The 288,358-nt window shown below is 36.6% G+C and overlaps 1 protein-coding gene across 2 annotated transcripts; it reads left to right on the forward strand.

Annotated features, from left to right (window-relative positions):
• Positions 1–25,184: 25,184 nt before the first annotated feature.
• On the forward strand, positions 25,185–188,662 carry Kcnj3 (potassium inwardly-rectifying channel, subfamily J, member 3). Of its 2 annotated transcripts, NM_031610.3 has the most exon segments (3): positions 26,390–27,149; positions 36,058–36,274; positions 185,311–186,160. In NM_031610.3, coding segments are annotated over 3 exon segments (1,506 nt in total). In that variant the 5' UTR covers positions 26,390–26,447; the 3' UTR covers positions 185,898–186,160.
• Positions 188,663–288,358: the final 99,696 nt, after the last annotated feature.

Consider the following 288,358-nt stretch of genomic DNA (forward strand, 5'->3'; position numbering starts at 1 on the left):
CATGTGGATCTGAGCTGTATAAGGAAACTTCTGAGCATAAGCTAGAGACCAGAGGAGTAAGCCACTTTCCACTATGATTTCCACCAACAGCTTCTACCTTGAATTCCTGCCCTGATTTAATTCAATAATTGACTGTGATCTGGAAGAGCAAGGTAAAATAAACCCCTTGCTCAAAACCTTGCTTTTGCTCAGGGTGATTTATCACACCAACATGGATCAAATTTTTTTGATCATTATATTTGAAGACTAATATGCAAAATTTTTCTGTGACTATGACATTGAAGTTACGTAAATAATACATATCAATGCTGTGATTTTGTCTGGCTTGAAACTGTTTATGTCTTGTGCACACTATTGCAACCTCTATGAGTTCATATATGTGTCAGTGCTGTTATGTCAAGAAGACACTGGTATGTTGTAGTCACCATTTGACTCTTACTATCTTTATGCATCCTCTTCCACATAGATCATTGAGTCTTGAGGCAAGAGGTTTGATATGGATTTTATTTAAGAGTACTCCAAAATCTCTCTCTCTCTCTCTCTCTCTCTCTCTCTCTCTCTCTCTCTCTCTTCATCTCCCTATCCCTCCTTCTCTCTCTCTTCCCCTCCCTTCATCTGTCCCCCCCTCTGTCTGTCTATACATTGTCAAATTGTGGTTACCTGAATTAATTGTAATATACTGCATAGTGAAGGTTCTTTAGTAAGGGTTGTGTGATACATATAACAATATATCATTAGAAGTCCCTTTCTTGCCTTTTTAAGGAGAATAATAGTAGTAGTTTCTACTAGGCCCATGACCGATATTTTTCCTCAGGTCTTTGCACACTATAATTATATCAGATATGGTTTCTATCTCCTGGAATAGATCTAAACTCCAATTTTAAAAATTGGTAAATTACTTCCTTATTACATGTCAATAATATCCAAGTATGTTATGTAGGCAAATTGCTATTGTACTTCACAAGCTTGTTGTGCTATGAATACTAGTCAGTAAAAGTAAAGCTTCTACTTGGCAACCAGCTCAATTTCTCCATGAAATTTATAAGTTTGATTATATAAGTAAGTAGTGTCTTCAGCAATACAGCCTTACATTCAGGTTGTGGAGAATAACCAATGGAAATACACTATGATATGTGTAGGACTTTATAGGACCCCAGGAGCCAACGATTCAATGGGCTATAATCCATACCTCTCCCTGACAATTTACTTGACAGGATAAGGTATCTAATTGGTCTACCCCTAGCCAAGAAGCTATTTGCAATTGGCAACTAATGGACAAGCAAAAATCAGTTTCTCCATGGAGTGTCACTGGGTATATTAGCCACAGTCCAGGGCTGGCTCCATAGCCATGAGTACTTGGCACACATAACAGACTCCAAATATTTTTGTGCTTTTTCTTTAATTTGCTTTTTTTAATTGTCTAATTTGCTGTTTTTGTTTTATTTTAGATTTTTTGCTTATTTTTTCTTCTCAACTTTTTTATTGTAAATATTATTTTGTTTTCTGTTCACTTTGTTTTGCTCATTTTTATTTTTTTCAGAAAGATAGACAAAAAACTATGAAGTTGGTTGGAGATGGAAGTAAAGCAGATATGGGAGAATTTGAAGGAGCAAAAATAATATGATCAAAAAGTATTGCATCAAAAAGTTGCAGATATAGTCTCTTTTAATAGTTACAAATAATCTCACCTTTATCTGCCATTTTATATCTATATTTTGAATAATCTAATCATATAGATATTCTCATTATTTTCTTGAATTGTTTGCTTATATATAGCATCCACACTGGACATGAGTATGCTTGCTTTTTATTGTCGGCTTTTCATTGGATTCTCAGTCATGAACTAAAATATTCATTAATATTGTGGATACATTCCCCAAATAGAATGTATAAAATCTGTTATTTATATATCATTATTACATAATAGGGCATCATCTATATCTATTTAAAAGGGAAGCAGAAGTCATCTTCTCTAAGTTGCTCTCACTTTGCTTAATCCTCAAATTTTAATTAAAAGAAGACTGTATCTTTGGGATGTTTGCACATTCTCCTGCATAATTAAGCTACAAACGAGAGGAAGTCTGCTTTACAGCTTTGTACAGTGAATTATAGAGTTCATTTATGGAACTATTTCTAAAACTATTTCCTTTAGACCTTACTCATTTAAAATACTAGTTCAGTCATCAGAATGATCAATTAATACTTTATACTGTGTTGTTCTACTGAGTCAAGGCATGAAGTAGACAATTAATGATTATGATACTCCAGGGAAAAAAACGGTTTCAGTTCTTTGTCTAAAGTCTTCCAAACTTTCCTCTCATGATCTATGTTCTTTTTTTTACATTACTTAGCATACTTTTTAGGCCCATTTATAAGAAAATATTAATTCTGAAGACCCTACTGCCATTACTAATTCTTTCAATGATAGCCTATGTGGACTTCTACTGTTGTAGATGATTTTCTGTGAAACAGAGATGTGATTTAAGACTTCTTATTGTGAAGGAACCCACAAGTTGGAATTTCCAACTTGAAAAATTGGAAATTTTTCAAAAAATTTTGAAAAATTTTTCAAAAAAAGTTGAAAAATTGCAGTACCATTATCTAGAGGTTTAATGAAAGGTCAATATTGCATAAGAAATTGAGGAGTATTATATTTGCCACTCAAGTAGACTTGTGGCAATAAAATTATAAGCATTGCTTTCCAATACCATACTTCTGTCTTAGGCAGTACTCAGATATGATTAATTAAAAACGAAGTGGATCTGTCGCTAGAAATACGGAGGAAGAAGGAGAGATAAAAGCCTGGTTGCATAAAATAATACGGTAAGCTAAAGCAGGATTTCAGAAAAGATCTTGATTTTCTGAGCTCAGGCAACTGCAAGACAATGAGAGAACACAAGATGAAAGACTTTGGAGAAACAACTAACAAAGGAGTCAAATAGCTGAATATGGAGAAGAAAGGGATAGAGGAAGGTGTCAACTCAGGTTTCGACCTTGAACACGGAATGGATAGTAATTGTGAAAGCACCTCTGAGACAGAAGAGGAAGCAACATGTCTTTGGAAAGGCAGTATTGATTTCAGATTTGAGTGAACTAACCTTGATAAGCTTGTAGGACAAAAGTCGGACCTCAAACCAGAATTAGGAATCCTGACATGAAAGTCAGAAGAGATAAGAGCTGACAAGACAGATTTAGAGGACATCAACCTGGAGATAACTGGATTTGGGACTGAGGGCAAGAACACTGGGAGATCACACTGATTGAAAAGGAAACAAGCCAGGAGCCCAGCTTAAGAGTACTGTATATATTACAGTAAAATCCAAGATATAGTGGTTTAGAACATAAATGTTTACCAAGAAATGATGAAGGTCTGGGCAACAGTGAAGGGAGAGGGAGATTGTTTTTTAATACTGCAGAGATGAGCATTCTATTCTGGCATTACAGTCTATTCAAGTGCTGGGGTGCTTTAAAGGGTCTTCAGAGATGTTAATTACTATCAGTTAAATTGCAATTAATTACCAGTTGCAAATGTACAACTTGCTAATGGGCTACCTATTTAATACTGTTGTTTTCTTTATTTAATCTTCAATTCATTCACATGGGGGGGTGGTAAATCCTGCATATTGGCTTAAAGCATTAATTACTGTTATGAATCCACAGTAAAATTTTTGGTCTCAAATATGCTCCACTTGACAGAGGTTCTGCCACAACCTTGCTTTCTCATGCATTTATTTGTGCCACCTTCAGAATCGATCATTAATACCAAAAAGGACCTTCTGACTCCTGCATAAGGCTTGATGAAAAGGAAGAAGAGTTTACTACTTCTGTTTGTTTAACAGTATGTGTTTAGGAATCTTCCATAATCAATCTTCCCAAAGCATGCTGATAGTCTGTGACAACTGGGGTAGGCCCACATAGCAGGTCTTCTGACTGTTGATCCAAGATGCAGTGTCAAGAGGACAAAGTGCTGTGAGCTGTGGTTCTCTATACTAACTCAGAATTTTTTTAGCATTAAATTATTATTTGATTCATTTGTTAATAAGTGTGTGTGTGCATGCTTATACTCTGACAGCCTATAGATGCCAACCAGAATGGGGTGTTGGATCATTACGAGCTGGAATTGATGAAGTTGAGAGCTGTCTGATATGTGTGCTGGGAAAAAGAGTGTGGGTCTTTTGGAAGAGCAGAAAGTGAACCCCCTCCCCATTTACATCATCCTCTGAGATGGGCCTGTGGTAAACACAAATCCAGAAAGAGTTCAACTTCTAGTAGTCCAACGAAAAGCAATGTGAGTGGAAATTTTACTTTGTATTTCAACTGTTTATATGACTCAGTTGGCTAACATATGATTCTGAGTAATGGCAGTGAGCTGAAGTCTCGGCACCATGAGGTTGCACCAATAGGATCACCTATTGGTGATCCTCTCCTGTAGAACATTGCTGACCTATTTTTTGTTAGGAGAGCTGAATCTAATGTATTTTCAACAAATGGTATTTTCAGCTTGTGATACACTATCTGGGCATAACTATAATGACAATTTTGAAGTGCTGGTCTCTTTAAAAGCACAAAATTATTATAAGAATATATTTTCATGTTAATCCCAGGTGTGGCATATGAGGCTGCTTTAGATTGTCGACAGCCGCTGACTGATTTGCCTCACATTCTGCTGGGGAGTGATTCGGCCAGCTGCACGTAGTTTCTGCCACTGACTGATTTTTGGAATTCTGGCGGTATTTCAGAGTGTGGATAAATGCTAGGGCCCAGAAAGGTGGGTCGGGTTGTTGGTTGTTTTTGGTTGTTGGTCATAGTCGTAAATATTTAATCTCAGTTAGGAGTTTCTACTCCACCTTGATCATTTAGTTCCCAGATTGTCTTTTGTCTCAAAACGTGTACATTCATAAAAAGCCCTAGACAGCACTAAAGCTGAGCAGATATCTGCACTCTATGTTCTTATGTCTACTTTCCTGCCCATAACCCTGAGATATAACTAGACCTGTTCTGCCTGGGCTGCTCTTACTCCATTGGCCAGGTCTCACGTCCATGTTTTTAATATTCGCCTACTTGATGGCATCTTCTCCTCTCTTCACTTTCTCTTTTTCCTACCTCATGGTCATTTTCTTCAGACCCCAAGCCCAAGACCAGAAACTCCCATCTATTTGAATTCTGCCCAACTATAGGCTGTTATAATCTTTAGTCAACCAATAGTTTTAAATTAAGGAGCAAGGTCGCAGAGCATTACTTGAAGTACAAGAGCCTCTCATCCCAGAGGCAAGCAGAGCCAGGGTTTAGCACTACAATACAGAGCAGCAGACCAAACCTCAACAGTTGTTGGTGTTTATGGTTTGCTAAGTGGTCATGCACAAGGGATGAACAACAATAAGAAGAAGTTAGATATCCTGACCAGGAAGATCAAATCTGCTTCAAGGAACTCAAGGCTCCTAATCAGCAGGAAGGAATCTAATGAGAACATTGACCCCTTTCTGATCCATGGCTTTTTTTCAGGGATTTCTTTCCTCTCCTCACTATCAATTTTTCTCCCTTATCTAGTGTTAGGGGGATGAAAGGTAAAAGAAAAGGGGTGGAGAAGGGTGGATGAAAGAAGAACCCACAAACTAACAGAGGCAGCTCCACATAACTTCTCCTTATGTGGAGGAAAACATGAAATGCTCATTTTCACTCTTCCTGGACTTTCCCTTATCCGTTTCCTCACTATTGTTGCTTGGATTTATCATAATAAAGTCTTTGCTTCAGCATTTTATTTCCTAGGATCTAAGGTTGAGGCACTACTCAACACTAACCATAATGAAATAAATTTTATTAATAACTCATTCCTTTCTCACCAGCTTGTAACTTATCTATGTAGTAATAAGTTATAAAGTAGATTTCTGGGGTTTAGATCCCACTGTAACATAAATAGCATTGTGCAGCAGGGAAGGGTAGAGTTACAGGCCTTTTGTACACAACATTTTCTTCTGGGACAGAGGAATATTCTCTGACCTGCCTCAGACCACAGAATTTCTAAGTGTTCAGCTTTGGAAGCTAGAAGGATAAGAGGTTTGTAAGAATGTTAGTAAAGCATGCTTCTATGTTTTTCTGAATTTCAGAATAATGGCCATGGTGGCTTGGGACTATAATCTCATTACTCTGTAGGGTGAGGCAGGAGGACTGCTCTGAATTTGAAGGCAGTTTGAGCTGAAGAATATGAACCCTGTCTTATAAAACAAATGAAAATAAATCTAAAAACTGAAGAAAAAAAGCAGACACTGAATTGCATTTATTTGTGTTATGATGTTTTAGACTTCTCAAGTTTTAATACTGCTGTCAACATGCATTGATTGGAATTATGATCAGTATATGACACTGATATCTACTGTCATATCTTATGATGCATACATAATGTGATTGTGGTCATTTGAATAGGAATAGCCTCATTGGCTCATATATTTAAAAGCTTGGTTCACTAGGAAGTAGGACTACTTGACAGTGATTAGGAGGTATGGCATTGTTGGAGGAAGTGAGTCACTGGAGGTGAACTTTGAGCTTTCATATACTCAAGCCAGGCACAGTGTCTTACTTTCTTCCTGCTTCCTGCTGGTCTGAATGTAGAGCTCCCAGTCACCTCTTCAGCATCATATCTACCTCCGTACTGCCTGCTTCCTGCCATGATGATGGTGGACTAATCCTCCAGAACTGTACACCAGCACCAGCCAAATATTCTCCTTTATAAGAGTTACGATGTCATGGTGTCTTTTCACAGCAATAAAACTTTGATTAAAATGGTGAGTGATTACAATGTGACCAAATACTATCAGATGTGTGTGTATGTTTGTGTGTGTGTGTGTGTGTGTGTGTGTGTGTGTGTGTGTGAGAGAGAGAGAGAGAGAGAGAGAGAGAGAGAGAAAGATACATTATTAAGACAATGAAAATGAAAAAATTCAGAATGGGTTTGTCAATAAATCACTTAATTTATGAGAATGCATCGAGGCTTTTGTATAAATATAATTTTAACATTTTTATAATGGTTTTATAAGATATGGATAAAAGGATAAACTACTGCATCCAAGTGTTACAAAATTGGAAAATTAAAAATAGTAAACAGATGAAAATACTAAAATTTAAGACAATAAATTCCTTATGCTAAACAAAAGTATTACAGTCTAATAGAAAAGGCAAATATTTAATGTTTCTAGTAACACAGCTTGATTAAGCATTGATGCTGAACATAAAAAATATTTTTAATATTAAAAACCTATATTGAGAGCAACTTTGTAGGGAGTTGACAGATTGCTATTTAAGTTATTTTCTTTAGAGGGATGAGAACAAGGCACTCTTGAGCTGTGTCCACTGCAGCATTTGATATCATAAAACAAACACCCAAATCACAGTGGAGAAGTGTGAGGAAAGGGGACCACTCCTGAATAAATGACCGTGTAAATCAAGGATACGGGCTATCTTAGGAAACAAGCTATACTGGTGGGGCAATATACTTCTAAGCAGTGGAGGCTGCTAAAACATTTCAGAAGGGTCCCTATTTTCATTCTGGCAGTAAAGTCAAGAAGCCAGGAGAAGAGATGAACTCGTAAAGCAGAAAGCAGAAAGGTAGCCCCCTGGTTGCACAGGAATGAATTCATTTTAAAGAAACACTTGTGTTTCTCTTTTGGCTATCGGTATGGATCATAAGAAATAAGAACTTTCCCAGAAATCTCCGCTTGAGAGACTAAATAGTTGCAACCATGGAGCATCCAGAGAAGAACCTTTGTCCCCTGGAAAATAATTTACAATGTTTACACAACCTTGTAGGAGAAATTAGCTTGGAAGACACACATGGAGCCAAGACAGAGGGGAGCAGAAAACCACAGCTTGCCAGACTGCTTAGCTATGTCTATCTCTTGTTATCGTCATCTATTTAAACACTGCCCTCTTGCCGACAGTTTTCAAAGACCCAATGTGGGTTGGACTTAGGGATGCATCTCCTTGTCTCGCTTCCCAATCAAATAAACATTTCTTTTCTGATTTGTACCATTATTTTGTCTCTCCTCCTTTAATTGGCTTGTTGAGGATGGATAGCCAAACCTGGCTTGTTAGGACACAGAATGTTAACCCTAAGTCCAGTAATAGAAGAACAACTCCAGGCTGATCTAAGAATCCATCAGTGATTGCAAGACACAGGCAGGAAAATTTTAAAAGTACTCAAAAGAACACTCAAAACATCTTCAGAATGGGAAATCTATCAAAGAGGTTAATTCCATTGAGGTTCAAATCCTCTTAATCCTTTTAGTTCATGAATATAAGACAGTGAGACATAGGCTCTGGAGGATGCCAAGAACCAGGGCACTTAAAGCTGCTGAGGAAGATCAAGGTCTCTCAGAAAGTGGCCCTAACTGAGATCTGAAGGTCAATTCTGAAGGGCACCTGGTAGTCTGGCTGACACTACATTTCTTGTGACTAAGACTATCTTTTTTTTTTATCTATTCCTATTCAGTTTATTTGTATACTGGTATTGATAACACAGTTATTAGATTATTCAAGAATTCTGATATTAACTTCCATAATACAGTATTGACATTCCCTGCATTGTTCATGTCAGTATTTTTATTGGATTTTTTTATTTACATTTCAAATGCTTTCCCCTTTACTGGTTTTCCATCCATAGCATTATCTTAATAAAGATAAATACTTATGCCTGAGATACTCAACCCTGGATCAGTACAGAGGACAGCTCTCTGTCATCTCAGGAACCCAGATCATCTTGGTCCCCTTGCCCATCTATCAGCCATGTAAATCTACCTTCTTTTCCAAACCAAGGTTTTGTTTTACTGGAAGAAATCAGCTCTCAGTGCCTCTAGAATTTCTGACAAGTACTAACTTCATTTAGTGACTTTTCATTTTTATCTATTCTATAGAAAAGTACAAATTGCCCCAACATTCATATGTTTGCAAGGCACTCATGTTGGAGCAAGCCCTACTGAATGTGAGCACTGAATGCAAATGTCTGAAATATTGAAGGAGGAGAAGGATAAGAATAGCAGAGGAGAAGTGTGACCAATTTTGGACCGTGAAACAGTAATGATATGACCTGGTCTACAGAGCTAATTTTCTTTTCCTTGGCACTCCATTTCACTATTTATTTAGGAATCTTCTGGTGGTTACTTATTAGGGTATTTTAAGGTCTGCTCACATAACACAGCCTTAATTTTCTTTCCTTTTCTCTTTTCTCTCTTTTTCTCTTCTCTTTTCTTTTCTGTTTCTTTTTAATTTTCCTTAGGGAAAGGGATGCCCCACAGAGTAAGAATCTGTATCTTCTGTCAGCTTACCAGTTTCCTTGGACATTTTCTGAGTAACTAAATCTGGAACTGCACCAAGAAGGCACTGTGTGCTCTACGCCTGACACCCCCTACCCATCCTGAAACAGAAATTAATCATCCTTTGAGCATTCCATGATTTTGAAATCAAGCTTAGTCAAAAAAAGAACTTCTTTGAAGCTTACTGCTTTTTTAGAGTGGGACTTAGGGACATAATTTGTAGTCACTTTTACAAAAAAAAAAGAAAGAAAGAAAGAAAGAAAGAGAAAAGAAAGAATGAAAGAAAGAAAGGAAGAAAGAAAGAAAGAAAGAAAAATTAATGAATTAGGTACTTGACTTTTAAATTAGAATCATTCTGATTCTTTCCCATACCTAAACAATTGTAAGTTTGTGCATTACACTAGACCATTAGTGCCTGGATAAGAGACATTTCGTGTGAAGAGCGGCATATGGCAGAGTTGCTCATCCCTTGGTGACTAAGCTTTTCTACTAGCTGTTCTGATATAGTCTGTCTTCTCTTTGAAGAAACAACTTAAGTATTTTATGATCCCTTAGCCCTCAAGCAGTTCAGTTCTGTTAAGTCTGTGCCATGCTTCATCCAAATACAAATGTGACATATCTTAAGACAAAGCTAGCATTCTCCCTCACTATGTGTTGTGTGGAACTACTGGGTAGACATAAACAAATGGCTCATTACATAAAAGGATCTAATCTAAAACTGATAGCCTTTTTCTTCGATTATCATTTTTGCACATACACACACACATACACATACACATACACACACATGAACTTTCTTCTCTCTATATATTACATATAATTTATTATTACACATAACCCATATATGTTATGTATAAATTATTACATATAACCCATGCACATATATGTTGGATATATAAATATGACACACTGCATCCATTTTTATTGTCTCTGTATATGTGGTTTCAGAGCTGACCAGTTGTTTCAGATTTTATTGGGACTACTTACAGAAGTATGGGTATGTGTTGCTTGTTGGAGCAGAAGTGATTCAAAGACATCTCTGTCACTGAAATGCACCCTAGTATAGATGATGGCTCAGGAAAGGTGGAAATTTGAGTGGAATACACAATAGGCAGGTAGCTCAACAAGTTGTGGTATGTTTCCGGCAAGCCAGTCGGTCTGAGTTCATTCTAGCTTAACTCTGCTTCTTCTAGGCAGGCCAGATGGTTTTAGAGTGTATCTCAGCAGTCCTTACTGATTATCTATCCTTGGGAAGAAATTTAGCAAGTACATCTTGTCAATTTCAGTGATTTCCTGAAGACTTAGAGTTTGTCACTTCCTGAATCTTAAAAATCTTCCCTGCAGAACAGGAATGTTTCACCTCTCTGTAGAGCATCTTGAGACTTAAGTAGCTCCCCACCATGATGGAACGCTTTATCTCTGAGAAAATTGCTTTTCAACACAATGCTACCTTTTCTTTCTGTCTCATCTATTATATTTTAGAAGCCATGGCATATGAAGTTTGTCCCTTAAACTTTGGTATCTGTTCAGCTTTCCTTTCATTATGGTATTCTTGGACAAAGAAAGTATACCCTGAAGATTTCTACCAGGAACCAACTTGTGTTCTTGTCTGCATTGGCTCAGTGGATATATATTCAAAGGTTGAACTCTGAGCAGAATAGGGATTTACCTTATATACATTTAGCTTATTCGGTCCATATTATATTCTGAGTAGATACTTATGGCTAGAGATCTATGGCCCCAAGATACAGGAGTATGGTAAGACTGCATGTGTGTGTGTGTGTGTGTGTGTGTGTGTGTGTGTGTGCATGCACGTGGTGTGCTGATATTAAGTGACATTGCCATCTCTTTGTTCTTGGAGGGCCATAATAAACCTTGGTGCTTCTTAGTTAATGGGTCTTTGTTCCCCATTCTGCTTCAAAAGTAGTAATTCTGCATCTCTGGTTTTTCTATCCGTGGAAGCTTGCTTTCTTTGAAGAATTTCAGTAATTTAATCTCTCCCAAACCCTCTTCTAGATGGAGCATAAAGCCTAGAGCTATTTGGCATTGGTCATTGCTAGCAGCAACTTTGAAATTAGTGCTGTCAATCTCTGTGCTAATTGATCAGGAGTAACAAGAAAAGTTGAGGAACATACTTTCTAGTAAACAGCTCTATGCTCATCATAATAGTTGTAAGACTAATATCTTTGTTTTGAAAATAAATTATCTTGCTCTAGGGTTTGTGAATGACATATCCTGAATGTGTGCATGCATGCACATGCCTGTGTGCTCCTGTGTGCACTTGTGTGCATGTGTGTGGGCCTGTGTGTGTTGTGTTGTAGCTGCATGAGTGTTTGCTATGACTTTGATTTTTATTTAGGACATGAAGAAAATAACACAAAGTTACAGTTTTTCATGAGGGTTGAAAGGCATGCAGGATTGAAGTATCAATCACAGTTCTTTTTTTGTTGTTATTGTTTTTTATAATATAGCTACATTGTCTTAAAAAATGCATTTGTTTAAATTTGCATTATTCTGTTAGGCGGGTTTAGATTCTGATGTCATTATTTGAAATTCTCTCCGAGAGCTGTTAAGACTGTTCTTTACACAGCTCTTAAAACATCTGTGCCCATCCTCATCTCTGAATATCTAAATAGTCTTTGCCTATCCGGTCGCTGTGTAATCCATATAATCACTGTGAAAGGTTAGCGGTAAACAGTGACTTGGGATAGTGACAAGTCACTTTGACAAAGTGAGAAATATAGCTTTTAAAGGCCGAAAATATCTTAAAGCAGAATTATAAGGAAGAAGTCATGTGCTTTTTCTTATTGCTTTTTCTTTTTGAGCTATCTCAAGAGATTTGAACTATGTGGCCATATCATTCCAAAATTCTAATAGGTTAGAAGGCTTTGGGGACATTTCCTCTAGTGCCTCATAGCCTTGAGATCCTGATCCCCTTGCTGCTTTCTGCCTTTTGTCAAAGTGAATATGCAGCCCAGGCATTTCACTGACCTCAGAAGTCATCATAAGGCTGAAGAATATTGTGTGAACACTGTTCTTGGAGGAGCCTTCTTCCAAGGAAAGGGTGTCCATCTTCAAGGTTTGATGGCCTAGCCTCCAGCCCTCCTTGTTTCTGGGAGAAATAACAAAAAAACATTCAGGTCTCCCTCCAAGAGTCTCCTAACTGACTTTGTGCATTCCGGTATTTGGCAAATTCAATTTCTTGGATGGATTTTGCTGGTTGAATCTCTCAGTATTTCAATACAAGAAAATCTTTAGGGGAAATCATTATTTTGGTTTGCTCTTTTATGTAATTTTTCTTTTTATGTGTGGATAAAGCTCTCTTTTGTTTGATTAATATGAATTAAATTCTTTTCTGATACAAAAGGCTAGCGTTCTTGGGAGCTTGCGTGAAGAGATGAGCGGGTTCTCTCATCTGTGGACGAAGTATCATGAACAGGAGTGGGCAAAATTTCCATTAAGAAAGACCAGTGATAGAGAGTGTGGTGTAACTCTAGAGCATCAGGAACAAAACTAGACACAATCTGATTCCCTTTGTGTTGAGACCAGAATAGAAGCTGAAGTTTACAAGCCTCCAACATTATTATATACTTGTTATTTTAATGATTTAATATTTAATCAATTAATTTTTCAGCTTTAAAATCTTTTGTAGCCTCATTACTAAACTAGAGATTCTCTGTAGAAATTTTACGTATACAAAATGTTTTGACTTTTTAAAAGCTGACCTTGAAAATATTTCATGCCAGATCTTAAGGTCTATATTATATTTGGATGTTCTACGATCTTTCCATCAAATACCTCTCAAATTAAATGATAGTTCTATCTCATTTTAATAGTGAAAATATACAACTCGATGGAGAAATTACTAACTTGCCTAATTCACACAGCCAGGAACTGAAGGATTTCTACTCTGTCTCTTAGCATCATCATGAGTCTGTGTCAAGATTTTATATATCAGCTGAGCCGTGGTGATACATCCTGTAATCCCAGCACTCAGGAGAAAGAGGCAGGCAGATCTCTGAGGATGATGTCCTCCTGGTCTATTGAGTGAGTTCCAGGATAGCCAGGGATACACAGAGAAATCATATTCCAAAAAAAAAGAGTTAACCAAAAAATAGATACGTGTGTGGTGTGTGGTGTGTGTGTGGGGGGGGGTATACGAGTATGTTTGTATGAGTATTCCTATGACTACAAACATGTAGATGTGCCTTCAAAAGCATGCACTAGCACACATATACACATGCAAGTATGTTCTCACACACATGCACACACAAACACACATTCAACCCTAAAAACAGCATTGTGTAATAATAGACAATTAAGGAACGAAAATGAATGACACTTCCTTTTTAGTGGTGATAGAAAATTTATTCTTGACAGAGGGAATTCAGTGGTGCATGCTATTTTTAAGTGTTTTACATAAAATTGTTTAGGCAAAATATTTTTCCTGGATAATCACAGCAGTGTTTGCTGTTTTGGCCAGTGCTAACATGTTAATTAACTGGGACAGTTGCAGTATATTCTGAGGATATTGCCCTGTCCTTCATCTATGTTACCTGCAACAATTGATGTGAGGCCTTTTGCAGCCATAGAAGCAATCTTGTCATTCATTTCTGTGTCAAGAAGCAGAACTAATCACTTGGTGACATTTTGACACGAGGGTTTATTTAGTGATGTTTGTATTCTGACATTGACTGAATATGTGAGGACATTGAATCAGTAACAACTCCAGCCTCACAGAATGCAAAATTGAATATGTACTTGATTGATAGCTGGAACGACATTGACCTTCATGATGTGCCTTCTGATGGTTCTATACTTCTTTGTTTTTACTAAGATAACCATGAAGAAAATATATATTTTCCACAGATATAATTCTCATACAATTAACACAAAAGTTAATTCATTAGTTGTTAACTTAATCACATTTTATTCCCTTTTCTTATTTTAAGCTTGATACAACGCCAAAAGAAAACAGACGTGTACGTATTATAGAGCATATTATTGGTACTAATATAATACACAATTCACAGGGGTTTTTTTCTAATTTTATGTATGAGTGTTCTATCTGTTTGTATACCTGCGTGCCAGAAGAGGGCATCAGATCATATTACAGATGGTTGTGAGCTACCCTGTGGTTGCTGGGAATTGAACTCAGGACCAATGGAAGAGCAGCCAGTACCCTTAATGCTCTTAACAGCTGAGCTATATCTCCAGCCCTACAATTCAGTTTTAATGAAGATATTTATTTAATAAATCATCTTAGCTCAGTTTGGAGAACAGGTGATTAGTAGAAATGGAGAGAAGGAACAAGATTAACTTTAGAAATTATAAAGTTAGTTATAAATGCTGCCTGTAGATGTTTCTAGAGCTATGACTTTAATTATGGTGTCACAGCATATCAGTTGTGACACCATAATTAGTAGCATATATTCATTTGCTCTGTGAGCAAAATGTATGCAACTTTTATTTTCAGACCAATTTGATCAGAAATTGATACTTATTCAGTTTCAAATTTGTGCTGCTTAAGTTGGAAAAATGACTGCATGATAAGAAAGTGGAAAATCTTACTTTATTTCCACCCAATGTGTAAAATAATATCAGTGACCACTTCTGTGATTTCCAGGGGAATCTAAACCACAATTTGGGTGGACTGCTGGGTAAGCATGAAGGTAAGCAGATCTCTATTGGCATTCAGTGGATTGAACTTGAAACTGGTTTCTTTCTCTAAGTGAAAAACCAACTGATGCCCATTATGGAACTTGCTGGAGAAAAATTAGGATGAAATTATGCCTAAAAGCATGTAAAGTAAAATGATAATCTGGTTTCTAGTAATTGTTTTCATATTTTGCAGTTACTCCTCATTCCACTGTGTCCAATAATCACAGTGAGATATATATATATATATACATACATACATACATATATATCATCTCTATCATATATATGATAGAGATGTAGATACAGATATATACATGTACATGTTTCTGTTATACATATATACATATATATATACAAATATATACATATTTATATATATATATTTATATATATATATATATATATATATATATATATATATATATATATAGAACGTCAACAACAACATAGATAACAAAACCGACCAGAACATATGACCCTTTTGGATCCTCAAGGATGAGCTTCACCACTGGCTTGTAAATTGTCGTTGCAACAATTTAAATTTCTGTGTTTCCTTCCTTCTCCCTCCCATCTTTCTTCCCTTCTTTCCTCTCTTCCTTGATTCTGGAAAAGGTGATACCTAGTAGAAGAAAGAATTATGCAAGCAGAACTTTTACATACTCCTCCGCACACAGCAGAAACATTATTAATGAGTTACTTAAAACATTTATGGGTTTTACAACCAGTAGCGCTGGATTCCCCTATTCATGTTTTATTTATGACTGTGTGGGTGGTAGGATTGGTTTAACCTGTCCTCAGTGCAAAACATATTGTGCTTTGCTTAGGTCCTTTCCACTGAGGGAAGGAACCTTCTGCAACCGGACATTTATGTCCAGCGATGGTGGACTCTAGTGAGTGGTGAAAGAGGAGCCACTAATCCCCACTCAGTTTGGCACTGAAGAGGAGGGCGGTCAGCGCAGGGGCAAAGATGGATGGGGATTCTGCAGGTGAGATTTCCTGGGAAGCTCCTTGCTAATGGGAGTGCACTTCCCAAACAGCAGCTTCACAGTTCCAGCTGTGCTGTCAGTACCAACTGAGAGGCTTTTGAAAAATTCTGAAGCCCGCCAGGGTTACACTCCTACAGAGCTTGATATAAATGATCTGGAATGAAGTCCAAAGGTAATGCTAATGCATAGCTAGAAGCAGTAAACATGCTTATTTGATTATTCTATTTCAGAAAATTGTATTCATGGCGCTCCCTTTCTAACTCAGATTACCTGCCACAAAACCTTTGGCTGCCATTCTTCATACCTTGTCTCCCAGCATCTTTCCTAATTTTCTGCCTTCTCCTCTGTCTCTAACCTTGTACTGCTGTCACACTGATCCATTGTTCTTCCTCTCTGTTTCCTTCATGCAGTTTTCGAGTAGCCCTTAGTATGGGGAAAGGGGGGATGTTAAAGTAGCAGCAATAGGGAATTTCTACTTTCTAGCTATATCTATCAAACCTAAGATCCAAATAGCCCTGGGATGCCCATGGTCACAGGGTCTCAAGTGACTGCACTAAAATGAGACCAAAGTTGTATGTGTATATTCAACATATTTTTGTGAGCTTATGGAAGTACTTCTAGGTATATCTAAGCAGGCTTCTGAAGAAAAAACAGTGACTTCTATTTCTCTTCCCTAGTAGCCAAGGATGTATGCTATCAGCTCTTCCACTCATGGAGTTTCTCCTGTAGCTGGAAGAAACAGCTGTCCCTGCTCTTCAAATTTGATGTATCATCCAGGTCCTCTCAAAAGCAGCTCTTTCAAAGGTGGATGCCAGTTATCAGCAGCTTAGTGGGGTGTAAGGTCCAGGCTCTCCCTGACCAGGGCAGGTTACCTTTGTTCCAGAGCTCCTATTTTTCTTGGTAAAACTGTAACTGATTTATATCATGGCTTAGTTTTCTGCTGAATTATGCTCATCTACCTTGCCTTTTATGGGTTTAGTAATACTTCATCTTTGTTCCTCTATGTTCCAGGCTAAAAAACGTTATAAAGAGAATATGTTTATTTAATTCACAGTTCCGGAGACTTACAGGATTCTATTTTGTGAAATCACTCTGGCTGACACGGTCCCCAGGTTGTACAGGATGTCACATGCCAAGAGACAGGTAATAACACTGACAGCTCTAGATCCTCTGGTTACTCCTTTTTTAAAATAATGTGTTCAATAGGTGTTCTACCTGATGAGTTTAGCTAATCCTAATAATCCCAGTTGACTTTGCCTTTAACAGCATCATTGTCACATTAAGTTTCAACCTTTCGAAATCTCACACTGAAAATGAAGTTTCTTGTGGTGACCCTTCTGGTTCCCATGGTTCTCCACCCCACCCCTCTCTCCTCTGCAGCAGTCCCATAGCTTCACTGATTGCTTGGGATTTTGGAACACTGCATCTGCTCCCTGATAGCAGTTGCTTCATTAAGTCTCTCTGCTGATGATTGTCCTGGCCCCAAACCATTCTGCAGGCAAGACAAACAGTAGATAGAAGGTTTTGTAGCTGTATTGGTGTCCCCATCCCTCCACTTGAGGCTGTTCCTGGTTATAGAAGATGATCTTGTTCAGGCTCAGTGTCCCCAATTACTAGGAGTCATTGCTAAAGTTACTCTAGTAGATTTCCTGGAATTCCCATTGCACTAAGTTTCTATCTTGCTTCTGAAATACACCCAATTCCAGTTATGTCTCCCACTATTTTCTCCCTCAATCACCTGACTCTCCTCTCCCAAATCCACCTGTCTCCAGTCCACCAGCAAAATATATCCTGTTTCCTCTTCCCAGGGAGTTCCTTGTGTCCAGTCTTAGGTCTTCCTTCTTACTTAGCCTCCTGGTTCTGTGGATTGTATTATGATTACCTTTTAATTTACCATAAAATAAACTGACCAGAAATCATGAAAGCTTACAGAGATCAGGAAGCCTACAGGGGTCTGAGCAAGTCCTCTGTATTATATGTTATGAGTCAGTAGCTTAGTCTTCACATGTGGTTCCCAATGGTACTAGTGGAGGCTGTCTCTTACTCTTTTGGCTGCTTTTGGAATAGTTTTCCTTCTACTTGGTCGCCACATCCAGCCTTGATTGATTGATAGGATGGGCCTGGTATAATTTGTAGCTCATGAAATCATGTTTGGTTGACATCCCTGGAAGGTCTGCTCTTGTCTGAGAAGAGGTGGAAAAGCAGGATCTCGGGGGAAGGATGAAGATGGAGGAGAGAGTGGAGGAGGGGAGAGGAAACTACATCAGGATGAAATGCCTGAGAAAATAATAAAAATTAAAAAATAAATGTTGACTAAGTTGAAAGAGTGACAGAGAAGAAGAAGGAGGATGAGGAAGAGGAGGAGGAAGGGGAGGAGGAGGAGGAGGAGGAGGAGGAGGAGGAAGAAGAAGAAGAAGAAGAAGAAGAAGAAGAAGAAGAAGAAGAAGAAGAAGAAGAAGAAGAAGAAGAAGAAGAAGAAGAAGAAGAAGAAGAAGAGGAGAAGAAGAGGGGGAGGAGGAGGAGGAAGAGGAGGAGGAGGAAGAAGAGGAAAAAGAGAGAGGCGGTGGGGGGGGGACAAACAGAGAGACAGAGAGAGAATACAATTTTAACACAGGCCACCTGGAGACACATTCACAGCACAATCAAGTCAGAACATGGATTCGGCATAAGAGGAAGTTCTTCCTCCTCCTGTCCCTTTCCTTTCATCTTCCATGGCCATACCTCCTAAGAAAACACTTGTCCTAACTTTCAATATTTTATTTCTAAACTGTACTGATACAATCTGTCACCACCTTTAGAACATTTCATATTACAAGCTAAATATAATTTTAAATTATTGGGTGATGATTTCTAATTTCTATACATATTAACACAACATCAATCACTTTCAAACTACTTTGTGTTTTCCATATTTTTATGTTAATAAGCATCTATGTTGTAATATATTTGCTTCTTGTCTTGGTTTTTTTTGGATATATTTTTATTTACACTTCAAATGTTATTCCTGTTCCTGGGTTCCTGTCCATGAACTCCCTATCTTAACCCACCTGCCTCTTCTTTTATGAGGGTGTTCTCCCACCTACCAATCCCTCCTCACCTTCCTACCCTGACATTTCCCTATACTGAGCATCAAGCTTGGCAAAGCCAAGGGCTTCTCCTCCAACTGATGACCAACAAGACCATCCTCTGCTACATATGCAGCTGGAGACATGGGTCTGTCCATGTGTACTCTTTGAATGGTGGTTTAGTCTCTGGGAGCTCTGGTTGTTTGATATTGTTGTTCTTATGAGGTTGCAAGACCCTTCAGTTCCTTCAATCCTTTCTCTAACTCCTCCATTGGGGACCCCATTCTCAGTTCAATGGTTGGCTGTGAGCATCCACCTCTGTATTTGTTAGGCTCTGGCAGATCTCTCAGGAGACAGCTGTATCAGGCTCCTGTCAGCATGCACTTCTTGGCATCAGCACTATTGTCTGGGTTTGGTGGCTGTATGTATATGGGCTAGATCCCCAGGTGGGCAGGCTCTGAATGGCCATTCCTTCAGTCTCTGCTCCAAGCTTTGTCTCTGTATCTCCTCTTGTGTATATTTTTGTTCCCCCTTCTGCGAAGGACCGAAGCATCTGCACTTTGATTGTCCTTCTTCTTGAGCTCCATATGGTCTGTGTATTATATCTTGGGTAATCCCAGCTTTTGGCCTAATTCTCATGATGCTGCACTAAGTTACCGGACAAAAGAAATTTTTGAGGGTGAGGATGGCCTTATCTGGCATCAATGGGAGGGGAGCTCCTTGGTCCTATGGGGGTCTGATGATCCAGAGTAGGAGAATGCTAGGGTACTGAGTCAGGAGTCGGTGGGTGGGGGAATACCTTATAGAGACAGGGGGAAGTAGAAGGGGGTAAGAAGCTTGTGGAGGGGAAACTTGGAGGGGGGATAACATTTAAAATGTAAATAACTAAAATAACCAATAAAAACTAGTGTTTCCTTACATGAAAAGTTCCTCAGGGGAATTTGTTCTGATTGGTAATAAAGTAATCCTTTTTATTTAACAGTTGCTACATACACAGTGCATTGCTATTGTTATAGAGACTACTGATAATATATTCTGGTGGTCTGATGAGTTCTTCATTTCCCACCTGTACAACTTTAGCCTAATGATAGAAACATAGCAAACATACTTTTATTGTCTGGCATATCAAAGTAAGCATAATCTTTATACATATTTTTGTATCTGTAACTCCATTGGTATTCTTAGGGGAAACGTTGAAATACTGACATTGGTAGGGATAATTTTATTTTCTCTATATCATCTCAATACCTTTACACCTAATAGAACAAATGTTTACCTTATTAAGCAGACCGAGTTCCAGAAGACTCTTAAAAAGTCTTTTTTCTTTTACAGACCAGAATACTCCATGGCGCAGCCCTGTGGTAAAAAGAAGGTTTTGTGAGGAAAGCCTTGCTAATAAATGGCCTCCTAGTGACAATGGGTTATTACCTTTTTCTGAACCCTTAGGCAGAGACCAGGTTGGAGCCAAGATTAAAGGCTTCCTGAGTCATCTGCCATGGTCTGGCAAGGCCTCTGTTCTTGTCTGTGCAATCAAATCTCAAACTGATTTCTCTTTTTGGTTTTCTTCTTCTTTTTTTGGCAAGGGAGAAAATAACTTCTGTATTTTTTTTAGGAGAGTGAGAAAAGGAATATCATTCTTTTTCTCAAAATTGCATACAGAATTTCAAAAAGTGACCTCTTCCCAGATGTAGCAAAACCTCTGTTGGCAACGGGAGCATGTAGCCGTTTGAAGGATGAAAGCTTTAGAACTCCAGCCTTGCCACTCCTTCATTGTTCCTTTGGAGAAATGAGAAGAAAATCACTTACAAATAATATCAACCAATTTTTCTATTGGAGAAATTAATAATTCTAGCAAGCCAGCAAGCCCGCCCTCAGTCACATGGTGCATCACACAGTCACAATCCATGAATGAGGAGGCCCACTCCAGGTACACTGGGATGCTCAAAGCTTTGCTTTTGTCACAGTTGACCGATTAAGTCATTTTTAGAATTTGGTCTTCTCAGGGGCAGAGGTTTCATCTTTTATATTAGGTATGTTCTTTTCCTCACACTGTTCGGTTACATAATAGGATAAGTGCATGTTCAAAGTCATGCTTTTTTAGTATAAAATACAAAATCACATCCTTCATTTTGAAGTACCAGTTATTCGTGATATTACTTATTTTGGACACAGCAAATAAGACATTGCCAAAAGTAGTCTCTAGGCAGAATAAATATGTAGCCTGGCCTTATCTGAGTCTGTTGTTAAATATAGCTTTGTTCTCTTTCCCTCTGAACTCCAGGTTAGTTTGCTTGTGATCTACCACCTTATCTTGAAACACTAGACTCCACATGTTTATGTGTTCTGCAAAAATTTCCCCAGACTTTTATAGCTGTTGTGGTCTGGTTTGAAATTCTGTGCCTTTTCCACATTTTGACCCAGTCTGTCCGTAGAGTTTGCCCTCAGTTCATCCAATACCATCGGATTCAGTAGCCTTCTGTCATCTGTTCTCCACACATTCGCCTGGCCTCAGCACTGTGGGGGCTGGCTGCCCTCCAGAATCTCATCCTGGAAGCAGCTGTCCTCACAAGGAGAGAGGAGCTTCGTTCGTCTGTAAATATTTTCAAGGAGCGGGACTCAATGTCACAAAGAGGTCAAGGCTTCAGTCATGTGGGAAGTGTGACCTGATGGCATATGAAAAAACGATTGAACTTAGCAGGCAGTGCTGTGTCTCTAAAGGGACAGAGACCTAAAGCCAGCCAGTTGTGTATTAGATGTCCTGCCCCACTGTCTTTCTAGCTAGGCAGTACAAATTCAACCTTATGGTACAGGTAATGTTGACTGGAGCATTTCAATGACCTCCTTGTAAAGCTTGGCTCTTTAGAGCTCTCTTAAGTACTTCACATATACAAGGTTAGGGTGTTCCCCTGAAGTCAAAAAAACATCGAAAAACTAGCAGGTACCTGCTCAGAGAGCTAGCCTTCTAGTTGGACAATTTGGTGAATTGTAGTCTCTACACGGGCTGGAGTATTAAACATGTATGTCATAATGAAAGTCAGAGGAAATGGGCACACAAGGAAAGGATGGGTTATTGTCCGTTGGTGGGTTCAGTGTTATGTAAGAAGTGGCCATTGACATGAAATATGGAAAGATTCTTTTACCCTCTTGAATGCTAGTGCCTGAGATTTGCATTTCCTAGGAAGAGGATAATGCGATGAGAAATTAGGTGAGTTATTTGAAGGTGAGTTAATACAATTAGCCTGAAGCATCATTGCTAACAGTCAGAGCTGAACAGAGAAGAGCTGACGGGGATGCACAAAAGAATTCGATAGGCTCTGCTAGACTATTTTGCACACCTATCAATGTTCACATCCATGAGAAACAAAGGGTATGGAGAAGCATGTCCAAAGGACTGGGTTAGGAGTAGTGAACAACTCTTCTAACCCTGCCTGCAGAAGATGGATGGACTGCAAAGGTCCCGAGGACACACTACTAGAGATTTCAGTCTCTAGGTTCTCTGTGTGCCATTCAATGAATCATTTCCTGTTTCTACCCATAGTGTGCTCATTCTTGACCAAGTCTTCTTAAACTTTCAAACTTGGACACTAAGTTGAAAGCATATAAAATATATAAACAAATCAAACATGATGAATAGTAAAAGATGATTTATTTTAAAATAACTTTTGTTTGTTTAAATGTTTACTATTTATAGAAGACAATAACAAGACTGGTAAAAGGCTAGTATATTCATATACTATTACAACTTTTTACTTTATTTTTATGAAAGGAAGTATATCATGGATGAATATTTGATATCACAGCATGTGAAGCAAATTCAAGATTTTTAGTTGATCGATATTTTGACTTAATAATTGTTTGTGTTTGAATGACCCTTTGTACATGCAGTGAAATGGCAGAAGTAAAAATGTTTCACGCTATTGCAGAAATGGTTCGAAACTGCTTGATTCCCAGGCAAAAATTCATACAATGATTGTCAAAATTAAATTCAAAACAGTAATTCACATAAAAAATTAAAATCAATCATTCCAAAACAATACAATAAGAACAGATTTGACTTTGATACTCATTGAAGAATCATGGTAGGAAGATATTAAAAGACTTTGTTTTCTGTTTTTAAATCACCATGTTTCTGTAAGAGCCTCACTATGTAGGCATGGATGGCTTGTGGTTCGTTTCAAATTCACAGAAGTCTGATTGCCTCTGTTTACCAGGTCATGGGATGAAAGTCACATTCCAACATGCTTGGCTGATTTAGGTCCTTGGCAGGTGTCATTTCAAACATATTGAGTAAGGGTCCAAAAGACTGATAGAATAAAAATTCTTAATGTAACAATACATACTCTCTTTTAAACGTCAATGTTCTTTCCTATCATTTCAAGTAAGGGAGGCCATTTAGTGATAATTACATTCTGAGTTACCTAGTTTTAGTGAATTGGTGGGTAGTTGCTAATGATTTAAGACTGGTGTGTGTAATAATAGAAGAAATACTGTTTGCTAAGTATGAGGCAAGTGCTGTTCTAGGAATGAGAGACAAAGCAAAAGCGAAAGTAGAGGAAACAATGTGGACGGGACTTTCACCCTGGTGGAACCTGTTTTATCTGATTGGCACCAGAAGGCAAAGAACATTGACCAAAAGAAAATAGCAGCGAGAAAACTTTCTCAAGAGGAAGGAACCTGGCTGATGAGACGAGGTGGGCCTGAAAGGCCAATGAAGGTTTCCCTAGACAGAACACCCTTAAATGGGGAGCCATTTAACAAGCTTAGGGAGACAAGAATACTACAGGGAGAGAAAGAAGACCCTGGAATGGCCCAGGGATCTGCTTTTGTCTTCATGTGTTTTAGTAACGGAAAACAGCAGCCTGCTAAGGGCATAGTGGACAGTGGAGGAGAAGCAGAAATGACATAAGAAGGTATGCTAGTTCACAGCATGGCGACAACTTAAGGAACTCATTCATAATCTCCTCTTGGCTCTGCTAAAACGTTGCAGCCCAGTATATCCTCCAGAGGAGAAATGATTAAATAATAAAATAAATAATAGAAATAACATTACTTTTCTCTTTTCTTTTTTAGTTTTTAATACCGTCATTGAGCAAATATAAAGCTATCATTTTTATTTTTATTGAAGGAGAAAATTCAGGCTCCCCCATTTTTCTCTTGCTCAAGGTCACACAGCTTGTACATGATAGGGTTATGTCTAAATAAGGGCTTAGGATTCCCGGACCAGAGTGTCACTGGCTATTTCATCTCCAGAGAATACATTGCTGTCCTCCTACCAGAGCCCCTGTAGGAGAAGCTGTAATGGGAGCTAAATGTTCTACAAGTCCTCTGCTTTGGGGTGCATGAAGGTTCGTCTTAGGGCAGAGGAACAGTGTCTACCCAGGGAGAAATGATCTAATGATTGCGTTTTCCTTTTGTTTCCCACTCTAACAGCCAACCTTTGCTTTGAGAGCAAGAGTTGATGACTTTCTACCAACTTTGTGTATCAGGGCTGAATGGGATATGGCATAAGACTCCATGACATTTTAAAACGAGCATGAAATGTGGTAAATAGGCTGGCATTTACTCAAGGGCTCTGTATCAGCTGTTTCTGCACTTTGCCCCCTCCATTAAGTTAACTGCCAGGCTGAGGCCATTAAAATATGGCACTTTCCTTCAATTACAGCCAAACAGTAACTGTAGATATTCTAAGCCTTTCTCGCAGAATCATTTTCAGAGAGGATTTGGAGTTTCCCCTTATTGAGGCCCTTCTCGGTGTGCCTGTGTGCCCCTTGTCAGGTCCCTCCGGTTTTGAATTTTTTGGTTCTGAATCTGCCTATCTGAAAGCCGAATCTCTGTTGGCGATGCATCCCCAAATCCTAGTATTCGATTCGCTTAAGAGAAAGCCCTAGAAATAGAGACATATTGTACTCCTCGCAGAAAGCAGCATTTGTTGCTTTCTGGGGGCTTTCTGATTGATGCAGGGGGGCGAGGAAGAGTTGGCTGCCTTTTGGGAGCAGATTTAAAGCTGCTTCTCATTGGAGGGGCTCGCATTCTCTAAGCTGCCAGACACTGCAGGCTCAACCCAGGCGCGGAGGTGCAATTCAGGCTGGTAGAGCAGCGGGGGAAGGCAAGGACAGGCGGGGCTAGTGTGGCTCTGCAGCTGATGACACGCACCAGCACACACACCTCATTCCCGTTGCTTCTGCTTGAGCCTTACATCCTCCATCCACCCGGGACAAGCAAAGGGCGGACATGGAATAGGTGATTGAGGGAAGGAAGAATCAAATGTTTCTATTGAGAGGCACGGGAAAAGCTGGAGCAAAGCCTGTGTTTAACCTGAAAGTCTGACCTCGGTTCAGCAGTCGCACTGTCGCTTGGAAAGAGGGCATCGCGCGCTAAGGAACCCGGGAGTCAGGCGTCCGAGTCAGTCTATGCTTGGAGCATCAAGGGTTTCTGGCTGAGGCTGTGTAGTGTCCCCAGGGAGGCACGGAGCTTGACACACCTGCATTGGTTCTCGTCTTGGAACACCAAGAAAAGTAGAAAGGGGTCAGGCAACCCTGAGCGCAGGGTGCTTGGCCAGGCTGCCTGTGCTGTTTGCAGAGCCTCCGCCTGTCCTCTGTCACTGGGTGAGTGCCCGGGTTTCCAGCGCTCCGTGGAAAGCAGGGGTGGCTTGACGCCCCCCCCACCCCAACCCCGAGAGTCCACCCGAAGGCCCGGGTGGCACGCGTGGAAACTCGGTCGCCCGCGCACCGCAGGAGTACAGGTCTCTGGAGTCCCGGGCGGGGGATTCGGAGCCAGTAGAGCGTGGGTAGGGGGCGTTGCACCACTGCCCAGCCGACATGCCTCTGGGCGGGATTTTGGCTAAAAGATAGGAGGCGGGAGTGACAAGGGACCCAGGAGCACTCCCGGGGGGCGGGTGATCAGGGTGCAGTTGGGAGGGGGGAGGGTCTGGATTTAGCAGGTAGAGCAGTTTAGAAGCTTGGGGAGTTAGAGGGTGGGGTGGGACTTGCTTGTCAAACTCATTAATTTTCAGCAACCAGTTCAGGGGTGCTGCAAGACAGTCGAGGGGTGGGGTGCTGTCGAAAGGTAAGAGGTGACCCGGGATGCCAGTGGTGGTGGCAAAAAGAGAAGCCTCAAAGAGCTCAGAGGCAAAATTGCACTTGGGTTCTTGCCCCTTGCATCACTCTTGCCTTGAGTGTGGGAGAACACTTCTGTTTTAACACGCTCCGGGGAAAGAAAGCCTCTGTCCCAGGGGAGGAAAGGCATCAGACGGGGCAGAGACTGCTGCTACCTGCAGGGTGCTCCCCACCCCCCACCCCCAACCCAGGCGCCTGCTTTCGTCCCCTCCCCTCCTGCTTTCGTCCCCTGCCCCCACCTCCTTATTGGTGCTGGTTTGCAGCGCTTGGCTCCTGCGCCTCCGCTTCGTGTTTGAATCTGGATCTCCCCTCCGTATTATGTCTGCACTCCGAAGGAAATTTGGGGACGATTACCAGGTAGTGACCACTTCGTCCAGCGGTTCGGGCTTGCAGCCCCAGGGGCCAGGACAGGGCCCACAGCAGCAGCTTGTACCCAAGAAGAAACGGCAGCGGTTCGTGGACAAGAACGGTCGGTGCAATGTGCAGCACGGCAACCTGGGCAGCGAGACCAGTCGCTACCTTTCCGACCTCTTCACTACCCTGGTGGATCTCAAGTGGCGTTGGAACCTCTTTATCTTCATCCTCACCTACACCGTGGCCTGGCTCTTCATGGCGTCCATGTGGTGGGTGATCGCTTATACCCGGGGCGACCTGAACAAAGCCCATGTCGGCAACTACACTCCCTGTGTGGCCAATGTCTATAACTTCCCCTCTGCCTTCCTTTTCTTCATCGAGACCGAGGCCACCATCGGCTATGGCTACCGCTACATCACCGACAAGTGCCCCGAGGGCATCATCCTTTTCCTTTTCCAGTCCATCCTTGGCTCCATCGTGGACGCTTTCCTCATCGGCTGCATGTTCATCAAGATGTCCCAGCCCAAAAAGCGCGCCGAGACCCTCATGTTTAGCGAGCATGCGGTTATTTCCATGAGGGACGGAAAACTCACTCTCATGTTCCGGGTGGGCAACCTGCGCAACAGCCACATGGTCTCCGCGCAGATCCGCTGCAAGCTGCTCAAAGTAAGTGCAGCCCTCCCCTTCCTCATCAAGCAGATGCCACCCAGAAACCCAAAGATTCAATCCCCTGGGATCCACTCTGCTCCCTCCAGGGGTTTTTCCCTCCAGGGTTTTCCTTCTACCACAGGTAAACTTCTTTGGAGGAGGGGGGTGCGGGTGCGGAGAGGGGTAAAAAGAGCCGAAAATTGAGCAGAGGGCATAGTTTCTAGTTCTGTTTTTGCCCCTGTTCCTGTGCTCTTGTTTACAGTCCTCACCTCAGATGTGCTGTAGCACACCATAATGGTGATAAGGAGTGCTGTGGGCCCCTGCCCTCTCACTACTGTTTATCCTCAGAGCGCTTTTAGTTTGTTGCCAATTCAATTCTCTTCTAAACACGAGGCACTAACACTTCTTATGTGAAGAATTAGATGTTGGAAGTTGCCTCAACTTTAGTTTGGGCTTAGTCTTTAGAGTACCCCCTTCCAATAATACTGCCAGGTGGATTACTCTTCAGGACACAATTAAGTTTAACTGTGATCACCTTTTAAACAAACGTAACAGATCCAGGCAGCTCTTAGTAAAGAAGAAGACTCCATATATGTTTCTTTAAAAATTATTATTTTTCTGCTAAATATTTTCCTAGAGATGTATTCTGTGAAAGCTTGAGTGCTTTTCCTGTAGAGTCTCTTGTTAATTTTATTCTTAATTGCCTGTTTCTATGAAGACTTTGTCAATTATAGATTTCACTTGAAGCTTTTCAGCATCTATTAAAGAAGATTGCTTCCGCACACCAGTGCTGTAAATGCTAAAACAAATTGCTCATAGGGTAGTTATTAAGGTAAGGTCCTTGTAGCCCTTAGAAAGCAGCACCACGAACAACAAGAGTCCTTTATTTATTTACCAAGTAGAATCTGGGAAGGAGGGATTAAAGTCTAGTTCTCTTTGCAGGTCTACAGGTGTCACCAATTCCTCCTCCTCTTCTTCTTCTTCTTCTTCTTCTTCTTCTTCTTCTTCTTCTTCTTCTTCTTCTTCTTCTTCTTCTTCTTCTTCTTCTTCTTCTTCTTCTCTCCTTCTGCTCCTTCTTCTCCTCCTTCTTCCTCCTCCTCCTCCTCCTCTCCTCCTCCTCCTCCTCCTTCTCTTACTCTTCCAGGGATTTTTCAGAGTGGTTTTTAAATGTTCAGAAATTGAAAAAGGATAACCACAAATTAATAGTTTATTATTGAACAAGATTAGTCTGAGATTATATAAGGAAGGATAGTCAGGTACCTAGGGGTAATAAAACTTAGAGGTAATAAAATGTCTGATACTCGAGTTGAGGAAAAATTTTGCCGTTGAAATTTCAACTTGCACCAGTCGACAATAGTCTTTTATCCAACCCCGATTTGTTATGCAATTAAAAGTATTCTCCCTAGATTAAAGGAATGTTTTGCTCCTCTGTCACTTTCATTAGCACTTATAAGACCTCATCCTAATTATTCTTGACCAAGTTGGCCAGTGCAGTGCTTGAATCAAAGCAGTTCAGTTGCCCTGTCACTTCTCATCACATGGGTATTTCCTGTGCTGCCTTAGTAAACAAAAGCTATTTTTGATATCAGAGTGTAAAATTCCCAGCCTGGCTCTGGTATACATTTTCATATGGATAGCGATGGTTATATAATTTTAATCGACTTTGTTCTTTTATGCAATTTAGTTGCACATAATTGTTGTATTTTAAGGTAGCATTTGTCTTATTCACAACCGTTTGGATTAAGTGGACAGGTAGATCCAGCTAAGTGGATGAGTTGCAGACATGCTATGCCAGTAGTATTTGTGTGTGCTCACTTCTATGTGCAGAACGAACTCTTCATGTGCTTCATTACTGAGGCCCCATGGGCAGACAGGAGCACTCTGAATGTTCAAACACTGTCAAGAAATCCGTGTGTGGATATCACTTGGAAATTCTTATTAAGAGTAGTTTATCATACTCACAAGAATTCAAGCTTTTGTCATTCTCTAATTCTTCAAACAAATAAGGTTATGTAATAAATTGATATGTTTCCACATACAACTTATTTTAGCTGTTGTAAACATGATCGATTTCTATTTTAACAAATTCAAGATACAATTAAAATCAATCTACAGATCACTAATATAGATGTGTACAATGAATAGAAGTTCTTGGTCTCTACAGTGGTGCATAGACCCACAGAAAATTAATACTTACTTCCGTGCACCGCCTTTACCAGAACAAGATCTTAAATTAAGAAATAAAACATTATAATGTTGCAGCAAGGTGCTATATTAACACAAGGTGATAAAGTCAATATCACATTCAAATAAGAGAGTAAGAGTGATATACATGTCTTATGATTTATTGGAAGCTGAAAGTATTAGCATGTGATATTGTTTATTCAAAAAATTATAGTGAAGTGAATGGAGCTCGTTTTAAGTTTGTTTTTCTGGTAGGCAGGGTAATTATAATGGATTCTTATAGTTGTTTTAATCATTTTCTTATACGATATTGGAAAGAACTCATGTTCTCCTGAGGAACTAATAACAGTAAGCAAAATTAGAGGGGATGGTTGTTTTCATGAGTGACCCCTATTTTTTTGTAAGAGACACTTGAAGTGACCTAAAACAGTCAACTATGATATATGAGAAAAACTAAGTAAAGAGCTAAAAGTTTTAAAACTTGTTATGAATTGTACATGTGCTTACTAATTATCAGTCCACTTATTCAGTTTTCTATTGTAAATCATTTTAACACTTTAAATGCTGTATTTTTGTCTTCAATACACAATATACAGAAGTTTCATGCCAAGAAATGCCAGTATATTATTGAATCATAATAATTATAGTACACATATATTTTCTTATAATTTTACTAACATTTTCTACTAGGATTTTATTTGCTGAAAAATATAATCCACAAATATAGATTTATTCAATCATTTATAAACTACTTTGAATTCTGGAGAAGACACCGAGAACAGGGTAGTGCCTTTCAAATAGTGGATAATATGAACCTTTTCACTCATCCTTCTATGGAAGTCCTAGTAATCTGGTGGAAATGATTTAACTATCCTGCCTAATTTCAATTTTACTTATCACTTACATGAAGTCAATCTGTGTTTAAACTCTACCCTCTAGTTACCAACTGAAAACACTGAAATTTCTTAAGACTCTTTTGTCCCCAGAGCACTCTTGGTTTGTTTTCAAATCATTCTTCTAAACATGAGGCACTAAAGCTTCTAAATTGAAGAATTAGATGTTGGAAGTCTATGTCATAGGTTGACATAAAGCGATTTTGCTTTTTATCATCCATAACCTTATCTTGCCTGACTGACCCCTCTAAAAGAGATCTTGGTGAAACTTTCCTTTATACTCTAACTTTCTTTTTAAAATATCTACACACACACACACACACACACACACACACACACACACACACACACAAATGGGTCAATATCTGAATAAGGTCAATATTTTCTGCCAAAATGTCATGGAATTCTAAGATAGAATCGATTAGAACTGCTAGGAGCTAGGCCTGATATTGGTTGTTTTAGATGAGCTCATTATAACCTCAAACAAAACAAAACAAAACAAAACAACAAAGTACAGTAGCTATTTAGTTTAGCTTTAGTTTTGCTTTTTTTGACCCAAGCATGACAGTTCTCTAATAGGTCAAGATCTTGGGCTCTTTCTAAAATACTTTTAACACTACTAGTAATTGCTTTTGGTTGTTTTTGTGTTTTTGTTTGTTTTAATGTGGGTTCTAAAGAGTACAGGGTGCCTTGTACTAATAAATAAAGTATGAACAAGAGTAAGGGATGTAAAAGCACACAAGTAGCCAGCAGTAGGTAGGAACAGTTGATAAAAGGAAGCAGGAAAAGGCCTTTCATGGATTGAAGGGTGTTGTTTAGTAGGAAGGGAATGTGCAAACAGCGATACAGATCCTGCCCACAGTTATTATAAAGCCAACAAAGGGCCCCCATGGGGACACAAAGTACAGCTTTCATTTGAACAGTACAAAAGACTCACATAATCTACTACAAGATAAATTACATTGCATCTAAAATAAGGTGCATTCCTTTCCTAAAAATGGACATCTTGTGGGTTTAATTAACTTAGCATTAGAAACTGCTTTTTAGACTTAACATTGACTCTATAAGTCTACCTGTCCTGAAAGTTCAAGCTTTAACCATCCAAATGAATGTAAAAAAGTTTCATCAAAGACAGTCCAGATGAAAAGTCAGGTCTACGTGCTTCTGTTACTACCTCAAATTCTGACCAGCATGCCACAGGTTTTGTAATAATTGTTTTGAGTCACAGAGGCAGTTTAATGCTTGGTCTTAGCATGTCTTAGACAAAGTTCTTACTCTTGACTCTAGGATCTTACTCTAAGTACACTCAATGTATATTTTCTTTGTGACACAACCATATACCGCCATACACAAACTCATAGTTAAGATAGGGCACATTAAAAGATAAGGAACATTCTAGATGTAATGATAGAAGGTGGTATGAAAAACTATTTTGCTCTCTCCACCTTATCTTTTTCTCCTTTTCACTGGCTGTGCAGGACTTGGTCAGCTGAGAACTGTGGGAAGTGGAAGGACTATGAAGAGACTATGGCAAAGTCAGGCAGTGATGAGTAGGCATTTTATTCAGCAACCTCTGCCAGTTTCAAACTGGACAAAACTCCAGACCAGAGATGGAAGGTAGCAAGTGTCTGGGAAGGATCAGTAAAGCAGATGCTTTGAAGGATGAATATGGACACTTGGTCACACAATGCCTAGGACAATGGATGAATGCAAGTCTGCTTCTGTATGCTAGGACAATGATAAATGTGTATGTGTAGAAACCTTCAATTACCTTTGTTTCTTACATCGAAAGCAAGCTATTTGTCTAAAGTTCCTGAATGAGATGCTTTCCTGTGAGAGTCTGATTCTTTTTCTATCAGTAGTAAAATTGTACCTGGTTATCTTGTTCACTCTTTTGGAGTCCAAGAGGACCCAAAAGTCATTGGACAATAATTGATTCTTTGAAAGTCAAACATATCACTCTTCATTTAGGGGAAAAAAAAACCTTAAAATACATTCAGAGACTTTTTTTAATTAAATGTGAACTCTGTATAATTGAATACTTTCATGCAGATGGTTTAATGTGAATGATAACTTGATAATTATTGCTACAATAGGAATTATACAAATTGTTTAAAACATCCATGTTCAACTTGTAATTTGAGGCAGAAAATATAAACAATTGCTGAGCCTTAGTAATTTTTAATCTTTCCTCCAACTCAAAACTTTTCCTTTAATACATAAAACAAATAGCTTAGCTTTGGAATGATGGAGATCTTTTATTATCTTTCTATAATTCCATAAAATCAAATTTTGCAGTTCTTTCTAAGCCATTTTCAGATCAGAGTTTTATCAACATCTTTTAAATTATTAAGAATTGGCAGTTTTTCTCCTACATTTACTTATTTTCTCACTAATTCTACAGTTTTCTTTATGAATCTTTGTAATCAGATCCTTTAAATATTTTACTGCTTCAGTCTAAATTTTGAGCAACTGTTTTGTCTTTGAAGGCAATGTGAATTATTGTCTAGTCAGACCACCGTTTCCCATTTTAATTAGGATAATAGTCATAATCTAAACTCCTGTTGGAATAAGAAAATTGTAGAATCGCAGGATCTGTGTCTACTCGTCCCAAACCCTATAATAAAGCCAGCCTGCTTATTGATTCAGAACACTTATCATGGCATAATTAAGAAAGATTACATTTATTTTATTGAAAAATATTCTGCCTATTGTCAACATTAAACATAGTAGTTGTTAGCCACACGGGACAGAAAACTGATAGGATAAAGGAGTGCTGCATTTATCCTGTAGTCACAATGCCTTTAGGAGGCTTTTTACTTAACTTTTCCTCATTATCTTCGGTTATCATATGCATGCGTATGTCACAGTTTTTAAACAAAAAACCTCCCACTCCTCTTACACACTTAAGTACATATTTATATTATTGCTTTGTAAATTTTGCTCTGGCAGATCTTGGGACTTGTATCAGAATCAGGAGCTCCTAAGTTATAAGTTTTAGAAACCCAGCCCAGAAAGGATCTGTTTTGAGAATAAATGTAGTCCCCTGCAGCTTTCTGCAGGCTCCAAAGTGTTTGGCTTAGCAGTGATAGCAGAACTTAACTCCAGTCACCAGTTCAGATTTCAGAGAGTTTTAGTCTTCCAGCACCCTCTTCTCTGACACCACGTCTTTCACTTTTGACGTCCACCAAAGCATTCTTTCTAGTTCTAGTTATTTATAGACTTCTTAGTCTATGACCAAGTCCAGGAGACAAACAAAAATCAGACAGTGAATGAATTTATGGTTGAGATATCTGATGTCCTGACATAAATGATGAAGGTGTGGTTGATAAATTTGTGTGTGTAGTACTCCAGGAAATTAAACAATGGATTTATATAGTGACTGCTACCAAACAATTTTTAAAACACACGTGTGGAATATCACTGATCTTACAAGAAATATGAGGAGTATCTTTCAAGTAAATGAAGTTTCTAGCACTTTCTGCATAGTGGCACACAGCATGAAGATCTGGATACAGACACAGAGTTGAAAAGCATTGATTAGTGAAAGGTGGATTAGAGAGTGTTAATTTAAATGGATTGAGCAAGCATTTAAAAAACAAAGACATGTTGAATCTGAATAGAATGGATCTATGCATATTTAAAGTGAAATCACCTATATCTTACTAAACCTCTTTACTGAAAATGAAGTATTCCCAATTCAAGCTTGACAATCTCCTGGTAGAGTGTTTGGAACAATTTTTTTCTTCAATTTTTGAAAGGTTGGGAAATATTAAGCGTAGTAACTCTAAAATCACAGATATGAATAAAAAATATAAATAATAAGGTGAATGTCTGTTTTGATATACACATATGATAACCAAAAATTATCTTCTTTGGAGAAATATTACCAAAAAATGAGAGTTTAAAGGCATTGTTCATGCTGTACTAGAGGAAAAGCAGAACCTAGAATAGCTAGTAAATGGACACAAATTATACTCATTAATTATAGATTGCAGAATATCACCTTGTGCTTGTGTAGCACCTGTTGCTTCTTAGGTAATAGAATAATCAAGTGAACCTTGTCTTTGACCCTGTTTTTTCATTTCTCAGTAGTCATTTCCATACATGAATCAATTATCAGTATACACCTGGCAGCATTAGGAGACAGCAAGTCTTCATTTTTAATTAGTAATTTGAGAATAGTTTGAGAATATAGGTTTCTAGAAAAAGGTCCAAGCAGGCATTTTTCTTGCTTTTTTTGGAAATACCAAATGATTTCCTGTGTCGATTGCTAAAGCCAAGGTTTTACATTTTGGGTAATCAATTTTCCCACAGGTTAAAAACAAAAATTGTGATCAGAATTCATTACTTCCTCCAATCTTTTATCCGGGGGTCTCCCCTCCCCAGTCCTCCTTTTCTTCCACTTTTGCTTTCTACTTAGAGAAAAAAAAAGTTGTCTCAGTGTTGAATTTCCAGTTGTAATGGAACCTCTCAAATGAATCAGTTCTGCTTTTGAATGATTATACTGAAACTAAATGACACTAGCATATGAGAGTTTTAATGAACTATTTGTGATGTCTATGACGATCTACCACCACTTGAGTGGAGACTACAGATTTTTTTCTAGGAAAAGCAGGTGATTTAAAAATTCTTCATAATTTTCAGCCTTTATTTACCAACCATGATTTACCATACTTGCCAAATCCTGTACATTTGCTGCAAGTGAAAATAAGATTTTTGTCTTGAAATATTTCGAGGGGCAGACTCATGCTCTAGATTTTTTTATTTATTAAATTTGCTCACGGTGGGCCTTAAAATATATCAGCTACTTCCAAGTTCCAGTAGACCCTTGGAATCAAACCCTTTCCAATAATTGTTTTCTTATGAATCTAAATATCCAGGCTCTGTTTGCTTCTTTTGTGAATGCTAAACCTAAATACTTGCTTGTACAACTATTATATATATATATAATGTATATTCTAAACAAAATGAAAACACAGGGAACAAAAAATTTAGTAAGTCTACTTTTATGGTTTGCTGATATTTGCTTTTTTATCCACAGTCCTATAATGTAACTGGTTTGTTAAAGCTTTTTGAGTGATTATACTGAAAATAAATGACACTACCATATGGGAGTTTTAATGAACTATTTGTCAAGACAGCTTTCTTAGAATTCTGTTTTGTTTAATAAAGCACATTTTTGGCTATACTTAAAATTACATAAGTAGAGGAGTAGAGAATTATATGCAGCTTATTATTAGGGGCATTTGAGCCATGAACTATTATCATAAACCTTTACACATTTACTAGCATACACCCACATCACAATTAAGTATGAACGTGTCTTTCTGTTTTGTAGCCAATTGTGACTTTACAAAATTACAGGAAGAAACAATTATTTGGTTTACTTTTCAAGAAACCAACAAATTCTTAAAGTGCAGTCAGCACTGTTCAGCTGACCAAACCTCTAGTCAAACTGCAAAGTTGATCTGCCTCCTTAGGAAAGACAACTCTGGCAATCCATTGGTTCTTATGCAGAGATTTCTTTCAAGCAGTGGGCAGATACACAATAAGATCCACAGTTGTGCTCCCAGCCATTGTGAGAGCAGGCATGGCTCCAAAGCACAGGAGTTAGGGACTGGTAATTATAGCAATGTGTTTATTATAAATAATGTATGTATGTTCTGCATGAGCTACGTGGGATTTCAGCCCATTTGGTAGAATATAGCTGCATAATGATTTGTTTGGATAGCACTGCTGATGACTGATAGTGCAGAATGCTGGCAATGACGTATATGACTGTTGAGCTGCCTTGAAATTTTCCGTGCAAGTGGTGATTTCTTCTTTTTCTCTGTGTGCTTGTCTAGTCTCGGCAGACACCTGAGGGTGAGTTTCTACCCCTTGACCAACTTGAACTGGATGTAGGTTTTAGTACAGGGGCAGATCAACTTTTTCTTGTGTCCCCTCTCACCATTTGCCACGTGATTGATGCCAAAAGCCCCTTTTATGACCTATCCCAGCGAAGCATGCAAACTGAACAGTTCGAGGTGGTCGTCATCCTGGAAGGCATCGTGGAAACCACAGGTGAGTAAGAATATAGATGTGCCATCAAGTCTTTCATTTAAACATCTGTACAATGTTCCAGGACCTGCGTTAACTGGCCTGATGTCTCAGTTTACAAGCCTGAAAGTAAAGGCGTCTTATTTCACATCCTAACTGCACAGCAAAGATAGGACTTTGCAAATGAAGATTGGTGTACTGGTGGTCATATACCTGATATTAACCTGGGAATAATGATTAAACTAAACTGAGTTAATATCTTAGAAATGAGACTGAGATAATGTCTTAAAATGAGTATGGTTTTCTGTTTTGATAATACACTGATTTCCAATTATCATTTGTCTTTCAAATTTTAAGGTTTCAACATCATTAGGGAAATTTGTGATCAGCCTGAATTCAATGTGTCTGATCCTGATTGTGGTAGTGAAATGAGGGAGGGAGTTATTGACAAGGATCTGGCATCTAATCTGTGGAACCTCAGGGGAGAGTGTCCTATGTGCTTGTGTGTGCACACAGAAGCAATGTTATTGTTTCATAACAGAACAGTTGTTTTCCTAGCTAAAAAATGACTATGGCTTCCTTTAAAAAACAGGACTTTTTTCCTTTTGTTTCTTCTGTTTCAATGCAACTAGTGCTTAAGTATCCCATGCCATTGAAATAATCAAAAAGTAATTTGCTACATTCTGAGATTAGTTAGGCAGGCAAAGAAAAGAACCAATAAATGGAAGTATATTATTGGGGTCATAAACATTGATGATTAAGTTTGAACCCTGGTGAGTGCCGTAAACTAATGATAAATGACTATATTCATAAGCAAATACGTATGCATGCATCTTATTTTTTGTATTTTCTTCAGGAAATAAAAAAGCAAGAAATATTTTAGCTTTCATCTTTTTCCTTTTCTTTTTGTGGCCAATATTATCTTAACCTTGAAATGCTAGCTGTTGAAGTATGACAATACTGGAATTAACAATGTCAAAAATATAAACTCAAGCTTTGTATTAGCGAACAAGGTCTTTGATTTCATAATACCACTCGGTTGCCGTCTTTGATACCTGTGACATAGTGACTGTAATTAGGCAAGGGATATTTTGTCTGTAAGCTGCTTCTTTTTCTTTAAAGTCAGAGCAATATAATGACCAACTCAATGTATGTATAACATTACATTTGTTACTAAGGTTTAGCTTTAAAAATTAAGATTTTTGAAAAGAAGTGATAAAAGGTTTATTAAATCAAAAAGTTCTGAAATGTGACTTGTGTTGTTTTATGGTTTGCATTCCAAGCTCAGTTTTTACATTCAAATCAAATAGTGTCAACACTTTTATGAAAAGTGTTACTAAATAACCATTAAATTACATTAAATTTACTTTAGATATCAAGTTTTATATCATTTATCATAATAAAATATATTAGAACTTTAAGATAGACATTCCCATTTTTACTTATTTACTTACGTATTTCTTCCATATACCTGCTAATAATTTGTAAATTGATTACAGTAATCATTAAGATGAATAAAATGTTCCCTCCTCCTCCTCCTCCTCTTCTTCCTCCCCCTCCTCGTCCTCCTTCTTCTTTTTCCTCCCTTCTACCTCTTCTTCTTCACAACCTTACAGTCCATTAGGTCCATTATCTATGAAACTGTGTACTCATTCATTTATCTGATTTTCCACCATAAAACCATTGCAATTTTTAAGCATGAAGGCATTTCCCTGTACAATCAACTTAAACATTGAAAAGTTCCTTAGCTTTAGTGTGTGTGTGTGTGTGTGTGTGTGTTTGAGATTTACTTTATTTTTGATTATGCATAGATGTGTGTATGTGTATGTGCATTTGTGTGTCCACAGAGGCCAGAAGATGCTATCAAACTTCTGGAGCTGGAGTTTCAGTGAGCCCCTTAATTTGGCACAGGGACTGGAGTTAGGCTCCTTGAAGATCAGTAAAGGCTTTTAGCTGTTGAGACATCTCTCTGTCCTTTTATATTTTGTTCCTGATGTTTACTTAGTCATTACTTCTTTTTGATGTGTGTGTGTGTGTGTGTGTGTGTGTGTGTGTGTCTGTGTGTCTGTGTGTGTTGTGTGTGAGTGTATGCATGCATGGGTGTATGTGTGTATGTGTGTATGTGTGTATGCATGTGTCAAATGATGTCTTTCATTACTATTTCTACATCAGTATATTGAGGGAAATGTTGAATCAATTTGCTTTGTAGTTTTCTCTGTATTTCAGAGAATCGTGATTAGTAAATGGAGCTGTTATTTTTCATTCATATTATTGATTTCAATTTGATGACATTCCTCACTCTTGCATTTTTATTCTGTATGTTTTGTTGAAAGCCAACTGGCAGGCAATACTTTCTATCGGTAATGTGAAATTTGGATGGAGGCAGAATTACTTAGAGATTTTTTTTTTTGGTGGGGAAGACCATAAATTCCTCTTCCTTAAAACAAATCTCTTAATTAAGCAAGATACGAAGCCAAACCACTGCTTTATGGTTTATATGTTATGTGAAATTCATCTGACATTTTGTTTACATACCTTCTATGACTAAAAGAATGCAAGACTGCTTAAATGCCACAAAACCTATTTCCAGCCCCTATGTCCCAAGTTGGTAACAGACTTTCCCTTTCGTTGATTATTTAAAATTTTATTGAAATGTACTCAGATTAATGTTGAATGTTTTTTTTTCTTTTTGTGTGTGTCACTTTTGCCTTCATCCACCATTTTTTTTCTTTCTCAAAGTATTTACAGATGGGAATAGCACAGATAGGGTTCGTGTGATTGTAAGAGGCAAAACCAAGATTTTCTTCTCTGATTTTTGGGTACAGAGCCTTGGGCATGGACTTGTGTTGGATGTAACATTTCAACAAGATTTGTGCCATTCATTAACTTATGAAGTAAGCATGTATCGCATATATTTTTGTGTGCTTGCAAGATCCTAAGGGACTAGAGATATGATGGTAACTTAGACAGGACCACTTTTCTTTCCCCTAGAGTTTACATTATAAATAAGCAATTGTTATCATTTCTCAAAAATTAAATAAAAGCAAACCAAAACCAACCCACTGTGGCGGTTGGGGTAGATAGTAGTACAGAACGTCAATGGAGAGGACTATTAGGTTGATAATCAGATCCTTTTTTTTTTTAAATTTTTTTCTTTCCAGAGCCTTTGCCACATTTTTTAAAAATTAGATATTTTTTATTTATATTTCAGATGTTATCCAATTTCCCAGTTTCCTGTCCATAAACCCCCTCTTGCATCACCCCTCCCCCTTCTTGTATGAGGGTGTTCCTCCACCCATCCACCCACCCCGTCCCCTGCATTAACATTCCCCTACTCTGGGGAAGGGAGTCCAGCCTTGGCAGGATGAAAGTTTACTCCACCCACTGGTGCCCAACAAGGCCATCCTCTGCTACATATGCAGATGAAGCCATGGGTCTGTCCAAGTGTACTATTTGGGTTGTGGTTTAGTCCCTGGTAAATCTGGTTAGTTGGTATTGTTGTTGTTGTTCTCTTCTTTTTTTTTTTTTTTTTTTAGTTATAAATTATGAAGAGACATTTAATATCAAATAATAGAAATACATTTTCTTTTTTTGAAACATAAACCTTTTATTTGTTCTTGTTAGCTTACTTTCTGTTTTATTGTCTTGATAATACATGAAGCATGGATTGATAGAAAGTTGGTTATTATATTTCTTTTTTAAATTATTTATTAGATATACTTCTTTACTTACATTTCAAATGTTATTCCCCTTCCGGATTTCCTGTCCACAAGCCCCCATACCCTCCCTTCCCCCTCCCCATACAGGTATTCCCCCCATAAATCTCCCTTACTGCCCCCCATATTGCCCTGAACTGGGAGGTCCAACCTTGGCAGGACCAAGGGCTTCCCCTTCCACTGGTGCCTCAACAAACCTATTCGCTGCTACATATGCAGTTGGAGCCCTGGGACAGTCCATGTATAGTCTTTCAGTAGTGGTTCAGTCCCTGGAAGCTCTGGTTGGTTGGCATTGTTGTTCTTATGGGGTTGTAAGCTCCTTCAACTCTTTCAATACTTCCTCTAATTCCCCCCAAGGGGGTCCTGTTCTCAGTTCAATGGTTTGCTGCTAGCATTGACCTCTGTATCGGACACGCTTGGGATGTGTCTCTCAAGAGAGATCTATATCTGGTCCCTTTCAGCATGCATTTTTTAGCTTCATCAATCTTATCTAGTTTTGGTGGCTGTATATATATATATATATATATATATATATATATATATATATATATATATATATATATATATATATATATATGGGCTACATGTGGGGCAGACTCTGAATGGCCATTCCTTGAGTCACTGCTCTAAATTTTGCTTCCATATCCTCTTCTATGGATATTTTTCCCCTTTTAAGAGGTATTGTTGTTCTTATGGGATTGCAAACCCCTTCAACTCCTTCAATACTTTCTCTAACTTCTTTACAGGGACCCCATTCTCAGTTAACTGGTTGGTTGCTAGCATTTGTCTCTGTTTTTGTCATTCTCAGGCAGAGCTTCTCAGGAGACAGCTATATCAGGCTACTGTCAGCATCACTTCCTGGCATCAACAATATTGTCTGGGTTTGGTGGCTGTGTGTATATGGGCTGGATCCCCAGGTGGGCAGGCTCTGAATGGCCATTCCTTCAGTCTCTGCTCCAAACTTTGTCTCCATATCCCCTCCTATGAATATTTCTGTTCCCCCATTTAAGAAGGACTAAAGAATCCACACTTAAGTTTCATGTGGTCTGTGAATTGTATCTTGGGTAGTCCGAGCTTTTGGGCTAATATCCACCATCAGAAATTACATACCATGTATGGTTTTTTTTGCGATTGGGTTACCTCAGTCAGGATAATATTTTCTAGTGCCATCCATTTGCCTATGAATTTCATGAAGTCATTGTTTTGATAGCTGAGTAGTACTCCATTGTGTAGATGTACCAAATTTTCTGTATCCATTCCTTTGTTGAAGGGCATCTGGGTTCTTTCCAGCTTCTGGCTATTATAAATAAGGCTGCGATGAACATAGTGGAGCATGTCTCCTTGTTAGAGCATCTTTGAGTATATGTCCAGGAGTGGTATACCTTGGTCCTCAGGTAATACTATGTCCAATTTTCTGTCAGTTCATATTCTAAAGGTGCCACTTAAGCCAAATTTCAGCTGGTTAACCTAAGGGCCAAATATTACAAGTCCTCTGAAACAGCTGGTGGGAATGGTGGAATACTCAATAAATGCAATTTGTCCTAATAAATAAGAGAAAGCCTTTGGAACAGAGCTAATAATTTCGAGTGTAACATGAGAAATTTAAGAGAAGGGATCAGACATCACTACAGAGTAATCACATCACTGAATGCTATCTCTTTCCTGTCAACCACTTTCACCTTAAAGCCTCTGTGTCCTTGCATTTCACAACTGATCACCTCAAGAAAGTCTTTTATTAAGAATCTTTAAATTTTATGCTGCATTTGCTTCTTCCTGCTACCATGGTCTCAGCAGGAATGGAGAAAACAAGGAAGTAAGAAACCAGAGGCCTCCTAATTTCCACAAAGGGATCATCCTAGAACTTTTAAATCAACACTTTCTCCTTTCCTTGGAAATACCCAGTGATCAGACTCAGAGTGCTGCCCTCCTTAAGTAAGTCAGGCTTGCATGCATACCAGGATCTTCCTGGTATTCCTGGTATTTGGCAATGGTCCTTCGTATCCTTGCTCACACAGCAAGTCCCTGAGGTTGAATATACCTCTAAGTCTTGTTCTCTTCACTGCTTCTCCCAGGAGAGTGAGCACTGCTGGCCGCAAACAAAGCCCTGCAGACTTGGCTCATTAGAACTGGATGCTTTCAGGCTTCAATCTGCTTTCTGCTGCTATTTGGCAGTCTTTTTAATTGTCTTTTCTGTACTCTCAGGCTCAGTCCCCATGGGATCTATTTTAGACCTTTTCTCTCTCCATGCCCCCAGTCCCAGCTGTCCTATCCCTTTCCTGGCATGTCAGCTCTCCACCTATTCTATTTAAAACTATCTGAGACTCCAGTTTTTGTACAATTCTTTACTCTCACCCTCTTCTCATAGATTCTTTTGCTTTCCTGCACCTCCCGACCCCTTGAAGGTTGCCTTCTTTTTTTAAATTCGCTTTTGGGACAGCTTAATGCTCTCTAGCCGGGCTAGTTCTGAATGCATGACAGTCTTGGCTCAACTCCAGAGTACCTCTCTAACCTGTGTGAGATAACACATCTGGCTTCATTGTGTTTCTTAAGCATTATTGCCTACCACCAACATATCATATTCAATATCAACCTACCACGTTCCCTCACCATTAATTCCTTTTCTGTGCTCTAAAATTTTCTCCATTCTTCCCTCACGGTAATGCCTGAATTTTTTCATTTGTACTTTGGAGTTTTTTTTTTCTGTATTTCAGCAGCATAGCTTCTCCTCTCCCCTTTTTGCTTTTCTTCTTTTTGGTATTTTCTAGTCATTCCATAAGTCCTTCCTCTCGGCATCCTCGCTCTGCATCATCTGCTCTCCCGATTCTCCCAAGTTTTCTGACTTTGCTGATTTTCTTGTCCAGGTAAGATATGTGTGTGGATATTTTTTCTCTCACTCATCTTGCATTCTTCTTTGTGTCTCCAGCAAGAAACTCTTCTGTGATGAAATTCTATCAACTCTACATTTTGTTCTCCTTAGGCACTGCCATTTTAATTAAGAGCTCCCTTTTCCGCGAACACCGGCATCATCCTGTTTTCAAATTACAATATATTTTATTTTTGGAACATTTTTCCGTCTTACAAACAGATATTTCACCAGAGGCCACCCCCTTCCTTTTCGTACCTGATTAATTTATTCTTTGCACAAGTTCATCTTGAGAACATATTATTCCAGAACCTAGAAAACATAAATTATAAAAAACAAGATTTCTGCTCTTCTGGCTACTCATATTCTTGTGAGAGGAACACAACAAACAGAAGAAAATGTGTCTTACAAGCAAGTGGATAGTGCTGTTTAAAAACCAGGAATGAAGGGCAAGGGAACTGAGGATGCAGAGAGGCCAAGCTACAATGAAAAGTGGGCCGCGGAACTTCCAGTAAAGGAAGAAACCTGGATAAGTGTCTCCAGGCAGCAGTGCCAGCAGGTGCGAGTGGTCCCAGGCAGATGCTTCTATTGTTAGTAATGTCTGTGCTGTTCCCCTCTAACTTCCTCTTTTACATGCAGCATGTAGTTCCTCTAAACCGGAGTTGTTCAGATGGGGGTTTAGCTCCTGCAGGAGCGCTCTATTTATTAGCAGATTACCTACAACAGCTCAGCACATGTGTTTAAGATGCCACTTTCACCATAGGCCTGTGCTCAAAAGTCCTAAACACTACTCTACCAAAGTATGTAATTATTATTATTATTATTAATTTGGAGAATACTAGAGTATCTCTCTTCCTATAAATCTCATGTACCCCCACTCACTTTTGCTACTCATGCCTCTAATCATTCTCATTTTTAACTGCCTAGGATGGTATTTTTGTCTTTCCCTATGCTACAGGAGCAGCCGTAGGCACTGAGTCATTTTTGAGCAGTGCAACCCCTATTTTCCTTTAGGAGGTCATTAAACCTTGATCATGCAAGGTTTATTACTTAAAATGCTCATTTTTGGAGAGATAAAAACTAAATAAATATGTAAATTTGAAACTTTCTCCTAATTTCATTTGTAGTGCTGTTAGCATGTTGTTCAAGTGTCTGTGTTCAGATATAGTACTGTGCTCAGTATGCCATATCATAACTTACTTTATTATTATATTATCTGTTGTTGATGCCTTTATGTCAATTCATGATACTTCAATCTTAATTTGAATGGCTTTATTATATACTGACATATGCCTATCTTGATCTTTTATAATTTAACCTCTAATCTAGAATCTTAAGATATTTTATTGTTAACTGAGCAAACACTATTGATAGCTTACATTTTTCACCTCCAACTAGCTATTTTAGATAAGTGACTAGAGATGGAATTGTTGAGTAAACTACTCAGATTTTGTTTACTTGACACAAGCATCTTGGATGAAGGAAACACAATTGAAGAACTACCTCCCTCAGATTGGCTTGTGTACATGTCTATGGACAATTTTCTTGATTAATGATATAAGGAGACTCAATCCATTGTGAGTAGTACCACTCCTGAGCATGTACCTGGGTTATGTAAGAAAGCAGGCTGACTAAACCCTGTACAGCAAGAGAATGAGCAGAGTTTCTCCATGGCCTCTGTTTCACTTCCTGCCTCCAGTTTCCTTCCTTAGATTTTCCCATGATGAACTGGCAATCCAAAAATTTCTTTCCTTTTCAAATTGGTTTTGGTCAGTATTTTGTATCAAGAAAGAAAAGCAAACTCAGAGACTAGGTAACAACTATATAATACTGCTTGCTTTTATTTTAATTAAATTTGAAATTGGTCAGTGTTTTTTTGTTTGTTTGTTTGTTTTTGTTTTGTTTTGTTTTGTTTTTTGGTTTTCCTCAATAAAGAAAATCAAACTCAGATACTGGGTAACAAGCACATAATACTGCTTGACTTTAGTTTCATGTAATTAAATTTGAATTTGTTTCATACTCTTGGTATTGAATTAAATCTCTTGCTGGGGTTAGACAAGCACTGTATCATGTTATCACATCCTAATCCAGTCTGCTTTTAAATTTTTTTCTGTTTTATATTTTTAAAAATAATTTTATGTGTATAAGTGCTTTGTCAACATATATGCATGTCTGGTGCCTGCAGAAGTCAGAAGAAAGCATCAGTTCCTTTAGGACTGGAGTTAGTGATGTTGGAAATGGAATTAAACTGGATTATTTGAAAGAATAACAAGTATTTTTTAAGAGTTATTTTATTTATAGGAGTACACTATAGTTTTCAAACATACCAGAAGTGGGCATCAGGTCCCATTACAGATGGTTGTGAGCCACCGTGTGGTTGCTGGGAATTGAACTCAGGACCTCTGGAAGAGCAATCAGTGCTCTTAACCACTGAGCCATCTCTCCTGCCCTATAACAAGCGTTCTTTACCACTGAGCTAACTGTCCAGGTGCAGGCTCTTTTTATTACATATCTCAGGAGTCCTATCTGTGATGTTCCTATTAGTAAACAACTATAAATTAAGTTGCTCATTTCTTCATATATTTACCAAAACCAAACATTTAAAAGACGTTTGTGATTCCTTAAAACTTTTGGTTAGTGATGAGGTAAAATGTATTCTGCTGCTTGCCTACTGGCTGCATCTTCATTTTAAAAATTAACAGTTAATATGACATCTCTTTTATTTTAATGAACAAACTGATTGCATAATTATTAGTAAGGTAATATTCTTGGTAGGCCTTGTTCTTTGATATAAACACTTTTTTCACGTAAATGCAAGTAACTATACTTTATTTAGTTTTAGCAGATGAGTAAGAAAGTTTTCAGAGTAGTATGGATATTTTGACCTTCTACCCAGCAGGACAGCAAGTGTGACTTGTTGAGGGCTCATTTTGCCAAGGGCGTCACAGACATTTGGAATGCTAAGAGAAGTATAGAGTAAGTGAGAGAAGACGAGCCTAGGCTGATCCCTGGGTAATTTTCCAAGTGTAGAGTACAGACAACAAAACTGTAAAATGTGTACGTAGGGGTACGCCATGATAATAATTCATGGTAGGAAGATCTCTCTAGCAGCAAGTGGAAGATTGATTCAGTGCATCGGAGACTGACTACAGACCAGTCATTAGGCTCTGACAACAGGCGAGAGCAGCAGAGGTAATTGAGTTCTGTTTGAAATGTTGTGGCTGAGGCAACTCTTTGGCTGTTGGAAGTAATGAAAAAGGCCTCAGGTTTGAAAGCTCTTATTTATGATTAAACAGGGGTTGTGGGGGAAAAAGGCCATAGGATCCCTCCCAGTGAATTTCTACTAGTTAGTGAGAAGAAGCCTAGACACGGGAATGGAGGGAGTGTGTGTGTGTGTGTGTGTGTGTGTGTGTGTGTGTGTGTGTGTGTGTGATAATAAATAAAACAGCAGTAATGAGCTGTTTACTCTTCTCCTTAGCCAGGAAAAATCACTGCACATGTTCTGAAAAAAAAATCATTCAAAGAGTAACATCTCACCCTCTTAGTAACTGAGATTTGCCATCATTTTCTTCTCTTGATGATTTGACCGTATTTTGCTTCATTATCTGTAATCAGTTACTAGCCATTTAGGATCTACTGGAAACCGCAAACAGGAGACTGCTTTGTGGTACCTAAAATGAGGCTACGCTGACATGGTTACTGAAAATTTTAATTCATATTACCCTTGCCAAATTAATGACTTTTTTGTGCATCAACATATTATCTGGAACTCATGGTTATGATGGTCCCGTGTCAGTGATATGCAATATCTATGGATAGAAGGTTCCTACATAGCATCTTCATTTAAGTATTAACTTCTATAATTATTTGTCCACTAAATAATTATTACCTTTTACTTGTGATATTTTAATGTAGATTTTTCTTTTTATCCCTTCATTTGCTGAGTCAACATGAAACTCAGAGACTCAGATTTCTGTTTAAATGGAAGCAACTTTGACAAGATGATTCCAAACAAAATTAAATCTTATTGTTTTTCTTTGATAGGTCATAGCAGGGGATTTTCAGGCTTGGAAAAAAATTAACATTTATGTATTGAAGCATGAGAGAGGATGGCCAACTAGAACAGCCTACTACTAAAGGGCTTTGTGGCATGATATAGGAACTTCACTGATGATGCCAGGAAAGTCTTGAGCAAACAGAGATGGCTGTTCACACTCTGAAGCGGCTCAAATTGTTTGCTCAACCTTCCTAAATGCCAGCCTCAATTCTGATGAAGTTTGCTTCGTTGGGAATGGAATAGATTTTTCAACACTCATGTTTGTTATTTTTCTACCATTTCACTTATTCTGCCTTTATCAACAGAATCTCTCAAAGAGAGAGAACATTTTCAATTAGTCTGTCCATAGCTTTTAATTGCTCCTTTGTAATTTGTTCTATGCTGCCTTTAGCATCCTTAAATTGGAATTTCCCACTTCCCCCACTGTATGCTTAGATTTTTCTTTAAAAGTATTTTATTTAGGGTTTTTAAACAATTCAATCTCCCTTATAACCAACTGACCAAAGGTAGGGGAGAAAGAAGGTTGATGGAAAAAAGGGTTTGTAGACTTTTTTAGAAGTAGTTTTTTGGGGTCAATTCCACTATTTGTTATCAAGATACCACCAGTATATTCCAAAAGTAAACACCAAACACAAATCAGAAGGAGTGGCAAGATCCAACAGAAACTGCAAGCCTCTACCGAATTGGCATGAGTCATTGGAAGCCGCCCAAATCAGCCAGAATACCAAGAGAGCTTCTTTGGTGCATTCCTTTTTATGAACTCACGTCCAGTGAAGACCACTGAAGAAGAGAGACCAGCAAAATGTTACAGAGCATCACAATGCAAGAGCCCCTTTACTATTTGTGGCCTTTCTTTTATACTCTTCCCAAACTCATGTGTTCTCTAAAGCATTTCCTCCAGCAAAACCTCACAGGCCCTCTCACATGTCTGATTCTGCGAAGCATCCCCTCATAAGACAGCTTTCATGAAACATCCTGTGACACAACCAAGTTTCCAAAGAAATAAGAAATTCAAATTTATCGTATAAGACACAGGGTTGAGGGATGCAGTCAGGGTCGAGCTGTTTCTGCTGTACTTCCAGTTTTGTCTAAGGCTACTATGAGCAAGAGGGGTTAGAAACCCTCCTGAATAGCACAGGTAATTATTAAATATAAGCATCAAGAAACTGTATTGAGAAAGATAATTTTTCCCTTTTCTATTAAACACAGATTCTTTGTAATATATTATATTCTGATTACAGTTATTCCTCCCTCCGTACCTCACCTGCGAGTGCCTCCTCATCTACTTTTCAGTCGGGATGCATTCCCTTTCTTTCTCTCATTAGGAAAGAACAGGCTTTGAAGAGGTAACAACAAAGCATAAGAAAAGAAAAGAAAATACAACAGAAACCATCATATTAAAGCTAGACAAGAGAAAAATAAAAGAACCCCAAGAGAAGGCATAAAAATCAGAGGCCCGCTTGTTCACTGATTAAGGCGTCCCATAAAAGCACTAAGCTGAAGCTGTAGTATATAAACAGAGGACCCGGTGCAGACCCACTCAGGCCTCGTGATTGCTGCTTCAGTCTCTGTGAGTTCATATGAGCTTTGCTCAGCTGTTTTAGAGGCTTTCGTTTTCCCGGTTGTCCTCTATCCTCTCTGTCTCACTTGGTACTTTTGCATTCTCCTCCATGGTGTTCCATGAGCTATGAGTCAAAGGGTTTGATGGAGTCGTCATATTTATGACTGCACATTCCAAGATCTGTCTCTCTGTGTAATATCTGACTACGGGTCTCTTTACCTGTTCCCTAAACCTGCAGTAAGAAGGTTTTCTGAGGATGGCTGAGCAAGTCATATACCAGAATATGACTAGAAGTTATTTTATTGTTTCTTTTATTGTTTAGATCAGTACCATTTGATTTTGCTCTACATCTCTGGGCTATCAGGTCCCTGGTTTTTGGCCAACCAAGTAGTGTCAGGCATGAGTTCGATCTCATGGATTAGGTTTTAAGTCAAATAGACATTGGTTGGTTACTCCCACAAGGTTTGTGCCACCCTTGCCTTAGCATATTTTGCAGGCAGATCAATGGTTCTGTGATTAGTTTGGTGTTTACATTTTTCTTTTGGAGGACCTTTATATGCCAGAAACACTAGAGCATTGGAGCAAAGGTTCTATTTATATATCAGCTCAACTAAAGGCACTTTTTGTTAACATATTTACTGAACTAATACCAAACTACAATATATCTTTACATTTTATAAATCTATCACTTTATATGTCTTTGTGTGTGTGTGTGTGTGTGTGTGTGTGTGTGTATGTGTGTGTGTGTGTGATTATGTGCCACTGTGCACATATGTTGGTCAGAACATAACTTTCATGAGTCTGTTCTCTTCTTTTTCCACGTGAATCTCAAAGATTGAACTCAGGTCAGATTTGACAAGAAACACTTTTGCCCACTAAGGCAGCTTGCTTCTCTATTCACTGTAATAAATCTTTTAAAATAAAATAAATCAAATGTACTACTATTCATATTTAAAATTATTCTTTGTATGTACTCATATGACATATGTAGGTTGGAGGAGGGAAGATGTCATGGCAGGTTCATAAAGGTTAAAAGAGACTGCTGTCCGGTAGACTCCCTCTTTTCACCTTTATTTAGGTTCCAATGTTTGATCTCAGATCTTTAGGCTTGCGTGTCAGTTGTTTTCCCCACTGAGCCATCTCACTGATCCTCAACTGCAATATATTCTGAGTAAACTTTCCACATTGGCACCTGATAAAATTAAAGGAGAACACAGCTCTTTAGACTTGTGCCTTCATCAGAGATTGTGTTGATTCAAACTGTGCTGATCAATGTAGCCAAATGCAAATTAATGTGGGAAGAAAAGAGTGAAAAATCAGGGCTATGAATTAAACTGTGTTGCCGCTCATCATCCAAGCTACGAACAAGATGTGACATCTATTGTGGAACACTGTGTAAAGATGTGACATAAATGCCAAACAAGGGTGCTGCTGCCTCTCACGGAGGAAAACTTGCTGAACACTCATTAGATACAGAACACCATGTGCAATTATTTACTGATGCACATGAGGGAATAGCATTATGCTTAAGACAAAGTTCAGAACGACGGCTTTCCTTTCAGAAAACGACAAACATTGGCAATTAGTCAATGCCAAACCATTTACACCTTTCTTTTCTGTGGAAAAATTTGGAGAGATAACAAATTAACGATGAAGAGACTTTTAATAGACAATGATAGCAAATGGATTAGATTTTACATTTAGATAGTGTGGATGTAGTTTGACAAATTAGGATTCTAGCACTCATTGACATTGTCTCACTCTGATTAGTTTTTACTCTGTTATTTTCCTGCCTTAGGCTGTGTCTGATTAAGAGCTAAGATGAGGGACTTACTCACCTCATTGTGGGGACATTATCATACAAATTCCAGTGAATCCCAGTGCTATTGTATCACTGCTACTGCCCAAAATAAACAAAAGGTGAACTAACATGGAGTTATTTTAAAATCTGAGACATCTTAGTATTTATTGATGTCAGTAGCAAAGTGGTACCAAAAACATGGAATGGTAACCTATGGAAGAAGTGGGGAAACAGGGTAGATGAATATTGATTCCATGTTAATGGAAGGTTTTCCTTGATTCTGATTGTTTTAGTTATTCATAGGCTGTTTTTATTTCGTGTCTTGTACTAACAATTTCCTCATGACCCAATGAGTAGCTTGATCTATGGCTGCTGTCAATATCAAAGCAGATCTATGTCTAGACCATTACCAAGAGATGATTAGATCTTATAGCATTTTAAATAGAGAAGTTCTTAGTCTCTCTCACACTACTATCAATCAATTTCCCATATATCTCTAAGCTAATTTTAATATAATTTAACATCTTCATTTTATTATATCTAATTTAATTTTCCTTCTTATTTTAAATCTAATTTTGAGATTGCTTTGCTTTCAGAGTCATAAGGGTTATGTAGTGCCAGGAATCTTTGGTTGTGTATTACCATTAAATGCAGACAATACTAACTCTTTGGGAAGTAAGCTGTCTTCCCCATACGCATAAGAGAATAAGTTTGGGGATTGCAACTACATCATGCTTTGAGAAATGAAAGGAGTGTGGACCTTACAGGCTGAAAATACCTGTCTGTTTGTGGATGTTCTCACAGAGTTTATTTTTATACTTTTTCTGCATTAAGAGTTTACTCTCTGACTCATGCTCCTGATTCAGCAGTTCTTGAGAAATGGCTTCAATCTTTCTGAATTTGGAAACACTACTTTGAGAATGGATAAGGAAACTGATGTAGTCTCTTTGCATGTTTCTGCCTTTATTTGGATTAGCATTATAAGCTCCCTAAATATTTTAACATTTATTATCTGTCCCATGTTTTTGATTTATTGTGTATTGGCTTGCCTCCTCTTTAAAAAGTCCAAGACAACAGCAGCAAAACCCAAACTCTAAAGTCAACAACAACAACAAAAGCCCCCAGCTTTGTTTTCCTCTACTTTCTTTTCTCCATATTCCATACCAATTGTTCCAAACTTAGAGAACACAGTCTATTCATTTACGTGTTAATGTTTTATGATCTATTATTATAGAATCATATGTCATGGTGACAAAAAATTCAGGTGTCATGAGGTTTGGAAAAATTTGGTAAAGCTGAGGATTAAATTTGATCTTGAACTTTTAGTGTCTTTTCAGTGCAATTCACGACAGATCTTATGTGTAATGTGATGGCCTTCTCTACTTTTGATGAAACACGAAGAAATTTGTAATCATAGTTTTGGCCTATAATTTCCTGTTTTAGTCCATATTTCTCCTTTGGACTTTGGGATGCTGCTCCCTCATGGAGACTAAGAAAGAGAGAAACAGAGGGAGACCCAAAGTACTAATATTCACTTCAGAATCCCTCCATCCCTTTTTGGGAGCTAACAAACAGATAAACCAAGAGGAAATGTGAAAGTACCAATATGTGCTTGAGTATTCTTCCTTTACTTTGTGGAAGCCTAGGAATAGGTGGATAGTGAATAAGGCCCAAGGTATGAATATCCACTTGAGTATACCTCCATCCTATCTTGGGACCCAAGAAACCTGGAGACAAAGATGAAGTACCAGTAATTACTCACATACGTATGCCTCCATTCACCCAACTTCTCCACGAAGACCCCTTTCCTTCACAACAGCACCATCATGCAGGGACCAAGCCATTAGCAGTAGGTCATTGGCAGTATATTACAGTTAAAAACTGCATTATTTTTATTCTCTTGATGAATTTTTTAAATATTCAGTTTAATAAACCAAGTTTAGTTTCTCCATAAAATATTTAATGTTACTGTGAGAATGCATAAAACTCACTGGCCATATATCTTACTGCAATTAACACAGGAAAACCAAATAAAAACCAAAAATTTATAAAGTTTGGGACCTCAGCCGTTGCATAATTTGATAGTAGAAATAGAATTATAAGATGAAATTTTGCTCAATGATAATCTTGTTAAGACTTTCTATTTCTCAGAAATGGAAACTATGATTTAATGACATGAATGAGTCACCGATCTCAAAGTTCTTTGTTGTATGAGTGTGGAATATGTGTGATATTTCCATCTTATTCTATAAGGTAGTAATTTATTTAAATATATCTCTTGCTTTTTTCTTTAGTTGAAGTTGATATAGGGAGCTTATGTCATTAAGGTACGCCAATGAAATTTAAAATGTGACATTTCAAGATTCCAACCATTGATTAGATGAGTTCATCTCTTCACAAAATAGACTGGAAAACAAGACAATAATTTTGGGACTCACTGATGATATAGCTTAATCAGTAAAGTGCCTGTCACATAAGCATAAATGCCTGATTTTGATCACCAGTCCCTGCTTAAACAGCTAAAGGAACTGGCATGGACTCTAATCCCAGCACTAAGGAAATAAAGACATTGGACAGCCAGAACTGTTGAGTAAGTATGTTCAGTGAGAAGCAATGTCTTAAAGAAAGCAAGATAGATGATGATTACAGGACCGTGATCTTGATGTTTGACCTCCACTGGCATGTGCAGCCAACAGACTTTATAGCCCATCATGTAGCCACGATGTCTCATACACACACATGAAAACGAGAACTGTACCATGGGAAATAACCCCTGGTATTAAGATTCTCAGTTATATTGTTGAACCAAATCAATGAATACTGTATTTTATTTAGATATCTGTTGCATTTGAAAATTGTAGAAATATGGAATTTAAAAACACAGGTTTTCATAGATATGTAGATTAGTCTCAAGTTCTGTTGATAAATATCAGAATTATTAGCATATGCATGAAAGTATAGATGCTAATGCATATTCTTTATCTCCAATTTAGACCATTTAATGTCATGTGTATATTAATAATAATAAGGGTCTTAAGGAAAGACCCTTGTTATTGTTATTATTGTTATCTTTCTCCTTTGTTGTTATGGAAAAATTAATTCAGTAAGATAATTTCTGCCTTATTTTGAACAAAATAGATTTTCAGTTGCTATATTAAGAAAATATATAGCTAATTCACTGTTTATTACAACTCAAAGTCTTTTTCACGTATAACCAAAAACTGCGTAAGTTGTGATGTGTTTCCTGTTCATACTGTGAGAGCCAGTTCTCAGGGAGGAAGTTTCCAGCTGAATTCCTCCCCAGATCTTGGGGCTAAAGTATATGATGATTTGAGCAATAGAATTATAATATAGATTCTGGGAGGACACCAAGGATGGCAATAATAGCCTATATTATTTTTGGGAATCTCTTCCTCGCTCTGACCAAGAAGGGAAGTTTTCCATTAGTGGGATATTTGAAGATAGTGTGTGACTCTTCGGGTAAGCAATATCGTCCCCATATTTTCATTTAATTCACTGCTCTTTCCCCCTCTCTCCACACTCACACCCTCACATACATACATGTATATGTATATGTATATATATGTATATATATACGTATATATGTATATATATGTGTGTGTGTATATATACATTCAAATATTATGTATATATAAGTAAACACATATATACATTTCTATAAAAAACATTATCATAATATGTCCTGTGTATTTTCAAAAATATTTACTGTGATTTATACCATTCCCAATCTCTTCCTTGGTATTGTTCTCTATATCCTCTTTCCCGTTAAGGCTGCCACCCATTTTTCCCAATTCCTCCCTCATAGCCACTGGGTTCCACTATGCCCACTCTAAAGTTCTTGAAACAGGTTTTTTTTTTTTTTTTGGTTCTTTTTTTCGGAGCTGGGGACCGAACCCAGGGACTTGCGCTTCCTCTACCACTGAGCTAAATCCCCAGCCCCACTCTAAAGTTCTTTATCCATCCTCTTCTCCAACTCACATGGATACTTTTTAGTTCCCTGTTTTCGGTGGTCAATGCAGGTTATATACTAATGTGTAAAAACTCAGAAGTAGAACCTACAATAAGATATGCACAACTCAGACTTCTCTTGATAATTCAAATGTGAGTTCCTGTATAGTAAAGTATTTCCAAGCTCACTGATTCGGGCTGTCTTCCATTTTTCCATCTCCCTCCCTTGCTGCCAACCTACAGACACAAACTTTCATAGGTCTATTGGCATTATAATTGTTAGAAGTATTAGATCTATTGTTTATAGATAAAACTTTGTATCATCAATTTATGATTTCCATTTTTAGATATGAATATTTTATTCATATTTTCTCTACAGTACATATTTTAAATCATTGTTTTTATTTATTTTTTTGTTCTTTCAACTTTATTTATTTTTCACTATAGCTTCCTGAATTTTTTTATAATATTAGATGCATATCTTTATTTAAATGTTTGCCAGCCATTTGTGGGGCTTTTTTTTAAATTAAATTACATTTTTTATTTACATTTTAAATGTTATCCCATTTCCTGGTTTCCCCTCCAGAAACCTACTATCCTATATCCCCTCCCAGCTCTTAATCCACCCACTCCCTTCCACCTCCTGCCCTGACAATCCCCTACCCTGGGACACTGAGTCTTGACAGGACCAAGGGCCTCTCCTCCCAACAAGGCCATCCTCTGACACATATGCAGATGGAACCATTCATGTGTTTCTTGGGATAGTGGTTTCATCCCTGGGAGCTCTGGAGAGGGGTTGGTTGGTTGACATTGTGTTCTTCTTATGGGGTTGCAAACCCCTTTAGCTATTTCAGTCCTTTCTCTAACTCCTCCATTGGGGATCCTGTTCTCAGTTCAATGGTTGGCTTCAAGCATCTGCCTCTGTATTTGTAAGGCTCTGGCAAAGCCTCTCAGCAGACAGCTATATCAGGCTCCCATCAGCATTCACTTCTTGGCATCCACAATATTGTCTGGTTTTAGTGGCTGTATATGGAATGCATCCCCATGTGAGGCAGTGTCTGGATGGCCTTTCAGTCTCTACTCCACACTTTGTCTTTATTTCCTCCTGTGGTTATTTTTGTTCCCCTTTCTTAAGAAGGTCTGAAGCATCCACAGTTTTGTTTTCCTTCTTCTTGAGCTTAATGTGTTTTTTGAATTGTATCTTAGATATTCTGAGCTTTTGGGCTAATATCCACTTATCAGTGAGTGCATGCCATGTGTGTTCTTTTGCGATTGAATTACCTCACTCAGGATGATACTTTCAAGTTCCATCCATTTGCCTAATAATATCATGATTTCTTAACTCTTTCACCATTTAACACTTTAAAACAATCCTATCTGGTATCTTTCAAATAGCTTTAAAATTGTGTGTGTGTGTGTGTGTGTGTGTGTGTGTGTGTGTGTGTGTGTGTATTGAATATTGTAATGAACAATAAGAACATGCATTACTACTTAAAGATGTAAAATAAATGCTTATTGAATATTGTAGGTAATCACATTAAACATCTGCTTAAAATTAAGATTTCTAGAACCCAGAGCATAAATGATATAATAGATTGAGTAACACCCTTCCCTTAACAGGCTTACGCAATGAAACAAATGGTCTCCCGTTGCTGGTGCCATTTAGGAGAAATTTAAGTTGCCACATTGATGAAGGAAAAATGCCAATGTTGGTGGGTTTTTCAAGTTTAAATCGCTGTCTATTTCCAATTTGTTTGCTGCGTTTCATAGCTGTGTTTAAGATGCAAACTCTCAGCCTCCTATTCTGGATGCCATGCTTTCTGCTTCAAACCATGCTTGCTTGCCATGTTGGACTCTTACCCTTTTGGATCCATAAACCCAGCTCAACTTATCATTCAATGAGTTGCTTCTATTGGGGGTGAATATTACAGCAAAAAAGCAGTAGCTAATGTATATATAATATTAACTTTTGAAAATTTATTTATTCATATATACATATATTTATGTGTATATAATTTACATATATATATATTATTTTTTAACAGAAAAAATGTGAGAACTTCACCCCTCTGGACTTCTTTATCCCACATCTTTCACCACTCAATTTCATGTCCTTTCTCTCTCTTTCCCTCTTTCTCCCTCTCCACACATTCACTCCTCTTCTTCTATAGCTATCGTACCTTGTCCCTTTCTTCTCCCTTCTATAATTCACTGAGTCTATATTGCTGCCGATATAATCATGGCTATAAGGTTTGTCACCATATAATGAGTAACCTAGCAAGAAAAAGAGACTGAAAAGACAGAACCACTGAATACTAGTCCCTCCAGAGTTTCGATCAGTGTTCATTTACCCTTAGCTTATCCATACAAGAATGGTGAAAAAAATTGATTTTATCCATGTTTTCTGCAGTCAATTTGCTCTTGCAAATTCATGTGTGCAGTGGCCCTGTCGTGGCTAGAAGACACTCCTTCATTGTTACTATTGTTGTTTACCACAACCTTCCCTGTCCTCTGTCCTTCATACTCATACTCATACCTTCTCGTCTATGTTGTTCCTAGAGCTTTCATCATGGACACATTCATAGAGTACTACAAAAAGCTAAGTTACCGTCCAGGTCTGATCTTAACTGAGATTATCTCTACCAAACCAATTACTTCTCTAAAGTGTCATTGGCCCCATTCATAGTAGTTGATAATGTTTTCCTGTTCTAATGTTTACAAATACAAAGGAAAAATAATATAAAAATACTAGGTGCCAAACTATGAAAAATGTTTAATGAATGAAAATATCTCATCTAATTTTTATGTCATTCTCTGAGTGCTGTCATGCTTATTTTCTTGTTGTTGTTTCTTCAACTCTTACTGATTACAACAAGATAAGTAAAAATTCGTATTATATTGTACTATTATTTACTGAACAAACTTGGTTCAAAATCAAGTCCAGCCTGAGATATATGGTGGTTACCATTATTACCAGGAAATCAGAGCCTCAGAACAATACCCTATCTCACTGCTTCTCTGTCTCCTCATCCTTGCTTATTCATGATATCTTTTTCATTAATGACAATGCACTTGCTGTGTCTAAAAATACTGGTACCCTTTACATCATGTAGATTTTATAGAGATAGTCATGTCACTTATATCTACTGCTCCATTTGCTCATTTATGAAATATAATTTGTAAAACTTCATAGAAAATGAATAACACTTGTTTGGAATAGCCACACACACACACACACACACACACACACTCACACACATACACATATATATGTGTATGTATGTATATATATATGCATATATATATATCTCACATATTATATAAGTTTCATTATATTAAGTGTTTTCTTTGTTAATTTATCTGACACTATTTACAGGTTTGGTGTTAGTATTATCTTATTTTTTTATTTATATATTTGGTTCCTGAAAACACTGGGCAAAATAATCTCCAATAGTAAAATTTGGTACTCAAAGTTCAGATTTTCTTTGGAAGAATGTGGTAGATGACATTTCCATTTACTGATGTTTAAAATATTTCAGATGCTTAGAAGGAAGTTGGATTGCTGTATTTGTGAGAAATTTCACATTTAGTGATTACAAGCACTTTGTTATTTGTGTGGTTCTGGAGAAGTTTGTTCACTTCCTCTCTGCTTCGTTCCTATGAATGATTAGATCAATGCTATTTCCCCATGGTGGCTAGGGCAAGATTAACCATATTAAAATGATTGTGCAGTGGCCATAATTAGCTCATTACTATGTAAGAATACCTTTGGGTAATGCTGATTGTTTTCTTTTATCATTGAAAATGTTTAATATATTGGTGGAGCAGCTGCAAATGCCTGCTTCCTTTTCAGAGGACAGAGTTTGGTTCTCAGCACCCATATCTGTCAGTTTCCAACCACTTATCATTCCAGCTCCATGGGAGTCAATGCTCTCTTCTGGACTCTGTATGATCTCTCTCTCTCTCTCTCTCTCTCTCTCTCTCTCTCTCTCTCCCTCCCTCTCTCTCCCCCCTCTCTTTCACACACACACACACACACACACACACACGCACACACACACACATACACACACACAATCACACACAAACCACATGCACACTCACAAACACATACAAGTCCACAGTTAAATAAATCATAAAAATATTTAATGAAATAATATTTTCAGTTTATCTCATTTTTGAAGACTAAAATTCTATTAACATCTGCATCTATATTCATGTCTGTGAAATTTAAATTTAGAAGATTTTGAACATGAGTACCAAGGATGAAGATTTTCTTTATTTCAGCATGTGTTTGCTTACATACACAGGTCTGGTACAACTAGAAAAAATACGGAAGTTAGATTGATTGATCTATTTTTGTTTGGGAGAATTATATCTCTGTTCATTTACAATTGGTTTGTCAGTCACACCATCATAGAATATCATCAATCCCATCTATGGTTTTAAATGCTGTGACATAAAACACAGCACCAACAGGAGTAAAAGGCTTCTGTTCATATATTTAATCACGCTCATTTACCTTATTTTGAACTTGAATAACACCTATAATTAAATATGATATTGACAATATTGCTGTTACACAATTTTTATTAATATCTTACTATTTAGCTTTAATTGACCTACTCCTTTAGTATTTCCACATTCTTCCAGAGAATATATTATAGTTCCTAACTTCATTGTTATATAAACTGCCATAGCGAAGAAACATATAGGCTTATAATTCCTATGAACTTTATGTATTTATGTATTTATTTATTTATGTATTTATGTATTTATTTTTTCCCTTCCATTTATATTAAATTGGGTATTTCTTATTTACATCGCAAATGTTATTCCCTTTCCCAGTTTCCTGTCCATCAGCCCCCTAAGTATGGTTTCTCATTACTGAGGAGGAGCAAAGACTGTGGACTGAGGGGGTCACATAGAAAACCCCCACAAACTCTATATTTTTTTAATTAGACAAAAAAGTATTATGTTTGTAATGACCATTTACATCAAATGAGCCTATCCTGTAATCTTGATTTAGTCTTGCTGTGCTTTCTCTGTAAATTAGGAGTGTTTTCTATTTCAAACAATAGACAACCCTACGTAGCTTCTTTACGTCATATTTGTAGCCAGATATTCAGATAAAGGAACTCTGAATGATGCTGCTAAAGATGGCCTTACAGAACCAAACAGCTGCCTGGTTTTGCCTTTTGATTTTGCGTATTTTTTTTACCTTAGGGTTTAAGGATGACTCTCTTGCTCAGACTTCATCTCACTTATGAGGTGAAAAGTTAGAGGAGAGAAAAGATCAATAGATTACTCCTGGAGATAGTTTTGTCTTTTTATTCAGAAAAAGACATTTCCGAGGAAAACCTGTCTCCACTGCCTTGGTCACAACTACCTCTTTCCACCCCCTGGTCCCTACTGGATGCATTTTAGTAATTCAGTATTTTTAGCTGTACATATATTCTTGGACTAAATAAAGATTCTCTTTTTATAGTGAGGAATAATGAGAGGTGGGAATGAATAATCTCACATATGAAAATGAGCTCTTTCCTCAGCCAAGTTTTAAAGTTATGCTAAAGAAATAAGATGGAAAGTGTTATGTTATATTAAATTTTCTAGCTTATTAATTTTAAAAGTCTAGTAATGAAATCAAAGTACTTTGTCTTTTTATAGTACTACATAATTTATATAGGAGGCATAGTTAGTAGAGATTACTAAATTGTGCATTATTAACCTGTGTGGTTCTCAGCATCATTGCTTGTTAAAATGAAGTAAGAACACTAATGTGTATGCCTTAAAACAAAGTACAATAAAACAAAAAGCCAACATTAACAGTTTTTATTAACCCATGAATATTGCATATCATATGGCATGTGTGACATTTTAAAAAATCTCAAATTTTATTGTAAAATTAAATGGGCTTTTATCCCAGACACAGTGTGAATTTCATTAGACATTGTAAAATGTTCTTTCAGTATGTGATCCTTATCTATATTACTTTCACATATTCGACAATAAACTACTATTCTTTATTGATGTGTAGTTCAGTAAGCCTGCCAAAACCTTACATCACATATAGAAAGAATTTACCAACGGCTGCAAAGATGGCGTATTGATTAAGAGCTCTTGCTGCTCTTAGAGAAGACCAGAGTTAATTCCTATCGTCCATGTGGGGCAGCACAACACTACCCATAAGTCCAGCTGGATTTGACAGCATTTTTGGCTTCCTTGGGGAACCATGAACCCACACACACACACACGCGCACACACACACACACACACACACACACACACACACACACACACACACAGAGAGAGAGAGAGAGAGAGAGAGAGAGAGAGATAAAAATGAATGCATCTTAAAAATAAGGAATTTAGAAGAATTATTTTTCCTGAAAAGAAGAATATAATTTATTTAAATGTGGTGGTGTAATTCATGTAATAAAAAAGTATATTCAATAGAAAAAGTTGCTTATATGCTGAAATAAATTCGAGAAAGTGAAGCCAAGGTAGACTATTCAGATGAAGTGTCTCTTAGGAGACTTTCCAATTGTAAATAGAATATTTGCCCTTACCATGAGCAACAGCTGGATGGGATGGTAAGTATTGATTGAAGCAGGTAATCTTACATGATTGTATTACCATAGGCATAGTGGTTGGATCTTGTGGTTCTCCGATAGATTCTTTGGGATTAGCAGAATCATGGACAGTGGTAGGAAGCAAGTTATGTGTAGCATAATTTCAATATTCTTCAAGAGACTACAGTTGCCCATCTTTGTTTTATTTTTCAACAATATGTCTACCTTGCATTAGAAAATTTGTAGTCTCATTCCTAAAATGTAGGTGAAATAAATAAATTAAATCAAATAATTTAACTGGTTATATTTTAAATATGTCACTAGTACTTTCTGTTTAACTAAATGATGATATTTACATAGTAATGTCTGATATGCTTGTTGCTAGGATGGCACTTTTTCAAATAGAGGACAGGGAAATAAATTGGAAAAAAATCAAGTCCAACATTTTGTCTGCTAATATTTTCCAGGGGATTATTTTCCTTACTATTGCTTTTTTATTTGATATATTCGGGCTCACCTAGATTTCTCATTATTTGGGTAGTAATAGTGTCTACTAATGCCTATGCTCAGACACATCTGGTACTGTGTGAAAGTAATCCCTGTTGTTCTAGTGCATGAGAAGCAAGAATAGCAGCAGTGTGTTAATACAGCGAGGGAAGGTGACACTCGTAAACATGGAGATATTTAAATTATTTATCTAACTTTTAAAATGATCTTACTTTTGAGGTTATGCTAATTTTCTCCATTAAATTATTTATTTCCTCACTTTACATCCCAATCACAGTCCCCCCCTTTCCTCACAGATCCTCCTCTTATCTCCACTCCCCTTCCTTTTGGAAAAGGAGACAGTCCCTTGGGTAACAATCCACCCTGTCACAGCAAATCACTGCTGGATCCTAGACAACTTCTAACATGGAGGCCACACAAGGCAACCAACCCATTTAAAGGAGCAGGATCCACAGGCAGGCAACAGAGTCAGGGCACCCCTGCTCCCATTGTTTCAAGGACCATCATGTGCATGTGTGTGTGTGCGTGTGTGTGTGTGTGTGTGTGTGTGTGTGTGTGTGTGTGTGTGTTGGGAAGGGTGATTCTCAGTATAGCTCTGTGGTTAGTATTCAAGGTTTATGGCTTGTGCATAACCAAAGTGGATATTATATTTTAATACCATTGTTCTTTCCATTGTGCCTTCTAACATACCCCTTGCTCTCATTCTGGTCTCTTTTTCATTGATTGTTGTTATATAAGGAACACAGAATGAGAAAAATAGTCTTCCCTGGGGAAGACAATAAGAAATGGTCAGCTTTCAAAACAAACATACAATAACTGTATACAGAATGAACATATTATATTTTTATATTTAGGAATATATAAGATATGTAGAGGACTGAGCTAATTAAACTAACTTATTTAGAAAACTATAAAAATATGTAACATACAGATATACATCTGTGAATTTTTTTAAAAAAAATTGCCCTATGTGTTCAAAAGAAAAATGTTTCTTATTAACTTGCCTTTTAGGCATAAAAGTCAACTTGAACTTTGGTTTGTGTCTTAATCACCATACTATTGCTATGGAGAAACACAACAAACAAAGGAACTTTTAAAAAAAAGAAAATATTTAATTGAGGACTTATTTGCAATTTCAGAGGAATAGTCAATTATTATCATGGCTGGGAGCATGGCAACATGCTTGCTGGAGAATAAACAGGTGGAAACTTTATATGCTGACCTAGAGGGAAAGAGAGAGAGAGAGAGAGAGAGAGAGAGAGAGAGAGAGAGAGAGAGAGAGAGAGAGAGAGAGAGAGAATGGGTTTTTGAAACTTTAAAGCTCATCCCCAATGGCTTACTTCCTCCAAGAAGGCCATACTTCCTAACTTTCCCAAACAGAGCCACTAACTGTGAGCCAAGTATTTAAACATATTAGCAAATGAGTGCTACTCTCATTCAAACTAATACAAACTGTGTAGCATAAATTAAAAACCAATCTGCTTGCCTATTGAGTTAAAAAGGACAAGTATAAGTTTAAATTTATTATGTTTTTTTTTTAATTCTTCTCATGAAATGCTCTTTGTAAAGCTGAGGGCCACTAAAGTTTTCCATTTTTTTTTCCATTTTGGCTTTGAATTTCTGAGTCTTTAACATTTCCTTAGTGCCCTGCCTTTTCAAAAGAAAAAAAATGTTACTATATAATTTTGCTTTTCCTAACCAGAATAACTCATGGGGACATTTTTGTTTCTAGTTCTTCCTTTTCTTGACAACATGGAATAACTTCTCACCCACCACTGTTTGAAAAGATAAAAGACAATTGTGAACTTTTCTGAACTTTTCAGAAACAGACGAAAGAAAACCTATGGGTCATGTTTTGGAATAGGATCCAAAAGCTGAGTGTCTTCAATCCATTGTCTTCTGCACCACCACTGGCCTTGAAGTTTTGCAAAGGGAAAATGTCAGCTTGGCATCCAAGTAGCTCATTAGCTGTTCATTTCTGCTTTCCTCTCATTGTTTTGTTAGCTGCCCATCAAAATTCACTGTGCAGCTCTAGGCCTGTTGTAAGCAATCTGAAAAGAGATCACTCAGAAGCATGCATTACTTACAGATCACTTGTAAGTATGAAGGATTAAGCAAGAACAGAAAAATGCATATAATTTTTATCAGTGCTTTATTTTAAAATTTGAAAATGAAAATCACGGTTTTCTGTATTCTGTGAGACAGAGGACAATTTTTCCTGGTAGAGTACTGAGAAAATGAGACAAAAGTAACAACTTTGGTTCTAATTTTCATTGAATGTATTAATATACATACATTTTTTTCAAAATATATGTTCTTTATATAAACGTAGAGATCAAACAAACCTATGGCATCTATGTAAGTATTTATTTTGAGTTCTTAAGTAGATTTTATGTCTAGAAGATTTGTTCTTATGTTTAAAAATCATGTGCATGCAGTTATCAGTTGGCTCTTCCTTCCCCATTCTATATGAACTATATCTTTTCGAGCCTCTGAAAAAGTAATTCCTAATGTTTAGTTTTCAAGGAGAAATACTAAACTTTTGGTATAAATTACAAATGGTCATCTATTTCTAGTTTGCTGTGAAAGACAAAATTGTATGTTCTCAGAAGTATTAAGTAAAATATAAAATAAATTTGTTACTTTAAATAGCTCTTATAAATTTTGAATTGGATTGGGAAAAGCTGGAGTCAGTGATGTTTACCTGCATCAACTTAAATGAGTGAGACCCACATTTTCAGGAGCTTCATGAAATTTTATTTTCCTTCTTGTTAATGGTAAATCTCTAGTTGAAATGAGTCAGAGACCACTGCTTCATATCGCAAGAATATCTGATGATGATGGATGCTTGCCTGTGAGATTCTTAAGAAAATAGAAAAATAACTTTCAATGTAAAGTAACACCTTATTCTCCATTTGAAATGCAATAAATTGTAATTATTAATGTGGGACATGTCAGAATACAAAAATCTTTTAGTTTCTCCTTTGAATTCACTGTTCACATTTGTTTTTATCCTTCCCTAATTAAAGTACTGCTAGAAATTTGTCACCTGCATACCTATCCAATTTCATGCTCTCTCTCTTTCTGAAACACACACACACACACACACACACACACAAACACACACACAAACACACACACACACAAACACACACACACACCAATAATAAAAGCCTTAGCAGACTCAAAGTCAATAAAACAAAAATAACCCAAATAACATAAAATGTAAAAAAAGCCACAAAAATGTACTCCAATTTGCATTGGTTGGCCAACAACCTGGTAATGGGGCTTGCCATGGAGTGTGGTTGATATAGCCAATGACATTCTCTTTGAGAAAATTGATTTTCCATTTGCTAGTAGGTATCAGTTGCAAATAGTTTCTTTGTTAAGGGAGAGGCCCCATGTCCAATTGCTCTTCTTAGTGCTAGAATCCCATCTGTCTTGAATCTCAACAGGTCCTACAAGCTGCCAAGTTTCTATGAGGTCATATATGGTATCAAAACTGTTATATCTTTACCATAGTGCTTCCTTCAGTCAGCCACAATCTCTAGCTCTTACACTCTATTTTCCCCTCTTCTTCTGCATAGATCCCTGAGCTTTGAGCAAGGGTTGAATGAAACATCCCAGTTCCTGTCAACTAAATGTGCAAAAGTTTCTCTCGTTCTGGACATTATCTAGTTGTTGGTCCCCAAGTTATTTGTCATCTACTGAATACTCTTCTCTGATGAGATTTGGGTGATTCAATGATCTATGGGGATAACAATTTGCCATCAGGAGTCACTTTATTTTAAGTCTCATGCTCTCAGCCACATTAGTAGTATTGGATATGGATTCCATCTCATGGAGTAGACCATGAAACCCATTAAAGACTGTTTGTTACTTAAATATCATTTCAATTTAGTGGAATTGGTAATTTCCCCACTTCTATCCCATCTCATAAAAACATAAGAAGGAGAAATCCAGTTAGAATTCCTTGGAGGTCCTTGAATTTTGGTATGTATAGATAAATATAGTCATGACAGCTGATTGAAGATTTGTGGATATACTGAACATTTATATAAAGAGACTTTCTATGTTACTTTAGCATTTTTCAAACATTTACCCTTTTTGAATATTTCTATACCCTTGTCTGCACCTTGGAAAGGTTCTATGTAACTGATCTTAAAGTTTAATCCTTTTAATTTTATGTCTAATCTCTAGTCTTTTATGCTAATGCCAGTATTTGTTACATAACTAATAATTAAGTGATTCAGTTGATTCAGCAGCATGATATTTTGAAGATGTATGAGTAGCAGCATCTCATTATAGCAACAAAAATGACAATTTGATAGGGTAGTGATATCTTACTGTCCCTTAAACTAACTGCTTCAGAGACAAAGTAGTGGGACTTTTACATCCTCTGCAGATATTGTACAATATGGCCTTTTTTTTTTCTGGAGGAGAGGGCAGTATAATAAAAAAAAAGCTGAAGTCATCCTCAAGGTTCACAATCTGTATAAGACTATAAAATTATAACTCTATCATCTTCAAAGAAAGCAAAGAAATCATGCATTATCTAAATGAAACAAACCAGAACATACAAAAAAATCAACCAATAGAAGTTGGTATATCTACCCCTAATCTCAGCACTTGGTGTCTGAGGCATGAAGATTGAGTTCAAGTCTGACACCAACAACCACGAGCCTTTGAGCACCCCGTAAGTGTCATATAAAAAAAACTGTACCTGGTGATTACTCAATGGAGAGCAAGAGAACTATCCATATCCAATCAAATAAAACTAGAGATGTGGCAACGTTTAAGCCCATGGTCATCAATACTCTTGCTGCCCTTTCCAAGGCTTACACATCTAGTAAAGTGTAAGAAATTGAGGCTTTTGGCAGAAACGTAATAGGTCCCTACTAATAAAAAATGAAGTTGAAATGAATTTGACAGTCAAGTTTGCCTTTTCGACATCACTATAACTTTTATTAACAAACATTAGCTGTGAATGATCAGTAAATGGGTGTTATACACCCCGAGGCAACCTGAAAGGTTGATATGTCAGAATGCTGAGAAGTGAAGACCGGAAAGAATGAATAGAGAGAAGAGAGACAAGAAAACCTCTTGGTCTTCTTTCCCTATCATGTTTAGGATCTTCACTTCGAAATGACATTTATGATCAGTCAAGTAACAAGGGTGGCTTTAGGTAGCTGGATTTTAAACTTATGCTTCCTTCTCATGGAGAAGGGTATCTTAGTTCACTTTTGTCAACAGAAATCGCATGAGATACAACAATCAGGATATCAGGCTGAACCTACATTTCATTATGTTGAGGCTCTTTTCTGAGTCCTTAAGGGAAACATGAAAATTAGTAAAACATTGTATTATTTTAATTCTATTTGATGTCTTAGTCTGTTTCTGTTGCTCTAATGCAATCATCAGACTGTGTGATTGATAAGTAGTAGATTTGTGTTTGACTCATAGTTCTGAAGTATGGGGTGTCAAAAAGAATGACCTTCCATGGAAGACTAGGTCAACATGAGTGAGAAACAGAATGGAGGCTGTGATTGTAACAAATCCATTTTTGTGATGTGGACAATGGCCAATATACAAGAGCATAGCCTTTAGATTCAAACTATTTTTTCAAAAAATGTTTTAATACTTTTTTCTTCCATTTTTATTAAATTGGGCATTTCTTATTTACATTTCAAATGTTATTCCCTTTCCTGGTTTCCAGGCCAACATCCCCCTAACTCCTCGCCCTCCCTTTCTATGTGGGTGTTCCCCTCCCCATCCTTCCCCCGTTACTGGCCTCCCCCCAAGAATCCCATTCCCTGGGGGTCCAGCCTTGGCAGGTCCAAGGGCTTCCCCTTCCACTGGTGCCCTTACTAGGATATTTATTGCTACATATGCATTTGGAGCCCAGGGTCAGTACATGTATAGTCTTCCGGTAGTGGCTTAGTTTCTGGATGCTCTGGTTGGTTGGCCCTATTAATGGGTTTCAGAGTGATATTTTTCACTTAGAGTTGTCACTCTAATTTGTTCTCAATCATTTTCCTCCCCTAGTGCTCACTCCCATCTTACTGCTTTCAGCTGATTGTTTCCTTTGATTCCCTGTTAGTTCCCATTTTGGTTCTCTGTTTACATGCAATGCATTACCTTCTCTAATTTCAACCTCATACAATCCCTCTTCCATTATAGTTTCATGAGCTACAAACATACTCAAATAGTATATGAATATATAAACACAAAATATGCTCTATCTATGAAAGAAAACATGTAGTACTTCTCTTGAGATCAACTGGTTTAATTTGCTTAGATTTTTTCATTTCATTTATCTTCCTGCAAATATTGTTTTAATTCTTATTTACAGATGCAAGGAAATGAATTGCTAGCGTGTACTGCATTTTTCTTATTGATTCATCTGTTGATGGACATCTAGACTGATTCTATTCTCTTCCTATTGTGACTAACACATACATGAAAATGGATGTATAAGTCTTTTAACTTAGAATGCTTTAGGAATATAACCAAAAGTTGAATAGCTGGGCTATTTGGTTTTTTGTTTGTTTTGGGGTGTGTGTGTGTGTTTGTGTGTGTGTGTGTGTGTGTGTGTGTGTGTGTGTATGAGTCTATATATAATCATCTGACGGATATACACACATGTATGCATGCTTTATGCATATGTGCAAAGGCCTGAAGAGGACATTTGGTATCCTTTCTCTATTACTCTTTATTATAACAGGTAACAGAGTCTCTCACTCTCTAGTGGTCAGATACTTCTGTCTCAAGTGCCATCCCACTATTGTTTTGGTGTTATAGACATGTTATAGACCTACTTACTACTTGGGTGCTAGAATCCAGCCTATTATTCCTTAAGCTTGCACAGCAAGCATTATTATACACAGAGTCATCTCTTAAAGATGCATAAAGCAGTTCTATATTCAAGTTTGTGAGGCACCTTTATTCTGACCTCCATAGCTGTTACACAGCTTGGCATTCCTGATAATCAGATCAAATATGCCTTCCACTCTTAACACTTCTCCAGCATTTGTTATTTGATTTTGTGAATAATAGTCATCTTGACTCGGGTTACAACAGGTCCTAAGGTGGTTTGCATTTGTATTTTCCTCATGGCTAAGATGCTGGGTCTTTTTAAAAGTACAGTTTGGCCATTTGTTCCTTTTCTTTTGGTAATTGTCCATTCAGTTCCTTGACTGATATGGTGATTGGATGATGTGGTTTTCAAAGTTTAGTTCTTACAGTTTTATATACATCATGAATATTAATTCTCTGCCTGATATATAATCGGGAAAGACATTCTTGCAATCTGTCAGCAGTCTTTTCACACTGGTGAGTGTTTGCTGTGTGGTACACCGTCATTTCATGCATTCAAGTTGTCAGTTTTCCAGATGATTTCCTGTGCTACTGGAGTCTTATTTATTTATGAAACTTGTTTTCTTTCATTGTGTTTTGGTATTTTGCTTCCATGTATGTTTATGTGAGAGTGTCAGATCTTGGAGTTACAGGAAGCTGTCAGCTACCATGTGGGTGCTGGCATTTGAACAATGGTGTGTCATCTGTCCAGCCCACTGGTGAGCCATCTTTCCAACCCTACTACTGGAGTCTTCTTTGGACTGTCCTTGCTTATCTTGAAATGCTTTGACTAGCAATTTCAAAGTATTATACCTTACAGCAAAGTCTTGATCCAAATCAAAGTTCTGATCACATTCTTTACAGAACTCATTTAGAGGCACAGAGATCAGAATAACTAAAAGTTCAATATGGAAGCATAACAATATGTAAACTCAAGTTATATTATCTTAAGAGAAAGATGTTACACACACACGCACGCACACACACACACACACACACACACACACACACACACACACACAAATGAACGCATAGACATATAAAAGAGAAGATCCCACCAAGAAATACAACCACAACCAAGTGAGAGTTGGGAGGTCCTATGGAGCTGACATATGGAACTCAGCAGTTATGAGAGGCTTGACGTGAGAGCTGGAAATTGAAATTTGCTCCTCAAAAGGAAGACTGTACACTCTTAACTGCTTCGAGTTCCCTTTCTATCCAAACAGCAACCTAATATTTGTAAAAATCTGTCAAAAATATACATTTGGATGAGGGAGAATAAAATATACTTATTAACTCTTTGTGAATTTTATAGAATGAATTTTGATCCTTTTCACATAACACTAAATTCTACCCATTATCTCTAACTAGCCAAACCCCTCCATACTTCATGTCATATATATATATATATATATATATATATATATACATATATATATATGATATGTGTGTGTGTGTGTATGTGTGTTCAGTTTCTACTGCCACACAGTCCTAGGTGTGGGGGTTATATATTGGAGCTATATTCTAGGGAAACTTCCTTAAACAAATCTGGCCCACCCCCACACAGAAGCCATAAAATTCCAATAGCTCCCAGTAAAGTATATGGACTCACGAACCCTTCATTTCTCCACACTCTATGCTAAACATTATTATCATGGTCTTGTGTAAGCAACTTGCAGCTACTGTGAGTACATGGGCGTAACAGTCCTATTATGTTCAGAAGATTTTTCTATGTGGTATTCCTCAACCCCTAGGTCTTACCAACTTTCATCACAACTGTGTTTCTGATCCTGATCTTTAGTGGGTGGATGACATAGATGTCCCATTTGTCGTTGAATTCTCCATAGTTATTTGTAGCTCTTCAATTAGTCAGGGACTTTTGCATTAACGGTTATATAATGCAACAAGCAACCTTCTCCAATAAGGAAAAGACAACCTCCAACAGTGCTGGAAATCGGAATTGCCTTGTATATGGATGAAAGGAGATTTGTATATCCCAACATATACACGAAATCTAATTAAAACGCAACTTTCTTAAAGGTTCAACTCTTTTACTGTTATAATGACAAAGTGCATTGTCACTTTTCAAGGAGCTATTCAGTCCACAGATTTAGGAATATTTAATTAAAATTATTCTTTATGTGAATAAAAAATGTCCTCATATATTCAAATATCTAGAAATCCACCTTGAAGGTAAAAGTAGAATGTGAAATGATTCTGATGAATGTTCTCAAAATTTAATATTTCACTTATTATATAATGTCATGGACAGCTTTTGAAATTAATCATTTAAAGCAGAAAATCAAGTTTTCTAGAGAAAAATATTATTTAGCTTTCACATATCAATTTTTGGGTAGCAAGAATGACCAGTTCTATAGAAAAATATGATATGAATTTCAAACATAACTGTATAATTTAGACAGTAAATTTTGTAAATTTTCTGTTTCAAGTTGAGTTTGTCCAATTCTCATGGTTGTGAAGATGGAGGAACAGAGTCCAAGTATTTCCTGAAACCCAAACCCATAAATCAAAAATAATATCAAATAAATACTAACTTATAGAATACTAGGAATCAAATAAGCAAACAATGATACCTAAAAGTCTAGAAACACCCAAATAAGACCTCTGATTTGTCCAGCTTGTTGCATATTTTAAGACTTTAGTATTGAGAAAAGGAGCCTAGGCCAAGCCAGGAAGTCTTCTTGAATTAGGGAAGAAGAACAGTAAGCCAGAGAAAATTAAGAAGCCTGAAGTCACAGGAAATCATGCCAGAAAGGGAAAAGCTACCATAGAGAAGACCATAGAAACTGCAAAGTTCAGTCTACACTTGGGTGTGGTTCAGCTAATGGTTATGAGGAAACTATTTGTGGCGGATCTTCTAAAAAGATTATAGGTAAATGAGTGGAACATCATGCAAGGCCGAGAAGCAAGTTTTGTTCATGTTAATCAAAGCAGAAAATCTCATAATTTAAGAGTCATTGCACAAAATAGTCTAGCTTTGTCCAACATCAGGTCAAAATTAGCTCTAGTTTAAAGTTTTGTTTGTTTTGTTTTCTGTCCTTTCAAATCTTTGTGGCAATGGTTAAAGCAGTACTTGAAAAATCTGAATCTATTTCTAAGTAATTCAATCATAGACAGAACAAAGGTCATTGAAAGCTACAAGAGTATGAAAACATGTAGTGCACAGTGCTTACATTTTCTGACACCCACCTAAATAAATTTTTAGTATTATTTGAAACTGTTCTATCAAATCTATCTGGTATGATTGTGTGTGTGTGTGTGTGTGTGTGTGTGTGTGTGTGTGTGTGTGTGTGTGTGAGAGAGAGAGAGAGAGAGAGAGAGAGAGAGAGAGAGAACACGAACATGTGTATGCATATGTGTGTTCCCATGCATGCTTACATGTTTCTTTGTAGGTGCATAAATGCCTGGCTTCCATGGGGAGATAGGAGAATACATTTCAGACATTTTTCTCTCTGTGAACCTTAAGGTCATCATGCTTGTGAAGCTGCCCTTACCCATTGAGCCATATCTCCAGGCTAACTTGAGTGCACATTTTTAATATTGTCTTAGATTAGTCATTTTTTGCACCATATACTGCTCTTAATTAGTACCACGAGTAAGCTATAAAGCATAAATAAAAAAGTAGTCTAAGAATTCTATACTTTCAGGCATGGCAAATTTCAAAAATAAGATCTTTAGAGATCTGAATGTCAGGTAGGCACTGTTTCAGACTCGTCAATGTAGTTGAGTTTGCTAGATCATATAGTATGAAGTAAAATTAATCTGTTCAAATATTGCCCATACAAATGACCTTAAGCTACTGCAGAGGCGTATGTACCAGTTTTTTTATATGATTTATATTATACCAACATTTGGAACATTCAAGGCTGAATAGAATGATTTTTCTTTAACTTAGAGGATCTATTCTCACAAAGGTTCAAATTATCTTTCTCCTCGGTAATCTTAGTTAAGACTCTATCTTAACCTACATACTGAACTGAGGTTTTGAAGGGTGATGAGTTAGTATTTTCCTTATTTCATAATTGAATAATTATTATTCACTTTACCATATCTTGCCAATCACTGTCTCCCTTATCACTGGGGGAAAAGGATTCGTTTTTATTCTTCATGTGCCTGTGTTGCTAGCAAAGCATTGATGTGACCCCTGGTGACCTATGAATCCCCCCACCCCCATCCCCATACACATGGGCACATGAAATCATACCTGGTATTTGAAAATCGAGCTAAATACCCACAGCTCTGAAGTCATTTATTCTGGAGAACTTATGACTTCCGTTTTACTATGCCAACACTAATTCGTAATACTTTTCAAATGTGTCCTTCTATGCACAGATGAGTGTAGTAGTTCTTGTCTCTTATCAAGAAGATATCTCTTTCTTTGACTTTTAAATATTCGTTTAACAAAAAAAAATAAAGTAGCCAAAAATAGGATAATCTTCTAATTACAGATTTGGACAAGTGTTAAAAATGTATAACCGAGGGGCTGTGGATTTAGCTCAGTGGTAGAGCGCTTACCTAGGAAGCGCAAGGCCCTGGGTTGGGTCCCCAGCTCCGAAAAAAAGAACCAAAAAAAAAAAAATGTATAACCGAGTTCTCGAGATACTGGTTCAGATAGTACCTGCCAAAAAAATGATTTAACAGTTTTTTAATATAGCATTGTTCCTGGGCATATTTATGAGTTCTCTTCCCTGCAGAAGGCATGAGCATCAGTGCTGACAGAAGTGGGAGGGGATAGATTGTGATAAGGCTTCCTGGTCAATGTGCCTTTGATTTAACTGAAGTACAAGTGGATAGGAAAAGTTCTCCAAGGCAAAATACAAAGTGAAATGGATAAAATGCCCTCCTGTGACATTTCTTTCATCACTTTTTATTTGTTGAGTTTTCACTTAATTACAGTTTGCTTTTCCTCCTATATTAAGAAGGGAGAAAGGGACAATGTTCAAAGCCTCCCATCCCCCCTGGAGCACATTCTCTCGTGGCTCATACCCAGTGCCTAGCAATGATAATATGATTTTCTGCGAGTCATCAAATAGACTAGAAACCAGAATGCGTAACACTGGGAATTCTCATCTGAAACAGACACGGGAGCTCACAGTGTTTCCACACATTTTGTAAAAAGCAAATAGCCCCAAGACTTTTTTTTTTATTCATTTCTTGTAAAGTCTAGATTTCTTTTTCTGTTATTGAAGAAGTTAGTTTCATCATTTTTGGTTTTCTTTAGCTTCATGTTATTTATGCATGAAGCTGAACAGAATCAGCAAATTTAAATCACTTCACCACTGAAAGAAAACAACACCAAACAAGGTAGCCATGCTTACGGTTATGAGCTTCAGCTGAGACAGAGGGCCTTTTGAGATTGCTGTCTGGTAAACACGTTAGGCTTTTAATGTCCAGCTTACTTGTTTCCCATGTTTTAAAACAAATCTTGATACATACATTTATGTAACATGGACCTTTCAAGCTGGAGTAACAGTTCTTGTCTTTCAATTGAAAATGAGATTTGGCATCAGCAGGATTGCTTTCTAGAGTGAAGTCGAAGACTGTCCATGCCTGACATCTTGCTCTTGATTCTGAGGTTCCCAGTCCTCACCTTGCCTGCCTCTTTCACTCCTGTGACTTACTTGGCCCACTGTTTCACTGCTATCCTGAGGAGCTGAAGTCACTGTCAACAGGCCCCTTCTTTGAAAGGCATGTGGTAGCTTATGATGTTCAAACTTACAAGCAAAAAAAATATTTTCTGATAAAGGTAAAAATGAATGGAAGTGAAAATTCAGACTTAAAAGGCTTTTTTATAAACATGAAAAAGGTCTTTCTTTTTTCTTATTGGAATTTTTTTTAATAATAATGTCTTAGTAAGGGATATCTATTTACAGTATTATTACTATTTTTGTATTATAGATTGTTTTTCCATTTTAAATGCTTCATGATACATGGGAGTTACCCATTTTCATCTCTACATGCTTTCAAGTGTATTGCTAAACAGAGAGATATTTCCTTATTGTTTCATTTCTATTCTACACTGCAATTGGACACTATTTTTAGTAGTGGCTTCTGTGATTATTTTCCTGCTTGATCATATGTTCCTTGTTGTTGCCAATGATTTTTTTTTAAATGCCTCTTGGTTTCTTGGAAACTTGTTCAAATACAGCACAGCCCACAAGGCAGTATGCTCATTTTTGTTACAGAATTTTCCTAGTGTAAAAGTGAAATGGAGGCTTTTCTTCATTAGGAGGGCGCTTTTGTTTTCTCATGAATTCTGTTTTGTTGTGGAGGCCGATGCTTCTTCAGAGGGAAATTATAGGATTCTGATGTCACGCCCTCAATGAGACTTTCCAGTTTTAGCATCTGTCCCCTTGGCACTTTTCCTGGTGTTGACAGTTGGGTAAGAAGACACCCCTGGGTTTTGTGAAGTGCTCCTGCTACAGATGGCAGGCATTTGCTTCTAAAGGGTCTATTTTAACACCGACTTGCTTTTTTGCTTTTAAATTTTATATATGTATACATATAAATATAATATATATGCAATTCTTTTTTGTGAGCATTTTATATAACAAAAATTCTGCCACACATACAAAATGAGTGCAAAGTCATTTAATGTGGCTCGTGATACATAATATCAAAGCTGCAGACTTTGAATTCACAGAATCTGCCACTGTAGATCCTATATTTGACTTGCCTGACTGAAAATGAGGCACATTGTAAAACTGACTAGGATGAAACACTTCAAGAGCTTGCTTTGAGTTTTGCTACCTAGTATCAAGTGAATAAATATTTTAATCCAGATAACATAAATTCCAGAAAACCTTGTAGCTGGAATTAATTGTAAGACCATATTTAGTAGTTGTTTTTTGGGAGTACTGCATCGATACGTTTTGTGAAACACAGCATTTACAAAAATGACCTCATGAAATACTAACTATCACATGATAATGATATTTTAAGTTTTTAAGACATGTTTTATTTAAGTCTGACAGCATTTTAAAGGTATGCCCTTGCTGTCTCAGTGTATTCCTTGTGAATAACACACTCAAAGACATACAGCAAACCCATGGTGAATTTTGATATGATGATTGAAGCTGAAAGCTAAGGCATATTCTAATAAGATATATACTGCCTGACTTCATTTTCTGCATGGTGGACGGACATAAGCCAAATGTTAGATCCCATTAGTTCAATCTCTCTCTCTCTCTCTCTCTCTCTCTCTCTCTCTCTCTCTCTCTCTCTCTCTCTCTCCCTCTCCCTCCCTCTCCCTCTCCCTCTCCCTCTCCCTCTCTCCCTCTCTGTGTTAATAATATATTTATCATCTGTATATCTCCATCTTTACATCTTATAAGTCAATTTAAACGCTCCCTCCATCTCCTATGCTATTGATTCAAGGAACCCAGGTAGGGAAACCTGCTGTATAAGTTCTCTATTCTTACCCTCGCTTCTCTTTTGCAAACACTTTTCTATGTTTTAGGGCTCTGTGCTTGTGGCACAGTAATCTTCCTTATTTTGTTGTCCCATATTTCACATGATGAAATATCAATATTATTTGTTTGAATAAGAATAATATTGAGCACCAGAAAATTCATTAAAGTTTTTTAAGCAATGTGAAAAACTAAGTGTATTCTTTTACCACTATGTTTCCTGCACAACATTTTGGGAAACCAATTGTGAAATATATTCCCTTCGTTATTACATCAGTTATATATTAATTGAAAAATTACCTAGAAATGTGTACTTTTCTTCAATTCATTGATATTAAAAAATGAGTTAAGGAATAACCTGCATTCTTAATAAACTGTTTTTAACTCAAATTGTCAGTGAGAAGAATGAAAGAGATACCAAGATTTTATTTTTCCAAAACAAATTGGGATATTTCATAATTATACCATAAATACTGAATATTTAAACATTACCTGTAGGTTTCACTTTTTACCTGACAATAGAAAGGAGTTTGTACACTGCTTTACATATTTCAACTGACCAGATTCTGTTATAGAGAAATATTAACATTTTTCTTTTCCAGCACCAGAAAGAATTCTTCCCTTCTCTTGTTAGGATAGTCAGTGTACTCTTTAATGTGGACTACACTTTACCCAGAGGCTTGTATGGGCAGTGGCTGTGAAAAGAGCATCCACAAACCAGTCAAGGTGGCATTCTAATCAAAGCCATTGATACTGTGCAGATTATCATCTCTGAACTAGCCCATGAAGATTAAATTATAGGTTTAATGACAAGCAGGAGATCTTTGAAATGCACATAGTAGATATCAAATGATCCCTATAATTAAAGGTATCTTAGATAACATTAGATAAGACTTGCAGTTACAGAAGGTCTCGTGTGCAAGCCATGAAACAAACTACATTTCTTCAATAGCTTCATAAGTCTTTTTAAAGCATGATAAAGGAAATTAGAATAAAATCATTATCATGAAATTTGGTAACCTCACACTTTAATGTGCATGTTTTTTTTCTTTGATTAACACATTTTTTCTTACAATACTTTAACCATTTTTCCCTCCTTCACCTCCTCGTAGATACCCCCCTCCTTTTTTATGTTATTTTTATTACATATTTCATGTATTGACATTTCAAATGTTATCCCCCTTTCTCCTCTCTCCCATCCACCCCCCCCTCCTGCTTCCATGAAGATGCTCCCATTCCCATCCATTTACTCCTTCCTCACCACCCTGGCATTCCCTACACTGGAAAAATAAGCCTTCACAGGACCGATGGCTTCTCCTCCTATTGATGCCAGACAATATCATCCTCTGATACATAAGCAAGTAGAGTCATGGGTCCTTCAATGTGTACTCATTGGTTGGTAGTTCAGTCTCCAGGAGCTCTCATCTGGGGGGTTTGGTTGATTAATACTGTTTTTCTTCCTATGGGGTTGAAAACCCGTCAGCTCCTTCAATCTTTTCTCTAACTCTTTCATTAGGGTCCCCATGCTCAGTCCAATGGTTAGCTGTACGTATCATCATCTGTGTGGGTAAAGCTCTGACAGAACCTCTCAGGAGACATCCTTGTGAAGCTCCTGTCAGAAAGCACTTCTTGGTGTCATCAGTAATGACTGAGTTTGAGGGCTACATATGGGATGGATCCCCAGGTGGGGCAGTCTCTGGATGACCTTTTCTTCAGTCCCTGATCCACTCTTTATCCCTGCATTTCCTCCTATGAGTATTTTGTTTTCCCTTCTAAGAAGGACTGAAGCATCCACATTTTGGAATTCCTTCTTCTTGAGCTTCATGTGGACTGTGATATGTTTCTTGGTTATTGCAAGCTTTTGGGCTAATATCCACTTATCAATGAGTGAATACCATGTGTGTTCTTTTGTGATTAGGTTACGTCACTCAGGGTATTTTCTAGTTCTATCAATTTGCCTAAGAATTTTATGTAGTCATTGTTTTTTTGTTTTTTTTTTTTTTTGGTTCTTTTTTTCGGAGCTGGGGACCGAACCCAGGGCCTTGCGCTTCCTAGGTAAGCGCTCTACCACTGAGCTAAATCCCCAGCCCCTGTAGTCATTGTTTTTAATAGCGCAGTAGCACTCCATTGTGTAAATGTACCACATTTTCTGAATCCATTCCTCTGTTGAAGGACACCTGGGTTTTTTTTCCAGCTTCTGACTATTACAAATAAGGCTGCTATGAACATAGTGGATACTGTGTCATTGTTATATGTTCGAGCATTTTGAGGTGTATGCCCAAGAGTGATATAGCTGGGTCCGCAGGTAGCACTATGTCCAATTTTCTGAGGAACCTCCAGACTGATTTCCAGAATTGTTGTACCAGTCTGCAATCCCACCAACAATGGAGTAGTGTTTCTCTTTCTCCACATCCTCACCAGCATCTGTTGTAACCTGAGCTTTTTATGTTAGCCATTCTGACTGGTGTGAGGTGGAGTTTCAGGGTTATATTGATTTACATTTCCCTGATATCTAAGGATGTTGAACATTTCTTTTTGTACTTCTCAGCCATTCAATATTCCTTAGCTGAGAATTCTTTGTTTGGTTCTGTACCCTATTTTTTAATAGAAGTATTGATTCTTTTTAGTCCATCTTCTTGAGTTATTTGTATATATTTGATATTAGACCTCTATTGGATGTAGGATCGGTAAAGATCTTTTTCCAATCTATTGGTTGCTGTTCTTTCTTATTGACATTGTTTCTTATGGAAGGAAAGAACATAAATGTGTTTGGCAAGATTTGTATGAGAAAAGCATAAATAAGGAAAAAAACACATTATGCAGGATAAAAAATTTGTATGTGATCTTTGCATTGTTACCTCAGTTCCTGAGAGAGTTCCTTAAGAGAGTTGTAGCTCAAGGTATTTTATCTTTTGCTTCTCTGTGTTTAAAACGCACTTGAATACAGGATTTAGCTCTTAGTTTTATGACTTTGTAAATATAAGACAGCTTTCTTTATACTCATTTTTTTTATCTGGTGGGAAGAGACATATATCCAAGGGAGAGGTGGTCTATTAACCAGTAAGGTAATATTCAATTACCTAATTATTGTATGAATTCCACACTGAAAATTATGACTAATATAATTTATCATCTGTAAATTTCTTATGGATAAGTCCTGGTATATAAAATAAAACAATACCCACTTAAGATTATGTTTTTTTTCTTTTTCTCTGCATCATAATCCTCTCCTTGAAAAGGAGATGCATGTACTGAGATGCACGTAAGCATGATATGCAACATGTAGGTGAACCAAGCCCTCATAAGAGGCAATGTTACATGTACCATTGTTACATGTAGTGCTCTTACACTATCCTGCTGTAAGTAATCACAAGGTTATAGCCTTCTGTATGTGTAAGATTTCATTATAAATTTTGTTCATTTGTGGTGGCTTTACAATTTTATTGTTGCTATGTGATACAATAGCCAAACTGAACAAGATCGCAGGTAATACCAATGATATGTAAACATGAAACTTCAAAAAAAAAAACCATACATTTTACTCTCACATAGTAACATGGTAACTTGCTTCCTACACTGAATATTATTTCTTTTGTGTAACTCACAATGAGTTCTTCTGGGGACTGTACACATTTGCAGGGACATCTTTTGAGCTGCAGTGTTTCAGTGTGCTCTATGTCAGCCTAACAGAGATGCACAAAGAGGCTGCCTTTAGCCATCACCAGGCAGTGGACAGTCCCCTGCAGCACCAGAACTGTTTGGTCTTGTTCTTATCAGAACTTTCAAATGGTAGACCTAATGCAAAATAGAGTTCCATTTGCACTGTTATCAACCAGTGACTTTTGCTGGTTTTTAAATCTTATTTTAATAGGCCACGAATTGAATGTAAATGGTCTAAGTTATATGTATAGAGTCATGGCAGAAATCCTTGAAACTGTGTTCCCTGAAAAACAGTCCTTTTCAGCATTTGTGATTTCAAATCCAATTCTGAATATGAGCATTAGAATATCAGCAGTGTTTTAAATGCATTTCAAATATAATAATAGTTCTACGAATTTCATATTTTAACACATTATAAATTTTCTTTTAAAAAGAAGTACTTTTATGGTAAAAGAGGGTCCCATCTCCACTGTCTCAAATTGCCCTATGCTTTCTTATGATTCAAAAGAATTTATTTTACTTTTGTGCAAAGGAGTTTAATATTTCACTCTAGTTACTGAATATATGACATTTCAGGTTAAGCTTTATAAAATTTAATATTTATATTTATTATTTATTATTATTGTGTATATACTGATGAATGCATGCCAGACACAGTGTATATGTGTGCCTGTGTCTGTTCCTGTGTTTGTGTAGGTCAGGAAACAAATTTTGGAAAATCCGTTATCTCCTTTCATTGTGTTTAACTGGACTCTAACTCAAGTTGTCAGGCTGCTGAGCTCCTGTTCACCAAATAAAATATCCTATATCGCTTATCACTCTCAAACTACAGATGGTATGCTTTTCTTCATATTTATTAAAAATTAACCAAGAGACTAAACTGTTTATGAATATATGTGTAAGGAAGTATGGAATTAAATCATGACATAGTATCTATATTTCTATTAGTTTTGAGGCATATCCTTAATTACATACATAATATAATTAAAGTACATAGACATGACATCTTAGCCATCAGAAAGTTACTGTCTCTCAGTTCTCATGTCAGAAACTCAAGTTCAAGCTTGAGGTACATATGGATTTCTTCTGAGGCCTCCCTTTGGGGCATGGAGATGTTAGACTTTGTTTTGTCTTTACATTGTCTCAATTATCCATCTATTTGTCGCTAATCTTGTCTTGCTATTTGTGCTGTATTAGTGCTCTTGGTTTTGCCCTTTTCCCCAATATTTTATTTCCATTTAACTGTCTATTTAAATACAGACATATATGCACATACTCTCTCTAATACACTAAGAATCAAAGGGCTCAAAATTTAGGATGTCAATATTTTAGAAAAATGTTTTTTAAACCATAGGACAGATTACAGTGATCTTTCACTCCTTTAAAGCATTGTGGTATTTTTATTTTATTTAAAAATAATTCCTTGTTACAGATTCTTATGTAATTGAAATTGCTTGACCTTATCTCATATGCTGAATAGCAAAAATACAATTGAAAAGAGAAACCTTTTGGGATACTTAAATTGAATGATTACCCCTGAAGAGTAAATAGTACATTGTCTTAAAATTATACGACAGCCATGGTAAAAGACAGACAATCCAAATTGGTAATTTCTCTTCCCATTAGAAATAACTGATAAGACTAAGCAACGGAAAAAATTCATGTATGAAAGTAATGCCAGCCAGTTATGTAACTACTGAATAATTGTGAATAATCTCAGAAGGATTAGAAAGGGTACAAAAAAGTAACAACTGTTGAAGAAGAAATTGAGAAAACATGACTTAATTAAAAATAAAATACTATGAATCCCTAACTCCAAAATGAGAAATAGTATAAATATTATTTGATAATGATTATGATCATAGTGATTATTTAAACATCACATGACAGAATTCCAAAGTATACATTATCTAATCTATGAAAGATCTAAACATTTATTACTTTTAGAGTAAAGTCCTGTTATTAGTTGTTCTAATGTGCTAATCTCCTTAATGGTAAAATAGGAATATAATAACTGGTTCCCTGTGACATAGTTTGAGAGAAGTATTTGCCATCTGTTAAGCTACCATAGCTCTACTAAATAAAATAAGCTATTGATAATATGACAAGCCACAGACTGAATTTATGAATTACTAAAACATTAGAATTAAAAGATGATAATAGAAAGAAAAACCTGACAATAAACTGACAATATATGATAACACTTACATATTGCTGTGCTCAATAATGCATAAATCAGTTTAACAAAAACAGCATTGGTACACTTTGCCTAATAGTTATTGTTTTAAGACAGTAGTCTTGGCTGGGCAGTGTTATTAACCTAAGGGAATACCTTAATTTTCCAAGGTTAGAGCTCAATCTTGTCTTGTGGTTTATGTAATGTCATTGCTGTAATGGCTGCTAATGTTATAATCAGGAGGGCAAAGACTGGTCAAGTTGCAAATCCACATTTCTTTTAGTACAGTTTATGTCAGTTACTCATTGCCAGGAACAACAGAGCCATACCCACAAGCAGGATGTCTCATTGACTGGAGTCATTTAGAAACGAGGAGTGATGGCTTACTAAAATCATGTTGACACCAGCATGAGGAAAACGTCCCTTTCATTTTGACAGCTTATTTATTATTCTTGCCAAACCCAAGTTAAGCTTTAGAAAATCATCTCAGTCATGTAATTTTTCTTGCATGTACTTTCTATTTTGTGAGCATAAATATTATCCCCCATACACACACTTAAACTTCGTATCTACTTAATTTTTATGACTTTGACATACTCTTTTACCATTGGCATATTTACTTATATTTTTATTTTTTGAGACAAGGTCACACACTGTAGGTCAGACTGTGTTGAACTCACTATATACCCCATGCTATACTCAGATAACATGCAGTCCTTCTCTCTCAGTTTTTTGAGTACTGGGACTATTATTTTGACGTGCCAAATACAGCATTGCCCCTTCTTTAAACTAGAGAAATTTAAAACTGTCAAACAATAAGATAAAATAATAGTTATTTAAGAACCCTAAATTTATCATTTAAAAATTTTAGATTTAGAGAATTGTTACATAAAGCTTTTTTTGACTTTCTTTTAATTTCTCCTAACATTCATATTTTTCATAACTTATTATATACTGGTGAAAATTATGATGTCATCATTATCTTTACTAAAAACTTTACATGTATTTTGCAAAAATAAAACTAACTTTTGGGTTGGGGATTTAGCTCAGTGGTAGAGCGCTTGCCTAGCAAGCTCAAGGCCCTGGGTTCGGTCCCCAGCTCCGAAAAAAAGAAAGAAAAAAAAAACCTAACTTTTCTTAACTACACTTTCTTAATTTTTGGACTTATGTATATACATTTCAAGTGAAACTGCTACCATTTTAATCACAAATAAGTGTTGACTTTTGTCAATATTTATGCATCCAATAGAATTTAATCATTACCTTAATTGATGCTTACAATAAATTCAACAGACTTTTGAACTTTTAATCAAGCAATCATAAGTCATTAAACATTGAACAAACATTCTTTCAGTAATACTTAAAATTATGGCAAGTATACTTTTGTGTATTGGTTATACTGATATGAAGCTATTATGCACATGATTTTGCACCCATTGTTTAAACGAATATAATTCTGCCACTGGTTTTTGTTCAAATTCATATATATTTAACAATCGGCATTACTACATCAGAAACTTGAAATATACTTGTAAAAGTTTTATGAATTTTAAACAATTAACTAAAATATTATTTTTGCCTAGTGTGTGATAAAATTTACTAGCAAGGATGTCTTTTTCTAGACTTTCATTCAAGTAGATTTGAATTGCAGTCTGTTTATTTATGTATTTGATATTTGGAGGTAAGTTTGATCTTAGCTTTGCCTGATTTAGAACTGACTGCATCCAGGCAGTCCTGGAACCCGAGCTGCTCCTGCTTCTGCCTGTAACAAATTTCTTTCTAAAATAACTTCACTCATATTTTCTTCTTTTTTGTATATTTTGTTAATTTATCAAGGAAATTAGAGTTCTATCTAACAAACATAATTTTTGATGTCATGTTGTTTCTGACCAGTTCACATTATTAGCCTATGAAACATCACTAGTGTATTTTTCTCTAAGATCACCCCACATCAGTCTTCTATGTTTTGAGGAAACTTTCAAAGAATGCATAGAGGTTCTCAACTGCATGTATCCTTTAGATCACTGACTTCTAAAAACCTTCCTTTATCTAGTCATTCTGGAGGTTCATTTCTATATTTTCTTCGTTTCTTGATTAGATAGCTTATATTAATACTATTGATTTATTATTTTATGAGCTTTAAATCCTGGTTACGTTTTTCAATGTAGCTATTTCCAAAGTTTTGTTGCTTCATTTGCAATTTCTTAAATATTTTAACCTCATAATTTATGATTTGAAACATTTTTCTGCCTAAGGAATATGCATAGAGCCATAAATAATTTTGTACCATGTGACTAGATCATTTCGTTACAGGATATCATTTTTTGTTAATAAAGTTTATATGAGATGCACGTTTTTATATATGTCATACAAAATTATATATGGCTCACTCTATATACGATACTATTAAGTTGTATCAATAAGGAATAAGGAATCACTGATAAGTGTACACTGAGAAAATCTAATATTTAGAAGTGTTTGATCACACTTAAGACAAATAGATTTTGAGAAATATAAACTACAATTTTATTTCAAATGTGATTTAGACAAATGTCCTAAGATGTTGCCACATTTGTGGCATACTCTGAGGTATGTCACTATGGCAAAAGAAAACTATCTGTAAACAATGCTCTTAAACTTCTGCTATATGTTCTTTCACCTATTATAATAAAGTATCATAACATTAATATAATGTTTATGAGAAAATCTCTTAGTTTGAAAGGGTAAATTGACTAGAACAGGGATATTGAACCATCACCCTTGCCCTCCTTACTCTCTCAGTGCTAAAAATTTGTATGTCTTTTGGCCCAAGTAATAATGTATTACTATTATTAGTAATATTTTCTATATATTTGACTCATTAAGCAGCTAAACTCAACCTATTTATAACTTCAGTACCTTAGTGGTCATTTAAGAAGTAGTGTATACATTAGGAATGAATTTGTCAATTTTATCTTATTTTTTAAAATGTGGTCTGCCTCTTCTGTTTTATTCATATTTTTATTTATTTTTGTTTTTGTTGGATATTTTTAATTTACATTTCAAATGTTATTCCTTTTCCTGGAATTTCCCATCCATAAGCCCCCTATCCCATTCCCCTACCCTTCTTCTATAAGGGTGTTCCCCCTCCCCAACCTGTCTCCCTGCCCTGATATTCCCCTACACTAGGAGTTCCAGGCTTAGCAGGACCAAAGACTTCTCCTCCCATTGATGCCCAACAAGGCCATCCTCTGCTACATATGTAGCTGGAGCCATGGGTCAGTCCATGTGTACTATTTGGATGGTGGTTTAGTCGCTGGGAGCTCTGGTTGGTTGGTATTGTTGATCATATGGGGTTGCAAACCCCTTCAGGAGTTTGTCAATTTGAATATCCACAGTTACTTCCAAGTAGCATGTGTGTGTCTGTCCATACCACTTCTCAAAATCTCCAATCAGGTTTCATCCAGTCTATCTTTTTGTATGTGCTGTTAAAAAGAGCAGCTGTCAATAATTAGCTTCGAAAAGATGCGGCAGCACATACAACGTAACGTGGTCCAATGTTCACAGTGAACTAACAAGAAGGCACAGCTAGCAAGGTCTACAGCAGACTTCACTGTATCTTCTTTCCACCAAACTTTACTGTACAGCTTGATAGATCCTAAAGACTAATGTGATCACATAGGGTTCACTGTTAAGACTGATGATTACAAAGATTCGCGGGTTTGTAACAGTAATTTTTGTACTGACAAATCAGCAGACACAAATTCAAAGAGAGGGAGTCCTGTAAGTGTATATATTGCGTATCCATTGCATATGAGGATGTGACCTTAGCTTTGAGAATAACTGTAGGGAATATGGGAGGGGAGCATTACTTCATTTCTGAACTTTATAGTTGAGCAGGAAACTAATATAATAACTTACAACAAGGTTCTATCTGAAAATCTTGTGCACGTTGATTGTACTTAAGTGAAAAGATGCATTTAGTATACTTAAGTTCCGGGAGCCTCTTAATCCAGCAAGCCCATAATTTTTATTTACCCTCACAATCATGAGGCTCCCAAGGATATGTCCCATGCTGCAGTTGCCAAGCAGTGAAAGAGAGAAGCTGCCTGCATATCACAAGCCTTAATAAATAGTAAAAATATTATCTACTGTGTGTATATTGTTTCTATAAATAGTCTTTTCAGGCACTTGAAGTCAAGCAACTGTACATTAGAGATTGTCTACTTAAAATTATTTTCAATCCACAATTTCTGTAGTAGTAAGTGAACACAGGAGACCTGTGTACTAAGTGCATGGCTTCCTGTAAGATTCCATCAAAGGTAAAGGGAACGGAAAATTCTGGGTGAGCATAGAGTTTTCTTTAGTAACATTTGCAATAAGCAGTAAAGCAGTGGTTCTCGGGAAAAGAGTTGGCTCTCCATGGAACTACTGAGGATTATTTTGTTATGTCTGAGAAAGATGGCAAATGCAAAAAACGTAGGTGGTAAAGGACTGTAGACTTCATCCTCCCACACATTATATGACTCAAAATATCTATTATTTTGAAAGAATTTTAAAGGGCAAAAATATGCATCAGAATAAGCATTCCATGTAGTTATAGATTCTGCAATCCTTTGGTCAAGTGAGTAGCATTCACAAAGATTTTATAACACTCAGACCAGGATACAGCAAAGAATCAAGAGAAGGCTTGTGGTGTAGACAGGGCTTTTCTTCTTCTTTTTTTCTTTTTTTAGAAATATACAGTGATTCTACTTAGAAATGGGTGAAAATATAAATGAAAAAATTATTCTAAGTCATTCTCAGGAGGCAAGGAAGAAGTAGCTATTTTTTAGATTACTCCAATGAACACCAGACTATATATAACATCAAACTTGACCTTCTGCTTGAAAGGTGATAGATCAGGAAAAGCAAGTGACCTACTGAAAGACCTGCACTGTCATAAAGTGACCATGTGGTGTTGGCCACTTGGTAGCGGCACAATTCAGAGGATTATCAAACAGATTTTGTTCAACTGAAAACCCAAAAGTAGAAGGCAGAAAAGTGTTTTATGATCAGAGGACTTAGCCACTTAGTTTTCATTTTGAGTGATTACTTTCATTTCTCTTAATATAAGTTTTTTTTTATTTTGTTGTTACTGGTCTTTTGTTTTGCTTGCCTTTTGCTTGTGTGTGTGTGTGTGTGTGTGTGTGTGTGTGTGTGTGTGTGTGTGTGTGTGTTGTTTTCATTGTTGTTTCTTTGGTGTGGATTTTGGTTTTCTTTAGGTCAGAATATGACTGTGATGTGCCCAGCATTTTTGTGTTTATATGGAACTAAGTGAGTCAGAGCTCTGTTTATAAACATTGACATCACAGTTGAAGGGGTATTATGTTGCTTTCAATGGTGGCTTTGTATTTTCTACAGGGGATAACCAGATGCCAACTCTATCTTATCTGTATCCTTACACTGTCTATGATGAGAGCCATATACTTTTAAAAAACGTTTCTTTTGAGCCACATTTTTAAAAATATCTTTTAGCAGTTGTATAGCAGAAGAGAAAATAAGAGAGACTACTATGTTTATTAAATATATATTTTGTTCATGATAGATTCAGAGTGAAGTGATTCACTTTATTCTATTTAACTTACCAAATAGCCTCATTTTATATGAGAGAAAATAGACTCTGCTCATCCAGGATTATCATTGAGAAACTAGAACTAGCATTTGATGTTATTATTTCTTATAACTAAACTTCTATTATACCATACTTCCTTTTAAAATATTGTCTGTTCTTCAATGAGCTCTACATTCCAGCCACAATTTTACTTTGTAGAGGCTGCTAGAACAATCCAACTTGATTGACTAATTCAACATCTAATTCCTCATATATGAAAGTCCATTATTCCATGTCCCTAAAGCATGTGACCAATGGTTGTATAAGGTCATAGTATTGCACATTCAACAAAATACAGATAATAATGCACAATACAAAGATATTGAAATGACAGGAATTAGTACAAGGCAGAGATATGAGTACTAGCAGGAACCCAGGCTTCATGGAACCACTGGAATAGGACACACTGAGAAAATACAGAGAAAAGCAAAGATAAAAGTGAATGATTGCATTCATTTCTTGACCTGAATTATTTCCAACTATAGCTATAATTGAATAGAGCTAAGAGTATTCTTAGGTAAGGGACCAAATTCATTATGATAATACCAACTCAAGTCAGCAACATATTAAAAGCATGTTAATTATTTGATGTCCTTACAAAATAGACCACTAAAATTACAAATGCCTTGAGATTGGTTTTTCTTTGAAATGTTGTTTGAGGCCTATCTTTATAAATGAAACTTTCACCCTCCCTATAACCAAGTTAATAACATGCTTTGAGGTCATTTAGAACTATATAATCAATCTGCTTACATGCGGTGTTCACAACCTATTCATAATTAGCTGATCTTTAAGGAAACATTGTAATTTGTCATTCTATTTTTTGGCTCCCAGATGTAACATTTTCTCTATTATTTCTTTGTAACCCATTCATGAACCTGTGTGCAGATGACCTGGTAGCTAGATCTGCAATCATTCCCTGAAAATAGCAAGACATTGAAAACTGAATACCATCCCCACAAACAACAACGAAAATAACAAAAGAAAACAAAACAATCTGTGGTTATAGAATGATAATATCTGATTTTGTGATTGTTCTTTTTTTTGATACTTTTTAAATTGGATTTTAATGTATCTAGATTTCTTTTTTTCTTCCTTTTCTGGTGTTTATTAGATTTTTTTAAAAATTTACACTTCAAATGTTATCACCTTTCCAATTTTCCCTCTGAAACTGCCCTATCCCTTCCCCCTTCCCCTGCTTCTGTGAGTGTGCACTCCCTCCTTACTCACCCACTCCCTCCACACAGCCCTGACATTGCCCTATACTGGGGAATCTAGCCTTCACTGGACCAAGGGCCTCTTCTTCCATTGATGCCCAACAATGCCAATACATATACAGCTGGAGTCATGGTTCCATCCATGTGTACTGTATGGTTGATGGTTTAGTCCCTGGGAGCTCCGGAGTGTCTGGTTGTTTGATATTGTTGTTCGTCCTATGGGGTTGCAACCCCTTCAGCTCCTTCAATCCTTTCTCTAAGGCCTCCATTGGGGTTCCAATGCTCAGACCAATTGTTTTCTGGGAGCATTCACCTCTGCATATGTAAGGCTCTGGCACAGCCTCTCCGGAGACAGGTATAAAAGACTCCTGTCAGCAAACACTTCTTGGCATCCTCAAAAGTGTTTGGGTTTGGTGTCTGTATTTGGGAAGGATCCCTAGGAGGGGCAGTCTGTGAATGGCCTTTCCCTCAGTCTCTGTTCCATACTTTGTACCTGTATTTCTTTTAGACAGGTGCCATTTGGAGATGAGTGTGTAGCCCCAACCCTCAGCCAGGGCCTTGCCTAATCCCTGGATATAGTCTGTACAGGTTCGCCCTATCATTTGTTGGACATTTCAGCTAATCTCATCCCTGTTGGGTCCTGGGAGCCTCTTGCTTTCCTGACATCTGGGACTTGGTGGTGAATATTCATCCCCCATTGCTACACACATCTGCTCAAATTCCTTACATTCTGTAAATTATCCTCTTTTCCTCCCATAGCTGATCCTGCCCCACCTATTCTCCTCCCTATCCGGTTTTCCTCCCAAGTCCCTCCTACCTTTTACCTCCAGTGAGTATTTTGTTCTCCATTCTAAGAAGGATTTAATCATCCACATTTTGGACTTCCTTCTTCTTGAGCTTCATATGGTCTGTGAATTTTATATTGGACTTTCTGAGCTTCTGGGCTGGTATATACTTCTCAGTGAGTGTTTACCATGTGTGTTCGTTGTGACTGGGTTACTTCACTCAGGATGATATTTTCTAGTTTCATCCATTTACCTAAAAATTTAATGAAGTCATTGTTTTTAATAGACTTGAGCTTTGTACAAGGAGATAAGAATGGATCAATTTGCATTCTTCTACATTCTGATGCCATTTGCTGAAAATGCTGTCTTTTTTCCACTGGATGATTTTAGCTCCTTGGCAAAGATCAAGTGACCATAGGTGTGTGGGTTCATTACTTATTATTCAATTCTATTCCATTGATTAACCTGGCAGGTTTTTTTTCCCCACTATCCTTGTGTCAGCTTGAAGTCAGGGATCGTGATTACCCCAGAAGTTCTTTTTTTTTTTTTATTAACTTGAGTATTTCTTATATACATTTCGAGTGTTATTCCCTTTCCCGGTTTCCGGGCAAACATTCGCCTCCCCCATCCCCTTCCTTATGGGTGTTCCCCTCCCCACCCTCCGCCCATTGCCGCTCTCCCCCCAACAGTCTAGTTCACTGGAGGTTCAGTCTTAGCAGGACCCATGGCTTCCCCTTCCACTGGTGCTCTTACTAGGATATTCATTGCTACCTATGAGGTTAGAGTCCAAGTTCAGTCCATGTATAGTCTTTAGGTAGTGGCTTAGTCCCTGGAAGCTCTGGTTGCTTGGTATTGTTGTACATATGGGGTCTCGAGCCCCTTCAAGCTCTTCCAGTTCTTTCTCTGATTCCTTCAACGGGGGTCCTGTTCTCAGTTCAGTGGTTTGCTGCTGGCATTCGCCTCTGTATTTGCTGTATTCTGGCTGTGTCTCTCAGGAGCGATCTACATCCGGCTCCTGTCGGCCTGCACTTCTTTGCTTCATCCATCTTGTCTAATTGGGTGGCTGTATGGGCCACATGTGGGGCAGGCTCTGAAGGTGTTCCTTCAGTTTCTGTTTTAATCTTTGCCTCTCTATTCCCTGCCAAGGGTATTCTTGTTCCCCTTTTAAAGAAGGAGTGAAGCATTCACATTTTGATCATCCGTCTTGAGTTTCATTTGTTCTAGGCATCTAGGGTAATTCAAGCATTTGGGCTAATAGCCACCGATCAATGAGTGCATACCATGTATGTCTTTCTGTGATTGGGTTAGCTCACTCAGGATGATATTTTCCAGTTCCAACCATTTGCCCATGAATTTCATAAAGTCATTGTTTCTGATAGCTGAGTAATATTCCATTGTGTAGATGTACCACATTTTCTGTATCCATTCCTCTGTTGAAGGGCATCTGGGTTCTTTCCAGCTTCTGGCTATTATAAATAAGGCTGCAATGAACATAGTGGAGCACGTGTCTTTTTTATATGTTGGGGTATCTTTTGGGTATATGCCCAAGAGAGGTATAGCTGGATCCTCAGGCAGTTCAATGTCCAATTTTCTGAGGAACCTCCAGACTGATTTCCAGAATGGTTGTACCAGTCTGCAACCCCACCAACAATGGAGGAGTGTTCCTCTTTCTCCACATCCTCTCCAGCATCTGCTGTCCCCAGAGTTTTTGATCTTAGCCATTCTCACTGGTGTGAGGTGAAATCTCAGGGTTGTTTTGATTTGCATTTCCCTTATGACTAAAGATGTTGAACATTTCTTTAGGTGTTTCTCAGCCATTCGGCATTCCTCAGCTGTGAATTCTTTGTTTAGCTCTGAGCCCCATTTTTTAATAGGGTTATTTGTCTCCCTGCGGTCTAACTTCTTGAGTTCTTTGTATATTTTGGATATAAGGCCTCTATCTGTTGTAGGATTGGTAAAGATCTTTTCCCAATCTGTTGGTTGCCGTTTTGTCCTAACCACAGTGTCCTTTGCCTTACAGAAGCTTTGCAGTTTTATGAGATCCCATTTGTCAATTCTTGATCTTAGAGCATAAGCCATTGGTGTTTTGTTCAGGAGTTCTTTTACTGTTGAAAATAGTTTTCACTATCCTGGGTGTTTTTTTTTTTTTTATTCCAAATGAATTTGAGAATTACTCTTTCTAACTCTATGAAGGATAAATTGGAATTTTGATGGGGATTGCATTGAATCTGTAGATTGCTTTTGGCAAGATGGTAATTTTTACTATATTTATCCTGCCAATCCATGAGCATGGGAAATCTTTTCATCTTCTGAGATTTCCTTCTATTTCTTTCTATAGAAATTTAAGTTCTTGTCATACAGATATTTCACTAGCTTGGTTAGAGTTACACCAAGGTATTTTATATTATTTGTGACTATTCTAAAGATTGTCATTTCTCTAATATCTTTCTCAGCGTGTTTATCCTTTGAGTAGAGGAATACTACTGATTTTGTTGAGTTAATTTTATATCCAGTTTTGGTGAAGTTGTTTACACTCTATGATAGTTGTTATACTATCATACCATCTGCAAATAATGATATTTTGACTTCTTTCTTTCCAATCTATATTCCTTTGACCTCCTTTTGTTTTCTAATTGCTCTGGTTTTTACTTCAAATTCTATATTGAATAGGCAGGGAGAGTTGGCAGCCCTGTCTAGTCCCTGATTTTAGTGAGGTTGCTTCAAGTTTCTCTTATTTAGTTTGATGTTGGCTACTGGTTTGCTGTATACTGCTTTTATGTTTAGGTATGGGCCTTGAATTCCTGATCTTTCTAAGACTTTTATCATGAAGGAGTGTTGGATTTTATCAAAGGATTTTAAGTATCTAATGAGATGATCATGTGTATTTTTTCTTTGAGTTTATTTATACACTGGATTGTGTTGATGGATTTCCATATATTGAACCATCCCTGCATCCCTGGGATGAAGCTTACTTGATTATGATGAATGATTTTTTTGATGTGTCCTTGGATTCGGTTTGGAAGAATTTTATTGAATATTTTTGCATCAATATTCATAAGGGAAAGTGGTCTCAAGTTTTCTTTCTTTTCTGGGTTTTCATGTAGCTTAAGTGGAATCATAATTGTGGTTTCATAGAATAAATTGTCTAGTGTTCCTTCTGTTTCTATTCTGGGATATATTTTGAAGACCTAATTGGAATTAGGTCTTCTTTGAAGGTCTGATAGAATTCTGCACTAAATCACTTGGTCCTGGGCTTTTTTGTTTGGGAGTCTTTTAATGACTGCTTCTATTTCTTTAGGGGTTATGGGTCTGCTTAGATGGTTTATCTGATCCTGATTTTTAGTACTTCATATCTGTCTAGAAAATTGTGTATTTCATCCAGATTTTCCAGTTTTATTGAGTTAGGCTTCTATAGTAGGATCTGATGATTTTCGAATTTCCTAGTTTTCTGTTGTTATGTCTCCCTTTTCATTTCTGAGTTTCTTAAATTGCATACTGTCTCTATACCCCCTGGTTAGCCCGGTTAAGAGTTTATCTACCTTAATGATTACCTCAAAAACAAAAACAAACAACAAACGAACAAACAAACAAAAAACAGCTCCTGGTTTTATTGATACTCTGTTTAGTTCTTTTTGAATCTTATTGGTCAATTTCAGCCCTGAGTTTGATTATTTCCTGGAGTCTATTCCTCTGAACCTCACAGAATAATAATAGGAGACTTCAACACCCCATTCTCCTAATTGATAGACCACAGAAATAGAAACTAAACTCAGGCACAGTGAAACTTAAAGAAGTTATGAACCAAGTGGATTTAACAGATATCTACAGAACATTTCATCCTCAAACAATAGAATATACCTTCTCAGCACCCCATGGTACCTTCGCCAAAATTAATCATATAATTTGTCACAAAAACAGGCCTCAACAGAAACAAGAAGATTGAAATAATCCTGTGCACCCTATGAGGCCACCATACACAATGGCTGGTCTTTAATTACAACAAAATCAACAGAAAGCCCACATACACATGGAAGCTAAAGAATGCTCTACTCAATGATTACTTTGTCAAGGAAATAATAAAGAAAAAAATTAAAGGCATTTTAGAATTTAGTGAAAATGAAGGCACAAGATACTCAAACTTATAGGTCACAATGAAAGAGTGTGTGCTTGTTCTTGGTCAATAGATTCACAAACAAATATCTTCTCATAAGGAGTGAGATGAAAATTCCTCATTCCTTTTCTGTATTGTGTTGTCAGTGGGTAGAGTGATAAGACATCATAACAGAATATGCTAGAACTCTTTTGATCAATCAGGCCTACTCTTGGGTTAAATATACCAATGGTCAGTTTTCATCCTTTATGTTTTACCTAATACTAAAATTATAGATGTATATATAAAGGGCAGGAAATTTTCATTATTACTTTTCAATTTATCTTTACAACTCATCTGCCTTGGAAATATCATTGAATATCAGATTAAGATATTGAGGCTCAAAACATGGAGACTGGAGCAGATCCCTCATAATGGTATAAACATGTTACAGCACTCCACACCATACCATTTAAAGGGAGCAACTTAATTTTCATGTTTTAACTTTTTATTAATTTAAAATACAAAATAATTAATTTTACTGTAACTTTCAAACACATAGGCACACTTTATCAGGCACACAGGCACACATATGTTTCATATATATCATACACATTCAGATACATATATACACAGAGCTATGAGAGATTGTATTTTTGTGGTTCTTAATTGATACTATATATGTATATGTATGTATATATATATACACACACACAAATATGGTGTGTATGTGTGCATGTGTGTGTATGTGTGTGTGTGTGTGTGTGTGTGTGTGTGTGTGTGTCTGTGTGTCTGTGCTTAGGTTTAAGTGAAGTGCCTGACTATTAAAGATCAGATGCCATATTTGTCTTTTTGTGTTTGGTTTATTTCACTTAGCATACTGCTTTCAATTCTATTTATTTACCTACAAAGGGCCTAATTAATTCTTGCCTAGAGCTGAGTAATTTCCAATATGTGACTGTATGAGATATCTCTTACCACTGCACCTTTGATGGCTACTTAAGCTGGGTCCATATCTTTGTCATTCTGAATTGTGCATCAATAAACATGGATGTCAAGAGTAGACAACTAGACAGCAGTGTAAGAAGCCAGAACTGTCTGGTCTGTGTGAAATTTCCTCCTCCTCTCAATTGTAACAGTAGACTTACATCCCTGTTCATCACTCAGAGTTTGCTACAGAGTGCAGTTCAGTTCTGCATTTCTGTGATTTGTAGCTGAGACTTGTTCTGAGTTTGCTACACACAAGTAAACTCCACGAAGATGTTTAATGGAAGGATTCAGAGCACCATCTGTCCCTTAGTCAGCGAAAACAAAGCAATCATGCCATTTTTTTGCTTATGAAACGGGTTTTGATATGGCCAGAGACCTGCAGGGCAAACCTAAGAGTCCAATCAGCTGCTTAAAGTGTAAACTTGAAACCAGTAAATATGCCTGGAAAAAAAAATCTAAAATCTTGCTGTCGTGACAAATACTTAAGAAGCACACGTTTCCACAGAGCTGGGTCCCTGACTATTCTCTTCTAATCCCAGCTTAATAATGAATCTAATAAAGGGCTCTATATTTGCTTCAACTCAATTAAAACAGCATTCTCACTTAAAATCTCGTCTGAATGCAGCCCTTCCAGGGACATTCAGCACTCATATGTAAATACACACAATTCACATGTGAACACTCTTACATAGGCTCACCTGTTTTTCATCTTAAACATATTAATTTTCATTTTGTTTACATTTTATAAAAGGTAGCTTCCAGTATAAATTATGAACAATGTTGCTAACCAAATGACACATATGCAACAAAAATTAATCTTTTATTGATTTTCTAAATTTGTTTTATACATATACACATTGTGTTTGTTCATGTGTGTATGTGTGTGTGTGTGTGTGTGTGTATGTGTCTGTGTGTCTCTGTGTCTCTCGCGTGTCTCTGTGTGTCTTTGTGTGGGGGCAGTGTGGGAAGAGTCATAGAACAGCTTTGTGAACTCAATTCTTTTCTTTTACCATGATGTGTCCCAGGGATCAAATTCAGGTCATCAGACATGAGGGTAAGTGCCTTTTCCCACTGAAACATCTTATCTGTCTTTTACTCTGAACTTAGGGGATTTTATATGAATTCTGCAAATTCACTCTACTCAAACAGGAAACATCCTTCAAATGCTCTGCTGAGTTTACAAAATTCTCAAGGAGTTTGAGAGACAACTCAGTGGTTAAGAACATATACTTTTCTTGCAGAGAACCTGATGTCTTACAGTTTACTACAGGCTATAACTTCAAATTCAAGCAAATTGATGTCCTCTTCCAGCATCTCTGGATGTCTACACACACATACACACACACACACACACACTCACACACACACACACTCACACACAGACACACACACACACTCCAATGTATTCATGCACATGATAACACATGTACACACACACACACACACACACATATATATATATATATATATATATATATATATATATATATATATACATTCTGTAATAGAAGATCTTCATTAGCAGATAAGTCAAAAGTTTTATCCATTTCCCCAGCATTAAGTGTGCCATGTTATAATATGTTCTGTGGATACTCTTTCTTAATAATTCCTCTGTGGAAGCTCACAGGCAGAGTAATAGCATTAGGAGGTATGGCTTTTGGGTAGTGACTTACCAAGTACCTTCTCATAAACAGAGGTGTCCCTTAACAAGTACACTCCTCCATAGACTTCTCCAGTCTTAGTGGCAACAAAGCAAAAACATCCATCTTATATACAGAGATGGTCCCTCATTACACAACAAATTTATCACTTAATCTCATTTTCAATCTTCAATTTTCATCTTGAAACTCCTCAAATTCAGTACTGAAACAATTACATTTATAGTATTTGTTATAAGCTACTCTTGTGTTTAGCTGCATCACCCACAATACACCAAGAGATTTTCAAAATCAAAGATTAAACACCAAGTTTACAAAATTGAGTGAAGCACCTGAATGCTAATTTCTGTTGTATTAGCTAACAAGACCTCATGCAGACAGAAAACAAAATGTGCCCGTATGTAACATTGTAGAATGTAACAAGAAGTTCAAGAAGGGAAAACGGGTGAAGTGTTTTCTTGCTTGAGTGAAAATTGTATTTTAAGCTCCTATTTCTACTTTTGATAGTCTAGAAGTACTATTTCTGATAAGGGAACAGCCTGAACCAGCTGTTGCAATACTAAATCTTCCTCCCTAAAAATATCTACTTCACTTATACTGCCATACTGCTCACAAATACAGAATCAGCAGCTTTCCCAAGTTGTTCATCTAGAAAAACTGCTAAAAAAGTATGGAAGGGACATTCTGTTATGCTCAAATGTGTTGATTTATATTCTGGATCTATAATATTTCCCCCTAGTGTCTTACTCCATTATGAAAGAAAAATCATAATTACTGTGAAAATGCTCTGATGACAAAATATATTTGTGGGATTCATTATCCATTTATTTCTGAAGCTTTATATTGTCACTATGTTTCATTCACTTTAAAATAAATAATATACAGATTTTTGATAAGTTCTATAATTTTTCTGAGAAAAATGGGTTCCCTGGAGTAGATTTAAATCAAACCTCTCCCCAAAATATCTGTTCTTTCTATTATACAAGCATTGACTGTTGCATTTATGAAAAGATTTCTTCAATGGTAAATTAGACAAAAAACCAAGGGCTTTGTTTTCTTATACCACCTGGTACTGAACGTATCAATGTCATTATAAACATTGAACTGTTCATGGGACAAGTTTTATAGAACCTGACAATGTAGATTTCTATGGCACAAAATAGTAATTCATTTGCTGTTCAGTACATTTTCAAATATGGGTTATAATTATGGAATGAGATATCAGACTGCAAGTGTATAGTGATGCATTGAAAATAAAATAGCTGTTAAGGTTGTTGGCTCTAGCTGGAAGCTTATGTATGGTCGAGGCACTTCATTTGTTGACAATTTCTACTATCACTATCATCATTTCATCTTCACAGTTAATAACTTCCTTTGATATTGGCATCAAGTTCTATTGTTTCTATGTGAACGCTAAAGAATATAAATATGTAAGAATATATGACAGATTTATCTACTATCATTAACAATGAAGCAGCAACAAGTATACTATTACATGAAGAAATTACCTGTTAGAGTTGTAAAAAAAACTTATTTGCCGGATGTAATTGTCTTCCCAGGGGTTTACTGCTAAATAAGCTCATCCTTTCTAATGATTTCCAAACTGTAGCTAACTGTTTCAACTCCCCTGTTCTGGTTCAAAATTCCTCTCCATGGTGAGTGGTTCAAGCTGGCTTCTCTCACCTTTTCATTGAATTGCTTTGCTTGCCCTCTTACTAACTTTGATAATATGTTCTAATCTTCTGGATACTTCTCATCCTCTGGCTATCTTTGTTTTATCCTGTGTCCAGCTTGTTTTCTCTAAAACCTGTCCCTGTAAAATTGTTTTAGTAAAAACTGCTTCTCTCTCTCTCTCTCTCTCTCTCTCTCTCTCTCTCTCTCCCTCCCTCTCTCTGTCTCTCTCTCTCTCCCTCTCTCTCTCTCTATGTCTCTCTCTCTCTGTCTCTCTCTCTCTCTCTCTCTCTCTCTCTCTCTCTCTCTCTCTCTCTCTCTCTCTCTCTCTCTCTTCCACTGCACTCTAGTAGGCTCTATTTACTATCTGTTCTCAGGTGAGTTGGGCTTATCCTATCTCAGACTCATTCTGTCAAATCTTTCTCTGATTTGTCACTTTGTCTGCCCCTCAACTAGATGTTATTTTCAAACATGACTCCTTCTTTCTACAAAGTAAGTTTCACTTTCATTGTTTGAGATTGAAAGTCTATACTAAATGCATGTTTGTATTCCAAGAAGGAGGATTGAAGCTGTGTTGTAGGTCTGCATTCTAACTGAATCACACAGACACAAAAGGTCTTTGGATGTGATCCCCTGCCTTAGCAACTATGTTCCTGGATTAAAATTCATCTACAGGCCCCAATCATATTGTTTTCATATTCACCTTAGTCTATCGGTGAAATTGAATGTAGATTACTGTGCTTCATATTGTCTTGGATATGCATTCAGAAATTAATTGGCTCCTGGGTCCTGCTAAGACTGAACCCCCAGTGAACTAGACTGGTGGGGGGAGGGCGGCAATGGGGGGAGGGTTGGGAGGGGAACACCCATAAGGAAGGGGAGGGGGGAGGGGGATGTTTGCCCGGATACCGGGAAAGGGAATAACACTCGAAATGTATATAAGAAATACTCAAGTTAATAAAAAAAAAAGAAAGAAAAAAAAAGAAATTAATTGGCTCAAAGGAAATATAGAAATATAGAACATAATGTTATCCAGATAGTTGTATGATACAGATACAGTTTCATGTTTTATTATGTTCACTTTCTGATATTAGATAATTTTTTCATGAGTTTCTTCATCTAAAAATTGAGCATAATTAATACAGTTATAGCTATTATAAGGTGATTTTTTAGACAAGGAAAAATTTGCCACTGCTCAACAATCAAGTAGACTTTACCTAACGATATTGCCAAGTAGCTTGACTTACAGAGGGGATACAGGTTGGACTGCTCTGGTCTATTAGTGAGTGATGATAAGAAACATTACTATGTAAGCTACTGGATAGGTTCTCAGGAATACAGAGGTATGGCTTCATGTAAAAGGGACATATAACTAAATATCAGAAGAATGTGCTGGTCAAATTCCTCTTTTTGTCAAATAGAGAACCTTACAGGGTTATGGACTTTGATATTTACTCATGATATATGATGAAACAAAATAGATTAAGTGATACAAGGAAATAAATGTGTAGACAGAGATGGCTCGTCACCAACCGGAAGAGCTACTCTGATCTTCAAGATCCATGTTACATTGGAAGACAAGAACAAACTCTCACAAGTATTTGACCTCCACATACTTTCTGTAGATGCATTAAATATAATTAATTAATTAATTAATTAATTGATGAATAAATGATAGAAAGGTGAGGTTCAAATGACAAATAATTTCTTCTTAATCTATTTCATTTTCATCATATGTCATGAGTAAATATCAAAGCCCATAACCCTGTAAGGTTCTCTATTAACATTTAGCATCTTTGATATCCTGCTAGACTCTGAGAAAATTATACCTCATTCTAAACTGAAGAGGTCTCAAACAGCACTATATTTTGAGTGACTGACACATTAGAAATATAAGTTTACTTTTACCATTGAACCAAATGTGATGATATTTTACTTCAAAAGCAATTTTATTTACTCAAGAGTGGATTTAAATATGATGGCTAAATTTAGGTCTTCTTTCTCATTCTATGAAATTAGTGAAGTATTTAGTATTCACAGGTGGATAGTCTGTGAGCCCTAAACAAGTACAGCTATAAATTCTAGCAATAAAGTAATAATAAGGTAACTTGAATAGTGAAATAATAGAACAAACTCATTGATAAAGCCAGATATTTAATAGGAGCAAAAAGAACATTTAATTGCTTAATTAATAAGGATACTTTTATTTATTTTATTATTATTTTTATTTATTATTATTATTTTTATACATTCAGTGTTTTTCTCATAGTGGGTAAATATCTTCTCACATATAAATTATGGTACTCATGAGTATCTTATCACAGTGCTGCTTTCATGTTGGCTGTACTTGTTGATATCAATAGTAATAAATCAGACATCTTTTATGTGTTCATGTAGTAGTTAAGTTTGGCATATCTTTTCAGGGTGCCTTATTTTACTACATAACTAAGTTTTGGGTCTGAAAATGGGATTAGGGGATTAATGGCCCCATTAGGATACTAGGTACATGAGGAGGAAAAAGAATTCTTAGTCCAGGAACAAAGTTCTATTTTTGAAATAACTTTCGAGCTCATTCATATCTGTGATGCAGACAAATTTTCTCCCACTTGTCAAGAAACATTAGCTACAGGCACGTGAACTTGTATTTCAATTAATGCCTTTTCATTCTGACTTTGTGATCATCAGTATTCAATGCTCTATTGCTCACATAAAAATTCAGACATCTCTTTTTTTGGTTCCACAGTTTTCATTATGTACTTTTATAATTTTAAAGGGTTGTTAAATTGATTAAGTGTCTAATATGCATATGTGAGATCATATTTTAATATGTAAATTAAAACTACTAAAACTTTTGGAATAGTTACCATGAGGCTTATCATGAGAATTAAGTTTACTTATCACATTTTTAGAGATACAAATTCCCTAGTCTTCAAACACTCTTAGCCTGCTAATATTGCACATACATGATTGATAACCTTTAATTCTGTTTTTCCTCAGAAATAAGTTTTCCCCATTCATGGTACTCAAGAATTTTCAAAGAAGGCTCTTGGTTACTGTTGCCATAGACTAAGTTGTCCAAGAATGGACATTACTCCTGTGTTCAAGTTTTGAAATACATTCAGTAATATTTTGGTATTTAATCACAAAGCTATGCTTTGCCACCATAATTTGTTACCGGAATATCATGTTTAATGGATATGTATCCTGAAAATGAAGCAGCAGACTGGAGAGATGACTCAGCAGTTAAGAGTACCAACTGCTCTTCCAGCGGTCCTGGGGGCAGGGAGATGGGATACCAGGTTTTTATTTACATTTGAAATGTAAATTTAAAAAAAACTCGAAAAAAAAGAAGGAAATATTTTACCAAGTTGCCCATACCCTTGACGCCACAATTGTCTGTGCATGGTTTTAGTCTCGCAAGAATCACAATAGCCATTAATATATAAAATGTATATTGCGTTATTTAGACTAAAATAAAATGGTAACCAACTCTATGTAAATTATAATAAGTAGTAGTTAACAACAAAAACAAGGGAAAATGAGCCAGCTTCACAGTCAGGACAAACTCTTCAAGGGGAATTTTACAGAGATAGTTTTCTCAAATAAAAACTTGTTTTCGTGCCTAACTCTCCTCCTACCTTCATGGCACATCTCAGCACCCTCACTTGGGTAAAAGAGGACACACTAATTTGCCTCCAGATCCCTTACACCAGTTGACTTGAGAATTTATTACAATAATCAATGGTCCATTGGGTAAATCTAACTTATTGCGTATTTATATTACCTGAATATACTAATATTCCAAAAAAGACTTTAGTGATCACTTTAGTGTTTCAAACTGAAACTGATTGTTTAAATTTTTAAATTGCTTCTTTAAAAAAAATCATTAATTCTTTAGGAATCATACCCTACATTTTGACCATGTGCTCACTATCTTCCCAGATAACCGATCCTATTCCTTTCCCACCTAACTTTGTGTTTTCCCTCCTCCCCACTTCAAATCCATTTGTGCTGTGCAAAAATGTTTGGATCTGTAGATTTCCTCAAAATGTAGTTGATTTTATAGGAACTTTAATATTAGACAAAATTGACCCTCCCGGTTCGTGGAGCCAAGAATTGCCATTAGCTCCTAGTTAGGAGTAGAACTTCATGCCTAACTCCCCTTTCCACGCTGGGATTTAATCTGGTTTAGACTTCTGTAGGCCATGTTCCTGCTGTCAGCAAAGCTCTGAGTAAATAAGAAGAGTGTTCATGATTTGAGAAGAAGACACTGTTTAATTGTAGTCATCTACCATTTCTGGCTCTTTGTTTTTTAATTGGATTTTTTATTTGCATTTCAAATGTTGTTCCCTTTCCTGGTTTCCCATCCATAAACCCCATATCCAATCCCCCCTCAACCATCTTCTATAAGGGCGATTCCCCACCCTACCACCCACCTCTTCCCGTCTCCCCACCCTGACATTCCCCTACACTGGGGGATCCAGCCTTGGCAGAACCAAGGACTTCTCCTCCCATTGGTACCCAACATGGCCATCCTCTGATATATATGTAGCTGGCTCTTATAGTCTATCTGATCCCTCTTCCACAGTGTTCCCTGAGCCTTTGGAGTTATGCGTATTCATTTAGCTGAATAATATAGCAAACGCTTTTCTTGCATCTAAAAGTGGTCAAGCCACACATTCTTGGTCCAATAGCGATGCAAATATTGGGTTTCATCCTCTGGACCAAGCTTTAAATTCAGTCAGATCCTGGCCTATATCTCCCATGTTGTTTATGCCACTTATACTAGCAATGTCTGTCATTTTCATATCCAGGATTTACACATGGGAAAGACTAATAACTATTTTTCTTCATGGGTAGTTTGCATAGTGCCTTCTCGAACAGTGAAAGTTAACTTGTAAGGGATAAAGCTTCAAGTGAGTACCAGATTGATTAATTAGTGGGAAATTGTGAAAGTGTACGCTGCCCTCAGCATCACATTCACACATCAGTATTCATAGCCCCACCATCACAGTACAAATTAAAACCGAAGCATTAATAATAGCCTTTCATATATGGGGGTGTTTGTGACCTCACCGGCAAACTCAAAAAGAGGCAACCCATTCCTGGAAAAAAACCCATTCCTGGCTTTCTGTTTGTTAGCCTTCTGTTTGGTGTGTATGAGGGGCATTGTTGGGCTGTTATTGGATTATACTATTTTAACGATTTTGTTTCTTTCGTATTATAAGAAATGTTTATATAAAAGAATTTCTGAAGATTGATACAAAAAGATATAAAGACATCAAAAATACATTTATTGTTCAATAATATATATCAGACTGGAATCTGTAGAGTAAAAGTAATGGATAAAATATAAATATCTTAAATAAAGTGAAATAACTTGAAAATGAAAAGAAAGATAAAATTAAAAACAAAAGGTGCTCAGGCCCTGAAATGACATCTTGGGACAAGTGACGTTCAAATAAATTCTTAAGATTGTTTTCTGTTCCTCATCTTCTGCTGGGCTTCTGAGTCTCTCTATTTTGTTTTATTTTTTCATTAATTTGCTTATTTTTTTAAGGCAGAGATATATAAGTATAGCAGAATGCCATTCGGAAACACACACACACACACACACACACACACACACACACACACACACACTGTAAGTTTTTATCCTTATCTTAGTCTTGGTTCCGAGTAGTGTCAGGTACGGGTTCCATCTCGTGGAGTGGGCCTTAAGACTAAATTGATATTGGTTGGTTACTTCCACAAGCTTTGTGTCACCGTTGCACTACAGTCTCTTGCAGACAGGACACCCCTGTAGATCAAAGGGTTTTTGGCTAGGTTGATGTGTATGTTTCTCCTTTAGTGACATGCAGAGTGCCTTCCTATACTAAACACACTAGAACGTAGGGGTGAAGGCTTTATGTTTGCACCAGTTCGACTTCTCTATGTTCAATGGGTCATGTAGGTGTTGCCTTGAGCAATAGGGACTTCTTGTAAGAGCAACCTATACTCTTGGCAACATCCTGAGGCTAACAGCTCCATTAGATGTTAACCCATCATGGCACTGGGAGCTTCAGTTGGTAACAAGAAACTGTCAGTTGGAACTCTTTCTCCCCCATTATTTGGTGACTTAATTTAGATTGTCTTCATATGTATGTGTGTCTTAGGAAGCTTCTAACATTTTAGATTTCTATAATACCCTTCAAATACATTTAACTCTACCTGTCTCTCCTTGTATTGCCTTGCTCCCTCATCATCCATTTCACATTTGATCCTCCTACTTCAGTAAACCCCCGCCAACACTTGCATGTCCTCACAGCTATCAATTTCCAGTGGTTTTCAATCGATGGGTCACAGCCCTATTGTGGGTCAAGCAACCCTTTAAATGGTCACATATCAGATATGCGGCATATCAGGTATTTATGTTACAATTCATAATAGTATCAAAGTTACAGTTATAAAATAGCAATGAAATAATTTTTATTGTTGGAAGTCTCTATAACATGAAGAGCTGTATTAAATTAAGAAGGTTGAGAATCACTGATTTATTGTATTTTCCTTCTTAAGGAAATCCTACTTACCCTAGACATAACTTCTATGTTTCTGTAGATTGTAGCTTTGTTATCCTTTACTTAATAGCTAGTCTCTAAACATAAGTGAATACATAAAATTCATCTTGGTGGGTCTGGTTTACCTCGATTAGCATGACTGCTTTACCGTTCCATCCCTTTACCCAAGAATATCATGATTTCCTGTTTGTGAAAGCTAAGAAATGACCCATTTGAGGAACATCTAGATTGCTTCCAATTTCTGGATATTATAAAGGATTTTACTGAAGGCCCTTTCTACATCTAGTGAAATAATTATGTTGTTCATTATATGGAGGATTACATTTATCAGTTTACATGTATGGAACCAACTCTTCATCTCTGCATCTCTGACTACTTAGCCATGGTAGATGGTCTTTTTGATGTGCACTTGTATTTGGTTTGCTGTTATTTTATAGAGAATTTTTGCATGTATGTTCATAAGTAACACTGGTCCATTTCCTTATTGTTTTTTTGATTTTCAAATTAATTGGTTAATTTTTGTGGAAAAATTAATTAATTGATTCTATTTTTGTGGAAAAATTTAACAAGTAATAGCATTAACTCTTCTTTGACATTCTGGTAGTTTTATATGCTCAAGTTCATCTGGCTCTTGGATTTTTATAGTTGTTAGATTTTTAATGACTGCTACTATTTTACTAGGGGTATCTGTATAAATTGCTTATTTGTATAATTGCTTATTGATCCAACTTTGGTAAGAAGTTTATTATTTATTTATATATTATTTATTATTTATTATTTTAGAAGTTATGTGTTTTGTATTTTACAATTGTGTAAAGTACAAATTTTTCAAGTATGTCCTTATGATGGTCTGGATTTTTTGTCTGTGTTTATTTCTCCCATTTCATCTATAATTTCATTCTCTTTTCATTTTAGTTAATTTACAGGTTTAAAGCTTATTGATTTTTATAGAGAACGAACACATTTTTCCATTTTTTTTTGCATTTTTTTGTTTCTATTTTATTGATTCCACACCTGAGTTTTGAATGCTTCTTGCCATCCATTATTTTTATGCAGCATTAACTTTTTTAATGAGTAATTATGACTCCTCTGACTAACATGGATGCTGTATTTTCCAATCCAGCCAGAGTTTCATGATCCTGTTTATCCATATTTCAATCTAAGGCTCAACTCCTCAGAAGGTTCACATTTATATTAGATAACAGTGACACTTGAGAAACAGCATGGAGTCATTGTCCAGGTTAGCTTGTAATGGGCACATCATATAAATGTGATTGTTTCTTTTGTCCTAGGGCCTTTTGGTGTGCTGTTAAGCTAGTAGTATGAGATCCACCCTCCCCTACTTATTTTAATGCTATGAACTTGTTTATTAGATCTGATTTCACTGTGTTCTATAGACTGGTTATATTTAATATTCATCTTTATTATAGAAACTATTTAATTTCTCAGATTATATTGACCCATTTTTTACTTCAGAAATGTGTTGTTCGGTTTCCATGAGGCTATAGACTTCCTATTGTTTATGTTGTTGTTGATGTCCAGTTTTAGTTGTCAGATAGGATAAAGGACAATATTTCAATTTTTCTTGTATATTTTGAGAAATATTTTGTATCCTAGTACATTGTCAATTTTGTAGGAAGTTTCATGGGTTTTGGAGGAGAAATGTTTCTTTTTGTTTGGGAGAAATGTTCTGTGCATCTCTGTGAGGTTCCTTTGTTTAATGTTGTCAGTTCACTCAGGCATTTCTGATTAGATTTGTCTGAATTTCCTGTCTATTTGGGAGCGTGTAGCATTAAAGTATCTCACTAACAGTATTTGTGGGTCAATATTTGATTTACGCTGGTGTAGTGTTCACATACATAACCTTGTGTGACTTTGTGTTTGTTGTATAGATATTAAGAATCACAATTGAACTTTTCCTTTCTTATGTATATGTTTAAATGTATTTCTACAGTGTCATATTTCCACATGACATTTTTGTAAAATATTTTTTTCTTCTCTATCACAGTTTATCCCTTCTACTCTGATATCCCTTTCTTTACTTTAATTTGTCCGTAACCCCATAAAATGATGTCATGAATTTACTCAGGTTCCATGGTTAATGGCTTTCAAAAGACAGGAGACATAATGTTTTGGTTCAATTTCAAACTCCTGCCATAGTTCTGTGCAAGAGCCTAGGAGACGCTCAGAAACAGAGAATTCAGATTTCTGGGTGTATAAGAAAAGCAGAATTGGTAAATGCAAAGTTGATTTAAAGACATACTAATTATTCTCTGGGATGCCATATACCTTTTACAACCTTCTATCATGAACTGGGCACCTTTATATCTAAGATTCACATACTGCAAAGAAAAAAAAAAAAGATAGCTTTCTCCCTACCTTTTGTTTTATTGTTTCTTTTTCTTTTGTTTTAGTTTATGTTTGTGTTCATTTTTATTTGTTTTTGTTTTAAAGACCGGGTTTTATGTTTAATGGCCCTAGCTGTCCTGGATTCAATTTGTAGACCAGGTTGACCTCAAATTCATGGGGATCTGCCTGATTAAATGTGTCACCATGCCTACCTTCCTTGCTAGATTTAATAGCTTACCTTGTTTTTGAATTCTAGCTTTGTTAATATCTCTCTCTCTCTCTCTCTCTCTCTCTCTCTCTCTCTCTCTCTCTCCCTCCTCTCTCTCTCTCTCTACACACACACACACACACACACACGTACACTTGCTCTCTAATACTTGAGTAACATAGAACATTTTGAACTATAATATCTTTTCCATTAGATAAAAATCATTTTTTCCTGTGCAGTGCTGATGATAGACTTAGGGCCAGAGATAAAACCTCAGCTCAATAAACAAACAAAAAACAAACAAACAAACTTCTAAGGAATCCTCATAGATTTTTTAAAAAATTACATAACTTGTGTAGAAGCCAGTATTTATCACAGAAACATTTTGCTTGCTAGTTCATGATTTGTGTCATTTTCCTTCCTTACAGTGATAAACTGAGTTATGTGTTGCCCTCTCATGCCTTTCTATATACTCTGCTTCCCATTTTCCTACACATTACATACTGATAGAAACAAAAGAGACTGAATTGCAACACATTTGCTAAAAATTCTAAGACTGAATTTGAAACACAGTTTTGGAAGAAAATTCCTATTGATCTAAAAGCAAAGATTCACCCCCGGTTTTGCCTGTAGCCCTACAGTCCTAGAACTCAGGAGGCTGAAGTAAGAAGATGAGCATTTCTAGGCCCATCTGCTGTACATAGTGAATCTTTCTCACAAATAACTCAAAACAATCACAACACCACCCATCAAAACCAAATAACCAACCCAACTATTGAAACCAAAGACAATCAAATAGAAAGAATTAATTAATTTCCCCCCGGTTATATAAATTGAATTTTGAGCCATTTCCATTCTTTAGGAATGCCATTGGGTACAGAATATTCATTTTAGAGACAGAAGAATTTTGTGTATGTTCTCATGGACAATTATAAAATCTTTTTTAAATCACTTTTACCCAAATGGTTATGTGAAACCTTATACGAAAAAAAATAGTACACAAGGACAAGATTGGAAGACAAATAAAGAAATAAATAACTGGATGGAACTAGATAGAATGAGATAGTGAGGTCAACTGAATACAGAAGATGAAAAATTCTTCTAAGCATTTTAATGTTTTAATATATATTATTCATATGTGTGTATTTGTTGTGTGCTTGTGTGTGTGTATAAACAGTAGTGCATGTTTTTAATAACAATAACTATGTTTATAATAATCGCCCTCCCCTTTACCTTCTACCTTCTTCTGTCTCTGGAGTTTTGATGAATAGCAGAGAAGGGCATATGAGCAAATATACATGTTCACTTATTGTTTGTAATAATGGAAGAGCAGAACAGAAATAACCAATATTCAGAGTAATAAATTAAATCACAAAAGAGTTAAATTCAGGAAATTTGAGGTTGAAAATTGTGGGCATTTTGTGGTAATCTTTAAAATACATTACTTGTACTTACTTATACAAATGTTTTCAAATTTGAGTTTTTTTTCATCTAATTAAGTAATGCTCAATTACATAGCCTATGTTTTTAGAATAAAATTTAATGAGAATTAATGAGTTCTTTAATCTCTTATAATTGTCCTGAATCAATACCCTCCCTAGTCACACTGCATATATAAGTGTGTATTCAGGTACACTACTTTAGCTAAAACTATAATAACCTGAAAACAATCAACAACGTTCACTTATACTTAAGAAGGTGCAACTTTCTCTCTTTGTCTTTTACTTTTAGGTTTCTTAGTAACTCACTGACAATTGCGGCAACCCCTTCACTTTTCTATGAAAGAATTCTAATTGAGTAGGTCAGTGGTCTCTGGTCCTAATTTTCAAAAGCATCACACAAATATCTCACTTAACTTCTATGTTCTATGGAAATTTTGTTCTTCCTAAAAATTTTTTTCTTTTCTTTTATTGGATATTTTATTTACATTTCAAATGTAAATAAACCCTTTATGGGTTTCCCCTTTAGAAACCTCCTATCCCATCCAGCCTCCCTCTCCTTCTGTAAGGGTGCTCCCCTACCAACCCACCAACTCCCTCCTGGCCCCCCAAGCATTTCCCTACACTTCAGAGCACCAAGGCCTCTCCCCCATTAATGCCTAACAAGGCCATCTGCTCTACATATGCAACTGTAGCCATGGGGCCCTCCATGTATACTCTTTGGTTGGTGCTTTAGTACTTGGGAGTTCTCAAGGATCTGGTCGGTTGATAATGTTTTCCTTCCTATGGGGTAGCAAACCCTTTCAGCTCCTTCAGTCCTTTCTCTACCTCCTCCATTTGGGGATTCTGTTCTCTGTTCTCTGTTGGCTGCGAGCATGCACGTCTGTATTTGTCAGGATCTGAAGATTTCAGACATCTCTTCTAACAATTTTTAAGACAGATAAATGCACACACACACACACACACACACACACACACACACACACACGGGGAGAGAGTGAAGAGAGAGACAGAAAGACAGAGAAAGACAGAGATACAAAGAAAGACAGAGGGAGACAGAGATTAAACTGGAAAAATCCAATTGGACAAGTTAATGTATTCTGGTTGATTACAGTAGCATATAAATTTCAGTACGAAAACCTCTTTTCAAACATTAGTGAATATGTTCAAACAACATGAATATGCTTATTGTGAGAAAGTTCTTTTCAAGAACACAAGTTAATAGATGTAACGTTTGTGACCTATTTCATTATCTGACTTTAAGGGAGTCGTATGTATACTATAGTATATATGTGTATGTGGGTTTCAAACTTAATATTGTTTTCTACCTTTCAATAAATACTGTGTATTTCCTGCCTTATAGAGGGCAGTTCTGTCTGCTGTCAGAAATCAGTGACCCAGTACAAACTGTCACATCAACTTTGTTTGCTTTTCATAACTCCTCTTTCTTATTTTCTTTTGAGCTGTCCTTTATTTTATTTCAACTTTATCGCTATCATTTTCTGCCATTCGGCTGGCAAATTTTTGTAGCTCTGCTGGATGTAAGTTGTTGAAAGTAGAAGTAGTAGCTGAGGCAGTAAAAACCCTCTGTTGACACCGCTTGTATGGTGCATTCTTTGTAAATATAGGGGACATGGGAAACATTGAACATTTATGTTTTTCCTTTAAAATAAATATTCCTTCAGTAATCTTTTCTAAACTACATAGCAAGTGCTTTTTTCTTGCATAAATTGTTGAAATATTAAACTCTAGCAACTCTGAGTATGTAGTCCCCATTTAATTTCACAAACTTGGGTGAAAATGTAAATGATTGAGTGTTAATAGGTGTGTGGATTCATTTCTGGGTCTTCAGTTCTAGTCCACTGATCTATCTGCCTGTCTCTATATCAATACCATACAGTTTTTTATAACTATTGCTCTATAATACAGCTTCAGCTCAGGGATGGTGATTCCACCAGAATTTCTTTTATTGTTGGGGATAGTTTTCTCTCTCCTGTGTGTGTTTTTTTTTTTAAATTGGATATTTTTCATTCACATTTCAAACACTATTCTTTATCCCAGTTTTTTGTCCATAACACACCTATCCCATCCCCTCTCCCAATTCTTCTAATATGAGGGTGTTCCCCCACCCAACCACCCACCCATTTCTATCTCCCTGCCTGACATTCCCCTACACTGGGCGGGGATCCAACCTTAGCATGACCAAGGGCTTCTCCCATTGGTGCCCAGCTGCTACATATGGAGGTGGAGCCAAGCGTTTGTTCTTGTGTACTCTTTGGATGGTGGTTTAGTCCCTGGGAGCTTTGGTTGGTTGGTATTGTTGTTCTTATGGGGTTGCAACCCCTTTCAACCCTTCAATCCCTCCTCTAACTCCTCGAATAAGGACCCCGTTCTCAGTTCAATGCTTAGCTGTGAGCATTTGCCTCTGTATTTTCATGCTGGCAGAGCTTCTCAGGAGACAGCTATATCATGCTCCTGTCAGGATGCACTTCTTGGTGTCAGCAATATTGTCTGGGTTTGGTGGCTGTATGTATATGGGCTGGATACCCAGGTGGGGGCAGTCTCTGGATGGCCTTTCCTTCAATCTCTGCTCCAAACTTTGTCTCCATATCCCCTCCTATAAATATTTTTGTTTTCCCTTCTAAGAAGGACTGAAGCATCTGCACTTTGGTCATCCTTCTTCTTGAGCTTCATATCGAGTATGTGTGTTGTATCTTGGGTAACCCAAGCCTTTGGGCTAATATCTATTTATCAGTGAGTGCATACCATGGTGGGGGTTTTTTTGTTGTTGTTTTGGTTTTGTTTTTTGTTTTTTGTTGTTGTTTTGTTTTTTTTTTGTCATTGGGTTATCTCCCTCAGGATGATATTTTCTAGTTCATTCCACTTGCCTATGAATTTCATGAAGTCATTTTTTTAATGACTGAGTAGTTACTCCATTTGTGTAAATGTACCAAATTTCCTGTATCCATTCCTCTGTTGAAGGACATCTGGGTTTCCAGCTTCTGGCTTTTATAAATAAGGAGATAACAAAGGTCCAATTCCATGATGCAGACAGCGATCTACCATATATGTCACTTATTTATTTTGCTGAAGATTTCTTAATTCCTTAAGTAGGCAAGAACTGTTTTGTATTTTCACTAATATTTCAGTTATTAAAATCTTATTAGCAATAATTTATTTTTTCTTCCATTAAAACAGAACAAATGACCAGCTGTGACTCTGGTTAGGAAGCTTTTACCAAGATTCCTGTAGTTAACTGAGATATTTAAAACCAAGACACAACTGCCCATCAATTGGTCCTTTAGAACCCTTTGAAAAAGGATGTGGCTGTCGCATGAGTCAACTCACAGCAGCTGTGATTCCTGGCAAAGGATCCAGACTGTCCGATTAGCATGGATGAGACAGAGATCCCCCAGGATCCACCCCTCCTGGAGGAGCTACTTCCAACTAATAACTACTAAGGGACAGAGAGTCACCCTCCGTTTCAGTTGTGGTTGTGGTACGGGCAGGTTGTTCATGACTCAGTGGATGAACACATACCCAGGAGCATGCGCATATGAATAGCACTAACTGGACTCGGGGGCTATCAATAGCACACACAAAATAGGTATCAAGCTGGGAGAGAAATGAGGTTTGGAGAGCCCTAGAGGAAGGTATAGGGAGCTGGTGGTATAGATGGCAAATTTGGTTTTGATAATTTTCATGCTGTAGTTTAAAGGACACAAGGACAGGAGGTATTTTGGGGTGTACCTGTCAGAGAATGATGCTTTTTTATGGTTGAAAACATTGTGCTTCTTAAACACAATTTAAACAACGCAGCAACTTCAGGAGCTCAGATAATTTTATAGAATTGTCATATTTATTTAAGAGCTGTTTTATATATATATATACATATATATATATATGCAGATAATAAAGGTCCATTTCCATGATGCAGACAGAGATCTACCATATATGTCACTTATTTATTTTGCTAAAGATTTCTTAATTCCTTAAGTAGGCAAGAACTGTTTTGTATTTTCACTAATATTTCAGTTATTAAAATCTTATTAGCAATAATTTATTTTTTCTTCCATTAAAACAGAACAAATGACTATATATATACATATATACACACACACACACACACACACACACACATATATATATATATATATATATATATATATATATATATATATATATACACACACACACACACACATGTGCATGTGCCTCTTTGGGAAACATGTGTTTCTGTGAAATTTCAATTGAACTGGAATATTGTGAACATTTTACTATTCTCTATTTTAATAATTTATTCTAATTATAATATTTATTCTTCTCTTCCTTGATGTGAGTCAGATACACTACCATTTACATTAATTTTGTGATCATGCTCAGAGTTAAAGCATGAAAACTTATTGTTTAAGGCCTGGGCTTATTGTTAATGGGAATTAGAGCTTTGAGTTCCTAGCACCACAGTATTTATATAATGCCCCAAATTTCTATTTCTTTCTATATTTAAAGGAGAGAAAACAATTTGCCATTCTGTGTGTTGTCATAAAATTAAACATATAAGTCACACAGGGTGTGGAAAAGCCTTTACTTAAGGATTCTTTGCTTGTTTTGTTTTGTCGGTTTTTTGTTTTTGTTTTTGTGTTTTGTTGGTTTTGTTTTGTTTTTATTGTTGTTGCTATTATTGGTTTGTTTTTGTTTCTGTAGACAGAATTTTTCTATGTAACATCCTAGGCTGTCTTATATCTCACTTTGTGGCTCAGGCTGGCCTCAAACTCACAGAGATCTTCTTGCTTTTGCCTCCCAAGTTCTGGAATTAAAAGCATGCATCACTACTTCCCACCTTAATAAAGCTTTTCATTCTGACATTTAAAACACTTTTTATTCTTATGGAGGAAAGTAAAAGTGTAGTTATTGACTATTTGTAGCATTATCTGTTTTGGACACTATTTAAATATAAAATTATTTTAGAAGTTTAACTATATTAGCTTGCAGTTGCTAATCTTCAGCCAGATAAATATGTTTTTAGATGATGCATAAGGGCATGATTGCTCGGGTTTTGTTACAGGTTTCAGTAATATGAGTGCTCCCTTTGGCTACTCAATGAATAAAATACTTGCTAACATATTGGGTCACTTTGCTGTGTTGCCTTTGCATCTAAAATAATGTGTTTGTTGAACAATGTATTCCTCTAGTTTAGGATAATGAAATGATATATTAAAATTTTAGCTTGATGGGCTCAAAATGTGCCTTTCTTTACCATTGCAAAGAGGAAGAAAACTCTTCCACTCATCATTTTATCTTTTATTTCAAAAACATGTATCTGTGAGCTCCAGCTAAATGATATATTCATTCAAGGAAGATTATTTAAAACTTTTCCTTGAACAGCTAACATTGCCATCAGACAGGAAAAGAAGGACATGGTAGAAAAAAAACAGAAGGGAGAAGAAATAGAAAGCTATCCATGCATGAGAGAATGAAGGAAAGATAGAACAGGGATGGGAGCACAAGTTCTCTGAGCTATGCTCTCTGACAGGAATAGACCTCCAGCTCCAAAGCCTGTCACTCAAGCTGTAATGGCAAGGAACTTCTTTTATGTATGATTACATAGATTTTATACATGTACATTAACTATACATTAGAAACTACTTCAAATTTATGTCTGTTTTAAACAAAAGGATTTTCTTGAGTTATTTGTCAATAGCAATGAAAATATTGTCTTCTTTGGTGGGTAGAATAATGGCCCACCTCAAGATATTCACAATCATCTTCCCCAACTTCCACCAATGTTACCTTACTTAGAAATAGGACATTAAAGTAGTAGATGAACTAAAGCAACCAGTCGATTAGCTGAGAACCAAGCTGAGAGACTATCCAGAGCTGAAGTGCTTTAGTATCCTTAAATGTAGAAAAATTGGTATAAGGTGGATGCTAATAGAGTATTGAGGACTATAAATGAGAACAAACAGTCACTGATGGCTTTGAGGTGGAGAAAAACATAAAAAGAGGAAAAAAGAAAATCTTGAGAAAGTGGAAAAGTCAAGAAACAGAATCTCCTCCTCATGGCCACAATGGATGCCCATGACTTTAGTCCATGAGGTTTACAGTCCATTTAAGATTTATAGGAAAATAAGACAGTATATTTGCTTTGAGCTACTATGGTAAGTTATTGCTGCTGTGATAAAAAAGTTTACCTATACCACATGAATGAGCCGTTGGCTATAACTTTTTAATTGAGTCAGTTTGGACTCAATTATCTACAGGAAATTGCAAGTAATGCATTGATACCCAGGCATTACCAAAAGCCTTTTCAAAGACTCTTATCTTTGAAGTTTAGGCTTTTTTTCTAAGGTAGGGGAGCAGTCTTTGAAATAAAAAGAGGCAGTGTACAGAAAGTAGAGATTCAAGAATGATTCATGAAGGCTGTGCTTAGAAACTTGAACCAAAAAGCCATGCATTTTAAATTTCAAAATAGTAGTAGAATTCAGTAGAACTTGAGTTCTGATTGACATGCATTAGGGCTACTAATAACATTGTTAAATAGGTATTAAATGGAAAAATCATAAGCTGTATGTTTTTAGTTATCAAAGAAAATTTGTAGTCTATTTAGAATAACTAGTAGATGTAAACTTTATTATGTATGGAATACATTTGTGATTTTTATTCCTCCCATTATCTTAACTATTCACAATAAAGAAAACAAGAGAACATTAATAAATTAAATTATCTTCAATTAGTGCTTTACTTAGGTCAGGCTAAGGGATAGTGAACTGATGTTTTTTGTTTTTTTTTTTTTTCCGGAGCTGAGGACCGAACCCAGGGCCTTGTGCTTGCTAGGCAAGCGCTCTACCACTTAGCTAAATCCCCAACCCCGTGAACTGATGTTTTTACTGTGTATAATGTTTACGGATTTGAATGCTAAGAAACATCCTTATATGAGTTAGTAAATAATGTTCTGGGATGATTTTAAACATCTTCCTGGCATTATGCTACTTGTTGGTGATATTGAAGTATGAGCAAAACTACTGATTAGTTTTGGATATTTTAGTTGCCTCATCTTTGACTAGACATGGTGTGCTTACTTGGGTAAATGGATGAAAGATGAACTGGAACTCTGGAGAGTAAGAATTACCTATTAAGGATACTTGGTCAGTCTTGATTTTAATACTTGCCTATCATGTGATCCTCAGGACATTCTTCACCCTTTCAGAGCTTTGGTTTCATTTTCTGTAAGAAGAAGGGAATAATGTTTCCTGTACATATTGGGATGCTTAGAGGAATTAGTATGCATATTGTGGATAGGGCAGTAACCATACATACTGGGTGACAAAGAAATGCCAGCTCTACTTTTCTGCTTAAACATACAATTGAGCTGCACACAACTTAGATGTCCTTTGACTGAAGAATGGATAAAGAAAATGTGTGACATTTGCACAATAGTGCTGATCTGTTAAATACAATGACAGCATGAAATCTGTAGGCAAATGGATGGAACTTAGAAACGATTATCCTGAGTGAGGTAACCGAGACTCGGAAGAAAGGCAAGCATTGTAACATAAGATACAGGATAACCATTTTACAATCCACTGACCCAAAGAAGCTGTGATACAGGTAGGGCTCAAAGTAGGGTGGGACACATGAATCGCACTGAGAAGAGAAAATGCAAAATACAATAAACATTACAGGGATACACAGAGAGAAGGGACTGGATGGGAGTGGGGTTGGGGAATGATGCAGAAGGGATCTAGAGGTAGTAGGACTAAAATGAGGTAGAGAGTGCAACAAGGGACGACTGAAATGGTGGGTGTTACTAGTTAGAAATCTGGGGCAATGGAACCTGCCAGGAATCTATGAGGATGACCCTAGCTAAAGCAACTAACTAGCAATGGGAGAGATAGAGCCTGACGGGCCATCTCCTTTAACGAGGCAATACTTCTAATGGAGGCATTGGGACACCAACCCAGTCACAAAACCTTAGACAACCTTGTCCAGCCTATAAGATGTGCAAAGAGAAAGATAGAGCAGAAACTGAGGCAATGGCTAGTTAATGACTGGCAATGCTTGAGACCCATGCTATGAGAGAGAGAGAGCTCACTCCTGACACTACAAATGATATTCTGTTATACTTGCAAAAAGGAGCCTAGCCTAACTGTCATCTGAGTGGTTTCACCCAGGAACTGATTGAAATAAATACAGAGACCCATAGGTGAACATTAGGTAGAGCTTGGAGGAATCCTCTGTAAGAGAGGAAGGAAGGTTTGAAGGAGCAAGAGGGGTCAAGGATACTACAAGAAAACCAACAGAATCAACTAACCTGTGCCCATAAAGGCTCACAGAGACTCACCCACCAAGGAAACAGCCTGCATGGAGCTGACATAGGCCTTCTGCACTTATGTAATAGTTGCACAACTTGGTCTTCATGTAGGACTCCTAAGAGGAGTAGTAGCAGAGGCTGTTTCTCTCACTGTTATCTTGGTTTGGACCATGTTCCCCTAACGGGGCTATTTTGTCTAGCTTCAAGAGAAGATGATACACCTAGATTTATGGCAACTTGAAAGGCCAAGACTGGGTGATATCAGTGGGAGGCTTCCCTTTTTTGGAGGAGAAAGTGAGGTTCAGGTATTGGGGAAAAGGGGAAGTGAAAGGGAAGGATTAGAATTCTCTGTGTTTCATAAACTTTAAATAAAAAACCAATTTAAAATATTTTCTTGTTAGAAGACAAAATTTGAACATTATTATATGCCACATTTAGCTTCGGAGGTAGATTTTGATACGGATATGTCAATCATTGTGACAAGACTCAATTTGGTGTGAAAATTCATAAAGTTACCCAAGAATTTTCAAATAAAGTTTAACCTTTAAAATCATTATATACCATGTAAGAATTATTTATGATCATGAATAAATGTAATATAGTTTAAAGTTGTCTAACCTAGTCAAAACTATATTGACACACTCGAAAGAAAAAAGTCTTTGAAGAAAATTTGGATGTGACTTTTATATTAAAATCTTAGTTTATCCAAAGAAAAGACACTGAGTTAAAGACAGGCAGTTTAACTTTTCAGAAGTTATAGTTACACTTTGAAGATTCTGTGATATAATAGTTAAAGAAGATGGCCAGAGAGGGGCTGTCTACACTGCACTTGACCTCTATGTGTAATTTAGTATCTGTGAACTACAGAAAGTTACAAAACTTTTCTTTGTTTTCCAGTTAATAACACAATATTTTAGTTGTCCCTACTCTGCAACATTACTGGGAGGATTAACTAATTTAATATATACAATACTGAACAGAGTTTATAGTATATTGTTTTTTCATAAATACTTATTATAATATTGGTTACAGTAGAAGACAAAAGAAGAGGGAGACAAGGAAGAAGTTAAAGGCCTTATAAAATATAAATAAGATGGTGAACAAGATATAGGGTAAATACATTGGGCACGTACATTTTTTTTGTTCCCCCTAAGGAAGCTTGTTATCAATGATTCTCTCTTAGAAAATATATGACAAATAAATGTAAAATTTTGCACAAATAGTTAAAAAGAGTAGTAAAGTCTTAGTATTAGCTAGAGAAAACAATTCAATATTATATTTCATAACTGGAGACTGCTAGCTCAAAAACAAGGCGATGGCAATTACAGCTCCTTCAGAGGTTTCGACTTTGCTATGGTAGCTTGTGGCCCTTTGTTCATACATATCCCTGATGTCTGTCTCTGTATTTAAACTGTCTCAGGAGACTTGTCACATTGGGTTAGAACTCACCTAAAGATGATCATTTTAACCCAGTCATCTTTTTACTGTTCCTATTTCAAAATTCAATTAAATATGAGGACTACGAGAAATAAGATTGTATCAGTTTGTCACAAGATAGCCTCTGCATTACTACTACCATTTTGAAGCTGGAAATTTTAAAGCCTCATATATACTTGGGAAGCACTTTCCACTGAACTAGACTCCCATACCCTCACATTCTTTCTGGGAGCTAATGAATTTCAAATTTATTATTGTGTCAGGGATGTCTCTAAAATGTCAATCATTTCTTATCAAAGTTTTAATGCCAAAGTTGAAGATGTCCATCTTTAAAATTACTGTTATAAAATAGGTGTCTTATCCTAAGCTTGGCTAAATATGCAGGAAACATTGGAATAGGTCTTGGACTTTATTCATGCAGACATAAAATGTCTACCATATAGAAAAGGAAAGAGTTTTATTTCTGTTGACATTTTAATCATTTTACTTTGAGAATGATGGGAAGGAAATTATGAATACTCAATACTCCTGGGAAGCCAGAGGTCACTGAAGGCTTGTCACTTCTTACATCAACAAGAACAAAAATCCGTAAATATTTCATTTATTTCTGAGTCATCAGATATCAGACAAGAGAAACATGTTTTAGGTTCAATGATCTTTCTCTATCAAAGCTACATGATTGACAGTTGGATATTAGATACCACTCTTGTAAACAGTGGAGGGTCATTTCCCTGCTATTTTTAGTTAAATTTCTTGGTACATCAAGCTCTTGAATTCTGTACTATGAAACAAGTTCACACACACACACACACACACACACACACACACACACACATATTAAAGGAGGAATCGCTAGTCTCGGAAAAAGAATTTAAGAATAAAATGTGAACAAACTATGTAAAATGTCTATTTGTAGAGGACAAGGAGAAAATATATAGCATTGCATATAATACAAACCAACAGATATCCCCAACTTGCTATCCCCAAATTTTGGTTGGATTGATATTTAGAAGAATTTTGAGATAACAAGAGTAAGTATCTGATGATCTTTTCTTCAATTTGCTGGAACCTTTTTTTTTTTTTATTAACTTGAGTATTTCTTATATACATTTCGAGTGTTATTCCCTTTCCCAGTTTCCGGGCAAACATCCCCCTCCCCCCTCCCCTTTCTTATCGATGTTCCCCTCCCCACCCTCCCCCCATTGTCCCCCTCCCCCCAACAGTCTAGTTCACTGGGGGTTCAGTCTTAGCAGGACCCAGGGCTTCCCCTTCCACTGGTGCTCTTACTAGGATATTCATTGCTACCTATGAGGTCAGAGTCCAGGGTCAGTCCATGTATAGTCTTTAGGTAGTGGCTTAGTCCCTGGAAGCTCTGGTTGCTTGGCATTGTTGTACATATGGGGTCTCGAGCCCCTTCAAGCTCTTCCAGTTCTTTCTCTGATTCCTTCAACGGGACCTTTTAATGCATTTTTCTGAAACATTAGAAACATTGTATCAATTTAAAAATAGTTCAAAGTATATTATGAAGGAAAAATTTCATTGAGAGAGGGAGGAAATTACTATTCAATATTTTTCAGGAACTGGGTGCTGCTTCTTTTCCCTTGCATTTTCAAAACAGTTAGTATAATTGACATTCTATTATCTTCTTTTCATTTTTCTTCCAGGTCCATCATTCACTAATGGCCCTCTCTCCTAGTAGTCTTTTGAAATAAATTGATTCCTACTACTTGATTGCTCTTTTCATTGTATTTTTAAAATAAAACCTTTAGTAGATTGTAGCTTCTCAAAGTGTCTTTATGGAGCTGGTCTGCACTGATGATCGATTTAAGATGTGCCCTTCATCTCTTTCCTTCCTCATCTGCACTCCTGGCACAATGCCTTAGGCATCTCTTTGAAACCTCAGCAGAATGAGAACAACGCATAAATCTGTTCCAAGCACCCCATGGGGGCTTGTTTCCCATTCGGTTATTCATTATTCATTTATTTTTAAAATTGTATTCTGTTGTCTTGAACTTTCTAAAATCCATTTCTCATATTTAGAAGTTAGTGCATGGAAAAAATCATCTCAGGGCAATTTGAATAGTGTTAGACCCGTGCACCATGGACCAGGCTGTACTCCTATGGTTCCTAAAGCTATTTTATGCCCTTTTAAACTTAAAGCTTTTTCCCTTGATTCTCATACTAAATAAAAGGAATCTCTGCTTCTGGAAATGCCATAACCATTGCAAACATCTCGACATGCTATTTACTGGTACTGTCCAAACAATGCGATTCAGTATTTTTTATACTAATAATTTTTCCTTTCCTTATAATGAAAGCCAACATAAAGTCTGCTGATCAATCCTTTGTGTTCTGAAAAGATAGACACTTCTATTCACGTGTTGTTTTTATATTACCACAATGTTCATGGCAACCAAGACTGGGAGCTTGAATTCATCACTGAAGTTTTAATATACAGAGAAAGGGGCTATAGAGAGCATGAGAAGTACAAACATCCTTTGCTAAATTCTTCACTGATGAATGAATCTTGTCTAAGGTAGGCAGTGACTCAAATGAAAGCCTGGAGAAGCTATATTAAAGCAACAAGCAGATATTATGAAAGATGATCATGTCCGCCTATGACATACTACATGGATGTTTGCATTGTGTAAGATACTGAGCTGCATACATGACTCTAGACAACTAGACTGATTGCTCCAGGTGCAGGACAAACGGAAAGTCCTGACATCTACACAAAAAGGGCAGACAGTCTCTTTTCATTGTCCAGATGAAGCAGTTTACTATAGGTGTGTTCACATGCCTGAAATATGTTCTTTTGTCTTTCTAGCTAATATTTAAATTTCCTACTGTTTTTCTGATTCTAAAACCAGTATTTTTAAAAAATATTCATGAACAAAGCCTTGTTGGTTAATTATAGAAATATTTGTTTGTATCATCACATTCTTCCTGCTTTTAAAACATGTTTCAACTATATTGCATTCGCTGCTTTTCCTATCTCTATAATTTTAAGGTGATGGAAAAACTCACTATATAAGTTTGAGATTTGGGTTGATTCTCAGGTCTTAGAATTGCAAATAAATATATCTTAAAGAATGTTTTTCAAGAAACAGGATTTTGTGCTAAAGCTAAAGATGAAATCGTTTCTCAAAATTTATTATGGGGTGAACTGGATGGTCCACACAGGTGGAGACTGCTCATGAGAGTTCTAGAAAATAACAATAATGCTTCCTGCATGAAATTTTGAGTGCCTCGTGAATCTTTAGTGCTTGAGAAAAGTTTTAATGTTTAAGTGACTTTATCAACTTATTGAGAATTTATATTCAAGTATGCCAAAATTTCTTTTTTTTATTTGATACTTTTAATTTATTTATATTGCAGTCTTTGCCCTATCTCAGTCCCCTCACACAGTTCCTCATTCCATTCCTCCTTCCCCTTGCCTCCTAGAGTTTACTCTCACCCACTCCCTGGATCAGGCCTGCCCTTTCCCTGGGGCCTCAAGGCTCTCCAGGATTAGGCTCATCTTCTCCCACTGAGGGCAGAACAGGTGAAACTCTGATACATATATGCCAGGGGGATCAGCTGGTGTATGATCCTCGTTGGTGTCTCAGTCTCTGGGGTCAGGGTTAGGTGAGACTGCTGGTCTTCCTTTGTGGTCCATCTTCCTTTCAGTTTCTTCAATCCTTTCCCTAATTGAACCATAAGGGTACTGGGCTTCAGTCCAGTGGTTGGGTGTAAATATCGGCTTCTGTCTGAGTTAGCTGCTGGTAGGGTCTCTCTGAGGACAGTTATGCCAGGCTCCCATCTGTAAGCACATCATAGCATAGTAGTGTCAAGCCTTGGTACCCCTCCCTACCATGAGATGGATCCCAAGTTGGACCAGTCATTGGACCACCTTTCCTTCAGTCTCTTCTCCATTTTTGTCCCTGCAATTCTTTCAGACAGGAACAATTTTGGGTCAGGAATTTTGACTGTGAATTAGTAACCCTGTCCTTCCATTTGAGGTCCTGTCTATCTACTGGAGGTAGATAATTTGAGTTCTGTTTCCCCAATGTTGTGCGATGTTGGCTAAAGTCACTCCAAGGAGTCCTGAGAGTGTCTCACTTCCAGAGTCTCTGGTGTACTCTACAGGGTCCCCTCACCTCCCACTCCCCAAGATGCTTATTTCCATTTATTCTGTTTTTCTCTCTCCCTCCCCTCTTCTACCCAGGTCCCTCCTTCCCTTAACCTCCCATGATTATTACCTTCACTCTTCTAGATGGGGTGAAACCTCCTCAATTGGACATTTCTGCTTGTTTTACACTTCTCATGGTCCTATGTATTCTGTACTTTTTAGCTAATATCTATTTATCTGTGAGCACATACCATGTATGTCCTTTTGGGTCTGAGTTACCTCACTCCAGATAATATTTTCTAGTTCCATCCATTTGCCTGCAAAATTCATGATGTCCTTGTTTTTAACATCTGGATGGTATTCCACTGTGTAAATGCACCATATTTTCTATCCATTCTTCAGTGAGGGACATCTGGCTTGCTTCGAGCTTCTGGCTATTACTTTAAATTCCTAGGTTCGAAAGATTTCAATAAATTTCAATTCATTCAAGATACAAAGATTTGGTGGCTGATATTTTTCTTAGCTGAATAATATTGGAAGAAGAAAAACACAAGGGTATTTGAGTATTGGATTTTTTTTCCAACAAGCCCAGAATTTACTATGTACCATGGGCCTAATCACAGTCTGGGTAAAGTTAAAGCAAAGAAGACAGTGGCCACAGGGGAAATTAAAGCAAGGATCTGTTTGAATTTACTTTGTTTCTTGGAACACCATGGGGCTTACGTATGAGGAAAACACTGAGGATATTTATTTTATCCACCCATCTGAATTTTATAAATTTGTTTAATAGAGGGCTTTAATAGGAACGAGCGAACAAACCCCTATCAGAGCTAGAGTCATTTTTTTGGAAGACTCTGAACCTGGTACCTCTAAGATACTTAACAGCATAAAGGCCAGAGATTAACTCTGATTCCTGAAATACTCTATGCTCAAGGTGGTTACCTTGAGAGGTATAAAACATTGTTCACAGGTTATGTATTATCAGATTATTACAACAAATCTTTTTGGTAAGACAAAAATGCATACACAAATAGTATATCAAGTACTTAAGTTAATTTTCTTCATCTCTGTGCTTGTGTCACAACATACACACACAAACCATACACATATAAAAACACACACATGCCCTACACATACACACACCCTTGTTTTCACCCAGCTATTCCATATTGTCCTATACTGTCTACAATCTTTATTAACATTGAGAGCAGAGATACATGCTTATTTTTATTAAGATGCCCATTTAGGAAAATCTTTTGGTAATTCAAAGTAGAGTGACTGAGAAAGGAAGACAATTTGAAGCAGTTGTAAGGATTTTCAGTCCCAGACTTTTAAAATAACTAATGGAATACAGAATGCATTAATGTCACCAAGGGTGCTTTTACAGGACTGCTATTAAGGATATTTTATAATGATAAATTAAAAACCATCAAACCCCGCTGATGATAATCAGTAGCTTTATTATCTATAGTAATAGAAAGACAGGGCAACTGATCCAATGCTTTTTAAATACCATTTCCATCATGGCTTATTATTTCTGTACCTCTTCCTCATTATGGATAAACAGGAGGGTGTCAGGGATACTTAAAACATTTCATTGGGTATGTATTCAAACAGATTTATATTGCAGAAACATTATCCTAGAATATCACTTTTCACCACCACTCCCATAGTAGTGCATTAACAGAAGACATTTTTAAGATTAGCAGATCATGCTCTAAAAACGAAATTACTAGGCATGTAGAGTAACAGACAGGAAGCAACACTAGTGCCGCTAGCAGGCTATTTGAGCACAACCTGTAATTTATTAATCATATTTGCTGCTTAGGCTTTGACTAACTCAAGTTTCTATCTACATTCCTGGCTACTTGGCTACTTCTAGGATCGTGATCGTGGTGGTAAAAGATGCATGGGTGAGTCCTTCTTGTTTGACTGTATTGGTATTCTCACATTTATCAGTATAGTTTGTTATTTAAAGATCCTTGCTTAAAGAGAGAGATGACCAGGTTTAAAAGTCTAGGTTAATGTGACACCAGAGTGCTCCTTGTTTGTTTTAATTGGTTGAGACAGAATTTAGCTACATAATATAGAGGCCATCTTTGAAGTTGACATCCTCCTGCCCCAGGCTTTCTGAGTGACGGGATTGTAAGTGTCCAATATTAAGCCAAGTCAGTGTTCTTTTATGGATAACACTTTTGTTATCATTAGTTTCCAATTACAAGACATTATGCTTAAATTACCATAAGCTTTCAATGACATGCCCACCTGCCTTTGTCCCTTTGACAAGATAGCTAGTGAGAGTAACTCAACCAAAGAAGGGTATTACCTGTGTGAAAATCAAAAGATAATTCAAGAGGTTATCAGTATTTCATAAGATTCATTCCTTCTTTACAGTCTTCATATACTATGACAAGTTCTGTGTCTAGAATCTATTTTATCAGTATAGGAGAGCACTTTGAAGAGGAAGAGAAGAGCAAAGGGAAGAAAGTTTAAAAACCAAGCACATCTTACTGCTGACTAGTGACATCTCTTACTCCTTACAATGGTAGCTGCTTACCACTAGGTAAGAGTATTTAACTAGTTAACAATTAAAATCTTATTAACTGAAAACACAGGAAAATTATCCATTAATTAATTTCTGAACATGATTGAGACGCTAACAGATATATCCAAAATTCATTCCTGGTAAGAATTCGGGAGTAGATCCAAAGTTGCTTTATAATTGAATATATGGATGAATTTATGAAAAATTCTTTCTGTTGCCTTATTAGTCTAGCTAAGACTGCAGGCACTATATTAAATAAGAATAGAGAGAGTGGACAACCTTATCTCCTTCCTGATTTCAAGTAAAATTGCTTTACATTTCTCCCCGTTTAAGTTTATGCTGGCTATAGGTTTGCTATAAATGGCCTTTATTATGTTGACAAATGTCCTTTGTATTCCTAGAACTTTCATCTTGAAGGTGTGCTGAATTTTGTTAATGACTTTTTCTGCATCTAATGAAATATTTATATGATTATTTTCCTTCGGTGTGTTTATATGATGGATTACATTTTTTGATTTTCATATACTAAACCATTCCTTTATCTCTGAGAAAAAACCTACTTAATTTTAGTGGACGATCTTTTTGATGTGTTCTTGGATGTGATGTGCAAATATTTTATTGAGTACTTCTGCGTTGGCGTTCATAAATGAGATTGGTCTGTAATTCTCTTTATTTGCTGGGTCATCCTGTGGAATAGGTATCAGAGTAATTGGGCCTCATAAAATGAATTGAGCAATGTTCCTTCTGTTTCTGTTTTAATTTTTGGAATAATTTGAGGAGTAGTATCATTGATTCTTTGAAAACCCAGTAGAATTCTATGGTAAAAATCATAAAATCTTAGGCTTTTTGTTTTAAACTGGCAAATATTTAATGACTTCTCTTTTGCTAGGATCTGTAGACATATTTAAATTGTTTAATATGATCTTGATTTAGCTTTGACAATAGTACTTATTGGAAAATTATCTATTTCTTTTAGAATTTCAATTTGATGGAGTACAGATTTTTTAAACTACATACTTATGATCCTTTGAACTTCCTCAGTGTCTGTTGTTACATCCCTGTTTTCGTTTCCTCTTTTTTTTTGTTATGTTTTTATTGAAAGAAGATTTTTCTCACATACAATACATCCTGGTCAGTTTTTCCATAACTACAAAGCAGAAACTAAAAATCTTGCACTATCAAGCAACAGGGACAATCCAACTCCTCACATAGTAAAAGGTACTGATTCAAGCAGAAAGTCCTCTATCACTAACTGTTTAATCAGCAGGATGTGCAAGAGAACATGGCAAGTGCTCCAGAAAATAGAATCCCTGAATTCATTGAAGAAAGACATAATAGACATCTTATGATGGGTTGAGTTTTAGATCAGGTCTGACATTACATTAGTCAGCAAGCAAATAAGAGCTCCTGTCCTCATGTGGCCTTTTGGGAGGCGAAGAACAAGCAGGAGTGGGGGGTTGGTCTTTTAACTGCTGTCATATTTCTAGTCCTGAGTGCATGCCTTCCTAATCTTGGATATGTACAAAGCAATTTTCAGATGCGCTAAGAGGCAGCTACCCGAGTCTCTCCCTGCTCCAATTTCTTTTCTCCGGTGTGTTGAAATGGCAAGACCTTGCCTATTCCTTTCTCTCCTTTAGATCAAGCACCTATATAAAAGGCAGTTCTGAACAGGTACATAATCAATGACATAGGTCTGGTTGTCCTCGTAGCCTAAGGCTAAGGAGTGCTCACTGCTTCTTGAAACTCTCTATTAGCCCAAATGCTTGAATTACCCTAGATCCCTAGAACAAACGAAACTCAAGACGGATGATCAAAATGTGAATGCTTCACTCCTTCTTTAAATGAGGAAAAAGAATACCCTTGGCAGGGAAGGGAGAGGCAAAGATTAAAACAGAGACTGAAGGAACACCCATTCAGAGCCTGCCCCACATGTGGCCCATACATATACAGCCACCCAATTAGACAAGATGGATGAAGCAAAGAAGTGCAGACCGACAGGAGCCGGATGTAGATCGCTCCTGAGAGACACAGCCAGAATACAGCAAATATAGAGGCGAATGCCAGCAGCAAACCACTGAACTGAGAATAGGTCCCCTATTGAAGGAATCAGAGAAAGAACTGGAAGAGCTTGAAGGGGCACGAGACCCCAAAAGTACAACAATGCCAAGCAACCAGAGCTTCCAGGGACTAAGCCACTACCTAAAGACTATACATGGACTGACCCTGGACTCTGACCCCATAGGTAGCAATGAATATCCTAGTAAGAGCACCAGTGGAAGGGGAAGCCCTGGGTCCTGCTAAGACTGAACCCCCAGTGAACTAGTCTATGGGGGGAGGGCGGCAATGGGGGGAGGGTTGGGAAGGGAACACCCATAAGGAAGGGGAGGGGGGAGGGGGATGTTTGCCCGGAAACCGGGAAAGGGAATAACACTCGAAATGTATATAAGAAATACTCAAGTTAATTAAAAAAAAATATTTTAGACAAAAAAAAAAAGAAACTCTCTCTTGGAACCATATACATGTGTGTGTTCATGCCACTGCACTGGGGTTTCTTCTGAATAATTTTCTCCTGGCAGAATGAACATGAAAATCTTGATGCCTCTGCCTTCTAACCTTGATGTTCTGAGTTTTCTTTCAGAATCTATGAGCCTGCTAACTATACTCCTACTCATACCCCTCTCCCATTTCCCTGCTGCCCCCACATCTCTTTCTCTGGTGCCTGTCATACTTGTTTAAAATAATCCTATTTTTAAAAATCAAGATTAATGGAAAAGAGAGATGGGGCAAGAAGAAAGGCTGTGATTGCTTATTTTTCTCTGTCTTATTTAATTGTGTTTTAAAATAGTAAATAGAATAACTTAACAATATTAACTTAGTCTTCTGTACTACAACCATATATCAGCCTCTATAGGGAACAGTTAACTGAAAAGTTACCTGTCATGATTATAAATAAGCATCACAGAGGTAGAAAAATTATAGCAGAAGTTTTACCATGTATCTCCACCATGAATCTTCAGAAGTGAACTGAAAACTTGTTTTCCAAACCATTTTTTATTTGAAATGAAAGTGGAGTTATTGTAAATGACATGTTACAAAGGCTTCTTAAAATGCAGTTTTGTGGAAATGACAAACAGTTCACAGGCTGTTTCTATCAGGATATGGAACACGTGCAGTGTTCAACAGACAGGAAAAATCTCCAAGATTTGATGAAACAAGTCATTAGTAAAAAAAAATGCACAACCCTCGATTGTAAAAATTACATTTGACACATCATCCTTCCCTGGAGGAAGTACAGTATGTGTGATTCTTTCTTCTGTTCCCATTTGCTCATTAGAAAATATTCACCAATTCTATCCAGTTGTTTTGAGTATTCAAAGGCACCTACACAGACTATCTGGTTTGTGCTTTCTGGGCCACACTCATCAGTGCATGAAGAAGGTGGTGTTGTGGTCCCGTTTTAAGCAGGAAGACTAGTCACCATCATTCCCCTCTTACATTTTTTAAAGTATACATAATTCCAGGACTACACTAGTACAGAAAGTGTAATTTCTGCAGTCTCTTCAGCTGTTCAACAATTCTTCTTAAAATAATAATCTTTATATACATGAAATTAATAGATATTTTAAGAATCATGCACATTCATGTTTATATATAACATTGCAAGGCATTCGGTTAACCAGTGTCCCATGTATGTGACAAGAAGTGTTGTATTCCCTTCTGCCTCTCTCTCTCTCTCTCTCTCTCTCTCTCTCTCTCTCTCTCTCTCTCTTTCTCTCTCTGTCTCTGTCTCTCTCTCTCATGCACACACACACACACACACACACACACAGAGAGAGAGAGAGAGAGAGAGAGAGAGAGAGAGAGAGAGAGAACATCAAAGCTGTGCTGATAAAAACTGTTGACTGACCTTTAACATTTAACATCTCTCTCTATCAACTTGAAAACCACTGTAGGGAGCCTGGCACTTAATAGACACTGGCTGGCTGAATGAATCAATGGGTGAATATTTTCCAATGAAATGAAGGTGGGTTGAATGTATGTAATTGGATTTAATGCCTCTAGGCACTTGGATTGCAGATTCTGAGCCCAAACATTATGGTAATTTCCTTCCCTGAAGCAAATACCTTGCTATTTTCAGGCTGCTGAGTGTTCACTTTCAGCACTGAAGTGGAGGTGCCTAGAAACTCCTCAAAGCCATTCTCCAAGGAAAGTTTGTTTTTTCTGCTGAACTCAGTACACTTATTTCAATTCTAATTGAAGCATGAGATTTATACATTACATAATTTTGTGTCCTGGACTATTGAGTGGGATTCCTATTTCTTTGTTGCTAAGAAACTATTTATATAAATCTTTATACAGGTTTGCTTTATGAAATAAAAGTAAAAGACAATTTTTTATTGTCATTTCTCTATCATATGTAATTTCCTTTCAGCAAACTGATTTTGCTTCGGAAATTTTTGGTCTTATTCAGTATTTCCTTTTAATGTTCCTCAAATATTTCTGCCAGGAAAATATAATTCACCTTCTTGTAAAATGTTAACATTTTCAAATTTAAGGAAAAGCCACCTTGCCAACAGTGTTATTTAAAATGTTTGATTTGTCATGCTATGCACAGTCTATTTTTAAAGATTCTCCAATTTAAATTTTAAGGTTGGTTCTTGTTCCAAGTTGGATTAGTGTGCAATATGTTGCAGTATGCTAAACTGTGGGGGGGGGGGAACGGCTCAGGAATGAATGCATTCAGTGGAGTGCTCACAGTAAAACTCTCTCTGTATGTTTTTTTCTCACCAAAGATGATTAGTCAGCCAATTGTCATCCTTCCCTAAAGGTCACTATGAATCCCATTTATCAACAAATGAGAACATTGCTTTATGTAGCATTTTGATTTCAATTTATGTGGTATACTAAACATGGTAAATAATGATTTATTACTGATTATTATTTAAAGATATTATTAACTAATGATTATTTGCTTGTTATCAACAGAAGGCAATTTAAATACTTAGTTATAGTAAAATACTCATATAGTTTATCACATATTAGGTACTCAATCCATACAGTAATGATTCACAGAGCATCTATAAGGTGTAGGCTCCCTTCTTTCTGTCCTAGGACAATTTTATCTCCTAATACCTAGAATTGTATGGATGAAACTCTACAATTAGACAATACAGACATGTAAGGCAGGAATAACACAGCTGGGGGAGCCAGTGATGTGAGCGGTGCAGTCCAGTAACACTAAGGCACAGGTCCTAACCATTCTTTCCTGAACACCATCTTATATGTTGTTTGACTTAATCCAGTTTATTCTACAGAATTAATTTTACTAGATTAGATTCATACTTATAAAATAAATCATAGTTTCATTTCTGTTGAATCTGTTTCAATTTCTGTTTCCAGATGTTTGTACAATTTAAGGAAACAAACTTTTTTTGTTTACCTTTAGATGTTTTGCTGCACAGTTTCAAGGAAATTTTTTATTCTATTCAATTGGTAGTTATCAATCTAAATTTATAATTTCTGTCAAAAATCTGAACATAAAGCAAAATTTTCTCTTAAACTGAACTTATATTTCATTATATTAAGTTGTATCATTATATATTCTGCATATATTATAGGTTAGGTAGATAATTTTTCACTTAATGGACATATTATTAAAATGTTATTCTATAATCATTGTAATATAATAACATTTTTACAATGCTTTTCATAAACTATGAGATATTTAATTTCTAAAACATCTTTAACCTTTAATACCTGCTCCTGTTGAGCTTTTTCCTTTTAAGAATTTCCAAATATTTAGATCATTTACTTTATTATTAATTTTTCAAGGCCTATCTAAGAGGAAAACGTTGCTTTATGCATATTATGCTACTGCATTACTCAACATTACAGTACTTCCTTGGACTCTACATCTATTTTCTATCCCTTCACCCCTGATACTGTTCCTAGGCTTGAGTAACCACTATTCTGCCTCCTTTATTTGCTTGAAGACATCTGGAAGTCTTTTTTAATTAATGGCTCATGTTGGTAATTGTATGGATGGGGTGAATTGTGAGTGGTATTTTTTTAATGTGTACTTGGGACTCTTTTATGTCATAGAACATTGCCATGTACTTTTGTCTCCCATGTCTTTTGTGGATACAAAAGTTTTTTGGTTTGTTCCATGTTAAATCAGAGTTGAATCCAAAGCATCGTTGCAGAATAAGGCAGAACTTAGATAGTTCGGTTTCACCATGGGAAATTGGATTCTGAGGAATTCAATTTCCCCAAGACTGTGAGTGACTGTGATTCTAACTCTCAAGGAAGAGCCCCTTTGAGTGTCCATAGGCTGATTCATAAGAACCGAGACAGAATGATTCTTACTTGTTTTCAGATTTTTTCTTTCATTTTCAGAATTTTCTTTCATGGGTTTTTCTCCAACTAGTACACTAACGCCCCATGTAATGGATTGAATGGCTATGGATTTAATTGATTTTGAGTGTTGTAAGTGAAATTTAAATGGATTGAAATAGTGGTATATTACATGCCCAGGCAAGGTTAGATGAGGGATCAAAAGAATTGAAGTTTGTCCTTGAGAGGCTGAGATGTTTTTCTGAAAAGGAATGATAAGCCAAGGAAAAATTCTGAATTTTGTAGGTGTAAAATGTTTCTTTGTACAAGAAGTTTAAAAGAATTTTAAGATATTCCCACTACATTGTCTAGAAAGTGTTCAAGTATGTGACTTGGCTGTTTTTATTTTCTCCTGGTGATTTGATTGTCATACTGATAGTGATTAGGTTTGTCATTTTGAAAGTGAGCACTTTACGAAGTGAGATGCCTTTTGATCTTAGCTTCGTTGAGGGTTCTGGGTTGTATATTTGTATCCGATACAGGAAAGAAAGTCAGTGATTAGAGAGATAATGGACAAGTCTGTGTATACTACACATAAACATCTTAGGATGGCAATTTTAAGGAAATGATACCACCTCCTTCTAATGAAGGTGGAGAGTACACAAGTTCATATGAGCCTTAAATTATGTAACTATTGTAAGAAGCCTTGACTGACACTAGCAAATGTACAATTAATTATAAAATTGACATAGAATTTTATTTATGAAAATATCGAATAATCCAGGATTTTCTCCTCCCGAGAGATGAGTATTCACAGGTTAGTGTGCTGCTGTGAGTTCATACTCATTGATAAATGTCAACACATTTATTTTTCTGTTACTTTTCAATGTGTTCACTTTGAAAACTACTGTAGTTATTTTCAATATTTGTAAGGTATAAACATACACATATCATATAATTTGCTTTTTTAAGAAAGTATATTGTACATATTCCCTCTATATGCTGTATAAAATATATTTTTTAGAGGCAGAGTTTCACTTTGTGGCCCAGGTTAGTCCCAAACTAATGATCATTCTATCTCAGCAACCCATTTTTCTGGGATTGCAAGTAAGTTACACTCCTGCCCCTTCCACTCCATAATTCATAATCACAGTTCATGAATACATTGATTTTCAGATTTGGTTATAAAATATACTGATTATTGATTTGTAAGTGGTGAATTATTTAAAATATGTAACCCGCTGTGTAGAGATCTTTTAAGTTTGAGTGAATTTTTGCATTGTTGCCAGCAGGGGTTCTATGCACGAGAAACTGAGTATGTGCTTGTATAAGTGCACACATATATGTGTATGGTAGGAAAGGCTGTGTACTTAAGGTTATATATTAATATATAGGTATAATATACTATATGCATATAATATATTGGAGGAACAAGCTCCTCTGGCCTACATGAGCTTACCAGCATGCCACCTAGCTGGTCCCTGGGTATTTCAAGGGCAGTCACTGGATGCTTAGAGTCTGCCTTGCTCAATTTCTCGTATGCATATATTATCTCACATACTTGGCAGACTCCATTACCAAAGGAAGAAAAAAGCTTTCAGATTTCAATATGGTCTAAAATATTATTGAGGAGGGGAAGCCTAACAGAGACTGAAGAAGCCCATTGGCTTCTGATGATGTTCCAGATGTGCAAAGACTATACCCATTTGTACCTCTTTCTGCTGAAAGCTCAAAATTGAACCAATGGCCAATGTAGCCATTTTTAGACCTAAAGTATTAATCTTGCTTCCTATTCATTCCATGTTCCCAATATAAGCAGCTCTCTATGTCTTCTGTATTTTTTAAAAATCTCTTTTGGTGGATTTCACTCATTAATTTAATAAATACTTATTAGTAACCTTATTGGTGCCACACACTATTTCCTATTTAATTAACCAATTTTTGATAAGCACTAAGAAAAAGTCCCATCCCACATAGAGCTTGTTCTCCTCATAATGTGGAGTAGACTAAATTTTAATTACATCAAGATACAGTAAGTGCTCCGCATAAAGGAAAATGTGATGGAATGGCACAGAGGTAGGAAGAAGGTTGTAATCTTTTCTGTTTACACTCTAAAGAGTTTTAATCTTTCTGAAAATATAAAATGCACATTGATGAATGTTATATAGCCTAGCATTAGCTTATATAAATAAAATGAACAAGTTGGCAGTAACCTTTTAAGAAGTTGTAATTTTCAATTGAAAAGTCAGGGCACTCTCAGTGAAAAGGTGACATTTTTGTTGCCTTGAAAAAGATTAGACTTGCAAATGCTGAGACTCTGCATTGCAAAGTTTATTCTCTTCATCCTTGATACACACACACACACACACACACACACACACACACACAAACACACACATATTTTCATTTTTTGTCAGGTCATTTTTGCCTTCTTTGATCAGTTGGTTAGGTTCTTCTCATCCTTAGCTCAAAATGTTGAAACCTGTGAAAGACTAGGGTAGAAGTTAACTAGCGTGTGGGAGGCTATAAGTTTAGGTCCCAGAATCAAACACATTCACACATACACTCATGAACTCATGAACATGTCCACCAATACAATACACATGAACTTTTACACACTTATGCACACATGCATAAACACACACACAGACACACACACATACACACACAGATAGAGAGAGAGAGAGAGAGAGAGAGAGAGAGAGAGAGAGAAGGAGAGAGAGAGAGAAAAGGAGAGAGAGAGAAAAGGAGAGAGAGAGACAGACAGACAGAGACAGAGACAGAGACAGACTGACATATTTTACATGCACATCTCTGAAAGTATTTCAGGTGCTTCTACAAGAGTATTCATCAGTAAATAAAAGTTATGAAAAAGAAAGGTAAATTGTACCTCGCTAAATTTATGAATTTTACTAGAATGTGTGCATAATTTTTAAATCAGTAACATTTTGCGTCAAACCTAGACACATGCTTTATGGGTGCTTGCTGAATGGAGAAGCAAAGAGCAGGGTTTCTCTTCCTTCTTTATGCTTAGAATCTGCCTTAGTCATTCTCACCTATTTGTATGTAAGGTTCCCCCTCTATTATCAGTTCATATATTGTATTTTCCCTAGTATTGTTATGTTTCACTGTTTAGTTTTTCTTTCTATTGTCTATAAAATGAAATTTTAATTGACCCTGAGTAGACAGGATTTTTCTTTCTGCACATTATTTTAAAATATTCTCTTCACTTCTGTGTGTTTTTTGTATCCTGACTTATTTTTCTGTATGGAACATTTTTGTGCTTTACAGAATGTAATTCTTTGTAATAACTGCATTTTGAGTTCCATTTCAAATATTTTTTCTTTTACTTGTATGCCTCTTCACAAGTCTTAATGGAAGCCTCTGTTTATCACATAGAGTATATTTTCAGAAAAGTATATAAAAGTATAACCTGCCATCAAGGTAGGAGTTTTGAACCCTCTTGGCCATTAGAGGAAAAACCCCTCTAGTCTTTATGACTTCACCAGAACACTGCCTATCTGGCTCCTAATGTTTTCAAGAGAAGTCATTGGATGCTTCAAATCTGTCTCAGTTCTTCTCTCTTATTTTAAGACCTAAGTATAGGAGTTAAGCATACAGACTTTGCTACCAGATTCCAGAGTGAAATTCTGTCTCTGCCTTCTTGTCTGTTACATGATCCAGGGAAGGCTGCTAACTTGAATTTCTGTGCTCTTTGTTATTCTGACCTAAGAAGTAAAAGTAAAATTACCACTAACTTTAAGTGTTTATTGATAGAATTAAATCAATGAATACATATTTAAATTTGACACATATTTATATATTTATTTATTTACCTGAAGGAAGGAAAGGGAGTTGAAGAATTGTGAATGTTGTGACATGAGTGTCAAGGTCATAGGAACACATTCTCTGCTCCTACCACGTGGATCCCAATGTTGAACTCAGGTCCTCAACCTTGGCAGAAAATAAGTTCGCTTGCTTTTGAATCTTACCAGTACCAACACTTAACATTTAAGAGAATGATTGCCAAATATCAAAAAATTACAAGAGTGGAGCACATTTATTCTTTTTTTATTTACTACTATATACAAACTTAATATTTTTCGTCATTGTTTTCTTTTTCTTTTCTTTTCTTTCTTATTTTATTCTTTCTCTTTTCGTACAGTCCAGTCGTTATCCCCATCCTCATTACTGCTCTGAATGTTCCTCATCCTACACCTGTTCCCCTGTGTCCAAGAGGATGCCCCACTTTTTATCACCACCCCACCAGACCTCCCCACTCCCTGGGAACTCAAGTCTCTTGAAGGTTAGGTGCATCTTCTCTCACTGGGGCCAGACCAAGCAGTCCTCTGATGTGTATGTGTCTGTGGTGTCATATTAGCTAGTATATGCTGTCAGGTTCATGGTTCAGTGTTTGGGAGATCTCATGGGTCCAGTTTGGTTGAGACTGCTGGCCTTTCTATGTGGTTGCCTTCCTCCTTAGCTTCTTCCAGCTTTTCCCTTATTCCACCACAGGGGTCCCCAGCTTCTGTCCTTTGGTTAGGTGTATCTAAATCTGACTCTTTCAGATGCTTGTTGTGCTTCTCTGAGGGAAGCCATGCTAGGCTCCTGTCTCTAAGCACACCATAGCATCAGGAATAGTGTCAGGCCTTGGAGATTCCCTTTGGGCTGGACCCCAATTTGGGCCTCTCACTGTACCACCTTTCCCTCAGACTCTTCTCCAATTTTGTCCCTTCAGTTATTTTAGACAGGAACAATACTTGGTCAGAAATGTTGACTGTGAAATGGCAACCCCCATCCCTCCACTTGATGTCCTGTCTTTCTACTGGAGGTGGACTCTACAAGTTACCACCACCTCTTGCCATACTCTTATCATAAGTTTCTTTTGGTTTTTGACAAATAATGTTTCTTTTTAATCTTTTACCAAAACGGTGGCAGGGAAAAATAAAAGGTGTTTGCACAGCATCTTCTTGTGAATGGTAAGGAAACCAATGAAATCCTGTATGGAGTGAGCATGTTCCATAAAATGTCCTTCCATCAAATGAACAATATATCCATATTGTAAGAAGGAAATGTCACACTGTAAAGAAGTGTGTACAAGATTTGTATTTAATAACATATGTGAGATTAAAATAAAATAGCTAGCCACAGTGAGGTAACCTATTCAAGCAGATGGGCATTTCACAAACTCTGGAGTGATAAAGAGCTATACAAGAAAGTGATAGAATTAGCCAAAGATGAATTCCTTTGTTGGTGATGAAGTGTGCCTTTGACCTGGAATGTTGCATGTAGCATTGACCTAAGTGCCTACATGGCAGTGACATTTTCGTTAGAGTAGATCAAACTCACGCTAAGATGAAGTCTTGTGAAGTTGAACTAATTTTGCCTTATAAATAGTGTATTGTTAAATCATTCTTTTCTGTTTCAGAAAACTTTCAGTAACACTTTGAAATGATTTAAAATTGGCCCCTTTTCTTCCTGATTAATTACTGAATGACACAAGCAACTGCAAAGTTGGTACAACATATGAATTACATATTGAAGCAAAGGAACTAAAAGGGCATGTTTTTCTTTTCAAACCTTTAATGTGAAGACATTAAACGTCAAATTAAAGGATTAAGATATATGTTCAATCAACTTACTATGAAATTAATATCCTTTACCTTTATTTCTCAAATAGTAGACTACACATTGTAACATGGACGTTTTATAGTTGCCTTGCTACTTTGTGTTAACATTATGTATGCATAATGAGTATATCTAAAGAGTCTGATAATCAGATATGTAAAACTTATGAACATTAATTATTAAGGTAAAATATAAGACTCTTATCTTTAAAAAGTAATAAACACAATTAAGGGAAGGGTTATATGGGAAATGTAGTGAGTTAAATAAAAGATATTCTACCATTCTGAAACTGTCAACATATATAAAAGTATTAACTGATGGTTTAACTGTACTCTTCATCCATGATGCTAAATTGAAAAATTAGTCTGCCTTCTACATGCATCTAATCATATTAGAAAGAATCATTCATACTTTTAAAATTCAACATCATGGAGAGATGCTTAAAATATGGTTATATCCCATTTTAAATGAATATTGTTTTCTTCGAGAGTTAAAAAGATTCCAAGATTTTATTTTACTCTACATTGAAATTGACAAGTTATTCTGTTACATGGATGTGGCATAAACATGGGATTCCTGGATTAGGAGTAAAGAATTTAATTATAGTTGAGCTGGCAGCATGCATGTGAGTGTACTACTTGTCTTCCTTGCCAATGAAGTACCACTTGGTGGAACTAGATATTTAGACAGATACTACAAAACAATGTATGATTTTTTAATTATTGATGAATTTAACTCATATGGTAAAGCTTTTCCCCAAGCATCAAACACAGCAACAATCATCAATGAAGTGAAGACCCTCTCTTTTGGGAACAAGCAATGAGATTCTTATACTCGGCTAAACTTTGCTTAGTGCATTGGTGAATTTACCTATTTAGAATGTGTTGGGCCTAGAAATTCTACTCAGCACCATAGAACAGAAAAACCGTTGTTTATTATTCATAAATAGTATACAGGATACTCAGAACTATGGAAGTCTGCCTACGAGGAAACAAAAATATTAGTGGCACTAAGTGTTCTTAGTTCAACTCAAACTACATGGGCATAGTGGAAATCTTATCAACAGAATCTGTATCGACATGGCACAGTACATATGGCATTTCCTTAGGAATCACCATGATGCCATATAACTTTGAACTACTGACTTCAACTATTCCCCAGTGTCCCAGAATGAGCTCTTTATAAAAACCCTACGGACATCACAGTATTCTAGGCAGAGACTTACAGCTATCTTTTCCATTTTTTCTCTTTGACCCTTCCTCTTGCCCAAGACTCATGAATCCAGACTCATGAAGATATACTTGTGATGATTCAGGCTCCAAGGTATTCTCAAAAGAAAGAAAAACAAACCGAACCAAACCAAACCAAACTTTCCAAACAAACAACAAAGTACCCTATTTTAATAGTTTTCTGGTCGGTTAATTTTGACCTGCATGCCTTTACGACTAAAATTATTATACTTGACAGCTTCATCTAAAGTCATGGATATTGTTCAATACCTTTTTTAGTTGGATAGCTCCTATTGTAGAAATATCCACCAAAGAAGTTCATATAAATAAATAATCATTCATACCTCTTAGAAACTAATTTCAGTCACATCTCTCCAGTCATCAGAGTTTCATGATCTGGTAGTGTTTCATTCATTACTTTAACTTTTATAATGAGTCTTGAGAAAATACCTGTTAAAGTCTAGTTTCCATGGATGCATTAAAGTTTTGGGAACTATTGTACTCCTGGACAGAAATGCTAATGGCAATCGTTTTCACCAGGTTTGACTTAATTAGTCATGGAACACTTATAATGCACAAACAATGCCTTCAGTGTGCTTTGCTGGCAACCTAGTAAGCCTTAATGGCCTCAATTTCATTAAGAGAGGCTGCCTAAAGACAGTGAAGCCTATAACACTTTATTTATCTCATGTGTCATGTGTCAGTTGGTTTCTACCTATACCTAGGGATGATCTGATGAACATAGAATTAGAAGACTTTTAAATTTAATGCCTTTTGATAGGGGGTATGGGAGTTGGTGCTGACAATTAAATTCCTATGGCTGGCTACTTTACCAAGTTAGATAGACTCCTAGACATTTTGTAGAGGAGAAGACTAAGGAATTCTTTCATTTAAGCTACCTAATTCCATTTGGGAGAGTGGTATATGGATGGATTTCTTTATAAGAAAAGTTCCATAAGTGACTCGGAAGACAAATGATGATTATAGACTTCTGCTGATCTATCCTTACTTGGATCTTAGGTGTTTCCCCACCTCCTGGGTTTTAGAGTTGTTGCTTTCCACACAGTCTCACAAAGGCTGAGTTTCCCTTACTAGCGACTATACATTCAACTTTCTTCATTCATTATTTCCTAGTACCTAGACTTCTCATGTGGAGTATCAGTAATATATTTGATTTAAATTAAGTTGTTTTGTTTTTCCCACAATGCCCTATGTCATACCCAGAAATCATGTCATTCAAGCAGTGCTCATTGCTCATTACCTTTATGCCTTAAATGTAGGTATATATGATATCATATACATATATATGGATATATATATATATATCCAACAAAAGTGTGTAGTTATTGAAAAATAATTGAATGGGAATTCTTAGGCAATTTTCTTACCAGACTGCTACCTTGCCTATGAACCTGCCATGCTCATGTAGGTATATTGTTATGATAGGAGGCAAGTCTTATAACTAACAGCAGTAGGATAAATTCTTAATCTTTTGAGGCAGGTGTACTCATTAATTCTGATCTTCATCCAGGAAAGGACCAAAGAAAGGAGTATCCTTGAGGAATAACACTACCTTTACTGACTTTGTATATCAAGACACGAGAAAGAAAATATTCAGAAACCTTTCTTGCACACACAGTGGTATTGCCCTGAAATACCAACAGTTGGGACATAAAATATCAAATAAATAAGGGGTTCAAAGCCATGACCTACTAGTTTGAGATTAATTTGGTTATATTAGATCCTGCTCAAAAACACTCTGCTAATACGTGTAAATTTGCTTTTTATTGGTGTATATTAATCACAAAAACATTTTTACCATGTCATCATGACATTTCTGTATACGTATGGTAGATGGTATGCATTTTAGAAACTGTGTCACTCCTTACACAGGGTTTAAGAATAAAACCTAAGATTAAAGTCCCCACTGCAGTCCACTGACTATTACGCGGTGATATTTGAGATAAAACTACAGTATTCTTGGATTGTGATGTTCTAAAAGGACAGAATCGAGAGGCAGGTTAACTTTATGTTCCAAGAGGATAGGGCTGGTGTTGACTGAATGTACTTAATCTACAACATTTCATAATAATCTTGCCACTCTCTCCAGATGTAATCAGTTCAGGCAACTTTGAGAAGTCTAACAGTGGAGTCTTTGTAATGTAGTAGGACTCGGGGCTAGGAGTAGGCTTTGGACTTAGTGAATTGCAGGTTTTTCTCCTGATTTCTCCATTAGATATATAAGACAAAATAAGTTTTATTCGATATAAATGAGAACTCTCAGTAGGCAAGGCTGAGAGAGACAGAGACAGACACACACACACACACACGCACACACACACACACACACACACACACACACACACAGAGAGAGAGAGAGAGAGAGAGAGAGAGAGAGAGAAAGAATGGATCCTAGCTACAGCAGTGCTATGCAAGTGACTAGGCAAGATAGTTAATTAAATAATAGAATCAGTTTAATTACAAAATTGAAAGACAATGGGACTTATCCATAAAAGAAATTATTACAAATACCCATACAAGGATGAGAATAAAGATTAATAAAATCATAAACTTTCAGTTTTAAAGAACCTTATATCAAAAAGATTTTTCTGGGTCTTTGAATATTAAACATTGTGATAAAGATGCTGAAGTACAGTTCTTCACAGTTTTGGGCTTCTGGTAATGTGATAGGAAAGGACTCAGTTATCATCAAAGGACTGACCACTGGGCATATAACCATGTTCCATTGGGTATATGGACAATACAAGTTAGACATAGTTTTTGTTTGTTAGTGTGTTTTGGGTTTTGGGAAAGGGTGGGAAGGTAAAACCGGAAGTGATAGAAAGTTAAGCGTGATCAGAATACATTGTATGAAATTCCCAAATAATTAAAAATTTTATGTCAGGAGAAATAAAGTAGATATATACACCTCAAAATAGCTTCAAGAACTCCCTGAAACTGACAGGATTCACTCTGCTTAACTCACATTTGAAACACAAATCACTCATGCTACTTAGAAGAGTCTTGGAAAAATTAGCTACCGAAATAGAATGCTTGTTAATATGTAGGTAAGCCTATATGTGTGCAATGTGCTTTTTGGGTATGTGGTTTCCATAAGATATTTCTCATGATAGTTTGGAGTTTCCTAATTGCATTGGTTCTTGCATGCCTTTGAATCTGGTAAGCAACCACTTTCTATATTCCTGTAAGTAATCCCAATAAAGGTCAGTGGTTCAACAGGGACAACAAGAACAATAGCAATAGACAACAATTCCTTGGTCAGAGATTTTTCCTTATTTATCAATTGTCTTTTAGAGAGGTGTGAGTTGTACCTATTTTTTAAATTAACTTCAATTATTGATATTTTTAGACAGAGTCCTCATTCTGCACTCTAGACTTTCTTGAAGTCATTATGAGGGCCGATTTGACATCGGACCTAGGGGTCTTAGACTTCAGTCTCCCAAAGGGTCAGATTACAGCTTGACCTGTAATGCCTAGTTATTTATGTTTTTTGAAGCAACACTGAAAACCATAGCGGTAGAGTGCTTTGCTTGGCAAACGCATGCCTATAAGTTCAATCTCCAACACATAAAATAAATCAAGATTGTTTAGCTCTGCGTGTGGAAAACAACAATCTACTTAGTAGTGCTGCTCCAGAGTAGTTTTGTGAGGACCTAATATGCATAAAGCCATTTGTGTGAACACATGGGTGTTTCTCCTCTGGATTAGGTTTATTTATTAATAGGATTATATATTTCCTATTTATATGAAATTTATACATGAAAATCTGTATCATAGAAAAGTACATAATTATGTTCTTATGTATGCCTCTGCAAATTATTAGAGCTGATAGGTATACATGTATTCACATATACTCATACTAATTTTACTTATACCTTTCCTCCGTTAGTACATTACATGCTATAAGCAGCATTTATAGGCTGGGGACCCTAGATGCTGGTTTAAAAGACATTGTTTTTGTATCCCAAGTAAGAACAGTAAGGCTATAAACATTGAAAATCATGTAATACTTGATAGAATCTGATAAAGTACTGTTATTAGTTTATCAGAATCAAGGCATCCAGTTCTTAAAGTAGCGTCATTATGAGAATATTTAAAATCTTTTGTAAAAACATAAGACTGAAAAACAGATGTTATGTCTTATACCTTCCATTTTACAACAATGTTTGTATTACAAAAAAAATCACCGAACATTCCTGTAACAATTAGTTTGCAACTAGAAGAATGTTTCAAAATATCAACCAAAAGTCGAGAACAGTTAATAGAAATTAATCACATATTAATTAGCTAGAAGCTAATTTTTAAAGGTTTTGAACAATTGAGGATTAAAATTGGCAGTTTATTTTTATTTTTAATGCACTCATTTATGTACCTCAAATGCTTCCCCTCCCAGTTACCCCCTCCCAGAGAACCTCTACCATCCCACTCCTCCTTTACCTCTGAAAGGGTGGGGCTCCCCTATATTTCCTGCCATCCTGGGGCGTCTACCAGAGTGGTGCATTTGCTCTCCCTGGAAGTCCTGTCAGGGAAAGGATACCACAGTCAGACTACAGCTTTAGGAAGAGCTTCTGATTCTGATGTTGGAGGATCCACATGGAAGGCTGATCTACATGTCTGCTACACATGTGGCCAGGGCCGGATTCAAGCACATGTGTGTTTTCTTTGGTTGATAGCTTAGACTCTGAGAGCTCTCAGATATCCAGGTTAGATGGTCGTCCTGTGGGGTACTCATGGCCTTCAGTCCTTTCCTCATCTCTTCCGTATCAGTCCTCAATATCCATCTAGTGTTTGACGGTGGGTATCACAATCTGTTTCACTCAACTGCTGCTAGAGCCTCTCAGAGAACAGTTATGCGAGGCTCCTGTCTGCAAGCACAACAGAGTATCATTAGTAATTTCAGGGATTGTTGCTTGCTCATAAGATGGTTTTCCAGTCAGGCTGGTGATTGGTTAGTAGTCTCTGCTCCATATTTTCCCCACATTGCTTACACACAGGATAAATTTGGGTTGAAAATTTTGTGGGTCGGTTGGTGTCCTTATTCCTCTAATGGGGGTTCTGCTTGACTGTAGGTGGAAGCCTCTACAGGTTCTATGTCCTCACGGTTAAACATCTTGACTGTTACCCACATCGATTCCTAGGAGCCTCCTACATCTCAGGTCTCTGGGGCTTCCTAAAGATTCCCCCAACACCCCCCCCAACTCCCAGTAGCTACAGATTTCCATTCATTCTCCTCTCCCTCTGCACACCTGCTCCTGCTCCTCCACTCCTCTCCACCCTACCTCTGCCTCTTATGACTATTTTGTTCGTGTTCTAAGTGTGATTCAACATCTTTACTTGGTCTTTCCTTCTTGTTTAACTTCTTTTGTGTTTGGGTTATATCATGAATATAATATACTTTTTTGGCTCCTATCCACATATCAGTGAAGGCATACCATACACGTTCTTTGGTCTGGGTTACCTCACTCAGGATGATATTTTCTAGTCCCATCCATTTGCTTGCAAAATTTGCAATGTCCTTCTTTTGAATAGCTAAATAGTATTCCTTTGTATAAATGAACCACATTTTCTGTAACCATTCTTTGGTTGAAGACATCTAGGTGGTTTCCAATTTCTGGCTATTATGTGTAAAGCTGCAGTGAACATAGTGGAGCATGTGTTCTTTGCCATGGTCTAGCAACTGGGTATATGCCCATGTGTGGTATACCTGGGTCTTCAAATAGAACTATTTTCATTTTTTTGAAAAACTGCCAAATTGACTTCCAGAATGGTTGAACAAGTTTGCAATCCCAGGAGCAATGGAGGAGTGTTTCCCTTTCTCTCATCCTCGCCAGCATGTGATGTTGCATGAGTTTTTGATGTTAGCAAATCTGATTCATGTAAAGTGGAATCTCAGGTCATTTCGATCTGAATTTCCCTGATGATTAGGGATGTTGAGCTTGTCTTGAACTGATTCTCAGCCATTTGAAATACCACTGTTGAGAATTCTGTTTATCCCTGTGTCCTGTTTTTTTTAGTTAGGTCATTTGAATTCTAACTTCTGGAGGATTTATATGTTTTGGATCTTGGTCCTCTGTCAGATGTAGAATTAGTGAGATTGTTTGCAAATTTGAAGGCTGCCATATATTTTCTATTGACCAGAAATTCCTTGAGGAATGTTGCTCTTTTTCTGTCAAGCCCCCAGCTACAGTTACTGAATTTCATTGGTGCAATACTCCCGCAAGTGGACCTATCCAGTTAGGCTTTAGGATCAGGAAATATTAAGTAAGAAACATTTCAGAGTGTCCTTCCTTTTATAATTGGATATTTTTTACTTACATTTCAAATGTTATCCCATTTTCCAGTTTCCCATCCATAAACCCCCTATCCCATCCCTCCTCCCCCTTCTTCAATGACTGTGTTCCCTTATCCATCCACCCATCCCATCACAACACCCTGCCCTGACATTCCCCTAAAATGGGGGCATCTGGCCTTGGAAAGACCAAGGGCTTCTCCTCCCATAGGTGCCCCACAAGGCCATCCTCTGTTACGTATGCAGTTGGAGCCATGGGTCTTTCCAAGTGTACTCTTTGGATAGTGGTTTAGTCCCTAGAAGCTCTGGTTGGTTCATATTGTTGTTCTTATGGGGTTGCAAGCCCCTTTAGCTCCTTCAATTCTTTCTCTAGCTCCTCCAATAGGAACCCCTTTCTCACTTTAAGGGTTGGCTATGAGCGTTCACCTCTGTATTTGTCATGCTCTGGCAGAGCCTCTCAGGAGACAGCTATATCAGGCATCTGTTAGCATGCAATTCTTGGCATCAGCAATGTTGTCTGGGTTTGGTTGCTGTATTTACATGGGCTGGATCCCCAGGTGGGACAGCATCTGGATGGCCTATCCTTCAGTCTCTGCCACAAACTTGGTTTATGTATTTCCTCCTATTATTATTTTTGTTCGCCCCTTCTAAGTAAGACTGAAGCATTCACACTTTGATTGTCCTTCTTGAGTGTCATGCAGTCTGTAAATTTTATCTTGGGCATTCCAAGCTTTTGGGATAATATCCACTTAGTGAGTGCATATCATGTGCATTATTCTGTGATTGGTAACCTCACTCAGGAGGATATTCATTTGCTTATGATTTTCATGAAGTCATTGTTTCTAATAGCTGAGTAGTACTCCATTGTGTAACTGTACCACATTTTCTGTAACAAGTTGTCTGTCGAGGCACATCTGGGTTCCTTCCAGCTTCTGGCTCTTACAAATAATGCTGCTATGAACATACTGGAACATGTGTCCTTGTTATATGTTGGAGCATCTTTTGGGTGTATGCCAAGGCGTGGTATAGCTTGGTCCTCAGGTAGTACTATGTCCAATTTTTTGAGAAACCTCCACACTGATTTCTTGAGATTTTGTACTCACTTGCCAATCTACCAACAATGGAAGAGTTCTTCCTCCACATCCTTGCCAGCATCTCTTGTCACCTGAGTTTTTGATCTTAGTCCTTCTAACTGGTGTGACACAGAATCAGAATTGTTTAGATTTGCATTTCCTTGATGACTAAGGATGTTGAACATTTCTTTAGGTGCTTCTCAGCCATTTACTCTTCCTCAGTTGAGAATTCTTTCTTTAGCCCTGTACTGCATTTTTATTGGATATTTTTTTATTTAAATTTCAAATGTTATTCCCTTTCTCAGTTTCCTGGCCATAAGGCCCCTATCCCATCCCCTCCTTGTCAGTGAGTGCATACTATGTGTATTTTGTTGTGATTGTGTTACCTCATTCAGGATGATATTTTCTAGTTCCATTCATTTACCTAAGAATTTCATGATGTCATTGTTTTTGATAGCTTAGTAGTACTCAGATGTACTACTAAGATGTACCACATTTTCTGTATCCATTCCTCTATTGAGGGACATCTGGGTTTTTTTCCAGCTTCTGGCTATTATAAATAAGGCTGCTATGAACATAGTGGAGCATGTGTCTTTGTTGTATATTGGAGCATCTTTTGGGTTTATGTCAAGGAGTAGTGTAGCTGGTTCCTCAGGTATGACCAATTTTCTGAGGAACTTCCAGCCTGATTTTCAGAGTAGTTGTCCCAGTCTGCAATCCCATCCACAATGGAGGAGTGTTCCTATTTCTAAACATCCTCACCATCATTTACTGTCACCTGAGTTTTTATCATTGCCATTCTGACTGGTATGAGGTGGAATCTCAGGGTTGTTTTGATTTGCATTTCCCTGATGACTAAGATGCTGAATATTTCTTTAGGTGTTTCTCAGCCATTCAGTATTCATCATCTGAGAATTATTTATTTAGCTCTGTACCAATTTTTTTAATATGGTTATTTGGCTCTCTGGAGTCTTATTGAGTTCTTTGTATATTTTGGATATTAGTCCTCTATCAGTTGTTGGATTGGTAAAGATCTTTTCCCAATCTGTTGCTTGCTGTTTGTCCTAATGACAGTGTCCTTTGCTTTGCAGAAGTTTTGCAATTTTTTGAAGTCTCATTTATTGATTGTTGATCTTAGATCATTATCCATTGGTGTTCTGTTCGGTAAATTTTCCCAGTGCCCATGTGTTCTAGGCTCTTCCCTGCTTTCTTCTATTAGTTTGAGTCTATCTGATTTTATGTGGTGATCAGTGTGTCCTTCTACCAGTTCACTGAAATGCTTATGGAAGACGACTTGAAGTTTTAGAAATCATTTATATGTTCTTAATTTTTTTAATATTTTATTTTTAGGCAATATAATGACATCATTTTCTACCTCCCTGTCATCCCTCCAAATGCTGCACTTCCTTGTTCTCCCTATACTTCCCTGTTCTCCACCCAATCCATGGCTTGTTTTTCTTTATTCTTTGTTTGTTTTCTGTGTGTGTGTATGTGAGTGTGTGTGTGGTGTGTGTATGCATGTTCTTTCCAATTTACTACTTAGACTTAAATTTTCAGCAGAGGAAAAGTCCCATCCAATGTTCTTTCCTACTAATCAGTAAAAGATAAGTACAGTTGTATAGGAGTTTTTTTTTAGAACAAAACATAAAATAACTTGGGATATTATTAAATGTTTATGACCCATTTTAAGAGCACTGCAAAAGTAACCTAGTGATGCCTATTCAATTCTTCTAATAAATCCTTATTGACTATTACAAGAATAAAGCATTGTTTTACTTTGATAAAAGTAAAGCTATTCAAATTTAATTTTATGATTAACAAGTATCTAATTAATATTAACATAGGAAAATTATCACTCATATTAAGAATGTGTAGACAACCTGCCTTATCATAGGTTAAAGTCATGGTAACATACTGGAAGAAAAATAAGAGTTTGAGAAAAATAATTTTATAAGTGAATATGTGCATTTATCTGTAATTCTAAACAATCTTTGGACATCAATCCTCATGCTTTCCCATATCACCATTGGTAATTTATGACTCTGTTGTTATGAATGCTTATAGACTTCCTAAAGTTATTTCAGATCATTCTTAAAGCCTTGACTTAATCTGGTCTTATCCCCAGAATAAACCAGTTCTGTTAAAGGATTTAAGTATATAACAGTATAATCATACATACATATAGACACATACACACACACACACACACACACACACACACACACGCAACATGTGTTGCGTGTGTGTGTATGTTTGTGCATGTGTATATGTGTTTCTCTTTTCTCAAAACTGGAATTTGATTCAGCTTTTTGCGAAATATGTTTTGATTTATTTTGGTTTTTGTGTAATTGGGTTGCAGTTTGAAAGGGACATTTCTCTTTTAGGCTCTTCTATTTGAAGACCTGGTCCTCAGTGACTATCTTTCCTTGGGGGAAGCATGTAGATCCTTTAGATAGTCAGCCTTGAGGGAAAAGGTACATCACAGGGCATTGGCTTTGGGGTTAATGTAATTCTTATCCCCATCCCATCTCTCTCTCTCTCTCTCTCTTTCTCTCTCTCTCTCTCTCTCTCTCTCTCTCTCTCTCTCTCTCTCTCTCTCTCTCTCTCTCTCCCTGTGTGTTTCTTTCTCTCTTTATTGTCCTTTGGCTCTGTTTTTCTCTCTCTGCCTCTGTCTCTCTTTCTGATTCCTCTGTGTGGTGTCAGACCTTTCTTCGGGGTTACAGAACTTACTTCAATTAAGGATTGAAAGTTTGGGTCTTTTTTCCTTTTGTTCTAATATTTTTCTAATTAATTTTTCAAATTAAATATTATGTCTACTAGATTACATACTAAGAATAAAATTCCGACAGTTTGGAAGTGAGGTAAAGAAGTATATGACAAAAAAAAAACTCTCCATAAATGAAGTTGATAAAAATATTTTTGTCATTTGTTAATTTTAACTTTTATATGAATAGAATATTTTCAAAGGCTTTCACTTGAACCTCTATGACATCAAGTTAATTATCGTAAAAGCTCTCAGGAACAAGTTGGAATCATCAAATTCTAAGAACAAAGTGGAATTAAAAGGTCTCTACTGTAAAATAGAATATTGAACAAGTAATTCTTTTCTATCAAGGAAGTAATTCCTGAATCACAGCATTAAGTAGGTAAGACACTTCCCGTAGGCCACATGACCTAATGAGAGGGAAGGGTGTATATCTGTCATATAAGTCTCACCCTCATATATGCTATGGTTTTCAGAAACTAGCAGACATGTAAATAGAGCTGTCTAATTTTCAAATTTATTTTTAATATAAGCATATTTTAACTTTATAAATTATTATATTGTATAACTTTGGCTTGAATATATAGTGTGTTTTGAGTATAACTTAAAGAAAGCATAAGGCTATCAATTTAGCTGCACAGAATTCTGAAGGTTATAGACACTTCCAACAGCGAACCCTTTTCTACAGATCCTTGTGAATAATTGGTAGTATCAATCCTGTTCTTTTGTCTTTTTCTCAGTTCCTACATTATGTCATGTTTGTAAAATGGTTGCATTAAGCATCAATATTGACTACATTGTAAGCTTTCAGCTGTGTCCTGCCTTGTGATTTATTTATAGTCTTATATCATGTTGTTGGAGAAGAAACAATTAGATGGGCAGATGGAAAATTTGTTTCTTACCCTCATATTGATCTAGGATGCCCTTACACAAAGCCAGAAATGAAGTACTCCTGCCTTTTGTTTAGAGAGACTTCCCCTCTAACAGGAGACTCTTTGCACATTGTATCCCTGTCCTTGCACATCTGTGGACTACATGAGCTGGTCCCTCGTTAGTGCTTCCATTTAATACTCACCCCATTTCTTGCTTTTCAACTCTACTGGACTGCTGCTTCCCATGGTGGTGAAGATATGCCCACCTCAAGGTCATTGCAATTATTGATTATTTTTTTCCAGAAATCTTATTCATAAAATATGCCAGGATGTAATGTGTATATGTGCTTGCATGTGCATATGTGTGTGCTTCTGTGCCTGTGCCTGTGCCAGTGTGTGTGTGTGTGTGTGTGTGTGTGTGTGTGTATGTGTGTGTGTGTGTTCATGCATGTTTGGTAACTTTTGTATAATAGCATAGGATAAAAGTGGAGGGAGTGGTTCTTTCCTCCCATCATATAGTTACCAATTTGTCAGCCTTATATTAAGTTCCTTTATCCAACCTTGACATTAAATGCCCCCTAACCAGCCCAGTAAACCTCTTCTACAGTTTCATGTTTCTTTATTCACTTAAAATTGCTGTTGGGGAGGAATTTCTGGCAATGCCAGGTGTAAATGTGTATTTTCCCATACTGCTTTATTTTCTTCAAGAAATAATCAGTGAGCGACATGAGGTTGTTCAATTATTTCCTTTCTTTCTTTTCATGTAAGCCTTTATTTTTTCCTTTTCTGAATTCATATCTTATGATGGTGTTATTTTGCCTGTCACTTACTAAATACACAGAACTGTTAATTAAATAAGGAGAAACCATTATTTGAAATTCACAATATTTTGATGTAAATGAGTAAATCAACACAGTCACATGTATGGATGAGATTCCAAAGCTAAAAGAAGGTACACATACCTAGAACTAAAGTTCTACCTACAACTGCTTTAAAAAAAAACTGTGAACTCTTGAAAATATAAGGCATTAAGGATTGACTCCAGTGTTACCCACAAGCATAACACTGAGTAATGTAAATAGTGTACCATTCATGCCATTCTGTATGGTTTTGTGCATAAAATAATACACACATATATAAAGTACACAAGTAAATGTAATTAAAATTAAAAATGAACGTTTGAAATCTCTATAAGACCTTAGAAGAAACACTTTTCTCTGGGGTGGCATTTTCACCCAAGTATTAATTACTCTTTAGAAATGTTGGGAATTTAGGATTTAAAACAGCTCAGTTTTAACCTTTCTCTCCATATTGCAATTGCTTGTTGACCTTTACAAAGTCACTAATAATAGTTCTACATACCAAAGATCAATCCCAAGAGTGGTATAGATTTTGCTTTGTTCTTGTGGTAAGTGATTCTGTCCCTAGGCATTCTATCATCGTTGTGGCAGTCTTCTGTTATAAAAGTGATTTATGTGTGGAAACAGGAGACTACTACAGTCATTCATGTGAACTAATTGCATTTCTGAAACAATCTTTCTCCCCTCTAATAACAAAAATCCTATGTTTGGTTTTCTTCCAATTAATTCATATTCTGTTTTCATTCTAATAATAACCTGCAATATGCAGCCTTAATCATGGTAAGCAGTTTCAAATCATTTTATCTCATCACGGTGTTGGGTAAACACTTCTGATTTAAACTTCAATAATTCGACGTTAGTATTGCTTGTATGAGACTTAGATGTCTGACAGAAAATCTGAAGAGGGATTACTTAGTAATTATTGGTTTCATTGAGGTTTATGTAGCATTGAAGTTAGTTCTGAGCCAGAAATCCAAGCCCCAGAGAGCAAACCAAGCCAAGTTTGCACAATCACTGCTGTTCACCTATTAGACATGTCATAAAAATGAAATTGAAGTCTCTCTCATGAGGGATTAAACTGTCTAAAATCTCATATAATTTTAGAATCACGGAAATATAAAGATGAGAAAGCTCAATTAGATTACCTAATCACTTCCCTGCCCCTCTCATTCTCTTCAGGGACTGTTCCCTTAATGCCATATTTGATTATTTTGTTTAGCTATTGAAATGACTTCGTCCAGAACAATTCTATACTTCCCTAAGGAGAACTTGCCCTGCTCTAATAGATTTCATTGTAGAGAAGTGATTCCTAATGGTGAAATCTTTTTCTCTCTTGATTTCACATGGTTCTCCACTTTCAACCGATGTTCGGTATCCATTTCTTTCTATATCTTTTAAACAACCCATCTTAAACAAACAAACAAATAGGTAAATACTACATTCCATTCCATGAGATGAAAATCATGGGCAATGAAATTTCTGAAAGGTAAAAGCTGATTAGTTGATATCATATTTATTAATCAACTAAGAAAATCTCTTAACTGCTATGTATTTGAAATGCCACAATAATTTTTGTAATATTACTCTCTTTTTACCTGCTTGTTAAAATCATTAACCACATTGGTTTATACAGATGAAATATTCATATCACAATTTTCAAGGTAAGAGATCTAAGATATTCTACTTACTACTTCTGGGAAAAGCAATATGCATAAATCACTAAGTCATGAATTATCTCATTCTCCTCTAATTTGTGAAGGATGGCGTATTTTATCTCAGTCTGTGAGGTACCATTCAAATATCACTGTTCCTGAGTCTGAGTCAATGGACATTTTGCATTAGACATTTTAATAGGTGTTTGCATTATTTTCATGCCTTCTGAATTGCAAGAATTTTTACCTTCCTCTATACAATGATGCTGAAAGAATAGCATAGCAAAGTCAGAAATTTATCAAAATGTGTGTTTTCTAAGAACAAAGAAAATGTTATTAACCTCAGTGCTATGCTGCTGACCTGTGCTCATTTTTAAGAAATTTATGGATATTTGTTAGCTTTGTTAGAATCAAGTGACCAACTGAGTATAATAGAATTATCACCATATTCATGCTTCAGTTACAATCCTATGTTGTAAGCTATCTCTAAAATTTCTCCTTCGAGTCTCAAACCTTCAGGGGTGTCCTGACCCCAAGATTTCCTGGTACAATGGTGGCACAAATCTTACAGAAATAACCAACCAATATCTGACTTAACATAAGGCCTACTCCCACCTTATGATTTAGACCCATAGCCATCATTGCTTGGGTAACCAAGAAGCAGAGACTAGGTAGGCCGGGGACCTAGGGTAAACCAAATACTACTGTTCTCATAAAAGAGCATCACAATGCAATGACTCCCGATAACATTCTTTATAGATCAGTACCTTGCTCAGTCATCAAAGAAACTTCCTTCGGCAGCAGATGGAAACAAATACAGAGACTCAAAGCCAGAAAGCTTGCAGAGTGAGACAACTTGGAACACTCAGCTATAAATAGGAAGTACCCATCAAATCCTTCCCCTTAGGGCTCAGGAAACCTTGGAGATAAAAATGCTGTAAGATCCAGAGATAATGAAGGACACCCTGGAAACAGGATCGACTTACTTAACAGGACTGATGTACATACGTATTAACTCACAGTGATGGTAGCCATACATGGGGTCTTTACCACATGGGTCCTAGAGCTGACAGAAGTGAACCCCTGCCCCCATCCCCAACCCAGAAGCTATCATCTGATAACCACTTGCAAATGACAATTTAATTTTGGCCAAGAGAGTCTAACTGGGGAAGCAAACTGTCCTTAAAGCAGATTTCATGCACATATAGCCAACAGAAAAATAAGTATAATCACTTTATTAGAGGGTTATTTTCTCCAAATGTCATATCGGGTTTTTAAAAATAATTTTTGTAATATTTTTAGTTAATTTTATTTTCTTATATAGATATACCTATACATATACACAAGAATGCATACATATATATGCACCCACGTATACACACACACACACACATACACACACACACTCATTTTACCCTACAGGCCTTTTGTGTGTGTGTGTGTGTGTGTGTGTGTGTGTGTGTGTGTGTGTGTATAGTGCTATATAAGTTTAGTGCTTTTATGGGATTCCTTAGTGTGTAAACAAGAGGTCTCTGTTTCAATATCTGTTTTGTGTGCCTTTTATGGGCTCTTTTCTTTCCGTTTTGCCCTGCTCTGATGTTTTAGTTTTTGTTCTATCATAATATATTCTGTTATATAATATTGTGTCTTATGTTGTATTTCTGAAAAGCCTCTTTTTCTTTCTAATGAGAGATAGTGTAGCAATAGATGCAGAATGGAGGAGAGATGAGGAATAACTAGGAAGAGTAGAGGGAGGGGAAACAGTAACCAGGACTTGTGATGTGATTAAAAAAATCTATTTCATTAATATGGAGAAAATATATTGAATAATAATTGGAAGATTCATTAAGAGAGAACTTATGTCTGTAACTGAAAGATCACTAGGAAACATTGAATAAGGATTTATGGAAAAACAATACAGAGAGTGGGGGTGCAGGAGGACAGCAGAGTGAGCCAAGATAGAGAGGGGAGGGTGTGGCAGGAGGAGAGAGGAGATGGAGAAGAGACAGGAGGGTGGGGCAGAAAGAGCGGAGGGAACGAAGATGGAGATGTACTTTCCATTTGGAATGGATTCACTGTCTACTTATTTTAGCCCATATTTAGAAAGTACTTTCTGTGAGACAGATCCTGAAGTCAGTGTTTGAATACAATGGAATGAACAAGATTGACATAATATTTTCCTTACACATATTAGCTTTTAGGGAGAACAATAAACAGTAAAAAATAATGTGTTTTTATTCTATAAAAAGAATTTAACAACAGTCACAGTACTAAATACTAAAAAGTGACCACTATTCCATTGGTGCTACTGAGTTTTTACCATTTTTTGGTTTTTTTCTCTATGTTTACATTGATGTTTATTTCTTACTTCCAGCATCCAATCCAAAACCTCTTGTGACACACACAATCCTCTTTTCCCCATGATGCTAATGAGTTTTTAAAAGAAAAAAAATACAATGTATTATGTACTCATGATTGTGCACTTACACTGATTATACTTGACACGAAAATTAGCTCTAATAATTAAAAGAGAAACCAAGTGCTTTTACTGAATTTAGTTACACACACATACACACACACACATACACACACACACACACACACACACACACACACACACACACACACGCATCCTATGCTGTGTCTGTAATGTTTTCCTACTTCTGAGAAACCATCTATGCTTGTTCCATTTCACAGGTAGGTCAAAGTGGGACCATACAAGTGTGGATTTCTAAATCTACTTTGCTCTTTAGTATGTCATGGTAATCGTTGCCTGGTTTACTTACCTTATCTCCTGGATAAAATATTATTCATTTTCTAATTGTAGGAGAACAGAGAGGAGTATGTATGAGGATTTGGCGAGAAGAGAATGAGGTAGAAAATAATGTATTTATATTATAACTATAGTATTTACTTTTAAAGAAAAACAACCCTCTGGATTAGGTTGGGTAGTTACTTTCCATGAATTTAACTTTATTTTTCATCACCAGCTTCTACAGTGAACATTGCCACACTGACTACAACTGTTACACATAGAGATATGATTCCCTCTCACACATGTTCTCTTGCTCTCTTTTAGGTGATCCTTTTCTGGGTCTATGCATACATGTTAAAATATTTTTACAGTTTCTGAGCTCTGTATACTCAAGGTATCTGGTAAATTACACTCATTATTCTTTTTCACATTCAAATATCTCATCAGAACAAAACATATCTAGAAGACCACTTCACCCTTTGCACACAATACTACTAGGACTCTGATGGCTGCCTTGATTTCCATGGTAAATTGTGAGTCTCAGCTTTTGTGTCTCCTTTTGCACATTTCTTTTCTTTTTTTTTAATTTTATTTATTTTATGTATGTGAGTACACTGTTGCTGTCTTCAGACCCACCAGAAGAGGGCATCAGATCCCATTACAGATGGTTGTGAGCCACCATGTGGTTGCTGGGATTTGAACTCAGGACCTCTGGAAGAGCAGTCAGTGTTCTTAACTACTGAGCCATCTCTCCAGTCCCCTTTGCACATTTCTAAAGTGATAATTTTCCTAAAAGTTCAAGTTCCTATTTTATTTTTCCTTTTTTTTTTGTAAAAATGTCATTGAAAGATTATAGATAAGACATAAAAAGCAAAATACAGACACTTTTTCTTTGAAATGTATTATTTTCATGGGCATATTACCAACAACGAATAATTAAAAATAATTTACTATATTTGTTTTGAAATTAGGAATTTTGGTTAAAAATAAACTTCCTGTGTCCTAACAAAATAGTCTATCTACATGTCATTTTTAAAAATAGAAATGTCAACAAGATTTTATAATTTAAAAGATCTTGCTTCCACCTTGTTTGAGATGACTTTGAATTTCATAAAAGGCACTTCCTGCTTCCACAGATTATAGTGATCCAATGAAAAGGATAGACAATACACAAAATGTTCAAACATCAGTGGGCACGTGCATGCAGTTCTGCCCCAAAAGTCTACCAGCCCTCCAGTCTCTCCATGTCTTAATTCATAACACATCAGTATAAAACACATAACCAAAGATATGAAAACAAGGGAACCATGGAACCTACTTTTGAAGTATCTCTTCAGATATTTATCAGTGAACCTTAGCAGATTTTCAAGTGTCAAGCTAAAATCAGACATACACATATGATCACTGAATATTTAAAATGGCCTAAGTGGGCTATTCACGAAACTTTCATTTGCAAACTGTGTGCTTCATCATTGTCCAGAACCACTGGGGCCTGTAAACAGTTGTAGCTGAACTCCAGTAACACTTTTATTTTATTCATTTTCAGTCATCAGAAGGAAAACATCAGAATGGCATGTGCTAGAAGAACTATACTTAATAAATAGCCCAATTCAGTAAGACAAGGAATATAAACATCTTCACATTTGCCTCTGGTGCACAGCAAAATGGAATGACGCTAGTGTAGCCAATGCAGCTGTTGTGTCATGCAGAAGCCTCTGAATCTTTCAATCTAATGGTGGAAGAACAAATTTGAAACAGATCTGAATTAACTTAAAAGAGTACAGTCCCGACTGAACTACATAGTTGGACTGTTATCTTAAATATGTGCCGATAACATAGTTATTTTTAATTTGTCAAATTAATAAAAACCCATTTTCCTAAAATATTCGTAATTGGTAGCACAATGTACTAAAGGATGTTGGCTAACATATTATACAGAAGCAAAATTTATGCTACTAGGATTACAAATGATTTCAGCTTGAGTAACTACAACTGAAATGTCTTGATTTTTAGATGAAATGGCATTCGGTGTTTTAATAAAACAATACATGTTCAAAATTATTTTGTCTTAATCATTTATAATTAATATATATTAAATTTATAATCATACTTTTTATGAATATAAGAGGTATTTTATCTTTAAGAAATCATTGTTATAATGTTTATATCGTTATATTAATTTTATATATGTAAAACCATTACTGATATTCCTATCATATTATATTACAAGGTAATATTACTATACAATTCTCAAAACTAGAAGAGTGCATAAATGAAATTGTGAATTGAATTTTAGTCTCTTCCTGTTTTACATAAATACACACTTCTGAATAAGAATCTAACCAAAAAGACAGTGGCAAACCTAATGGCGGTAATGTTGATAAAGAATTATACCATCAAAGAGTATAAAAGTAGAGGTGGAAAATAAAGGTAAAAAGATTTCATGTACCACAGAAATTTGCCACGTCCTTTCTGACACCCAATGACCAAAGTCCACCACTAATCAATGCTTTCATTTATCCAGCCATTTATTCCCTCAGCCAGCCTATATTTCCCCAGAACCTACAATCTGTTAAGCACAGGGTTGCTAAAGCCTACATATCTCATGGGTAATTTCCTCCCTGTGATTTCACTACCTTCTCTAATCCTTGAACACATTGATTCTCCTTATCTTTTACTGCTTTCCTCTTTTCTATAATTTATTTGTGTATTACTATCTTAGGGTTTTACTGTTCTGAACAGACATCATTAGAGGGACAACATTTGATAGGGGCTGGCTTAGAGCTTCAGAGGTTCAATCGAGTATCACCAAGGCAGGAGCATGTTAGCATCCCGGCAGGCCTGGTGCAGGAGGAGCTGAAGGTTCATCTTCATCTGAAGCTGACTAGGAGAAGACTGGCTTCCTGGCAGCTAGGATGAGAGACTTAAAGCCCATGCTCACAAAAACATACTTCCTCCAACAAGGTCATACCACCTAATAGTATCACTCCCCGTGCCAAGTATAATCAAACCACCATTCAAGTTCATATATTGCCTTCTAATTTAGAAGTCTGTAAGATTTATGCATGCTTCCTAAGCTTTCTAATACTAGTTAACATTTTTTCATTGCAATCTTTGTATATACATTACTTATGTGATTGAACCTTTGTTTGTTTGTTTGTTTGTTTTTTGGCTTTTTGAGCATTTTATTTGTTGGTTGGTTGGTTGGTCTGGTTTGGTTTGGTTTGTATGGTGAGATTCTGACTATATTTTGTCTTGTATCAGTGATACTCAACTCTGAGGATAAGGGTTTTCTATGCCTTCTTTATTCAAGTCTATTCTATTTTCATAACTTTTTGTATACATAGAGGCAGTTCTCATACAAATGCTGTGAGAAAAATGAATGAATGAAGACTTGGTACCTTTTTGAAGTAAAACATAGAAAAGTTTGTCTTTTCATTTAGTCATCAAGCATGAAATGAAGAAAATCTACTTGTCCTTGGACAATGTTCCTGTATTTGAGCTTATATTATAATATTGTGCTGACATTTACTTTGGTAAATTCATATAAACATCTTAAAATGTTAAAGATCTGTTTTTACTATGGAAAGATTTATGGCCTAAGTTACGTTCTAGATAAATCTCGCACTGCTTCATATGGTATGATTTTGATAGTTATTTAAAAAGTGTGTATGTGTTCCTTAATAAAAATAATGTATTCTTTGTTTTAAAAGGTATGTGTTTATGAAATAAAACCAGTGAGGATGAATCTCCACATATGCCTCTTATTTTGAATGGTATTTTCCATACTGAGAAAAATATAAATTTAGTCATAAGATATGAAAGATTAAATGACTCTTTTAAAATCATTTGATATAAAAATAAACCCATATTTTATTCATAAAGAGCAGATAGAGAATTCCACTATAATAAAGGATGTTGTAGAAATCGGATGAATAGTTGTATAACTAAAAATGGATTCATTAAACCTATACTGATAATTAATATTTCAGAGAATCTTTTAGACCAAAGTAAGCACTGTGACCTCAACACCGAATCAGGGATGTATAAAGAGCTATGAAGTTCCCAGAAGAAATCTAGTGAAAAGCAGTCTCTTGGGATCTTTAATAGAAAAATCAGCATGAAAGGAATACAATCCTTCTTAGAAAGGAGAAGTGATTGGATCTATTGGTTAAACATTATCTTCATGCTTCCCGCCAACTCCAAGTTATTTGTTTATTCTTAATTTCCCTGTTTTTAGTATCTTCTGCCTTTTCTGTTACTTTTCCTCAGTTCGTTCAAGTTAATATTCTGGCTGACATTTTGCTAAGCAGAACTTGTTTCTTGGAACAACCATACCCCAAAAGGAACTACTGCTCTCTTTCTTTTTTATGTTTTCATTTTTAATCAATCCTAGGGATTGAATCTAGGGATTTACACGCGCCATGCATGTACCCAACAGTGAGCTATACTACCAGACTCTTACTGCTTTTTTACTTAAGACAATTTAACAATTGTTATGGTTACTCATGGTGGTCATGTTCTATTCTGTTATCCACGTACATTGTCCTTGAATTTTAATTGTCCTCTTTCAAGCTCAAAAGTCATGGGGATTCCAAGCCTGTGCTATTGAGCTCCATGAGAATCACTCTTTGTCTTCCTTTCCGTCACATTCCTTGAAATTTAATGAACAGAACTCTGCTTTGTGTTCCGCAGATCCTTGTCATGTAAGTAATTGCTCACCCATTGCTGAAATAGTCTTATTTACATGTTTTTACATCTGCTATATATAGATGTTTGGTTGAAACGTATGGTACCTTAGAAGCCAAATCGTTTATTGGAAGTAGAGGAACAGGACTTACATATGATTATGAATCACTGTGGTAGTTCTAGGGATTTTACTTAGGTCCTTTCTAAAAGAACATACAGCCCTTTTAACTCCTGTGACATCTCCAGTTCCCTGAAATAGCATTTGAATAGTTGATTGTGATACTCTCAGGGGTTGGAAACAGGGGCTCAAACAGATGTGGCTTATTTATTCCTCTTCATAGTCTCATCAATGCCTAATATGTGGATGAATACATTAATAATACCATTTAAAATATCTGGACAAATGTTAAGTAGCAAGAAAAGTTTGTAGATGCTAGCCACAGGATGAAGACTCAGATATCCTAGGCCTCATGCAATTAAAATTTGCCCATGATAAATAAGCTTAATTATGCATGCATATATCTTCAAGAACACAGAGTGTAAAAATATTAGTAACCAAAAATATCAATGATCAAACACTATTTTTAAAAACATATTCTCAGAATGAACATTTATTTTAAATTTAGAGGCCTTTTAGAATAGTCATGTCACATAATTATTTAATTTGTAAGAGATAGTAAGGAAGAAAAGACCTCTTTTTGGCATCCATGGTCATTAATTCCTACTCAATAGTCATGAGTTATTAATAAGTGCAAGCTATGATTACACTCAACTAATCATTAGAAAAGTCATATGTGAACAAAATTTTTCCAAGAGAATATGTGAAAATTTTTGCAAATAAAAGAGGACTTAATGTTTAGGTGAATAGCACATATTATTCTAAACTAACTGTGGGTCTGGCTATCTGAAACTTGAAGACAACTATAAAATATTTGAAGAATTCTAAAATCTTTATTCTGTTTTCTTGTTAGAAGTAAGAAATTTTATCTGCTGAAGACAATCATTTACAGTTCAGTTCATGGGGCATTTCTAATTTTATTTAATGTGGAAAAGGCTTTATTACTTCTTCATGGCTAATTTATTAAAACATATTGTTAAAATTTACTAGCAGACAGAACATGATATTTAATTTTATATTTAACTAATAAAAGTGAATATGGATTATCTTGAATTACTGCCTGTTTACAATATCATATTATAACAAGCATACTGAGAACAATATTGTGAGTTTGGTCTATAATTTTCCAAGCAGTTCTTTATATAATTGCCACACTGTCAATTGGGTTATTATACTTAGATAATATAGGCTATATTTTAAACAAATTCTCACTCTCTCTTTCTCTCTCTCTCTGTCTCTCTCTCTCTCTCAATCTCTCTCTCTGTGTAATATTTACAAAATTGTATTTTAAGTTAGATACATGTCATTTAAAAACTTTAAATTTAATCATATTCACATATTTTTGTTTACTGATCAAATCTACATGCAATATATGCAGGCCCTATAACACCTTGTACATTTTGCTACTTTAAATATATATATATTATAATACACACTAGAAATTATATATTATATATAATATATAATATGTATATTATATATTATACACACACACATATATATATATATATTATATGTTGCCTGTGCCCTAGACTACTTGCCACCCAACCCTACCTGCCCATTGGGGTTGGAGGTGAGGTGGAGCAGAGTCAAAGACGCAGACTACTGGAACAGGTGAGAAACACCTCAGCAAGTTCATATGAACACTGATGACAGCTGCTTTAATACCCTCCACCTGTGCCCCATTGGTCCCAAGAAAGCATTCTTAGGAAAATAGATGAATGGGAAAATAATCATCCTGAGTGAGGTAACACAGTCACAAAAGAATACACATGGTATGCACTCCCTAATAAATGGATATTGGCCAAAAAGCTTGGAATATCCAAGATACAATTTACAGACCACGTGAAGCTCAAGAAGAAGAAAGACAAAAGTGTGGATGCTTCAGTCCTTCTTAGAAGGGGAAACAAAATGCTAAAGGGATGAAATTCAGAGACAAAGTGGAGCAGAGACTGAAGAAAAGGCCATCCAGAGACTGCCCCATGTGGGGATCCATCCCATATATAGTCACCAAACCCAAACCCAAACATTATTGCGGATGCCAAGAAGTGCATGCTGACAGGAGAGCTTGATAGAGCATTCACCCAAGAGGTTCTGCCAGTCTGACAAATACAGAGGCAGATGCTCACAGCCAACAATTAGTGAGCACAGGCTCCCCAATGGTGGAGTTAAGAGAAATAACTGAAGTTGCTGAAGAGGTTTGCAACCCATAGGAAGAACAACATCAACCAAGCAGATCCCCCAGAGCTCCCAGGGACTAAACCACCAACCAAAGTGTACACATAGAGCAATGCATCGCTCTAGCTGCATATGTAGCAGAGGATGGTTTTGTCTGACATCAATGGGAGGAGAGGTCCTTGGTTCTGGGAAGGCTTGATGCCCCAGTGTAGGGAAATGCCAGGGCAAGAAAGTGGGAGTGGGTAGGTTTGTTTGGGGAACACCCTCATAGAAGCAGGGGAAGGGAGGATGGGATAGGGGATTGTCAGAGGGGAAACAGAGAAAGGGGATAACATTTGAAATGCAAATAAATAAAATATCCAGTAAATATAAAAGAAAGCATCTCTTCTAAACAGCAGTTCCCATTTGGCTGGCATTGTCTAGACCAGCAATCTTTGGTCTCCTAGGCAGTTATCAATTAGGTCTTCCTGCACGACATGCTTTTGGAGCTGCACAGGCCACCAGCATTTACATGGAGGTGGCCCTGCTACATTTCGACCCCTTTGTTTTTAGACATTGACAGCCTTTTGAGAGCCGGATGTCATTGCTTTGACATTGTGTATACATATATATATATGTATATATATATATATATATATATATATATGTGTGTGTGTGTGTGTGTGTTTGTATCATATGTATATATGATATTATAATATAATTATATTATATTCCCTTCTTTTTTCTTCTTCAAACCTTTCCTCCTTGCTTTGTTTCAAATTTAAGGATTTTTTATGTAATTGACAGAATAGAAATAGGTAAATGCTGCTTTTATTCCTGAGATGATGTAAGAGGCATACCTGGACTGTGTGAATACACACCGTAAGCAGACTTCAGAACATTTCTTTCTCTGTTCTAACTATCCCTGGGCCTAGAACTGGAAATCTCTAGCCTCTGTGCAATCTGATTTTCCAAGCTAATTTATCTGCTTCTCTCTGCTTCAATTTCTCTGCTTCATTTCATACTAACTTTGTCAGTATGCTCTAATCCGCTGCTCCTCATTTTCTGGAACATTCTGTCTCCTCCTGTTTCTAGCCTGTTTCTAAAACTGCCTCAGTAAAACTGCTGTTCTCATTCTCTCTCTCTCTCTCTCTCTCTCTCTCTCTCTCTCTCTCTCTCTCTCTCCCTCTTTTATTTTTTAAAATAATTTTTATTTATATGAGAATACTGTAGCTGTCTTCAGACACACCAGAAGAGGGTAACAGATCCTATTACAGATGGTTGTGAGCCACCATGTGGGTGCTGGGAATCAAACCCAGGACCTCTGGTAGAGCAGTCAGTGCTCTTAACCACAGAGCCATTTCTCCAGCCCCGATCTCTCTTCTCTAAAGTAGTCTCTTTTTCTGGTGTTGTTCTCCTGTAAATTGGATGTATTCTGTCTCTGACACATTCTGTTGTCAAATCCTTCTCTGATTTGTAGCTTTATCTGCATCAGGATTAGACTTCACGTTTAAGCATAACTGCTGTCTTCTGGAAACTAACTATATCTTCATTGTTAGGGATTAAAGGTTTTCACTAAGGGTGTACATGTATTCTATCCACATCATATTATAATCTAAGGCATGTCTGCATTATGCCTAGGTCAGATAGACTTAGAAGGTCTTTGCATGTGATCCTTTAACAGAGCAGCCCTGTTGCTCAAATAAAATCCTCTACAATATATATTGTATATGTAAAAACCTACTCAGTCTATATAATTCAAATTGTATTAAAATTACTTTTATGTGTATGTATTCAGGGAAAAACTTTTAGTATTTGATAACCAGTTTGTGTGCTCTTTTCTAGGGACAATTGTGATCCCTGTTTCTCAGCATTTCTCAGTTACCTATAGTTCTTTTTGCAGAGTTCTCCTCTGTTGATGTTATCATGTCTACTATGTCATTCTTGTTCATCCCTTGTTTGGGTATAAATATCAGTGAGACTCATTGAGTATTGCTTTTGATGTTTTCTATAGACACAATCTCACAGCAAGCTCCCTACTCCATGAGATCTCATAATACTTCTGCTCCTTCTCCCACCAAGATCTTTGAGCCTAAGATGCTGGATTTGTATTTTAAATGTATGAAGTTAGGAAGGCACTCTTGTTCTCTTGAACAGTTGTGGTTTTCTGTAACAGTCCCTATTTACTGTAAAGAGAAGTTTCCAAAGGGCAGGACCTGCTCTGTCTCTCTTTTTTTTAAATTTTGGATCAACATATGAGTCCTTCTTTCCTTTCTAATTGATATATACTATTCTCTAAGATGAGGCCTCTTAGCAGCTCAAGACCTATACTTCTCAGTTAACACATATGTTAGTTCATGTGTCTATATTTTCCTTTCAATTTTGAAAACTGATATCCAAACATAGGCACAAATTTAAACTAATTTATATTCCTCTTGACAGGATGAGAAAATACTTAGAATCCAGATGCTTCAGTCTCACTTGAAAAAAAGTGTATTTTTCAATAGTTTTCTTTATTGTTTTTATTTTGTCAGCTTCAATCAAAGAAGTATTGAAAGGGCTTCTCATTCCTTTTGGGGTTTATGTTAAGAAGTATATATATCATCCTTCCTTTGCTTAGTGCTCAGCTCAGAAATTTCTCTCTAGACCTCTGCAGACACTGCTTTTTTTTTTTCAGAATCAATTTAACAGATGCTCTGCTGAGCTGGCTGCCTCATATTTAGGAGCTTATTTTTCACTTGGCAAATATGGACAAGCCATTCCTCATTCGCAGAGATGGCCCTTGATTCAAACACAATTCACACAAATCCTCTAAATATCTAGGCATTGCCAGCTAAAGGACTCTCTAGATCTCAAGAGATGCAACGTGAGGTGTGGTGTTAGAACAGCTTCAGATTGACTTTGTGGTTTTATTTTATGAGTATTTAGAGGACTTCAAATGCTCTTCAAACCTTTGTGATTGAAAATTTTAATATATATGAAGACATTAACTAATTTATCTTAATCTCTTAAGAGGCAGCCCTTAATGTGAATACATGCTTTTCCCATATGATTCTCTATGAACAAAACAAGCAATTTCATTCCCCAGGGTCTTTCAGTGATTGCAATGCTCAGATTCTGGAAAGAGCAATTCAGTTTCTGTAACTAAGTCAAGACTTTATGGAATATAACTAGAGTGTGTCAGATGTATATTTGTGCTAGAGTCAAGAAAACACATTTTCCCATGGTCCATACTTGATTTCCTTAATATTTAACTTCATATTAAATGGGTGATACATTTAAAATTTGTTTTGTAACTATGCCAAAGTTCAGCCTTGGAAGTCAATAAGAAACCTGATGATAATGGCTTAATTGCAAAATGTAATATTTACAAATTTTTATTGTTTATAATTAAAACTTGTGATAGGGGTTTCTCAAGGTCATCACTGTGGCAGGTTTCTCTGCAAAGGGTCCTCATGTCAAAACCACTTTCACTTGTATTTTTTGTTTGTATTGATGTTGTTGGGTTTTTTAATTGAATATGTTATTTATTTAGATTTCAAATGTTATTCCCTTTTCCTGCTTCCCCTCTTCAAACCCATATCATATCCCCTCTTACCCTGCTTCAATGATGGTGCTCCCCCACCTACCCACGCACCCACCCACTTCCCCTTCACTGCCCAAGCATTCCTTGTGAAGGTCATCAAGCCTTCACAGGGCCAAGGACCTCCCCTCCCATTGATGCCAGATAAGACCACTTCAACTCCTTCAGTCCTTCTCTGTACTCCTCCATTGGAGGCTCTGTGATCAGTCCTATGGTTGGCTTTGAGCATTCACACCTGTACTGGTCATGCTCTGGCAGAGCCTCTCCAGAGACAGCTATAACAGGCTCCTATCAGCAAGCACTTCTTGGCATCAGCAATAGTGTCTGCTTGGTGTCTGCATGTGGGATGAATTTTCAGGAAAAGGCCAGTCTCTGGATGGCCTTTCCTTCAGTCTCTGTTCCACTGTTTTTCCCTGCATTTCCTTTAGCCAGGAGAAATTCTGTTTCTTTTAATATATAGTAATTACAAATTGCAGACGTTTTATTCCAACTCCCAGTCACTCAAGACCTTGTCTGCATGAGAAGCTAAGGCAGGACGGTGTTAGACTTTCTTAGTCTTGGGAAAGGGTAGATTGTAGCATGTTAAGATTCTCAATTGGCCTGGAGTGAGTAATGTTATCTTTGCTAGTATCTTGTTAAGACTGGTCAAAGTAAAGGATGTAATCTCTGGATTTACCACAACTGAGAGTGAGTCCTGCGGGGTGTGTGTGTGTGTGTGTGTGTGTGTGTGTGTGTGTGTGTGTGTGTGTGTGTGTGTTGATGAGAACAGCATTGAACTGTTACTTCACTTCAGTCTAAACAGTCTATTCTAGTTTCAAATACGGCACCAGATTAGGCATGTGTTGCCTCCTCTTCATGGTCCTCCCTTGAATTGTGCACTCTCTTGTAGTCAGATTCTTGCTACTTATTCTCTTTTATTTCATGTCAACTGTTCAAAGTCAATAATTCTCCCTACACTGGTAAATAGATTGAGGTTGAAATTTAGATTTAATTTTTCAAAATGAAAAAGTAAAAAAATGGATACACTCAATTTACTATATCAAATTATGTTTATATTTATTTTATACATAACTTGTTTTATTTAATATGTGACATTGAATTAAAAAATAAAATCTTTCAATCTGTACTGATTATTGCACTTTACCTAATGTACCATCTTTTCTCTTGAAAATGGGTGACAGAATCACAAAATAGGTACGCCAAGGTCTAAAGCCCAATTATTATTTTTAAGTGACAGCCGAAAATGAGACAGATGGCTGATTCTTTTGAACATTCTAATAACAACAAAGCTTCTAATTAAAGTAAGAGGTATCTCAGAATGTTCCCAACTTGTTTGGAGAACTAAATTAATCTGGATAGCTCTGACATACAATTTTCTTCATCATAAAACAAAGACCAATAATGTGTATTGAATCTCATCATGGGGCCCATTTTCCCATTTCATCTCACTATATTGACAGCCCTATATACTAAATTGTGTCAGAAAGGAAAGAAATCAATGGGGCTAGCAGCTATGGAGCTTGTAATTTCTTTACCTCAGTTTCCCCTCTATAACAAGTTAGAATTTTAGCATCTGTTTTTTGAGACTCAATAAATTGAAATCAGTGTGGGTTATATAATATTTCTGGAAGAAAAGTATTTTTAATGATGCTTTTACTTTTATGTGTGCTCTTATGAGTGTAATTTTCTTTTCCAGTTTTGTGCTAATAATCTTAGAAAAGCACCAGCGAATTATGCCCATTTCTCAACAGTCCCTACAAATTATAGGGAAGCTAGTGGCTTCCATTAAAACTCTATTTATGTCAGGAAACCACCATCAGACTGTTGATACTCTGAAAAGAGCCTTGAAAACACAGTGGCATTAAGATGCACACCATGTATTTCAAACTAAATGTATTTGATTTGATTAGTTGGCCAAGACCCAGTCAGTGTTCTGTCAGCAGATCCAGAGTAAAACAAAGAGGCTATAATTAATAAAATTAATTCCAGATATAGAAACTTGAGGCATGAGGTGACACTTTGATCATAACATTTCCTCTGATCTAAGCAGAATGCAGAGACAGTAATTGCTCTTAGTTTCAAGACACGTGATTGGATCAGGGATGATTATTTTCTTCTCAGGGTTGCTGATGGCTATGCTTGCTGCCAAGTTTGCTACACAGCGGTCAGGTAGCTGCTGAGAAAGGATAAGATTTCAACTATTATTTCATTCTTATGTTCTTAGAAAATTCTCCAGTGACATTCGAGAACATATCCTTCTTTATCATTTTAGCAGTATGAAACTTTCGGTGGCCAGCCTTCTTTACCAGAACTAAAGTGCTGTCAGTTCCTATGAATTTCATCCCCTAAGTACAATTTTCTTCTCTCTGGATAGCTGTGCTTTCAGCCATTGTCTTTTAGTCCATTTTCTCACCTGAATTTATCAAATATTTTTCAATATACAGCAGCCTAAGTGATCTCTATAAAACACTCTCACATTGTTGTGAAGCCTTTGAAAGACTATCTGTTGGCCCTGACAGTGTGGAACAAAACATGATTTCGGGTGATAAGTACAATTTCTCTTCTGTATGTAGTAGCAAACAAATATTTGCCTTACTGAAGTTTTGCTGCATTCATAGAAAGTGGAAAAGTCACAACTTTTACAATACAGGTAGTTTTAGATAAGACAACTTTAGTTCTGATTATAAATATGAACATTTTGATATTACTAATAGCCACTATTCATTGACGACCTCTTTAAGGGAAGTCTGGAGAACATGACAACTTTTTAGGACAAAGTAAATTGTAGGATCTTACTGTCTAAAGTCACTCTGAGGGCTTGATTGTCATGGGGGAATATGATACCAGGTAAAAAAACAGTGTGCAGAAGGACATTTACATGCATAAAAGGTATAGTTGAGGTGACATAGAAAAAGCCCCAAATGGTATCCATAATTTATTTATTTACATCCCAAACTGCCTACTCCAAGTCCCGCTCCTCAAACAGTCCTTCTCCTCAACCCCTTCCTCTTCTCCTCTGAGAGGGTGGTCCCTAATTGTATCCCCAACCTTGGCATATCAAGTCTCTGAAGGATTGAACACATCCTCTCCCACTGAGACCAGACAGGGTAGCCTTGTTGTGGAATGGATACCACAGTCAAGCTACACCTTTAGGGTAGAGCCTACCCACTTCATATTTTGGGAGACAGAGATGGAGACTGAACTGCATGTCTTTTACATGTGTGCCAGCCTGTGTATGCTATTTGGTTGGCAGCTAAGTCTCTGAGAGTACCCAGGGTCCAGGTTAGTTGACACTGTTGGTCTTACTGTGAGATTCTCATCCCTTTCAGGGCTTTCGATTCTTCTCCCAACTCTTCCATAAGGGTACCCGAACTCCATCCAATGTTTGGCTGTGAGTATGTGTATCTGTTTCAGTGAGCTGTTTAATAGATACTCTCAGAGGACAGTTATGCTAGGTTCCTATCTGTAATCATTACACAGTATCATTAATAGTGTCAAGGATTGGTCTTTGCCCATGGGATGGGTCTCATTTTGGGACAGTTATTGTTTACTCATTCCTTCAGTGTCTGCTCTATCTTTGTTCCTGCATTTCTTTTAAGCAGGACAAATTTTGGGTTGACATTTTGTGGAAGGGTTGGTGTCCTTATCTCTCCACTGGGGTTCTTGCCTGATTACAGGAAATGGCCTCTTCAGACTCTACACTGTCACTATTAGGCATCTTGGTTAATGTCAGCTGCCTTGTTTCCTGAGAGACTCCTCCACCCCGGGCAGAGGGAATCTCCAGGAAGTCCCAGAGCTCTGGCATTCATTATAGTAATTTGGCTTTCAGTGCTTAGAAATACCATGACCACAAATTAGTACATGTGTCAAAAATAGCAGCAAAATTCCTTAATTTAATCAAATTGCACTATAATTCTTTGTAGAAGAATAAGGTGAGAATGAAAACAACATAAACTGCGGGGTATCTTTAAGTAAAGGAAAAGCAGAAATCATAAAATAGAAATATGAAAATGAAAACAACCAGTACTAGGTAGAGCTCCAAAGCTGAACTTTATTACTGTGAAATAGATTCCACTTCTGTCTGGTATGTTCCTGTTTCTCTCAAAATACAGTTCATGCCTCTTTGTCTGATGGCAATGAGGGTATTTCTCTATTAAGATTCTAGCACAGCCTAGATTTGATGACTCATCCTAATCCTGAGTACAGAGGAGCAGAGACAGGGAAATGTGTGAGTTCTAAGCCATCCTGATCTACATAATGAGTTCCAACATAGTTAGGGCTGTAGAAAGGGTCTAGTATAATCTTATAAGACTGATGAACTTGAATCTCCTTAAACATCTTTGTAAAATACGCATTAAACATGGACAAAGTAAAGCTGATTAAAATAAGACTATGACAGCCTATGAATAACTGAGGGTTCTTAGGGAACCAGTGAGGGGCGATACACTTCTTTAGGTAGACAGGCTTCACCTAATCCAGTGAGCTTGGTGACTACAAGAGCAAATTATAAGAAAGTAACAGAAAACTTTCTATCTTTAACTTTTCTTTGTTTTTTGTTCTTTTGTTTAAATTTTTCTTTGTAACTTTATGGCTTTTGTTTAACATTTAAAATAATTTTTAAAACCTTAAAAACTAAATACTGTCATGTAGTACTATGAGATAACTGATAACGTGCATGATATTTAAGTGACTTGATTTTACTTTCCTCATATATTTATGTATTTATATATAATATATAGAAAGATATTTAGATTTTCTTCTGGTGTTATTAAATTGTACAGAACTATTCAATTATTTGTAGTTACACCAGAAAGCATAACTCTATACCCATTGCTATGTCTGTTCTTCACTACTCTTGCCTGATGAGATTCCTTCATTACATATGGATGAAATTGTATTTATGCTTATTCTTTTTACTTCATAAGCATTATATTTAATTAAAGACTCTCCATGCCATCTATGTTGTCACAGGTGGCAGTATTTTTATCATTTTAATGGTTTAATAGCACTGTATTGAAAATATGAACTACATGTTCTTTGCCAACTTCCCACATCATGGAGATATAGGTTATTTCCACGTCTTTGATATCATAGCATTGCAATAAAATCCCTTGAGTTATGGTTTCAGTCATTAAAAGTGATTAAATAATTCTGTTAATGAATTAAAGTGATCAATTTTTTTTCTAAATTGCTTGAAAGAATGTCTGTGGTAATATTTCAGTTTTTGTTTTTGTGAATCCCAGTGCCTCGGTCATATTTACAGCTAATGAGGTGGCGAATTTAAATTGGATAAGAGGACTTCACACTAGCGAAAGGTCTTAACATTAGTAAACATCTTACATAGAAAAGCTGTGAGATGTTGAGGTCACTTAATTTTTCTTAGTCATGGCTTCTATGGCTTACCTTCCCTAGTTTTAGATTTTAGCAGTTCGAAGGTATCATGTACCCAATATGGCTAGCTAAGCCTCCTTTGCCATCAGTGCTTAGTCCTAGAATAGTATGTCTCTTACAATCGAAGAGCCAACCGACACGGTTTGTAACAAAGTTTATATTTTGTGTTGACTATTCTGAATGCATAAGGTCAAGTGTGTACCATGATAATACCATACAGAAATATTTTCTATTTCTAGAATGCAATTTACTTGGAATAATGAAACACACATAATTCTCAATTAATAATATGGATTCTTTCAATTAACAATATGGAGTTAAGACTATACCCTGTCCTTTTGTGTCTAAATACTTTATATAAAGAACATTGAACAATATTCCATAGTGTAGATATAACAGAGTTACTGTTTCCATTACATTCCTTAAACTTATGAACAAAAACTTGACAGTGGATTTCCCATGCCTGGTACTGTGATTTTGATTAGCATATGATTCTTTAGGAAAGCATTGTCAGCCCAAATGTCATAAATTCAGTTTGTACATACATATGTATACACACACACATACACAACACACACACAAACACACACACACACATACAAATAAACATTCCATATGTATGTACTAAACATATATATGTATAATATATATATGCACATATTACTATGTAAATAAAAATAATTCTTTAAGACTTTTATGTTACATCCTTAGTATTATATTTTACCTCCCTTCTTCTCTCTGTGTTGACCTCAAGCCCCTGGGATGCCTATGAACTACAACAATGACAGTAAGATAAGATATACCTAGAAATATAATAATGGTACACATATGTTGGAGATATCCAAAAGCTATCTGGTTGTACTTAATGTCCACTCGGTAAGAAATGCCTGGGGCTGGAAAGCTGGTTCAGCTATTAAAGGCTAGGTTTAAAACCAAAACTATAATATATGCCTGGTACTGAAATCTTAGGCAAATACCAGAGGAGTAGTCTTAGAGGAGAACCTACTATGGCCACTTTAGTGAACCAAAATAATTCCTAACTGTAATACAGATAATTATTCTTAAACCCATAGATCAGTGTAACTCTCACTTATCTTCAAAAGATATTATTTTTGGAAAAGATAGAGACCATTGTAGAAAACCAAAAAATTATTAAAATGCACAAACACCAACAATAATAGTATGTCCGGTCCCAATGAATATATCCAAAATGTATACCCTGCACCCAAAGTTCAAGACACATAACAGCACAACAGAAGTGACTGTAGAAAGACCATAAGGTCTAGAAAAACCAGGAAAACTGCCATGAGGGTCTGTCTGCTAGAAACGATAGGGAAGGTAGATTCCTGATACCTTATCTCTATAGTTGCGTAGAAGCCTAAAGAGGGAAAGCATCCGTAGGCATGTAAATGTGGAGGCGGGAATATTGCATCTTGGCAAACAACTGCACACAAATGGGTGGAGAGTAAGAATTAGCATTCCCTAGGGATGAAGCCCCTGCATAGTAATTGGCCCTAAAATTGTATACATATAAACAACATTAAATGAACTCACAGAGTTGTATTTTTACATTTATGGATTTAAACATGTGACAGTAGCAATTAAAGAAAAAGAGGCCATAAATTTGAAAGAGGAGTGGGAGGGAGTAGAGCAGCGTTTTTCAATCTTCCTAATGCTTTTGGCCCTTTAATACAGTTCTTCATGTGGTGCCCACAACCATAAAACTATTTTGCTGCTACTTCATAACTATAATTTTGCTCCCTTTCTGAATTGTAATATTAATATCTGCTATCAGAATATCTGATATGTGTACCCTATGAAAGAGTCATTTCACGCTAAAAAGTTTATGCTGACAAGTAACTCCTTCCTATAGGAGGAGTTAGAGAAAGCATTGAGGGAGCTGAAGGGGTTCGAAACCCTGTAAGAACAACAATACCAGCCAACCAGAGCTCCCAGGGACTAAATCACGATCCAAAGAGTACACATGGACAGACCCATGGCTCCAGTTTCATATGTAGCAGAGGATAGCCATGTTGGGCACCAAAGGGAGGAGAAGCCCTTGGTCCTGCCAAGGCTGGAACACCCAATATACGGGAATGTCAGGGTGGAGAGGTGGGAAGGGGTGGGTGGTTGGTTGGGGGAAAGTGGATAACATTTGAAATGTAAATAAAAATATCCAATAAAAATAAATAAATATAAGGTAGCATAGAACGTTTTCTATTTGTATAATTAGCCTTCATATCAGCACATTTTTATTTATTGAGCTATATTCATTGTGGGATTCTTCACCTTTAACATGCTACATTTATTGGATATTTTAAATTAATTAATTAATTTATTCACTTTAAATCCTGATTGAACACAACACCTGCTGTAATGGCTATTCTGGTTGTCAACTTTACTATATCTGGAATGAACTACAATCCAGAATTGGAGGGCACTCCTGTCATCTAGATTTTGAAGCTGGAAGACACAAGTTTTTAACCTGGATCTAGGCATACAGATCTTGAAGTATAGTGACGATGAAAAGCTTAGGCCCAGGCAAAGTAGTACACAGCTTTAATCCCAGGAGACTGAGGCAAGGGGATATTTGAGTTCAAGTTCAGCCTGAGGCAAAGCAAGCCCCAGGTCCAGGTATGGTGGTAAACACCTTTAATCTAGGCCATACCTTCTGCTAGAGACATACATAAAGACACTGGAAGAAGGAAGATTCACTCTTCTTTGCCTGCTTGCATTTACTTCCCAGCACATTTGTTAGAACCCACTTCCACAGAAGACCAGCAGAAACAACTAGCCTCGTGGGACTGAGCAACTACTAGGTTCTTGGACTTCCCATCCACAGCTGCCCATTATTGGGTTAGTTGAATTACAGACTGTAAGTCTCAAAATAAGACTAATTCCCTCAAAATAGAGAGACAGTAAATAGACAGTTCTGTGACTCTAGAGAACCCTGACTAATATACCTGTACCTCTCTCCTCCCAGTCTCTTACAAATCCCTTAACCATTAACCTTTCCCCTTTTACTCCGAGAAGGTACCACCTACCCTGGGACTTCCAGTTGCAGTATTTCTAAGTGCATCCTCTCCCACTGAGCTCCAAACAGGTAGTCTAGTTACTCATTGGGAAGGGTATCCAATGACAGGCAACTGATGACAGAAATAGCATCTGCTCTAATTCTTAGGGGACCCACATAAAGACCAAGCTGCACATCTGTAAATGTGTAGAGTGCCTGGATCCATCACGTACATACTCCTTGCTTTGTTGTTCAGTCTCTGTTATCACCCATGGGCCCAGGTTAGTTGACTCTGTGGGTCTTCTTATTGTGTCTATGGCCCCTTCAGTTCACTCAATTCTATCCCCCAGTCTTCCACAAAACTCCCTGAGTGATGGCTGATGTTTCACTGTGGGTCTCTGTATCTGTTTTTATCTGCTGCTGGATGAAGCCTCTCAGGAGACAGTTAAGCTAGGCTCCAGACTGCAAGCATAGCAGAATATCATTAATAGTATCAGGGATTGGCTCTCTTATGTGGGATGTGTCTCAAGTTGGGCCAGTCATTCATTGGCCATTCACTGCTCCAGCTTTATTGCACTATGCATCTCATAGGTCACACAAATTTGGGGTTGAAGGTTTTGTGTGTGGGTGATTGTCCACATCTCTCCTCTAGAAGTCCCACCTGGCTACAGGATCTGACCACTTCAATCTTCATATCTCCAAGTCTCAGCTATGGGTTACCCTTCAAGTCTCCCACGAGTCCCAAGTCTCCAGCTAGACCAAAGATGCCCCCATAGGTGGTTATTCACTCCAACATCTCCTCTCCTCACATCATATCCTCATTCCTGTTCCCCTCCTCATCCCCTCATTTAAGTATCATTACTATATAAAACAAATAGTTTCTAATAAGAAACGAATCTGAAATTCCTTCACTGAGATTTACACTTCTAAGGTGCATCTTCTTCTTAAACAAAGATTTTTCACCATCGCCTTGAAAACTTCACCAGTGTCCTTTACTATGTTGTTTTAAGTAAAATGATGCTGCTTTTCATATTCCTCTAGAAAAGGTTGGATTAATGGTTAATGGAATTTAATGTGTTCATATATTTTATTATCAGTTGGTTTTGTTTGTTATCTTATTAAAACAGTATCATTAATTTTTATAACATAGAAATTATAAAATATATGAAAATCTAATTAGATAAAAACAAATTATCTAATTATAAAAATTCAATTAGCAATTATAAACCAACCTACAATTTTTGGGGGGGTGTTAGGAAATTAAACAAAACATATATTCAACAATGTATGCAAAAGTAATGATACTTAAATGAAATTTTGATTCTTTAGTTTTCCACTCTCTCAAAGAATTCATCAAATCTAGAAGGTAAAGAAAATGTCACTGCATACAAAATTAAACAAAGTATTGGAAACAAAATTAAAAATTCTACAGAATCTACAAAAATGTAGTTTCCAATTATGAATGATGAAAAATGATTGAATGAAGTAACTGTGTATATATATGATACAAAAAATCTTCCTTTATAAATTACTACTTGTCTATAATGAGTCCTAAGTTAAGATCAGACCAGACCTCTTAATTTAGATTATTCCAGATTATTTAATTCTCTGACCGCCTATCTCTGTCACCGTTACACAGTTAAGTACTATTTTGCTTTGAATTATTATGTAGGCTTTAACTAATAGGTATTTTAACATATTAAAAATCTTAACCCCGTTTTCAGGGGTAAATGATACTATTATAAGATTTCTCAAGGATGGATATGATAAAATTCTCCAAATGTTAGTAGGGCAAATGTTGAAGAATTTTACCTCTTGACAGAAGAGTTCTACATTAGTGGAATGCTTGCAGACGGGTCATTTTTCATTTAACAGCTTGAGAGAACATCTATGCTACTTTTAGAGTTCGCGGCATTTTAGCATCAACTCATAGAAAGTTTGATTCTCATTTTCTTTAGGATAAGGCCAACTTTAAGGAACTCACTCTGTCTCAGGTCTCATGTACTCTTTGCTTTACCATTTCTTAGAATTTTGGCTTCAAAATGTATTGTATTTTTTTATATAAAAGTGAGATACATTAAAGACATCCTGAAAAAGACGAGAAGCCAACATGTTTAGAAAACCTCACATAGTTTAAGCTTAGTCTCTAGATTCTGTCTTGCCCGAAAATTAAACTCATTCATAAGACTTGTACATACACGTTACAACTGATCATTTATTTTACTTCAAAGTATATGTGTTAAAGGAACACATATTTGTGATTATTACTGTGATGTGCTATTTTCACACTTAGAAAATAAAATCTCCCAGAAAACTGTTCTCTGGAAATTATAGAGATTTTTCACTTGGCTTCTAAAAATAGTATAATGGCAAAATTAGAATAAAACTCCCCTGACCTTTTCCTGCAAAGCACAGAACCAGAACAACTGCTGAATTGCAAATGTTTATTCAGCTCTGTTCTGAGCCTGCAAGCAAACAGAGTGTGGTTGAACCTCTGCCAAAGGAGATGTTAAAAAGTAGCTACAGTCAGTGACTGGAAAATATGTGGCAGTCTCTATAAAAAGGAAGAGTCACGAGCTCGGCGAAAGCAAGTTTTAAACTGTCAGGTGGAAACAGATGTGGTACACTGTATGAGGAAACAGATTTAGTGATATGAGGGACAGGAGTTTCATCAAAATAATAAATTTGGTATGGGTCGACAGTTGGCATGCATACAAAATGTCATATTAGTTTAATTAGAATATGGTTTAATAGCTAATTCTAGGTTAATTCACTCTAATAATCATCTATACATCTATATCTACTTACATAGGACTTCATACTTGACTAAGGAAGATACGATGTTTTCATCTAATGTGACATATATTACTTATCCTGTTGCATATAACCTATTTTTATATTTTGCTTGCTTCTCTAACCAATTTAAGAAGCTTTTCTATAGATGTTTCTGGGTCAAGTTTGGAATTCATAGCAACCACAAATTATTTTAAGTATGTAGGAAAATGAATCAGGTTTGAAATCTTATAGATGTTTATTCTATTAATAACTAAGTTCCCTGCAGTTTCGCTCATGACTATTGAATGCTGGTATTAAAGTAGGCTATTGATAAGTAGATAGAAATCACTGTAAGAGTTCCCCTCACGACTATCACTTAACTTCATTGTTTCCTCCCTCCTTTTTACTTTTCCTTCTGGAGAATGGAGCATCCTATCCTGGCAAAACATTGGAACAAGATAGATAATGTAGCTAAGGTCTCCTGTAGGGAGTTTCTTTGCTTCCTTCCTTCCACCCTTCCTTCCTTTCTTTGTTTTTTTCTTTCTTTCCATTTGTTTGCATGGTGTGTGTGTGTGTGTGTGTGTGTGTGTGTGTGTGTGTGTGTGTGTGTCTGTGTGTGTGTCTGTGTGTGTGTCTGTGTGTGTGTCTGTGTGTGTGTGTATGTATGTGCACGTGTACGTGTGTACATGATACAGCATAGCTATGGGGATTGGAGGAAGCTCACAAGAGTAAGCTTTTTCCTTCTAATATGTAGGTTTCAGGGCTGGAACTCAGGTAGTCCAGCTTGGCTGAAGGTGCTTTATTTGAGTCAACTCACTAACCCTAAAGAATCTGTGATGTGTCTACTGCGACAGGAAGTTACAAAATGCAAGCGGTACCTTTAATTTAAATGCAGGGTATTATGCTTTTACTTACATATTTTCACACTGGTGTACCCTTTGCTCACATAGTCAATGAGGACTATGGTGTATAAAACTGCATACCTGACACTAAATTTACAATGAACAAATGCAGTTTGAAAGAGTTGATTTTAAACTTCATTCCTGCAGCACTGGCAAACAAGGACTGGAAAAATGCTTCACAGAAAGTCGATGCTCTATAAATGAAGGTTATTATTTATAATGTCAAGTCATTTCTGGTTTCCTATACATGCAGGCATATGCAAGTGAAGCAATTTAACATATTTTAAAGCTACAAAGCTAAAATATAAAACTGGCAATGATGTAGTAGAGTTAAATGTATTTAATTTATGCTTTGGATTTGAGGAATTGTTGACAGAGATGAATGAAGATATTCCAGTGTCTGACAGAAGCATGAATGAAGGGAAAACAATCTTTCTACCCACTGAAAATTTGTGACTCAGGAGAGATATGTTTGTATATATGATTATCTTCATAGTTTACATGCAGAAAAAGAATAATTCTTTGCAGGAATGGAGGAATCACACATTATATTATATAAACTACTTCTGATATGTTCTCTGTATTTTACTAAGTATTAGCAAATATTTTTGTTAAGATTATTAACTTATGGAGGTATTTTACAGTATCTGGAAGATATGCTAGAAATATTTTATTTGTTAATTTCTGTGAGACTTGTAGTGTTAGGCATGACACTATTTGGGGGATAACTGTGAAAATGGAATTAATTTGGGCATTTAATTATACTGAGTGTAATGTTTGAAAATTTGGACTTGTGTTTTGTTTCAGGAAATATTTTTAAAGTCCTTCACTCCATAAAATATGTTGGCCCAAAATATTAGTTGTTAATGTCACCTAAAAGACACTCTTTTGTGTTTTGTGGGGGGTTTTGTGGGGTTTTTTCCTTGCTACATTTGTTATCTTTTTCTTTTTAAACTAATCTTTTTTTTTCTATCAGTCTTCTACAGGTCATTCTTCCACAGTAACTCCATTATGCTGTTGCTACACAGTGAAAATATTTTGGAAACTAAATCTTGTCTTTTTAGGAAAAGAACAATGGCAAACCTGATTTATTTTGATTCTATAATTGACCATGCAAGGAAGCACATTATAATACAGTTTACAAGGAGAAAGCCAAAAATAGACAAGCCGAGAAGAGAGCATTTCCACTGTGAAATTTAGGGAATGATAATTAGATGAAAGTAGATTTGGCATTTGGCAATGCTTCCTTAGGAACTAAGCCTGAGAGGCTGGAAGTGGGGCCTTGTCAGTGTCTCAGGGAAACTAACTATACCAAAGGGAAAGAGCTGCGCTTCAGAGATGTTTCAGTTCTTCATGGATAGGCAGGAGTGTAGAAGGGACTGATTTGTCGTAAGTGATAATATATGCTTCCTCAGACCCCAGGGTATGGTAGGCCCCATTGTATAGCTCAGATCTCCAGAGAATAACAAGAGTAGAAGGAATTTAATTTGTTTTGAGTTGATTCAGAGAGATGAGTTGATTACTAGAAAATACATAAATTGTGTCTAAACTGATCTTTAGGTTAGGGGGAACTCCAAAGAGTGTAATGAATAATTTCTTCCAATGACCTGTTCTTTATTATTTAGTAATTAATATGGCAGATCCATTGATTACACATGCTTGCATACATATATGCATAAACATACTTATGTTCTGAAGAGCTTGGGAACGAGATATATTAGTACTGCCCATATTTTACAATAACTAAGATTCATGTGTTTTAAATAATGAATGATTGGTCTTATAGGAACAATCTCCAATTTATCATGTACATTTCTGTCCTTGTTCAATATTGTGTATGTTCAGGACGTGCTACCTGCACATAACATACTTTTCAATTGACCTGAGGATTCACCCTTAAATTCTGTTCTGGAAAGTAGACACTCATTTTGTTGATTTTTTTTTTTTTACTTTTGTGTTGAGATTTAAAAAAAAACTTAAGTGGACTTTAACTATACATTGCGAAGTTACTTGTGTAGTTTTATTCCCTTGTAAACATAATTAGGTTTTTCTGCATTAATTTTTTTAAAATCTCTGACCTCACTTAACAAACTGGTATCTAAAAACACATGGCAAAGTCACCTGTTTGTACAGAATAGAGCATAGATAGTATCAAATTGAATGTACGCTTGTAACTCCTCTCTAAAAGTCCACTTTGGTAGAGTATCTTGTGCTTCATACAAATTCCATCTGTTTGAATGTTGCAGTTTCTAGAAGTAATTTGTTTATACTTAATGACTTTGCAGTCTATCTCAGGAGAGCCAATAACCACAGTGTTATTAAACGGTGAAGAACACAGTGTGTTTTTATATTACAAGCAGGAGTTACAATATCTGAGCTCCTTCGGAAAGTTTATACTTTAAATTTGTGTTCGGTTAGGACCTGAATAGAGGACAAGAAGAGAATGCTGAGTAATCCCAACACTTATTATTCTCAGGGCCATGAGGGAAATTCTGGAAGTAATTTAGGGAAGTAAGAACAATAGACATTATTCAATAATCTTCAAAGCAATATGCAAGGTAGGTTGGGAGTTATTTTGTGACATGTTCTGAATGAGCTTTTAGCTGATACATTTATAACTGTTGATTTAAAGAAAAGATAGACAATAAGGACTTAAGAAGGAAAAATAACGCTTTTGGGTAAATTTTTCAATTTGTATATTTGTCTGTATATGGAAGTGAAACGTGTATTTATATAGCCTGTATTTGGAGTTACTCCCTGAAAAAAATCACTGTGTATTATGTAAGCAATTTACATGCATTTCTTAATGTACTTAATCCTCACACTATCCCTTTGGAGGGAAACTTCAACTTAATAAATAACAAAATTGAAGATTCAAAAAGGCTTAATAGCTTTTTTTTTCTTCAAGGTTACCCATTAATTAATGACTGAGCTGAGAGCCAATGTTTGATATTACATGGGTCTGGCATCAAAATGATTTATCCATTGTGCAAGTGGCCTCTAGGGCTGATGTGACCCGCTTCTTTAGGTACTTGAGTGTCAGCCGTATCTATCCTACAAATTCTCTCTTCAAAACATTGTAGCTATAACTTAAAGTGGGTTTTTTTTTACTTACTAGCTTGAATGTATAATGACTTACCTAATCAATGAACCAATTTGTCTACACACATTTATATGACAGAGATACTGAGATACCTATGATAAGATTCCATCTCTCTGTGACTATATAGACTACACAAGACATGAAGTCATTGATGTGTGGTTTGCCTCCCACCTCGACCTCTGGACTTAGTTCTGTGATAATTCTTTGCTTCCGGTATCTTCCAAAATCCAGTAATTTCCTAGAAATACATATTTAGTTCCTTGAACTAAATACATACATGTTTCCTTAAAACTCACTTCAGAGTTTTCACCCCATCAGGATGGTGTAGAAAATTATTATGCTGCATAGCTCAGTGCCAGGTCCCCTGTCAAGTATACTGCATGTGATTAATGCTATTAATGTTATCTTAACAACAACAACAACAATAAAAACAACAACAACAAAAAAATGATCATTTTAGCCAGAGGAGTTAAACTAATAACGTGTATTGTGGTTGAGTGATGATTATGTTTTAATTGTTAAAAATGTACTGACATATTTGGTTTATCATATATTTTTCCTATGGCATAAAATTAATGGTTACATTACATAAATATCTAGTATTTACTAACATGTTATTTTTAATTTACAAGCAGTTACTCATAAAATCATCTTGATGGCTTCATGAGTTAAGGTATAAGGTATAAAAAACCAATAATATTTTAGTTTTTAATGATTATAAAAACTGAGAATCAACACAGCAAGGACAGGGAACTTTCAAAAGTTATACAACTTAGATGCTGGTACTGGGATTGCCCATAGGGTTTGCGGTAAGTGTTATTACTTTCCAGATCTGTATAAAGGACCTGGTTTTCACATAGAAATGATAATTTTCCTTATGCTTCACTTTGGTCTTTGTCATATCCAATTTTGTGCCCTTGATAACTTAAAGTGGTTTAAAACTTAAAATTTCAAACTGAATTCTCTGCTGGCAAAGGTAAAGTCAGGTTTTTTTTTCCCCACAGTGTTTCCTAGGGTATATCAAGGACACTCCAGGACACACCCCATTGCCAGGAGTAGGTGACCAATAAGAAACTCTGTGTTTTTGTCTTTAAAACTATATTTTAATTACATTACTCATATATCCACCTTTTAATTTTTCCTCAACCTTTTCATTCTACATGGGCTTCATGGATGGAGAGCCTCAGTGTGAATATGTGGTTTTTATTAAAAAGACTTTCAGTAAGTGAATGAGTAAATCTACCAAAATTTCATATCAATAATACCAAGAAAACTGTGCAACACTTTAGTTTTTCTTTTTCTGTTCCACTCATCTTTTCTCATCCTTCTGTACTTGGCTGTAAGAACACATAAGGACATCCAAACCCACACACACCATACATAGCTCTACAATCTAGTCTCACCTTGGGATCCGACTAATTTTAATCTAAGTGTGGATAATGATGAAGAAGTTTATAAAGATAAATAAAATAACAGAAAAACACACATGGTGTCCATTCATTGCCTTGAATAATGGACCAAGATGTGCTTGAGAACCCTTTTCATTTTAAAAAATCTATCCCGAACTAGCATCTTACAAAATAAAGTGCAAACTTTAATTGAAGAACTTTAATGTAGTTATAATTACGTTTTCTAAGAATATGCATTGCATTACAGCATCTTTCCTTCTAGAATGCTCCATCTTTTTCATTATTTTTTTTTTACTCAGACTATTTAAAACTGAACCACGCTTATTTCATGACCGAAGATACCAGCTGAATTAACATACTTGCAGGTGAATACCATCATTGAAAGGGTACTATGTGATTGCACCTCTCAGCTGGCGAGATAACTGTTTGCATGTTTTAACCAGATTCCAGACTGGAACAAATGTGGTGAAAATCAACACGCGTTCATCCCTGTGGAAACTGGCAAAGCAGCAGATGCTGCTGCTGGAAATAGCTGGGACTTCTGCATCTTTGGATGAAAAACATCTTGTGAAAAAAAAGTGTTCCATGCATCGATTCAGAGATTAAAAAGTGTATATGTTATTATTTAATATGGTTTATTCCTGTAGAATCATAAATTTAGAACTATAAATGCAAAGCAGATGACCTCTGTGGTATTTCCTATAGCCAATCCTTTACCCTAGCCCAAGGTCACGTCTTCAACCTAATTCAGCATTCATTCGAATAACAGGTCTGAGAGCTTTTGAGGTGAAAATGGCAAAACTTGGTATTATTACAGGTCCTTAATTAAACTGTCAGACTATGACGAACTCAGTAATTGTCCACCGTTTCTAGTGGCAGAGAGAGGGCCTGCATATGTCACAAACAGTTGTCAGGATGTGCTTAAAAATGGCATAACCATATGACTTAGTATAAGAGTTACTGTGGAGGTGAAGAACAGAGAGTAAGGGGTCATAAAGAACAATCAACCATACTGGTGACTATTTTATCAACATGCCCTCGGCCAAAGATATATAAGCAAGCAAACAAGAGTGAATCTATAATAGAAGTGGTCATCCCTCAGATATGAGTGTTTAATCTGACTGTTAGAAATGATTGCACAAAGGTCCTGGCTCCAATTTACTTTAAGATTTCTTTTATTTACTTATTTATTTATTTATCTAAATTATTTGATTTATTTACATTTCAGTCTTCCCCAGCCCCACGCCCCACTGTTTTTCATTCATTCCCTGTCCCCCCTTTGCCTCTGAGATAGTGTTCCTCCCCCAGTCCCCTCCCTTCCCTGGAGCCTCAAATCTCTTCTCAATTAACAATAGTGTTTTCCAAATCTAAGGATAAACTTGCACAGCTCCCACAGATTCAAAATACTGATGTCCTGAGCATTTGCTTTGACATATAGTTCTACTGACCCTGGCTTGTGGTAAAAAAGTAGAGTAAGAAAGTTGGTTGAGTAAGAAAGTTGGTTGAGTAAGAAAGTTGGTTGAGTAAGAAAGTTGGTTGAGTAAGAAAGTTGGTTGAGTAAGAAAGTTGGTTGAGTAAGAAAGTTGGTTGAGTAAGAAAGTTGGTTGAGTAAGAAAGTTGGTTGAGTAAGAAAGTTGGTTGAGTAAGAAAGTTGGTTGAGTAAGAAAGTTGGTTGAGTAAGAAAGTTGGTTGAGTAAGAAAGTTGGTTGAGTAAGAAAGTTGGTTGAGTAAGAAAGTTGGTTGAGTAAGAAAGTTGGTTGAGTAAGAAAGTTGGTTGAGTAAGAAAGTTGGTTGAGTAAGAAAGTTGGTTGAGTAAGAAAGTTGGTTGAGTAAGAAAGTTGGTTGAGTAAGAAAGTTGGTTGAGTAAGAAAGTTGGTTGAGTAAGAAAGTTGGTTGAGTAAGAAAGTTGGTTGAGTAAGAAAGTTGGTTGAGTAAGAAAGTTGGTTGAGTAAGAAAGTTGGTTTGTTTCAAATTAAAATGGGAAATTAGGGGAAGTACCACTATTTTCATTCAATATCATTAATGAAAAATACACTGACAGTTTTGTTTCATCGAAATTAGGCAGAAAGGTTTTGTAACTTTTTACAGAATAGCTTCTTCTTAGGAGGGGATTAAAGACTATATCAGTATTATTTGCTGTGTTATTTTAAATAGAGAATAGTTATTCTTCTAGGTATTTTATCTTCAAATTTCTGAAATAATAGCAAGTAAATATATCAGGGGATTCCTTTTTAAATTCTAGGATAAAATGACAATCCAATATTTTCACACAAATTATTTCAGAAGGCATTGTAATTACATTTTGGAATACAAAATGATGTTACTTCTATTAGTGTGTGTAAAGCTAGAAGTTACTTTTGAACTGATGTAATTAGTTTGACATGTGAGTATGGAGAGGGATGCTCTTCACATAATATTTATTGCAACTTGTAATTTTGCCACTGTCAGGCACATAAGTATCATTTCAATATTAGAGTGATGACTGGATTTAGACTCTTAACTGAAACATAAAATGTGGAGTCTGGAGGGAAGGAGGGAAGGAAAAAAGGAGGGAGGGAGGGAGAAAGAGGATAGAGAATGAGAGAGAGAAGAGATACTGACACTTTATCTGCAGCTTATTAAATGTGTTTCCCCATAAGTTCACACTTTATTCCTCTGAGCCCTGGGTTACTAATCTTCAGAATCATCAGAGCATATCTCCCTAACCGGATTGTATAGAGGATAATAATGAGCACCAAGGATACACAGCACAGTGTCTACCATGGCATGGAAAATTTTAACCCTTTATCAGAGATGACATGTAAGGACGATGAAGTGTCTTGTGATTCGTTGCTGATAATGTTCACTGGGTAAGATTTTGGAGGGATTCAATGAAAGACTTAACTTTTCTTCAACATGGCTTTTTAAATGACAGTATTTTACACCTGATTCTCTGTGACTGTTGTGTGTGATTACTTTTCAGGTAACAGAAGGGCACAATGTTCTTTTATTCAAACTCCGCTGGGCTTTAAAACAACAGAAATCACCTGTGTGGTGTGGATCATTGACAAAAAAGCAGGATGGACATTGCTCATTAGATAATACACAGTTCTTAAGGGAGAATTGCCTTTACATTTTAATAGCAGAGAAGTTTGATAAGAAAAATGGAGGAAAACAATTCTTTTGTTTCTCATGGAAAATAATATTCATATAGGGGTGAAATTTGATGTATGATTTTTTAAATTGCAACTTTATTTTCAAATGGTGAATATTCAGAAATGTACTGATCAGATAATAACAATGTAAATAATGTAAATAAATTATATTTGAAGAGACCAAAATTGTGTATATCAGAGTACCATGAGATGCAACATAATATCTAGGTGGCATGATTTTATATCTGAAATCCAGCATTACTTTCAGAAATCCTGAGAGCAGAAACGTAAAATGATCTTTTCAAGGACCAAAGTAGCTAATTTACCATAAAATTTTCACAATTTTAACCAAAGTTCATTCTGACTTTATAGATCTGAAAGGCAGGGTGACTAACTATCATCCAAACATAGAAATGTCTCTCTCTCTCTCTCTCTCTCTCTCTCTCTCTCTCTCTCTCTCTCTCTTTCTCTCTCTCTCTCTCGTTAATTTAACAAGTGCTTTCGAGAGAAATCTTTGGTGTTCCTTTCTCCTCTTGCTTGTCACTAAATGAAGAAGAAAATTTTCAACTTTGTCTATTGAAAGGCAACTCCATGATTTGTTATGTTTCCATAGATGACTTTTATTTCTTGTTTGCAGCAAGAAACTTTTGGTGTGCATTCATACTTTGAATTATTGGAAGCTATTCTCAAATTCGTTATTGCATTATCTTTCTACACTCTCATACAGGTTGGGTTCAAACCCAGATGTATATGATCTATCACATTGCTTCTTAAATGATATAGTTATGATCATACAATTTCTCCTCTAGCTTCCTCCTATAGACAAGTGTTCTGCTGTTCTTCTGTGTAAGTTCTAGATTTGATTTGTGGATAATGAACTATGAATCATGGGATTCTGAACATTTCCAGCACCTTGTCTGTTTCTGTGGAATGAGCATATATATATATATATATATATATATATATATATATATATATATATATATATATATGCACTACAGCTCTAATACAGCTCTAATGGAGTTCTAATACTCTAGTACTGTGTGGTCTACTTATATGAATCCGTGAGCAGAATGGACTCCTACTAATTTTTTTTTGCTTCCACTGTGCATAATTCATCAAAAGGTTTCTCTCTGCTTGCAGGGATGACTTGTCAAGCTCGAACATCATACACCGAAGATGAAGTTCTTTGGGGTCATCGTTTTTTCCCTGTAATTTCTTTAGAAGAAGGATTCTTTAAAGTCGATTACTCCCAGTTCCATGCAACCTTTGAAGTCCCCACCCCTCCGTACAGTGTGAAAGAGCAGGAAGAAATGCTTCTCATGTCTTCCCCTTTAATAGCACCAGCCATAACCAACAGCAAAGAAAGACACAATTCTGTGGAGTGCTTAGATGGACTAGATGACATTAGCACAAAACTTCCATCGAAGCTGCAGAAAATTACGGGGAGAGAAGACTTTCCCAAAAAACTCCTGAGGATGAGTTCTACAACTTCAGAAAAAGCCTATAGTTTGGGTGATTTGCCCATGAAACTCCAACGAATAAGTTCGGTTCCTGGCAACTCTGAAGAAAAACTGGTATCTAAAACCACCAAGATGTTATCAGATCCCATGAGCCAGTCTGTGGCCGATTTGCCACCGAAGCTTCAAAAGATGGCTGGAGGACCTACCAGGATGGAAGGGAATCTTCCAGCCAAACTAAGAAAAATGAACTCTGACCGCTTCACATAGCAAAACACCCCATTATGCATTATTTCATGTTTTGATTTAGTTTTAGTCCAATATTTGGCTGATAAGATAATCCTCCCCGGGAAATCTGAGAGGTCTATCCCAGTCTGGCAAATTCATCAGAGGACTCTTCATTGAAGTGTTGTTACTGTGTTGAACATGAGTTACAAAGGGAGGACATCATAAGAAAGCTAATAGTTGGCATGTATTATCACATCAAGCATGCAATAATGTGCAAATTTTGCATTTAGTTTTCTGGCATGATTTATATATGGCATATTTATATTGAATATTCTGGAAAAATATATAAATATATATTTGAAGTGGAGATATTCTCCCCATAATTTCTAATATATGTATTAAGCCAAACATGAGTGGATAGCTTTCAGGGCACTAAAATAATATACATGCATACATACATACATGCATATGCACAGACACATACACACACATACTCATATATATAAAACATACCCATACAAACATATATATCTAATAAAAATTGTGATGTTTTGTTCAAATTTGTATTTCTCGTGCATGTTTACTTTATTAGACTAGGAAGGCTGCTGGCATTGATTATGAATACCAAATATTTTAGCCTTAAATTATTTGTTATTTAAAAATCTGATTTAATGTTTTCTGCTGTTGAGGTCAAGGAATCTTTCAACTGTATTTTATCATGAAAGGGTAGCAGATTTGTGGTGTTTTTGACACCATAGTGACATCATTATTATGCATTTAATTTGTAAATTTTAGAGTGTACCAGTACATGGCACACATCACTGAACTTTTCTTATGATTTTTAGAAGTCACTAGAACTTGGGTGGGGGCGGGGTGAATAAGAGTTATTTAACTCATCAATTCTGAAACTCACTAATATCTAGAAGTTGGTTTTGTACTCCAATAAAAATATGAGCTCTGAACAAATGCTGAATCATTGGAACTGTCAGTAGCCAGGTTATTGTGACTATGTCAGAGTCTGTGTGAAACTGACAGGGTAAATGGTGCCTGTGTCAAAATGAGTTGGTTGAAAATGTTTTCTTCTTTTTCTGGAACTTTTGTCATCCATAAAGACTCGTAGGTATTTCAGGAGACATAACAGCACAATGAAACAGATGATAAATACTTGTGCTGGAAATGTGTACGTATGCCTAACAGAGACTTTTATGCTGCTCTCCTGTTTATGGCATTTGTTGTGAAAGGACAGATTATTTTCCTGGTCTGGGGAACCTATCCCAGGTCTGTCACTCATAATTTAGCACAGACCTGAGAGAAATTAAAATCAAACGAATTGACAATGTTTGTACACTCAGGATCTTTTTGATTTTGTTTAGGTGTTGAACAATTCTTTTACTGTTGCCTTGAATCCCTGACATCCAGAATAATTTTAGCAGTACTACCTTTCAACCCCCAACATCTGGCTGTTATCAAACTTGATCAGTAGTATATCTTTAACACAATGCTTTAGAATAAAAAGGGTGGTTTTTTTTTTTGAAAGTGCACAAGTACTTCTTTGTGTACTAACATAGATTTTCCTATACATTTTTGACGGTATTTATAATCCACCTTGGCCCGGAATTAACCCACTTCTCATTAATATATAGATCACTGATGGTTGGTTTGAGCACACAGCATTCCTAATTGTTTAATGATCCTGCGATAATTTTATTAGAGGCAAATTATTACATCTACAGTATATCATCCATTATATCTTCTGGCTACCTCTGTATCAACCAAATTCTGTAGGTGCAAACACATAACAGGGAATAACTACTGGAAAAATGGTCAACATTAGCATCCATCCACTGTGAATCGAGCAGTTGTCCTACCCCTTGATCACCAAATGTTCTTATTTGCTAGACGGAGGTGATGATTAACAGACAGAAAAGGGGGACTAGTGGGGAAAGTATATTTAGCAGTGGAGGAAGCTGCATAGATCATTTAGTCCAACACCTTAAAACTATACAGAGCCATACTATTCTTTGGAGAGTCATTTTAACTTGTTTTTGGTATTGTGAAAAACCAAAAGCAAACTCTCTGAATTTATTCATTTAACAAAATTTTTGCATGCCTTCTTTGACCTAGGCATTGTTTTCTAGTGTAGTTCCTGGGGATTTAGACATGTACAATGTATCAGCAAGAGAGTGTAGGGAGAGAGAATGAGAGAGAGAGGGAGAGAGGAGGGAGGGAGAGAGGGAGAGAGAGAGAGAGAGAGAGAGAGAGAGAGAGAGAGAGAGAGAGAGAGAGAGAGGAGGGAGGGAGAGAGGGAGAGAAAGAGAGAGAGAGAGAGAGAGAGAGAGAGAGAGAGAGAGAGAGAGAGAGAATGAGAATCCAGTAGTCAACATTTCAACTAGGAGAATGAAAACAAGGTAGCAATGGAAAAGGGTATAGGATGATATGTATTCAGAAAGTGATACTTAGGGAGTTGGTTGACATTAGAAGTGAAAACTCAATGATGAAAAAGAGCCAGTGTTGCCAAAAATCAATTCAAGTGAACAGTACACTTTTACCTTTTCCGCATACGTGTGGGAACAGTATGATTTCTGCATGTACTTGCAGTTTAACCCCTATTTCTAGGTTGATCATAGGATCCAGTCTGCCCAGGAAAATTGAAGTTTATACTTGTTGTACTTGTGTAATTATTAGTAGCCCTCTCTTTGAATCCTATTATGTCCTGGTTTGGATGATATATGGTAAAGTTTTGTTGACACTAACAAAATTATTGAGTCTAATATATTTGGAAAAAATAAAGAATTGCTTTACTTCTCTTTCCTTGATTTTCTTTCTTTTTTATTTTTTGTTCACAGACCATTTTGAGAAAATTCATTTCAATGTCACTTGCTTTTAGCCTCAAGAGCTTCTTAGAAGAGTTTAATCAACACACGTGCCTTAGGTTCCAAATTTATGTGATATATTGAAAGCATAAAATAAAGAATAAACCCCACTATTTCCATTTTAAAAAGTTGTAAGAGTCGTAATCAAAAGAACTGAACATGAATGTATATCAATCGTCAGATAGTGGCCATGTGTGTCAATATCTATACCACTTGCTTAATGGCTATTAGGAATGAAAATTGTGAATAATTTGACATGATTGTGCTCCTGTCACTTTACAGCTAGCTCTCACTATTATAAACTATCTCATTCTATTTATCAAAATGTTGACAAAACATAACAATTTTGGAAATGCTTATCTTTAACTTCAACACTTATTCACTGTAGCACTATAGTCATATAATTGTAAAGATGAGTAAAATTAACTGAGGATATTTTATCATAGGTTTCTTTCATTAATCATATGATATTCCAAATATAATTCTTACAAGGCTTTATTTTGTATCAGAAGTATTCTCTTAGCTCAGTACCTAAAAGCCCTATTCAATGGAAAGAAAGGATTTATCTAGTGCATGATTTCTATTGGATGTATATTTCGCACAACTGACTCCTTGTCTTTGTATCTGCAACATTTCTGGTTTTTTTCTATTTTTTTTTACTATGAAGAAAGTACAGTTTGATTTCAGAGTATGTAATCTGCGTTCCATTTCACAATTTATTATTTAATTATATATTAAAGTAGTGTGAAGTGTGAAACATTTTCTAACAGTCAGTCTATAATGATTTCAATGTACAGAGCTGTTAGGATTAAAATCATAGAAACTCATGAACTTAGTACAAAGAATTTTAATTCTAAAAACTTTAAAATTTTCGATCACCAATGGGCTTAATTTTCAAACTATCACCATTATTTCTTGACTTTTCTGCTGTTATTGAACTATACACTTTCATAAACTACATGAGTTTTTAAAATGTACTCTGCTCATAAAATACAACCCTAACCTCAGTTTTCCCTGCCTCTCCTTCCAACCTCCACCCCACCTCCTCTCTCCCCTAGACCCATTCCTCCTGTCAGAAGCAGCACACTTCCTGTTGATATCAACTCATCAATGCATAGCAAGACACAATAAGACTAGGCACAAACCCTTGATATCAGGACTGGTTAAATCTTTCCAGTAGGAATAAGAAGGTCTCATGCGCAGGTGAAAGTATCAGAAATATCCCCACTGTTAGGAGACCCTCAAAATCACCAAGCAGAAGACCTAATATAGAGCCATGCAGGCTCATTGGCTTCTGCTTTAGGCTCCGTGAGCCTCTATGAGCCCTGCTTAGGTGATTCTGTGGGCGGTGTTTTTCTGATGTCCTTCATTTCCCTCTGACTCTTCCAATTCTTCCTTCCTGTCTTCCATGGGATTGAGCAAGCTACAAGGGGAAGAACCCATATCAATAATTTATGACTCATTTCCTAAAAGACTGATTTGATCCACCACAAGATCCTGCTGGTAAATTGTTTATTGTACCCTTTTACTGATGAGATATTTCAACATGAACCTTCTACTTCTAATTAATAATTCTTTTTCTCAAGATGTGATTGGGAGAAGCTTCAAGAACAACTTATTCCATTATTAACCATTTCTAAAATCTATGGTAAGTAAAGCATGAAAAGTGAGCTTTTATTTATTTTCTTCTAATAAAAATTATTTTGATACATGCTCTCTTGTTTCACCTAAAAATATTGCATAGAAAGAAATGTGCTACAAGGCTAGAGCCATACAAATCCTTGGATATGTACTGCTTCCTGTTCCTCGGGTCAACACATAATTATTTTATTAAAAAAATTAGAAAGCTAAATTACAGGGCTAGAGAGATTTCACTATATTTAAGATAGATTACTGAACAAGCAAAAGACCTGGCTTTGGTTCCCAGCATGCGTATCAGGGGCTCACATCATCACTAGAGGTCTTTTCAATTGTTTTTCTATTGTTGCTACATGACATTATGACCAAGAGAACTTTCAAAATAAAGTTTTCTTTTCTAGTGCTATTATTTATTTCATTCTTGAATGTTGATAGTCTCTTCTTAAAATTAATTTTATTTTATTTTTTATTTTATTTTATTTTTTTTAACTTGAGTATTTCTTATTTACATTTTGAGTGTTATTCCCTTTCCCGGTTTACGGGCCAACATCCCCCTAATCCCTCCCCCTCCCCTTCTTTATGGGTGTTCCCCTCCCCATCCTCCCCCCATTGCCGTCCTCCCCCTAACAATCATGTTCAGTCTTAGCAGGACCCAGGGCTTAGAGTTTCAGAGGGTAAGTGTCCATGATGGCAGACATATGTTAACAGTAGTAGTTGGTAGCATTTCCTTCTCGGTCTACAAGTAGTCAGAGAGAGTTGGGAGGGAGAGAATGCTTCTGTGGGTCTCTTGAAACCTCAAAGACCAAACTCCAGTGACATCCCTCTTCCAACAAGTCCGTACTCCTAATACTTCCTAAGCAGTTTCACTAATTTGGGACAGAGCATTCAAATATACGTTCCTATAGTGGCTATTCTCATTTAAACCATCCTGTTCCACTCTATGATCCCATAGGTATGTGGCAATATCATAGTGCAAAATGTATTTAATCCAACTTCAAATGTCCCCTTAGTCTTTCACAGTCTCAACATGGTTTTAAACATTCAAATCTGAAACCCAAAGTCTATCTCAAACTCAAGACAATTAATTTCTCATTGTATTCCATTGCACAAAAATCAAATTAAGGATGTCAACGTACAATGCCACAGAACACACCGTTCCAAAAAGAATGGGTTAGAGCATAATAAAGAAACACCAGACCTAAGCAAGGCCCACATCAGAAGGGAAAACCCTAAATCCCATGGTTCCATTTGTGATAGGAAAGGCTTTGATAGCTCATCCCTTCTATGTTTGCTGCCTACAACATTCTCTCTCTGTCTCTCTCTGTCTCTGTCTCTGTCTCTCTCTCTCTCTCTCTCTCTCTCTCTCTCTCTCTCTCTCTCTCTCTCTCTCTCCCCCTCCCCTTCTCTGTCATCTTCCACCTATTATGTACAGCTTACCTTGGAAGATGTTGGTTTATGGCTTTGACATCTTTACCGTCTTTCACAGCCTCAGACAGTGGTCTCTCATGGCCTCCGTTCATGGACTCCCCTACCATAAATCTGGCCTCAATTACTATCTTTCATCATAAAGGAAGATTCAAGATTATGTTTATTCATGTATCCTCCATGACTCTGAAGCCACAATGAAGTAGGTGGTGCTTTCAAGTTTGACTATCAACTTGGGATAACCTTGGCAATGTTCAATCACATTCATATCAGCTTTGATTGCTTGCTACATTTTTAGGAGCAGACAGTTCCACAGACCTTTCTTTTTTAGGAGTTTGAAGCTTAGCAGGGTGGATATTTCCCAGAGAGCACTCCTTCATTTGTTCTACTTAAGACCAGGGCTTTTTTCCATCTCAGCTCAAGACTTGACTCGAATACTAAATTTTCTGGTGGTATTTTCCTCCTTGAAATATATGTTTTCTATTCCTTTTCATTCTATGTGTTCTTTTTCATTGTAGACCTGTTCAGAAATTATTACTAATAACCAGATAGAAGACTCAATATTAAGCTGTCTTATAATCTCCCTCACTAGGTAAATTCATTCATTTATTTTCAATTTAGCCTCAAACAGATTTTAGAATATGGCAAAGAGAGTCATACTCTTTGCCAAAGAATTGCAAGAAAGTCTTGAGTCTACTTTCTAATACCGATTCCCTCTAAAACCTCTTTAGTAGGACCCCCATTGTCTAGGATGTTTCCCACCATATTGTCTTCCAAAGTCTTGTGAGGATGGTACTCAACTGCTTTCCAAATACAAAGTTCCATAACTTTCCACAGTATTCCCAAAGGTAACATGTCAAAAGTATACAATACTCCCTGTAACTAACATATGACATGAACCAGTCCAGCCTAAAATAATTTGAAGCAGAATACAGCATCAAAGGGCTAGCTTTGAAGACTGATTGTCTCTGTCCTTCTAGTTCTTTACACTGAATGCTTGCTGATAACTTCTAAAAAATCCTAAAAGTTTTCTTGCTTATTCTATGCTTAAAAAAAATAAAACTGACTTAGGCGACTAAAACCTGTTGCCTAGCAGTGGTGAACTAGATAAAATGTTAACTGCTATCCCTCCCTTTTATGCTGAGGTAGATAGAAGCCTCTATGGCTAGGATGGTGAAATCTTTGTGAACCAGAAAGGAAGGAAGTGAAAAGAATTAAAATAATTTATACAGGTGAATGTGCACAGAGACATATACATTCATATATACATATACATTTCTATTCACAATCCCGTTGACACATTAACACATTCATTTTGAATGGACCAAACTACTTGTGTCATATACTACACAAGTATTTATGCATGCTTATCTATATACATATACCTACATATACATATAGACAAACAGACATATACATTTAGATAAATGGATGGATCAGAATTCTCCAAGCCAAACCATCCAACCAACAATAGCCTTCACAAGACATGGGCCTCTCCTCCTATTAATGCCCAACAAAGCCATTCTCTGCTACATATGTGGCTGGAGCCATGGGTCACTCCTTGTGTACTCTTTGATTGGTGGTTTAGTCCCTGGGAGCTATGGGGTGTCTGGTCACTTGATATTTTTGTTCTTCCTATGAGGTTGCAAACCCCCTCAGTTTTCTCAGTCCTTTCTCTAACTCCTCCATTGGGAACCCCATTTTCAGTCCAATGGTTGGGTGCAAGCATCCACCTCTGTATTTGTCAGGCTCTAGCAGAGCTTCTTGGGAGATAGCTATATCAGGCTCCTATCAGCATACACCACTTGACATCCCCAATAGTGCCTAGCTTTGGTGACTGCATATAGGATGGATCCTCAGGTGGAGCAGTCTGTGTTCCACATTTTGGTTTTGTATTTCTTCCTGTGAGTATTCTAAGAAGGATTGGAGCATCGACATATTGGTCTTCCTTCTTCCTGACTTTCAGGTGGTCTGTAAATTGTATCTTGGGGATTCCAAGCTTTTGGGTCCATATCTACTCATCAGTGAATATATATCTTGTGTGTTCTTTGGTGATTGGGTTACCTCACTCAAGATAATATTTTCTAGCTCCATCCATTTACTAAGAATTTCATGAAGTCATTGTTTTTAATAGCTGAGTATCACTCCATTGTGTAAATGTACCACATTTTCTGTACCCATTCCTCTCTTGAAAGACTTCTGAGTTCTGTCCAGCTTCTGGCTATAATAAATAAGGCTGCTATGAGCATACCTTTTAAGGCAAAAAAGTTCTTTACAAAATTACCTCAAAGATAAAATGTTACATAAAATGGGAGTTACAGAAGGATGTTGCTATTAAGTTCAAGTAATGTTTCATTCTATATGCTCATTATAAGTTCAAAGCAACAATTTTTACATGTTTTGCCTTATCATAGCACACACCAGTGGGCTATATCCTGGGATCTAAATGTTTTTCCTTGAACAAAAATTTCTCCCTAGTCTACTTCTCTTTTAAGTGTAATTATGAAATCTCATTGTATTTCTTAATATTTGCTTTTACTTACTATTCTGAAGAGTGGGCATATTCTAGTCTTGATTCTAATTTTATTATATCTTCCAGCAAAGCAATTAAGATCATTTCTTGAAACTCTCTTCTTAAAAAATTTTTAAAGAAATCAGGAATTCTATAGAATCATTATTAATTTATCTAAACAGTACTAATTTAAAAAGTTCATCTTCTCTGGGGCTGCTCTTAGTCCCACTCAACCACTACTACCTCAATGCCTTAGCATTCCCACAATCTCATAGAAGCCGTGGGAGGGTGTATGGGAGTATAGAAGATGGAAGGAAATATATTAAAATGTAAATACATAGAATATCCAAGAAAAATAAAATAAAAAGTTCATCTTTATGGTGATCTACAGGAAATCAGATCAATACGGTGTGTTGATGCCCAGGGACTATAATATTAATTTAATAATGACAGGGAAGCAATATCAGCTGCAAGAAGCAATACTGAGATGAAGCCTTTTGGAACCTTGTCATCGAGCTCATCCATTGTAAACCATGTAAAAATGGTGAGCCAACTCCAGGAAGGCCACCTGCTAGCCTTAAACTCTCCTAGATGGCTCTTGACAAACTTCACTTTTAGTTATTTTTAGCTAATTAATGTTGCTGTGATAAGAAACTGTGACAGAGATAATTCATAAAAGGAAGTATTTGATTTGGATTTATGGATTCGAAGGTTTAGAGTTCATGAAAGTGGAGAACAAGCAGGTAGGTTGAAAATTTTTAATCTTCATGTAGGGGGCAGAGAGTATAGGAATGGAATGAATCTATTGAAACTTCATGGCTAACCCCTATTGGCACACCTCTTCAAACCAAGTCACACTCCCTAATTCTTGGCAAACAGTTTTTGTAACTGGACACCATTATTCTAACCCATGAACCCACCAGAGTGGTTCTCATTCAAACAAGCACATGATCCAACACTCTTTGTACATAGAAGGCACCTGCACTGCTTTGATTTCATGTAATGAACATAAACCCACACAGGTAAAACATACAAAAATATGCCAGATTTATAGAATAATCTCTAATCCTGTAGTTTCACTCAGGATTTATTTCAGTAAATATTATTGTTATTATCACTATTATTATTGTACACATTTGTATTGTTTTACCTGAAAAGTTTGTAGTTTTACTATCCTTTCTCTCTCCTCAGTCTCTCTCTCTCTCTCTCTCTCTCTCTCTCTCTCTCTCTCTTTTTGTTTCTTTCTCTTTAGCACTCTCTTTCAAAAAAGCATGTTTCAAGCTCATAATCCTGCTTCATTCTCCTTGATGCTGGGGATGCAAGTGTGCCCCATCACATCAGGTTCAAGTTACAATTATCCATCCTTTCCTGTGTCTTCAATATGTCTGTCCTTCCTATCCTCCTTTCTTTTCCCCCTGGTGCAGGGATCAATGTGAGGCTCTTGGCAAGATAGCAAAGCACTCTTCCACTAAACTACATCTTCAGCCAAGTTCCCTGAATCATAATTGTATAAGGTATGCATAATAAATGGGTAAAATGGGGAATGTATAGTAGGACTAACTGTAATCCAATTTCAATTACTTAGATAGTTTTATTTTATAATCTTTGGCCCAAATAAAAATATCTTTATTTTATACTTGAAAAAATTGTTCTCATATAGGATAAGTGCAGTGTTTTAGTTGAAGATGAGGTGTGATATTTTACTCTATGCAGAATCTTCTGTTTAAATTATTCAACATTCCAGACAACAGGAAGTCATAAACATGTTTTAAATGTCTGTATGCAGTGGTGATAATCTTCTGGATGTTTGTATAGTGAGCCTTACTGTGTCTTTTGCTGTGATTTGCAGACCTGGTAAGTGAAACGCAAGCAATAAAAACTGTCATGATTGTGTACTGTTTAGAACAAAATTAGAAATTAAAAAAAAAATGAAGAAAACCTGGAACACGGGAGGGTCTTTAAATGGTGCACAGGGAATTATTTACCTAGAATGGAGCGGAAAAAAATCACAGCTGAGTTAAAATTTCCCTAGATATCTAAAAAAAAATTCAAAAATATGTTGAATAACAACGAAATTTCACCATTATCGCCTCAGACATGGAGGTTAAAAGAGACCTTTGTCTAATAAAATTATATCTTAATGAATTTCATTATTTTCGAGAGAAAACAATGCAGGGACTTTAAGCCATACAAAATGCAGTTGAATTTTCTATTTCAGTTTTCTGAATGCCACTACTTTTATATTTACAATTCTAGCTTTGGATTTTGTTTTGTTAGATATGCTGGTAATTGACTTGAAATCCAAGCACTGCAGAGAGAGAGAAAGAAAGACATCAAGTTTAAGGTCCATATGGACTCCACAATGAGTTCTAGATCAACTTGTATAGTCATTTCTTTTCTCATATACGTACTGGAGATATCTCTATCTGTCACCTTTTCATATTCTTTTTTCCTATAATTCATTGTACATTTAAGGATTTAAAAAATGTATTTACTTATTCGCTTTTCAGCCAAATATAAGCCCGCTCTTTCCTCCCAGTAACCACTCACGCAGATCTTCTCCTGCATTCTTCCCTCCCCTTCTCCCTGGATACTGTGGGTCTCCATATCTGTTTCCATTGGCTGTTGGCTAGAGCGTCCCAGAGACAGTTATGCTAGGCATTTGTCTGCAAATATAACACAGTTTCATTAATAGTGCCAGGGATTGGTTCTTGCATGAAGTCCAATTTATAAATTGTTGATCTTAGTGCCCGGGTCACTGGTATTCTCTTCAGGAAGTTGTCTCCAGTACTGACGAGTTCAAGGATAGTCTCCACTTTCTTTTCTATTAGATTTAATGCTCTTGTTTTACCTTTAGATGCTTGATCTACTTGGACTTGATTTTTGTACAGGGTGGATTAATAAGGATCTATATAAATTCTCTACATGCAGACATGCAGTGGTTGAAGATTTTTCTTTTTTTCTGTTGTATTATTTTGGCCTTTTTAAAAATAAAAAGTCAAGTTTTCATGGTTATTTGTGGTTTATTTCTGACCTTCCACTTGATTCTACTGATTAACCTGTTTGTACCAAAACTGTGGAGGTTTTATTACTATTTCTCTGTAATATAGCTTGATGTCAGGGATGATTATACCCGAAGAAGTTCTTTTTGTTTTAATTAATTTTTCAAAAACATATTGTTTATTTAGGATGTATTCTTACTTATCTGAAAGATCGTGTTTTACTCTTATCACCTGGACTTTCTTTGGTTGAACAATGTTTTATTTACCTGTGGACCTAGAGGTCACAGTTATGGTTCAATTTCACTGCAATTTTTTTCAGCCAGGAACTAAGTTGTAAATGTATGAGAAGTTGAAATACTTTCAAAAAGTGATTCCTAATTTCACAATTTGTAACTTAGAGGTTTTGAGTTCTGAGATCCCTTCCACCATCTTTATTGCCACCCACAGATAAACTTCCATAATTTCAGTTCATAAGTATAGCATTTGCTTGCTGATAAGATTAAAGGTCTCTGGAGGCACACAGGATCATCGATTCTTAGTTCCAGTTTGACGAGGGTTCGACGTGCATGTTACTCCTCATGGGAGTGATAATTCAAATATCCTAATTAGAATTTATTAAATGCTTGTTCATCTCAACATACACACAAACACACACACACACACACACACACAAAGAGAGAGAGAGAGAAACATTATTTTAATTTGATAAAAAATTCTACATAGAAATATATAAATACATGTAAACATGTATTGATATATACATATTTATATTAAAATATATGCATATGTGAAACAAATATCTGTATATATAACATGTATATGAGTTTTTCTATGCAGATTATATGAGGATTGCAGCAAAAAAGTCTATGTCCACATATATATGTATATATATATATATATATATATATTCTTTTTATTCCCTTCTCTGACATAAGAATTCCAAACCTTCTGAGTAGTTCTAGTTACATGACTATATGATCTGCAGATATCCACTACTTCAATCTCTTGCAATATTTTACTGTCTCTTCCTCAGTGATTCAGGAGCATTGGAAGCAAACTGTGCCATATTTAAGGCTGAGCATTGCACTCTATTCTCTGCATGTTAATTAGAGTTTTGTGTCTATTACCATCTGATGAAGAGGGAAGAAACTACTCCAGTGAGGGCAGAGAGAAGCACTATCTTAGCATCATAAAGAAAAGATCTTAGTTCCTTCATTCAGCAGCAGATATAATAACATTGGAACAATCTGCAAGGATAACTTACAAATATAAACTTATTCATAAATATATTCACAATATGTTAATTTCCATGTGCCTCTTTCTTTGTATCTTTTTATCGCTGTGTTTATCTATCTGTATGTTTTCTCTGTCTGTCTGTCTGTCTGTCTGTCTCTCCTTCTCTCTCTCTCTCTCTCTCTCTCTCTCTCTCTCTCTCTCTCTCTCTCTCTCTCTCTTTGTGTGTGTGTATGCATAGTTAAAAGAAACTTGTCCTGCAGAGGGGGATGATATCCACCCCGAGGCCATATACCACCTAACAAAAAGTCCACAGGAAACTTCCTTTGAATGTTGGTCAGGAAAATTCAAGAGACATCCCTGAAAACATAGGCTATTGCCTGAGGACTAGATTTTATAGTATGTAAAATACCATACAAGCTTCCAAGGACAGAAAGCAAACAAGAGTAAAACTCATATTTAAAATCTATAAACCATAATAATAGCTAGTTAGTCTGTAAAGAGTCCCCTAATTATGCAATGGTGGCACTAGTATCTTTAGGGTATACATCTAATTGGACTTAGGTGCCACTTAACAGGAGATAATTCATACTGAGTATTATAAACCTAGACAGTTACTTGCTACTGAAATGGTTATAGACCCTACTATAGAACCTGCTATTTCTCTAAACTAGTGTAATTTCTAACTGCATTCTACGTTATTATCATTAAGTTCACAGACATGTGTAGCCCCTACACTTTATCAAAGAACAATTATTTTTGCAACAGATGGAGAATATTGTAAAGGTCTACAACTGGTCAAAATGGAAAGAATAAATGACAAATGTGCCCATCTCCAACTGTTACACCTTCATTAAAATCTTTACAGATAAAACTGTCAATTTCACAGGAGCAGGAATAAACAGATTGTAAAAGCCAAAGAACCAAGGTATCTTCTGTGAGATGGTGTCTTCTACACATGACAGGGATGCTTGCACCTATTAAATCTCAACAGCATGTTTGAATAAACTACACCTGTGTAGTGAAAAGCCCAATTATCATACCAACTTGGAAATTTCACAAGATTCCACTTCTAGATGAAGAATAATAGACTAGTAATGACTATTGAGAGAGAAAAAAATCAGTTTTTTTCCCAGAAATAAGCTCCCTGATAAAATATCTAATACAAAGTACTTGGCTTGAAACAATTGATGATTATCGGGGAGAACATGTCTTTTTTCTTCCAGTTGTGTGGCTAATATACATTGTTTGTGCTCTAGTCAATGCTCTCACACCTTGCAGAAGTATATGAACTCAGTAATGAAAAAACAAAAAGAGAGGGAGAGAGAGTAACACGGAGTTGGGAGGGCTATGTGTTAGAGATGTTTGAGTGAATTTGGAGGAGAAAATGGGTTTGTTGGTGGGATTTTACTCAGCTCTCTTTTCAGTGTATATTAAATTTCTATGATAATGTTATAAATCTTTCAATTCTAATATTCATATTATTCACATTTTTGTAATGTATACATTTTTATGTTGATTAAGTTTATTTTCAATCTCCAGTTTTTCAGTAAAATAGGAATACATGTAAAGTGTCTGTCACTTTGCATTCTACATGACTCATAAAATGGATGATCAATCATAAACAAATCTAATGCAAATAGTACTTTGTAAATTTAGAAATATCTAGGGATGAGAATATACAATATTTTAAAAGGATTAATAGTAAAAAGATAGACTTATGAAAGGATGAATATGACCACGTTATAATCAGGTTAGAGTAACAATGTTAAAATAATGTTTAAGATTATCATGATGACAGCTCTTTAAAATTTCTACTCTTCTGTATTTGCTATGCTGTTTTTTTATTTATAGGGTTGATAGCATAAACAGTGAATGATCAGTATTCTTATTAATATTCCATTATTTTGTATCTGTAAGTTATTTTATAGTTTCTGTTGTTGTGTCCAGATGGGAGTTAATTACAGTGATGAATTATCTACAATGACTCCTTTATCATAAACTTTTTAACTAATAACCACTTAGTGGAAGTTTTTTCAATTTTAGAAAACAAACTGGAATACATATAAAAATAGAAAATTAAGCACTATTAGAGGTATCTGCTACTGGAAAGAGAATGTTCTAGATGCTTTAAAATATAATTGTACAATATTCTAAAGAAAGGTAAACGATGAGGTAACATATCTCATACTTGAGGTGAGTTTAAAATTACAATCACAAAATTAGAAAATCTTTATAATTATTGTTAGTAAATGGTACATAAACTATGCTTTGAACATATTTCATACATAATGAAAAGGTAGAAGTATAAACAACATGTATATATTCATAGGGTTTGAAAGGCACATTACATTTTGTAAATACAAAAGTTCCATAAAATATTAAAATGAATGAAATGTGAAAAGGAAATCAAAATAGAGCATACTGACCAGATAAGTAAAAGATTGATCGAAAAGGAAAACAAAAATCTTCAAAAAGTAGCTGTGAGTGTTAATGCTACACTTTATGGAAAAGATACATATTTTGAACTATATACTGTTAGCTTCCAATGGTGGGACTTGGTTTCATTCCATTGAGTTGTTGGCTAAGGACATGCAGTGGAGGTCTCTAAAAATCCTGGCTGATGCTAGAACAGAACATCACTTTCTGAAAATTGACAGCTGTACTGCATTACCAAAGGTAACTTCCACATATCTCCCTGAATACAGAAATGTTAAGCTTGTGTGGGCTTGGAGCTTTCATTCCTTTATTCTCCTATCTTTTACAGGATAAGATACTCTGCACGCTATAGAAAGAGAAACTTGAACACTGACCCAGCCACAAAACCCTTAAACTACAATCTGCCCTGCCTATAAAATGTGATGGGACCACGGTGGCACAGAACTGTTGGAGTGGTCAACTGATGTTTAAGTTGATCAAGTACTTTAACTTGAGGCCCATGATAGGGACCCCATGCCCTATACTGCCTAGATGGACAGGAACTTGAGGCAGGATACCCCAGAGATCAGAGGTAGAGCCAAATACCACTGGCAAAAAGAAAAAAAAGGCAAAACAAAAACAGAAAAAGATATGATTCCTAATGATATTCTGAAACATGCATACATGAGTGGATTTATCCACTCATCATCAGAGAAACTTTCATCAGCAGGAGACGGGAGTAGGTGCAGAGACTTACATCCAGAAATTATCTGGAGAGATCAGAGAAGCCTATGAAATAGAGTGGAGGAGGACTGTAGGAATGAGCAGGGATGGAGGTCAGCAGGAGAACATGACCCAAAAACAGGTCTCACATGGACGCACAGAGACTGAAATAGAATCTACATGTGTATATATATGCTCCAAGTCATATGAGTAGGTGGTTTTGCTGGCTTTTTTCTTGGGACTCCTAACAGCAGAAGCAGCCATGGCTCTCTAATTCTGTCTTTTAGCTGGAGTCTTTCCCTCCTATTGAGTTAGCTTGTTCAGTCTCAGCATGAAGGCTTCCATCTTGTCTTATCTCATCTCGTCTGTCTAGTTGTCTCTCAGAAGCCTGCTCTTTTCTGAAGAGGAAAAGAGAAAGAAAGGGGGAGAGGTGAGAGAAGCTGCCAAGAGCAGAGGGAGAGGAAATTGCAGTTGGGATGTATTGTATAAAAGGAAAACCTATTTTCAATAAAACACAGAGTAATCAATGAACTATATTTGTTTTTAATCCTATTGAATTTCTTTTATAGAATGTAATGTATTGCTTGCATCTTTCAGAGAAAAAAAAAACCTAAGTACACACAGAGTCTAATATTGGTGGTGTTAGTAGTTACTGAAACTAATATTTTTGCAATTACCAAGTATGACAAAAAGCATCATTTTATGTGGTTTCCCTTATTTGAAAAAGAAATTTGTAGCTCCTTTTAAATCATATAAGTCTTACTCATCAGGGTCTCCTTCACCATTCCTTGTAATCAAGTTCTCTGCTGTAGCCTTTCCCTAAGGAAAATCTTATTTGAAAGTTCTTTTTTTCCCCTCGGTACATTAATCACATGAAACTGGTAAAATGAAAGGCAGTAAAAAGTGGGCTGTATAAAAGCAAAGACTAAAGATTGAAATTATGGTATTGGGCTTCTTTGTGAATCAAGAGGACAATTTTTTTTCTCAGCTGTGTGTTTCAGATGAATAAATCTTCTTCATCTTTGCTCCAAAATGAACTTTAAAAGCGAAATAACATTGACACATAAGCTATAAATGAAATAACTTTTTACATTTGAAAAATTGAAATGTAATAAACAAAGATTAACTAGTAGAACCACTATAATATCATGGTTTTGCTTGTACCTTCTGGTATGTGCCTGCAGAGATATGTCTTTGCACCTGTGCACACAGGTGTATGTGAGCATGAATGTGGAGACCAGGGTGGGCAAAGGATGACTTTATTAATATCATTAAATTTATTCCTTTTATAGTTTATGTTTGCTCTTGTTTTACATGTATGCATTTTTTTCAACATGCAAGTCTATGTACCATGTGTGTGGAGGTTGGCAGACGTCAGGAAAACACATGTGATCCTACTGAGCCCTCTCTTCATCACCAGCAAAGTCATGTTACATGAACACTGGGGACCTAAATTTACATCTTTATACTTGGATGATAATCAACCCACAGTCACAATTTCTGAGCCAGAAGTGTTCCTGTCTAAAAGTGCAGGGAGTTAATTGAAGAAGAGACTGGAGAAAGGCTGTCCAGGGACCAGCACAATTTGAGATCTTGGTGGGGCACCAACAGATGCTATGGTGTGCTTACAGACAGGAGCCTAGCATAGCTGTTCTCTGAGAAACCCTACGAGCTGGATGAAACAAATGCAGATACTTACAGCAAAGTATTAGATTAAAGTCAGAGACGCCAATGGTTGAATTAGATGAAGGATTGAAGGAGCTGAAAGGGAGGGCAACCCCTTAAAAAACTTGTAATCTTTTTTTTTCAATTCATTTTTTTTTATTTATTTTTTTAACTTGAGTAATTCTTATTTACATTTCGAGTGTTATTCCCTTTCCCGGTTTATGCGCCAACATCCCCCTAATCCCTCCCCCTCCCCTTCTTTATGGGTGTTCCCCTCCCCATCCTCCCCCCATTGCCACCCTCCCCGCAACAATCACTTTCAGTCTTAGCAGGACCCAGGGATACCCCTTACACTGATGATCTTACTAGGATATTCAATGATACCTATGAGGTCAGAGTCCAGGGTCAGTCCATGTATAGTCTTTAGGTAGTGGCATAGTCCCTGGAAGCTCTGGTTGCTTGGCATTGTTGTTCATATGGGGTCTCGAGCCCCTTCAAGCTCTTTCAGTTCTTTCTCTGATTCCTTCAACGGGGGTCCTTTTCTCAGTTCAGTGGTTTGCTGCTGGCATTCGCCTCTGTATTTGTTTTATTCTTGCTGTGTCTCTCAGGAGAGATCTACATGCGGTTCCTGTCTGCCTGCACTTTTTTGCTTCATCCATCTTGTATAATTGGGTGGCTGTATATGTATGGGCCACATGTGGGGCAGGCTCTGAATGGGTGTTCCTTCCGTCTCTGTTTTAATCTTTGCCTCTCTCTTCCCTGCCAAGGGTATTCTTGTTCCCCTTTTAAAGAAGGAGTGAAGCATTCACATTTTGATCATCCTTCTTGAGTTTCATGTGTTCTAGGCATCTAGGGTAATTCAAGCATTGGGCTAATAGCCACTTATCAATGAGTGCTTACCATGTGTGTTTTTCTGTGATTGGGTTACCTCACTCAGGATGATATTTTCCAGTTCCAACCATTTGCCTACGAATTTCATAAAGTCATTGTTTTTGATAGCTGAGTAATATTCCATTGGGTAGATGTACCACATTTTCTGTATCCATTCCTCTGTTGAAGAGCATCTGAGTTCTTTCCAGCTTCTGGCTATTATAAATAAGGCTGCTATGAACATAGTGGAGCATGTGCCTTTGTTATATGTTGGGGCATCTTTTGGGTATATGCCCAAGACAGGTATAGCTGGATCCTCAGGCAGTTCAATGTCCAATTTTCTGAGGAACCTCCAGACTGATTTCCAGAATGGTTGTACCAGTCTGCAATCCCACCAACAATGGAGGAGTGTTCCTCTTTCTCCACATCCTTGCCAACATTTGCTGTCACCTGAGTTTTTGATCTTAGCCATTCTCACTGGTGTGAGGTGAAATCTCAGGGTTGTTTTGATTTGCATTTCCCTTATGACTAAAGATGTTGAACATTTCTTTAGGTGTTTCTCAGCCATTCAGCATTCCTCAGCTGTGAATTCTTTGTTTACCTCTGAACCTCATTTTTTAATAGGGTTATTTGTCTCCCTGCAGTCTAACTTCTTGAGTTCTTTGTATATTTTGGACATAAGGCCTCTATCTGTTGTAGGATTGGTAAAGATCTTTTCCCAATCTGTTGGTTGCCGTTTTGTCCTAACTACAGTGTCCTCTGCCTTTCAGAAGCTTTGCAGTTTTATGAGATACCATTTGTCGATTCTTGATCGTAGAGCGTAAGCCATTGGTGTTTTGTTCAGGAAATTTTTTCCAGTGCCCATGTGTTCGAGATGCTGCCCTAGTTCTTTTTTTTTTCTACTAGTTTGACTGTATCTGGTTTGATGTGGAGGTCCTTGATCCACTTGGACTTAAGCTTTGTACAGGGTGATAAGCATGGATCGATATGCATTCTTCTACATGTTGACCTCCAGTTGAAACAGCACCATTTGCTGAAAATGCTATCTTTTTTCCATTGGATGGTTTTGGCTCCTTTGTCAAAAATCAGGTGCCCATAGGTGTGTGGGTTCATTTCTGGGTCTTCAATTCTGTTCCATTGGTCTATCTGTCTGTCTCTGTACCAATACCATGCAGTTTTTATCACTATTGCTCTGTAATACTGCTTGAGTTCAGGGATAGTGATTCCCCCTGAAGTCCTTTTATTGTTGAGGATAGTTTTAACTATCCTGGGTTTTTTGTTATTCCAGATGAATTTGCAAATTGTTCTGTCTAACTCTTTGAAGAAATGGATTGGTGTTTTGATGGGAACTGCATTGAATCTGTAGATCGCTTTTGGTAAAATGGCCATTTTTACTATATTAATCCTGCCAATCCATGAGCATGGGAGATCTTTCAATCTTCTGAGGTTTTCTTCAATTTCTTTCTTCAAAGTCTTGAAGTTCTTATTGTACAGATCTTTTACTTGCTTGGTTAAAGTCACACCGAGGTACTTTATATTATTTGGGTCTATTATGAAGGGTGTCATTTCCCTAATTTCTTTCTCGGGTTGTTTTTCTTTTGTGTAGAGGAAGGCTATTGATTTATTTGAGTTAATTTTATACCCAGCCACTTTGCTGAAGTTGTCTATCAGCTTTAGTAGTTCTCTGGTGGAACTTTTGGGATCACTTAACTATACTATCAAATCATCTGCAAAAAGTGATATTTTGACTTCTTCTTTTCCGATCTGTATCCCCTTGACCTCCTTTTGTTGTCTGATTGCTCTGGCTAGAACTTCAAGAACTATATTTAATAAGTAGGGAGAGAGTGGGCAACCTTGTCTAGTCCCTGATTTTAGTGGGATTGCTTCAAGTTTCTCTCCATTTAGTTTAATGTTAGCAACTGGTTTGCTGTATACGGCTTTTACTATGTTTAGGTATGGGCCTTGAATTCCTATTCTTTCCAGTACTTTTATCATGAAGGGGTGTTGAATTTTGTCAAATGCTTTCTCAGCATCTAATGAAATGATCATGTGGTTTTGTTCTTTCAGTTTGGTTATATAATGGATCACGTTGATGGTTTTCTGTATATTAAACCATCCCTGCATGCCTGGGATGAAGCCTACTTGATCATGGTGGATGATTGTTTTGATGTGCTCTTGGATTCGGTTTGCCAGAATTTTATTGAGTATTTTTGTGTCGATATTCATAAGGGAAATTGGTCTGAAGTTCTCTTTCTTTGTTGGGTCTTTGTGTGGTTTAGGTATAAGAGTAATTGTGGCTTCATAGAAGGAATTCGGTAGTGCTCCATCTGTATCAATTTTGTGGAATAGTTTGGATAATATTGGTATGAGGTCTTCTATGAAGGTTTGATAGAATTCTGCACTAAACCCTTCTGGACCTGGGCTCTTTTTGGTTGAGAGACCTTTAATGACTGCTTCTATTTCCTTAGGAGTTATGGGGTTGTTTAACTGGTTTATCTGTTCCTGATTTAACTTCGGTACCTGGTATCTGTCTAGGAAATTGTCCATTTCCTGCAGATTTTCAAGTTTTGTTGAATATAGGGTTTTATAGTAAGATCTGATGATTTTTTGAATTTCCTCTGAATCTGTAGTTATGTCTCCCTTTTCATTTCTGATTATCTTAATTTGGACATACTCGCTGTGTCCTCTTGTTAGTCTGGCTAAGGGTTTATCTATCTTGTTGATTTTCTCAAAGAACCAACTTTTGGTTCTGTTGATTCTTTCTATGGTCCTTTTTGTTTCTACTTGGTTGATTTCAGCTCTGAGTTTGATTATTTCCTGCCTTCTACTCCTCCTGGGTGTATTTGCTTATTTTTGTTCTAGAGCTTTTAGGTGTGCTGTCAAGCTGCTGACATATGCTCTTTCCTGTTTCTTTCTGCAGGCATTCAGAGCTATGAGTTTTCCTCTTAGCACAGCTTTCATAAGTTTGGGTATGTTGTACCTTCATTTTCATTAAATTCTAAGAAGTCTTTAATTTCTTTCTTTATTTCTTCCTTGACCAGATTATCATTGAGTAGAGCATTGTTCAACTTCCACGTATATGTGGGCGTTCTTCCCTTACTTTTTTCAAGACCAGCTTGAGGCCGTGGTGGTCTGATAGCACACATGGGGTTCTTTTTGTCTTTCTGTACCTGTTGAGGCCCGTTTTTTGACCAATTATATGGTCAATTTTGGAGAAAGTACCATGAGGACCTGAGAAGAAGGTATATCCTTTTGCTTTAGGATAGAATGTTCTATAAATATCTGTTAAGTCCATTCGGTTCATGACTTCTCTTATTCTGTCTATGTCTCTGTTTATTTTCTGTTTCCATGATCTGTCCATTGATGAGAGTGGGGTGTTGAAATCTCCTACTATTATGTGTGAATTGCAATGTGTGTTTTGAGCTTTAGTAAGGTTTCTTTTACGTATGTAGGTGCCCTTGTATTTGGGGCATAGATATTTAGGATTGAGAGTTCATCTTGGTGGATTTTTCCTTTGATGAATATGAAGTGTCCTTCCTTATCTTTTTTGATGACTTTTAGTTGAAAATTGATTTTATTTGGGGCTGGGGATTTAGCTCAGTGGTAGAGCGCTTACCTAGGAAGCGCAAGGCCCTGGGTTCGGTCCCCAGCTCCGGAAAAAAAAAAAAAAAAAAAAAAGAAAAAGAAAATTGATTTTATTTGATATTAGAATGGCTACTCCAGCTTGCTTCTTCTGACCATTTGCTTGGAAAGTTGTTTTCCAGCCTTTCACTCTGAGGTAGTGTTTGTCTTTGTCTCTGAGGTTTGCTTCCTGTAGTCAGCAGAATGCAGGGTCCTCATTGCATATCCAGTTTGTTAATCTATGTCTTTTTATTGGGGAGTTGAGTCCATTGATGTTGAGAGATATTAAGGAATAGTGATTATTGCTTCCTGTTATATTCACATTTGGATATGAAGTTATGTTTGTGTGCTTTTCTTCTCTTTGTTTTGTTGCCAAGATGATTAGTTTCTTGCTTCTTCTAGGGTGTACCTTGCCTCCTTATGTTTGGCTTTACCATTTATTATCCTTTGTAGTGCTGGATTTGTAGAAAGATATTGTGTAAATTTGATTTTGTCATGGAATATCTTGGTTTCTCCATCAATGTTAATTGAGAGTTTTGCAGGATACAGTAACCTGTGCTGGCAGTTGTGTTCTCTTAGGGTCTGTATGACATCTCTCCAGGATCTTCTGGCTTTCATAGTCATTGGCGAAAAGTCTGGTGTGATTCTGATAGGTCTGTCTTTATATGTTACTTGACCTTTTTCCCTTACTGCTTTTAATATTCTTTCTTTATTTTGTGCATTTGGTGTTTTGACTATTCTGTGTCGGGAGGAATTTCTTTTCTGGTCCAATCTATTTGGAGTCCTGTAGGCTTCTTGTATGCTTATGGGTATCTCTTTCTTTATGTTAGGGAAGTTTTCTTCTATGATTTTGTTGAAGATATTTACTGGTCCTTTGAGCTGAGTTTTCACTCTCTTCTAAACCTATTATCCTTAGGTTTGATCTCCTCATTGAGTCCTGGATTTCCTGTATGTTTTGGACCAGTAGCTTTTTCTGCTTTACATTATCTTTGACAGTTGAGTCGATGATTTCTATGGAATCTTCTGCTCCAGAGATTCTCTCTTCTATCTCTTGTATTCTGTTGGTGAAGCTTGTATCTACTGCTCCTTGTCTCTTCTTTCGTTTTTCTATATCCAGGGTTGTTTCCATGTGTTCTTTCTTGATTGCTTCTATTTCCATTTTTAATTCCTTCAACAGTTTGATTGTGTTTTCCTGGAATTCTTTCAGGGATTTTTGTGACTCCTCTCTGTAGGCTTCTACTTGTTTATTTATGTTTTCCTGTGTTTCTCTAAGGGAGTTCTTCACGTCTTTCTTGAAGTCCTCCAGCATCATGATCAATTATGATTTTGAAACTAGATCTTGCTTTTCTGGTGTGTTTGGATATTCAGTGTTTGCTTTGGTGGGAGAACTGGGCTCTGATGATGCCATGTAGTCTTGAAACCAAGACTGTTGCTTGGATTCCTGTGCTTGCCTCTCGCCATCAGATTATCTCTAATGTTACTTTGTTCTTCTATTTCTGAAAGTGGCTAGACTGTCCTATAAGTCTGTGTGTCAGGAGTGCTGTAGACCTGTTTTCCTGTTTTCTTTCAGCCAGTTATGGGAACAGAGTGTTCTGCTTTAGGTCGTGTAGTTTTTCCTATCTACAGGACTTCAGCTGTTCCTGTGGGCCTGTGTCCTGAGTTCACTAGGCAGGTCGCTTGGAGTAGGAAGGTTTGTCTTACCTGTGGTCCTGAGGCTCAAGTTTGCTCGTGGGGTGTTGCTTATGAGCTCTCCGTGGCTGCAGCAACCAGGAAGATCTTCGCCGCCCTTTCTGGGGGTTTCCGTGCACCATGGTTCCAGATGGCATTTGGTGTTTTCCTCTGGTGTCAGAGATGTGTGCAGAGTGCAGTCTCTTCTGGTTTCCCAGGTGTGTTCTCCTCTCTGAAGGTTTAGTTCTCCCTCCCATGGGATTTGGGTGCAGAGAACTGTTTATCTGATCGGTCCCTTCAGGTTCCGGTGGTGTCTCAGACTCAGTGGACCTGCTGCTCCTGGGCCCTCCTCTACAGGAACCCAGAGGCCGTATACAGTTTCCTCTTGGGCCAGGGATGTGGGCAGGGGTGGGGAGTGTTGGTGGTCTCTTCCGCTCTGCAGTCTCAGGAGTGCCCACCTATCCAGGCGGTGAGGTCTCTCTCCCACGGGGTTTGGGAGCAGCTAGCTGCTGCGGGCAGGGATCCGAGGGTTTGGGACTCTGTAATCTTTTTTTCTCTTGTCCTTATATTTACTGGCTACTTTTTTATTTAAATATCAAATGTTATCCTTTTCCTTGTTTCCCCTTAGAAACTGACTATACCATGTTCCCTCCCCCTGCTTGTATGAGGGTGCTCCCCCACACATCTACCCACTCCGTTCTACCTCCTGACTGGAATTCACATACACTGGAGCATCAAGCCTTCAGAAGAAAAGGGCCTCTCCTATTACCGATGTCCAACAAGGCCATTCTCTGCATCATATGCAATTGGAACCATGGGTCACTCCCTGTGTACTCTTTGGTTGGTGGTTAATTCCTGGGAGCCCTGGGGGGAGAGTCTGGTGGGTTAACGTTGTTCTTCCTATGGGGTTGCAAACTCTTTCAGCTCTTTCAGTTCTTTCCCTATCTCCTCCATTGGGGACCTTGTGCTCAGTCTAATGGTTGTCTGTGAGCATTTGCCTCTGTATTTGTCAGGATCTCGTATAGCTTCTAAGGAGTCACCTATATCAGGATCCTGTCAGCATGCACCTCTTGGCATCTCCAATAGTGACTGGGTTTGGTGACTGCATGTGGGATGGATCTTCATGTGTGGCAGACTCTGGATTACCTTTCCTCCAGTCTCTGCTTCACACTTTGTCTCCATATTTCCTCCTGTGAGTATTTTATTCCCCTTTTAAGAAGGACTGAGGCATCCACACTTTGGTTGTCTTTTTCTTGAGCTTCATGTGGTCTGTGAATTGTACCTTGTGTATTCTGAGCTTTTGGGCTAATTTCCAATAATCAGTGACTGCAAAACATGTGTGTTTTTCTGTTATTGGGTTACCTCACTCAGGATGTTATTTTCTAGTTCCACCCATTCAGCTAAGAATTTCATGAAGTCATTGTTTTTAATAGTTGAGTAGTAGTCCATTGTGTAAATATGCCACATTTTTTGTATATATTCCTCTGTTGACAGACATCTGGGCTCTTTCCAGCTTCTAGCTATTATAAATAAGGCTGCTATGAGCATAGATGAGCATGTGTCCTTGTTATATGCTGGAGCATCTTTCGGGTATGTGCCCAGGAGTGGTATGGCTTCCTGGAAAAGTCTTGTAAAGATCAGGAATTTAAGGTCCATACCTAAACATAGCAAAAGCAATATACAGCAAACCAGTAGCCAACAACAAACTAAATGTGGAGAAATTTGAAGCAATCCCATTAAAATCAGGGACTAGACAAGGTTTCCCACTCTCTCCATACCCATTCAATATAGTACTCGAAATCATAGGCAGAGCAATTTGACAACAAACGGAGCACAAAGGGATACAGCTTGGAAAGGAAGAAGTCAAAATATCACTATTTGCAGATGATATGATAGTGTGCTTAAGTGATCCAAAAAGTTCCACCAGAGAACTTCTAAAACTGATAAACAACTTCAGCAAAGTGCCTGGATATAAAATTAACTCAAACAAATTAGGAGTCGTTGTCTACTCAAAGGATAAACAGACAGAGAAAGAAATTAGGGAAACTACACCCTTCACAATAGTCGCAATTAATACTACACCCTTCACAATAGTCACAATTAATACTACACCCTTCACAATAGTCACAATTAATATAAAATGCCTCGGTGTGACTCTAACCAAGCAAGTGAAAGATCTCTATGGTAAGAACTTCAAGGTTCTAAAGAAAGAAATCTAAGATCTCACAAGATCGAAAGGTATCCCATGCTCATGAATTGGCAGGATTAATATAGTAAAAATGACCATCTTGACAAAAGCAGTCTACAGATTTAATGCAATCCCAAACAAAATTTTAACTCAACTATTCAGAGTTAGAACAATTTGCAAACACATTTGGTCTAACAAAAAAAAAAAAAAGGCAGGCTAGTGAAAACTATTCTCACAAATAAAAACTTCTGTGGAAATCACTATCCCTGACCTCAATCTGTTTTACAGAGCACTCGTGATAAAAACTGTATGGTATTGGTACAGAGATGGACAGGTAGATCAATGGAATAGAATTGAAGACCTAGATATAAACCCACACATCTATGGTCACTTGATCTTTGACAAAGGAGATAAAACCATGCAGTGCAAACAACAACAACAACAACAACAACAACAACAACAAATGGTGCTGGTTCAACTGGTAGTCACCTGGCAAATCAATCCATCTTTATCTCCTTGTACAATGGTCAAGTACAAGTGAATCAAGGAATGCCACATAAATCCAGATACACTGAAGCTAATAGAAGAAAAATGTGGGGAAGGTATATTAGGCTGCTCTTAACATGCACTTCTTGGCATAGCAATATTGTTTGAGTTTGGTGGCTGTATGTATTTGGGCTGGATCCCCAGGTGGGGCAGACTCTCAATGGCCATTCATTCAGTCTCTGCAAACTTTGTCTTCATATCTCCTTCTATGAATATTTTTGTTCCTCCTTTTAAAAAGGACTGATGCATCTGCACTTTGGTCTTTCTTCTTCTTGAACTTCATGTGGTCTGTGGATTTTATCTTGGGGAATCTGAACTTTAGGGCTAATTTCCACTTATCAGTGAGTACATACCATGAATTTTTTTTGTAATTGGGTTGCCTCACTCAGGATATTTTCTAGTTCCATCCATTTGCCCATGAATTTCATGAAGTCATTGTTTTAATAGCTCCATTCTGTCTCCTGAGACTTTTCCAGTGTATTACAAATACAGAGGTGGGTCCTCACAGCCAACCATTGAACTGAGAATGGGGTCCCCAGTGGAGGAGTTAGAGAAAGGATTGAAGGAGCTGAAGGGGTTTGTAACTCCATCAGAACAACAATACCAAAAAACCAGAGCTCCCACTGGTGAAACCACCACCCCAAGAGTACACATGGACAGACCCATAGCTCCAGCTGCATATGTAGCACAGGACAGCCTTCTTGGGCACAAAAGTGTGGAGAAGCCCATCATCCTGCCAAAACTCAACACCCCAGTGTAAGGGAATAGGAGGGCAGGGAGGTGGAAAGGGGAGGGTGTATGGGTGGGGGAACACCCTCATAGAAAATGGAGAGGAAGACGTGAGATGGGTTTTATGGATGGGAAACCAGGAAAGGTAATAACATTTGAAATGTAAATAAAATTATCCAATAAAAAAGAGTTAGCAGCAGAAAGACCAGTGGAATAGAATTGAAGGCCCAGAAATGAACCCATACACCCAAGTTCACTTGATTTCTGACAAAGGAACCGAAACCATCCAATGGAAAAAAAGCATTTTCAGCAAAAGTGGCTGGTTCAACTGGAGGTCAGCATGTAGAAGAATGCAGATCGATCCATGCTTATCACCCAGTACAAAGCTTGAGTCCAAGTGGATCACGTACCTCCACATCAAACCAGATACACTCAAACTAATAGAAGAAAAAGTGGGGAAGCATCTCGAACACATGGGCACTGGAAAAAATTTCCTGAACAAAACACCAATGGCTTATCCTCTAAGATCAAGAATAGACAAATGGCATCTCATAAAACTGCAAAGCTTCTGTAAGACAAAGGACACTGTTGTTAAGAGAAAGCGACAACCAACAGATTGGGAAAAGATCTTTACCAATCCTACAACAGATAGAGGGCTTATATCCAAAATATACAAAGAACTCAAGAAGTTAGACTGCAGGGAGACAAATAACCCTATTAAAAAATGGGCTAAACAAATGAGCTAAACAAAGAATTCACAGCTGAGGAATGCTGAATGGCTGAGAAACACCTAAAGAAATGTTCAACATCTTTAGTCATAATAGAAATGCAAATCAAAACAACCCTGAGATTTCACCTCACACCAGTGAGAATGGCTAAGATCAAAAACTCAGGTGACAGCAGATGCTGGCGAGGATGTGGAGAAAGAGGAACACTCCTCCATTGTTGGTGGGATTGCAGACTGGTAAAACCATTCTGGAAATCAGTCTGGAGGTTCCTCAGAAAATTGGACATTGAACTGCCTGAGGATCCAGCTATACCTCTCTTGGGCATATACCCAAAAGATGCCTCAACATATAAAAGAGACACGTGCTCCACTATGTTCATCGCAGCCTTATTTATAATAGCCAGAAAATGGAAAGAACCCAGATGCCCTTCAACAGAGGAATGGATACAGAAAATGTGGTACATCTACACAATGGAATATTACTCAGCTATCAAAAACAACGAGTTTATGAAATTCGTAGGCAAATGGTTGGAACTGGAAAATATCATCCTGAGTGAACTAACCCAATCACAGAAAGACATACATGGTATGCACTCATTGATAAGTGGCTATTAGCCCAAATGCTTGAATTACCCTAGATCCCTAGAACAAACGAAACTCAAGACGGATGATCAAAATGTGAATGCTTCACTCCTTCTTTAAATGAGGAAAAAGAATACCCTTGGCAGGGAAGGGAGAGGCAAAGATTAAAACAGAGACTGAAGGAACACCCATTCAGAGCCTGTCCCACATTTGGCCCATACATATACAGCCACCCAATTGGACTAGATGGATGAAGCAAAGAAGTGCAGACCGACAGGAGCCGGATGTAGATCGCTCCTGAGAGACACAGCCAGAATACAGCAAATACAGAGGCGAATGCCAGCAGCAAACCACTGAACTGAGAATAGGTCCCCTATTGAAGGAATCAGAGAAAGAACTGGAAGAGCTTGAAGGGGCTCGAGACCCCAAAAGTACAACAATGCCAAGCAACCAGAGCTTCCAGGGACTAAGCCACTACCTAAAGACTATACATGGACTGACCCTGGACTCTGACCCCATAGGTAGCAATGAATATCCTAGTAAGAGCACCAGTGGAAGGGGAAGCCCTGGGTCCTGCTAAGACTGAACCCCCAGTGAACTAGTCTATGGGGGGAGGGCGGCAATGGTGGGAGGGTTGGGAGGGGAACACCCATAAGGAAGGGGAGGGGGGAGGGGGATGTTTGCCCGGAAACCGGGAAAGGGAATAACACTCGAAATGTATATAAGAAATACTCAAGTTAATAAAAAAAAAAAAAAAAAAAAAAAAAAAAAAAAACTCAGGTGACAGCAAATGCTGGCGAGGATGTGGAGAAAGAGGAACACTCCTCCATTGTTGATGGGATTCCAGACTGGTACAACCATTCTTGAAATCAGTCTGGAGGTTCCTCAGAAAACTGGACATTAAACTACCTGAGGACCCAGCTATACCTCTGTTGGGCATATACCTAAATGATGCCCCAACATATAACAAAGACACATGCTCCACTATATTCATAGCATCCTTATTTATAATAGCCAGAAGCTGGAAGGAACCCAGATGCCCTTCAACAGAGGAATGGATACAGAAAATGTGGTACATCTACACAATGGAATACTACTCGGCTATCAAAAACAATGACTTTATGAAATTCACAGGTAAATAGATGGAACTTGAAAATATCATCCTGAGTGAGGGAACCAGATAACAGAAAAACACACATGGTATGCTTTACTAAGTGGATATTCGCCCAAAAATTTGAATTACCCAAGACATAATGTACAGTCTACATGAAGCTCAAGAAGAATGACTAAAGTACATATGCTTCAGTCACAAGAAAGGGGTACAAAATATTCATAGCAGGAGGTACAGAGACAAAGTTTGGATCAGAGAGTGAAGGAATAGCCATTCAGAGCCTGCCCCATGTGGGGATCCAGCCCATATACATACAACCACAAAATACAGACAATATTGCTAATGCCAACAAATGCATACTGACAGGAGCCTGATATAGCTGTCTCCTGAGAGCCTTTGCCAGAACATGACAAATATAGAGGTGAATATTCACAGGCAATCACTGAACTGAGAACAGGGTCCCCATTGGAGGAGTTAGAGAAAGAATTGAAGGAGGTAAAGTTACTTGAAAAACATTAGCAACCAACCAGAGCTCACAGAGACTAAACCACCATCCAAAGAGTACACATGGATAGATCCATGGCTCCAGCTGCATATGTATCAGAGGATGGCCTTGTTGGGCACCAATGGGAGGAGAAGCCCTTGGTCCTGCCAAGGCTGGATCCCCCAGTGTAGGGGAATGTCAGGGCGGGCAGGTGGGAAGGGTTGGGTGGTTTGGTTTGGTGGGGAAACACCCTCATAGATGAAGGGGGAGGCGGTTTGGGATAGGGGTTTTATGCACGCAAAACTGAGAAAGGGAATAAAATTTGAAATGTAAATAAAAAAATTTAATAAAAACATACAGAAAAAAAGAAGAGAAAGTATCGAAGAGACTGGAACACATGAGCATAGGTGAAAATTTCTTGAACAGAACACCTATGACTTATACTCTAAGATCAACAATAGACAAGTAGAACTTCATAAAATTGCAAAGCTTCTGTAAGGCAAAGGACACTGACAATATGATAAAATGGCAACCCACAAATTGTGGAAAGATCTTTACCAATCATATATCCGATAGAGGGTTAATATTCAATATATACAAAGAACTCAAGAAGTTAGACTCTAGAGAGTCAAAAACCCTATTAAAATGGGGTACAGAGCTACACACAGGGTTTTCAGCGGAGGAATATTGAATGCCTGAGAAGTACCTAAAGAAATGTTCAACATCCTTAGTCCTCAAGGAAATGCAAATCAAAACAACACTGAGATTCCACCTCATATCAGTCAGAATGGCTAAGTTCAAAAATTCATGTGACAGCAGATGCTAGTGAGGGTGTGGAGAAAGAGTAACACTCCCTCATTGTTGGTAGGATTGCAAACTGATACAATCAGTCTGGAAATCAATCTGGCAGGTGCTCAGAAAATTGGACCTAGACTAACTGAAAATTTATGACTCCTGGGACCTCCCAGAGATTGAGCCATCAGCCAGAGAGCATACAAGGGCTAGTCCAAAGCTGTGTCACGTATATACCAGAGAACTGACTATTCTGGCCTCAGTGGCAATGATATACCTTGTCCTTGAGAGACTTGAGGCTTCAAGGAAAGGGAATACGAGAAATGAGGGTAGGTTTGTATTCCCTCTCTGAGACAAGAGCAGGAAAATCGGATGAGGAACTGTTAGAGCAGGAACTGGGCATCAGGAACAATGAATGTAATGTAAATAAATAAAATAATTAATTGAATAAAAATAAAACATATTTGGTAATGTCATTAAAGAAAAAAGAACAAAACAAAGAAGAAAGACAAAAAAGAACGAAAAAGTTATCACTGATAGTGTTCATTTACTTTCAAGGACATCTTATTTGATAGTAAATATAGGACAGTTTTAGGGATAAATGAAACAGTAACATAAAGAAAATTCTAAACTGTAAACTTGATAATTACTACCCTGGTAATTAGACGTGAACACCAATGCTTATAACATGAGAGAACACACATCTCTGGCCTATCCACTTTTAGTTTTCCAATTTCTTTAGACAATCAACAGCAGGGGGGTTTGTTTGTTTGTTTGTTTGTTTGATTGATTGATTGATTGATTGATTGATTTTCATACTCCTTTTTTCTATATTTCCTACCATACATTTCTTGAAAATGTAACAGACCACTATAATTTATTATTTTAAGTGTAACTTTGTGTTGCTCATATGAGTAGAGTGCAGAGCAAACTCTTCACTGCACATATTTTTCTGCTTTAATCTACAAGGACATTCAATTAAATAAATACAAGTAGTACTTGCATGATGAGAGTAAATAAGTGACATTTCTTCCTCTCAGGCAGACAATTTGTGCAGAGAAGCCCTTAATCAAGATAACAAATATTTACTGTAAGAGAAGACAAGCATGCTAAATGTAAATACATACATTTGCTCATAAAATTATATATTATATAAAGTTGCAGATATAAGCAGTATTCAAAAATGCATATACAAAATACATAATGTATGGCCAATAACAAATGTGTGGAAATTTAAAGGAAGGGACTCAAACGTGTTAAAGTATGGACAGGAAATCTTGGCAGAGATAGTGAGGCTGGAGTCAAAATATGGAGCCAGGTACAGAAGTTCTCTGGGGAGAAACATTCCATCATCTTGGAATTTTACCAAATTAGCAGCATGCTTAAAATTTTAATGTCAAGAATAATAAGGGGTTTGTAAGGTTGGATCAATGGCTAAAAGCACACATTGCTCTTGCAGAGGGCCAGGATTATAGTCCCATCACTCACTACAATGCATCACTCACAGAAACTATTAAGAATGGCATAAACATTTACTGTTTCATGATTCACAGCTATTTGTATCTCCTGTCTCAGGGATCCAATTTTCAGATCTTTGTGGGCAACAGACATGTACATGGTACATATATGAATGCACAGACATAATATAATAATATCAACTTAAAATATAAAAAAAGAAAAGAAATAAGAAGATATGGTTGTTTAGTTAGGTTTTTCTCCCACAGATTCACGTGTTTGAATGCTTGGCCCTTGGAGAGCCTCACAATTAGGAAATGTGGTCTTGCTAAAGTAGATATGGCCTTTTTGGAGGGAGTGTGTCACTAGATGGGTGGGTTTTGAGGGCTCCTAGTGTTCAAGTGCTGCCTAGTGTAGTATCAGAGCCTCTTCCTTGCTTCTTACATAGCATAATCTCCTCCTGGCTGCCTTTGGGTTAAGATGTGGAACTGTCAGCTCTTTCTCCAGTATTATGACTGCCTGCTGGCTTCCATGCTTCTTGCCATGAAGATAATGGACTAAACCCCTGAAACTCTAAGTCAGACCCAAATGTTTTCTTTTATAAGATTTGCTGTAGCCATGGTGTCTTGTCACATCAATAAAACCCTAATTAAAACAAAAGGAAAAAAATAAAACAAAAGACATATAGGTATATGTGAATTGGAATGGTCCTATTTGCTCAGCAAGATATAAACATTTTGTAAATAAGAAATATGCAATTATATTCAGTAACAAATTTCATGTAAGAAACGCAAGATGACAAAACAGCAGGGAGCTATCTGTGGTCTTAGGAAAAAGTTGTTGGATATTGGAGACTTGAATGTACCTGATTGTCAGATTATTTTTTGTGAAAATGAGTATAATTGATTTTATAATTTTATAATATATCTTCCATGCAAACAATTAATATTGTTTCATGACTCCTAGTGATCTGTATGTCAAGTCCTAGGTGATCTTATGCCCTTTGCTAACCTCCACAAGTAACAAGCATGCACATGGTGAATATAGATCTTTGCAGGCAAAAATCTGTCACACATAACATTTTAAAATAAAACTAAAAACAAACAAAGAAACAAAAACTAAGAATAAACTGCCATTCAGGTAGGAATGATTGAAGAGGTCTAAAAGTGTCAGTGAAAATAAACAAACTTTCCATATATCTTGTAAATCTAGCTCACCAATGAAAATATCTGAATAATAAATGCTACATAACAGTTGACCATAAAACATTAAAAAAACCAAGAATGAAAACTTTGCACCAATGTGTATCAAGGAAAGCTAACTATATTAATTCCTTAAATAAAAGTAACAGGTGTTTAAAGGAAAATATATCTGTAAGAATAGTCATAGTCTTGATTGAACTCAATTTCTGGTTTTCTGTAGGAACCAGAAAACTTCCTGAGTGAGTGAAGCTCTGAGCAAATGTGTATTTTGACACAGGCAGAGCCTGTTGTGGATTCTGAAACTACTTGTCCATGGTACACTGGCCAAGCCATTACCCATATGGACCAAGCTCAGTAGGCATGGCAGACTACCCTCGGGCCAATGTCCCAATATGAGTGTTTATGGCTGATTTATGAGTGTGTACAACTGTGACTTGCACCTCCTGATACTTACAGCTTGAGATTGTTTTCCTTTTAGGACTTCTTACAAAGGTTGACCAGGGTCCCATGACCCAAGCCAAAATTAGGCCAATTTTCCTATTTGCAATGCTGCTCATGGATACTTGGAAATTATACGATCAACTAGATTTCTTTTTATTCTACAAAAGAGTACAAAAAAGAATCAGTGTCTCATTTATGTTGGTGAATAGTAATTAGATGGAGATTGTGTGACTCTGAAAGGAAACCTTATTTATTTGTTTTATCTGTATCTTCCACAGAAAAGTAGTTTCATTAATCACAGGTGTATGGCCCCAATTGTTACAAGAAAACAGTTGAAACAAAAAAAAAAACAAGGTTATGTTTTCTTCTAAAGGAGAAACAATTTTTCATCAAAATTATGTTCCTTGTAATTTATAAATTGGTAAGCATGTGAATATCAATTTAAAGACAATAAATTTATTAAAAATTGGCAGAGATTACATTTAAGTTATTCTTATTTTTAGTATTCCTAGATATAAATAATAAGAAAAGTCTGAGTATAGTAATAACCCATATTAGATTTAAAAATAAACCATTTGATTGTCTCCCAATTGTCTTCTAAATATAATGATTATGACACATTAGAAAGAAACTTTAGCCTTTAGTATATTTAGCTGTTGGTAATATTTTTCATATATACAAGCCACCTTTGTATATAAAACACACTCACATAAAAACTTTTCATAATATAAAACTCAGAATCTGTAATATTTGTGTAGTGAAATGTGTATACTATTTTATACTTTTCTCTTGTTTCACATTTTCTTCTCCTTAGAAGCAAATGTATGTTAATTATACTGGGCTAAGCTTAGAGCTTGTCAATAGTCAGTTAACATTTTTTGAGTTGTTTTAATATTTTTTTCATCTTTATTAACTTGGGTATTTCTTATTTATATTTAGATTGTTATTCCCTTTCCCAGTTTCTGGGCCAACATCCCCCTACCCCTCCCCTACCCCTTCTCTATGGGTGTTCCCCTCCCCATCCTCCCCCCATTGCCGCCCTCCCCCCAACAATCTAGTTCACTGGGGGTTCAGTCTTAGCAGGATCCAGGGCTTCCCCTTCCACTGGTGCTCTTACTAGGATATTCAATGCTACCTATGAGGTCAGAGTCCAGGGTCAGTCCATTTTAGTCTTTGGGTAGTGGCTTAGTCCCTGGGAGCTCTGGTTGGTTGGCATTTTTGTTCATATGGGGTCTCAAACCCCTTCAAGTTCTTTCAGTCCTTTTTAAGATTCCTTCAACAGGGGTCCTGTTCTCAGTTCAGTGGTTTGCTGCTGGCATTCGCCTATGTATTTGCTGTATTCTGGTTGTGTCTCACAGGAGAGATCTACATCTGGTTCTTGTCAGCCTGCACTTCTTTGCTTCATCCATCTTATGTAGTTTGGTGGCTGTATATGCATGGGTCACATTTGGGGCAGGCTCTGAATGGGCGTTACTTCTGCCTCTGTTCTAAACTTTGCCTCCCTGTTCCCTCCCGAGGGTATTCTTGTTCCCCTTTTAAAGAAGTAGTGAAGCATTCACATTTTGGTCATCCTTCTTGAGTTTCATGTGTTCTGTGCATCTAGGGTAATTCAAGCATTTGGGCTAATATCCACTTATCAATGAGTGCATACCATGTGTGTTTCTGTGATTGGGTTACCTCACTCAGGACGATATTTTCCAGTTCCAACCATTTGCCTATGAATTTCATAAAGTCATTGTTTTTGATAGCTGAGTAATATTCCATTGTGTAGATGTACCACATTTTTTGTATCCATTCCTCTGTTGAAGGACATCTGGGTTCTTTCCAGCTTCTGGCTATTATTTGACTTACCATTGTTTTTTATTATTGTTCTCTGATATATTAAATTCATACTGCATCTTTCCCTCTCGCCCCTCCCCCACTCCCCCAAGCTTCTTCCCCATCTCTCTTCTTCTCCAGAGCCACAATCCCTCAGCATCTCCTCAGAAAAGAGCAGGACTTCAATGACATCACCCTAACCCTATAACAAGCTACAATAAGAGAAATTAGAGACAGGTTTGAAGGAGCCGACGGGGCTTGCAAACTAATAAGAATAACAATACCATCCAAGCAGAGCTCCCAGGGACTAAATCACTACCCAAACAGTACACATGGACATACCCATGGCTCTAGCTGTATATGTAGCAGAGGATGGCCTTATTGGGCATCAATGGGAGGAGAAGTCCTTGGTCCTGCCAAATCTGGGACCCCCCAGTTTAGGGTAATGTTAGGGCAGGAACGGGGATGGTTGGGGAGGGGGAACACCCGTATAGAAGAAGGGGGAGGAAGGATGGGATGGAAACCAGGAATGGGAACAACTTTTGAAATGTAAATTTTAAAAAATCCAATAAAAAAGAAAAAGAAAAGAAACCCTCAAAAACAAACAAACAAAAAAAAAGGTCAGGGATATACTATCACATCGAGGCTGGACATGGCAACCCAGTATAAGGAAAAGGGTTCCATAAGTAGAAAAAAGGGGCAGGGATAACCCCTGTTCCCACTGTTTGGATTCCCACCAGAACATAAGCTACTCATCTGTAACATCTACATAGAGGAACTAGCTCAGACTCATACTTTTTTTGTTGATTTCTGCAAACCCATATGAGTCTTGATTAGTTGATTCAATAGGCCATGTCCTTCGGGTGTACATGACCCCTCTGGTAACTCAGATCTTTCCTTCCTATTCTCTACATGACTCCCTAAGCTCTGTTTACTGTTTGGAGATAGGACTCTGCATTTGCTACTATCAGTTCCTGGATGAAGTCTGCCTGGTCTCTTTAATGATGACCATGCTATACTTCACCTGAACACTATGTAGGCAGAACAAACTGTAAGCAGAAGGTTTTGTAGCTGTGTTGGTGTCCCAACTCTTCTTGAGGCCTTGCCTGGCCACAGAATATTTCCAGAATACTTGCTGTGTCCCCCATTACAAGAAGTTTTTGCTAGTTTCACTGGCAGGTTCAATTGAGTTTCCATGGCACTGGGTTTCTACCTCCCCTCAAAATGTCTCCAAATCTAGTAATTTCTCCAAGTATTTCCCCAACTTGGTCCCTCCTGTTCCCAGACTCACCTATCCTGAATCTATTCTACTTTCTGTTACCTGAGAGAGCCTTGCATCCCCCTTAAGATCTCTTTCTTACTTGGCCTCTCTGTGTATATTGATTTGTGTGTGAATATACTTAATATATGTGAATATACTTAATATGTGAATATAGTTAATATACACTTATAAGTGAATGCACACCATGTTTGTCTTTCCAGGTCTGAATTAACGTAGAATGATTTATTTTTAGTTGCATAGATTTTCCTATCATGGTTTATAAGAGCTGAGTAATACTCCATAAAGAATCTAAAAATTTGAAATGGGAAAAAGAAAGTATCTTTAACAGATGATGCTTCTCTACCTGGAAACTACTAGCATATAGAGGAAAACAAGTAGTTTCATATCTACCACCTTAAATAAAACCTAAGTCTAAGTGGATCGAACATCTCACATAAAGCCAGATACACTACTTGGCAGAATATAGAGTGGGAAATGCTCTTCAATGCATGGGCACAGAGGAAAGCTTCTTGAACAGAATACCAATAGCAAAGGCACTATTCCATAATACTACATGAGTCTTCAAGAAACTGAAAAGCTTCAGTAAAGCAAAGGACACTGTCAATAGGACAAAAAGTCTGCTCATAGAATGGGGAATTTTTTTCATCAACTCCATATCTGACGGAGGACTAATATCCAAAATATAAAAAGAACACAGGAAACTAGATATCGCCAATCAAATAATCAAATTCACAAATGGAATCCATATCTAAACAGAAACTTTTTAACAGGGGAATCTCAATTAGCCAAAAAATTCTTAAAAGAAATGTTTAAAATCCTTAGCTATCAGGGAAATATAAATCAAAGTAAATCTGAGATTCTGCCTTATTCCTTTCAGATTGGCTAAGACCAAAATGCAAGTGACAGTTCATGCTGGCAAGGATGTAGAGATATGGGAACACATCTCAACTGCTGGTGGGAACACAAACTTGTACAACTTTTAAAATCAATATGGAGGTTTCAGAAAATTGGGAATTGATCTATCTCAAGACCCACTTATACCATTCCTGGACATATAGTCAGGCAGGCTTTGCCATACCACAAGGATTCTTGCTCAATTTTGTACATAGCAGCTTTATTCATAATAGCCAGAAAAATGAAAACAATCTAGATGTCTCCAAGGCAAAGAATGGATGAAGAAATTGTGGTACATTTATTTATCTTTTGGCCTACCATTCTTATAAATACAGATAATTCTCTTCAAATATATACTCAGCTTCATAAACTTCTAGACTCCACTAAATCTAAAGCAAACAATGTATAAAAGACAACATCTAATTCTTCTGTAAGAGACTTCCAGTTTCCTATATTCTACAAACTTTTGTAATATACCTACTTTTCTTTATTTTCTACCTATAAAATCTCATATAACTCCTACAGTGTACAAGTTATTCACAGGGATATGCTGTTCAGGGTAAGAATTAATAATCCCAATCAATGTTCTCTCATCTCTAGCTCAGGGAACGAAAAACTTACCTTGAGATTTTAAAGCAACATTGCTATTGAGAGACGATAGTTTCTTTCTTGTTTAGGCTCTATTGTTCCTTTCTCTGTTTCGATGCCTTGCCTTTGGAGTAATGATAGTACTTACACTGTACTTCTTCCTTTCTAAATAATGACCTTTTGATTTCCTTCAGTTCTCTTATTGCTCTAGCTAAGACTTCAAGGACTAGAAGAAAGGTACTTCCCCCACCCCCTTAGTTTAGTGTAATTGAATTTGTCTCAAATTAAGTTGGCTATGGACTTGATTCCTACTGCTCTTTGTTGATGTGCCTTGTGTTCCTAATCATTCTAGGATTTTTATCCAGTAGTGGTGTAAGATTATATTGAAGGATTTTTCTGCACTTAGTAAGATGAGTGTTTTTCTGTCAGTTTGTTTATATGGTAGATTTTATTTATCAACTTACCTATGTTGAACCCTCACTCTGGTATTAAGCCTACATGATCCTGGATGATTTTCGATGTGTTCTCAAATCCAGCTTGCACATATTGTATGGTATATTTTTTTGTCTATGTTCATAATGAAAATAGGATTGTAATTCTATTTCTTTATTGGATCTTTATGTAGTTTATATCAGGGTAACTTTTCCCTATAAAATGACACTGTCCCCTACCACACCCTACCATGTTTCTAGTTCATGGAATTATTTTAAGAGTATTAGCATAAACTCTTCTTCGAATGCTCAGTAGAGCTCTATACTAAAACCAACTAGACCCTGGCAATATGTTTTGAAATTTCTTTGGGAGACTTGTAATCACTTGGGTTATAGATCCATTTAATTTGCCTGTCGAATGTTGACTTAACTTTGACAAGTTGAATGTATTGGGAAAATTATACATTTGTTTTAGATTTTCCAATTAGGTAGAATACAGGTTTTTAATATATGTCCTTATGATTTTCTGGACTTCCTTTGTGGTGGTTTTATGTTTCTACGTGTCAGTTTTATTTGTAATTTTGTTAATTTGGATCTCCTGTTAATTTGTGTCTATCTGCATTTTACTTGATTTTAATGAGTCAATCTCATTGACATTCTCACAAAATCAATTTTTCTGTTGTTTTTTGGTTTGTTTGGTTTTTTTTTCAATGTTATTGATTTTAGCTCAGAGTTTATTTTTTGCAGTCTACTCCTTTTGGGTTTGATTTCTTCCTTTTGTAATAGAGCTTTCAGGTATGCTGTTAATTTGCTTTGAAGAGGTGTCACCACCATGTGTGTGTGTGTGTGTGTGTGTGTGTGTGTGTGTGTGTGTGTGTGTTTGTGTGTGTGTGCACTTAATGCTATGAATAACCTTCATTGGGTCCCATACTTGTATATATGTTGTGTGTTTATTTCCATTTAATCCTATAAAGTCTTTAAGTTCTTTTGTTAGTTTCTGTTGACACTTTTTTTCCATTCAGTATGTAGTTGTTGAATTTCCATGAATTTGTAAGCATTATCACGTTTATGTTGGTAATATCTAGATTTATTCCATGCTGGTTAGATAGAATGCTGGGTGCCATTTCGATTTTCTTGTACCTTTTGAGATTAGCTTTGTGCCTGAGGATGTTGTCAAATTTGAGATAGTTCCATGAGGTTCTAAGAAAAAGATACATTGTTTTGTATTTTGTTGAAATGTCTTGCTATATCTGTTAGAACCATTTAGTTTGTAACTTCAGTTAGTTCTACATTTAGTTTGTTTTTTTTTTTTTTACCTGAGAGTGATACATTGAAATCTCCCATTAGAAGTGTGTGAGCATTATTTAATCTGTAGAAAAGAAGGGTTGTTGTTGTTGTTGTTGATGTTGTTGTTGTTGTTGTTGTTGTTGTTTGTGTTTGGGCCATAGGTACTAATTGCAATGTACTTCGGGAGATTTCTTTCTGTGAAGAGTATTGTGGTGTCCTTTCTTGTTTCTTCTAACTAGTTTTAGTTTGAAATCCATTTTGTCAGACATTAAACTATAGCAAGTATCTTGTTTATTTTGTATGAGTCTGTTGGATTAAGTGGGGTCCCAAGTCTGCTCCACTACAGGGATCAAGCTGCTCAGGGAGGCAGGGCATGGGAAATTTGAACAGCTTACCACAAGCTGCTGCTTCTGAGGGTGGGGAAGCTGAGTGTGATAGCAGGACACAGCTGAAGCTGGCCCAGGGGTACCTGACCTGCAAGGAAGCGGGGCTGTTGGTTCTCATCCAGGCACCACTGGGATGCAGCAGAAGAGCTGAGAACAGAGTGGGGGCACCAAGGGGTTGAGCCAGGGGCTGAGGGGGTAGAAAGAGCGGGTATGCTACAGCTGGTCCTGCTTGGAGAGTCTTTGGTTAGATGTCCTTGGCAGGTTTGGGCTTGGTGAAGGCCATCCTTGAGAGCACAGGGAGGCCTTCTGCAGAAGATTAGGTAGCAGCTCTTTAAAGGACGGTCTTCTGTATCACTCCCCACAGAGGATCCCATGAAAAGAAGCAGTCCATGATTTCAAGGCATTTATTGCCATGGCAGAAAGTGGATGGATAAAACCGTACCCCACTTCTCTGAGTGGACCTGCGATTAAGTACCTTTTGCAGGGAGGAGTGTCTGGGAAGGGAAGCTTCATTGACTAAGCCTCCAGGCGTTTAGGTACCTCATTTATAATAGAGATCTGTCTTGAGCCTACAGTGACCTAGGTTATGTCCTTTACCTGCGAAGGGGCTTGGAGTGTTGCCTTTATGTGACTGATGGACACAAATCCACGGAGGGCTTCGGGCTAGTGACGGCCCTGGTTTGTTGGGAGTCAGGCAGAGCTCCTATTGTCCCCTGCGGGGTCTCTGGGGTTCAAACCCCTTCAACTGGGAACTAGGGAGTCTTTCACTGCCCCACACTCATCCTTTTTTCCTCCACGAACAAACAGTTTGGACAAGCAAGGACTGTCTCATGAAGAACCACAGTGGGGGAAAAGCTTCATCTTACAAAGCTGCATCTAAGTCTCCTGCAGAGGATTCTCCTTACACGTGACCTTCAGCCTGAGCTAAACCCCCAGCTACACACACACACACACACACACACACACACACACACACACACACACACACACACACACACTGCCCCTTCTCTGCACCTTGTCTTTCCCCCTGCCCCTATGGGCTTTTCTTAACCCTGAAGCTCCCATGTTCCCAATTCTTCGTAGTTTCCAGCAGTGTCTGGGTTCTCAGGAGTTTGAAAACCACAGCTTATTCCTCTGCCTCCACCTCAGCCTTCGCCAATTCGCACCCAGAGAAACACGGGATGAGACCCCTATACTAGACTGTGTTTCATCTTCCCTGAGTGGGCATGTGGGCATCACATGAGCCCTGAAACCCAAGAGAGAAAAAGGAACTTAGCCTAGCACACCTGTGTTTAATCCCCAGTGCTGTTCTGACAACACAGTGGTGAGGTGGAAACATTGAACCACATGAGATTCTTTTTTCTTTCTCTTATGGCGAAACTTGCCTCTATCGTTTCTATTCAGGTGCCTAAATTTTGCATTGCAGGATTTCTCCTAGTTTATATTTTCTTTTTTGGATCATATTTCCACTTTTAAGTCTTGAATGGTGTGATGGTTTGCATATACTTGGCCTGGGGCGTGGCACTATTAGAAGGTGTGGCCTTGGAGGAAGTGTGTCACAGTGGGGCGGGCTTAGAGAACCTCCTCCTAGCCCCTCCTAGGAAGCTGAGGCTGTTCCTGACTTCCTTCAGGGAAAGATGTTGAACTCAGCTCCTCCTGTACAGTGCCTGCCTGGATGCTAATGTGCTCCCCCCCCCCCTTGATGATAATGGGTTGAACCTCTGAACCTGTTAGTCAGCCCCAATTAAACATTGTCCTTTATAAAACTTGTGTTAATCATGGTGTCTGTTCATAGCAATAAAACCCTAACCAAGACAAATGGGTTTTATTCATTTCCTTCCCGTTTTTCTGATGGTTTTTTGTTTGTTTTGTTTTGTGTATTTCCATAGATTTGTTTATAGATATATTACATTCCTCTTTTAAAAACCTTTATCATACTGATGAAGACAATTTTAAGGCCTTTGTCTCATGCTTCAGCTATGTTGCAATACTGAGGCTCTACTAGGGTAGGGTTGCTGGAATTTAGTAGAGACATTACTCTGGCTCTTCTAAATTGTGTTTTTATACTGTCATGTATGCCTCAAGTACTGGGAAGATTGTAATTCTAGGTTGTAACAGTAACTTTTATTCCCCAGACACAGTTGCCATCTTGGAGGCTTCCTGCTGAATAATCTCACCATTTCTAATTCTTCCTGAACACTGACTAGGTAGTTCAGAGTAGCTGTTCCGGCTCAAACTCCTTTTCCAGCTGACTGATTCAATCTGGCTTTACTCAGCTTCTCACTGAATTGCTCTGCTTGGACTCACACTAAGTCTGGCAATGTGTTCTAATCTTCTGATTTCTTCTTATTCTCTGTCTTCAACAGCCTCTGCTGAGCTGCACTGAACTGCATGAAATCAGGAATGAACTTAGCTCCACTGTCCCGAACTTACCACAGTGACCCTCAACTGACTGAACTACATTCAATTCCTTGAGCTGCTCTTAAGTAGCTTTGCTTCTGAGAGTTAGGCATATCCTATCTCTAACTCATTTTGTCAAATATTTCTCTATTTCATCACTTCACCTGCCCCCCCAATTTGATGTCATTGCTTGGGATTAAAGATGAATACTAAATACTCTAGCTAGAGGGCTTAAAGGTGTGTACAAAGGGCATGTCTACTTTCCAGATAGATCACAGAAACCTAGAAGGTTTTTAGATTGATTAGAGCAGTTACGTTGTTGGACTAAACTTCCTCTACAATAGGTGTTGACATCTGGTCTTGTCTTTTCCGGGTGGATGTTTTGTTGGTTGGTTTCTATTTCCTTTCTGGTTCTTGAAAAAGTGTGCTGCATATCAACTGACGCTCAGAAAATCTTTGGTTCTGATAGCTGTGAGCACTGAATTTTGCAAGTTCAATGCGTTCCTGAATATTGGAATCTAAGGTTTAGAAAGGGAGACTGGCTGAGGGTAGTAGATAGACTTCACAAGATAGACGAACACAGGGTTTTCTACCGAACGCGCTTAGTTAGTTCCCTAGGAATAAGGGCATAATTTGGGGAGAGGCCACAGCAGAAGGTTTAGTGCAGAGCTAGGGATGAGACTCAGGAATTGAATTTGGAAGATTGTTGGTGGGAGAGGTGAGAATTGGCAGTTGCACAACTTGTTTCCCTGGCCAAAGTGGCCTGTGAATTACCATGAGTACCTGCTAAAGTGGGAAGTGGGACAAAACAAGGAGTGGGAGTAAGGAGGTTAGGAAGGGATGGCCTGTAGAATCCACCAGAAATGAAGTAGGAGAAGGATGGCACTATTGTTCCACTGCAGAGGTGGGCATGACACTAAGGGAGTGGACTGGGAGGATCTAACTAAATGATGAAAAGCTGCATGCAGGTGGCCAACCAGCTTTCCTGACTGAAGACACCATTCCCATTTCTAATCATAATAATATTATTGCTAGCATTAGACAAACCATGTCATAATTCATTACTGATTCAGATGATTGTATTTCCGATTATAGTTTAACAGCAATAGGTTAGGAGGTTCAAACTATGTTCTATCATCTGTATATAGGTTAGATGTTAGAAGCAAATAATGATACCAAAGACCAAACCTTCTAGAATCAGCACACTAGGCAGAGAATGAGTAAATGACTTTTAACACTGAATTAGAACACAAGAAAGTTACGGGTGAGTGATTTATTAGAAAGTAAAAATGGAAACTTGTTTCAAAGTATTACTATACACATTTCAGACTGTCACTTTCCTTTGCACATTAATTAAATCAAGTCTATTATTCTTACACATCAATATTTCATACAGTGCAAATAAAAGTGTGATAGAATTTTATAGCAAGGCAGAATAAGAATTGTAAAATTGATGAATTAGATTCTGAAAATAGACCTTGAATGGCTTTCGTGAACAATGCGTTCCACTTTTTTAATTAAGGCCAATCTGAAACCATTTTGCATAACTAATATTTCCATAGTATTAGTTGGCAGATGTTTCTAACTCCATTTTGACTAAAATGGTAAAGTTTCACAATAATTGAATTTATAAAGTCTAGAAACAGGAAAAAATGTGTAGCTTTGAAAGACATGTCCCCAGTTGTCTATTTTCTCTAACAGGTTCCCAACTCCTAATAAAACATTTGGTAAGGGATTAAAAAATAAATTAATCTCCCATTTTCATTGTTAAATTTGTTGATACTTTTATAGATGCACATGATAAATTTAATCAATTTTATTCTGTTAGCCTTCTTTGTGCTCCTTCCTTTTCTACTAAAACCCTGCTGATTTAACCTAGTAACCTTCCAGCTACTCTGTCCTCTTGATGTGTACAAACTATTTTAATTGAGTAAGGTTGTTTCCATAAACACAGATTGAAGGTTATTTAGTGCAGAGGCCTCCTCCCTGAGCTTTATCTAACTGCCCACCAATAACTGTTCAGGGAGGAGTCTCAAGACGCGCCAATTCTCAAAAGCAGTAGAAACTGGAGATCAAGCCTTCAGCAACAATCATTTTAGAAAAATTTATATCCAAAGTATAATCATAAAAGTTAATGACATTTACTTAGACTATTACATTGATTTTAATAGAGAATAACATTTGTTGTTAAAAATAATCATTTATTGCACCAAGAAGTAAATGTCAACAACTTTCAAGCTTAAAACTTTGTCCTGTCTAAAAGAAATACAGGGACAAAGATGGACCAAGAGACTGGAATGGCCAACCAATAACTGGCCCAACTGAGATCTGTCCCGTGGACAAGCACCAATGTCTAACCCTATTAATGATACGTTGTTATGGTGGCAGACAGAAATCTAGCATAACTGTCCTCTGAGATGCTCTATCCAGCAGCTGATTAAAACAAATGCAGATACCCACAATCGAACATCAGTTGAAGGTCAGGGACCCTTAAGGATTGAGGGCCTTGAAGGGGATGAGAACCCAACAAGCAGACCAACACTGTCAACTAACTTCGACCAATGGTGGCTCTTAGAGACTGAGACAACAACCAAAAAGAATACACTGGCTGGACTGAAGGCCCCAGCATATATGTAGTAGTGAGCTGCATTGTCTGGCTTCAGTGGTAGAGGATGCATCTAATCCTGTTCAGACCTGATTTGCTAGGGGGGGTATACAGGGGGACTCATCCTCACAGAGGCAAAGGGGAGTGGGTATGGGGAAGGGACTCTGTGAGGGAGGAACTGGGAAGGTACAGCATTTGGGAGGTAAATAACTAAATTAATTAATTAAAGAAGCTATTATTTATCTAGAAAAATATTTATGAAATTTGCCATGCGGTTGCAAAATCACTTGGTTATTAACCAATATACAGTAGATAGCTAGAAATAATATCCTTAAAAATTAGTAAAACTGTAGTAATCCATGTTTTAATAAATAAAACTTGTAAAGAAACACTATTTAGTAAAATAATAGCAGGTAGAACAGCATTAAAAATTCGCAAGATGCAACCAAATAAAGGAAACATTAACTTCCCTTAAATAATAGTAAGAGAAAATAACTAAAATCAATGTACTAAAATCTCTCCCCAGAGTTGATTAAATAAAATAATAAACCAAAATAAAATAACATGTGGGAAATAATAGTGATAATAATGTGAATTTACTGGTGATATCAGTTATTTTTCATTCCTTTTTTTTTAAAAACCATGTACTGTAAGTAAAACTAAACAGTTATCAAACTTTTCCCACACTTGGAAAGACAGATGAGTTAGGACTACATCAAATATTATTTCATTCTCTCAGAATAAAGAATAGACAGGGAAACTCTAGTTTTGAACTAGTTTGTATCTGTTCCTACTCTAGTACAGTTTTGAATGAAAAATATGTTGGCATGTTCAGTGTGGTGCTTTGAATGAGAATGTCTCCCATTGCCTCAAGTATTAAAACCTTGTGACCCAGTTTGTGGAACTTTGGGTGGTAGAACCTTACTAGAGGGAGTACATCATTGGTGATAGGATTTCTGAGTTTATAGCATCACTACACATACAATTAGCTTTCTCCTTGTTTGCTGTTCGTGATTGAAGGTGTGTCAGCCTGCTTCCTTTATTGGGGCCATGACTACACTGCCATGATGGAGTCTAATCTTTTTGCAACTGTAACCCAAAGTAAACTTTCCATTATAAATTGCTTTGGTTATAGTACTTTATCAGAACAATAGAGAAGTAATGAATATAATTAGTATATAAAATTTAAGAATATGGTCTAAAACATATTATCCTAATAATTTTAAATAAAATATTTCTGAATTATGTTCAGCAAGATATGAAAGTGAAAATAAATTTTGACCAAACTGATTTTCATTAAATAATAAAGCTTGGTTTAAAACATTATTTTTAAAACTTTAATTATTAAAATTATTATTAGTCTCAGAAGGTTTATTAATCATAAATGTAATAAGAAATAGAGTTGAGAAAATTCATACCTGTTAATGATAAAATACCATAGTTAACAGAATAAAGAAAGAGAGACATGAATAGGTACAAATGCCTGTGTGTTTTATGTCACAGAATTTTGAAAACGTTCTCTAAGCAAAGCAAAAGAAAGGTAACATGAAGCTCAGTAAATGGAGGTCCTCCACATTGTCAATTATGGTAACACTGAAGAAATGAATGTAAGTATACTGATTGGAATCCATGAGTCCTTAAATCTTTTTGACAGTACCTTACTCAAAGCTAAATCATGGGATCCATCCTTTTAATAATCCATTACTCAGCGTGGTGGTTTGAATACCTATGGCTCCCATAGACTCGTGTGATTGAGTGCTTAACCCATTGTGAGTGGTACTATTAGGAGGTGTGGCCTTGTTGGAGAAAGTGTTTCATTGGTGCAGGTTTTAAGGTGTCTTATGCTCAAGATCTGCACAGTGTGCAGTACTGTGGAAATCTTGTCTCCTCCAGTAGCATTTCTGTCTGCACACTGCCATGTTTCCCTCCATGATAATAGACTGAACTTCTAAAATTGTAGCCCTTTAAATTTTTGCCTTCATAAGAGTTTCCATGATCATAATGTCTCTTCATAGCAATATAACACTAAGACATTGAAGTATACCACTGCTCCTATGAGCTTCATTGCATCTTGTAGAAATCAATAGTACCACAAACTAACATTTCCAACTACTAGTATGTCAGCATAGGCACTAGAAAAAGCAATCAATGTGATGAGTGAGCTTTTCACTTTGACATATAGAGATAAAATTACTCTTGGTTTATAAAGAAATGAAATTTAGTGTATATATATCCTATGTGCACATACATGTTTAGGATTATGTACAGTAAATGATAATGCATGTCTACTTGCATCTTTTACGTGTCAACTTGACATAAACAGGAGTTAACACAGAGAAATGAGCCTCTCCATGAGATCTAGCTGGATGTCATTTTCTTAATTAGTGATCAAGAGGATAGGGCCAAGGCCATTGTGGGTGGTGCCATTCATAGGCTGGTAGTCCTGGGTTCCATAAGAAAGCAAGCTGAGCAAGCCAGGGGAAGCAAGCTAGTAAGTAATATTGCTCCATGGTCTCTACATCAGCTCCTGCTTTCTGAGTTGCTTGATCTCCAGTCCTGACCTCCATTGGTGATGAACAGCAATGTGGAATTGTAAGTTGAATAAATCCTTTCCTTCCAAACTTGTTTCTTGATCATGATGTATGTGCAGGAATAGAAGCCCTGACTAAGACAGAAGGTAAGAAGGAATCAGAAAATCATCAACCATAATTAGGGTATTAAATATGTAATGTACTACCTCACTGAAGGGAAGAGGACTATAACAATAACTAGTAATAAATAGTGTCATAAATTTTAGATGATATGACAAAAGATTACTAATTTTAAAAGCAAATAGAACGAATTTTAAGTTGACATATGGAGATGTAATTATAATTGTTAAAATATGGGAAAATATGAGGACAGGATAAAGCAGTGATGTGTTAAAATATAAATGACTTCATATTTTTATTTTAATGGTTTCAGCATCCAATATTGTGAGATAATTAGAGAAGTGATTATATTTATTTCAAATACAACACACTTTGAAGCAATTCAAAAGTGAAAACAAGGTTACAACACTGAAATTTGTCTTTGATAATTTTTTAAGCTTGTCTGCTTGTAGTTCTTATTTTCATTCTATTGCTAAGATTAAGTATAGCACTTTCCAACTTTATAAAAGAAATAGTCCAAGTTTTTCATGGAAGTTGATGACCTTAAAATCGGGCAAAGGCCAGTAAAAAAAAATGTGTTTCGTTTTCAACTGTTCTTTATATTGTCACAAGCTCCAAAAGTCATCCATCAGAATCTTTAGCAGAGCTTAGAAAGGATTCAGCTCCAGAGCACATTTCATTAGGAAATAGAATAAAAGATGCTGAGGACCTGACAGATCTGTGGTCATGTTGAGATGACACTGCACTGTTAGTTTCTGTGTTGTGTGTAACTTGATGACCTCTATTAAATGGACATCTGTCTAGTGAAGAGGGATCAACTACTTATCAAAGATCAAAGGGTTCTCTTCCCACAGTTCCCCTTGAGCAGATTCTGTACAAGATCATGCCATAAAATATTAATAGAAGGAAAAACGGTACATATTGTTTTCTTAAAGAACAGTGTGTGTGTGTGTGTGAAATTTCATCATGTACAAAAGATCTATTTGTTTTCAGCCATCTTTTCAAATGGTGCATTGTTCCCATGACCAATGTACTGTGGAACACACTTATTCGTGGTGCAAACCTATATTGTGAGAACTAACTCCACCAGGGCTAATGTCGGCACCTGCACCGACACAGTAGCGAGAATCGGGCAAAAGCCTGTGGGATTAAAGAAACACACACACACACACACACACACACACACACACACACACACACACACACACACAGAGAGAGAGAGAGAGAGAGAGAGAGAGAGAGAGAGAGAGAGAGAGAGAGAGAGAGAGTGTCAGGGAGAGAGAGGAAGAGAGAGAAAGAAGCTCCTGTAGCTTTATAAACCACTTATATACCCAAGTACTCCAGGTAGAAAATATCTGGGAAGCACAGTGCGAAACCCTGGCTCATGACTTTGGTAACAAAAGACCTACTATGAGACCTGAATTAATTAGGGAGAAATTCGAGAAGACCAGCCTAAATCTTAAGGATAAAGGCTGAGGAAGCAAAAGGCAGAAGTAAATTGACCACCACCCAGGTGTGGTCCAGGTGTGTCTGTTCCACATGCATCAGCCGGGCTCAGCAGAGGTCATGCAGTGGAGATATCGGGTGTTTACTAGGGAGATACTTGGTCTTTTCTTTCTGTGCCGTAAATTCATGGGAGAGGCTTTTGTCCTACAGTCTTATGACTTTATGGCGGTAATCTTAACTGTGGCCATACAGTCACAAAGTGGCCAGGCCCAAATCCAATACGCTTCCCTACAGGCTAAGATGCTTCAGATCTCTAATATATTTTTAAAATATATTTTAAATTTTATTTAATTTTTTTTTTACACTCCAGATTTTATCCCCACCCTGATCCACCCTCTGATTGTTCCACATCCCATACCTCTTTGCCAACTCTCCCCCTGTCTCCATGAAAGTGTCTCCAGAATCCAATTCCCCACCCTGAGAGACTTCCCCTATCCCTGGGGACTCCAGTCTCTGGAGGATTAGGTGCATCTTCTCTGACTGAAACCAAACCCAGCAGTCCTCTGCTGTATATGCGTTGGTTGCCTTATATCAGCTGGTGCATGCTGCTGCCTGGTCGGTGGACCAGTATCAGAGATCTCAGGGGTCCAGGTTAATAGAGACTGCTGGCTCTCCTACAGGATCACCTTCCTCTTCAGTTTCTTGCAGCTTTTTCCTAATTCAACCACAGGGGTAAGCAGCTTCTGTCCATTGGTTAGGTGTAAAAATCTGCAAATAACTCTTTCAGTTGCTTGATGGCTCTTTCAGAGGGCCTTCATGATAGGGATTTTTATAAGCACTCCAACCCTCAGTAATAGTTTCAGGCCTTGGGGTATTCCAGGGAACTGGATTCCACTTTGGGCCTTTTGCTAGACCTCTTTTTTCTCAGGCTATTTTCTGTTTTTTTCCCTACAGTTTTTCAGAGAGGAACAAGGATGGGTTAGAGTTTTTGACTGTGGGGTGATGATCCCATCCCTCACTAGATGCCTGTCTTTCTGCTGGAGGTACTGGGTAAAGGACTGAAGCCACAAGGGCCAGCAGAAAGAATGGAGACAAGCAACCTCAGGAGGTAGGAGGTAGGGTGACCCTCGAGAATGTACTGGAGAGGGAATTTGTAGAACTCTGACATTTTTAAATGAATAAAATGTACTTCCTAATTCCAAATGGGTTTATACCTTAGTACACAGAGAACAAGGAAATAATTTCCCATTCATCTATTTCACACTTTGTAAATGATAAAAAGGCTAAAGCTGACATAAACTTTTTAAAAAAATTTATTATATATTTCTTTGCTTACATTTCAATGGTTGTTCCCCTTCCCGGTTTCCTGTCTATAAGCCCATATTCCCTCCTCTTCCCCTCCCCCATATGGGTATTCCCCCTACACATCAGCTTTATTGCCCCCCCATATTTCCCTGCACTGGGGGTCCAATCTTGGCAAGACCAAGGGCTTCCCCTTCCCCTGGTGCCCCAACAAGGCTATTCTCTGCTACATATGCAGTTGGAGCCCTGGGTCAGTCCATGTATAGTCTTTCTGTAGTGGTTTAGTCCCTGAAAGCTCTGGTTGTTGGCATTGTTGTTTTTATGGGTTTGCAAGCTCCTTCAACTCTTTCAATACTTCCTCTAATTTGCACCAAGGGGATCCTAATCTTTGTTCGGAGGTTTGCTGCTAGCACTGACCTCTGTATTGGACATGCTCTGGATGTGTCTCTCAGGAGAAATCTATATCCAGTCCCTTTCCTTTCCGCATTCGTTTTTTAGCTTCATCAATCTTATCTAGCTTTGGTGGATATATATATATATATATATATATATATATATATATATATATATGTATACATATATATATGTATACATATATATATGTATGTATGTATACACACACACACACACACACACACACATGAACCACACGTGTGTCAGGCTCTGAAAGGCCATTCCTTGAGTTGCTAGTCTAAACTTTGCTTCCATATCCCCTCCTATGATCATCCCCCCCACCCCTTTAAGGAGTGGGAGCATCCGCATTTTTCGTCATCCTTCTTCTTGAGATTCCTATGGTCTGTAGATTGCATCTTGGGTAATTGGAGATTTTTGGCTAATATCCGCCTATCAATGAGTACATACCAAGTGTGTTTTTCTGTGATCGAGTAACCTCACACAGAATGATATTTTCTAGTTCATTCCATTTGCCTATGAATTGCATGAAGTCCTTGTTTTTGATAACTAAGCAGTAATCCATTGTGTAGATGTACCAGATTTTTTGAATCCATTCCTCTGATGAAGGGCATCTGGGTTCTTTCCAGCTTCTGGCTACTAGAAATAAGGCTGCTAGAAACATAATGGACCATGTGTTTTTGTTGTATGTTGGAATATCTTTCGGGTATATGCCCAAGAGAAGTATAGCTGATCCTCAGGTAGTATAATGCCCAATTTTCTGAGAAATCTCCAGACTGATTTACAGAGTGGTTGTACCAGTTTGCAATCCCACCAACAGTGTAGGAATGTTCCTCTTCCTCCAAATCCTTGCCAGCATCTGTTCTCACCTGAGTTTTTTATCTAAAACATTCTGACTGGTGTGAGGTGGAATCTCAGGGTTGTTTTGGTTTCCATTTCCCTGATGACTAAGGATATTGAACATTTCTTCAGGTCCTTTTTGGCCATTCAAAAATCCTCAGCTGAGAATGTTTTGTTTAGCTCTGTACCCCATTTTTAATAGGGGGATTTGGCTCTCTGGAGTGTAACTTCTTGAATTTTTTTGTATCTTGGATATTAACCCTCTATCAGATGTAGGATTGGTAAAAATCTTTTCCTAATCCGTTGGTTGCCGTTTCGTCCTAATAACAGTGCCTTTTGCTTTACAAAAGCTTTGCAGTGTTATAAGTTTCCATTTGTCGATTCATGATCTTAGAGCATAAGTCATTGGTGTTTTGTTCATGAAATTTTCTCCAGTGCCCATGTGTTTGAGACTCTTCCCCACCTTTTCTTCTATTAGTTTGAGTGTATCTGGTTTGATGAGGAGGTCCTTGATCCACTTGGTCTTAAGCTTTGTACATGGTGATAAGAATGGATAGATTTGCATTCTTCTACATGCTGACCTCCAGTTGAACCAGCAACATTGGTTGAAAATGCTATCTTTTTTCCATTGGATGGTTTTAGCTCCTTTGTCAAAGATCAAGTGGCTATAGGCATATGCGTTTATTTCTGGGTCTTCAGTTCTGTTCCACTGATCTACCTTCCTGTCTCTGTTCCAATACCATACAGTTTTTAGGACTATTGCTCTGTAATACTGCTTGAAGTCAGGGATGGTGATTCCCCCAGAAGTTCTTTTATTGTTGAGTATAGTTTTCAATATCCTGGGTATTTTGTTATTCAAAATGAATTTGCAAATTGCTCTTTTTATCTCCATAAAGAATTGAGGAGGAATTTTGATAGAGATTGCATTGAATCTGTAGATTGCTTTTGGAAAAATGGCCATCTTTACTAAACTAATACTGCCAGTCCATGAGCATGGAAAATCTTTCCATATTCTGAGATCTTCCTCAATTTCTTTCTTCAGAGATTTGAAGTTCTTGTCATACAGATCTTTCACTTGCTTGGTTAAAGTCACACCAAGATATTTTATGTTATTTGGGACTATTGTGAAGGGTGTCATTTTCCTAATTTCTTTCTCAGTCTGTTTCTCCTTGAGTAGAGGAAAGCTACTGATTTGTTTGAGTTAATTATATACTCTGACACTTCGCTGAAGTTGTTTTTCAGGTTAAGGACTTCTCTGGTAGAACTTTTCGGGTCGCTTATGTACACTATCATATCATCTGTAAATAGTGATATTTTGATTTCTTCCCTTCCAATTTGTATCCCTTTGACCTCCTTTTGCTGTCTGATTGCTCTTCCTTGAACTTCAAGTACTATATTGAATAAGTAGGGAGAGAGTGAGCAACCTTATCTAGTCCCTGATTTTAGTGTGATTGCTTCAAGTTGCTCTCCATTTAATTTGATTATACCTACTGTTTTGCTGTATGTTGCTTTTACTATGTTTAGGTATGGGCCTTAAGTTCCTGATCTTTGCACGTCTTTTATCATGAAGAGGTGTTGAATTTTGTCAAACGCTTTCTCAGCATCTAATTAAATGACCATGTGCTTCTTATCTTCTAATTTGTTTATATAGTGGACCTCATTGATGGTTTTTCTTATACTAAACCATCCCTGCATCCCTGAGGTGAAGCCTACTTGATGATGATGGATGATTGTTTTGATGTGTTCTTGGATTAAGTTGCAAGAATTTTATTGAGTATTTTTGTGTCAATATTCATAAGGGAAATTGATATGAAGTTCTCTTTCTTTGTTGGGTCTTTCTGTGGTTTTGGTATAAGAGTAATTGTGGCTTCATAGAAGAAATTTGGTAGGGTTCTGTCTGTTTCAATTTTGTGGAATAGTTTGGACAGTATTGGTATGAGGTCTTCTATGAAGGTCTGATAGAACTCTGCACTGAACCCATCTGGATCTGGACTCTTTTTGGTTGGTAGACTTTTAATAACTGCTTCTATTTCTTTAGGAGTTACGAGGTTGTTTAGATGATTTATTTGTTCCTGATTTAACTTTGGTACTTTGTATCTGTCTAGAAATTGATCATTTCTTCCAGATTTTCCAATTTTGTTGAATATAGGCTTTTGTAGTAGGATTTGATGCTTTTTTAAAATTTCTTCAGATTCTGTTGTTATGTCTCCCTTTTCATTTCTGATTTTGTTAATTTGGATACACTCTCTGTGACCTCTGGTGAATATGGCTAAATGTTTATCTATCTTGTTGATTTTCTCAAAGAAAAAGCTCCTGCTTTTGTTGATTCTTTGTATAGTCCTTTTCATTTCTACTTGGTTGATTTCAGCTATGAATTTGGTTATTTCCTGCCTTCTACTCCTCTTGGGTTTATTTATTTCTTTTTGTTCTAGAGCTTTAAGGTGTACTGTCAAGCTGCTGACATAGGATCTCTCCTGTTTCTTTTTACAGGCCCTCAGAGCTATGAGTTTTCCTCTTAGCACCACTTTCTTTGTGTCCCATAAGTTTGGGAATATTGCATCTTCATTTTCATTAAATTTTAAGAACTCTTTAATTTCTCTATTTCTTCCTTGACCAGGTTATCATTGAGTAGAGCATTGTTCAACTTCCATGTATATGTGGGTGTCCTTCCCTTATTGTTGTTGAAGACCAGCTTTAGCTGTGGTAGTCTGATAGGATGCATGGAATTATTTCTATCTTTCTGTATCTGCTGAGGCTGTTTTGTCACTGATTATATGGTAAATTTTGGAGAAGGTTCCATGAGGTGCTGAGAAGACAGTATATTATTTTGTTTTTGGATGGAATGTTCTATAAATATCTGTTAAATCCAATTGGTTCATAACTTCTGTTAGTTTCTCTACGTCTCTGTTTAATTTCTGTTTCCATGATCTGTCTAGTGATGAGAGTGGGGTATTGAAATCTCCTATATCTTATCGTGTGAGGTGCAATGTGTACTTTGAGCTTTAATAAGGTTACTTTTATGAATGTAGGTGCCCTTGTATTTGGGGCATAGATATTTAGGATTGAATGTTCATCTTGGTGGATTTTTCTTTTGATGAATATGAGGTGTCCTTCCTTATCTTTTTAATGACTCTTGTTTAAAAGTCAATTTTATTTGATATTAGAATGGCAACTCCAGCTTGTTTCTTCAGGTCATTTGCTTGTAAAATTGTTTTCAAGCCATTTACTGTGAGGTAGTGTCTGTCTTTGTCTCTGAGGTGTGCTTCCTGACTGCAGCAAAATTCTGGATCCTCTTTATGTATCCAGTCTGTTAGTCTATGTCTTTTTATTGGCGAATTGAGTCTGCTGACTTTGAGAGATATTAAGGAATAGTGATTATCACTTCCTGTTATTTTCATTGTTAGAGGTGGAATTATGTTTGTTTGTCTCTCTTTTGGTTTCATTCCAAGGAAATTATATTCTTGCTTTCTGTACGGTGTAGTTTCTCTCCTTGTGTTGGAGTTTTCCATCTATTATCCTTTGTAGGGCTGGATTTGGAAAAAAGATATTGTGTAAATTTTGTTTTGTCATGGAATATCTTGGTTTCTTCATCTATGTTAATTGAAAGTTTTGCTGGATTCAGTAACTTGGGCAGGCATTTGTGGCAGGGTTTATATGACATCTGTCCAGGATCTTCTGGCTTTCATAGTCTCTGGTGAGAAGTCTGGTGTAATTCTTATAGGTCTGCCTTTATATGTCACTTGACATTTTTCCCTTACTGCTTTTAATATTCTTTCTTTGTTTTGTGCATTTGGTGTTTTGACTACTGTGTGACAGGAGGAATTTCTTTTCTGGTCCAATCTATTTGGAGTTCTGTAGGCTTCTTGTATGTTTATGGGCATCTCTTTCCTTAGGTTAGGGAAGTTTTCTTCTATAATTTTGTTGAATATATTTACTGGCCCCTTAATTTTGGAGTCTTCACTTTCTTCTATACCTATTATCCTTAGGTTCGATCTTCTCACTTTGTCCTATATTTCCTGTATGTTTTGGGCTGGGAGTTTTTTGCATTTTGCATTATCTTTGACAGTTGTGTGGATGTTTTCTATGGTATCTTCTGCCACTGAGATTCTCTCTTCTATCTCTTGTATTCTGTTGGTGATGCTTGTATCATGACTCTTGGTCTCTTCCTTTGGTTTTCTAATCCAGGGTTGTCTCCCTTTGTGCTTTCTTCATTGTTTCTATTTCCATTTTCAATTCCTTTACCTGTTTGGTCATGTTTTCCTGTAATTCTTTCAGTGATTTTTGTTTCCTCTATAAGGGTTTCTACTTGTTTACTTGTATTTTCCTGCATTTCTCTAAGGGAGTTCCTTATGTCTTTCTTAAAGTCCTCCATCACTATCAAAATATGTGATTTCAAATCTAAATCTTTCTTTTCTGGTGTGTTTGGATATCCAGTATTTTCTTTGATGAGAGTACCGGGCCCTGATGATGCCAAGTAGTCTTGGTTTCTGTTGATTAGGTTCCTGCACTTGCCTCTACCTTTGGGTTGTCTCTAGTGTTTGCTTGTCTTGTTGTTTCTGGGAGTGACTTGGCCCTGCTGTAGGCCTCTGTGTCAGCACTCCTGTAGAACTGTTTTCCTTCAGCCTTTCCTGAGAACGGGTCCTCTGCTCTCAGCTGTGGAAGCACTCCTGAAGACTGTCTTCCAGCTCTAGGCTCCAGCAGGAATCAAAGGGTGCTGCCCCTGATTGCTCATGTAGTCCCTGCAACCCTTGGGCACAGTTGGCACTATGTGATTCCCTTTTGGGTCTGGACTATGGGCAGAGGGTAGTCTCCTCTGACTTCTCAGGAATTCCACACTTCTGAGACTCTCTCTGCCCAACGGGATTTGGGTTCAGGGAGCTGTTTGGCCGGATCAGTTCAGTCCTGGGCGCAGACCAGAACCGCTGGTATGGTGGCTGTCTGTTCCTATATCCCTCTGTCCAGAGGTACTGTGCAGTTTCCCCTTGGGCCAGGGATGTGGGCCGAGGTGTTCAGAGGTGGCAGTCTATCCTGCGGCCTCGGCATGTCTCCAAGGTGATGTAATCTTAATGCAAAGTTTCTCCTATATTTTGTTATTCTATTTCATATAGCAACCTATAGCATTATTAGAACCATACCATTCTAATACCATTCATTAGAACTTTTTCTTGTGTTTTAAGCCAACGTATACATTACCAAATGCCCAGTCTACTGAAGAGGTGCATTTCCTTAAGTGCATTTTGGTGTATTATAAGAAACTATAAAGCATTTTACAGTAAAATGTCTGATTTTTTTTATTATGGCATTTTCTAGATATGTAAGCAGATCTTGTAACAGCCTCAAAGAAATAGGGCTTACTTTCCAGTATCCATTTAAATTACTTCTGTCATATGTCATCAATGATACAGATATCTAATATCCAACTGAAGCAGAGTCCTGGCCATTAAAATTCTCCTTTCGCTTTATTTCTGTAGAACATAGATACCTGAGCATGTATGTTACAACTTCAATTTCTTCTACAATCATATTCATTCACAAAAATTAATATCTTAATTGGAAAACTGAAGCAAAAATATAGAAACACTATCTTTTGAGTGCAAATTCATAAAGAATGCTATTCTTTTCAGATATAAATACCCAAACTGTTTTCAGTGCTGTGACAAAATATTAGATGAAAATTTAAGTGAAGAAAACACCTATTTTTCTGTGGCTTTCTGAGATTTGAGTTCATAGTAAAAGGAGGTCAAGAGGTAAAGAGCTGTCACATCGTGGTATTTACGAAACAGAAACAAACTACCACCTGAATTTTAGTCTTTCTTTTAATCCTTTATTCTATTAGCTCTATTGCCAAAATTCAAGGAAAAATGTCAGGTTAGCTTTTTCTCTTTGGAAATTCCAGTACAGGTAACTCAGAAGTGTATTTTACAAGTCTTTTAGGTTTTAACTAAATTCAGTTCACATAACTATCAACATTAATTATCATGTGTATAGATATCACATCAGGTTCACTTAAATCATATAAAACTATGAAATAGGATCATTACCAGGTCATTTTTATCACACATTGGTTTATAGAGGATCATCTGTGTTATACATGGAATTTCTCTTGTAACAATTTTATTGTGATATAAATTAACCAAATAAAATTAGTCCATTTTTAATGTCAGTTCGATGATGTTTTTTAAACACAAAACAGTAGAGAAATTAATATACTAATTTTTCTTACTTTTTATGACTTGGCTTAATCTCTTTTCAAAATTCTGACATTTTTTATCTGAGTTACAAATATTTTTTCATATTAGGATTTAAGTTTTTCCCAGTGATGATTTCTGAGAAAAAGTCTTAATTTTTCTGGAGCCCGAAGTAACATTTTTTTTTTATTTCAGATGATCAAAATGTTAGTAATGTAACTTAGACATTTTAAATTTGAAGCTATAATTATTTCTATTTCCTTAGAAAAATACATTACTTTTACATTAAGGTTTCTCTTCAACTGATATGAGGCTTATGTATGGTTTGAAGTAGCAATAAATTGGATGTTTAACGGACCTTGTTCTGCTTATTTTAAACAGTAACAGTGAATTGTCTTTGTCCCTCTGAAAAATCAAAGAATCAAAACCACAAGCATTTACTTTTAGGTTATATAGTCTGTTCTACTCTCCTCCTCTCTCTCTCTCTCTCTCTCTCTCTCTCTCTCTCTCTCTCTCTCCTCTTCCTCTTACAAGCACAGATGCAAACATATTCAGAGAAGCTGACACACATGGAAGCATATATAATAGAAGCACATATAACACACACACATATATATACATACATATATATATATATATATATATATATATTCCTGATTGTTCAGATTGTTGTAGCTTTTAGTGTTTTTAGTTTAGCAAGTGTCCAAAGAAAATGAATGGTTTTCACAAAGTGTAAAGACATACAATAACATGGATATGTATAAACTCATTTGCAGTGGAAGCAATAGTGTTGAGATTTAAATATATTGTTTTTAAATTACAACATTAAGTTAATAGCAATTAGAAATTTAAATATAAAATTACAATTTTATTTTGATTGCTGAGGGAAAGTTGAATGCAATTCTGTGTAGTTCATTTCTTGTAAAATGACATTCATCTTGGACGCCCAACAATAACAGTAAGTAATGCATCATGCTATTATAGCAGCAAAATGTCGGATTTCATTGTCAGAAAGGAAATACAAATTTAATTTGCTAAGTCATAAAAATAAAACTGAAAAATGAAGGCAAAAGCTAATAGCACATTTTACTAATATTCTTGTGAATAACAATAAGATTAAAATGCAGTTTTAGTGTATTTAAATAGCTAAATTAACTGAGTGTTTGCTTTTGCAAATTTATCTAATTATATAATGTATTTTTCTTTGATATTCCCTAACTTCTCAGTTACCAAACTGTTCAGAAGCTTTACTTTCAGAAAGATCCACCTCAGTCACATATCTGATTATCTACTGCATGGCCATATTTTTCCTACTTCCTAAGTCAGCTATGGTTTTACTCATACCTGTTTGATGTCAATTTTAATGCAGTTTGTTGTTGTTGTTGTTGTTGTTGTTTGCTTTTGCTTTTGTTCTGTTTTAATCTATTTATAGAGATTTAGACAAATCTCTATTTAATTCAAGTCGAAACTATTCCAAATAAAATTGTTTGGTGAATCAATGTGGTTTTAGTTTAAATGGAGGAATATTACTGAGCATTAATTAAAGATAGCTGCACCAGCAAAGCACTCACTCCTACAGGACAAGTTACAGAAGAAGCATCATTACAATGTTTTGCATAGCCTTCATACAGAGCCAAAAAAGAGTTCTACTAACTGCACGCAGCTCTGCCAGGTTCTCTTATTTTCCAGCAAAATTTTATTGCACATGCTTATACTGTTCTGGTGAGGGTCTCATGTATCTTACAAGGTTTTGAAGCTTTCTGAATCTTATAAATTTTGGATATTAGCCAAAAAAAAATAAAGAATACACAAGATACAGTTCACAGAACTCAAAAAGGTCAACGAGGTAAAGGGCCCTAGTGGGGATGCCTCAGTCCTACATGGGAGGGAGAAGAAAGTGATCACTAGTGGGGAGGGAGGGAGAGACCTGGGAGAGAATGGGCAGGGGAGAGGAAAGTGGGAAGATGATCTGGTATTGTGTGGGGAAAAAGACCGAAGCCCTGAGGGCCAGTAGAAAGATTGAAAACAGGCAACCATAGAAGGTAGGAGGTTGACGTGACCCCCCCCCCCAAGAATATACCAGAGACCTGGGTGATGAGAGACTCTGAGGATTCAAAGGGGACCTTAGATGAAATGCCCTACGTTGGGGAGAGAGAATTTGTAGAGCTCAACTCCAGCAGAAAGACAGGGCATCAAGTGAAGGATAGGATTGCCATCCCAGCATCAAAATTCTGATCTATAATTGTTCCTGTCTGTAAGAACTTCAGGGATGGAAATGGAGAGTAGCCGGAGGAAAAGGAGGTCCAGTGACAGGCCCAAAGTGGGTTCCAGCTCAAAACGAGACCCTAAGGCCTGACATTATTAATGAGGCTATGGAGTGCTCACACAAAAAGCTCTTCTATCATGACTGCCCCCTACAGGAAGGTGACCCTGTAGGAGAGCCAGCAGTCTCAATTAACCTGGACCCTTAAGATCTCTCAGACACTACACCAGGCAGCATACACCAGCTGATATGAGGCCCCAAACACATATACAGCAGAAGACTGCCAGTCTGGACTAAGTCAGAGAAGATGCACCTAACCCTCAAGAGACTGGAGGCCCCAGAGAGTTTAGAACTCTGGTGGGGTGGGGAGTTGGGGGGTGGGGACCTCCTTGTAGAGACAGGGGTTATAAGGATATATGGGATGTGGAACAGTTGGAGGATGGACTGGGAAGTAAAATTTTAAAAAAAAATCAGTTCTTTCCCCTTAAGGTCTTCATTCCCATTCATTCTCTCTCTCTCTCTCTCTCTCTCTCTCTCTCTCTCTCTCTCTCTCTCTCTCTCTCTCTCTCAGAAGTTTGCACAGGATTAGCAATACTGAGTTACAAAACTCAACAATTAGGAAAGTTGCAGTAGTATATAGACTTCACATAATAGCTCGATTTTATTACAACCAGAAGCTTTAAGAGTCACAAGATCTTGTAGAATATTTGCTCATCACAGATGTTACATATTAATGATTTAACGTTTAATGCCTTATTTTTGTACCTTATGATACCACAATTTTACCAGTTAATTAGCATACTTATATCCATCATTTCAACCACTAGTTTTCTTTCTCTTTTTTCTTGGTGGATACTTTATTTATTTACATTTCAAATGTTAACTCCTTTCCAAGGGTTTCCTCTCCAGAGACCTCCCATCCCATCCCCTGCCCCCTGCTTCTAAGAAGGTGCTCCCCTCCCACTCTCACACTCCCACCTCACTGCCCTGCCATTTCCCTATACTGGGAATCCAGCCTTCATATGACCAAGGGCTTCTCTTTCTATTGATACCAGACAATGTCATCCTCTGCTACACATGCTAGTGGAGTTACAGGTCCCTGCATGTGTAGTTTTTGGTTGGTGGTTTAGGCACTGGTAGCTCTGGGGGGGGTCTGTTTGTTTGATATTGTTGTTCTTCCTATGGGGCTGCCAACCCCTTCAGCTTCTTCAGTCCTTTCTCTAAATCCTCCATTGGGTCCCAGACCTCAGTCCAATGAGTGGCTATGACAATCTACTTCTTTTTTTGTCAGGTTTTGGCAGAGCCTCTCAGGAGACAGCTATATCAGACTCCTGTCAGCTTGCACTTCTTGGCATCCTCAATAGTGTCTGGATTTGATGTCTGTATAGGGGATTGATCCCTAGGTCGGGCAGTCTCTGGATAGCCTTTCCAGACTCTGCTATACTCTTTGACCCTGTATTTCCTTTATACAGGAGCCATTCTGAGTTAAAGATTTGGAGATGAGTGGGTAGCTCCATTCCCCTACCGGGGGCCTTGCAGAACCTCTGGATATAGTTTCTACAGGTTCTCCCTTCCCTTTGTTGTGCATTTCAGCTAATTTCATCCCTATTAAGTCCTGGGAGCCTCTTGCTTTCCTAGCATCTGGGACTTGATAGTGGTGATCCCCAGTCCTCTATTCTCCATGGCTACACATCTCTGTTCAAATTCTGAATCCTCTCTATATCATCCCTGTCTCCTCCCATACCTGATCCTGCCCCTGTTTTCCCCTCCCCCTCTTCTCTTCCTCCCAAATTCCTCCTACCCTCTATATCCTGTGAGTATTTTCTTCCTCCTTCCAAGTAGGACTAAAGCATTCACATTTTGGTCTTCCTTCTTCTTGAGCTTCATGTGGTCTGTGAATTTTATCTTGGATATTCTGAGCTTTTGGGCTAATATACACTTATCAGTGAGTGCATACCATGTGTATTTTTTTTTTTTTGTGACTGGGTTACCTCACTTCTATTGCCCTCAGATCTATCCCCCTTGTTTTTCCTATTTTACCTAGACTATAAGTAGATAAAATACAGGGATTAATGTATTTTTTGGTGGGGATGCTGATCAGGCTTTTGTATGTATTTCCAAATAGCAAAGAAAACATTACATATATATATTCTATCCAATGATAGGGGACACATGATATATTATAAAGGGCCATTGTGCACTATCAAGAAAAGTCTCCTTAAGTGAGCAATGTAACATAGAGATATATTTTAAATTTTTGAAGAAAAATGAAAAAATACTAATAAAATAAAATAAAAGATTGCAATAAAACAGAGCTGCAACAGATTATTGCTAAATATAGTAACACAAAACACATCCTTCAACATATCTTCACATTGATATATTTATTGCTAATTGCTCTGAAATAAAAAAAATCTAGCAATGTGATACCCACAGCATTTAGAGATGGCACCAAAATATAAAATGTAGTTTTTGCTGTGCAAGGTGGGAACCTACAAAACTTTTTCTAATAGTACCTTATTAAAGTAAGAAACAACAGAAATATTTATTTGCTACCCACAAAACTGTCATATTTTAAATGCTATTCAAATGTGTTGATTTTCTTTTGACTCCCATAAAAATATAACCTCCATATTCCATTTTTCCTCCTGAAATTATCTTAACAGTTGACACTTTGTTATAGTATACTAAATGGTTCTAGCAATGAATATAGATAGATACCTTCCCTTTCTGTTTAGGTCATGGAGATTAATTGGAATAATACGTGAGAAAGGAAAGGATATTTATGCAAGAAATCTTATTGTATTTGTCTCACAGTGGTTAGCATTCATCGCGATATTGGAGTAAGGTTGAACATCTGTGGATAGTACTTGACTTTGTTATTTTTCAGAATAAAAGTTATAGAGTCACTTCTTTTTGTTCGCATTAAAAGGAGAAAAGCTAAGTATATACTCCAAATGCAGTTGTCACAAAATAGATGTAACCAGTCTGTAAATGAAGGTATCTGAGTAAGAAAAACCTTATTCAATTTCTCCAAGTAAATGTGACAGCTTACTCATTCAAAAATTTTAAAACTGTGTCTATGTTCCATTGCTCATTTAATGAATAGTGTGCAATTGCCATTTATCATATAGCATACGGTCCAGCCTCATTTCTGAAATTAACAACAAGACTAAGAATAGTCATAGTAGTCATAACAGTAATAAAAATTTAAGAACATTACCCTTATAACTGGTCCCAAAATGTATAGAGGAACCATTTTCCAACTCTAATGATGTCCAGGGCCATGGATTAGGGAACTATTACATATTCTTTTAGCTCAGAATACTGAATCATTCAAATTGGCAAATTCTAACCTGTCCTCTCTGAACCTGTCTTTCCTTTCCCCCATGAAAGCCTCAATACAAACTGTGATCTAACCCTTCTTCATGGTCCACTGTCTTCTTCCTGACCACTATGATGCCTTCTGCATTGGTCTTGGGATTGATTTATCTGCATCTAGGACTGAGCTTAACAATCTTTTTTGTATAGTACTATTAATGTGTCTTCTTTTATGGCCAATCTTGAACTACTATTAAATATGTGTAGTAAAAGAACCAACTTTGATTTTGTGTGCAATATCAAAAACATAGTGAAATCACTTAATAATTATTCCTGAAGCTATATGAGATTTACCCCTGTGTTTTAGTAGAATACATTTAGAACCAAGGATGGATTCACTGTTTTAAATGAACTTATGGAGATCACTTACAGAGAGACTTTAATTTATACTCATTACATATTGCTTTATATAAATATAGCAGAAAAGAGGTAGTTGCATAGTATTTAAATGTGCTTCATTGACATGTCATTAAGACCATTTCAAAGATGGTATGTTCATTTGCATGCATGAATATGGTGATATGTTTCTAAACATGTTGACAAAGATGTATTTAGGTTCCAATTCCTATAGAAAATGAATCAGGGCGTGATCATAATTTTTAACAGAGAGAATGAAACTAAGAAATTGATGGATAAAGAGGAAGAAAAAATAGGAAGGTCAGAAATCCTGTTAGAAAAAAATTCTAAGAGTTATGAAAAATTCTAAGAGAGCTGTGTTTGCTCTCCACAGATATTCCAACTAAAATAAAAAATTCTATAAGAAAAAATTCTTGAAGAACTATGTTCACTCTTCAGAGACCTCCATAGAGCTCAGCTCTCAATAGAGAAAACTCTGAACAAGAACTGCTATCACTTTTTGCCAGCTCATCTCATGCAGACCAAAAGAACAGTTTACTTTTTATTGACACATCAATTCAGTTATTTATTCTAGATTTCCTATTGACTGTCCCATAAATCAGCATCCCATGACCTTAGCCTCTTGACTCACAGAAGGAGATAACAAGCATAAGCACAGACAGTAAGATAGCTTGGTGGGAACCCACCTTGAAGTCACCATTCCAACCATGCATGGACTTAGTTTCCTCCGTTCCAGGCTGACCTTCAACTCAGGAATGCGTGTACATTTGAATCTCCCTGTCTTTGTAGCTTTCTGATAGGCTGTCTCACAGTGTAGCTACTTCTGTTCCTTAAGATCTGTGAAACTCCTTATACAATTCATATTGTAGCCTATGTTTGCATAGTTGAGAAATCGTATATTATTTTTTAACTCATTTGGAGTTCTTTTCCACACCTGTTAGGGCTGTCTTGAAGGTCCCAGTGTTTAACATTTTGCTGAGACACTCGCCACATCTTTACCTCCTGGACTCATGCTGTCTCTGACTAAAATGAAGTCATTAACATTAACAGGGAGGACATTCCTCTGAAGAAAGTGAAAATATGTACATCATTATACAAACAGGTCTTATACTCACAGCAACCCCTGACACTCATGGAGGCCCATGTTCGCTGGCCCTGTCCTAGGAACAGGAACCATGTCATTCCTTTTTAAATAAAACCATACTGGCCTTGGTAGGTTATTATAGGAACCAAAAGGGTCAAGGACATGAGAAAATCATACCCCAAAGAATCAATTAAAGAGGCCTCATAATCTCATAGGGGCTCATGGAGACTGAATCAACAATCCCAGGACAAGGGTCCTCTGCATTCCTGTTGTGATGGTTTAGTTTGGAGTATTTGTGGGACTCGTAACTATGGAAATGAGGTGTCTCTGAGCCTTCTGCTTGCTCATGGGACCATTTTCTTTCTGATAGGTTCTTCATTAAGCTTTGATGTGAAAGTTTGTGTCTAGTCTTATTGTATCTTGCTATGCCATGTTTGTTTGATGTCAATTGAAGCTCTTCTCTTTTCTGAAGGGATATGGAGGAGCAGTGGATTTGGGGGAGAGGAGAAGTTGTAGGTGGTCCTGTGAGAAAGGGAGAGAAGGGAGTCTGTAGTTAGGATATGTGAAAGAAACATAAAGAAAAGAAACTGAAAAAGTAACAAAGGAAGGAAGGAAGGGAAAGAGGAAGAAAGGAAGGAAGAATAGAAGGAAGGAAGGAAAGAGAGAAAGAAAGAAAGAAAGAAAGAAAGAAAGAAAGAAAGAAAGAAAGAAAGAAAGAAAGAAAGGAAAGGAAAGGAAGAAAGGTAATGAGAACGTTGGTATCTTTAAAAACACCAAAATGTTCTGTGAGTATGTTTTTGTTTTAATCCCAGCTGTGGGCTATAGTGCTGCTTCAGATTGTCTACAGAAACTAATTATGATTTGTCTCATGCTCAGGCAGGAGTGTGAATCTTTCAGTTGAAGATAACTTACGTTTGGGATTCTAGGGACTCTTCAGAAGGTATTTGTTGGAGCCCTTTGAGGCAGGGTGGCTTTTGCTCATCCTCCTGCCAGTTACTCCTACGGCTGGTTGGATGCTTCTGGTTTCTGTTTGTTTGGTTGAAGAAATTGGACTTTCCCCAAGGAACTATACAGCACAAATCAGCAGGACATAGTCTAACTATGTTGACAGCCCCATTCCCACCTTACTTTCTTTCCTATCTACCTGATGTTGGGGTTTGGAAGTATGGAAAGGCAGGGTAGGGGAAAAGAACCCAATTAAGAAGCCAAAAAGTAGTGAGACAGAGAGAGAGAGAGAGAGAGAGAGAGAGAGAGAGAGAGAGAGAGAGAGAGAGAGAGGCATCCTGTGTCAAATCTTTCATACTAATGCTGCATTAACTGAGTGACAGTGTTTGCAGGCAAACAGGTAATGTATTGAACATCTCCCAGAGCCCTGCATATAGAAAATGATCACATGTAATGGAAACATCACATCCATGATTTCCTTTAAGATGTAAGTCAAGGTTCAGGACACATGTAATCCATAGCTATTCATTGTGCTCCCAGGATGTGCCTTGACTATTCCAGTAATGACAACAACTGGTTCTCATTCAAGAAGTAAAAAGTTTGAGGTGGAATGATAAAAGGGATTTCTAAACCAGTTAGGATGCTGAGGAGGTGGTAGGGGATTTTGTTCAATAGGTAATGAGTTATAGATACAGAAAATGATGACCTCTGGTATGATAGAGCACAGCAGTTTAATTATAGATAATCACAATGGGGAAGAATTGAATAATTGGAAAAGTAGATATATTCTGAGTTAAACATTGTATGAAATATGCATGCTTTGAAATGTATCTGTATGTATGTGTAATTTATGTATTTAGTACAGTTATTAAAATATAAGTAAAAATGAGTGAGAAATGAAAATTTAATAGGAAAATATATTGTTTAAAGACTAAATGTATATTGTTAATAATGAAGAGAATGTACAGAAGTGAACTGTGGGAATATTTGAGGAAACATTCATATCATTTGGAGGTTTGCATAGTATGATAGCTAGTCAGTTCAATCTAGGCCTTGAAAGAGTAAAACTTTTATGATAAATTTCAGACTGCGTATTTTAAAGGAAAGGATAGAGGAAAATAAAGTCCTGCAAGTGTGGATTGTGCTTTTGAAAGAAACCAGTAATAACTCAATATTCAAGCAGGCTAGACTTAGGATCATGGATTGTAGAAGAAAGTCAGGTTATAAAGTCTATGTTCATCATGCATTAAAATGATATTTTATCTTTCAGGTAAAACAAAGCCTGGAGAGTTTTGGGAATAGACATGATGTAATATAATTTTCTTGATGAATATTCCTGAAAGAAATGATGAAAGAAAACAGTAGACACTGGCAGGCAGTGAGTCAGCTGTTAGATATTCAGCAAAGGAGTAGCTCCTCACTTTGGACAATGATGGAGAAATAGAAGCAGGAGGATTCGAGTCAATGGAGACAGAATTGTTTAGATTGTGATTTTCTGAATGTTGTGAATACCCATGTATGTGTAAAAACCACAACATCATTTCTAGCTGGTATTAAGCAGTGGTGTCGCTGCTGTGTAATATTAACTTCTTGTCTGTCTGGTCTGAAACATCCAGTGTGAAAGATTATCATATTTGTAAATGGTCACTTCAAAGATACCTACAAATGATCACTATGAGAAAAATTGGTAATAATATTTCTATGTCAGAATCATTGATAAAATTTATCATTAATTATCATGGAAAGTATTTATGCAGTAATATAGTAGTAGGATAAACTTTTTGAGCTTATTTGTATCAGGAATATAAAAGTGAGAGCCACAGGGTCAGGGAGTTTGCTGTGAGATTGTGTAATGTCAGAAAATTCACCCATAAAGTCTCATAAACACAATGGCCCAAATTTGAGCAGAGGAAAAATAACACAAATGAGCATATTACAGTGGAGAGTGAAAAGCCCAAGAGTCCTCTGCCCTACACAAACAACTACAGACAGATGAGGAACTCTTGGAGCAGGGGAAAATCTTCCCCAGGGGCAAGCACACCAATTGATTATCAAATACCCAATGGTCAGCTCTAAAAATATACAAACAAGGAAAGTCATACAGACAGAGACAGTTATTTTCAGCCACGCACACCAAAGCACACAAAAATAAACATTAAACAACAAGGTAAAAAAAAACAGACTATAAATTTTAAAGAAGTCAAAAAGCAAGGAGAGATCTTTGGGAGAACTTGGAGGAAGGAAAAGGAAGGGAGAAATGTAACTATTATAATCTCGAAAAAGAAAAAAATTAATACCTTCTGAAAGAAATAAAATATATAAATAAATGAAAAAGTGTGAAGACTCTGAATCTATATAGTTCTAGATAAGGGTTGGGGGAGGAGAGACAGAGAAAGGTGCAGCAGTGATTCACACCAAGAGGAAAAAAATACAATTAGTGTAGAAGGAGGGGTAAATTCAAACTCTTAAGCAAATGTGATTCAAGCATCCTCACTTGGGCCTTTCTTGCTTAACTTATTTGTGAGGTGTAACATGGGTATTCTGTACATTTTGCTAATATCTAATTTTCAGTGAGTACATACCACACAAGTTCTTTTGGGTCTGGGTTATAACACTTTGGGTGACATTTTCTTTTTTCTTTTTTTTTTCTTTTTCTTTCGTTCTTTTATTGGATTTTTAAAATTTATTTAAATTTCAAATGTTATCCCCTATCCTGGTTTCCCATCCATACTCTACCTATCCCTTCCTCCTCCCCCTTCTTCTAAAAGGGTGTTCCCCCACCCATCCACCCACCTTCCTTCCTCCCCGCATCAGTATTTTCCTACACTGCGGTTGGGGGGGGAGTTCAGCCTTGGCAGGGCCAAGAGCTTCTCCTCCCATTGGTGCACAACAAGACCATCCCCTTCTACATATGTAGCTAGAGCCATGGGTCTGTTCATTATGTACTCTTTGGATGGTGGTTTAGTTCCTGGGAGGTCTGGTGGATTGGTATTTTTCTTATGGGGTTGCAAACCCCTTCCAGCTCTTTCAATCCTTTCTCTAACTCCTCCAATGGGGACCTCATCCTCAGTTCAATGGTTGGCTATGAGTGTCTTCCTCTGTACCTGTCATGCTCTGGCAGACCCTCTCAGAAGACAGCTATATCAGGCTCTTGTCAACATGCAGTTCTTGGCATCAGCAATATTGTCTGGGTATGGTGGTTGTATGTATACGGGCAGGATTCCCAAGTAGGGCAGTTTCTAGATGACCTTTCCTTCAGTGTCTACTCCAATCTTTGCCTCTATATTTCCTCCTATCAATATTTTTGTTCTCCCTTCTAAGAAAGACAGAAGCATCCACACTTTGGTCGTTCTTCTTTTTGAGCTTCATGTAGTCTGTAGATTGTATCTTGGGTAATCAGAGTTTTTGGTCTAATAGCCACTTATCAGTGAGTGCATTATCATGTGTGTTTTTTTGTGACTGGGTTACCTCACTCAGGGTGATATTTTCTAATTCCATCTATTTGCCTATGAATTGTTAACTTCATAAACAATGAGTTATTAGAAACTCATTGTTTCTAATAGCTGAGCAGACTCCATTGTGTAAATGTACCACATTTTCTGTATCCATTCCTCTGTTTAAGGGCATCTGGGTTCTTTCCAGCTTCTGGTTACTATAAATAAGGCTGCTATGAACATATATTTTGTAGCTCCATTCATTCGCTTGAAAAATTCATTAGATGTCTTTGTTTTCAATAACTAAAATGTATTCTTTTTTTATAAATGTGCTACTACATTTTCCATATTTGTTTTTTAGTTGAGAGATATCCAAGCAAGGATGCTTGAATCACACTTAGAAAGGGAAAACAAAATAGTCCTAGGAAGCAGAGGGAGGGTGAAGGAAAGGTAAGAGGAATGGGGCACAGAATCAGGTGTGGGGAGAGTCAAGAGAGAGTCCCAGAGGGCCAGAAGAATGAATGGAAATCTTCAGTTACCAAGGGTGTGGGTCAAGAAACCTAGTAGTGTAAACGTGAAACCTGAATAGGCCACCTCCTGTAACCAGGCAGGACACCCAGTAGAGAAATAAGGAAACACCAACCCACGCACAAAGTTTTCAAGCCAAATTTTGTCCTGTCTAAAAGAAATATAGGGACAAAGATCAAGCCAAAAGTGAAGAAATTGACAAGCAATAACCAGTGCAATTTGAGACCCATGGACAAGCACCAATCCCTGACATCATTAGTAGTACTTTGTTATGCTTGAAGACAGGAGTCTAGCATAACTATCCTCTGAGAGGCTCTTCCCAGCAGGAGACTGACACAGCTGAAGTACCACAGAAACATTGGGCAGAAATTGATTACTCTTGGAAGAGTTGGAAGAAAGATTAAAAACCCTGAAGGAGATGAGAACCCCACAAGAAGACCAACAGATTCCAATATCCTGGATCTTTGAGCGTTCTCAGATACCAACCAAAGAATATACATGGGCTGGAATGAGGACCCAGGCACAGAGTAGCTGATTTGTTGCTCTATCTCCATGACTGTGTTGTCTGGCCTTGTGGGTGGAATACTAAGGTGGAGGCCCACCCTCTCAGAGGAGAAAGGGAGGAATTTGGAGGAGGGGCTCAGTGACGGGGACCTAGAGGGGGAACAGCATTTGAGATATAAATAAATAAATAAAAATTTTAAAAAGAAGATGAATAGGAATTTTAATTTTTTGAGTAAACATTGTTAATAACTATGAAGAAATAAATCAGATATATCAGATAATAAACTATTAACAAATGTCATACTTGCATATTTATCCTTTATAGAATATGATCATGAGTACATTATGCTTTAATATAAAATTCATATAATAAATAATGAATGAGAGTGGAAACCTCACCTCATAAAAAAAATTCATATGATACAGATGCCTTTAGTATCAGACTTTTTCCTAGTGGTGTTTGCCTCTTTCAATTTAAATACGAAGAATTCAAGAAAATTCTATTCTCTTATGCGATTCTTTGTACTCAGCCATGTGATATATAGGATGTGCACAAGTTCACTTTATAATTTTACAATCATACATTAGCTTCTGGATACAGGGCAGCAATATGACATAATTTATTTTTAAAAAATGAGTAAATTTGGCTATGCATTTGCAATTAAATTTTAAACTCCATGAAATCACATTTTTAGAAACACACTGAAATAAAAGTAACTTCTACACTTTAAATTCATTTACTAAGATAAGCTGTATCCTTGCACCATTTAAAAACTATATAATACCAGATTATGTATGAATAAATCCCATCAAACTTGAATGAAAGTCTTTGTCATGACATATTTTAGAAGAAGGGCCTCCTTTTGGCTTTTTAACTCTTCACTGGGATTTGATAAGCATTATGAATCTTGTGTTTTTCAGTTTGTCATGGCTTCATGGTTTTCAGTGAGAATCATTTGAAAACTTGCAGCGAAGAAAAGTCTATTTGCAACTTGTAGACATCCTTAGGAGGAGAAAAGAGGACCTATGTAAATTAAGAGTTTGAAGTAGTTGGCACTATGGCTGACTTAATAAAATTCATCACATACAGCCTTACAATAAGTGTTAGTTATTATTGATACTATTATTATATTTCATTCCATGTAGAATTTGTCCTAATTATTTACATGAACTTAGGACTTTTGTGCTCATAGAAATAGCATAGTATAGGTCATTTAAAATATATTTATTTGATTGCTGTCTTTGTTATATTTGAAGTTTACTTTTAAACAACACTCAAAACACATGAAGGCATGTATGAAGTGTCACATGATGTGAGCATTGATGCATTCTAAATGGTATTTTAAGCTACTTGTGTTTCTATTTTTTATTGATATCCTGGGTCTTAGGGTCATTTATCATTTTATTCTCAGGGATTTCTTCTTTTGCTTTATCTGCCTTTCTGTGAATGTCTTTAATATTTTTATACTTGTACTTTGATGTATGAATAGGTCATTAGGATATGTCTTTGTGTACATTTGGGACTCTATGTACAATAGAAAACAGATGTAATATCATTATGTCTGAATGATAATACTATTTTACCACTGAACATAATACACAAACTGAGAACCTAATTTTATGTCATTTTGCCCCACTTACATTTATTTTTCAAGTATTTTCTTAAATATTCACCTACATTCAGGGAATGTCATAACTGTCCTTTCCACCGACCGATATAATTCAGAATATTCAAACAGAAAGAAAAAATGTATTGTATTATTTGAGTTTTAATTCTTTTACTTGTTCATTGTGCTCCTATATAGTGTTCTATATGATTTCCCATTACTTCTTTAAACATATGTTTTTTCCCTTAGTCATTTTTCTGTAGGACACTGCTGATTACAAAGTCCTAGTTAATTTTCCATTCACTATTTTCATTAATTAGAAATATTCTTTGAACTTATCATTTGAATATTTGCCCCTCACACTTCACTTCCTCTTTTCATATTCCATCACCCTTCCTCACCCCACGATATACCTCAACACTGGGAGGGTCCGGCCTTGGCAGGACCAAGGATTTCTCCTCGCATTGGTGCCCAACAAGGTCATCCTCTGCTACATATGCAGCTGGAGCCATGCGTCTGATCATGTGTAGACTTTGGGTAGTGGTTTAGTCCCTAGGCACTCTGGTTCATTGGTATTGTTGTTCTTATAGGGTTGCAAAAGCCTTCAGCTCCTTAATCCTTTCTCAAATTCCTCCTACAGGGACTCCATTCTCAATTCCATGGTTTGCTGCTAGCATTCACCTCTGTATTTGACATGCTCTGGCTGATCTTCTCAGAAGATAGTTATATCAAGCTCCTGTCAACATGCACTTCTTGGTTTCATCATATTATCCAGTTTTGGTGGCTGTTTATATATGGATTGTATCCCCAGTTGGGAAAGGCAATGAATGGCCATTCCTTCAGTCTCTGCTCCAAACTTTGTCTCCATATCCCATCCTATGAATATTTTTGTTTCCCGTTTTAAAGAGGACTGAAACATTCAGCATATTTTAATCTCCATGTGGTTTGTGGATTGTATCTTGTGTAATTCAAGCTTTTGAGCTAATATCCACTTATCAGTGAGTGCATACCATGTGTGCTTTTTGTGATTGAGTTACCTCACTAAACATGATATTTTCTAGTTCCATCCATTTGCCTATGATTTTCATGAAATCAATGCTTTTGATAGTTGAATAGAATTCCATTGTGTAGATGTACCACATTTTCTGTATCCATTCCTCTGTTGAAGGGCATCTGTGTTCTTTTCAGCTACTGACTATTATAAATAAGGCTGCTATTAACATAGTGTCCAGTTTTCTGACAAAACCCCAAAAGGATTTCCAGAGTTGTTGTACCAGTTTGCAATCTGACAAACAATGGAGGAGTGTTCCTCTTTCTCCACATCCTCAACAGCATCTCTTTTAACGTGAGTTTTTTATTTTAGCCATTTTGACTGGTGTGAGGTAGAATCTCAGGGTTGTTTTGATTTGCATTTTCCTAATGACTAAGGATGTTGAGCATTTCTTTAGGTATATCTCAGCCACTCGATATTCCTCAGCTGGGAATTTTTTGTTTAGCTCTGTACCCCATTTTAATGGGGTTATTTGACTATTTGGAGTCTAGTTTCTTGTGTTTTTGTATATATGGGATACTAGTCCTCAATTGGATGTAGGACGAGTAAAGTTCTTTTCCCAATCTTTTGGTTGGCATTTTGTCCTAATGACAGTGTCCTTTCCTTACAGAAGCTTTGCAGTTATACAAGGTCCCATTTCTCGATTCTTGATCTTAGAGCATAAGCCATTGGTGTTATGTTCAGGAAATTTTCCCCAGTGCCCATACATTGGAGGCTCTTCCCCACTTTTTCTTCTATTAGTTTGAGTGTACCTGGCTTTATGGAGAGGTCCTTGATCCATTTGGACTTAATCTTTGTACAGGGTGACAAGAAAGGGGTAAATTCGCCTTCATCTTCATGCTGACCTCCAGTTGCATCAGCACCATTTGTTGAAAATGCTATCTTTTTTCCACTGCATGGTCTTAGCACCTTTGTCAAAGATCAAGTGTCCATAGGTGTGTGCGTTCATTTCAGGGTCTTCAATTCCATTCCACTGATATACCTGCCTGGCTCTGTATCAATATCAGACTGTTTTTTATCACTATTGCTCTGTAATAGTGCTTAAGGTCAGGGATGGTGATTCCCCCAGATTTTCTTTTATTGTTGAGGATAGTTTTCACTATCCTGCATTTTTTACTATTCCAAATGAACTTGCAAATTGCTCTTTTTAACTCTAGGAAGAATTGAGTTGGAATTTTGATGGGGATCACATTGAATCTGTAGATTGCTTTTGGCAAAATGGCCATTTTTACTATATTAATCATGTCAATCCATGTTCATGGAAGATCTTTCCATCTTCTGAGATCTTCTTCAATTTCTTTCCTCAGAGACTTGAAATTCTTGTCATACAGATCTTTCACTTGCTTGGATAGTGTCACACCAAGGTATTATATGTTATTTGGGACTATTGTTAAGGGTGTCAATTCTCTAATTTCTTTCTCACCCTGATTATCCTTTGAGTAGAGGAAGGCTACTTAATTGTTTGAGTTAATTTTATGTTCAGCCACTTAGCTGAAGTTTTTTATCAGGTGTAGTAGTTCTCTGGTGGAACTTTTGGGGTCTTAAGTATATTGTCATGTCATCTGCAAATAGTGATATTTTGACTTCTTCCTTTTCAATTTTTATCCCTTTGACCTCCTTTTGTTGTCTGGTTGCTTTGGCTAGGATTTTAAGTACTATATTGAATAAGTAGGTAGAGAGTGGGCAGCCTTGTCTAGTCCCTGATTTTAGAGGATTGTTTCACGTTTCTTTCCATTTAGTTTAATGTTTGCTACTCATTTGCTGTATATTTCTCTTACTATGTTTAGGTATGGGCCTTGAACTCCTGATCTTACCAAGACATGTATCATGAAGGGGTGTTGAATTTTTTCAAATGCTTTCTCAGTATCTAATAAATTGATTATGTGTTTTTCTTTCTTTGAGTTTGTTTATATAGTGGATTATGTTGATGGATTTCCATATATTCAACAATGCCTCCATCCCTGGGATGAAGCCTACTTGATCATGATGGATGGTTGTTTTGATATATTCTTGGATTTGGTTAGCGAGAATTTTATTGAGTACTTCATGTCAATCTTCATTAGGGAATTTGGTCTGAAGTTCCTATTCATAAAGATCTTTCACTTGTTTGATTATAGTTAACCCAAGGTAGTTTATATTATCTATGGCCATTGTAAAGGGAATTCTTTCCCTAATTTCTTTCTCAGCCTGTTTATCATTTGTATAAACGAACACTACTGATTTATTTTAGCTAATTTTATATCTGGCCACTTTGTTTATCACCTGGAGAAGTTCTGCGGTAGAATTTTTGGGATCACTTTTGTATACTATTATCATCTGCAAATTGTGATACCTTTAGTTCTTCTTAGCCAATTTGTATCCCCTTGATTTCTTTTTGTTTTCTTATTGTTCTAGTACTTATTGTTTCAAGTACTATATTGAATAGATATGGGGAGAGTAGGCTTCCTTGTCTTGTTTCAGATTTTAATGGGATTTCTTTAAGTATCTCTCCATTTAATTTGATGTTACCTGTTGGATTGCAGTAAGTTGCTTTTATTATATTTAGTTAGGGACTTTGAATTCCTGATCTCTCCAGTACTTTTAATATGAAGGGGGGCTATATTTTGTCAAATGATTTTTCTGCATCTAAGAAGATGATCATATGATTTTTTCTTTGAGTTTATTTATATAGTGGATTATGCTAATGGATTTTCATATATTGAACCAACCTTGCATCTCTGTGATGAACACAATTTGATTGTGGTCAATGATGGTTTTGATGTGTTCTTGGATTCAGTTTGCAAGAATTTTATTGACTATTAATGCAAAAACACTCAGGTTGGTCTGAAGTTCTCTGTTTTTGGTAGAGTCCTTGTATAGTTTAGGTATCAGAGTTACTGTGGCTTTATAGACTGAATTAGATAGTGTTCCTTCTGTTTCTATTTTATGGAATAGTTTGAGTAATATTGGTATCAGGTCTTCTTTGAATGTCTGGTAGAATTCTGAACTAAAGCCATCTGGCCCTGGGCTTTTTTTGGTTGGGAGGTTTTTAATAACTTCTTCTATTTCATTATGGCATATGGGCCTGTTTAGAAAATTTACATCCTCTTGATTTAACTTTGGTGTGTGGTACCTGCCTAGAAAACCATCTATTTCATTTAGATTTTCCAGTTTTGTTGAGTATAGGCTTTTGTAGTAGGATCTAATGATTTTTTTGAATTTCCTCCATTTCTCTTGTTATGTCTCCCTTTTCATTTCTGATTTTGCTAATTTGGATACTGCCTCTGAGTCCTTTAATTTGTTTGGATAGAAGTTTATCTATCTTACTTATTCTCTCAAAGAACCAGCTTTTGGTTTTGCTGATTCTTTGTATTGTTCTCTTTGTTTCAATTTGGTTGATTTCAGCCCTGATTTTGATCATTTCCTGCCTTCTACTTCTCTTGAGTGAGTTGCTTCTTTTTGTTCTAGAGCTTTCAGGCATGCTGTTAAGTTGCTAGTGTAAGATCTCTCCAGTTTCTTTACCAGTGCACTTAGTGCTATTAATTTTCTTCTTAGCACTGCTTTCATTGTTTTTCTTAAGTTTGGGTATGATGTGTCAACATTTTCATTAAATTACAGGATGTCTTTAATTTCTTTCTTTATTTTTATCATTGACTAAATTATCACTGAGTTGAGAGTTGTTCAGTTTCAACATGTTTGTGGGTTATCATTGCTTTTCCTGTTATTGAAGACCAGCTTTAGGCTATGGTGGTCTGATAGGGGGCATGGGATTATTTCAATCTTCTTGCATTGTTTGAGCCTTGTTTTTGACCAATTATATGGTCAATTTTGGAGAAGGTACCATGAGGTACTGAAAAGAAAGTATATTCTTTTGTTTTAGGGTGAAATGCTCTGTAGATACCTGTTAAATACATTTGGTTCATAACCTCTATTAGTTTCACTGTGTCTCTGTTTAGTTTCTGTTTCAATGACCTGTTGATTGGTGAGAGTATAGTGTTGAAGTCTCCCACTATTATTGTGTGGGTTTCAATGTGTGTTTTGAGCATTACTAAAGTTTCTTTCATGAATGTGGGTGCCCTTGCATTTGGGGAATAGATGTTCAGAATTGAGACTTTCCCTTGGTGGATTTTCCCTTTCATGAATATGAAGTGTCATTACTAATCATGTTTGATAATTTTGGTTGAAAATCTATTTTATTTGGTATTAGGATGGCAATTCCATCTTGTTTCTTGGAGCCATTTGCTTAGTAGACTTTCTTCCATCCTTTTACTCTGAGATAGTGTCTGTCTTTGTGAATGAGGTGTGTTTCTTGTATTCAGCAAAATGCTGTATCTTGTCTGCCTATCCAGTCTGTTAGCTTATGTCATTTTATAGGTGAGTTGGGTCCATTATTATTGAGAGATATTAAAGACAGATGACTGTTGGTTCCTGTTATATTTGCTTTTTTAGGTAGCTTTATATGCTTGTGGTTTTCTCCTTTTGGCTTTGTTGTGAAATGCTTAATATCTTCTCTTTTCTTTTCCCTTAATTGAAAATAGATTCTTCTCTTATACAATACATCCTGCCCACTATTTCTCCATATACTATTCCTATCTCCCCTCCCCTGCCACACACACACACACACACACACACACACACACACACACACACACACCTCTGCCCTAGATCCATGTCCCTTTTCTCTTCTGAAAGGAGCAGACTTCCAAGAGACAACAGTCAAACTAACAAAAACTTATAAAACATGGCAACAGCTGCCATATTGAGGATGGAGAAGACAACCCAATAGGAGAAAAAGAGTTCCAAGACCAGGAAAAAACTTCAGAGATACATATGTTTCCATTGTTAGGAGTACAGAAAACCACTAAGTCAACAGCCAAAATATGTATGCAGAGGACCTGATATAGACCTTTGCGGGTCCTGAGCTTTCTGTTAAGATTCTATGATTCTGTGTGAGTTCTGCTTACTTGATCCAGTGGACCTTGCTCTTTTGATGTCCTTCATTTCATCTAACATCTACAAACTTTCTTCTCCCTCTTTTGTGTTCCCTTACCACTGAGGGGAGGGAACTGACTGAGACTTCAAATTTAGACTATATGTCCATATAATGTCTGGCTGTGAGTCTCTGCACCTTCTATTTGCTGTGGCCACAGAAAGCCTCTGTGATCATTACTGGACAAGACACTGACTTATGATGTTAGCAAAATATCATTAGGAATCATTTCATTTATTTATTTATTTATTTATTTATTATTTTCTTCTTGTGTTTAGTTTTACTCTAGGTTTCTGGTTCCTGGCTATTCAGCCAGTTAGGGCATCAGCTTCTTTCAATAGCTTGGTCTTCAGGATAAACCAGACATTGTTTGTTGATCACTCACACAAGTTCTGAGCTACCACTGCCAAAGCACATCTTGCTGGCAAGACAGAATTTATGTCCAGGATATTGTGGCTGGATTGGTGTCAATGGTTCTCACTTTATAGCCTACAGAATATCTCCTACACCAATAATGGTGTGATAGGGAATGGGTTGGAATGGAGAGAAGATGTGAAGAAGAAAGACAGCTAAAATTGGCAGGCAGTTTGGAAATGGTATAGAAACATAATGAAGTGGAAAGTTTCTGGAATCTTTGAGATTAAGCCTAGCAAGAACTATAAGAAATGTATAATATAAAATCTGAGCTAGCCATATTTTTAGCCAGACAAATTTTCCAGTGATGAGACTGGGTTGCATTCAGTTAAATTGCTGACTATCCTGTAGAGAACCCTAAACAATGCAGATTGATCTTAGGATAAGGGATCACTCCATTAAAACTTATACCAGGGTACCATTACTAAGCAATCATCCACATAGCGCATTTAATGTCCAGAGGTCGAGTTGTTGCCTGCATGGAGCCTTCACCCTACATTTTATCGTGTTTTTTTCAAGCTGTTTGATCTTGTGCAAAAATTGTATAGGTAATTTCTGCTTTCATGAGTTCATAAGTGGAAGAAATGGGCCTTGCATAGAAGACATCTTATGCACTCCTCTCATGGTCAAGCTCTTACATATCTCTTCTTCCTTGAGCATTGGTTTAGGGATTGATATAGATACATTCATTTAGAGTTGAACATTCAGTCTTTTACTCTTAGTACATTGAACAGTAATGTGTCTTGTCATTATCTATTGCCCACTGAATGCTTTTGCTGATGAGAAGACTGACTTAAAAGGTTTTTGCCTCTCATTCTTCAAAATCTTTTGGTAATTCCAGCAGGGTCTTCCCTTTCCAATATGGCATTCATCACCACATACATTGCATGTGGGATACTGTGATTTTTACCTAAGTCTTTTCAGAATTGAAATTTTGCATTTACATTTCAAAAGTTTCACTAAGATGATTCTTAGTGTGATTTTTCTTAGAAATATATATTCTTTGAAGTCCATTGCATTTCCTCAATCTACAGAATTATATTTTTGAAAAAAGTATTATTTTTTGCATTTTTATTTGATATTTTCTTTATCTATGTTTTAATATTTCCTGTCTTCCTGGTTTCCCCTCCAGAAACTCCTATCCCATCCCCTTACCCCCTACCTCTATGAGGGTGCTCCCCCACTCACCCACATACTTTCTCCTGCCTCCCTGCACTGGCATTCCCCTACACTGGGGCAATAAGCCTTCATAGGATCAAGGGACATCCTCTGCTACATATGCTGCTGGATATGGGTCATTCAATGCATACTCTTTAGATTGGTCGTTTAGTTACTGGGATCTCTGGGTTGTCTGGCTGGTTGGTACTGTTGTTCTGATGGGGTGCAAACCCCTTCAGCTCCTTCAATTCTTTCTCTAACACCTCCATTGGGGAACCCATTCTCAGTTCAATGGTTGCTGCAAGCATCTGTCTCTGTCTTTGTTAGGCTATGACAGAGCCTCTCAGGAGTCAGCTATACTAGGTTTCTGTCACCATGTTCCACTTGGCATCCCCAATAGTCAATGGGTTTGATGACTGCAGGTGGGATGGATCCCAAGGTGGGGCAGTCTCTGGATGGCCTTTCCTTCAGTTTGTGCTCTATAATTTGTCTCCATATGTCCCTCTGTGAGTATTTTGTTCCCCCTTTTAAGAAGGACTGAAGCATCCACACTTTGGTTGTCCTTTTTTCTTGAGCTTCATGTGGTCTATAAATTTTATCTTGGGTATTCCAAGATTTTGGGCTAATATTCACTTAGTGAATTCATATCATGTGTATTTTGTGTGATTGGGTTACCTCACTCAGGATGATATTTTCTAGTTCCAATAACTTTCCTATGTCATTGTTTTAATACCTAAGTGGTACTCCATTGCGTAAATGTACCACAGTTTCTGTATCCATTCCTCTGTTGAAGGACATCTGGGTTCTTTCTAGCCTCTGGCTATTATAAATATGTCTGTTGTGAACATAGTAGAGCATTTGTCTTTGTTATATGTTGGAGCATCTTTTGGGTCTATGCCCAGGAGTGGTACAGCTTGGTCCTCAGGTAACACTAAGTCCAGTTTTCTGAGAAACCTCCAAACTGATTTCCAGATTGGTTGTACCAGCTTGCAATCCCACCAACAATGAAAGAGTCAAAATTTTTATATTTTGGCCTTATTCATTTCAATAATTTTCTATTAGTATGCTTATTATATTCTAATTCATTTTTTGGTTATAATATTTTTTGTTATTTGTGAAGTACCTAATACTCAAATTTTTATATCTTGGCTTTGCTAGGAATTTGCTTAATTTACAATTTTTAAGAAAATTTCAGCTAATTCTGATATCTCTGTTAAATTAGTGTTGACGTCAATTGATTGCCTCTGATGTTTGGAATCATTTCTTATCAATGTTATGAGCCATTTCTTATTGAAATGTGGATATTGTGAGGGTGTTGCCACAGGACTCTAGAACTTGATTTTAATTTGTGATAGAGCATGTGTTGTGTTACAGATCTTAATTATTGTCCTGTTATATAAAACATATCCATATACAGTTAATAGTAACTATTTGGGATATATTCAATTTCAGTGACTGTGGGGTTTACTTACTTATGTTTAAACTTAATCTGACACTTTTTCCCCTGTAGAGCATCATTTTGAAAGGGTCTGTTTATGTTTCCATTTTAAATATAAACAAATTATGCAGACATATGCTTCTCTACTGGAGAAGAAAACATAACCTTCTGCACATAGTGATTCTACTGTGCTTATCCCATTTAATAAACACGACACAAAGCAACTTCAGCATACTATGATGGTCTGAAATCCTTCTTATAAATGTCAACTTTGTTGCTGTAAAAATCACAGGTGAAACTACCTTTTAAAACGATGAGCAACAATGTTATTTCTTTTTATAAATGATATTTTAATTAGCATGAAAACTTATATCACAAATTAAAAAGGTAATTAAATGCTTTATGCAATTTTAAATGTATGCTAACTAGATATGGATAGTTTAACAAATGTCACACCTTTAAAATTTCCATTAATGATTTTAATATCTTCATAATTGTTATAACAAACAACATAACTTTTCTTTATTAATTCTTTATGAGCAGAATTTTATTAAAATTTTTTTAAAATTTGCATGTCCCTTGGTATCTATCAAAATTAAATTTCTGCATTCAAAATTAAAACTTTTATAAGCACAATAACATCTTTGTTTTCAAAAGTCTAGTTCATTGTCTACTTTGTCAAAAATGACATGAAACATACAGAATTTCCTAAGGAAATGGATAGATCTAAAAAGATACCATCCTGAGTGAAGTAACCCAGACCTAAAATGATATGCAACTTTATCATACTAAAACCATACTATAATTACCAAATCCAAGGAAACCAAATTATAACCAGTGTTCAAGGGAAGAAGTTTGAATCTTTCTCAGAAGGGGAAACAATATAGATATTGGGCATAGAAGGAAGGAGGGAACCGATGGTAAAGGGGATGTGGAAGGGAATGGGGGAGGAGGGGAAAGATACTATGTAGGAAGAGCAGGGTCTATAGAAGGGTCATCAGCTTGGAGTGACAATCTCGAGGAGTTGCTAGATACTTGGGATGGGGAGAGGCTCCCGAGGGTCTAAAAGGGCAACTCTATCAGTGGGAGATATCGATCCCAAAGTGGCCATTTCCTTTTCCAGGCAGGACTCCCAGTAACAGGATAAGAAAAACAACTCACTCACAAAGCCTTTTACTTAAAATGTGCCCTGCCTACAAAGTGGGCAGGGACAAAGATAAAGCAGAGACTGAGGGAATGACCAGCCAATGACTGCCCCAAATTCAGACCCTTCCCGTGGGCAGGAACAAATCCCCGATACTACTAGTGATACTCCATTATACTTGCACACAGGAACCTAGATTAACAGTTCTCTGAGAGGCTCTCCCCTTCAGGAGCAGAAATGTAAAGAGATGTAGAGATTCATACCCAAACATTAGATGGGGCTTGAGGAGTATTAAGAAGAGTTGAGAGAAAGATTGAGGAACCCGAAGAAGACAGGGACTCTATAGAAAGACCAAAAATATCAACTAACCTGGACCTCGAGAGCATGGACTATGAGCCAAAGAGCAAGCCTCGAGCTGGACCTCGATCCCTTGCACATATGTAGCAGATGAACAGCTTGGCTTCGCATGGGCCCTCCTAACATCTGTAGCAGAGGTTGTCCTTGAGCCTGTTGCCTGTCTGCCTGCTTTGCTGTGGATCCCATGCCCCTAAATGGACAGCCTTGTCTGGCCTCAGGTGATAGGTTTTACCTACTACAGTAAATTGGTGTGTGTTTGTGTGTGTGTGTGTGTGTGTGTGTGTGTTACTGAGAGGAAAGGAAGGGTTGATATTAGGTTGTCAAAGGAATAAATAAATAAATATAATACATAATTCAATAAAAAATTGAAATAAAGAAATCCAATCCTATCGTAATTTTGTATTTATTGAAAATAAGTTGTACACTATAGTGATCATAATATAGATTTGAACTCAAGCACATTTGATGATGTGTTATTTTAGCAGTGAAATGTTTGTCAAAATTAACTTGTTTTACACAGAGAATAGTACCAATTTTATAAGATAATTATAATAATTATTGCCCAAGTTTATACTAAAGAATGTGAAATATTCATAATGCTGGGTTTTCATGCATTTTTCATGTCACTGAGATCACTCAGGAAGCACAGATACCTGTTACCAAGGTTGAAGACCTCAGACAATAGCCAAGGTAAGTGAATCTTGATAGTAAACCTCTGATCTATCTTCACTCGCACACTGTGGGATGTGCCCTCCCTCGCTTAACACTCACAAAATAAAATTCAAGAAAATTCATTTTAAAAGATGTGTTAAAAAGCAAGCAAAGAAACCAATGTGTCTGAGCAATATTGTTCAGCTAAAGATGTAGTACATGCACATATTAAACTTAATTGAATTATAGCTTTACTACGATCCTTGAATAGGGATAATGTTAGCTACTTATTTACTTATTTTTTCCATAATGACCTACCACTGATGAGTGTTTTGTGTTATTTTATTGCAAGGCATGGCTACAACCAGCATGTATCCTTTATACTGTAATGTCTTTTATACTGAGTTAAGTAGATTAGTAAAAAATCATAGCCATTTCCTATGAGCTCTTATGATCTTTGTTTTTAATTCCACTTTTATGAATAAGTTCTCTTTGAATTTAGCTATAGTTTGTGCTGATTTCTATATGTATGTCTGTATACAACAACACATGAAAGCACGGCTATCACACATGTACAGGAAGAGAAGTAACTTGAATTATTGAAAATTCAGTGAAAAATAAGTTGAAGCTAAATACATCATAGTACAACATAAACACATTCACATTTAGTGAAAAAAAGTTGAAATTAAATACATCATACAGCAGACACGTACATATGTATTAAAAGATTGAGAAAAATTCAATTGGTTCAGAATAAATAGGAGCCGAGAGAAGCCAAGGCAACAGTGCTCCTTTGTACAAAGATACAAACAACCATGGAACAGATTCTAGTACAGAAATAAACTCCACATAAAGACACATAAATCAACTTATTGATTTTACTGTGTCACCAAGGTAATTCAGATGGGAGGTAACAACCTTTTGAACAGTGTGGTCATAATTTAACTTTCTATCTTTAAAAAAAAATGGCAACAAAACTTTATTCTTTATTCACACTTTGTACAAAAAAATCTTGAAGAAATAAAGGCTAACATTAAATGAAAACAATAATAAAACAAAAGTTATCCATGCCCAGATTATGTAAATGTTTATTAGAAAAATGGGACATGAGCCATAAAGATCAAATAATAATAATACATTGAATTTCAACAATATTATCTTCTTTTTTAAAATCAAAATAAAATGTAAAGTGCTCCACAGCTGAGAAAAACATATAAAACAATTTATATACAACTTATAAAAAATGTTATGATAATTCAGCAATGAGAGGATAAATGAGGTTTTACAAATCTGTATGATACTGAGGCTATAGCACCCTTTTCTTTGAGGGCCAGAATGAGCAACTTAGCAAAACCATGGGAAAATCACTGAAGATTTGCAGAGACTGTGAGCGTCTGAGGACTAGCATGTCTTTAAAAGGAAGTTCTTGGGATGTGACAGAAAAGCAGAACACAGGAAATCTCAGCAATATGGTTGCCTAAACAAGATTTAATTATGTAGAGGAATTTTAATCCTGTAACATAACTGCTCTGGAAAGGGATCACATCCAAAGACCTTCTAGGTCTGTGTCAACTGACTAGCATGATACACATTTAATCCCTCTGGCTGGAATGAAGAAATACCCTTAGTTAATGACTTTAATCTCAAACAATGAAGGTAAAATTAGTTTGTAGAAAGAAGCAGTCATGTTTGAAAATGAAGTCTAATTGAAGGGCAGACAAAGCGACAAATCAGAGAAAGATTTGACGAATGAGCCAGAGACAGGATATGGTCAAATCTCATAAGAACAGACAAAATAGAGCGGCAGGTAAATAGTAGTACAAAGTAGGTTAGGAGTGAAGGGCAGTTCAGTGAGTATAGTTCAGTTGAGACCAGCAATGCAGTGGAATTTTGTTGAGTTCAGTTCAGTGTAGTTCAGTTGAATGAAGTTGAGTTCCGCTGAGTTCCTGAAGTTCTCTTAAGTTCCTGCAATCAATGCGGTTCACTTCATGGAGTGAGGTCAGTTAAGTTTATACAGTTTGGCTACTGCAATTCCATTTAGTTATGTTGAGTGCAGTTAGAGTCAGTGCGGTAGAGTTGAGTTTGGTTGAAATCAGTTCTATTTGGTTCACAGACCTTCTAGGTCTATGTGAACGGACTAGTACGAGACACATTTAATCTTTCTGACTGGAATGAAGACATACCCTTAGTCAATAACTTTAATCTCAATCAATGAAGATAAAGCTAGTTTGAAGAAAGAAGCAGTCATATTTGAAAGTGATGTCTAATTGAAGGTGCAGTCAGTGCAATGCAGATCAGTTCATAAACAGCAGAGGAAATTTAGAAAGACACAGGTAAAAACAGAATGAGCCAAAGAGTAAGAGCCAGAGATTAGAACAAATTTTCAGTGTTAGTTTGAGGCCAAGCAGCGAAATTCAGTGATAAACCAAGAGAAGCCATATTGAATCAGTTAGCTTGGAGAGCATTTAGAGCTAGAACAGCCATGTTGATCCAGCAGCTGAAGTTCAGAAAGAGCTAGAGAGCATGAGGTTAGTAAGTTACTTTTACAGAGGAGTAGCATACTGACTGTATTAAGAGCTGAATCATTACATGGCTCTAACCAGTGAATTCCAACTGATGCAGCAGCTGGAGAACCCTTCTTGGAGACAATTTATCATAAGGCTCTGACCCAGTAAGGTGAAATGTAATTATAATTAAAAATATATGCGTCAACTCCTAAAATCTTGGTTTTGATTACTTTTCAATTTGTTATAGCCTTATGTCATTTTTTGAGTTCCTTGATTTTTCTTACTTTTCCCAACACCAAAGGGGTTAATTTTCTATCCATATCAAATCTTTCCTTAACTCTTTTGAATTTGTTTTCTGAGAAATGCACATGAAGTGTTTTGTACAGGTCTACCTTTATTACCCAACTATTTCCAGATCCACCCCACTTATCTACCCATACAAGGTTGTATCCTATTTTCTTTTAACCCTTCAAGGCAAATTAGTACAAAAAGATAATATCAGATGGAAAAATTTCCACTGGAGAGTAGTCAACTTACCAGAGGTTACACTCTAGAGACAACTGTGTCTCCATTTTTAGTTTCATTACACCCTTACGATGTGATGTGCAACGTCACACGTTAAGATACATGTTCAATAAAATAGGAAAGACTTTCTAAATAGAGTAGGATTAGTTATTGGTCAAGGATATATGAATAGCTGTGATCCCCACTAGATCCTCCAAACAAGCATTCATTTATTCCTTAGCTGACCGGTAACATTCACTTTGCATATTTTCCTTCCTTTTCTTGAATCTGTTCTGTATGTTCCTCCTGGCAGTGTGATATTTGAGACTAATTTGATATCATAAACTGCTTTGCATTTACATTGCCATTATCCATATCATGTTCTTAGCACATTTATGTATCATTTGCTGTTATTATTAGTTATTATGAAATACTAGAAATATTGAGGTATTTCTCTGTACTTTTTTCTTTTAAATAATTATATATAAGTGATGATTTGTATGAAGTAGTTCATCAAAGTATCAAAGTGGATATTATCAATTTTTTACATTTAAAATTAGACTTGTTTTTTGACATAAGAATTTTTTGAGATTTTGACAATTTCAATTCTTAGTTTTTGAAAATTTCATGCATAAGTACTAATAACTTCATCCTTTCTACTACCCACTTTTGGCTGCTTATTTAATTATTGTTTTGTGTGTGTGTGTGTGTGTGTGTGTGTGTGTGTGTGTGTGTGTGTAAAACTTACTGAGTTTATTTAGTATCGTTGTTATGTATCTACTCAAATGAGAATGAATAACGTATTAGAGGCTAAAGCTTAGACAGACTGTCAATATCTCTGCTTTGCAAGATTTTCCCCATACATATTGGCACACCAATTATGATATTGTCACCACAGATATTGTTAGGCAATCATCTTGTTTCAGATTTTTTTTGGGGGATATAGATTCCCTGTCATCTTTAGTATAGAGGATATTATCTTGTACCTGGTATCTTGTGGCTCCTGAAGCCTTTTCTGTCCAAATTCACCAACATTCCCTGAGCCATGATGTAAGAATTACATTTATTTGAAGATAGGGCATTTAGGTTGACATATATCAGTCAGATATTTTCTACATTTTGATCATTTGTGTATTTTTTTGATAAAAAAGAAATTTCTTTGAGGAGAGATGAAAGATACAGTTACTTGTTCATTTAAGGATAAGAAATTTGGATAGGTAAAAGAACACTACCTATGAGATGCTACATGTCTTATAAGTATACTATATTGGTGAACTGGAAAATAATAATAAACAAACTCTGTACTAAAACATTAACTCAAATTTATGTCCTTAAAGAAATTTCATAATCATATAAATCATCTTAAATATTTCCATGAAAATAGAACATAATTTTAAATCCATCTATAGATATTTTGACATTTAAGGCACACAATTACATGTGGTTTTACAAAAATATGAAGAAGTCTACATAATATTTATATACTTTAATAATTTATACAGATGTATATTTGCATATATACATATGAGTTTACAGATATTTTTGTGTATTTTACACATTTATAACATGTTTATATATGTATATATATTATATGTGTACACACACATACATACACACACACACACACCCGCGTAGTGTGTTACTTCCAATATCACTATTTTCCAGAATCATTGTTGTTGCTAAGACTTGTAGATATCCTCTACATACTTGCTTTAGGTATTGTGTGACAGAGTGCTACTACCAGAATATGACTTAAGTTCACTGTAAATTTTTTATCAGACTTTGATTTTTCTTTGAAATTTCTTATAGCTTTTAATTAGTATAATGTTTTATTTTTGAAGAATTACTTTTTAAAAATGATACAGTCTCTGCATTTGTGGCAGAAGATTAGTTCTTGTAACTGTTTCAATGTTGCTTTTTACAGGCCTTTTTTTAAGCTTATTAACAACCTATGACTAGCTGAGCTACAAAGGAGACACTTAACTTACTCCCCCTGCAGAAAATCAATTCTTTTAGTCTTACTTGTAGCAAAAGTGGGCAACTTCCTTGATGGTGTGACACTGAGCCTCTGTTTTCTAGTCTACTTTCTAGCTGTGGAACGTGAAGATTTGATGTCACTCCCATCTAGGTTGCTTGATTTTGTTTTTACTTTCATTTAATTTTGCTCATTGAGTTTGTAGTAGAAATTTATATTTGACCTATGTGATCGCACATGTGTACAGTTTATCTCTGTGTGTGCATGTGTGTTTGTGTTCATGCACATGTTAGAGGCCAGAGGTAGATTTTTCTGTGTTCCCTAATCTCTATCTTAGTTCATGATACTAAGCCACTGGAGCTCAAGAATTCTGGGAGTTGCAAATTATCAGTATTTATAAAGTAACTGATTTTGCACCTTTTTTTTTTTTTGCCTGTGACCACAGCAGAACAATGTCTCCTAGAATGTATCTACATAAAGTTACTAGAATAGTGTCTCTCTTGCTTAGTTGACATACCCATCAAAACTAACAACTTAAAATCAGAGTTTGCCCCATTCAATTCAGCATGGCTGTAGCTGACTAAAAAAAAATTACATACTTATTCTTTACTAGCCTCTTTTACTAACTGAATTATTCATTGGCCAGTAAAAGGAGCCTCCTTGCTGACATTTCAGCAGGTTTTACGGTTTCTTTCAAGGAATACAAGTCAAAAAAAAAAAAAAAAAAAAAAAGAACACTCCAGAAAATACAGGTCTGTTCTATTTCATCTAAATGGCAGTCTAAAATAAAGGGTTTCCAAGGCTCTCTTTACCTGTGTGCGTCTGTGAGTGCATGATAATTCATGTTCTCTAGTAGAGGTAAAGAAAGCATTCAATCTCCTGGACAAGGAAATCCTTAGCTGGGTAGGAAGGCAGACTCAGCTGAGCTAAGTGACCCAGTTCTTGCCACCCTGTGCTGAGTCAAGATCTGGTGACTTGACAACCAAGTGGAAGGGGTGTCTCGTTGCCTAGCTAGCTCTGAGAACTTGGACAACGCAGCTTCCACCTGGGCAAACACAGAGTAGTGCTAGAGCCTTGCTGTGGCAGATGAGTGCCGTGTGTCAGAGAACCGGGTTACTAACGAGCACACTGGAAGCTGAAACGAGAGAAGGCTCTGGATGGTTTTTAAACGAACAACGTGAAAACATTCAAGATTGAAAAGTTGTATTTAATGTGTGATCATTTCCTAGGTTCCTATTAGCAGAATGACTATCCTCGGTGTGGTTTCTATGGTGGTATAAAGGGTTAATTTTACTTAAGGCAGTTAAACTTAATGCGATTTTTTTTTTAACCCTTAAAAAAGTGACAGATGTATCCAATTGTTAATGACATGGAAGTGTTTACTTTCTCTTGAGGAAAAGTGAATTTCTTATCAGAAGATCTTGCTGGCCCTGTAATTTAACTTATAAAATTTTGGAGAAAAAAAAAGAATTCTGTTCGTTGATTTGGCCAATAATGCCCAGGACTCTCTCTGTCTGTTTTGCCAGTTGTAGGAACAATCACAAAAGTATCCTGCTTCTATGGGTTTCTGAAGGTCTGGATCGGTGTTCCTATGCTTGACTGGTAATTGAGCCATATCCCTAGAACCCAGTGAGAATTGCTCTTAAACAGCAGTGTTAAAATGTATCAACCCGTTTCTAAATCTGATGCGCAGATTTCTGTGCTTGTTGCTTTTTTTACCTGACTCCATTGCTCCTTTACATATGTCCTTTAGATAGTTGCATGTGATTCAAAACAATTTCTGCTATATTACTTATTCATAAGATTTCTGATACTATGCTCAATTAACCAATATTGCTCTATCCAAGTGTTATATATTTCTGTTTCAATGTGGGACATTTATTCTTTTTTATACCATTTAATGTCTTTGGAATTTATTCTTTAGGATGTTAGACAGCATTTACATTTTAGACACAAGCATGCTATAAATAGATTAGATTTTTATAATAGGAATTTTAGTTATCTAAGTGGTTGTCTCTTATATTTGAAACTGTACCAGTTTTTGAATATATATTTTTAAATTATGGATGACAACATTGCTGAAACTTCCTATGAATTTTCATGATTTTCTTGTTGAGTCTTTTGGAATTTTTGCTTAAAAATGTGTCATCTATAAATAATCATAATTTTGTTTTCTCTTTTCAATATTTAAAACTCATCTTTTAAAATAGTGAGTCATATTGAAAAAATCTTCATTCAATTCTGAAAATATGTTTCTAGGAAGCAATGATTTGTGTAATGTCAGAAGTTACATCTATGAAATATCAACAACATGGCTGCTTAATCTTGAGCTTAATAAGGATGTCATAACATCCTTGAGCATAGCATACATGTCAAAGTAGACAGGAGAAAACCCAGGAGGCCTCAGTCCTCCTTGGAACTCTAATAAATGCTGAGGTTGGAAAAACCTTTTTTTTTTTAAAACAGGAAAGAGTGTACCAATTGGTTATTCAATTCCAAATCATAAATCCTGAAAACATGCATACAAGTAAGATTATATAGACTGAGCAGGCTATAACTTGGGAATGTGTGTGTGTGTGTGTGTGTGTGTGTGTGTGTGTGTGTGTGTGTGTATGCATGTGTGTGTACATGTATACATACAACAATTAGTGGAAAATGAGGCCAACAGATTAAAGCATGTCAGGCAAAAAAGGGAGAAATGTAAATATTTTATAATCTCAAAACAAGAAATAATAAAATTATTTCATAATGCTTTTCAAAGTGCTTGCATATAACCAGAAATTTTAGTTATATTACCTTTAATTTCTAACATTATATGTCTAATATAAAAGAACAACTTACATAATAATTATAAGACACTGGCTTGTTGAAGTTAAATAGCCCTGATATCAAGATATAAAGTATTTCAAATCTCCAAAAAGCTCCCTTATTCTTTTCATTGACAAAAAATGGAAAATAAAATGATGTTGTATGGGCTTTTAAATCAGTAGATTTGTTTTATTCATTCTCAAAATTCATTCATGTGCAAAAATAAAAATCATTTGTCTGACTTCTTTCATTCCATGTTTTTCTAAGAGTAACTAAGATGTAAGTAAAATGATGTACCTTGAAAATTTAGTTTCAATTATTATGTAATAGTTAACCCCATTAAATCAAATCAGTTATTGAAGAATATGATGTTGACTTTCAGTTTGTAAAAGATTGTCTCCACTCTGAACACACCACAAGAACATATTCTCCTGTTCTTGGATAATATTGAAAATCTATGTATCATATAACTATTTATGTTAATGTTTGCTTTCTAAATATATTTCTTTATTACTTATTTTATATTTATTATTTTCTCTATGGAAAAACATTTTAGAGAATAATTCTTAAAGAAAAGAGAATGCTAAAGGCAAAAGGGACTGTAATAAAGGCCAACAATACACTACAGGCCAACAATAAGGTATTTAAAATTAATTCATTTTATTGGATATTTTTTATTACATTTCAAATGTTATCCCCTTTCCCGGTTTCCCATCCTTAAAACCCTTATCCCACCCCCTCCCACCCTTCTTCTATGAGGGTGTCCTCCACCCACCTACCCAGTCCTTCTTACCTCCCCGCCCTGACATTCCCCTACACTGGAGGGGGGGGTCCAGCCTTGGCAGGACTAAGGGCTTCTCCTCTCATTGTTGCTCAATAAGGCCATCCTCTGCTATATATACAGCTGGAGCCATGAGTCTGGCCATGTGTACTCTTTGGGTGGGGGCTTAGTCCCTGGGAGCTCTGGTTCATTGGTATTATTGTTCTTATGGGGTTGCAAACCACTTCAGCCCTTTTCTCTAACTCTCCAATGGGGACCCCATTCTTAGTTCAATGGTTGGCTGTGAGCATTTGTCCCTGTATTTGTCATGCTCTGGCAGAGGCTCTCAGAAGACAGCTATATCAGGCTCCTGTCAGCATGCACTTCTACTCATCCATCTTAAAACAATAATTTAAAATTAAGGCTTTCAGGACATATTCTTCTTACATTACCTAGAGGTACATTTTAGGGTTTTCATTTTCAGATTTAGTGAGTTAAATGCAGAAAAGCATATTGCATAGTAGGATGGACCCTTCTATACCAATAATAAAGACATCCTCTCAAAGACATCATCATAGGTCCACCTCAGATGGAGAATCCTTCAGTTAAAACTTCTTTAGATCACACACTCTAGGCTATGTCTAGAGTCTGAATCTAACTAAGACAACTTCTGAATTCAATACTCTCAATTTTAATTTTTAAAAGTAGATAATACACTCATTTTAATATTTTAAACAAATATTTCAATGACATCATCTACTTTTACAATGCTGTGCAACTGTCATCACTGTTTTTAATTTTGAAATTTGTTATCCATTACATAATAGCTTGGTATTTCTTCTTCATTCAGCCTTCTGTTCCCTCTTTATGAACTGTCTAAAGCAAACGCAAATTTATTTTAACTAAAATAAAGTAAGTCATACAATCTTTGTCATTTTGTGTGTTTTTTAATTTTTATTAGTGTTTTTAATATGTAAAGTGTCATCAAAATTAAACCAAATTGCATTACATGTGTGTCCAGTTTTTAAACCTTGCACAAACTGAATTGTGTTCAATTGTGTGTGTGTGTTCAAAATACATTATTCGTTCACCCATTGATCGGTTTCAAATCTATTTCTACCTTTTGACACCTGTCAATATTTGTTTTTAGCTATCACACAAGTATCTAGCCATAAAATAACTCCCGGGGGTCAAGCTGTCTCTGGGTGTGGGTGGGGGAGGGGAGCTGCAGTACAGGATCTGTTTCCAGGCACAGAAGCAAATTTGAAGGCACAACTTTGCATTCTTACCAGTAATTCATATCTGTTCCCTGCCTTTCATTACCATTATTATTCTCTGTTTTTAGTACTTGCTATTATTATTGGCAATTATTGCAATTATTTAATCTTTGCCATGATTTTGACTTTCACTTTCTTATTGATTAATTTTACAAACATATTTTCAAGTGTTTGTTAAACAATTGTAAGTCTTCCTTGAAGAAATGCCCCTCTACAACCTTTCATCATCTTTAAGCTAGTGGTTTGATGTTTTGTTTTAAGACTATGAGATTATTTTGGGTGTTGGTCTCTCAACATGTATATGATTTTAAAATATTTTCTTTCATTTAGTGAGTTGCTTTGCACTGTGTTCTTAGTATGCTATGGCAACAAAGTTTAATTTTGACAAATTCTATTTTTTTCTGCATTTTTCTTCACTTGTGCTTTAGCTATGATATCTAAGACATTTTAAAAGCCTTTAATTGCATAAAAATCATACACATGAATATTTTTATAGAATGCTGTTGGAAACATTTGAATTTCATGTTGCATAAGTGTGAATCTCTGGGATTAAGATTTATTACATTCTTTTTTTAATGCAGAACAAATGTACCGTGTTATCTGATCTTTAATTTTCACTAAATAGCTAACTTGGATTTAAAGAGCGGTTTGTGCTTGACTAGGTATTTTTTATCAAAATAGTGAAAAATATACATGTATATTCTTCACTATTGTGTGTGTGTGTGTGTGTGTGTGTGTGTGTGTGTGTGTCTTAGGGGCAGATGCTTAAACACTAACAAAATATAGAATGGTTTAAAAAGATTATAGTAACAAAATATCACATTTTTCTTCAGTCTTTAAATATCCTATATAATAAATTATAAACAAATTCTTTAAGGCAAATTCTTTGATATATGTTGACATTGAAAGAGCCATGAAAAACCCCACTTAGGAAGGATTTTGTGGGGCTACAGTGACTGATGTTTCTGTGGTAAGAATAGTTGTCGTTCTACTAGAGACTCAAGTACAGTTTGTAGAACCCATGTAAAGGCCACTGTAACTGAAACTCCAGTCCCTGAAGATCTGATGCCCTTTTCTCATTTCTGTTGTCACCACTCCCCCCCAACCCACATATGTCATTCTCTCTGATGGCCACATAGACACAAATAATGATAATAAAAATAAAATTAAAATATTTTAAAGACTTTACACTCATAGGATAAAAGTAATATTGTTCTCTCTTTTTCTGCCATTTTGAAAGACAGTTTTAATGTAATCTTCAAGATGATATGTATACATTCTATCTGGAATCTAAAAACCAGAATGTAGTAAATTCAGAAAAAATCCTAACCTTACCTCTAAAACAGAAATAAAACAATTTTGAAAACTTGCAGTGTACATTAAATTATTCTTTCCACATCCATAATATTCTCACAATTTAAATAAAAGTCAAGTGTAAAATAGATTCTCAGATATTTAGAATAGTTTTCCAATAAACACAATATTTTATATCATATAAAATAAAGTACTTGAACCAAGGTTTTGATACTTAAGAAGGAAGAAACATAGTGAATGATCTCCATAATTACAGATGATAAAAGTCCTATGCTAATGGAATTCTGTTAAACAAGATGGGCACATTTAAGCTATTGTTTGCTCCAAGTAGTGCTTCCATGACCCTAATCAGAAATTAAATGTAAAGTAACACTTGATGTTGTACTTAAGTAATATTGTTCTTTATGTCTCAGTTATGTGATGGAAGGAATGATATTGGCATAATATACTTTAGTGTTACTCTGTCAGTTTCATATGTAAGACCACATAACCTGTAAAGCGGCTGTATTTTTCTTTTCAGAATACCTTTAACTTTTTAAAAATTCCTATTCTTTTAAATTCAGAATTAAGACATCTTTGAAATTTAAGGCATAACATAATCGTACAGTATTTAAAGAAATTCACAAAACAAATTCACATTTAAAAATACAAACTTAAGGTACTTGTAGGCTTAGATTTTTTTCTCCATGTCTACTTTATTTAGGGTTCTTGAATGTTTCTACCTTCCTTTTAGTCCACAAACCAAAGGTAGGATTAAAAGAAGGTTTATTAGAAAAGGGGGTTGTAGACCTGTGTAAAAGTAGTTCTTTGGGGGGGTGTGATTCTAATTTTTATTGTCAGGACACAGCAGTGCTGTCCAATAGCAAATGCCAATCCTGAATCAGTAGCAGTGGCTTAATCCAGCAGAAAACTCAAGGCTCAGCTGAATCTGCAAGAGTCAGTAGAATCAGAAACAAACAGCTGAAATACTTCGAGAAGTTCTTTGGTGCATTTCTCTCTATGAAGTAAAGAGCAGCAATGCATTGCCTGGCCAGCAAAGACCAGCAAATGATACAAGGTATAACAATACAAGAGTATTCTTTCAATGACTATTGGCATCTACTTATAATCTTAACAAACATCACTTACCTTCACAAGCATCCACTCCAGCAAAACATCACATGCCCTCTCACATGTCTGCGTCAGCAAAACATCCTCTCACAAGATAGCTTCCAAAGGGAAAAAAAACAAAAAAACAAAGGATAAAAACTAAAGCAAAAACAAAAAAAAAAACCATCATATAACACAAGTGAGTTTCCAAGGAAACCAGAAATTTATACTTCATATTCCCCTTTCTGTTTTTTTAAACTTTTTCTCTAGCATTAAAAAATCTACATACATAGAAAATATTATGAGAACCATAAAGTAGAACTTTATTTCACATTTGACATAAGCTGCTTATGTACAATATATCAAGCAATATCAAAACAACTTTAAAAATACTTATCATTAAACAGTAGTCAAATGAAACAACCTAAAATTTCTATCAATATACATTAATCCATGCCAAAATAAAATATTTAAGACTAGCATTTCTTTTTATTAAAATTATTTACTTACTGCTATATTATTTCCTTTACCCCAACGTTAGATAAGAGAAAAAGATAAGAAATAACGAAAAATAGAGGACTAAGTGCACTGATTTAAATTTTATTTTGTTTCCTCCCTGATCGTAACCAATAACAACCTACAACCCTGATGATAACCAATACTTTAAACGTCCAAAACTATCCATCCTGATTTCAGGGACCTGGATGATGGTCTTATAATTGTTACATGATCTACTGGGGCAAAGAATTTCTGTTTGGGGCCCTGTAAAAAATATTAGTCTTATAAAACCTAACCATAAATGTGTTGTTCATGTTAGGTTCAAGAATCACCACACAAACCATATGAACATTGATCTCAGTTAAGCAAGAATAGTTTATTGAATACATAACCCAAAACTGGTTGATTACGACAAGAAAAAGGTCTCAGGAGCCTAATTGTGGTAACATTCTGTTACTAGGACAGGCTTTTTATAGAAAAAAAAAACAAGTTTAGGTGTTCAGAAGGAAAGAGTGGAGGTAGTACCACATATTGGCTGACTGGAGAAAGTATTATCAGCTGACTTTTAAACTGATTGGTCCTGAGTGAAATAAGAAAGATGGTAGATGAGATTTTTTAAGAGTATTGAGAAAACATGTTATTACAACCACAGCGTTATTACGTTTTAGGAGAATTTCATTGTCAGCTATGGATAATTGCTTCTGGAAAGTGGAGTATGAGAACCACAACTTAATTTCACCTTTTGACCTAAATGGAGACTAAATACAAAATGGCTACAGTTATATTAACAGGAACAGACTTCAAAAGTCTGCCCATTCTCTATGTTATCAATTATTTGGGCGAGATCCTCTGAAGTTGATTTGCATTAATATTTTGGAAAATAGTAACATAGACATTTGGAGAGTAAATCACCTGGGAATTTGCTTTGTGAAGACATTCATGTATAAGATTACAAGAGGTTTGCCCTGGTTAGATCTAATCTTTATATGTTTTGCTCGTAACCATGTTTTTTCATTCTCTATGGACACTCAAACATAATTACTTCCCCATCCTAATAATATTGCAGGTTTCCATTCTAATGTCAACAAATCCTCAGAGTGCATTCGTTGGCCTGGTTCCTCAGTTTTCTGTTTTTTTTTTATTTTTTTATTTTGCATTTGATAACTCAGTGTCTTTCAGCTGCTGTTGTTCCTTTTTTACCAATGTTAAAAAAATTTAGAATTAACAAAGCAAAATTTTGTCTGTCCCTGGGGTTTTTTACCTTTTCTTTTTGTGTAATAAGTGTCTCTTTTTTGGATCTATCTATAACTGCTCATCCTGTGTGTTTCTGTGATATACTAGTAACATTCTTTATATTGCAATATGCAAATAACTGCTTCATGTTATTAGATACATTATGAGGGAGTATTATCAGTATTTTGTGGGAGTTATTGTCATAATTGCCATTATTACAGTAAGTGTGTAATTATACAATCAGCCTTTTCACATTTTAAAGCAGTTGCCCATTGAAAACCCTGAGTATGTATCAATGGTAGGGTGTACATTCATTTGTTTTCCAAATTCTGCAAAATAAAAACATCCATCAGCCAGATGTCACTTCTTTTGATACCCCTAGAATTACCACCAGCAGGTAATAGAGAAAACATGTGTTATTTATTATTATTATTATTATTATTATTATTACTATTATTATTATTATTTCTTCTTTTGTTTGCTGTCAAGTTATACAAATTTTTAGTTTAAATCTTCCCTGTCAATGTGATATTTTTCATGAAATTTCTATTGATAACTGGTCAATTTTCTCATTCCCTTGAGATAATAGTCATGGTAAATCTACATGAGACTGAATATGAATAATATATAATGAATAGTTTCTACTTCTGATGGTCTGTTGCAAGTGTATAAAGAACAAAATTAATTCTGAGTTATCAAGAATGAACCTAGCTCTCTCTATATACAAAACAACGCTTTCTGCATGTAAAGAGTCAATAATTATATTAAGAGATTCAGAAAAACCCAATAATACCACAAGGATTGTGTACAATTCTGATTTTTGAACTGAAATATATGGACTTTTTATCACCTTGCTTATTTTCTCTGACTTATAACCTGCCATCCCCATCTTGATTGCATGAGTATAGAATGCTGGTACTTCTGGGCTTGTTTTTCTCCTTACAATATGTGGAAGAATCAAATCAGTTCTTTTTATAAATTGTATATGCTTGTTCTTGGAATATTTGTTATTATATTTCTCCCAATCTCTTTGCCAATCTTCTTTTATCACTCATAATGACACAATCTAAACCTTAGTAAGAGGTATTACAATTTATGCCAGATCTGTTCCTGACAATTGATATATTCTTTTATTTATTTATTTATTTATTTATTTATTTATTTTCTCTCTTGTCTTTTTAAAAAATTTTATTAGATATATTTCTTTACTTATATTTAAAATGTTATTCCCCTTCCCGGTTTCCATAAGCCCCCATTCCCTCCTCTCCCCATCCCCCAGACAGGTATTCCCCCTATACATCACCTTTTTTTGCCCCCCACATATTCCCCTGCACTGGGAGTCCAACCTTGGCAGGACAAAGGACTTCCCCTTCCCCTGGTGCCACAACAAGGCTTTTGTCTGCTACATATGCAGTTGGAGCCCTGGGTCAGTATATGTATAGTCTTCTGGTAGTGGTTTAGTCTCTGGAAGCTCTGGTTGGTTGGCATTGTTTTTATGGGGTTGTAAGCTCCTTCAACTCTTTCAGTCCTTCCTCTAATTCCCCCCAAGGGGGTCCTATTCTCCTTTCGGTGGTTTGCTGCTAGCACTGACCTCTGTATTGGACACGCTCTGGATGTATCTCTCAGGAGAGATCTATATCAAGTCCCTTTCAGCAGGCATTTTCTAGCTTCATCAATCTTATCTAGTTTTGATGGCTGTATATATATGAGCCACATGTCAGGCTCTGAATGGCCATTTCTTGAGTCGTTGCTCTAAACTTTGCTTCCATATCCCCTTCTTTTTTTCCTCTTATAAGGAGTGGGAGCATTCCCATTTCTGTCATCCTTCCTGAGCTTCCTGTGGTCTGTGGATTGCATCTTGGGTAATTTGAGCTTTTTGACTGATATCCACTTATCAATGAGTGCCTACCAAGTGTCTTTTTCTGTGACTGAGTAACCTCACTCAGGATGATATTTTCTAGTTCATTCCATTTCTCTGTGAATTTCATGAAGTCATTGTTTTTGATAGTTGAGTAGTACTACATTGTGTAGATGTACCACATTTTTTAATCCAACCCTCTGTTGAAGGGCATCTGGGTTCTTGTCAGCTTCTGGATATTATAAATAAGGCTGCTATAAACATAGTGAAGTATGTGTCTTTGTTGTATGTTGGAGCATCTTTTTGGGTATATGCCCAAGAGAGGGATAGCTGGGTCCTCAGCTAGTGGAATGTCCAATTATCTGGAGAATCTCCAGACTGATTTCCAGAGTGGTTGTACCAATTTGCAATCCCACCAACAATGGAGGAGTGTTCCTCTTTCTCCACATCTTCACCAGCATCTGCTGTCACCTGAGTTTTTTATCTTAGCCATTCTGACTGGTGTGAGGTAGAATCTTAGGGTTGTTTTGATTTGCATTTCCCTGATGACTAAGGATATTGAACATTTCTTTAAGTGTATTTTAGCCATTCAATAATCCTCAGCTGAGAATATTTTGTTTAGCTCTGTGACCCAATTTTTTATTAAGGTTATTTGGCTGTCTGGTGTCTAACTTCTTGAGTTCGTTGTATGTTTTAGATATTAGCCCTCTATTAGATGTGGGATTGTTAAAGATCTTCTCCCAATCTTTTGTTTGCTGATTTGTCCTAATGACAGTGTCTTTTGCTTTACAAAAGCTTTGCACTTTTATGAGGTCCCATTTGTCGATTCTTGATCTTAGAGCATAAGCCATTGGTGTTTTGTTCAGGAAATTTTCCCCAGTACCCATGTGTTCGAGACTCTTCACCACTTTTTCTTCTATTAGTTTGAGTGTAACTGGTTTGTTGTGGAGGTCCTTGACCCCCTTGGACTTAAGGTTTGCACAGGGTGATAAGAATGGATCAATTTGGAAACCGGGAAAGGGAATAACACTCGAAATGTATATAAGAAATACTCAAGTTAAAAAATATACATAGTTAAAAATGATGAAAATAAACTGTTGTTTTAGAAATCAAAAAAAATAAAAAGAATGGATCGATTTGCATTCCTCTACATGCTGACCTCCAGTTGAACCAGCACCATTTGTTGAAAATGCTATCCTTCTTCCAATGGATGATTTTAGCTCCTTTGTCAAAGATGCAGTGGCTATAGATCTGTGGATTCATTTCTGGGTCTTCAATTCTGTTCCATTGATCTATCTGTCTGTCTCTGTACCAATACCACACAGTTTTTATGACTATTGCTCTGTAATACTGCTTGAAGTCAGGGATAGTGATTTCCCCAGAATTTTTTTATTGTTGAGTATAGTTTTCGCTATCCTGGGTTTTTTGTTATTCAAAATGAATTTGAAAATTGCTCTTTCTATCTCTATAAAGAATTGAGTAGGAATTCTGACAGCGATTGCGTTGAATCTGTAGATTGCTTTCTACAAAATGGCCATCTTTACTATATTAATCCTGCCAATCCATGAACATGGGAGATCTTTCCATCTTCTGAGATCTTCCTCAATTTCTTTCTTCAGAGACTTGAAGTTCTTGTCATACAGATCTTTCATTTGCTTGGTAAAAGTCACACCAAGATATTTTTATATTATTTGGGACTATTATGAAGGGTGTCCTTTCCTTAATTTCTTTCTCAGCCACTTTATCCTTTGAGTAGAGGAATGCTACTGATTTTTTTTTTTTACTTAAGTTTATACCCGGACAGTTTGCTGAAGTTGTTTGTCATGTTAAATAATTCTCTGTTAGAACTTTTGGGGTCAGTTAAGTACACTATTATATCATCTGCAAATGGTGATATTTTCATTTCCTCTCCTCCAGTTTGTATCCCCTTGACCTCCTTTTGCTGTCTGATTCCTCTGGCTAGGATTTCAAGTACTATATTGAATAAGTAGAGAGAGAATGGGCAGCCTTGTCTAGTCCCTGATTTTAGTAGGATTGTTTCAAGTTTCTCTCCATTTAGTTTGATTATAGCTACTGGTTTGCTGTATATTGCATTTACCATTTAGATATTTAGATATTTAGATATGGGCCTTGAATTCCTGACCTTTCCAGGATTTTTTATCATGAAGGGGTGCTGAATTTTGTCAAATGCTTTCTCTTCATCTACTGAAATGATCATGTGGTTCTTATCTTTGAGTTTGTTTATATAGTGGATTACATTGATGGATTTTCGTATATTAAACCATCCCTGCATCCCTGAGGTGAAGCCTACTTGATCATGATGGATGATCGTTTTGATGTATTCTTGGATACAGTTTGCAAGAATTTCATTGAGTATTTTTGTGTCAATATTCATAAGATAAATTAATCTGAAGTTCTCTTTCTTTGTTGAGTCTTTGTGTGGTTTAGGTATAAGAGTAATTGTGGCTTCATAGAAGGAATTCGGTAGTGCTCCATCTGTTTCTATTTTGTGGAATAGTTTGGACAGTATTGGTTTTTTGTTTTTGTTTTTGTTTTTGTTTTCCCCCGGAGCTGGGGACTGAACCCAGGGCCTTGCGCTTCCTAGGCAAGCGCTCTACCACTGAGCTAAATCCCCAACCCCGTTGGACAGTATTGGTATGAAGTCTTCTATGATGGTCTGATAGAATTCTGCACTAAACCCATCTGGACCAGGGTTCTTTTTGGATGGAAGACTTTTTAATAACTGCTTCTATTTCTTTAGAGCTATGGGGTTGTTTAGACGGTTTATTTATTTGTTCCTGATTTAACATTGGTACCTGGTATTTGTCCAGAAAATTGTCCATTTTCTTCAGATTTTCCAGTTTTGTCGAACATAGGTTTTTGTAGTAAGATCTGATTTTTTTTTAATTTCTTCAGATTCTGTTATGTCTCCCTTTTCATTTCTGACTTTGTTAATTTGGA

The sequence above is a fragment of the Rattus norvegicus genome, chromosome 3 (assembly GCF_021556685.1).
Source record: "Rattus norvegicus strain SHRSP/BbbUtx chromosome 3, alternate assembly SHRSP_T2T, whole genome shotgun sequence".
Classification (NCBI taxonomy): Eukaryota; Metazoa; Chordata; class Mammalia; order Rodentia; family Muridae; genus Rattus; species Rattus norvegicus.

Excerpts from the sequence above, each read along its gene's own strand:
- Kcnj3 (XM_087653998.1), top strand. The coding sequence starts at position 26,448 with ATGTCTGCACTCCGAAGGAAATTTGGGGACGATTACCAGGTAGTGACC.